Source organism: Equus caballus, chromosome 15, assembly GCF_041296265.1.
Source record: "Equus caballus isolate H_3958 breed thoroughbred chromosome 15, TB-T2T, whole genome shotgun sequence".
Taxonomy (NCBI): domain Eukaryota; kingdom Metazoa; phylum Chordata; class Mammalia; order Perissodactyla; family Equidae; genus Equus; species Equus caballus.
Window position 1 is genome coordinate 62,140,732 of NC_091698.1, and position 288,358 is coordinate 62,429,089.

At 39.6% G+C, this 288,358-nt stretch overlaps 1 long non-coding RNA gene across 2 annotated transcripts; it reads left to right on the forward strand.

The window, feature by feature from the left end:
- Positions 1-35,502: 35,502 nt before the first annotated feature.
- Positions 35,503-209,465, forward strand: LOC106781739 (uncharacterized). Of its 2 annotated transcripts, XR_011426447.1 has the most exons (4): positions 35,556-35,725; positions 36,628-36,815; positions 136,255-136,410; positions 209,159-209,465. It is a non-coding gene; the product is annotated as an uncharacterized lncRNA (long non-coding RNA). The 2 variants fall into 2 exon arrangements; XR_001378466.3 differs by lacking the exons at positions 136,255-136,410; positions 209,159-209,465 and adding an exon at positions 46,053-50,589 and having other exon boundaries at positions 35,503-35,725.
- The last annotated feature ends 78,893 nt before the right edge of the window (positions 209,466-288,358 follow it).

Sequence of the window (288,358 nt, forward strand, 5' to 3'; positions counted from 1 at the left end):
CCCGTGTGGTTTTGCAGATACCGTTTCCTCACTGTAGAACCCTCCTTCCCTCTCTGTCCCTGGCTGCCATGAATTCTCAAGCCGTTAGCTTAAGGGTTCTCTCCCCCAGAAATCCTTCCTTTGCCCATTGATTCCATCCTTCTTGTTGGCTTCTATAGCACATGCCCTGCAGAGTTGATGATGTTTGTCCTTGTCCGTCTGTCCTAGTAGATAGTGAAAATCTTTAATACTGAGGCTTGAGCCCCAATTTTTTGTTGTTAGGAGGAGTTGTGTATTTATACCTCCCTGGCTCAAGTTGTTGAACAGACAAACCACAGAACAGGAAACCCGAAGAGTCGAATAAACTTATGAAAAGCAGCTCAGTCTCACTAATGATTAGGAAAAATTCAAATTAAAACCACAATTGGATGTTATTTCACACTTTCCAGGTTGCCAAAAATTAAAAAGTCTGATAAAACCAAGTGCTGACCAAGATGTAAGTAACAGACCCTGCCATGCACTGCTGAGGGGAGTGGCAATTAGAACAATCACTTTGGAGCAATTCTACAGCAGCTGGTAAATTTGAAGATGTGTGTGTTATGACCCCAAAATTCTACTGCTAATTATATACCCTGGACAAATTCTTGTACAAGAAGAAAAGTATAAGTATGTTCATTGCAGCATTATTTGTAATAATAAAAAGTCAAAGGTGATTTAAATACCCATCAAGAAAAGAATGGATAATAAATCATGATGTATTTATGAAGTGGAATATTATATAGCAGAGAATATAAATAAACTAGACCTAAAGTTATTGACATAATAAATTTCACACACTTACCATAATGAGTGAAAAATCAAATTGTAAAAGGATACTTACAGTATACCATTTATTTAAAGTAAACATGCAAAACAATATATATTTAAGTATACCCACATATGTAGTAAAATATAAAGGAATGCTTGGGAATGATCAACACCAAATTCAAGTTTACAGTCACCTTTGGGAGGGAGGGGGTGGAATGAACCTAAGAGCCTTAAATGTATTTGTAATGTCTATTCTTAAACTAGATAGTGGGGACATAGGTATTCACTCTGTTGTCCTTCATTGCTCTATCATCTCTTGTACCTCATTTTTTCAAATAAGCAAATCTTTCATTACTAAAAGGAATGTTTTTTAAAGAAAGCCGAGGTTTGGGGCTTGAATTCAAATCCCTGTTTTTCTCTTTCCTAGCATGAGCAAATATCTTAAACCCCCTGAGTCTCAGTTTCTCCATCTGTAAAATGAAGATAGCAATTCCTTTTTCCATAGGTTATGTTGGGATCAAATGAGATAGTGCAGGTCATGCAGATAGCACAGTGTCTGGCTCAGGATTGAACTTTCAATTCATATTATCTGTATTAATTCCAGAAGGCTCTTGATGCACACTTTTTACATTTTAAATGAAATAATGTCTGTTGTTGAGGGGGTGGGGGAGATGGGTGAAGGGGGTCAAAAGGTACAAATTTCCGGTTATAAGATAAATAAGTTCTGGGGAGGTAACGTACAGTGTGACGACTATAGTTAACAACACTGGATTGTGTATTTGAAAGTTGCTGAGAGAGTAGATCTTAAAAGTTCTAATCACAAGAAAAAAAATTGTAACTATTTGAAGTGACGACGTTAACTAAACTTATTGTGGTACTCATTTCACAATATATACATGTATCATTATGCTGTTACCTTAAACTTATGCAAAGTTATATGTCAAGTATATCTCAATAAAACTTTAAAAAAAGAAATAATATCAGTAGTCAATATCAAATATATTTAAATGTTACATAGTAAATGTTAAATGTTAAGGCAGTTCACTTCCTGCCTAGCAGACTCCCCAAAACTTCAAACCGAAAGGTGAATGATGTGTTCAGTTTTTACGTTCAGAGTTTAATTATGTATTTTCTTTAGGTCATGGCCACACAAGCCAATATTTGTTTTTAAACTTGGGTTCATGTCCCTGACTTCTTAGATAATTTAGATAATTGAGGTGCTTCAGGCAGGGCCTGTCTAAATGCGTAGTCTGTTCAACACAGAGGACAGTCTCGACACACTGTGTCCTCTCTCTCTCTTAACGCACACTTTGCAGTCTATGCTGCACTTTGCATTACTCTTCTTGCTTTAGTTTTTTAGTGGCTTTTGGGTCACTGCAAGCTGAGTCCTGCAAACTGAATCCCCTCAGCTCACGTCAGCTCTGTTGCCCGGCGCTAGCGACCTTCCCAGCCTGTCTCAGCTCCACCGGAACCAAGCAATGCCTCCTCCCGCCTCCACCCCTATGCTGCTGCATCATAGCCGGGTGTTGGCACAGGCGTGGAAGGTGCAGGCCTCCTTGTGCACAGGTCTCCCGTGCACTCTGCAGAGGAGAATAATGTAAAGAGAGTGTGATGGAAAGAAGGCCAACTTCGGAAAGCTGGGACTGAGGCAGGCAACATTCTGGATTTCCGTAATAAATTTTGTAATACTTCTCTCCTACCATAAAATTGAGTAATAGCTGTAAAATCAATTATGAACATTGTGGCTTAATTTTCTAATTAATTAAAACCACACAGAGGATCTTCAAGTCTAGTAAATGAATCTTTCTGTGCAAACCTCACTCGAATATCCTGGAGCAGAATTCCTGGGTTTGAATCCCAACTCTGCTTCTACGCAGAGAGGTTAGGTAACTTGTTACCTTTGGTAAATCACTTTCTCTTTGCACCTCCTTCAAATGGGGGGAATAATAGTGCCTATTTCATAGGCTTGTTGTGGAGATTAAATGAGTTAATATGTCTACATCAAATAGTGCCTAATATTAGAAAGTGTGCAATAATTATTAGCTATTATTTTCTGCTAAATTTGATTGGACCAGAAAATGTCTTTTGTGTCTTCATGTAAGTTGTTGGTATTTTCATTTTTTTTTTGAGGAAGATCAGCCCTGAGCTAACATCTGTTGCCAATCCTCCTCTTTTTGCTGAGGAAGACTGGCCCTGAACTAACATCCATGCCCATCTCCCTCTACTTTATATGTGGGACGCCTACCACAGCACAGCTTGCCAAGCGGTGCCATGTCTGCACCCGGGATCCAAACTGGGAAACCCATGGCCGCTGAAGAGGAACATGCGAACTTAACTGCTGTGCCACCCGGCCAGGCCCAAGTTGTTGGTATTTTAAAAACACAAGAGCATGAACACTGTGGTGGTAATCATTTTGCGATATATAAGTGTATCAAATCAACAATATACACCTTAAAGTTACACAATGTTATATGTCAATTATATCTCAGTAAAGCAAGGAAAAATAGGAAAAAAGCCACAAGCATTATTTGATCTTGTTTTAACAAGATCATTGTTAAACTGAAGGGGATCAAAAGATAAAGCAGGAAGATCAGCTAGAAGGCACATCTGTAGGAATCCAGGTGGCGTGGGCAGGGTGGTAGTAGTTGAGGTGGTGAGAAGCATACACAACAACATCTACTAAATAGTCTGTGCTTTGTGTCACCCATCTTTATCACAAATCAAGTGCCTGTGTGTGTGTGTTGTGTGCATGCGCATGTGTCTGCGTATCTCTGGGCTCTCTTCTGTTCAGTTTACCTCTGTATTCCCACCGCTGTGAGCACCATATTATTTTTAACACTAGGGCTTTGTGATATGTGTTAATATCCGGTAGAGTGAGTCTTCCCCTTTTGCTCTCCTTTTTCAAAGTTAACTTGGTTATCTATGTTCTTTTATTCGGCCATATACATTTTGGAATGAATATATCAAATTCCTAAAACCAGAAATTTTGCTTGGGATTTTACTAATTCTAGAAGTTAATTTGCAGAAAATTGGCATCTTTCCTATCTTGTTACTACATCCACGAACATGGTTGGGCTCCCCGATTTATCATATCTTTTTTTATGTTCTATAATTAGAATCTTAAATTATTCTCCATAATGGTCTTGTATGTTCTTTCTTAGTTTAATTCCTAAATACTTTCTTGTGAAGAGTATATTGTTTTCTATTTGATTATGGCTGGAATAAAGAAATATGGGTTTTTATAAATTGACCTGGTTTCTAGAAACCTTGTTAAGGTTTCTCATTAGATCTCATAATATTTTATTTATTATAATAAAATTATCAATAATTTATTTTCTTGGGTTTTTGTATTTTCTGCAATTTATTATAGTTTGGAACTGAAGTTCTTAGTTCTTGGCCTGAAAATTGAATCTCTAATTGTAATGAAAATGAAAAATTCAAGATCCCTCCTTTTCATAAGGATAAGCAAAATGTACAATTCCAGGACCTTAGCAAAACAACAGCTAGGAATAAGTATTTGTCCAATTATAATAACACCAAACCACATTCGCAAACACAGTATCTTTCTTACTGCTAATGAAAACAGCAACAACAAAAATAATAATCTTTCAACTCATATATATTCTCAGTAGTAATTCAGTAGCAGACATGGATTTCTCAATCCCTAACATGTTTAAATTTATTACACTGCAGCTGAATATTGTTTTTATTTTTTTGTTCGTAATACATAGTTGTCTTTACTGATAATATGAACATTAATGCTATATTGTTTTCAATTTTGTTCATATATTGTATACATCAATTTAAAGCAAGGCAGGATTTAGAATTATATATCAACAGTCAAATTCACTGGGTATTTAAATATTTAAACACAAGACTGTAAAAGGAATCTGTTTTCAATTTTGTTTATTTACATAGTCTCTCGCATAAAAGGATGAAGAAATCCATCAGTTTCTGACCAATCCAGAATTACAACCTGTCAGATTTTAAAAAATCATCCATTTATAAGGATTTACAGAGAAGATTAATTGTGAATTTCTGTGAACTACTCAAATAACGGTTTATATAGTCATATCACATTTTAGTAAATATAACTATTCAAACTTGATAGTATTTAAAAAAATTTCTGGGGGCTGGCCCAGTGGTCCAGCTGTTAAGTTTGCGTGTCCCCCTTCGGTGGCCCAGGGTTTGCCAATTCGGATCCTAGGTGCAGACCTACATACCACTTATCAAGCCATGCTGTGGCAGGCATCCCACATATAAAGGGGAAGATGGGCATGGATGTTAGCTCAGGGCCAGTCTTCCTGAGCAAAAAGAGGAGGATTGGCAGCAAATGTTAGCTCAGGACTAATCTTCCAAAAAAAAAAAAAAATTTCTAAGAGTAGTAACTATTTTTCTTCATAATAAAATACCTAAGTGTACTATTTCTAGTTGAGGACAGTCCAGTGAGAACACTGGCATAATCATTTCTTTCTAGACCATACGTAAGAACACTCATACAAATTAATTCTCTGTGACATGATATTCTGTTTAGGAGTTTGAAATGTTCCAAGGAAAGGAATAAATTATATGGCAAAGAGGTCTCTTGAAAAATTAGAAGCAGCATAATTGGTCAAAACTAAGGAAATAATGACAAAAATTATGGCATGTCCACTTGATGGAATGCTGAGCAGCTATTGAAATTTGAAGACTATACAGCATATGAGAAAGTATCTATGCTGCTAAGAAGGAAAATCTGTAAAAGTTGAACAAATACAAGGATATTGACTATATCTTTAAATAACAAGTAAGAAATGAAATTAATAGTTAACTAGGGTGGTAAGATAATGGGAGAATCCTTCATTCTCCAAATTTTCTGTGGTCATAATGATAATAGCCCCCAGAATGTCTTGAGTATCTGCTTTTGTGCCGGGCACTGTACCAGCCACTTTGTACACATGATTCCTAATCTCCACAACAACCTACAGCAGTGCTTCTCAAGTTTCAGTGAGCATCAGAATCCTCTGGAAGGCTTGTTAAAATACAGATTGCTGGGCTCCATCTTCAGAGCTTCTGATTCAGTAGGTCTGGGGTTGGATTCAAGAACTTGCATTTCTAACAAGTTCCTAGAAATGAGGACGCTGCTGGTCCAGTGCTGTAGACCGAATGTTTGGGTTTCCCCCAAATTCATATGTTGAAATCCTGGTCCTCAATGTGATGGTATTAGGAGGTGGGGTCTTTGAGAGGTGATTAGGTTATGAGGGCAGTGCCCTCATGAATGTGATTTGTGCCCTTATAAGAGAGGCCCCGGAGAACTCCCTTGCTCCTTCTGTCTTATGAAGACACAGCAAAAAAATGGCCGTCTATGAACCAGAAGCAAATCCTCACCAGACACCAAATCTGTGGGCACCTTGATCTTGGGCTTCCCAGCCTCCAGAACTGTGAGAAATAAATTTCTGTTTGTTATAAGCCACCCAGTCTATGGTATTCTGTTATAGCAGCCTGAACAGACTAAGACATCCAGGGTCTACGCTTTTAGAAACACTGATTTCAAACATAGGCATTTCCCCCATTTTGTAAGTGAGAAAATTGAGAGTCAGAGGTTAAATAACAAAACTAGTAAGTTGTAGAGGCAGAATTTAACCACAAGTGTGTCTAACTCCAAAGTCTGTCTTTTTTGCTCTATGCTTCACTTGTCCTTTAAGTGTGATCTTATTGCTTATCCACAGTGTCTCAGTTCTCTTGTTGCAGTCATCTATACAGGGTGCTGCACAGTTGGGTGACTGATCACTAGGAAGCCTCATGAGATGGCATATGCCTGGGGGAAAAAGAACTGGCTCTTTGGGCTCCAAAATTCAGAAACTGAGATCTTGTGAGTATTCCTGAGTCGACTGGATTGAGAGGAGATTCCTCACATGAAGAAAGCTCTCGACAGGCTGACGTATAAAGTCAGGATGCCAGCTTAACAATTAACTCTGCGAAATATAATTGCCATGGGACCAGAAATTCCTGGTTGGCCTGACCAGGCATGCTCTCCCTGGAGACATGTTATGTGCATGAGAAACCAAATTATCAGAAGGCTGCTTGGTGACCATGGAAGCAAGGCTAGGGAACTTAATAAGACTCAAATATTTCATGTCATCAGCTCTTTTGGCATGCCCCAGTGCAGATGTTCACAGAAAAGAAACAACATACCAGGTAGATCGGTATTTGAATTGAACTGACCAAGTACTGCACTGGTCCCTGGCTGCTCCTCAAATGGGCCTGACACTATTGGCTGCTAGGAGTCCCCTCTCCCCTATCTTTCTAAGACCAATTTGCCTTCTTCCACTTCTTGTGTTTTAGGTGTCTAAATAGCTTCAATCTGTTGAAAATCAAGACTTGTAGGTCTGGGAGTGCTATGGTCCGACTGTTTGTGTCGTCTGCAAATTTCTACGTTGAATCCTAACCCCCAAGGTGATGGTGTTACGAGGGGGCCCTTTGGGGAAGTTAGGTCATGAGGGCAGAGCCCTCATGAGTGGAATTAGTGCCCTTATAAAAGAGATCCCAGAGAAGTCCCTTGTCCCTTCTGCCATATGCAGTCACAGTGAGAAGACAGCCGTCTATGAGGAAAAGGGCTCTTATCAGATGCTGATAAGGCTGGCACCTTGATCTTGGACTTCCCAACCTCCAGAACTGTGAGAAATAAATTTCTATTGTTTACAACCTATGTAGTTTATGATATTTTTGTTATGGCAGCCCCAAAGGACTAAGACAGGGAGCCATTTTTCTCTTTATGGTGACTTTACATATGTCTACTGTGATATATTTTTTATTTATAATTATAGCTTAGCTCTTACAGGGCAATCTTATTTTTATCTGCAATGGCTTGATTCTTGGATTGTATGAGTAAATTCATGGAGATATTGGTTTTCTTGGCTTTATGGACGTGAGCCCCAAATTTCAGAGAAGGAGTAGAGAAAGGATGACAGTCAATATTTGGAGGCATCTGCAACACTCTGGATCTGACACAGCTGGTGAGAGTCTGAGAGAGGCCTTCTCTCGTCAGCACAGTATGGTTTAGAGTGAGAGGCATAGTGATGCTCATCAATGAAAACAGATTCAAATGAGCACATGCAATTTGTTGGCACATGTGGATGATTGCCCTCGTGGGGTTCCTAGCTGGGGCATGCCCTTCACATGTGCTTGTTGCATTCTCCAGGCCAGTGGTTCTCAAAGTTGATACTATTATGGGCTGAATTATGTCCTCCCAAAATTCATATATTGAAGTCCCGACTGCTAGTCCCCAGAATGTAACTGTATTTGGAGATAGGGTATTTAAAGAGGTAAGATTAAATGAAATCATATGGGTAGGCCCGACTCCACGGGATTGCATTTGGAGATGAGGCCTTCAAGGAGGTGATTGAATTAACCTTGGGGCCCTAGTGGGGACCTAATACAATGACTGGTATCCTTATAAGAAGAGGGAGAGATGCACGCACACAGATGTGGGAAAGGCCACGTGAGGACACAATGAGAAGGTAGCCATCTGCAAACCAGAGAGAGAGGTCTCAGGAGAAACCAAATGTGCCAACGTCTTGATCTTAAACTTACAACCTCCAGAACTGTGTGAAAAATAAATTTCTGTTGTTTAAGCCACCCAGTCTGTAGCATTCTGTTATGGCAGCCCTACCTAACCAATATGGGTCCCCCTTCAACAGCAGCACCTAGGATATTGTTAGAAACACACATTCTTGGGACCCACTCCAGTCCCACCAAATCAGAAACTCTGGGAGTGGGGCCCAGCAATTTGAGTTTTAGCAAGTCTTCCAAGTGATTCTGATTCGTGCTACAGTTTGAGAACCACTGTCCTAGGCCTTTGTGTATAAATTACTTGGAGAAGGGATTCTAATATATTCCATATGCTGACAACATGAATACTAGTGTTATATTGTCTGTATAATCCCTTATTGACAATATGTATACGAACATTTTACATTTGTAGTTGCTACGAGAGGTAACTAGAGCCTGTCCGTGATGATCATGAACAAAGAGGGTTACTGAGTTTTTCACATTTATGGAGAGTAGCATGGGCTCAAGAGCCTGAACCATGTGCATTCAAATCACTTATGAGCTGTATGACCTTAGGCAAGTTACTCTTTCTGTGCCCTGGATCTTTGTTTATGAAATAGGGACAATGAGAGTACCATCTAACAGGCTTGTTAAGAGGATTAAAGTACTTAGAGCCCTGTTTGACACATAAGAAGGACTATATAAGTGTCTATTAAACGAAATGACTAAATGACTTCATTAAGTCCAAGGAGTAATTTTGTAAATGGTTTAGAGAGTCACTGGGCAGGTTTGGGTAGGCTTTGGTGGTTTCTCTTGGAGCTAGTCCATGACGATGTTTTCATGCTTTCTACTTCATTACCTCCTAAGGCTGGCTTGCTAAGTGAGTGCTTGATAGTCAACATCTGCCTAGGAAGATGGCTTTCTCAGGTGCTCCTCGGAAGTGCCCGTGGAGGTGACAGAACCCACCAAGACCTTTGATATAAAGTTATTGCAGTGTTTCTATCAGTTGTCTCTGGTCAATGGTTAAGAGTTGCAGGCCTTCCTTCATAGAAGATAGTTTCTTAGTTAGGCGTGGATCAATGCAGGCGTCTGTCTCCAGGCTGTGTTTTTCTTTTTTCTTCTAGGAATACTTAAAAATTACCTCTTCCTTTGAGAAGACGCTGACTAGTATATATGGGACAGCTTCTCTAATGCTCTTGCAATCTGAGTTTATTTGGAAAGAAAGCTTCACCTTGTCAGCAGCTCCCACTTGGGAGAACGTTTAGAGCTTAAATTTCAGGACATTCCAGTTTAAAAGTTTCTGTAATTTGTTATGCTTCCCTTTATGCCTGGAACTGCATTTTTAGTATCTAGGCAGATGGTGTGTAAACACTCAGGAATTTTATACCCACGGTTTGTTTACTGTGCTGGTTGGGTGTTTCTTCAGAGGATAGATTTTCTTTATTCTGATTAGGGCATAATTGCAAGATTTTTGTCAAATTTGGAGGAATTTGAGTATATCCTACCTGTGTTTGCACCTCAAGCAGTAGTTTTCAGCTCTTATTTCTTACAATTATATATGTTTTTCTTTTTTTCTTTCAACCAAGTCTTGCAATATTTTCTATAGATATTTCATTACGGGGGAACAGACATTTAGGTTCTGAGCATGTGAAGAATGAACTTATGCCAAATTATGCTCAAGGTTTTTAGGTGATAATAAGTTCTGCAATGAAATAGAGGGGTTTTTTACAATAGAGCACGAGACTGCGTGGTTTTAGGTCAGGTCTTTTGGATATGAGGATTCGTCTCGGGACCTACGTCCAAACTGGTCAGCCTATCGATGAAACAGGTTAGAATTTCTGAGGTGTAGTTGTTTTTCACAAATGTGAACAGTTAACTTTGTACAATCCCTGCTCTTATTATGAATCCTTTTAAAGACAAATATTTATTAAATACTCATTATTTACCTAGCATTGTATTTGCTTCTGGGAAGGACATAAGACATGTAAAACATGGCTCTTGTCCTGAAGAAGCTTAAGGATTCAGATAAAGGTATAGAACTAATGCACATGGAAATATTTAATGTGAAACTACGTAGCTGGAGGAGAAGAAGTTTTTCCCATCTCTGGCTTTTTTTTTTTTTTTTTTTTGCTGAGGAAGAGTCTCCCTGAGCTAACATCTATTGCCAATCTTCCTCTTTTTTTTTTTTTTGTTTGGGGAAGATTAGCCCTGAGCTAACATCTGTGCCAATCTCCCTCTATTTTGTATGTGGGTCACCATCACAGCATGGCTGATGAGTGGTATAGGTCCGTGCCTGGGATCTGAAGCCACAAACGCAGGTCACTGAAGTGGAGCACACCAAACTTAACCACTATGCCAAGAGGCTGGCCCCCACCTCTGGCTTTTTTAAGGAGGAATTTTCCTGAGCACAGTCCAGGCTGCTCTCTCCTTTTGGTTCACTCCACCCCCTTGGAGTAGGGCAGTGACCCATGTGATTGGTGAAACATGTGCTGGACAGTTTCATCCTTCTTCTTCCTCTTGGGAGCTAGCTTGTCAACACAGCATGGGCTCTCCTCAATTTTTCTCTTCCAAGGTGTACCTTTCACCTTGGTGTGTATCTATCCCTTGTCCTGGTCCAGGGCTGCCTGAGATTGGGTACACGTCTGCCTAAATAAATCTAGGGGTTAGTCTTAGCAAAACTACTTGGTAATAAAACTGTTATTTTGGTCTCCACATTGAGTCCTTGTTTTAATTCTCAGTATAGAATTATAGAAACCAGGTTAGGAAGAGACCTGAGCAACATATGACACTGAAGCTAGGATCCATGGTAAATCAACGTGGGCTGTGAATGGTTGGGGAAGACTTCATGAAGATTCATTGGGACTGGATCTTGAAGAAGGACCAGGACTTAGAAAATAGAAGGAAGGTAGGGAGTCTTTTTCAGCCTTATTTGCAATCTCTTTAACTTTTAGACCAGTATAGTGAGGAGAAATAGCAATGATTTTCCTATTGCAGATGACCTCAATGAGCCAGGAACAGGATGTTCATGAACATCACAATGGAAAGGAAATTGGAGAATTCCAGACTTTTGTAATTTCCCAAGTTTGTGGATAGAAGCACAATTATGTTCATGACTGGTCTAACTGCAGAATGGTCTCTGAAAAAGTGTTATTTGCCTAAACCCACTATCAAACTCGTCCAAGTTCTTGGAGAAATGGGTCAGTCTGCCAGAGGACTCCGATGCCTTCAATTCCTACTAGTGGAGACCAAGAGGAGAAAGGGGCCTCCTCCTAGAATCACTCGGCATCTTCAGTGCTCCCCACTTCTCCAGCGTCTTTAGGACAGACACTGAGAATGAGATGCCAAACATGGAGCACAGCCTTCTGAGGACATTGGAACGTGGCTCCTCTCCATGCTGTGTGATTGTAGGCAGATCAACTAAGTGCTCTGGATCTTACTCCTCATCAGTTAGACGTTGGAATAGGTGCCTGTTCTTGAAGGCCACTGCCAGCTCCCGGACAGAGCTTTTGTTAGAAAATTTATGTTAACCAACAAGTTTCTGGAGCTCTGTAAAACCTTGTGGATTTGAAGACAAACAAATGGAAAATGTCTGTTAACTCCAAATGAGCCCTCCTGCGGTGTATTCAAATAGATCTGAAATCCCCATTTGTGTGCTGTGAGGGTAAAAAGCCTCTCAAAGTTTATTTGAAGTCTGAGTTGATTGGAAAAGGATTGATTTCCAGGAAATGTGGCAAAATGACCAAGATAGATTCAGGACAGTGTCTTACACACTGTGATGGTCAATAAAAGGTCATTGACTTGAGGCGAGATGAAGGATTCCTTAGCACGTCATGAACATTCTTGTGCTTTACCGCTTCCTCCACTTTCTCCGTGCCCCGCGTCTCCCCTCATTCCATGCCCAAACAAATTACCAAAGGCTGGAAGTGGAAAGTTGGAATCCTGCTGTGTTTATTTTGCCTTATTTGTTCTGGATTTAGAGTTAAACCTTCCAGTAGATGAACTGTATCAAGGGCTTTTCATTTCATATTGTGAAATGTGTTGTTATGCACAGTTTATTCTATTAAAAAACGAAACGTATAAACCTAAATTAAAATGCATAATGTGGATCCCTCTGAGGGGGTTTCTGGAACACCCGGCCATGAAATATTGCATAGATTTCTTGTTAAGTAGAAAATTATTTTAGCAGCGACCCTTCCTGAGGCCTCAGGAAGGAGCTGGGGCATCCTGAGCCTCTGAAACTGTAAGGTAGGTGCTTGATATTATGCACATTTATCTCAGTTGCCAGGAACTCCACGTTGCCATCTGTCTCAAAGTCCGCCAGAAGCTACCTGTGGTTTAAAAGGCCGGAAAGGTCTGGACAATAAGGGGGCTTAGGGAAATAATGTGGAAATAAAATATTTGCAATTTTTTGGTTAACTCTCCTTTTGACACACTGTGTGGGGTGTTCTGCTTTCTTTCTTGGGTTTCATGCTGTGTAGACAACTTCGTGATGGTTTTTTAAAAAGACAAAACCAACTTCCTATGGCAGGCACAATCATAACATTGTGTCTAGAAATAGTTATCAGCCCTTATATTTGAGCTATTTGCTAGTCCTCTCGACTGAGAAGTGAACCTCTGGGTGAAGAGCCCTCCACAGAGGAGGCTGAAATATTTCGCTGGAACTCGGTTCCTCTACAGCCAAAGGGAATAAGAGAATTGAAAGATATCAGTAGAGGTCAGAAACATCCCCTTGTTAGGCTACATTTCCAATAATTGTCTCAATGCAGTGGTATTAATACTGACATCTGCCCGTTTTGTTTTCTGTAACTGCGTTCTAAAGAAACAGCTTCGGGAATCAGATTTAGAATTGTGGTTCCTCAATGAACTGTGGACCACTAAGGCCTTAACTAGGTATGTGAAGGGGAAATGGAAATTGCCTGGGGTAAATGAAAATGTCACAGTAAATATGTTGTGTTTTTATTTCAGCCTTAAAAATCAAAGTCTAACCCGTGCAGTATAATCTGAAAAAATGAAGCAGCGAGTCTAAATGGTAATTGACCAGCAGTTCTAAAAGATCAAGTGTGGGCCAGCTACCTCATTACTTGCTCTGTGATCTTGGCCAGCTTAACTCGTATTTCCTGATTTCTAAAATGAATGATGTGGATCCTGTGACATTCCACGTGTAACTCACCAAGCCCAGTGCTTGGCACACTGGGAGGTTCAATATTTGTGCCTTTATATTTTCATCCCTTTTCCTATCCCTGTTTTATGGTGTTTTCAGTATGACAGGCTTAAACAGTAGAATCTGCAAAGGTGACATCAGAAATCATGCTTTCCTGTTTATTTAAAAACAAAAATCACAGTATTAAAGAGATTTTCCTTGAAGATACCAAGTAAATAAGTTGTCCAATTATGCAGAATCATCACTATTTTTTCTTTTTGCACAGTTGCATGATTTCAAGCTGCCCTCATCTGACCCACAGAACCTTGCCCATCCTTCTGCATTTCCTCCATGGCACTCCTTAGTAGTCTCTGCATCCGTCATAAGTAAATGCTTTAGATTATCCAGTTGGTTAGGATAGAGGTAGCTTTAGGATCTTCGGAAGAGCTGGGCACCAGGAGATGGGGAGACTAAGTCTCGGGGCTTCCTCTACCTCTGACTTGCTGTGGTTTTTTGTGAAGCCTCAAGTGAGAAAATTAGAATAAAAACATTTGTCAAGGATGAGTTCTCTTCCTCCTTTTTGCATTCTTCTTCTGGATGGAGACAATGTGAGCCTGTGTCCTTGAAGAGCGTCCAGCTTTTAGCCTGGTGATAGCAGGAGAGTAGTATTTCATGAGTCCTTGAAAGGAAGGGGTCCCAGAGCCGTCAGGGGTGGATACGTAAATGAATGAAGGTAGGAGCCCAAGAAGAGCAAGAATGGCAGGGACTGGTGAGTTGGAGAGCACAGCCCGTGTAAGCTTTGTTCTAAATTCTTCTAAACTTATTTGAATGCACACCTATAAAAATGGCATCTGCAGCTAGATTTGGCCTCAGGTTGCCAACTGACAGACTCTAGTGTGGACAATGGGATGGAAACTCAGGTGAACCTGAGACAGGTGCTCACTCGCCTCTTCTGGGTGGTGTTCTTTTTGGGAGGGGTGGACTACAGTCTGAGTTGTCATTTTTTTCCATTTCTAAAGGATTCAGCCTCATTAGAGCCTCTCATTCTGGAAAATCAGCAGAATTTTAACTGCCATAATACCCCCGAGTCAGCATGGGATGCTGACGTGCCCCAGTCACACCTTTGGTTTGTTTTGCAATTCAGAATTGGGTGTCCCCGCTGTGGCTGAGGCAGTTGGCTCTGGTTATAGTGCAATAAATTCAGATAAACATTTATGAGGGTAAGTAATCATATTTTATGCAAACAAATGATTCTTCCTTAAAAGTCACTTTTTAAAAATGCATGCTATTTCTTTTCTCACTCAGCATATCAAGCTAATCAAGATATTGTATCATCAAAATTCCCTTCATGACAGTTTATTGTTCCATTTATGTTAAATTTAGAAGGTTGTCCTCCATTTTGTTTCTCCCCTCTCCCCTCATTAAAATTTTATACTCTTACCACTGGTATAAGAAATCATGATTAGTTCATGTATTGCGTAGTTACGGCAAAAAAAAACTAGAAAAAGCTACTTCAGAGAGAGGACATTGTCCATTAAAAAGTGTATGTTGGTTAAATCCAACGCAACACGTGAATTACTAGCTCACTTAAATTTAGAGTTCAATATTAAAACAAAAGCTTTGTGATGCAAAGTGTCTTCTTGGTCAAAAGATACAATACTTTTCTGGCCCATTTTAGGTATCCATTTTGCTTCCTTATCAACGAATGCCTGGTTGCTACTGAGGAATTTATGCACGATGTGATGGATGAGAGCCACCCTTAGCCACCTTCTCTCCCCAGTGAAGGAAGAACGTAATGAAACTCAGGTTTGTCACCTCAATGCACTTATATGAGCACAGGCATTTGAATGCTGGAGGTGCCTCTAGAGAAGAGAGTGTGAGATGCTTTCATTTCTCAGGGAGTCTGGAAAGGAGATGAGGAAGAGGAAATTATGGGAATGAAGGATTGGGGGAAGTGGAGTGAGTCATTGTAGGGCACAACCCTTCTGAAGTGTTTTGCTGCGAGGAACTCTAAGCAGCTAATCAGCATTTACTAAGTGTCCTCAGTGGGTGGCCCATTCTGCGATACATACAATGGTCTCTAAGGAGTGTGCAGTCTGCTGTAGGGAACATCCACAGCCATCTGAACCTGCAGGCTGAGCCAGGCTCCCCCGACATGGCAGTGGTGTAGCAGGCTCCTGCTGAGGACACTGCTCTTGGAAAGGAAACATCCTGAAACCCACATGAGTTTAGCTTGCATTCCACCTGACTGAGTATACAGTTTGGTTACTTCCTGGCGATAGGACATAACTCTCTAGACTTTGCTTCTTGTTCTCTGACAGGTTGTAAAGATGATAGCATTTGACTGGGCAAATAAGCACCTGCATGTCATCCTCCTAAACCTTGAGATGGAAGAGACAATGTACCCAGAATAAGCACCTGCATGTCATCCTCCTAAACCTTGAGATGGAAGAGACAATGTACCCAGAATAAGCACCTGCATGTCATCCTCCTAAACCTTGAGATGGAAGAGACAATATCAGAATATGGAGCACATATAGACTTGTGCCAAATGATACAGGTCTCAATCCTGTTTAGCCACTTACTAGCTGTATGACCTTGGGCAGATTACTTAATCTTTCTGCACTTTGGTTTCCTCATCTACAAAACAGGGTTAATAGTGCCTACTTCTTGGGGTTATTGTGAGTATTAAATAAGAGAATGCGTATAAAATATTCATCACAGTACTTGGAATAAAATAGGTGCTCAAAAATAGTCGCTTTATTGCTTTTATTATGGTGATTTCCCATCATAGTAACTCTAACATAAAACAGTTAAAACTAATTTGCATGTACTCCTTAGATATGCAATTCACTCTGGTTATTTAAATCCATTTTTATTCCATATTTAGTTTGAAGTATAGTTCATGTCATGAATATTACTTTCAGTCTTTATGCTAGAAACACTCAGAAAATTATTGCCAGCAATGTATAATAATTATAATATTTTTGACTTCACATTTAAAAAAATAACCAGTCATACTTATAAATATCTAAGTGTAATATTTCCCTTTCTAGTGAAAGGAAAATATTTTTCATTTATTATAGCTCTGCTTCTGAAAATAAACCCAGTGTAAACACACCAGCGAGGCTGTCTTGAGCTTAAAAATCAGTGAAAATAGATTTAACTTCTTGGGAAGATAATGAATGTACATCTCAAACTCCTGTTTGAGATGATGTATGTCCATGGGGTGAATGTGCTGAAAAGCAGCTAGCCAAGATGGGATGCTGTTTCAAATTATGGCTAAAATTATTATGTCATCGTCGTCATCGTCATCATCATCATCATCAAGCTTGCTGGGCTTAATGTATCATAATTTGGCTTCCATAGAAATGAGGTTTTAGCCTGCAAAAAATGTCAGGGGCCTTCAAATTCACAAGTGGATTTTCTGGCTCAGGGAAGAGCTGCTGACTGGTTGAAAGGTGTGTTGACATCTGTAAGAAGCTGCATCCGTTGCCTGTAGGACCTACAGTTTCTGATTCTGGAAACGGGGTAAGTATCTCTTCCCTGTGCAGTTCACACCCCTTCCTGTCCAGCTGGTCTCTGTTCCTGGGGCCTTTCTTCCCTCTGTTCTTTTTGTCAACTACCTTTCCTCCTCTGTGTCAACACTGACTCCCCAGAGCTGCCCTGTTTGTGGTTGTGGTCTCATTATTCATTTTGTCTGGCTATATTCTCCCACCGTGCATGTCTATGTACTTCTTGGGCCACTGGATTCTTGCTTCTGACCCTAAAGGCCACTGCACTTGTATTCCGAGCAGCCTCTGATCTGGCCTTTGGCTTGCTCCACCTTTGGCTGAGCTTCAAGTCCCTCTGCCTTAAAGGAACTCCTTCACATGAACTGTCGCATGTGAATTGATGGTCTACCGTGAGCCTTGCCACAGTCAGGTGAGTCCATGCTGCTTATGAAACCTAGAAGGAAGTTGAGGCCATTTACCTTTTTTTCCCTCTCTCTCTTGAATTACTTCTCTGGCTCAGGAACCCACTCAGGAACCTGCTCTATGGGCCAGATGATGCCTCAGGTGGGCATGTGTCACTGTAAGATCCATCTTTCTACCATCTTTCTAGTGGGAAGAAAATTTTGTCATTTAAAATGCTGATTGCAGGGCTGGCCCAGTGATGCAGCGGTTAAGTTTGCATGTTCCACTTCGGTGGCCTGGGGTTCATCGGTTCGGATCCCGGGTGTGGACATGGCGCCGCTTGGCAAGCCATGCTGTGGCAGGTGTCCCACATATAAAGTAGAGGAAGGTGGGCATGGATGTTAGCTCACAGGCAGTCTTCCTCTGCAAAAAGAGGAGGATTGGCAGCAGATGTTAGCTCAGGGCTAGTCTTCCTCAAATAAACAAATAAATAAATAAATAAAATAAAATGCTGATTGCTTTGGGAGAGCGTTTGAACCAGTTTGAGATCCATTAGTGGGTCATGAAATGAATGTAACAGATTGTAGCCAATTAGAAGTTTTTCACTAAAAATGAAGTAGAACAAAAAAAGAAAATATCAGAGAGCATTTTAGTGAGGACATAATATCTCAACCTATCATCTATCGTGTTAATAGGTGTGTACACACTGGGTTGTGATGCAAATGTATTTCTTATTGAAGTTCTCACTCAAGAGAGTTTGAAAGCCACTGCTCTAGTAGAATTAGAGCAGAATTTCACCCAGGAAGAATATTTTTCTTTTGTTTTAAAAATTTAAATACCTCCTTGGGGTGGTTTCATAGAAATTGTCATTCCCTTGCTTACCCCTCCCCCCAACTCCATCTCAACTGCTCCATGGTCTGCTCAGGGTAGGGTGTTCAAGAGAGAAAAATGGTATGCATAATAGAGTTACCACCACCAGCACAAGAGAACCCTGAGTTTGGGGTCCTCGCAAATACACGAGAGGAATATGGGAGAGTTGCTAGAGACCAAGGTTTGGGGATTCAGAGGACAGAAGAACAGATGGATGGGACAGACAAATACATAAACAAAGCTGGTATCCTGGAGGTCGGGGAGCAAGGAGAATCCAGATAGAAACTCTCCAAGGGGTGGGAGGATGGACGAAGGTGGCGTGGGGAGGAGGTGTGAGGGCCTACTTGAGAAACTTTAGCCCGAGGACGTGCATAGTCAGTTTAAGTTGTGTGTTCTATGCTGTGTTCCAAATCCTCACGCAAATACTTATATTGCTCACAGCCTTGTGTTTGTGGTGTTCTTCAGGAAGAGGGCAAAGATGGTGGTCCCAGGACTCCTAAGGTGAAGCTGAGAGAGCCAATTAGGATCCAGAGAATGGCTAGGAAGCAGGATTGACCCAGATGTGGAAGCTAGATGAACCCCTTCCCCTCAAATACACCAAGGGAAGGTGACATTTGAAAAGGTAAGAAGGATAGATACTGGTATTTTGTGGTGTCAATGTCCTCTAGCCAAAGGCTACAGGAACACAAGTGCAGTTGAACAAGGTAAGTCTATTGCTTGTTGAACTGTGCGGCATCTCAGTGAAAGGCGTTCAGAAGGACTTACGGGATTTGGGCTTGTCTTGGTGATTTGGGGGAGGTTTTATGGAAGTGGGGCTTTGCTCTGATTGGATGCTGTCAGGAAGTAGGGCTAATTCTGTGATTAAGTATCTTAACTGGACTAGAGCAAGGCTAAAGGTAAAGAAGCAGCAGCTACACATATTACCTGGGAGCGGGGGATGTTTTGGTATTTTGTGGGTCGGACAATGTTTATATTTCATCTGTGTTCACACAGTTGGAATGGTCTTGTTTTTGTCTTGATCCATCATGGCCACAGAGTGGCCTTGTCTAATATTGATGCTCCATAAAATTATTTATGTTCGACAGAACCCCCAGGCCTAGCTGTGTGCATGTGCCAGGCCAGTTCTGGGATATCAGGGGCTGCTTTTCTCTTTCTCAATAGTATGGTTGTTTGAATCATTCTACTTGAATGTTAAGATGGGCTGTAAGATTGGGGACATCAAGGTGACAAACACATATTTGTATGCTCACATATGTGATGTATTTTTATATATGCATAAAGATTGCCTACGTATTGGTTGAATGTATGTTGACATGTATGTTAAGTACTAAGTTCCCTCCTTGAAAGGAAGGCAAATTCACATCCTCTTCATTAACTGAAGGAAATTCTACACTCTTTCTTGTGAATCCTGTTTACTACCCTCGAACTTGCAAATCAACAAATTAGGAAGACAGGCCCCTGACTTAAAATTTTCTAGCGTAATTCAAATGACAAGGTTAGACGTCTTTAATGATGGATGGAACTGATGACCTCCATAAATTATGATGGGACCTGGCAGACATGGAGTTGCAGCATGCTTTGCTAAAAGCCAGAAACCCTGTGGATGGTCTGAAACAGACAGCTTCCTCGAGGCAGCTCGCGGGGCGGGGAGTGGGGCTGGGGAATGGTGCTGGTAACATAACATGTCTGTGCGGCTAAATTCAGCTGAGCTCTAGTTGAAAGACAGCTGCCTGGGCTGCAAGGAAAACTATAATGAATCATTGCACACCAGAGTGGGTTAATACCATAATATCAGTGAGAAATCATTTGTAATGATGGTGAATTATACAGCGCAACAATATGCTGACTTTAATACCAGTGCCATATGGCTTTAGGTTTACTTTTATGCCTTTAGGGGGGTAGGATGGGATAGTTTAAGGCTTTTTGCATAGAGAAAATCGTAAAAGCATGATGTTATTTTATTAGGAGAATGAAAATCTCAGTAAAATATAGACCTAGGATAAAAAATGGAGATGGAAGGGGGTATAGCAAATGCAGAATGACTTTTATTATTTTGTAGTCAATGAGAGCTGTGGGATATTTATGGCTTCTTTTCATGGTTTCTGAGGCAGTGGGTGACTTCAGAATGCCCAGCCTCCACTGTGGCGCGGTAGCATTCAGTGCAAACTTGTCTCTAGGTAGTTGGATTAGGGGTGGCCATGGAATGCATGAGTCTGAGTCAAGAACTCTGCTGGGACAATGGCTGAATTGAGTGGTGATGATTCTAGTGATACCTACAAGTTTTAAAGTACCTATCATGTGTCGAGTACTGGGCTAAAAGTTTTCATACATAATCTGAATTAATTTTCACGACAAAGCTGTAAGGTAGATACCATTAATGCTCCCATTTTACAGGATGGGTACACTGAGGCTTTGAGAAGTTAAATCATTTGTCCAAAGTCACACAGCTAGTAAATACAGGCTTAAACTGATGTAGATAGAAGAGAAAATTAAATTATGTATTGTTCAGAATACTAAAGCGTTTCAGAAAGAGGAACGTCTGTCTAGATTTCTTAGTCCAATTAAGGCAGCAAGCGTTCATTGAGCATCCACCCTGCAGGGTGCTGGGACGGGCACTCGATCCCCACTGTTTTGTCAACAAGTCACCTCTGAGTGAGAGCACAGAGGAGCCTCGAGGAGGAGCTGAGGAGGCCCAGGACATGGAAGGACATGGGACACATGTCAGTAGTGATCATTCCCGGAAAGTGACGGGTTCCACTGGAGACACCTGTAGGCTGCATTCCATTCCTTTTGCATATGTCTAATGATTGAAAATGCTGCCTACACATCCCTGCAAAGCAGGTTATGGTCTCCCCATTTTTCAGAAAAGAACTTTGAGGTTGAGAGGCATCAACCAACTTGCTCAAAGTACACAGGACTGAAAGCTGTGCCTTCTAAGTGCCAAACTCATTTCAGGTCATGGCGGGTACAGGTCAGCTGGAACTGCACTCAGATAAGTGACTTTATCAGTTGCCCTTCTCTGCACCTCTGTTCCCCATTCTAGCCAAACACTCACCCTGGTGTTATCTGTGAACCCTGGGTCAGCCAGGTGTTGGGATTGGAGCCCCCAAATTCCTGTGATCGGAAGGACTACACGATCACTTGTGCATCAGCTGGTGCCTGGCTGGTGACTCTGTCTAGGTTCTTGGCCTGAGGTCCTGCTTCTCGCTGTCTGCCTTCCTGAGCTCTGGTCTCTGCTACCCTCTGACTTGGGACACCTGTGCATCCACTAAATCCTGGCTGCCTCCTGCCTCTGGTTCTCCATCCCGGGTACTCTGCTCATCCTGGACTTGCCCAGGTCCCCGGCCCTGTGCTTCATCTTCTCTTTTAGCTCTCCAGGTCTAAATCACACAATAATCCTTAATTTTTTTGGTAGCTTATAATATAAAATATAAGTTTTTATTTTTCAAATTTAAAGTTACGTTAAAATGTTGAATATTCTTTAGAAGAGACATGCATTTCCCTGCCACTAGAGCCTGAGACACCCTTGACATGCCGCAGATGTGCCTCTCTGAGATCTTACGTTGGCCTCATTACGATCGTCTTGCAGAGTGGTTCTGAAACCTGGCCCCCATTAGACGCCCCTGCGGAGCGTGAAAGTGTGTCTGGGTCTGACTCCAGAGACTGTGATTGCTGCTCGAAAGGGTGGGCTCAGGAAACCACCGATAATTCTAATGTGGAGCCAGGACTGGGCACTACTGAGCTGGCACCATCAGCATTTTTAACGTTAGGTGAAGCATTAGATTTGTCTTAGAAGGTAGGGTTGCCAGATTTAGCAAATAAAAATACAAGATGCCAAGTCAAATTTGAATTTCAGATAAATGACAAATGATTTTTTAGTATAAGTATGTCCCATGCAGGATTTGGGATATATTTTTACTGAAAATTATTTGTTCTTTGTCTGAACTTCAAATTTAACTGGGTATCCAGCATTTTATTTGGCAATCTTATTTTTAGGGAGAGTCCCTATGTTTTGGAGAATTTTTTTTCCTTTTCTCGGTTTAATTGGTACTCTAACTAATACTGTTCTTTGTGCTCATGTTCCACTGGAAAGGCACCTGGCATCAGGTTTGTGTGTTTAAACACTCCCGTGAATTCCTACAGAAGAAAGCCTCATATATCCAAAGTAGCAAACGTTTCAGCTAGCAATGGGTTTCTCACTGTCCAGCCCCCTCTTGTTTTTGCAGACTCTGGTTGGTGGCTTCTCAAGGCAACTTTAAAATAATATCATATGCCAGTTTCTTCTTTGAAATAAATCAGCCCATAGGTCAATCTTCTTGGCCTTGAACAAGAGAAGATTCCAAAGAACTCTTTTTGGAAGAACTATGGGAGGCCTAGGAACAAAGCGTTGCTGCTGAAGAGGAACGTGTGGTGGGATGTGGAGAAAGCATGTGCTGTGTTGGTTTTGTCAAATGGGAGCAAAGTGATTGTGAACCAAGGTTTCATCAATAATGCATTATTATTTTGAAGACATTAGAGGTAACTAAGTGTTTACAAGCTTTATGACAGTTCTGACATTTTAATGGGCCCTTAAATGAAGTGAATTATTAAAAAGCATACTTCGGATGAGGTCATGGACTCTTAAAGTTCAGGGATCAATAGAAATAGCCTGTGCATGCCAATATGGCTAAAGCTATGCCAGTAATTTGTGCTGTCAGGTTATTATATTATAATGGAACAGTGAGAACCTACCTTATTCCCCTTACTGCCTACCCCCGTCCAACAAACTTCAAGAAGACCAGACGCAGAGCAAGGATCCAATATTGAAAGCGTCATATTTTTCAGTTTCATATGAAAAATATACATAAATGTTGATCTTTCATTGTTATTATACTAAAAATGACAAGAAGGAAAAGAAACATAACAAGAAGATAGAGATAGTATCTTCTATCTTTCTTCCTGTCTTTCTCTTCATGATCTGATTGCTTATTTTGCCTGACTGCAAACATCTGGATGGCTCCAAACATCAAGAATGTTGAATAGTGTTTTGAAACTTTTTTTTAAAAAAAGCCTTATTCAAATGGAATTTTCTGTACAAGACCAATATATATGTAATATAGATACAAACAAAGCTTTTCATTTGAAGAGGGGGCCAGAACTGAGCTCTGTTTGCTGGACCCCTCCCACCTTCACCTGAGGTATGTCTATAGAACCTCTAGGGTTCCATGGAGCTCAGTTTGAAAACCAGTGGTGTAGACAAACCATCTGAATATTTGCAACCATTAAGATGGTTGTTAACAGGGCCAACCCTTGTTCTTCTGTGGCAGGATCTGTAGAACATGGCAACTTAGGGCTCATACTACCAAAATCTTATTAGCAGAGTGCTCAGTTTTCATTGTATTGTTGCAGATAAAGACGGGTCGAGAGATTTCCCTCTAATGGCAAAGGAAAATGGTGCTTGCCATTCACTGCAACTCATTCTCTTGAATTGGAGGCTGTAGGTACTTAGGGTTCTGTACTTGTAACTGAGAAAGAAGGTGAAGAGGCCTGAGCACCAAGGCATTGGGAACATGGGAGAGAAACAGTTCACAAGCTCTTGGCACAGTGAAGACTGCAGCTCCTGCCAACAGGGAGGTTCACAGAATGCCCTCTCCTAGCTGAGTGCTGGCTTTGACCTCTTTCCCAATCCAGGAATCAGCTTCTTAAACTTGTACTATCATTTCTAAATGGTATGAGAGAAATAAATGAGCAAGGGAAAATTATCAAAGAGGTTTTTAAATTTAGGATACCTTCAGCTGAAAATAACAGAAAAGATATCTGAAAGTGGCTTGAAAATAGGAATATACACTCTCTCCCAGAACATGTTCTTAGGAAGGGCAGTTCTTGAGTTGTTTAAGTCTGTGGCTTGACAACACCATCCAGGACCCAAGTCTTCCCCTTTGTCAGCTCCATCATCTCTAGTGTTTGTACTCTGACCTGTCTCTGGCCTGTCCTCACGGTTGCAAGGTGTCCCACATGTTCCAGGCATTCCATGCAGCTAGCGACTTTGATGGAAAGGTCTCTTTTTGTTCAGTGAGAAAAACCATTCCCAGAGGCCCCCGCAGATTTTCCCTCACATATCATTGGCCAACATGCTAAGACAAGCACAAGCCCAAAACAAGCACAGAAAAATGAGACATTAGGCTTGGGCCAATTACGATTCACCCCCTGGGGCTGGGGAGGCGCCCAGTCCCCCGGAAGTGCTTGTCTCTTCCGTCTTTAAGAAGAAAAAAGAAAAGAAATCTCAATCAGTAGCATCTACCACAGGTCCCAGGTTTGTCCCTCTTTGCCAGTTTTTGGGGGGACACTTCAGTGATCTCCAATGAGCCCTAGGAATATTGTAAAAATTTTAAAGCCAAGTTCCTGTGAACTATTTTTAATAAAAAATGAATAAGCTGAAGAAGAATTTTGAAAAAAAATCTGCATTTACACTACACACCAAAACAAACTCCAGATGGATTGGAGGTAAATACAAAAACAAACAAAACAAAACAAACCACTTCTTCATAAATTTTGGAGAAACCAGAAAAAAGTAGCAACTCATTTCAGAGGAAGATGTGAACTCTCTTAGTTTTGCAGGAATAGAAAGCAATAGAAGAAATAACATAAAAGTATTGATAGATTTGAATGTAAAAAATTATGGATTTTGTATAATGAGAAAGTAAACATAAAAATGGATAACTGGCTGGAAAAGCATTTTAATCAAAGATTACAAGAGTTTAATATTTCTAATCTATAATTTTAAATTTGAATTTATAAGAAAAACTAAACATTAATACTAGAATAAGCATAAAATACAGGAGGAGAAAATTCACAAGTGGGTAAAAAAATTGAAATTAAACAAGTAGAAAACCATTTAACCTAATTAGGAGTCAAAGAAATTCAAATGAAAGCAAACTTGAGATGCAATTTTGTACTTTCTAGCAAGACTTTAAAAGATTACAGTACATTTATGGTTGTAGGATAGCCGATAGACTTATTCATTGCTGCCAAATTGAATACCTTTTTGAAAGAGTAAATATGACAATGAGAGCCACATAGATGTTCATACTCTTTTTATCAGTAATTCAAATATAGAAAGTTGGCCTGACCAAATAAATCAAGAGAAGCAGGAAGCTATATATTCAAAGATATTCACTGCAGTAAAATCTCTAGAAGAAAAAACTGGAAAGCCCTGAAATGTGCAACAAGTGGAAACATTTAAAAAAATTGTGGTCAAATGTTATTCAAACATTTAAAATGTTAACTGTGAAGACGTTATAACAATAAGGGAAGTATTTATGACAAAACATGAGAAAAATGGCAGAAATCGGAATTGAATTTGCATTATGATAATGATATAAAGCATTTTCACGTTGAAGATAAACAAATATGGAAACCATATTAGGAGGGTGGGCTATTGGTGATATCTTAATTGTACAAAATATTTCTTTAATGTAGTGGTATTAGTCAATTACTCCTGTGTAATATACTATTCCCAAAATTAGTGGCTTAAAACAAACGTTTTTTCCCTCATAGTTTCCATGATCAGAAATTTGGAAGCAGCTTAGTTGGATGGCTCTGGCTCAAGGTCCCTCATGAGGCTGCAGTCATCTGAGACTTGACTGAGGCTGGAGGACCGGCTTCCAAGCTCACTTCCATGGCTGTTAGCAGGAGGCCTCAGTTCCTTGCTATGTGGGTCTCTCCATAGGGTTTCTTGAGCATCCTCATGGACACTTCTCTCACAGAGAGAGAGGAAAAAGAAGGAGGAGGAGGAGGAAGAGGAAGAGGAGAAAATTGCAGTACCTCTTATGACCTGGTCTCCTAGTCATCCACCATCATTTCCGCTGTATTCTATTTGTCAGAAGTGAGTCACTAAGTGTAGCCTGAATACAAAGGGAAGGGAATAGGCTCCATCTTTTGAAAGGAGGTGCATCAAAGCATTTGTGAACATATTTAAAATCACCACAGTGGTTAAGATTTCTTTTCATTAAAAAGATGCTGAAATGGAAAAGTGGATGACCCATTAACATGTATGAAGTATGAGTGTTGAGTGGGGGAAGTATGGAAAAAAGGAGAGGAAGTGACCTATTGTGACCAAATTAAAATGCCAAAGAAAACAGAGACTGTGCTCCCAGGCGAAAGTAGTTATTTCTGTCCCCGTGGTGGCCAGAGCAGTGCTATTGCTGGTTTGCCTCTCTTGTGAGTCCAGAGAGAGCTGGTGAAGGAATGACATCTTGCCAGCAGATGACAAGTAATTTCCTTTCTCTCTAACAGCACTGTGCAAGTTAAGCATAACATTTTCTCAGTCATCTCTGAAAAGCCTTGTCTGCTTGAAAGCTTGGTTTTCCGTGTTCTTTTTATTTGAATGAACAATTACCTCTGAGCCATCACAGTACATTTGGAACTCAATTTTTTTTTTTTTTAAATCACACAACATGAGCTATGGTCTGTAAATACTAAACACTTATGGAAAAATGAAAAGCAAATGTCAGTTAGTGCTAGAGCTACAAGTACGTAAATCAGAGCATCCTGCTTAAATTCTGCAATGTTTTCCTTAATTATATTCATCTCTCAATTTTCTTGAGGACTGGGGACTGGACACCCCATTTAACTATTTTTCAGGCTCTGTTTTCCTCCTGCTCATCTCTTGGTGACTAAATGTTTCTGGTCAGCCATTAAAGAGTGAATGAGAAATGTGATAATGGCGATGATGACGACAATAAAACTCCATGGTGTATCTGGGGGGAAATTTGGAGAGTTTTCAATGGATTTTTAAGAATGCTTTATTCCCAGGAGTCAGCAGTATATAGTGAATGGAGCATCGACTTTGGAATTGGAAAGACCTGAGCTTGATCCCTTGCTTTGTCCCTTCATTCATTCGATAAAGGCTTATTGTGCCAGACATTGTGGTAGACGCCAGGGACATAATGATGAAAAAGATGTGGCACCGCCTTCAAAGAGTTTGGTCTAGTGGAGAATACAGGCAAGAAAAAAGGCAGGTAAGTCCAAGGTGCTAATAGGAGGGCACTTACCCACTCTTGATGGTGGGAGGTGCCAAGTCAGGAAAGACATCAAAGAAGAGGAAACGTTTACATTGAGCTGAAGAGAGAAGAGAGAAGAACAGGTGCAAGGATCTGGAAATAAGAGTGAGCGCTGACATGTTGTGTATCTGAAAATAGCTATGGATGGTTGAGTGGCAGACATTGCAGGTTAGCTAAACTGAGAGCCATTTCTGTCTTCTTTTTTCTTTTCCACTTCCATCCTAGAGCCTTCTCTTGCAACTAATGATGGCTATGTGATACATTTCTGCACAATGAAGTATTAGCATGGTTTATTGGAGGGATTCTTGGAAAATTTTTGTCTTCATGATTAAGGAGGAAAATCTGGCTGGCACAGACTTTCGCCCTTCCTCCTCCTTCTTGCTTTGAATGATGATAGTGTGCTTACAGGAGCAGCTGCCGTTTTGTGACCATGAAGTAACAACACAGCATACCAGAAGAGAGTGCAGAGGGAAAATAGAAAGAGCCTGGGTCCTTGCTGACATCATTGAGCCATGGTAGCAGCCCTGCATTTCCTTCCTACAGACTTCTTAGGTGAAAATAATTCTGTTTAAGCCACTATATACCATATTTCTAACTGATAGAGAATGCAGCATCAGATTGGAGTTTGAGCCGAGAAAGAAGATGAGGTTGGAGTTGTAAACCATATTAAGAAATTTAAGCCCTTCAAAGGCAATTGGAAATCTTTGGCAAATAATTTCTCTAAGCCTCAATTTCCTCATCTGTAAAGCAGGAATAATAATGTCTTCCCTGTGGCTTATGAAGATTAAATGAGATAATGCATGTAAAATGCCCAATAGTGTTGGCACTTAATAGGCAACTTAATAATCTACAGTTATTTTTATGATGATAACAATAATAAGGAAGAAAAAAACGTCAATGATCTGTGCAACCCTGAATTGGTAGACGTAGTATACAACTTCTCTGTTTTCTGTGGCTGCTTCGTTCATTCATTCATTCATTCATTCATCAAATATGTATTAAGCAACAATTGTGTGTCAGATACCATGTTAGGCCAGGTCAGATATGATCCATGCTCTCGTAGAATTTAACATTCTCATGGGAGGAGACAAAAACAAGCAAACTGGGAAACAAGATAATTTCAGCTCTGACCGACTTGTTCTCCAGGTTGTGTAGGAAGTTGGTGGCGGAGAGCTACTTCTTGGAAGTGGGTCTCTCATCGGCAGAGAGAAGAGTTCCTAATTAATCTAAAAATACCAAGGGAACACATGTGCTAAAGTGAATGTGCTTCCTTAGACAGCATTATTAGATAGTATGGAGTGTGGATTGGGAGAGAGGAAGGATACAGAGAGGGAAAAGGAGCAGGGACTCCCTGAGAAGCCCTGTCTTTGGACTGTTTCTCGGGCCCTTAGTGAGGATCCTTCTCCGTCCTGAACACAGACCGCAGCTCGGTGGCACCCCCCAGCCAGGGAGCCCCACTATACAGTAACCTGCAGGAATTGGCCTAGTTGTGCTCAAGCATTTTGTAGGAAAATACGGATACTTTTACTTTTCTTTTTTTTTTGTGAGGAAGATTGGCCCTGTGCTAATTGCTGCCAGTCATCCTCTTTTTGCTGAGGAAGACTGGCCCTAAGCTAACATACGTGCCCATCTTCCTCTACTTTATATGTGGGATGCCTACCACAGCATGGCTTGCCAAGCCGTGCCACGTCTGCACCTGGGATCTGAACTGGCGAACCCTGGGCCGCCAAAGCCAAACGTGCGCACTTAACCATTGTGCCACCAGGCCGGCCCCTAGGGTACTTTTAAGGGAGCGTAGTGTGGGCTCTGGAATTAGACTGTCTGGGGTCGAACTGAACCCCACTCCTTAACAGCTGTGTGATCTTAAGGTCTTACGTTTCTTAACCTTGCTGAGTCTGAATTTCCTAACAGCACAATGAGGAACAGTAATAGTAATGACCACCTAAGGTCATTTTGAAGATTGAATGAACTAACCTATGCAAAGCGCCAATGCCTAGTAAGCATTCAATAAATACTCTTGTCAGTTTCCCCAGTGGTAGACTCTCACCTATTATCTGACCCGTTGAACTCAACCATCAGTTTTGGGGAATTCACAATCTCTCTTTCTTTTTAAAAGAATATGAATTATGTTTTAAAGAAACTTTCTATTTTAACATCAATGATTTTCTCCACTAGATCTTATGAGGAGTCTCTAAAGATTACTGGCAGTGGTTTTGATACCAAACCTGAAGTGAGTTCGCTCACCCATTGCTCAGCAAGCCAATCTCTGACACCGTGTGTGGTGGAAGGAAGCAGGAATTTTATTTTTGCGCAACGCTGAGCAAGGAGAGAGGGCAGCTAACGCTGAAATCCCAAACTCCCCAAAAGCTAAAAGGAAGGGTTTTTATTTGGGGTTCTAGGTAGGGGAGGGGAGCATATGGCCTTGCTGGTCAGGGCTTTCCCACCAGCCTGTCTTTGGCCTTGAGACACTTGCAGAGAGGAGGGAGCTCATGACCCTGCTGGTCAGCAGCTTTCCCACCAGCCCGTATCTCTTTGCGGGAGGAGATGGTCCAGGTGCTTGTCCTTGACGGTGTCTGTCTCCATGGAGGATAGAGGATTCTGGAGCCAGGAAGCCAGGGAGTAAGCAGGGAATGAGTGTTTGGGTTTTAACCCCATATATGCTGGGTTTAATGTGGGGAAACTGATATCAGGGTCGATATCAGTTCGGTGCTCTCAGAAGAAAGTTCTCTTAAGTATACTGGGATATGAGCCATTCAGCCCAGGAGACTAGGATGCACAAAGTAAGTGGGTTCCCCTTTAGTCCTCCAGTAGGGTGTTCAGAAACTAGGTCATCTCATCATGTCTGTGTGAACTGTCATTTCCACATGCTCATGTGTTTCTTCTATATGAGATAGGATGTGGCCAATGTCACTTTGCAGAAGCTAGGGGCTTTCTCTCCCTTCAAAGCTAGAAAATGTTCATTCATTGAACAGATGTTTACTGAGCACTTACTTTATGCTGGCAGTGTTTTTCAGAGCACACAGCATTTAACTCTTCTGGCACCTCTCTCAGAGAGGCCTGGAGTTTGGGTGGCTTCTTGATCGTTGTTTATGGTTGGTGCAAGACTGTGTATAACCAGATGAATAGCTTGTTTGCCTGTGAATGATCATCAGGTCCTGGGTGGTTGACCATCTTTCCTGAATTTCATCAATAGCTGAAAGACACCAGAATTTCATCTAGTTAGGCAAACTGTTCTTCCCTCTATGAAAGAATACTCCTGTATAAACTTTCCTGCTGTGATAGCATGATTTTTTTTTCTCTTGAGGAAGATTAGCTCTGAGCTAACTGGTGCCAATCCTCTTCTTTTTTGCTGAGGAAGACTGGCCTTGAGCTAACATCCATGCCCATCTTCCTCTACTTTATATGTGGGACGCCTACCACGGCATGACATGCCAAGCCGTGCCATGTCCGCACCCGGGATCTGAACCAGCGAACCCCGGGCAGCCGAAGTGGAACCTGCGAACTTAACTGCTGCACCACCGAGCCCGCCCCTGTGATACCATGATTTTAAGATCCACTTTCTCCTTATTGGCAGCTCTCTGAGTCTTCGTTTTTACTGAGAATACCTTTTTTCTTCTGTCTCTGAGCCGTCCGCCACACCATGGTGTTAACTGGCTGTGAAAACCATTTCTCTGCGTGTGGCCAGGGCAGACCAGGCAGATGAACCAACCGGATTTTCTTTGTCTTGACAAAGACAGTTTTGAGCTGTGAGGGTAAAACACTGGTGGCAGCTCTTTATGGGTTGGTCCTTCACTAGGGCAGGTTCTTGTGAACCTGACATAAATATGAACATTAACGCTGCATTATAAAGGGAATCCCAAATAAACATAAAGGCAATGTAAGCATTGGTGTTCCTCAAGAGAAACCTCCCCGTTTTGTACTCTTCTATCAAAGCAATAGAAGGTGAGTGGATATTTTGGCTCAGGAATGATTTCTACTGTGAACAACAGAAACTTGGACTGCAGGTTTATTTTTCCCACGTAACAAGCTGGCATTATTAGCTCAGTGGTTCAATGACATTAGAGCTAGTGTCTCTAAGATTCTCTTGGCCTTTTTTTTCCTGGTAGCAAAATGTTCTAAGTCCTGACACCACATCTGTGTTCAAGGCAGGAAGAAAAGGACAGTGCCAAACCTGTCTCTCTGTTTTATTAGGAAAGTTGAACTTTCCCCCAAAGTCCCTGCCTGACTTCCCTTGACAGTTCATTACCAGGACTGGGTCACATGGCTGCCCCCCAGTGCAAGAAGGACTGGGAAAGTGGGCAGTGGGTGGTCGTGATTGATTTACACCAATCAAAATTCATTCCCTGGGATAGGACATATTTTCACTCCAGTCAAAATTAAGGTTTTATTAGCAAGAAGGAGAAATAGATATGGTTTAGTCAGCTAACCATGTGTGCCGTATCGTTCATTTTCCCCATCATTTTTGCCATCAGGAGCCACATGGAACAGGCTGTTGGAAAGCACTTAAAAGGACCACTATTTTCCACTTTATTCTCAATGTGAGTCAGAGCACAGCAGGAACCAGGAACACCCACCTTGTAAGTGGGAAATGTTCTCATGTTGTAGTTCGTGTCTTTTCAGGGCCACTACCTCCTCCAATTCACTCCTACATGGAGACCAACAGGCCCACCTCATTCCCCAAGCTCCCTCTAAGCTTGGTTCCAAAACCTTTTGTTGGCTGCAGAGCAAACAGCAGAGCTCTTCTGCTGGTCACAGTCATGCATACCTTTTTGGGCTGATAATAGAGGGGAAAGTGGGATGTCGGTAATAGATGACTATTTCAGCCAACAGATGCTCTTTGTGTTTAAAATGAAAAGGAAAGCGAATCTCTAAGCCCTACACATTAGAGATCCAGAGATAATGCATGATGAAAGAATTTAAAGTTAGTATCACAGCTCTACCAGGAAAGAGGAGACACAGTTTTTATCACTGATGGCGTAAGTAGAGTGTCTACACATTGACTTTTTGTTTCAGCCTTATCTTATGTTAATGTTCTCTTGTTGTAGAATGTTTCCTCCTCTGGTAGCAATAGATTTGAATTACGACCTGTTGGTTTGTAGTCCTGTTTCTGGGGGGAGGTTGCAGGTAGTTGTGGGGAGGTGGGTGTAAGACAGACAGGGGATGTTGAAGATGCAGCTTGTCCACATGCTCTTCATCTTTACCAATACCACACTTGCATCAGTGCAGGCGAGGGCTGAGGTCTGCTGGGTGCTGCACAGTGCTGGCTGTTTGACACTTACACAAGCCTAAATTGACTTGGGGCTTGCATTACTTTCTAGAATGGAGGTTGGTCATGTAGTCTGTATGAAAAAAAGCCTTCTCGTGACCTAGAAAGGATTATTAATCTTGCCCCTTTCGTAGGTAATTTTCCACTCCTGGCTTTAGGGGCAACCATGATGGACTAAACCAAAGGAATTCTACGTAACAAGTCCTTTATTTTTCCATCTAGTGGATAAAGAATTTTACTGGCCTCTGATTAAAGTTTGCAATTATATTCCAAATGTCCAAAGTGGTCCCATTATTGATATTGTCCTGAGAGGGGGGTGGACAGTTTGGTTGTGCTGCTCTCTTAGAGTCAGTTGTGGGGCTGTTAGGGATTAGCCAGGAACAGTAGATGAAGCTGGAGCTGGACACACCTTCTCAGGACAGAAGCACATTCATCTAAATTGAAATCTAAGACGAGCTGTCAACCTTACTCTTGTTAGTCCCTACAAACATAGGTTCGCTATCTGCCACCTAAGAAGGGCCAAATAAAAACTGGAACGCCAGGCTTATGGCAGGGAAAGGGTTTTTATTTTGGATGACATCAGCTGGGAGATGAGAGTGAGCCCTCAAATTTGTCTTGTTTCATCTCGTCTTCCCAAAAGAGGGGCAGCAAGGGGTTTTAAAGGTTTGTGAGGAAAGTGGCTGCTTATGGGGGGCGGGGTGAGTCAGTGTCCTTGCTAGTCGGGGCTTTCCCTTCAGCCTGTATTTGGCCTTGCGACACTGCTTACTGAGAGGAGGAGGATAAGGGAATTTGCAGGTGAGCGACCTTGACTGTTTGTCTCCATGGCACATAGTGGATTCTGGAGCCAGGAAGCCAGGGAGTAAGCAGGGAAAGAGTGCTTTGGTTTTAACCCCATATATGCTGGGTTTAATGTAGGGGAACTGATATCAGGGCCAGCATCACACTCAATGACAAAGTCCCAGACCGTATACAGTTAAATTAGAAATGAGTGAAGGATTTGGAAGAATTCCTCAGGTAGGGGGTCCATTCCTGTGTTTACAAGCATAGAGGAAGTTTTCTTTCAGCATTTATGCTTTAACTAACTGGCAAAGGAGTGAAAATGCAAACTCAGGATTTTTAGTAAAGAAATTTTGATTATTCTTATGTCTTTTATACATTTAATAGAAAACATTAAGAAACATGGAACTTATGCAGAGTTTTTGGCTTCTGGTGATTTTAAATGAAAAATGGAGTTGGTGCTATTTTCTTTCTTCCTTCATAATATTTTTATAGGTTTGAGAGGTTTTAACTTACTTTGAGGAAAATAATTGCAAAAAAGTGACTGAAAGGCAAAAAATCCAAAACGAAATCCTAAACAAACAAAAAGCCTAGTATCTTCTTGACTCTCGTTTCTCTCAATTTCTTCAGCTAAGTTTTCCCTTATCTGCCTTGCAGGTGAAAATCCTAGAATGGCAGAGGGAAGAAATCCTCTTTCTGTAATTCCAGAAGAAGTAAGTGTTTCTATCCTTGATGGAACTGACTTATTTCCCCCAGGAACCTTTGTGTCCCTGACTCAGCCTATACTCAGCTCCTTGTGGGGTGGGTTTATCAGCCCTGACCTGCTGCATGAACTGACGCCGGGAGTGCAGACCTGTTCAGCTTTCACAGGAAAGTCTGCCCCGAGGGCTTTGCGGGAAAGGATGTTGTGGGTGGAAATTGTCAGTTTTAACCTTTCTAGACTCGATTATCTTATTTCTATTGTATGTTATTTCCTGAAATGAGCTTTTACAAGTGTGGTTTCCAGAATCATTTTAACTTGACCTTTTCCTGGATAATCACTTTCACAGGAACCTTCTGTGAGGAAGTGCCTTCAGCTGCCATGTGGTTTTGTTGTTATGGCATCCCAGCTCACAGATGAAGAAAGTGAGGTGGTTCTTTTGGGGGGAATTTATCTACCATGAAAGGGTGAAGGTGTAGCAAGTGTGAGATGAGACTTGTGGTACATGTCTCTGGTGCTTTAGGTTGTTATCTTTACCCCTGATATGGCCACGAATAATACCATTTTCTTGGGGATCTTTTCTACCAAGCTGATTTAGGAAGAATTAAAACTTATTTTTTTCATCTTGCAAAGTAGGAACATTGCTACCATTGGGGAAATATAATTAAAAGCCAAATCTTCTCCCAACCCAGAAATCCTCTCCACAAAAGTAGTGGAGAAAAAGAGTTTTATTACTGAATAAGTGTTAAACCAGAATGAGGTGATGTCATAGGCAATCCGTTAAGAGATTGCAAAGACAGAAAGAAATCTCATTCCCTTATGTAGCAAAGCAGATACAACCCATTCCATGCGTGTTTCAAGATAAACAGTAACTAGTCCTCAAGTAAGAGGACTTGACGGAACCACTTGTCACACATAGTCCATCCTAATTTCACCTGGTAATTGGGGTGACCCTCTGTGTTGGCTTATTGGCTTTATCCAGAGGAAAACAAACGTCCTGTCTTTATGACAGGACGTAGTTTTGCAAATTGAAGCAGGGCACCCACCAAAGTTAGGCTCCTACCTTCCCACAGAAACTGGGAGGCAGGGGTGCTATCTCCCTAGATATCTACCTTTCAGAGAGATGGCTACCAGGTCCTTGGAGAAGACATTTCTGGGTCCTAGAGCTGACAAAAGGCCTAGTTAGTTTTCAAAAGGATTTATATACATCTCAGAGGAGAAAGTACTTACAATGGTAAGTTTTCTAAAGTAAATGCTCTAAGAAAAAGGAAGTGCGAGAAGTTTCTTCTATTATTTTCAACAGGGAGAATTAAGCCTCTTATTTTTAATTTTTATTTGTCCTTATACCACTACTGACTCCAGTGAAAAATGCTGGCAGGCGCTGACCACAGGAGAGCTAACCACAATAACCCCCACCTGAACCGCAGGAGAGCCTCTGAGAGGAGGGCCTGTGCCTTTAAGGCTGAGGAGGTCAGAGAGAGGACATGACCGGGGTTGGCCCTTGAGCCCTCCCCTGTTCTTGAACGTATGTTCTGCCCACAGTTCCACAGTGGGAGCCATTTTCAAGGATGCGGCCTTGAGTGAGCAATGTGTTGCTGAGACCATCTGGACTGAATATGTGACTGAACCCAGGGAAGGCCTCTGCATAGACTGTTAAGATTCTGGCAGGCAGATGCAGAGATCCACTTGTCTTACGGCCGCCCAGGACAAGCCTCGTATGTAAGTTCCTTTGCTTGTTAAACCTGCTGCCTACCCATCTGGAGTGGCCTGCCGCTTTCTTCAGTCTCTCTTGGCTCTCTGTATACGGGGCCAGTTTCAGATCCCACCCAGGAAGCTCCCATGGTTTAGGACCAAAAGCATGGGGAAGAATTAACCAAGAAACTTGTTTCAACTGCAGAGTCCTGAACTCTAACCTATAGTCCCAACCCTAGACAGTATAATTTAGTCTGTTTGAAAAAGGACTCAGGAATCTGAACTTTTAGCAATATTCAAGGTGAATTTAACACAGGTGGCCCTCAGAACACACTGAAAAACCCTAGCAGAGTGGATTAAGCTGTGGAGTCAGGCCCAACTAGGTTCGGATCGTTACTAGCTGCGCAGTCTCAGGGAAGCTACTTCTCTGAGCAGCAATGTCCTTATGCACAAGGACATTTACTTGTCAGGACTGAGTGAGGATGACAAAAGGAACGTAAAATGCCCCAAACAGTGCCCAGAGTGTAGCATGTGCTCAATAATAGTATCTGCCATTCCTCTTATTATTGTGTAAGCCGTCAACCATAATTACATAAAGGTTTAGAAATGGGCCTCCAACTAAAGTTGAAAGGCCGCGTGAACTCGGAGGGAGGGAGCTGTATGATTTGACAGGTGAAACTGACCTCATGAGTGACCTCATGGACTTGTTTTTGCAAGTAAACATAAATGAACTTGAGCTAGTATAAACGTGACAAAGGAAAATGAAACATGTTTCTTATAAGGATACTGGGTGTTGTCAGGAATGTGTGCGTAGGGACGCAGCTGCTGAATCTTTGGGAGATCCAGGAGGCTGAGAACTTGGGCTGGAGGTGCCTCGTTTTGTCTCACTTGGTTTTGAGAAGCTGCTTCGGTCTCTCTCCTCTCTGTAGACTACCTCCCACCTTGGATGTGAACCTGAGGCCCGGGATGGGGTGGGGAGCCTGCCACTCTTGCCGGCAACCGTTAAGACAAGCATGAAGATAAAATCCAGGAAGCTAAGCATGGAAGAGGGAAAGCAGACAGAGCCAGGAGCCCTGGGGCATTGGTGAGCAGCCAGACTGCCCACGCTGGACCTCTGGTAACGTGAAGCCATTAAACCCCTCTCTGTTTAAGCCTCCCCAAAAGACGGCTCCTCTGCTACTCGTGGCTGAGTCCTCGCCTTACGGAAATGGGAGTCTGAGGGGGTAGAGTCACATAACAGTCATTCCCAAGTGACACTGGGACAGTTGCTCTGCTCTCCTTTGGCCACATGTTCTGGGGACATTGTGCCAGATTCTAAGCTGATGTACTCATAGTGTTTGACCAGAGTCTCCCCTCCCTCGGGGGACACATGCTGTCTGGGCTCTGTGACCGCGTCTCTGTGGTGGGGCAGTCTGCTCCTGAAGGGGGGCCCGCCTCTCCTCCCATCATGACGGAGAGGCAGCGGAGAATTCTGCCAACAGCAGTGTGCACTGCTTGTCCTTAAACTGTCCCCTGTCCAGGATCTCACCTCCCCCTGGGCTTCCCTGAGTCCTCTCCCACTTCTGGGTTCAGTAAAGAGCGATCCTTGCCCCGGGAACTGTCTTTGCCCTGCCCTGTTAATTTTTCTGTTTTATACTCTGGGGGCCCTCATGTCCAGCGGAGGCGACCCATACACGGTGTAGGAGGTGTACTGGGGAGACGGTACTAGGTTTAGGTACCCTGCTGTTCTATTTGTATCATTAGCTAAACAAATTATTTCCATCCCTCCTTGATGCTACAGGTGCCATTTCTTTCACAGACGTTGCATTTGCCTGCTCACTGATGTTCTTACCTCCTCCTTCCCCAGCCATCTTGTTTACACTATCACCAGGGTCCCTTTCTTAAGGGCTCTGGCAGAGGGCACTCAAATTCCCAGACATGGATTGGTCATGTCATGAATAGGTAGGACCATGGCCCGGGATATGTCTCCTCTGTCCTATGTTCTGTCCCAGGTAGTAAGCTGGGTCAGAGGCTTCCGTCCCGGTTCAGTGGTGGTCACCTTACTCTTTCTCTTCCTCTGAAGCTGTCATTATTGCTCAGGCCCTGCCTAGCTGGAAGAAGCTTGGATTTAAGCCTAAACCACGGGCTTTAGCCCAGTTTAATAAAAATCTCTGCAATGGAGTGAAGGGCACAAGTCCAGCCCATACTAATGAAATGGGTCATATTTTCCATTTTTCTTGTTTCATGGGCATTTAACTCCCTCAAGAATATCACAGGGAAGAGAATCCAAGATAGGGTTCAGGTATCCTGAGTCCTCTAGTCAAACAGCAGTTAATAATGCTCCAGAGCCCCTCAAAGCCCGATAACTCATTAGAAAAAGATATTTCATCTTGCCATCACCTTGATTCTCTCTGTCTAGAGAAGGGGTTACAAACTCAGGTTTGTACCCTTTGGAAACCAGGCAGTTAACATAAATGAACAAAGCAGTCTGGGAGTAATCATGTGCCCCTCATCATCTCTTATTTTCCCATCTATGGTAGAGATGTGGGTTCAGAGAAACATTTCTCTCTATTTCAAGGAAAACAAGGTCAAGCTCAATGATAAATGGCAGTTGACACTCGTCCTTAGTGTGGTAAATACAATAGAGAATGGTAGGGACTGTGGCAAACTGGAGAGTGAATGCCTTGTGTGAGTAAACCAGCTGCTACTCATATCCAGCTGGTTAAGTCAATGTGGGAATACAGGCCTACTGTTGCTAGAAGTTCTATATATATATATTTTTTAAAAAGCCAGATATCAGATTTTGGGGGGGTGTGTGTGTGGGGGGGGAATTCCTGAGTTTTAAATATTAGCTCAGTGTTTAAAAAAATGATCACTGTGTGGATCAATTAAAAATTTCTGGGAGCCACCAGGTTATGATCTTTGGCTCAGAAGATAAAGCTAAACCCACTTAGCTTGATGCATAAACTTCTTCATGATTCTACCTGCACTGCCTCTTGCCGCATTTCCTACTTCTCTTCGGACACTCCATGGCCACTCAATGCTACACTTTGTGGTTTTGCCTGGATCCCCCTGCCCCTTTCCTGACCCCATCCTTTAGCACATACTCTTCCTTGGAATGTCCTTCCCTGGCTGATTAATTTTGTAAATAATTCATTCTTAAAAATCGATACCAAAATCATCTCCTGTTTCAAGACTTTCACAACCTCCCTGTCATCTCCCAACCAGGCAGAGATATAGCGTCTCCTTTCTCTGGGCTTTTTTTTTTTTTTTTTTAAGATTTTATTTTTCCTTTTTCTCCCCAAAGCCCCCCGGTACATAGTTGTATATTCTTCGTTGTGGGTCCTTCTAGTTGTGGCATGTGGGATGCTGCCTCAGCATGGTCTGATGAGTAGTGCCATGTCCGCGCCCAGGATTCGAACCAATGAAACACTGGGCCGCCTGCAGCGGAGCGCGCGAACTTAACCACTCGGCCACGGGGCCAGCCCCTCTCTGGGCTTTTTGAGCAAAGTACACAGTCTTCTTACAGAACTTATCACAGTCTCTTGTAATTATCTGTTGCACGCCCATCTTCTCAGCTCGCCACTGAGGCTGTGCCTGTGCGTTCCCAGCACTCAGCCTGGTGTTTGGCCCTGGCTCAGTGCTCAGCGACCGTTGTTTGAATAGATGTATAAACAAATTCACTATGCACGATGCATATGTGAAATTTAATTTTCTTGCAAGACGGCTTCACGTTTGTTTTAATAAAATATTTGTGTAACGGTGGTATTAGTTATCACTTACGTGGTGCACATATTGAATGATCTAAAGCATAACTAACCTGTCTTAGAAGTATTTATCTGTTGCTGACCTCTCGGGTGAATACTACTCTTTTCCAACTAAAGGAGGCCATCTGAAGTGGCATCCTCACTCCTGAGCCAAAACATTAACATTTAATGCAATAGCTTCATGCTGTGTTAAGGGCTTATCTGATCAGGCAGGGATGAGAAAGGGCGGAGGGATGACATGGGGACTTGTTTTTCACACCACTCTTTTTCCAGGGCTATGGCAGGATTAACAGGGAGTTAAAACAAGGATGAATACATATGCTGTATCCATTGACAAAGCGGTAAAAAGTAGCTTGCTGTGAAATTCCATTTGCAGTTAAGTTTACTACTCTAAGTACACTCGCATCCCCTCCCTCTAGCCACCCATGTCACTTGACATATTTCTCATCTGACTGCTTGAAGATAGGAATTTTGTAAATGTCTCTCTTGGAGTTAGTTTTCAAAGAAAAGAAAAGTATGCTAAGTGCAATGGCTAAATTATAAATTTAACCAAACCTGTAATTCAAATAGGCCCCACATAATAATAGGCTGAAAGCTTGTCTGGCTGTGTTGGGTCTGGTTTGTTGTACATGGATTATGACAATGGATCCACAAAGCACCATCCTTTAAGTGCTGCTACCCATTAGCTTCATCAAGTAATTGCAGGCTTGTAGGCATCAATAACACCTTGGGAAGGAGAAGTGAATCTTTCCCCTTACAGATCTGGCAGGAAAGAAAAGTGCCTTGATGAATGCATGGCGGGCGTGTGGATGTTCAGAGCCCAGAGAAAGGAAGGAAGATGAGTGTGCAATAGACTATCTTTGACTTGCTTAAATGAACACCTTGTTTTATTTCTACTTGATCCTCTTGGCTCATCCAGCACACAGTAGGATCTCAGTGAGCTCACTGCTGGTCATCTTCAGAAAATGCTATTTCTTGAAAATGTAAATTAAAAAAAAACTGTTAATGAGAATGGGAAAGCAAATAGCAAGAAATGTCTTCCTAACTCTAGTTTAAGCAGGAAGAAAAACCACAAAGCAGTGAGAAAGTAGAGAGAAAAACCCCATCTATATGAAACTAATTATTTTTCTCCCCAAATCAAAACTTTTGTGTTTTCGGTTGACACTCATCTTGGAAAGGGCCCAGTTTTCTCTGGTCTGAAATATTTATTAATATCTCTGGAATGAACAACATGGAAATCTTTTGCTTTAAGACAAGTTTCAGGTCAGTAAAAACAGTCAAATATATATCCAGATTAACTTTACATTAAAAAAATGTTGACTTTGAGAGATTCAATTGCCAGATACTTTTCCTCTTGGGTGAGATAATGTTGGGTGCTTTCTCAGTGTTATTAAAACATACATTTTTACTGTTAGTTCAGAATTTACTGAGGGACCCACAAGAGTTTGAGTTGTCTTAAAATTAGGTTAGGCTGGTTTGGAGGGGGCTCATTTTGGGGAAAGGAGGTCATACTTAAAGCCGTTCTTAGTAATTCTTCTTGTCTTTAGCTCCACATCTCATTCGTCAAGGTCGTGAAGGGTTATTGACATTGGATGCATATGAGAACTACCTGGGGAGCTTGAAAATGTACTGGTGCCCAGGCTTCCTCCAAATATTCAAATTTAATTTCTTGCTGTGGGGAGAATGGAAGGGGCATTTGTAGGTATGTGTGTGTGAGTGAGGGTTTCAACATTCCCCCAAATGATTCCAATGTGTGTTCAGAGTTGAGAACCACTGGAATTATGAAGAAAGGGGTGACTTGCTGTTATGGGTTGAATTATGTTCCTCAAAAAGATGTGTTGGAGTCCTAATCCCTAGTATTTGTGAATGTGATCTCATTTGGAAATAGGTTTTTGCGGATGTAATTAGTTAAGTTAAAATGAGGTCACACTGGATAATAGTGGGCCCTAAATCCAGTATAACTGGTATCCTGATAAGAAGAGGCGTGACACAGAGAGACACAGAAACAGAGGGAAGATGGCCGTGTGAAGAGAGAGGCAGAGATTGGAGTTTTGCTGCCTCGAACCAAGAAACACCAAGGATTGCTGGTCCCCATAAGAAGCTAGAAGAAACAACGAAGGATTATTGCCTAGAGCCTTCAGCAGGAACATGATCCTGCTGACACCTTGATTTTGAACTTCTGGCCTCCAGAACTCAGAGAGAATACATTTCTGTTGTTCTAAGCTACCCAGTTTGTGGTAATTTGTTACAGCAGCCCTAAGAAATGAATATACCTGCTGTTCCCCATCATTTAGAAGTAGCTATGAACTCACAGGAGAGATACTAAAAGGAAATCCCTCTTAGTAAGATTTGTTAGATCTTAGAAGAGTTTCAGGAAGAGATTTTGGACTGTTGGCTGTTAAAGTAGTGTCATCAACCATACCAGTTTCCCCAGGACTGAGGGAGTTTTGGGGATGAGCAACTTTCAGGGATTGTCCCAGGCAATCCAGGACAAATTGTTCACCCCAAACAGGATGGATGCTTGTCAAATCAGATTGTCAGAGTCCTGGATAACAGTAGCAAAACTGATGTGGTTCCCTAAATTCGTACAGAACTTAATTCAAAGCAAATAAAAACACACTGTTCTGAATTACTCTAGCTTTGGTGTTTTATTTCTAAGATTGAACTTGTATGTTCAAGGCCAGTGTGTTTTTTTTTTGAGACTTTTGAAACAAGAAGATCAGCAAGTAGCCAGATATCTTTCACCAAATGAACCTGTCAAAGGTGAGCAGTCCTTCTATTTCCAGTCTATAATGGAAATCAGGAATCAGATATGGATTCAGGAGAAGCCTGATGATCTGAGTTGCCCGGCTGAACTCCTTCCAAGAAACACAGTCATCTCAGAGAAGGCAGGATTTCTGTTTCATAAATGAGAAGTGTTGGAAGCCAGGACTCCGGGTGAGTGAGAACACCTCTCAGGAAATCATGGAGATGAGTCACTTCCTCTCAGGTCTCAGCCAAGAGTCACTTTTATGCCTTTTAGGTAAAATCGCCTTATGATGAAATCCTTAGGTCACAGGAGCCAGACCACTTTGGCTGAGCTCTAAGATCCACTCTCCCATGGTCAACTTGGTTATAGGGTGAGTCGTGCTGTACTTGAGTTTCCTAGTGTCTGTCAGTCATGACAATACTTGTACGAATGTGCTAAGTTTGAACTCTGATTCTTGAAAGAAAACAAATATCACTGAGGTTTCTGTGGAAGAAAGGATGCTACTTTCAAATAATAGGCCATTCATTCTCTTTGATGGAAGGCACAAACTTTTTTTAGTTAGAAAGTGTTTTCTAATAGCAAGTGACCTATGCGTTCAGGAAGAAATTCTAATTAAATATCTAGTCCAACTGGGTTATTGCCAAAAGGTAAAAGGTTTGCTCTCAAGGACACTCAAATTTCAAGTACTGCATTGGAGGAAATAGTGGTTCTATGTTGCATATGCAGGAGTAACTGTGGAGGCCAGAATAGGACAAAAGCCATCCTATTTTTAAAAATTTTTAATTAAAAAGATTTTTACATTAAAAAAATTTAAATATGTTTACCATATAACATTGTGTAAATTTAAGGTATATGACATGTTAATTTGATACTTTTATACATTGTAATATGATTGCCATTGTAGTGATAATTAGTGCTTCTTTCACGTTACATAATTATTCTTTCTTTTCAGTGACGGGAATTATTAAGTTCTAGTCTCTTAGCAGGTTTGATGATTATAATACAATATTGTCTGTGTTCACTGTGCATTAGATCCCTAGGTCTTATTTACTAGTTGTTGCAAGTTTGTACCCTTAAACAACATCTTTCTTGTCCCCCCATCCCCTAGTGACCACCATTTACTTTCTGTTTTTATGAGTTTGTTTTTTTCAGATTGCACACATAAGTGATGTCATACTGTACTTGTCTCTGTCTGTCTCACTTATCTCACTTAGCATAATGTGCTCAAGGTCCATCCACATTGTCCCAATTAGCAGGATATCCTTCTTTCTCATGGCTGAGTAATATTCTATTCTCTCTCTATATATGCACCACATCTTCTTTATCCATTCATCCATTGATGGGCAATTAGATTGCTTCCAGATTTTGGCTATTGCGAATATGCTGCAACAAACACGAAAGGGCATATATTTCTTCGATATCCTGTTTTCACTTCACTTGGGCATATACCCAGAAGTAGAACTGCTGGATCAGGGGCTGGCCCAGTGGCACAGTGGTTAATTGTACGCATTCTGGTTCGGCAGCCCGGAGTTCGCTGGTGCCGATCCTGGGTGTGGACATGGCATTGCTTGGTAAGCCATGCTGTGGTGGGCATCCCACATATAAAGCAGAGGAAGATGGGCACGGATGTTAGCTCAGGGCCAGCCTTCCTTAGCAAAAAGAGGATTGGCAGCAGATGTTAGCTCAGGACTAATCTTCCTCAACAAAAACAAAAACAAAAACAAAGAATTGGTGGATCATATGGTAGTTGTATTTTTAATTTTTTGAGGAAACTCCATGTTTTCCATATTGGTTGAACTAGTTTACATTGCCATCAACAGTGCACAATGGTTCTCTTTACTCTACATCCTTGCCAACACTTGCTATCTCTTGTCTTCTTGATGATAGCCATTCTAAAGGTGTGAGGTGATATCTCATTATGATTTTGATTTGCATTTCCATGATGATTAGTGATGTTGAGCATCTTTTCGTGTACCTGTTGGCCATTTGTATGCCTTCTTTGGAAAAATGTCTACTTAGTTCCTCTGCCCATTTTTTAATCAGATTGGTTTTTACTTTTGTTATTGAATTGTTTGAATTCTTTATGTATTTTTGATATTAACCCCTTATACAATATATGGTTTGCAAAAGTTTTCTCCCATTCTGTTGGCTGCCTTTTCATTTATTAACTGCTTCTTTTGCTGTGCAGAAGTTTTTAAGTTTGATGTGGTCCCATTTATTGATTTTTACTTTTGTTGTTTGTGCTTTGGTGTTATATCCAAAAGATCATTGCCAAGACCAATGTCAAGGAGCTTTTGCCCTACCTTTTCTTCTAGGAGTTTTATGGTATCAAGTCTTATATCTAAGTCTTTGATCCATTTCTAGTTAATTTTTGTAAGTGGGTTAAGTTAGGGGTCCAATTTCATTGTTTTGTGTGTGTTTATCGAGTTTTCCCAACACCACTTGTTGAAGAGACCATCGTTTCCCCATTGGGTGTTCTTGGCTCCCTTGATGAAGCTTAGTTGATGGTGTATGTGGAGGTTTAATTCCAAGCTCTCTCTGTGTCTATTTTTGTGCTAGTACCATACTGTTTTTATTACTATAGCTTTGTAGTATGGTTTGAAATCAGGAAATGTGATACCTCTGGTTTCATTCTTTTTCCTTAGGATTGCTTTAGCTATTCAAGGTCTTTTGTGGTTCCATACAAATTTTAGGAAAATCCACCCTGTTTTTAATGTTCCATATTTCTTTTTTGTTGTTGTTGTTCAGAATGGACACTCATTTGATAATATCCTATTGAAGAACTATCACAGAGCATTTCACAGACTCTGTAAAAGCTCATATTTTTGACTAAAAGTACTAAATTTCTTTAGGACCGAGAGCAGGCATTCTTGAGGACCAATATTTGTCTTTATTTTCTGTGTGACTTTTCTGTACTTGGTCATCTTTCCCTTCTCAAATAGAAGAATGATAAGATTGGCTCAGCTTCTGAGGAATATTCTGAAGATTGACTAATAGCTGTAGAGCACTTTTCAATTAAAAAAACAAAAAGCATTATGAATGCAGAATACTACTATTAACTGGCAGCATATAACTTCAAGGCACCAAGCCATAATTACCCCATTAAATAAATGAGACCACTCATCACGCCTTTGAGCTGGGCTGGAAGCTGCATTGATAGTCACAGTTTTGTCGGTTGTTCTCTTTTGTAAAATGTGAGTCCAGGTTATGAATCTCTTCCTCACATGACAGAGAAATCTCTTAGTTCTTTTTGGCCCCAGTGCTTTTGGCCACAGTGGCAAGTAGGGGTATACTGACTTCCAGCCTCAGTAGGCAGCATTCATTACTCTACACACCTTCATCAATGGTCCACTGACCTGTTTTTAAGAAAGGATAATTGATGCTATGTCAAAAGGCTACAGAATGTTCTTCAAAGCCTTTCCTTTTTCTGGGCAGGGGATGTGATGGGGATAGTATTTATATCTCTGATTTTCTGATTTCTATGTCATAGCCAGAGCTGCCAAAGTTCCTGAGTTTTAGATTCTGTTTGATCTTGGCTTTGTGCAATGCAAAAATCCCCTCTGTATTTAAAACCCACTGCCACAAAGTCATAAATAAGTCTGAGGCAGATAATCCTCCCCTAGCACACAACTTAATAAATAAGCCATGCAACTCTGCATACTCATACTGATTTTTCCTAAGAAATCCATTCTATTCAGTCTTTTAATTTCCCCAGTGTTCACAGCCATGCTGACATTTTCAAGAGATAAGCCCACACACTGTTTCCTTAGGAAAAAAAAAAAAGGTTTGACTAAAGCAAAATGTGTTCTGTGGTAAATCACTATTTTCAAGCAGTGCCTTTTGTTTCCTTGTTTTTTAGATTATCAAAGGGATGAATCTCTATCCTGTGAAGAGCATAGCTGCTGATCATCCCAAAACTGGAGCCATCTTAATGTGAACAACAGCTTTCCTCCCCGTAATGCCCGTGCCAGCCATTGAGCCACCCAGGAGGATCTGGGGAGCCCCAAGTCTCCAAAGCAGAAACAAAAGGGAAGACTTGTCCGAGATTACCTTAGTAATAAGCAGCTAATTGTAATATTAATTTGCATAATACCCTCCCTTTTAGCAGTGATTTCACTGCGAAAACCAAGTGGTATTAATGAAAAAAAAATTGTTTCCAGCTGCCTAAGCCCAGAGGCTAATCCAGGAATTGATGCCCTTGCAACAATGACCATAAGATCTCCTTGTGGGCAGAGCCTCTGAAGGCCTGTTTGGGCAGCTAACCCTTCTTTTGAGCGCTCTTTTTTACCTTCAGTGGTTGAGACTGAGGTCTTAAAACTGCTCCTGCCAATGACAACCAAAGTTACCTGCCAGAGCAGAAAGAAACAAAAGAAAAGGAAAATCTTAAATTATGCGTTCCCTTCTTTAGAATGGGCCTGTGGTTGGGGGCTGGCATATGGGCATCAGTGGATGAAACTGGAGAAGGTGGAAGTGTTCATGTGAAAAAAAATGGTTCAACAATTTCTTATAAAGTTAAACCCTATGACTCAGCAAATCTACTCCTGGGTATGTACCTATGAGAAATGAAGCATATGTTCACCAAAAGACTTGTAAAAGAATGTTTGGAGCACTTTATTTTTCATAGCCTCAAACTGAAAACAAACCGAATGTCCATTACCAGGAGGGTGGAAGAACATACTGTGGAATATTTACGTAATAAACTAATAAAATACAGACATACACAACTTGGATGAGCTTTGAAAACATTATATTGAGTGAAAGAATTCAGATGCAAAATAATTCATACTGTATGATTCCATTTGCGTGAAGCTCCAGAACATTCAAGGCTAATCTATGGTCATAGAAATTAGAACAGTGGTTGCCTCTCGGCAGTGGTGGTAGGATTGACTGGAAGGGGCATGAGGGAAATTTCTGTGGTGCTGGAAAATTTTATATATCTTGACCAGTGTTATGGTTACATGGATATATACGTTTGTTGAAACTCAGCAAATAGACACTTAAAGCCTATGCATTTTATTGTATGTAAATTATCTCAAATTGGAAAGAGAAAAAAATTAAAATTTTTATATTGTTCATGTTCCTAACTGATTAATGTGGCAGCAGTTGGCTCATTAGCAGATTGTTGCAGTGTGGAAAAATTTTGTTCTCAACCCAATGGTTTGTTTAACTGTGCTCACTGGCAACTCTTAATCCATCAAAAGGATTTTAAGATCCTAATAATTAGTTTTAGTACTGCAAGAGGACAGACAGACACAATTCACCTTTTTGCCAGGATTGACAGATGCTATTTTGATAAGCACAGGAACCATCAGTTCAACTAACCAGCCGTTAGACCAAAGTTGAGTTTAGGTGAGTGGAACCTTCTAATTTGTTGAGAGTTGACAGGCTGACAGTAATACACAAACTTTTTCTTGACTCTTCTTCTGTACTATTTCTACATCTAAAATGATGGCAGACTTAAATGTGTCTCCACTACACTGTGTGTTTTGCTTCTGCAAGTCACGTCTGGTAGGAACTACCCAGGGCGTTTGGTCCCACCTTGAGCAGATATGGTCAGCTAGTCATCCTCTTAGAGGCATGAGAATTAAGGAAATCCAGGAATACAAAAGTAGAGGTGTCAGCAAGCTCCAGCTGTGTTTAAATTCCAGGTTTGTGAGTCTGTGAGTCTCTGGAACCTAAGAGGAGACCTGAAGATACACACTTATTCTGTGGACATGACTGTAACACGAGAGTGGTTTCTCTTTAACACTTAAAAATGTTTCCATTTCCTTATTTAATATTTGGCTACATTTGTCACAGAAATAAAGTTATATATTTGGAAACTGTATTGGGCTCTGTAAGATTTGCTAGGTTATTTTCTTTTCTGTTTATTTCATAAAACCATTCATTAGTCTGTTCAGGAGTTCCATTTGGAATTGCAGGTGTGAGTTGAAAGCCAGACATAAACTAAATTACAGCATATACAAAATGGATGCCTTACAAGTGGAAAATGCATATTTTCAGCTGACCTGCTCTTCAAGTAACAATATGTGAGAGCAAAATATTTAGTGTAGACTATGTAATAGCCATCTTCTTATTTTTATAAAGCTCCAAAATTGTAATCAAAGAGCATGGATGAGTTTGAGTAGCAGAGAAAGAGGAAAGGAAGGAAAATTTGATCTAGAAGGCAGTTCATTGAGAAATAGGTGGGAAGCTTGTGGCATCTCAGATGAGCTGTCCTTGCTGGGGTAGATGGGAGGGTGGGGAGGGAGGAAGTGAAGACATAGGAGGTGACACTAACCGGAACACACAGAAGAGCAGTGGATGGGGCGGGCAGAGGCCAGGCTGCAGCCTCAGAAACACAGCAGTGTCCTCATATTTATGAAACAGAACCATGGTGGTGATTGGGTGTGCAACCAACTCGCAATTTTGGGTCATTCAGTATTTTTAAACAATAATAACTTTAGCAGTAATTCTAGGAGACTAGAGGAATTAAAATTAGGAAAGCTATACTTTAAAACATTTGAATAAGTCACTCGTAAAATTTAAAAGCAATTGAAAACATGACATCTATACTCTAATTCACAATAGAGTTAAAAGGGAGTTTACCATTTTCCTGAGTGCAACTGGTTTGTGTTTGGTTTGCACACTGACACTTGTTTTTATTACGAGACCCGGTAAGAAATAATGAAATACCTGTTAGGAATTTTAACACTGTGAAAGCAAGGTAGATAACACAATTTAGTGAATTCAACAGATTAAAAAATGCGTAGTTTAGTTTATCAAGGTGCAAGTTGTCCAAGACTAACTCAGCATTCAACATTGTAACCAGTAGGTAGGTGGGGAATGAGTTTGAGTGTGTGTGTGTTTGTGTGTGTGTGTGTTAAACATTTTTTTAAGCATAATATTTAATATGGTGGGAACGATTTACCAGACCTTTACAGAACAGATAGTTCCTATCTTACTAAAAAAAATTCCTTTGAAAATAAATTTAAAAAGATAATTTATACACAGGAAAATGCACTAATGTGAATTATATAGTTTGATGAACTTTTTGTATATGTAAACACTTATATATTCACCACCCCAGAGAGTTTCCTCATATACCTTTATTGTTAAAACCTCTTTCCAGTCCAGTCCAAAGTTATCACTATTTTGATTTCTATCACCGTAGGTTAATTTTGCCTTTACTTGAACTTCATAACAATGGAATCACTCAGTTTGCACCGTTTTGAGTCTGATTTTTCCTCAATTTGATGCTGTCAAGATTCACTCATTGCTGCGAGTATCAGTGATGTTCTTTTTTTATTGCTGTGTGTTAATTCATTCTTTTGAAATTTATGTATCCATTCTCGTGCTGAAATGCTGGGCTGTCTTCAGTTTGGGGCTTTGAGGAATGGCGCTGTCATGAGCACAGTGGTACAAGTCTTTTGGGGACATATGCACCTGGTGCCCAGTTCTGCCCCTGGGAGGGGGATTCAGTAGTTCTTGAGCCTTTTTCCAAGCCTCCCCCACTCCTGACGCCCCCTTCCTCCTGTGCTTCTGCTTAACTTCCACCCAAGATGGCGGGTGCCAAACACAGAATACAATTCAGGAAACCAAATTATAATCCTGAAAATGAAAAGTCCGTAAAGTTTGATTCTGCTATCTGAGAAGCTTTATTTGATTTTAACGACCATTAGTGGATAGCTGTTTGGCCAGTTGTCCTGAGGTGGAATTCAGTTTGTCCTTTGCCCTGTGTTGCAGAGCCCTCCCCTGGGATCTGAAGGTTCAATCTGCTGTCAGCAGGAAGGGGGACTTTCCCTTCCTGCTGGGAATGGCAGTGCCCTGAGAGGAACACCTCGTTCGTCTTCTTCCTCATGCACGATCTCAGATGACTCTTCTGGCTGTTGTAATAGCCACTGACACCCCTTACTGAGGTAGCTATGGACTTGGGTAGCTTTTGTTCCCCTTGAGGCTGCAAACAGCTTTGTGTCATATTTATTTTCTCAAGAAGCGGCCTCCTAAGATGTCAATCCTCAAGGCCCTTGTTTCCTGTCATGTGGGTAAAACTTCAGGCTTTATCTTTGGAACCCTTCTAGGGTATTTTCTAATGCTGTGGCTCTGTGGTCACCAAAACTTCTGCCAGGCCTGGCTAGCCAGCGCTCAGCAAAGTGCAGGGCAGCCAAATGCTTGTCACCCCCAAATCAAGCCTGTTCTGTGAGGAACTCAGTGAGCACAGCACCTGGAGATACTTTCCAGTTGCCCTCACCTTTGGTAAACCCCAGATCTTTAAGTAACTTATTTATTTTCCCTCCTCAAACAACTACTTTGTGTCCCTCAGAATATATTTCATTGTCACCTGTACCTTTTGGGTTGTGGAAAACAATCGTCTGCCTCAATTAAGGAAATAAACTGAACTTTATAGGTTTTTCTAATTTTCTTTTATCTACTCCATATTCCGAGGGATTACAATTTTTCATTTTGATGAAACATTAAAATTTCTAAGATATTTTTCCTTCCAAGTACGATCTTCAAATAAATTCATGTATCCTATTTCCTCCTGTCCAGATGCACACATTCAAAACTGCAATGGCATTCCTCTTAGAGATAAAATAGAAAGTTCTCACAGGTAAAGTGGTTCTATCATATGAAGTGATCTTTTTCAATCAATTGAATCAGCCACCACAGCTTGAGGCTGGACCCTGGTAAAAATGTAAAGTGGCTGGCGTCTACTGCTTTTTGATTTAATGTGTATTTTTCCCTCTTGGAAAGGTAATTCATACCACAAAAAGATCTGATGCTTCTTAACATTAAGCTGCAAATGACTGTGAACTTTAACATACGGTCTTCATGGAGCATTTTGCATTTTAACATCTATCATACCAGAAGATCAGTAGCAGGATGTTCGTTACCAGCTAACACTTTTCTTAGGGCAATGAGAGCTCTATTCCCCAGCGTGCATAGCTATTAGAGCCGTGAGCCCTTTTGAGGTAGGCCTGCTTGGTTAGGATGCCACCGGATGTTCCAGGTGTTCTGGATTTTGAAGACTCTGAGGCAAGTATTCTATTAGTGCCCTTGGGGGAAGAGTCTATTTTGAGAGTCAGTTGTTTTCCTTGATATTCATTGTTCATCTCTTGTAGGTGACTGGAAGATGAAATATTTTTCCAGGCACAGAAGAAAATCCAGTTCTGAGCCTCTAATAGACCCCAGTACAGATAAATGAGAAGTGAGAGTGGGAGTCTTGCCAGACTTGGGTTTCAATCCTTGCTCCTTAGTAGGGGGAGCTGACAGTTGCAATGGATGGTAGCAGCACGAGGCAATATCAGAGGAGCCAATTCTGGTTTCATTTTGGGCTTCATTGCTCACCTCAATTCTGTGCTGCCAGAGTGAGGTGTCTCAATTTCCCTCCCACACGGGGATTACATTCTTTTTGTTATTTCTACAGAATCTATCCCTTCAAGGAGCTTGACGTCGCTCGTTTCATGTCTCAGATGAGTGCAATAGGAAAGTCATTAGTATCTCTAATGTGCAGATGGGGAAACCAAGATGTTCTATTTTGGGGTCCAGTATGTTTCCCTTCACTGTGTGTTCTTTCTCAAATTAGGGTACAAAATTGTTTATTATTATTGCTATTAGTGGTTAACATTGTATAGTACTTTAAACTTTCCAAATTATTTCCATATTGATTGTCTTCATTCCTCAAGACGGAGGAAGAGCAGAGTTGATATCCAGACCAACGTAACGCAGATCACATGGCAGGGTCATACTCAAGCATGGGACTCCTCTCTTGGCACCTGCCTCTGCCCTGTAGACCAGCATGTCTTATTTGTTGCAATCTAGGCCTTGTGAAAGTTCTTTGTGAGTTTGCATAAGGATCATAATATCAGAAGATGCTATCTGGGTGTTGAAGAAAATAAAACAAGGAAAGGAGAGAGAGAGAGGTTGATTGTTTCAAGAGGCAGCTGAGTATAACGAAATGAACACTGGGTTGGGGTTAAATATTAGCAATAAGAGCTGTTGTATAGTGGGTGGTTTCTGTGTGCTAGGCATAGTGTGAAGCTCGTGTAGGCTCTTTCCATTAATCTTAACAACAACCCTATGATGAAAATTTTGTCATCATCCCTGTTGTAGAGATGAGGAACTAAGGCTTAGAGAAGTTAAAGAAGTTGCCCAACGTTACACAGTTAATAAGGGCTGGAGACAGGATTAAAAGCCCAAGTTCTTTTTTTTTTATTGAGGTAGCATTGGTTTATAACAGTATATAAATTTCAGATGTACATCACTGTATTTCAACTTCTGTATAGACTACATTGTGTTCACCACCAAAAGTCTAGTTTCATCCATCACTGTACAAATGTGCCCCTTTACCCTTTTTGCCCTCCTCCATCCCCTTTCCTCTCTGATAACCACCAATCTGTTCTCTGTATCTACGTGGCTTTTTTCTACATATGAGTGAAATCATAAGGTATTTTTCTATCTCTCTTTGACTTATTTCACTTAGCATAATACCCTCAAGGTCCATCCCTGTTGTCGCAAATGGCACAATTTCATCTTTCTCATGACTGTGTAATATTCCACTGTGTGTGTATATACATCTTCTTTATCCATTCATCCGTTGATGTAAAGCCCAAGTTCTTCACCATAATGCTCTACTGCTTCTCGTTATTTGAATCCTGTAACAAAGTTGCTTGGTCTTGGTCCATGTTTACCAAGCAGAGACAAAGCTAGCTAGATTTTATGAATATAATTTCCTTGGGGCACTTATGTTTATCGTTATAAATTAATAAATTACTCTTATGATTTATTTTAAAAAATGACAGCTAGTCTTTATTGAGTGCTTACTATGTGCTGGGCTTTGTTTCAAGCATTTTGCACGCATTAGCTTATTTAATCATCACAACAATCTTTGAGAATGTTACTACTAATATCTCCATTTTACCAAGAAGGTAAAATAGCCCTGAGAGGTTCAGTACTTGGCCCAAGTTTGCACAGTCAGCAAGTGATGGAGTTGGAGTCTGAATCCAGGCAGTTTGGCCTTGGTATCTAAGCTCATAACCACTCTTCTGTACTGGCTCCAAGCGAGTGGGTCTTACGAGCCTGGGTCATGTAAGTCCTTCCTAGGAAACAGTCTATTCGTGGTGTGATGGTGCATTTGGCAGTTGAGCCTGCAAGTCTAGGAAATAAATCTTGGACCAGGAAATATTCATTAAGCTAAATGATGTTACCCTGTGAGGCTTCTGAGGAGACAGGCTGCTGGTTTCCCTGGAGATAACCCTGGGCCCACAGTTCCATGTTTTAAAACACTTCACACATGCTCCATGGAATGTAATGAGTGCAAATTGTCTGCAGATATGGTGCTACATGTCCCAGAAGGAGGTCAGTGTCAGGAAGGCTATTGATAGCTTTGCTTGGGTGGAGGTATTTGAAGGGAAAGGGAAGAGATGAGGCATGAGCAGAAGATGAAGCAAAGGTGGGAGTGGGTGGGGGAGATGGGCGTGGAGAGAGAGGTCACCTCAAAGCAAAGATCTCTGCTTGGGGGCAGTGAGAACAGGTGAACAGGTGAGGAGAGGCTGGACCATGGAGAGATCAAAGAGTTCACAATTAAGGTTGGAGATCATAAGGCACTAATGTCCAGATGAAAGAGAAGTTCAAGGGAGATCCTTCTGGAAGGAGGGTCTTGTGGTGTGTTTTGGGAGGGCAAGTCATTTGCCTGAAGGGATGTTCAATAGAGTAAGTTTAGAAACTTGAGAATAGAAATGCATAGGTTGAAATGCTGGAACTGTCTTCATTTCATTTCATTTTCTCTTTGTCACACGGTTATGAATTTTCTGAGGTTAAGCCAGAGCAAAAGAGAAAGTCCAGAATAGAAATAGAGGTGTCCTGAAGGCCAAGACAGAGAAGAGCAACTTTGTCCACCTCCTTTTCAGAATATCACGCTGGCTCTGAGTGCCCAGTGGGTACATCAAACCTTGCATTTATATGACAAATGAGTATTCGCAGTTGTGTACTAATTTAGTTCTTATGGGCGACAGGCCCTCACTTCTAACTCTTCTGCACCGTTCCCAGGGGTGCACTGGTTGCTGCTCATATTGGAGGGTGCATTGTCTGCCTCTGAAGGGAGACCCATAGGAAGGATCTGCTCACCAACAGTTTGTACTTGTGCTGGGGAGGAGGGGACAATGTCAGAACAGACAGTGTGCTTACCTCCCCTCCTCACAGCGTCTGTTGCTGGAATGCTGAGATAGGGAGCCAGGGCCTGCTTCTCTCTCCCACTCTTCCATGTTCCTTGGGGCTCATAGTTAGAGAATCAGAATCTTTCTGTAGAGATTGTGTAGACTCGTTAGAACAGCCATCTTCTAATGTGATGGTGTCCTTTCACCTGTCTGATTGCCCCTTTGCAGTCATTTTTTTTTTTTTTTCCTGGCACCTCTAGGTCTATGCATTCTTTAAATGCTGGCATTTGTCTATTCAGGGTTCTAGCCTCAGCCGTCTCCTGCCCCACTTCCCACTCACGCTCTTAGCATGAGCTCCTTTAGAACCAGGCCTTCACGTGCCATCCATGTGTCCATGACTTCCGTGCCTGTGTTTCCAGTCCAGACTGCTCTCCCAAACCATTGAAGAGTAGGACCAGTGGTCAGGAAAGCTGGTCCCAAAGCACCACAGGGACAAGTCACCTTTCACCTTTTCAGGGACAAAGACTGCAGCCCATCTTTGCCTGAGCACTATAAAATAAATGGCTGTGATTATTGGTGAGTGGGTGGTGAGTGTTGCAGATGAGAAAATAGAGATAAATCAGTGTGAATCCATTTCCAACACTGGAAAGACAACAGTGAATTCCAGCTCTGCTGTTTGCAGAGGAGACACATTGATTGTGTTTGGGGGAACATATCTGAGAGTTGCCATCAATATGTCCCCCATAGAAAGTAGGCAGTAGGCCATCTGGCTGATTCTGCCTCCTCCTGAAGAAGGGCAACTGTGACACAGACCAACCAATCAACAAAATGTTAGCTCTAGAAATTCTTTAATAGACATTTAATCTGCTTTCTTATAGCATTTTCCAAAGCAAGCATTGTTTATAAATTATCCACACATATACATACAGATATGTATGTATGTTGTATATATTGGCTTGATGAATTTTTACCACATAAACATACCCTTGTTACCATCACTCAGGTAAAAAAATACATTACTATCACCCATAAGCTTCCCTCTTGCTCTCTCCCAGTCATTACCCTTTCCCAAAAGATAACTTGTTCTGTCCTTATGTAAGTTTTTATATCAATGGGTTCATGCAGCAAGTACCCTTCTTGTGTCTGGATTTTTTCTTTTAACTTTATGTTTTAAAGATTTATACATGTTGTTTAGAATAGCTGTAGTTAATTCATTTTCATTCTGAATATACCCCAATTAGTTATCCTGTTTGCTGTAGGCGACATTTGTACTGTTTTAAGCTTCTATTTCAAATAATGTGCCATGAACATTCTTGCAAGAGTCTGATGCTCATAAGCATGTATTTCTGTTAGCTATATAACTCGAAGTAGAAATGCTGGGTCAGAGGATATGCATGTCTTCAGATTCCGTGGATAAGGATAAGCTGTTTTCCAAATTGGTTGCACAATTTGCATCCATACCAGCAATGTCAGAGAGTTTCTATATCCCCATCAACACTTGGTATAGTCTGTTTCGAACCAAAAAAACCCCAGCCAATCTGGTGGTGTGCAATGACATTCCATTGTGATTTTAAAGTAGATTTTCCTAATTGCTAATGATATTGAAAAGTGTTTCATAAGTTTGTCAGTTATTTGGATGTCCTCTCTTATAAATCTCTTGCCCATTCTTTAAATTTGGTTGCTGGTTTTTTTTTTTTATTGATTTTGAGTGTTTCTCGTTATATTTGCAGTATAAATCTTTTGTCGCATATATGTTATGCAGGTATCTTCTACTTTTCACTCTCCTAAAGTTATCTTTTGATAAACAGAATAACGTGGTCTTTATTTATGATTGTTTCCTCTGTGCTTAGTGCTTTCTGCGTTCTAAGACAGGTCGCAAAGACATTTTCTTATGTTATCATCCAGGTGCTTTATTGTTTAATCTTCCTAATTTGGATCTAATCTATCTGGAATTGATCTGTGTGTGTGTGTGCGTGTGTGTGTGTGTGCGTGCTATGTGATAGAGATTAAGATTCATTTAAAAAACTATGCATATTTCCTTTACTTAAAAGTCGTTTAATGTAAAGATCATCCTTTTCCCACCACACTGCCAATGTTGGTGGTCTTCAAGATGGCTGTAGCTATTGTAGGCCCCTTGAATTTTCATATCAGTTTTAGAATCACCTTGTCATTTTCTGTTAAAAAATCCAGCAAGCACTTTTGATTGGGATTGCAGGGAACCGACAGATCAATATAGAGGCACATTGGTCTCTTTGCAGTGTGGTCTTCCATCACTCAGTTAGGAATTCTTTCTCTACGTCTGTCTTCTTTATTTTCTCTCAGAAATATCTCGTTTCTGTGTTGAGTTTCGAACATCTTTCTTTAGAATTATTTCTTCAAATTCATTTTTGAGTAAAAATATCATTTTAAGATAATGTCATAAAAAAGTTTTATTTTCAAATTCTTTTTGGCTGGTATGTAAAAACGCAATTTGTTTTTGGACCTATATTTGCTAAATTCACATTAATTCTAATAGCTCATACGCATTCTTTTAGATTTCTCTATAATTATGTCATCTGTGCATACTGACAGTTTTATTTCTTCCTTTCCACTTCTTATACAATTTCTTTCTTTTCTTGTTTTGTTTCATTGGCTAACTCAAGGTTGAATCAAAGCAGTGATGGCTGGTATTCTTGTTACATTCCAGATCTTAGGGATAAAGCTTTCAATATTTCACCCAGTGTGGTGTTTGTGGTAGATTTTAAAAATATGCCCTTCATTAAATGAAGAAACTTCCTTTCTATTCCTAATTTTGGTAATTTTTTTTTTTTACTATGAATGCATGTCGAATCTTATCAGATGTTTTTGCTGCATCTATTGAGATGAAAATATGAGTTTTTTCCCTTGATTCTGTGAATGTGGTGAAATTCACAGATTAATTGAATTAATTTTCAAATGTTAATCCAATCTTAAATTTTTGAAGTAAACTCAATTTGATTGTGATGAACTACTATTTTTATATATTGCTGAACTCCATTTGTTTAGAATTTTTGTATCTATATTCATAAAAGAGATTGGCATGTGTTCTTTTCTTTTAACATCCTTCTTGGGTTTTGATATCAAGGTTATGCTGGCCATGTAAAAGGATTCAGAAGGGGGCTGGCCCCGTGGCCGAGTGGTTAAGTTCGCGCGCTCCGCTGCAGGCGGCCCAGTGTTTCGTTGGCTCGAATCCTGGGCGCGGACATGGCACTGCTCATCAGACCACGCTGAGGCAGCGTCCCACATGCCACAACTAGAAGAACCCACAACAAAGAATACACAACTATGTACCGGGGGGCTTTGGGGAGAAAAAGGAAAAAATAAAATCTTTAAAAAAAAAAAAAAGGATTCAGAAGAATTCCCTCTCTTTCTATTCTCTATAGGAGCTTGTGTAATGTTGGCATTATTTCTTTCATAAATATTTGGAAGAATTCACCAATGAAGGTCTCTGGGCCTGGAATTTTCTTTGTGGGAAGGTTTTAAATTATGGATGCTTTTTCATAGATTTCGGTTCTCTGGTGAAATTTTCCACTTCTCAATCTATTTTCATGAACATATTTAACAATTATTTCAACATCTAGATTGCTGGTGGATCTGTTTGTATTGTATTTTCACGTTTTATGCTTATTTGGTCCTTCCTCTTGACATACGTGCTAAGTTCCCATTCAGTGCCAGACTTTGCATATCCAAATTTACATGTGATCTGGGTGATGTGCTATTCCTTGCTGGAGGAGGTCATCGGATGACGTGACCACTACTTGATCTGAGACCTGGACTGGGCACTTGGAGGCTCCTCACCCCCGCCCCTGGCCTTGGAATGTGCATTCCACTCTCCATTGCCATAGCTGGAGCCATTTCAAGGACGCAGCCTTGAGAGAGCAGTGTGTTGTAGAGACCATCTGGACTGTACACATGATGGAACCCAGTTAAGGCCTCTATATATAAACTGTTACGATTCTGGTGGGCGGATGTGGAGATCTACTCGTCCTGCGCCACTCGAGACAAGCCTGTAAGTAAGTTCCTTCGCTTATTAAAACTGCCACCTACCAATCTGGAGTGGCCTTCCTCTTTCCTCGGTCTCTCCTTGCCCTCCGTGTACAGGGGCCAATTTCAAATTTTGCTCGGGGAACCCTTGAGGTTGTGGACCAACATTCCTCCGGAGAAGATGTAATTTCCCTCAGGCAGCAGTTAGACCCCGTTAGAGTAGGGGCAGATCCCCTTGATCCAGTTAGTGAGGAGCACAATTTAAGGCTGGATTTCAGTCCTTGTGAGAGTTGGTTTATTCATCTCAGCTTGAGTATGACCTTTCATTTTACTTCAGGGATTTCAACCAAAAATCTGGGATATTTACTAAGGCCATTCATCCTTGAGGGTCCTGAACTCCAAATTCTGTCTGCTATGAGCAATCCTTGGATTTATAGTTTCTTAGCTCCAGCTTCCTGCCCTGCTTCTGAGCTTGTTGTCCTGTACAACTTAGAACTTGGCAGATGCCTCAAGGGAGAAGCTTTGCAACTTGTTGGCGGTCTTTTTGTTGTGATTTCCTTATCTCTGGGACCTTGGCTTCTCAAATCATAGCTGAAAGCTATACATTACTATCCTCTGCTCGAAGATCTACCTGCACTGAAAATTGGAAGAAGCCACAAGGGAAAAGCAGTGGAGAATGTCAGGATGTTTACCTTCTTCCAGGGATCTTGGTTTGATACGAGTAACATTGACATAGCTGGAAGTAATAGCACCCCCCTCCTCCAGTATGTTGTTTTTTCTCTCAATTAACATACTCCAATTTTATTTAAAACATTATCTGTATCTTCTTGGACTATGAACTTCCGGAAGGCAGGTGACTGCTCATTTCCTTTTTAAACAACCAGATTTATTGAGATAAATTCATTCTACAAATGCACTTATTGTAAGTGTACAGTTCAGTGGTTTTTACTGAATTTATTGACTTGGTAACCATCACCACTGTCAAGTTTTAGAACATCTTTTATCATCTCCAAAAGTTCCTTCATGCCTTTTGCAGTTAATCCCTGCTCTCATCCCCAGCTGCAGGCAGTCAATGATCTGCTTTCTATCTCTGTAAATTTACCTTTTGCCCATATTTGAGATAAATGGAATCAAACTATGTGTGACCTTTTGCATCTGGCTTCTTTGCCTTAGTATAATGTTTTCAAAGTTCATCTATGTAGTAACAGACTTTAGTTTTTATCTTTTTATGCTGAATAGTATTCCATTGCATGGCTATACTACATTTTGTTTATCCACCCACCGGCTGATTTGGATTGTTTTTAGTTTTTGGCTATTATGAATAATGCTGCCATGAACATTCACTTATGTTTTGTTTTTTTTTTAAGATTGGCACCTGAGCTAACAACTGTTGCCAATCTTTTTTTGTGTGTGTGCTTTTTCTCCCTGAATCCCCCCAGTGTACAGATGTATATTTTAGTTGTAGGTCCTTCTAGTTGTGGCATGTGGGACACCGCCTCAACATGGCCTGATGAGTGGTGCCATGTCCGTGCCCAGGATCCGAACCAGCAAAACCCTGGGCCACTGAATCGGAGCGCACAAACCTAACCACTCAGGCACGGGGTCGGCCCCCACATAATGTCTTTGTGTGAACATGTTTTTCATTCCTTTTGGGTAAATTCCTGGGAGGGAAATTTTGGGTTATATGGAAGTTGATGCTTAACTTTAAAGAAAACTACCAAGTTGTTTCACAAATTGGTGACACCAGTTTACATTCCATTACCAGTGTATGAGGGTTTTGGTTTTTCCTCAGTCTCACCAGCATTTGCTTTTGTCAGGGTTTTTGATTAATGCCATCCTAGTGGGTGTGAAGTAATACCTCATCGTGATTGTAATTTGAATATCTCTAATGAATAATGATGCTAGCCCTCTTTTCATGTGCTTATTGGCCATTTGTATATATTCTTTGGTGAAATGTCTATTCAAATCTTTTGTCACTTTTTCAATTGGATTGTTTATCTTATTAATCAGTTATAAGAGTTCTTTATATATTCTGGATACGAGTTCTTTATCAGATATATGATTTACAAATATTTTCTTGTAGAATTTGACTTGTCTTTCCATTTTCTTAATGGTGTCCTTTGATGTGCAGAAATTTTTAATATTGATAAAGTCCAATGTATTAGTTTTTTTTCTTTATGGATAGGTGCTTTTGGTACTATGTCTGGAACTGTTTGCTTAATTCAATGTCATGAACATTCTCTCCTGATTTCTTCTGAAAGTTTTATAGGCTTATATGATTGGTATATTTAGGTTTATAGTCCATTTTTAGTTAGTTTTTGTATATGAGTGAGGTAAGCCTCTAAGCTTATTTTTTAATTTTTTGCATGTGCATATCCAATGATCTCAGCACCATTTGTTGAGAAGACTATCCTTTCCACGTTGGATTGTGTTGGCATCTTTGTCAAAATAAAAGAGCTGATTTCTAGAATCTTTCATTCTATTCCATTGATCTGTATTTCTATCCTTATGTTAGTACCACAGTCTTGCTTACTACGGCTTTAGAGAATGTTCTGAAATTGGTGATGTAAATCAACCAACTTCGTTCTTCTTTTTCAAAATTGTTTTGGCTGTTCTAAGTCCTTTACTTTTCCAAACAATTTTTGGGACCAACAACCAGCAGGACCTACAACTAGAGTGTATGACTATGTACTGGGGGGTGCTTTGAGGAGAAGAAGAAGAAAAAGAATTTGGGGACTAGCTTGTAAATTTCTACAAAAAATTCCTGCTGGGATTTTGATAAGGATTCAATTGAATTTATAGATCAATTTGACAATATTGAGTCTTCTAGCCATGACCATGGGAAATCTTTCCATTTATTTAGATCTTCTTTGTTTTCTTTCAGCAATTATAGATTTTTGGGGGGGCTTAATTATAGTTTAATTGTATAAGTTTTACATTTCTTTTATTAAAGTAGTTCCTAAGTATTTTATTCGTTTTTTTGATGTCCGTGTGAATAGAATTGTTTTGTTAATTTCATTTTCAGATTGTTTGAGGTCATATATAGAAATAAAATTCATTTTTATGTATCAATTTTATATCCCGTGACCTTGTTTATTAGTTCTAATAGAGGTTTGGTGGATTCCTTAGGATTTTCTACTTGTATGATCATATCATTTGCAAATAAAGACAGTTTTACTTCTCTCTTTTTAATCTAGATGCCTTTAATTTCTCTTAATTTGTCTTATTGCAGTGACTAAAATTTGTAGTACATTGTCTAAGAAAAGTGGTGAGAGTAGGCAGCCTTCCTTTTTACCAGTCTTAGGAGGAAACAATTCAGCCTTTCATCTTTAAGTATGCTGTTAGGTATGGGGTGTTTTGTAGATGCTTTTGTTGGGTTGGAAGTTCCTTTTCATTCTTAGTTTGTTAGGAGTTTTTTTTAAATCAAGACTGGTGTTGGATTTTGTCCAGTTTGTCCATGCTTTATCTGCATCTGTTGAGATGATCATGTGGATTTCTCCTTGACTCCATTGATATGGTGTATTACACTAATTGATTTTCAAATATTACACCAACTTTGCATTCCTGGTGCAAATCCAACTTGATCATGGTTTATAATCTATTTTTATATGTCACTGGATTCAGTTTGCTAATCTTTTGTTAAGGATTTTTGTATCCATGTTTCTGAGAAATGTGGTAATATATTTGTTTTCTTGTAATGTTTTGCCTGGATTTGTTCTCAGGATAATACTGCTCACATAGAAAGAGATGAGAAGGGTTCCTTCTGTCTCTATTTTCTGAGAGAATGTATAAAGGACTGCTATTTTTTCTTTGTAAAATATTTGGTAGACTCTACCAGTGAAACCATTAGGGCTTAGGCTTTTCTTTGTGAGAAGATTTTCAAATATTAACTTATTTTCTTGTTATAACTCTACTCAGATTTTCTATTTCTTATTGAGTCAGTTTTGGTAATTTGTGTCTTTCTAGGAATTTGTATGATTCATTTAAGCTTTCTAATTTTGTGGCGTAAAGTTATGTATAATATTTTCTATGTAGTGTTTTTAATTTCTGCAAGGTCAGTTGCGATGCTCACCCTTCATTCTTGATTTTGGTCGTTTGTACCTTTTTTTTCTTGGTCAGTGTATTAGTGTTCTGTGGCCACTGTAACAAATTATCACAACCTGGATGGCTAAATAATATTTTATATTGATTGCTTGTTGAAGTGATAATTTGGGTTTGGAGAATATATCATTGAAATTTTTATTTCACTTTTTAAAGGTGGCTTCTTCAAAATTTAACATGAAATATGTGGCTCACATTATGTTTTTATTGGACAGTATTGTGTTAGAAGGTCTGTTTCTTTCCTGAAAGTCTCAGAGGAGTCTGTGACCAGATAAGGTCAAGAGCCACTATAGGTGCTATAAGTCTGACCTTGGATCAAGCCACATTTCTAGACATCTGCATAATCGACCAAATTATCTTGTCCAGTGGAATTACTTCACTATGGGAAACTGTTGCATGTTATAATAATATTGTTGAAAATTTGTCTATTTACTTATTCATTCAATATCACCGACGTGGGGTGAGGGGAGGAGCTTTCCAGACAGCAGATCCGTGACTCCAGAGGCCCAGGAGAAGTAGGCCTGGCATGTTTGCATAACAGCAGGACAGGGCACTGCCTCTATAAAACGGCACGTGCACATTTTGTTTTAATGCTGATGCTAACTTAGAACTCAGCTTCTTCTGAGGAATTAGGATGTTTTATCCTTTCTGGTAACACAAATTTATGTGTTGCTGAGAAAAGTGAAAACTTTACTTTTCTCTTTCCTTTGACTCTTAGGATGTTTACAGGCAACTTGACAGACCCTTAGCAACCCTGCAGAATGCATTCGCATTTTTGTCTTCAGTGCATTTTGTCTTTCTGCTTTGGTTCATATTTCCCTTGATTTTCAGGCTTTGTCCTCTTATTTATATTGTACTATGATTATTTTTTTGGTGTGTGTGTTTGTAGGAAGCCACCTCAACTGATTGATAGGAGGCAGTGAACCCTTAAGGAAGCAAGAGAGACCAGTAGCAAGGTCCACAATTTACCAGTAAGTCACCCATTCATTCAAAGCATTTAACAAATATCTACTATGTGCCACTCACTATGGAATGAAAGAAGCCACCACACGTGAAAACAAATCAACGTTTAGATAATTGTAACTTAAAAAATGTGTTCAATTGCTGACTGACTCACCTATAAATTTGTGTGTTTATATTGTAACGTTATCATGGGTCTGTGAAAGATCCTCATCTGGTTGTAAATCACGATGTGAAAATCCTCTGCAGTGTCAGTTTCCCCCTTTCTGCTTTTTGTAGGGGCAGTGTGTCAAGTTTGTAGGAGTTGCCTCCAGCTTTAGAGTTTGGGGCTGACCATCCCTTCAGATGACGATCAAATTAATACCATCCAAATTTCTCTCTCTCAAGATGTTTGGAAACCTTTCTGTAGACACTGGGGCCTCCTTATCACATACTAACACCTGAAAACTTGCCTTTGGTGGTTTTCTTTGATGAGTAGAGCAGATGGGTTACTAAGGAGTGAGGCAATTGTGACTGGGTGGATATTTTCCGTATGGACATTCTGTATCTCTTGGAGATTAATTTGTTTCTTTTACTGTTGTCATCCATGCATTCTCTTCTCCTCCTCAGTGGCTCGGCATATTTTTTTGTGGACGAAAGGAGAAAAAATAATGACAGTTTTGGCTTTGCGGAATCTCTGAGGTCACTCGTACCCAGAGAGATAAGAAAGTTTATTAAGTGTGCACCTGCTGAGGTACTAAAGAGAGGCAGAAAGTGTTTGTCCTTCATCTTTATTCATGAAGCCCTTGAGGGTGACGGGAAAGGAGGCTGGCGATTAGGAGAGCAGGCACACTCGCAGACAGTCAGCCTGTGCAGACACATTCGGGCTGGCGAGTCCCGGCTGCCTCTGTTGATGTGTGTTCAGGGCCGTGCCAAGCCGTCTACCTTGGTGTGCCCTGATTATTAATGCTTTCAGAAGGGCACTCATTTGTATGCTGGGGGGGGGAACGCCAGGTTGGCACAGTCGCATCTCCACCGAACCCTGCCTATTCACTGCTGTGACACCAGGGCTCCCAGAATAATGCAGAATTGAGCAAGCACAGCTGGAAGACAGCAGATTGTCTGGAACCGGGAAAAACATGCATTTAGTCAATTTTAAATTAAGAGGCTTTGTTTACGTTTTCTCAGCTGCACTTAGAGAGTTAGTCAAATTTTAGATTCCCTCCAAAATTAAACAAGTGTCAGGAACAGATGGTGGGTTTATTTTACTTTATTCAACCTGTTCAAAGAGTGTGAACTCAGGGACCAATCAGTGAGACACAACTTTTCATGTTAAATTGTCAAAAGAAAGCTTGATGCATGGCTCCCTCAAAGAGAGCAATTTATATGCGTGTGAGGCAGGGGCCTGGGGTTAGACTGGTCTCCTGTCCGGAGCCGGCTGTGTCATCTTGTCCTAGGAAGCCAGGCTGGTGGGCAGACTGCTCAGTAGGGAGGTAGAAAGACAGGTCTGGGGGCTTGTATTGCTGGCTTACATTCCATCAGGTTTCATCTCGGGGTGGGGGGGGGGGGTGAGTGGGGGAGATTTAGTAAATCTGAACAGCATGGCTAAGATAAAATGCTTTGGAGGTGTCAATGATCTCCGCTTTAGTGATCCCAATTTTACTTCCACTTTGAGACCAATTCAGGTCATCTTATTGCCTGAAATTTTTGTGTCTTCTCCACCCACCGTGATCTCTTTGGAGAAGGCACGAGAGGAGAGCTCCTTCAAAGGCATTTCAAACATGTCAGAGACCTTGTTTTGTTGGTTCTCATTTAAGCTTGCATTTGGGCGTGGCTGACTTTGTGGGAAAACTTAGATAATTTAGATAAAGTTTCACTTGTGACTCTATAGGCAGAGTTCTCCTCTTTTTATAGCTGTGAAAATTGTTTTTCAAATGCTTTGAAAAACAACTAGATGCAATCACATTGAAATATTTCCTTTGCTTTGGAGATTCTTGTCTCCTAAATGAGGCATTTCATTTGGAAACTAATAGTGGCTAAAAGAGAGACAATGATTTTTTAATGGATAATTTAAATCTCCGTTCCCTACTTTCCACCTTTTCCCTTAATAGCGTATCATGAGTTTTTTAATTATCCAGATAATTACTTCAGTGCTCCACTTAATATTGCATTTGTAGAAATTGCATATAATATCAGATTTTTAGGTAAATGTCGGAATACCCCAAAGCTCCCCACTTGTTGTTAATGTGAAATAACTGCGGAAGTCAATTTCTAATTAAAAATAGAAAAACAGCCAGATCAATAGATGTTCAGCTGGTTGGTGTTCAGCTCGGACTTTTCTCACTTTCCTGTTTCTTACTGAATCTGAAATGGTTGATGTTCTTAGCTACTCTGCAAGACTTCAGTCATAATTTAATTTAATAAATTGCCAGATAATTCTTATGTGAGGTAAGCTATTGTCTAGACAGCTCAAAGCTTTTCTTAATCTCGTTAGTGTTTATAAGCCTGTGACAAGCATCAAAAATGTGATAGCCAATGTTAAGGAAATTTTTTCATTAATAATAATAAAAAGAAAATACTAACTGATGTTTTTTAAAGCATATGCCCAGGGAGATATTCTCATTGGTCATTCTTGTGGATTTGTGGGGAAATGTATGCCTGATAAAGTAAAACCATGTAAGACAAATGGCTGGTGAGGGATACTGAAATTATCTATGGAGAGACTCATCCAAAAATATTAATAGAGTAATTTGTCACAGAACGATTATGGTGGTGTGTGTTCCTGGTTACAACCAGTTGTGTATGGCTTGCCTTAAGCCTGATACTTATTAGGATGAAAAAAAGTGAATACCTGAATTCATTTAAGAAAGAAAACACAAAAAGGTTCAGAAATAATTAGTTTGTACTTAACCTTTGGGAGAGCCCAAGACATGGTCTATAGAAGGTGTAAAAGGAAGTAGACGTTCCTAATTATTGGCTTACCTAATCGTGGAGTCCATCACCATTAAATAGCTTTGTGTTCAATTCATGAAAGTAAATATACTACACCGTATATGTTTGTAATTGACATTTTTTTTTTTTTTTTAAAGATTTTATTTTTCTCCTTTTTTCTCCCCAAAGCCCCCCGGTACATAGTTGTATATTTCGTTGTGGGTCCTTCTAGTTGTGGCATGTGGGACGCTGCCTCAGCGTGGTCTGATGAGCAGTGCCATGTCCGCACCCAGGATTCGAACCAACGAAACACTGGGCCGCCTGCAGCGGAGCGCGCGAACTTAACCACTCGGCCACGGGGCCAGCCCCTGTAATTGACATTTCATGTATTTTAAGAATTTACCCTAAACAATAGAGTTAACAATAATAGATACTGCTTTCTGAGTTACTTACTCTGCACCAGATACTACTGTCGTAAGCGTCTATTGGATCCTCATGGACACCCTAGAAATAGACATTTTATGGGTGAGGTAATCAGGGATCAGAGCAGTGAAGACCCTTGTCCCAGGTCATACTGCTGGTCAGCACATTTGAACTCAGATCTGTCTGATTCGATTACGCTGCCTTGATGGGAATCTAATCCGTGGTTGAAAACTTAAAGAGTTTTACTTTTCTTATAGCTAGAAATATTTAGAGTCTTATTTTTGAGATTTGCCTGTCCCCATTTAAATTTTTCTGAAGATATCATCCTGTTTTGTCTAAGCCACTAAAATACCCAGTGAGTCTTCTCAGTTGAGGAAGAAGCTAAAACTTCTAACAGGAGATTGAAAAATCTAATTCATTATCTCAAATATGTAAAAATCCTTAGAAAAAGTGGCAAACTGAGTTATAAATTTAAAATATTCCAACAATGTTAATTGAAATATGAGGAATTAATAGATAGTATGTTAAAACAAAATTATTTGTATACAATTATCAGTTTAAAGTGTGACCCATTCTTCTGGCAAATTAAAATCCAAGCACTTAAAAGTGGTTTTTAAAATGGTGATTTATAAAAACTACCTCACACATTTAAAAATCTCACCTTCCTTCTGTAGTTGGGCAGACCTCATATGACAATGTGCAAATAAGCTTAGATTTTTTTCCCTAGGGGTATTACCATACATTTGTAGCATGTTTTTTAGAGAAAGAAGAGTACAGAATATTATACAGGCAAATAACTTCACATTGTTATTGCGTAGGGATCATTTTCTTTACTTTAAAATTATCCTTCAAAGTTTTGGAAAAGTAGGAGGTGAAAGATAAATAGAGAAATTAAGCAAACATATTTAGAACTTTTGGAGGAAGTTTAGTTTTACTAAAAATAGTCATTCATCATTATTATTATTCTGTTAAAATTATGAGCAACGAGAGATATTTGTATATTCTCACTGATGAGGTCCAAAGCTGAGAGAGATGGATTGTGCCCAGCATTTCAGTGGTAGCCATGAGGAAAGCAATGATGATTTAGGCAACAGAAAAATATGTTAATTAATTCAAGGGAAATATGGGCAGTGCTTTCAACAAAGGTTAACGTAAGGAAGGAAGCAGTCACCTTCGTTTGGCTCCAGATTATGGAAGGCCCTGGAGGTCAGATTGAATTCTATTTTGGTTCTTAAAGGCTATTTGAACATCTGCCATGTGAATTGGTTTTATTTTAGGGGATATTGGGATAAAACAATAAGGATAAAGTGCAAGTTGCATCCTCAAGGATATTTTAATCCAAAAGGATATGTGGAGAGAAATGGGAAACTGGTGCATATATGCACTTTCCTCATATGCATAAAAATGAAGAACAGAAATATGTGGAAAGCCACACATACAGGCAGAGAGAAAGGGAGAAACCAAATGGCCTATCCAGACACTAGGCTTCTGTGTGGACTCTATGCCTTCAGCTCTTTTTGCAGATGGCGTCAATTGACGAAAACTGCTTCACTCAAAGTCATGTCCCTTCCAGAGGCAGCTCATGTCTAGTAACTTATTGACAAAGGGTATAAACACCTGGCTCCCTTGTTCCAACTTAGGACAATTCAGAAGGGCCCTCCTGCCTCCAGAGTTCCTCGTGGGGTGGGTGGAACCCCTCGTTGGTCTGCATTGCAGCCTAGCTCCTCCCTCTGCCCAGTCCTGTCTCCTTCCCCATGCTTCCACGGTGTTGGTCTCAAGAGCCCTCCCTATTAAACACCCTGCATGCCGGTCTCCATCTCACCATCCTCCTTCTGGGAAACTCAACCTATGATAGCTTTTCAGGTCTCTTTATGGCACGGCCCTTCTTTCCCGTGACTCTGCTTCTCTCTGACTTTCTTTCCGTCTGCCATTCTCTTTGTTTATCTGTCCTTTTCCTGTCCATTCGCTCTTCTCTTTTTGTCATGCCCCTTTCTTTCACCAAAGTGTAGATCTAAAGTTTATTTTATTATACTTATTGAGTAGTGTTTCTTACACTCTATTCTCAAAGAGATTCATGTTTTCTATTTCTATTTGTTTCATATTGTGTTCTGCTTTCATTCCTTCTCATTTCTCTTAAAAAAAAATCTCTAATCTTGTAAACTCCCCCATCAAAAATAAACAAAAATTAGCCCAAACAGTTGCATTTCATTTTTGAAGTTGCCTATATGGCCCTTAATGAGAGCGATCGTATGTTTTAGTTTACATTGTTGTCTCGGTATAATTATTGATAGTGCTGCCTTTTACTCTCAAAGGTGTCTTGTTTTACATGAAATATTATTTAGTCACTTTATCCTTAATACAGTTTTGTGGGTTTCCTTTGATTTGCAATTGGAAAAATATTTTCCTCTTCTAGTTTAGGTGGATATTTATCTAATAGAAGTTTAATTTAAAAATGAAATCAAGGTTTATGTATCATCTCAAAACAAAGCAAAAAAAACTAGCTTTGGACTGATTCAGAAATAAGCCCTTTTAGAATTAAATTAAGTACACTAAGTGGTTGGGGAGAAATTTGATTTAAAACAGTAACCCAAGTAAGGACTGACAGTAGCCTTTATGAAAGTTTGCTGCCTTTTCTGAATATTCATATGTGTTAACTCACAGGGGGTTCCTCGAAGAACTGCCTCACACATTAAACCTGAGGACAAAATTCATTCGTTCAGCAAAAATTCACTGAGTGAGCACTACTTCCAGGCCCTGTGCTGGACACTGGGGGAGTATACTGGTACCCTTGCTCAAGCAAGTAAATTGACAAGAGAATTTCAGCTTATGAAGAGAACAAAGGAGAAAAGAAAATGATGTTAGAGATAACTGGTTGGTGGAAATGATAGTCAGGGAAGGCCTTACTGAGGAGGGAGTATTTGAATTGTGACCTAAATGACAAAGACCTGAGTGTAGAATGTTCTAGGGAGAGGGAACAGTGAGTGCAAAGGTCCAGGGGTAGAGATGAACTTTTGTATGGAGGAACAGAAAGGAGACCTTGGTGGTTGGAGCGCAGTGACTAGGTGGGAGAGTAGGACAGGTTGGGTGTAATGCGGGGCCTTGTAGGATTTTATTCCAAGCAGATTAGAAAGCCATTGGAGTGTTTTAAGCAGAGTGTGACATAATTTGACTTATACTTTTAGAAAATTGTTCTGGCTGTTGAGAGGAAGATGGAATGTAGTGGGGCAAGAGTGGAAGCTGAGAGACCAGTTCCACGCTGCTGGTGGAGGACATGGAGTCAACAAGACTTGCCGATGGGTTGGAAGTAGGGGAGAAGAGAAATTGAGACTGTAGAAAGCTAGACTGTGTCTAGCTTGACAGCTGGTAGGTTGGATAGTAGCATCATATAATGAACTGAGAAAGACTGGAACAAGACTAGGTTTTTGGTGATAAGGGGCCAGTTAAAAAAAAAAACTCTCTTTGGGTTGCATAAAATTTAAGATATATCTAACAAGATGTTAAATGGGACTTTTCCTGTTGTCTTGGATTTTTAGCTGAACTCAAAGCTGAGAACAATAGGTGACCATTGCCCTCATTTTCTAAAGAGATGTTAGACCCACTTTCACATGACATCTTAAGAGGTGGCCAGAACTAGGTCTGCAGCCTGCCTCTAGTACCTGACGGAGAGAAGGATGCTTTAAATGTGGTTCATGGAAGCAGAATGCTGTGGCATGCCCCTTCTTTTGTGGAGGAGAGAGGTAAGCATTTTCCACTCCACAAACTAAGAAAGGGACCCCACACCCCTCAGCGAGATTGAAGGTGCTCGCCAAAAGGGGTGAACCAGTAGGCTTCTTGATCACCAGTAAGTCAACTTTCATTGCCCAAGTCTCCTCGGCTGTAAGGATGAGAGAAGAATGTTGCTTGTGCTTGTTGTGTATTATGTTTATTTTCCTAGGTTTGTGTATATGTGCATTGTGAGAAATAGCTTCTACCAACCCTAACAGAAATTTCAGATTGCGTAGGTAAGACGGAAATTCAAATGGGTAGGTTTTCTTACATAAAATCAATATTGGAATCTTAGCACTGGTAACTGAATCCAATGTCCTCATCTTTTAAATATGCTAACTGAGGTCCCCAAAACCTTAATTGACGTACCCTAGGTTACAGTCAGCGAAAGATGTAGGGACTGGAACCCAGATCTCCGGCCTCTTGGTGATGGTTCTTGCCTTAACTACGTGTTGTCACACCAGAGGGGAGGAAACAAAGCAAATTCTCCCTATTTTGGGGGGCTATTTATATGAATTCTTTTAGAAGCTGGCCAGTAATGGGGTGTAAGAACAGATCTTTTTGTCTTCTCTCCGTTCCTCAGGGATGCCTACTCTCCACTTCTCTGAAATCTTTAAGTGTTGAAATTCTTCGAGATTTTGGTTTAAGTAGAAAAGAATAATTAAAATACTGCTGAGCACTTATTGCATCTTCTCTTTCCTCCTTATATTTCTCTTCTATGTTCTCCCCTTCTCCTCCAACCTCACTTTTTTTTTTTTTTTTTTTTTTTTTTTTTGTCTTGCTGGCAAACTGCTGAACCTCACTGTGTTAAATGCCTTCTTCCTAAACGGTGCCTTTGCTGCCCCTTGCACGGAAAGGAGAAGGAAATAACATGTGTGTTTCACCTTCACAGTGACATATTTCCCTTGGCATTGTATTTAATTAGATTATAGTGAATGTCATGCTGTGTGGTGCTGTGTTTTCTTAAGACCAAAATGCGGTTCCATGATAAAACACGCTGTAAGTCCTGCAGTGCGGTGCAACACGAAATTTGTAGCAACACCTGTGTCTGCTACACTGTAGATGGTAAATACTAACCAAAATGTCTATGTAAGGGAGAAAAAGGCCGGAGGAGATGCTCTTATCCAAGTAAAAACACTCTCAGCTTGAAGCATGAAAGTTAAATTTATAGTAGAAAATTTCAACTTTTATAATAGAATGGAATAGTTCATTGTGGCTATAGCTTCGTGGTCTAGTGCAGGCATTGCTGTAGGGCTGAGGTCGCCAAAGGACTGAGTGCTCATGTGTTCACTTGTCTGTTTGTTCCATTAATATTTATTGCTCACCTGCCTTTACATGGCGTTGAGGGGATGCATGGCGTGGTTCCTTCTTCTGTGAGCTTGCTCTGCTGATCCACTTGTGAACCTTATTTTCCTTGTTATTGAAGTGGATCCCGGCTACAATGATACAGCTTTCAAGAGAGACTCCAGTCCAACCAATGTTTGTTGAACACTGACTGACCACCTGGAAATAATTAGACTGGGTTCTTTCTATGTTCTATTCAGAGTCTTGGCTGTTTTTTAAAATTAGTATTTGCTTTTTTCCCCTTATTTTTGCATTTTCCTGTTTTGCAAAATAAATGGACCTATTTATTTTTATTTTTTGGCCATGATTTGTGTTAAAGGATATGTGGATGTTTTCTACCTGATGTTACCTTATACTTTGGCTCTGCTTTATCTCCTTCTTCCATGGCCTAATTGGGTGCTCATATGGAAATATGCCAAGAGACAGCAAAACAGCCTGGGAAGAAGCCACATGTTGGAAATGTGTCATGCCCTAGTCCAAGGACATCCTGTTGGTTCTGCTATCCATGGAGCTTGCTCTGATCTTACGTAGCCTGTGTTTGGGCCTGGGCGGAGCCAGCCACTTACAAGCCAGATTTGTTTTGAGTCTGACGCTATTAAGAAGTCAGAGTGAATGCTGATTGTTGGTATGTATGAGTTTTTGCTTCAGGAGCCAAGCCCGGTTAATCCAGAAGACAGACTTTTCAGGAGATTTAAAAAATAGCACGGAAATGAACATAATGAAGCCACTATTTTAGGCCTTCCTCTATATTGAAACCTTGAAACACCACGAAATGGCTAGCTAGCACCTGCCCTACCATGTCCTCTGAAAAGAAAATCTTTCACGGGCTGAAGATTTTCCTAAAAGAGACAGAATCCAGTTTCCTTAAAGGGCTGTGAGTCTGCTCTCCTAGAATCTTTCTGGGAAGGCGGTTGGTAGCTCTCTTCAGTGGGAATTACAGACACTGGATGGTTATCCCAAGCCCATTTAGTGATGAAGCGCCATTGCTGGCAAACAACAGAATTTGATGTATGCAAGCGGTGAGCCCCATCGAGGTTAGCACTGGGAGCTAAAGAGTAGCAGTTCAGGTATTCATGAGAAGTTCAACCCAGAAAATGATCTATTGCTGTGAAGCGGGTACCACTAGAAAGAGGAGCTACTGACAGAATATGATAAATAACACAGCTAGATTATACATGAGAAGAGGCTTAAATCTTTTGAAAGCTAATGAATAGATGACAATGATAGCTCAGTCAATGCTGATAAATAATGACAAGTTGCCGGGCAGTGGAATACGGGACTAATTTGTGCACCATTCAGCATAGGAGATTAAAAAAAAGTCAAGGAGTCAAGTATGAGTAACATTAAATATGAATGATTGGAATGAAGATGGGATGAAGTAAAAGTCAAACCTCTATGTGCCATGAAATGTGAGCTGGCAGCACCTAAAGGCATTTTTTCACTCTTCTGGAGGATCAAGGTATCTGCTCCTTAAAGTAAATGTGTATGTATTTTTTAAATGTGAAAAAGAGTCAGTGCAAATAAAAAAACTTTAAAAATGGACGGCATATTCAGAAAGAATTGCTAATGTGACTTTTGATTCTGAACCTTTGGAACAGTGTGAGCAGGATTGATATTTGGTTCTGAGAATGAAAGGCAAAGAACCAAAGAACAGAGAACAGCCCGAGTTGGTGATGGACGAGAATGGGCTAGTGGATAATGAGGAGAGGCGTACAGTCAGACACACGGGGCCTTAGATCTCTGGGACAGCAGATGAGAAAGAGCACAGTCAGGGCAGAGAATTGGAATCACGACATCTTTGATGAAGCGTCTTCATATCCGTCCAGGTATGCTATAAAGCAGGCTGGAAGAAATAAAAAGCACCGTCCAAAGGCCCATCTTTGAGTTCCGCTAACGATGACGTGACAGAAGACAAAACATCTACATCCATATGCAGACTCTTGAAGACACTGATGAGTGAGATGTCACTGAATCTTTTCTGTGTTTATTAAATCATATGGAATAAAGTGTTTTTGTTAGAGGCAAAGATGTAAGTTTGGCTAGTTAAAAAATAGAGACAAACTAATTCATATTAATCCAGGGAAAATTAGTTGTCTGCAACTAAATGACATTGTTGGAATGAATCTTCCTATTTGGTCAAATAACCAGCATTGCTTGTGCCTGGATACCCTAGACTCCCTCCAGATGTGCAACTGCTGTCACCTAAAGACAGATTTTGATGAATTTTGTCTTACAGGGGTGATCAGAGAAGACCCTCTGGATACAAAATGTTTAAGTGTAGGGAGATGTGGTCCTGTCTCTGTGATGCTGTGACTGCTGCTGCTTAAAAGGTAAATTTAGAGGCCAGCCCTGTGGTCTAGTGGTTAATTTCACATGCTCTGCTTTGGTGGCCTGGGTTTGCTGGTTTGGATCCTAGGTGCAGGCTTATACCATTCACCAGCCATGTTATGGCAGTGACCCACATACAAAATAGAGGAAGATTGGCACAGATTTTAGCTCAGGGCAAAACTTCCTAAGCAAAAAAAAAAAGGAAAAGAAAAGAAAAAAGGTAAAATTTTAATGGATTGCTTTGTTTCTTGGTTTATAATTAACTAAATAATCAGTTTGGTGGAATAGGATAGTTAGAAGTAATGACTATTTCTACATACAGGATATCAAAGCATCCAGCTGACAAATGAATGATTTACTCATTCTGCCTCGTTTTTCTCTTTTTCCATTTCTCACCTTCTGAGAAGGGACCTCGGAGTTCAGAATGCTGCCTTCCTCGCCCTAGTAATCTTTCAATAATTAGCATCTCCCTTTTCTCACAGGCAAAGATCTAGAATGGTGGGAAGGTGCAAGAGATCCCAGGTCAGAGCATGCTAGTGCCTCTTTCACTACTCATAACAAATCTTAACCACCTGGGCTCATTAAACAAAACAAAACCAACGCAAGAACCAAATAAGCTATAGTCATCATTTGTGCAGGCAGGGGAACCTTTCTCTTTGAAGGAGTGTGATGGCTTGCATCACCGAGGTTTGCTTCCCCTGACCTCCTTGGAGAAGCTCGAAGGTTAGATTCTTAGGAATGGCAAGGATGACAAAAGGTCATCTAGTTACTGAGAGAATATATTAAAACCATCAAATTCAGAAACTTAAATTGTCCCCTCATGCATTTGTTTATTCATTCAATTATTTATTCTTTAAGGTCCTGGGACTATAGTGTTGTGCAGAAACAGATGTGACTCATGCCCTCATAGAACTCATTCTAGCTGGAGATGTAACTAGTTGTATATGTAGCTAGTCACACACATGAGGGTATATGATTACCATAATAATGAAAGTGCTCTGAAGCTGGGCGCCAAGTTCTGAAAGTATATATGACAAAGTGGCTGAACCTAGACTCGTGGGTTAGGAAAGCCTCCACTTGAGAGATGAAGGGCAAATAGAAGTTAATTAGATGAGGTGGCATCGGGGAAAATGTCTGGCAGGAGCCCCTCAGGAACACCACCTTATGGAACGAGCAAGATTTTCTGAAAATTCTCCAGATACGCAACTTAATAGACTAGGTTGTGGGGCTCCTTGGTCCGTGAAATTTTGATTCCATTTATTTACTAAGTGAACATGGGTATTTAACTTCTCTGAGTCTCAGTTCCTGAGGGGAAGATAAAAATAGTGTGGGATAAATGATAGCACCAAGAACCAAGCGTTGTTTGAATTAAATGAGCTAATGAGGTAAAGCATTTAGAACAGTGCACAGCACGTTCTAAATCATTGTCAGTTATTTTTATTAGGTGATAGCATTTAAAATTCTTAAAATATTTAGTGTCAGGAAATTGTATGTGCATGTAGTTTTAAATTTTATCGAAGTAATACATACACATGGTTTGAAGAGTCCGAGTTCTGCAGGCTTGTCATGAGAAACAGTCGACTTAGCATCTCCATGCCCCTGCACTTTGCACTCCTGGAAAGCAACCGTTCTTACCTCCATATTTCTAAATAACATGCTCCTATTACTACTTCTTGAATTTTCAGTTGTAGTCATTAGCTGTTGACTTTCTTCTAAGACAAAAATTTAACTCTTTCATACTCTGCTTCTAACCCCACCACATGTTAGAAGTAATGACTATTTCTACATACATGATATGTGGAAAGCCCCTCCTCCCATTGCATTTACAGTCTTATAGCTAAGTGAATGTGAGTATAGCTGAGCCAGGTAGTATACTATACTTAGTTTTGCTTTCCTCCACAATATTTTGTCTGTCTTAAAATTAATAATAATTGCCTTTTTTGTTTATATGTTTGCTTATTTTCCTATGTGTTGATCACTAATTCAGTCCCAAACCCTCCTCAGTTGTGCATATATTATTTCAAAACATTTAAACACTTTAGGCTATATACCAATTTTATTTTGTTGGAGAAAATCTCTCTTGGAGCTTTGGAGTCTGCTCTGATCTGTACTCCTTGCTCCTTAGGCCTGATACCCAGTTGTCATCTTGTATCTCCCTTCGCCATCATTTTAGGGCTCCTCTATGCTTCTCTATTCTCTGGATTTCCTTTTCCCTTGATTATGTTCTTTACTCATTCTTATTTTGCCCTCTCGTTTTGGTGGAGCACATCTTCCAGTAGTTTCCTGAGAAAAGGTATGTGGGATTAAAAGTCTTTGAAATGTTGAATATCTGAACGTGTCTTTATTCCACCCTCATCCCAGATTAATAATTTGTTGGTATAGAATTTTAGGTGGAAAACCTTTTTTCCTCAGTATTTTAAAGGCATTGCTTCATTTTCTTTTAGTTTGTGGAGATGCTGTTAAGAAGTCACTGCTGTACTGGTTCTTTATCCTGTGTGTGAAAACTGCTTTTTCCCCTCCTGGAACCTTGTAGTACATTCTTTTTGTCTTCCATAATTTTCATGATGATATGTAACTGGATGTGTCATTATTTTCATCCCTTGTACTGGACACTTTAAATCTGGAAAAGCATGTCTTTTATTCATGAGGAATTTTCTTCAATTATGTTTTGATTTCCTCTCTTCTCTCCTTCTGAAATTCTTATTTTAAAGTTCAACATCCTGGATGAATGTATCAAATTTCATTTATTTTTCCTCCCATTTTCCATTTGTTTTATTTCTCTCTTTTTGTAACATTTCCTCAAAATTATTTTATGTCCTTTCTGTTGAATTTTTCATTTCTGTTGTTATACTTATAATTTTTAAGAGCTCTTTTTTTGTTTTTTGAAAGTTCCTTTTTAAAAATAGAACACCTTTCTTGTTTTATGGATGCAATGTATTCTTTTATCTTTCTGATGAACACTAATTATAAGATTTTTGAAGTTTTCTTCTTCCACCTAGCCCCAAGTTGCCTTTTTGTTTGTTTTATTGTAGTCCCTCACTTTCCTAGAGATGCGTTCCTCAAATGTGTAGTGATTCTTGACTGTCTGAGTATATTTCAGCGTGCGGCACTACGGCAGATTGGAGCTTCCTTTGAGCTTGTCTCTGTGGTCTTCACTACAGGGAGATCTGGCTGGGATATTTCCTTGGGAAGCCTCTGACACCAGTTATCAGTGTTACTAGGTCTGGTCTCTTGGACTAGTCAGATTTCCAGAGAGGATCTTGTGTCCTTTATGTTGTGTGTGTACGTGTTTGTGTGTGTATTTAAGTTTGTGTATGTGCCTGGCTGTCAGCATTCTGGGCACCAAACAGGGGAATAAGTCTGGAAGTCTCAACATCAGTATGTATATTTACTTACTTTCCCTTACTTCAGTGCAATGGCCTTTTCCTCAACTAGGTATAGTGTCTCCCAGTCCAGGAACCCTCAAACAGAGTAAAACTTTAGTCTTCTATCAGGGCTGGTGAAGGGGAAGTTACCTGGTTGCATTGAGTGAAGGAGAGAAATCCTGGGTGTCATCTTATTGGCTCTTAAACAGATTTTTAGTCATTCATTCCGCTTTTATTCTCACCTTCACCCTTATATGCAAAGGCACTGGGCCTTCTTGGGCCTTTGGGAAGTTTGTGGTATAAATCAGGTTTATTCTTTGGTCTTTTCCTGATGACTCAGAAATTGGCTTACTTAGGGCCTGCTAAGCCAGGTAACTTGAATGTACTTACTTTTCTGACTTCCACTTTATAAAATATGTTATCTTTTTTCCCATTGTTCTTTTGAGTTTGTATCTTAAAATTATCTTTTATGGTGATTTTAGAGAGATTAAGGGAAATATAGGAGTTAAATTTATTTGTTCAGTCTACCATCTTTAGCTGAAAGTGGAGAAATTTCTTGAACCTAAATATTTTCTTATGTAGAGAGCAGTTAACACATTTGAAGTTATTTTTTTCTGCTCCTCCTCACTTTACATATATTTTCATCTAAAAAACCCCCAAACAGTGTTTAGTATCAGTATAACTTATTTTTATTACCACCAACTCCGGTAGTATATTTTCTAATGTATGGATTCAATATGTTCAGACTTTATGCAAAGGCAAGTTCAAATCACATTCTGTATGTTCTTCCTCAATAATGATTGTTGGTTTTAATAAAGCTGTAATTATAGTTGAAAGAATGATAGTTAATTCTCTATTATTCAGGGACTCATTGCCCAGTCTGGGGATTATTTAGATTCCTTAATTTCTGTTTCCTTTCTTTAGTGCTGCTTTATTTCTGAACTTTTCAGTTCTCTTTAAGGTCTTCCTCCATTAAATTAAAAAAAAATAGGAAGTAGAATAAAGTTGTCCAATTACCATCTTTGGTTCAGTTCAACAAACATTTCTAAAATGTTTATTGTATTGTGCTGGGTGCTGGGGATATAAAAATAGAGTATCCAGCCTAGCTCTTTATTTATTAATAAGTTAGATATTGAGGAAGTTGAAACTAAAATGGACAAGAATTAGTTCTTGATTATTCGTGTATTTCATTTGATCTACCCTTCCTAGTCATTTAAAAATTTAATTGTAATTTTTTGGTTTAGTCTTTTTAAGCAATGTCCAAATGTGTGAAGAAAAAACCAATACTGCCTCCCTTCAAACACTTTCCCCTTTCAATAACGAATGACTGAAATCCATCATTAATATTCATGCCTTTCATTTAAGGGTCTGAACCCTGTTAAAACATGAAAAACACACAATCCACACCTCAGTACACTCAGATTCTTTCCTGTCAGTAGGTTTGGTAGGCTTGGACATGGAGAGAGCATGGAGCTCTTGTTCATCTATAGGAGACGGTAAGTGATGTGTTGGAGGGGATTAAGAGAGAACAGTGCACCTGAAAAGGAAGTCTGGTGGTGCCAAAGGTAGATCAGCAATTTCTCAATGTTCTTATTCATGTTGGGAGTTTTAGAAAAAATATGTGATCTATTTCGTTTTATTCTAATTCTAGGAAATTAACAATCCTGAAATGGTCTATGTAGCAATTCTCAACTACTAGCATATTTGATTGACCAGAACATCTTTGTTGCCAACTATTGTGGATCGTTGAGCTTTTGTGGTGGATCATTAGTTCCTGGAGGGAGGAGACCATGAGCGTCTCTTATTTCTCTTATATCCCTTCTCAACACCAATACCTGTCCTCTCAGGAGGAGTGGTGGGGCCTCCGTTAAGGTTGTTGATTGACTGAAGACTTTCTGCCATCCTGCTTCATTCCATCCGGCATGTTTCCTCTTGGCCTGAATGTTTTTGAGGCTGTCTTTTCCTATTGAGCTCTCAAATCTGCCCTCTTTCCCATTCTAGCATATTGGCGAGGCCCTTATTATCTCTTGCAGTTGGAATTGATCCCTAGAAGCTGAAAACAGCTTGAGTTAATGGTTCACAGATCACTGGATAATCAGGCCCTGAAACCTGCATTTACTAACATTATGGGAGCCTGGATGTCAAAGGGGCTGGGGAGGCTTCTAAGTGTCATGTTTTGGCAGGTGAAGAGGTTATAGTGCCCCTCATCTTTGCAGAGAATCAGAACACCTGGGGAGAATTTTCAGGACTTGATCCTTTAGGCTAGTTTTGTTGAGAGACGATAGAGGGCTTCAGACAAGATACCCTTTCAAATGACCGATTCTTCCACTGTTCTCTCATCCATTAAAAAAAAAATTATTGCACCAGAGTGGTTAGTGCTCAGGCTCCAGAGTCATTCTGCTCGGGTTCAAATTCAAGCTTCAATATTTGCTAACTGTGGTATTTAGCAAAGTTACTTAACCTTTCTGTATCTCAGTTTTCTCATTTGCAAAATAGGGGATAATAATAATATCAACCTCAAATGTCACTGGATGGGGATTGAATGAGTTAATGTGGGTTAAATGCTTAGCATATGTGTCCAATGATGCTAGTCATCATCATTATTATCCAGATGATCAGATCAAAGGTGTCTGGGAGAATCCGGGGGGATTTGGAGAACCCTTGACCTCCAGGTCCTTCCGAATTGCTCCCCGCTAGGAAGAAAGTAATGATCTGCTCTGTGTACACCCTCATTGTCACTGGCTCTCTAATTAGGTTTCTAACTTATCATAGCCTAGAGGGTGACAGACAAAATTGGAGTGTGGAAAAAAGGAGTTGTGCCTAAAAATAATGAGAAATTTGCTAAAATGTATCATTGCTGTGGAGGCAGCAGTGTGTGTAGAAGCAGCAATGGACGTGGTGACAGATGACCTCTGCCCCTGGGCAAACCATTTAACCTCTCTGACCCTCTGATTCCTTGTCTGTAAAATGAGAATAAGAATATCTGCCTCCAGAGCATTTTGAAGATTAATTACAGACAAACGAGTGTGCGTGTGCATGCATCAGCATGAGCGCGCTCACACACACACACACACACACACCAGCTGGTACTCATTACGCAATTAGTACAGTGCCTGGCATATAATAAGCATTCAGTAAATATTAGCTGTCTTTCTTATTATGTCACCTTATGAATAGATGTATGGCTTTCTCCCTGAGTCAGCCTGGCCTAATAATCCCTTATAAGAAAGCTCAGTGTATCTGTGCTCCTGAGATCATGAGAATTCAAGGAACAAATAAGGCAAAACAACGAAAAATGCACCAGAATTGTTTGGCTGTGGCCTCTGAGGATAAGGAGGTGTGGACGGCTTGGTCTGGAATATTAACCTGGCAAGAAAGGCCCCTTTGACAAGGTAGAATCTATCTAACTATTGAGTTTAGGGCACTCCTGAGCACCTGGGCAGAGTGTGATGGAAGAAATAGTCCCTGAAGTTTTGTTTTCTAGAGATCTATTTCCTTCAGACGATTGAGTTCTCTCTAATGAACATTTTTTATGGCCCTATCTTACCCTATCAATCATTCCCTTAGTGTGAAAAAATCCTCCCCTTGCCTTTCTTGATGCCATTCTCTCCAGGATTTCTTCTGTCTCTGTGATGGCTTCTTCTGAGTCTCCTCTTTGGGTTGCTCATCCTTTGCTGATCTCTCAAATTTTGATGATTCTCAAGGATCTTTGGTCATCACTCTTCTCTTCTCAATTTATACATCTGTGGCGGAAAGAGCTAGTTGTTTACCTCCATATCCAGTCTTCCCTTTGTTCTTAGCAACAGACCCTTCATCTTAGATGGGCACATGCCCACCTGGGATAAAGACAATATTGCCCAGCCTCCCTTGCAGCTATGTGATGAAGAAAGGGTTATTTTGTGTGGAAGAGGACTTTTTTTCTCTTCTGCCTGTCATCCTTCTAACCTGCAGTGAGGATGTGATGTTGGATCTCTAGTAACTCTCTTGGACCATGAGGTGACCTTGAGGATAGAAGCCATGTTCTAGGGTGGTGGGGCAGAAAGACAAGGCCCTGTTGTGGAGCTTCCAGACCAGCCCTAGGTTGCCTACCTCTGGATTTCTTTTATATGAGAGAGCAATATTCCTATCTCTTTTAAGCTCTTGCTATTTTAGATTTTCCTGCAGTCACGGAACATGCAGGCATGGACAATGATGTGTTTGGAGGGGAGGGTGACGGACTGAAGAATAGAGGCCATATTTTGTTTTGTGGGCACCAACTAAGGTTCTGAGATTCTTGTGCAGCTGTAGGAATCTGATGTAGGATGCCCTGCTATTGACTGAGATGGAACTTTCTGCTAGATTGGAGTCTCAAAGTTAGATCCAAGTTGGCATGAAGAAATGAAATGTTTCTTGACACATAAGTCAGCAGATTAGGATTCATCTTGATACATACATAGATGATCTTTTGTATGAGACATTCTTTAACCTCCTTTTTTTCTTCGTACTATATTGAAGTTACTTTCCATGTCCATAAATGCACATGTATATCAATATTTTTAATGAGCACATCATAGTCTGCTGATCAGATGTGCTGCAATATACTTAACCTATCTTCTTTCTTCTCTACCAGTACTTACCAGCTAGTATCTCAGATGATGTATTGGACTCTGGTGCTTGCTGTCACTTGTGCATGTATTGGGTGACTTGTCCCTGAAATTGGCCCCTCTTGGTGGCTTTCAGTCTAATTTGGTGACTTTTCTGTGACCCTTGACCAGCCTGTGGTAGGCGTTCTCCTGATCCTCATTTAAGCTTTGCTGGTCCCATGCTGGTACAGGCCCTCTGAAAGGGCCCTACCCTCTTTGTGGTGGAAGGTATTAATGCCCAGGCAAGTTCCCATCTTATCCATCTAAACCCCAACTCAAATACCATCAACTGGTCCAAGTCTCCTGTCCACTTTCCCAAATGGAAGTCCTCTCTCCCCATCCTAAGAGAATAGACACTTACCTGTGCTTCCTGTGTGACCTCACCAGTTCCTGTCTATCTCTTCAGGTTCCACAGCCCACCTCATCACCCACCCTCTAGGCCTTGAGTTCCTTAATGAAAGGATTGATGTTTGACTCATCTCCCAACCCCAGTGATCACAGTATTTTTTTCACAGCCAGGGCTTAGGAGATGTTTGTGGGGTGAATGGCATTTATGCTGATTTTCCTCATAATAAATTCCTGTTCTTGGTACCCTTGACTCTCAGTATCATTTAGAGGTTTGTCAATGTGGTAAAATCTCAAGCTCTCGAAGTTAATTTTTTTTCCCTGAGGAAGATTCTCCCTGAGATAACATCTGTGCCAGTCTTCCTTTATTTTGTATGTGGGTCACCACCGCAGCATGCCTGACGAGTGGTATGTCTGTGCCCAGGAACTGAACCCACAAACCCTGGGCCACTGAAGCTCAGTGTGCTAACCACTACACCATAGGGCCAACCTCAAAGTTAATTTTGAGTGTCTGAAAACATACCTACCATACTGCAGAAGCAGGTGTCAGGGAATCAGAGTTTTATAAATGGCATAGATGGATTGTCCTGTGTTGTTTTGACCCCTCAAGAGTCATGATTAAGGCAGGAGGAGTGGCTTTCCCACTGCCTCAGCAGCTGGAGACTGTCTCATGTTGCTCTTGGCCTGAACCAATCTACCTATGGAAATCTTTAGTCCTAAAATATTCAATTAAAAATGTAATGTTTTTAAATAACCGAGCAGCCACACTGACCCAGGCCAAATCCTTTCAACTGACTGACATACTAGGAGTCTAGGCACTGAGTTCAGATGAGGTTCATTTCCCTGCCATGTGGGGATTCAAAGAGATAGAGGAGAAGTGGATTGCATCTTTGCTGGGTGGGGATGTCTAGGAAGCTTAACGAAGCTGGCTCTGGGCTTTGCAGCCTGCTGATGGGAGGCCTGGTGTGGCCAGCAGTTAATGTTTAAGGACAATGAACTGTCTTGCTGTGTGATCACGGCAAGATGGTCTTTTATGGTCTCATTGATGAGTCATCCTCTCTGGGCAATCAATTTTTAGCTGGCTATCCTTGCTCTGCTTTCCCTATGAATAAGTTTATTTATAATCTTCCAATCCTCTATTCCTGCGTGGTCTCTGGTTTTGAACTTTGCTCAGCACTGGCTGGGAAACTTCAGGCTGTTCAGGTTTGGGGTATGTATTTCAAAGTCAAATTGTCTAGACATCTGTTACAGAAGTTGGTGCAGCTCGCCTGAGTGTGTCACTTGGGAGATGAATTTCTTTATGGCTGGCCTGGCATCGTTAATTTTAGTAAAAAGTTTTTGCCTTGTAGTTTTATACACTAATAGTCTGGAAGTGCTGTGCATTACTAATCCCATAGGAGCAGGGGAATGAAAGCCTCTGACAGGGTCTATGACAGGAAAATATCACAAAACCTGATTACTCATTGAAGATTCCCCTGAATCTGCCTGTGCTAAGCCATCTGCTCCACCTAGATGTTTTCCTCCCACTTAATGTGAGAATGTAAATATGCCAGTAATGCTGAAGAGCATAACAACAACAGTGATGAGGATGATAATGGTGATGGCCACCATTTATCAAGCCTCAAGTACTGACTAGGCTCTGGGCTCTGTGTATATTGGTGGTTCCTGTCCCTGATTTCATATGAGAACAGCCCGGGGAGTTAAGAAAACAGAAATATGCTGAGATCCCACCCCATATCAATTAAATCAGAATTTTCTTCTCCAATCTTATTCCCAGGGCTCTCTTTATAAACTCTTTTTATAAATTAACATTAATTTTCCATGGTTATTAAAGCAATGTATAATCCTTGTATGATATTTGGACAATAAAAAGTAAAATTAAAATCGTATATGATTCCACCACCCAGAAATCCTCTATTAACATGTTTAAACAACCTCATTGAGGTATAATTGAGATGCAATAAACTGCATGTATTTGAAGCATACAAATTGAAGTTTTGACACCCTATTAACATTTTGATATATTTCCTTCTGAACTCTTCTTGCTCTCTCCCTCCCTCCCTCCCTTCCTCTTCCCACTACGCACATAATTGGTATTATACAGCATACACATTTTGTATCCTATTGTTTTTTCATTAACATTTATCATGAGCATTTTCCTGAGTTATTTTATTTTCTTCAATATATGAATTTAATGGCTCTAGTATATTCTATCATATGGTTCCCTTATAATGAATTTAGCATTCCTTTGTTATTGTATGGTTATATAATTTCTACATTTTTACTATTAGAAATAAAGCTGTAAGGAACTGTTATAAACTATCCTTGTTGGATTAGACTATTGTACTATAGGTCTTTGGTCAAGTTAAAAAAAATCTTTCTGCCTCAGTTTTCTCGTCTGTCAATGGGGCTAATGTTAATACCTACCATAGAAGGATGTTGTGAGGAGTAAATAAAATTTTGCTTCACCATAGCAATATTTAGCACAGCACTGAGCTCTTTATGTGTGTTCAGTTTATATTATCTGTTGTCATTATCATCACTGGCATTTAGATATATGTGTGTATGCCCTTTCTCTCATACTAAGTGGAGCCTCTTTGGACACTGAAAACATGTATTATGCTTCTTGTCTCCTTCGGAAGTGATCCCACAGTGGTAAGCATGCGACAAAGTCCATACACATTTTTGAATGAAGTTACTGAATTGACCCATCAGTCAATCAACCAATTCAACCTTTTAAAATGCGTTTCAACATCGTTAAGCTCTTACAGCTCCCCTCTAGCCTGAGAAATTGGCATGGGCCCTGCTCCTATTTGCTACTTGCCTCCTCTTCTGCCATGTTCATCCCCTCTTAATGCATTCTCGTTCCGGGAGACTGAGTCACAGGTGACTTGCGGTAGGAGTACTCAGGAGGATGCTGTGGCCTCTCCCAATGAGCACCTCAGGTTGTTGCCCTAGAAAGGACTGAGGGGCCTGGAGAATGGAAGAAAAAAAGAGAAGAATAGATGCTTTTGCTTGGGTAAATCTCAGGAGAGATGCAGGAAGATAAGGCAAGAGAAGAGCCAAAATGGAGGTGGGGGTCAGGTCATAGTGCACTCTGTTCTTATAGAGCGAAGTAAAGTTATCCTGGTGGTGGGGGACTAGGTTGGGGACAACTGCTGGGTGCATACGTTCTCTTCGTCATGTGGCTAATCTATGTAAGTTAAAGAAGGTTTCCCACTGGGTTTCAGGATCTACTGATGGAGAGGAGGCAGCCATGAGAAGCAGGCAGCTCCCAACATTTGCCACTGCATTTGAGGGGTGTATGACCAGACTGGGATTGGAGGTGGAGCCCAGGGTGATGGCTGTTACCTTTTGCTGCATTTGGTTTCTTCGTGTCTCGGGCAGGATAATAAATCTGACTGCTAATTAGTATTTGTTCTCTCTTTATTTTTCCTTCTTACTTTTTTAAGCAGGTTGCTAAGCCCTTACTGAGCTTTGGAATCAAGGATTCAGAAATTTTTGGCTGTGTGAAAAATAGAAGCTGCTGGAAGTCAATGTCTCTTTCTCCTTTTGGAATAGCTAAACTGAAAAACAAGATTATATGTGGTGTTCTCAACAGGGAAGGGAGAGAGGAGAGAGTTTTCCAGAAATTGGGATGGTTCACCTTCATCATGAACCCACACTTGGCTTCATAACAGCACCCTAAAAAGTTATGTAGCTCAGTGTGGACAGCCATGTAACGAGCCTGGGGAGGTGGCACTCTAGGCACCAGGAGTCCCAGCCTCAGCAAAGATTCTTGGCCCCCATACGTGGCATGGAAGCAGAGGGCCACCATATGTCAAGGGGTTGCATGAACTCAATCAATGAGGATAGCATTGATAGTCATCATGGGCTAAATGTTAGGCCTTGCCACCATTTTCCTAGTACTACATACTGCCATTGACGTCTGACTGAATTTCCCTCTGGCCTGGCAAGATGGAGGTTTGGAGTTGGAGTTAAATTGATTATAACAAATTAAAGGAATGTATATTTCTTGTAAGCCCAAGTTTTCATACCCACTGAGATTTCATTCTCTCAGCATCTCAAAATTGAAGATATTTCCCCTTGTTACATGGAGGAGGTATAGTCAGGATGAAGGTGAAAGTGGAGATGATAAGAGCTGTACATTCCACGAGGGCAGGTATATATCCAGCACCTACACTATAAGTCTTCAATAGGTGTGTGTTGAATAAATGATAAGTGAATAAATCAAATATAAATGGGTATTTTTGCTTGACGGGTTCAGGAAGAAAAAACGCTGGCTGCCTTACATGAGGTGACATCACTCTCTACTTCTGTGGCTCCTCTAGTCCTAATGATTACTCTCAGCTCATACACCTGACAGAGGGCTAGCTCAGTGGACCAGAGGCCAGTGAATGTCCTCTGAGGTCCCCATAATAACAGGCTTCCCCGACACTGGATAGTCAGAGTCAGAATAGGCAGACACATTCAATTACATTTCTTTATGCTCACTGACTTGTCATTAGGCCTATTGCCTAATTTCCTTTAGGCTGCTCCACGTTCTTTCTAGGCACATGATCTGGGAGATGTACCTGTCTGATAAATATCCCCAGGTGGCAGAAAAGGTCACATCCGTGTCCCGAGCCTGTCAACAGTGACATGACTTGTCTTGGACTCAGCCCTCTGTGGTTGGCACAGAAGCAGCCTTCTTTTTCATATTGACCCCTCCCATTTTCCAAACTTCATGGTGCATAAAGCCCTGATTCAAGTCATTTTCCCCATTAGCACTGCCTGTGCATGAATGCCTCATTGCATTCCAAATGTCAAACTCTAATGGAATAATAGGCTTTAGCCTGGAGCCGACGGTGAGGCTGATCAGGTGTTAAAGAAGGATTAATAATGAAAATGAGAAAAACGGTGTATTTAAGAGAGTGTCAAATGAGGAGAACATTGGGCCAGGAGGATGGTTTCCTGCTGCTCTCGGGAGGCAGCTGCAAAGGCACAGCGTCCGCTGTCACAACAGACATGGGGACACTCTGTCTCAGGGAGTAATGAAGACCGCACCTTTCATCACAGGAGGGCAGCAAATTTCCTGAACATTAGCTCTTTGCTTCTCGCTGAGTCCCTGAGACAGATGTCACAGAGGGTAGGGAGAGACTCTGGCAGGAGGTTGCATTCTAGAACTGCCAAGAGTGTGGGGTTGGAAGGCAAAGTGGAAAGTCAGGGTGATGCAAGTTGCTTTGGAACCAGAAAAGGCCCAGACAGACAGACAACCATGAGAGCAGAGATGAGCAGAAAAAGCCCCACGAGGGCTGAAAGCAAGGATAAGTGAGTTCTGTTTATCTGCCGCAAACTTCCAGGGGATCTTTCTGGTCCTAGCCTTACAGGAGCAATACTATCTGTTCTGTCTCCCTCGGGTGGTGATTGTGACATGGTAAAACACGTGAAAGTGCTCTCAGACTGAAAAGTAGATTTTATTCAGTAAGCATTTATTTAACAATTTATTTAGCAGTTTTGCATCCGTAATGTGGGAGACACTATGTTACATGTAAAGCTGTGTAAAACACAGCTTTTGAATCTAAATGCTTACAAGGTAGGGCACACAACGATAAATCCCCAAAGTGCGATTTATTTATTTATTTTATTGAGGTCATATTGGCTTATAACATTGTGTAAATTTCAGGTGCACGTGATCATATTTCAGTTTCTCTATAGACTGCATTGTGTTCACCACTGATAGTCTGGTTTTTATCCATTACTGTACATATGGGCCCCTTTATCCCTTTTGGTCTCCCCTCGCCCCTCAAAGTACAATTTAAATTAAGAGCTATGAGACTTGAGAGGAAGAAGAGCTCATTTCTGGCTTAAGGCCTAATGAGAAGCTGCCTAAGTAAACAGGTGGCAGGAAAGCTAAGACTGAAAGCCTGGGCAGATAGGGTGGAGGTAGCATTGCGGGTTCAGGGACTAGAATGAGAAAGACATGGAATGGAAAAGGCCTAGAGGTGTTCAAGGAGGGGAAAGTAATCCGGTTGTCTGGAATGAAGGGTGCAAGGGGGCAGAATGAAAGATGAAGCTGGAATATGAAGAAGTGTGACAATAGGGGTCATGGCAGCCAGGCTGAGAAGTGGGAGGTGTACTCGTAGCTAATGAGACTCTTGTCAAAGGAGTCTTTTAAGTAAGTTGATTTGATTGGACAGTACAGTGTGGATTAGAGCAAAGAAAAATGGGAAACCTCTGTTATGAGATTCCAGAATAGTCCAGATGTGATATACTAAGGGTTAGAGTAGGATGATGACAAGGGAATGAAAAAGGAAAAACGGCAGGAAATGAGAAGAAGGAAAGATCATCAGGTGCCCATTGGATATGAGGATACAGGGAGAGAGGAAAGTTAAGAATAGGAAGGAGAGGGGATAGGAATGAGCCTGAAGGTAAGGTAGAGTGGGACTCTGAGGGGCTTTTTGGGCCCATCCTGTGGTGTTGGCTTCATTTGATACGTATGTGGAACTTGTGAACTTCCAAAGGAGGCAATTTGTCTTTTAGGAGTTTCCCTGTCTAAGCTGAGCTCAGAAAAACTGGTGGCAGAGAGAACTGTTAGAAAACTTTATAATCTATTGTCCAGATAAAAAATAGTGGGATGTGATCAAGGGCATTGGAGAGGGAGTTATTTTTGAGTTAGAATGTGGAGGAGAAGAGTGAAGAGTTGAAGATGATTCTGTTTTCTGCCTGTGGAAAATAGGTGGACAGTGACCTCTATTACTGGAACCCAGGAAGATAGGCAAGGAATGGCGTTGTGGGGACTGGTGATTAGTTCAGCTGTGGACATGCTGAGCATGAAGTGATTTTAGGACATCCAGGGGACGGTGTTCAGGAGGTACCTGGAAATAAAGACCAAGAACTCGCTGGAGACATAGGGAATGAAAATAGATGTGTGAATGAGTAGCACAGACATATAAATAGAGCAGATCTTGTAGGATGATCACAGGGCCAAGGATGGGCTCCTGGGTAACCTCAACATTTATGGGGCATTTTATAGTCTATACAGAGCTTTAATAGCCCATTATATCTTTTGATCATCTGAACCCTGTGGGGTAGATGGTGAAGGTTTCATTATAGTCTGGGAATCTTGGCAAGACAAATGTATGAAGATGAGGAGATAGAGTGGCCTGACATGATAGTGATATCCTAACATGTTTTGTGGAGGAAATTGGTCCATTTTTCTTTATCATCTCTTTATTGCTTATGGGTCTTTAGAGGAAACATTTTCCTCTCTACTTTTTGAGCTGAACTCTTTATCTGAACAGATCACTGGGAGAGAAATTTCTAATAGAAGACACAGGGCTGTGACATACATAGGCTTTATGTTGTATCAATCAGAAATGCTTTCAGCTGCAGGTAAGTAACAGAGGGTTTTCTTTTTCTTATATAATGAGAAATCTGGAGACAGGGAATGTAAGGTGTTGGTTCAGCACTTCAGCGAGGTTAGCTTGACTGTGTCTAACTCTCTGGGCTTTACCTAATGGTCGTTAGAAGCTCCAAGCATCATGTCCACCTTCAGTGCAGGAAAAAGGGAGGATGCTGTCCACATTGATTTTTTTTTTTTTTTTAATTGGGGAAGCAGAATCCTAGCAATAAATGCCACAGAGGACTTCCTTTTACTTCTTATTGGTCAGAACTGTGTCGTATGTTCACTCCTTGTTGTCTGAATGTTTAGGAAAGTGAGTGTGTAGTTTTTCCAGCCTTTATAATGGCTCTATTCAAAGGAGAAGGGACTGGGAATGGATGTCTGGTTGACCAGCCAGCAAAATCTACCACTCATATCACCCACTCATGCCACCTTGTCACAATCAAAAAATTTCTTGTTAAAAATTGCAACCATAAAAATAATAGAGCAATGGAAGGAATCCCTGGTCATTGCACAGCATTATTTTATTTTTAAAACGTTTTTTTCACATTTACAAAAATTTGCATTCTTTCCTTACTGCAATTCTGGGGCTGATATTTTTTTTTTTTTAAAGATTTTATTTTTCCTTTTTCTCCCCAAAGGCCCCCAGAACATAGTTGTGTATTTTCAGTTGTGGGTCCTCCTAGTTGTGGCATGTGGGACGCTGCCTCAACATGGTTTGATGAGCAGTGCCATGTCCGTGCCCAGGATTCGAACTGGCGAAGTCCCCGGCTGCTGAAGCTGCTGAAGCCGCTGAAGCGGCTGAAGCGGAGGGCACGAACTTAACCACTCGGCCACGGGGCGGCTCCTGGGGCTGATATTTTTTGACAGAGGGGGAAATTGAGTCTAGGAGTGGCTGAGTGACCTGCCTAAAGTCATAAAGTTGGTTGGTAGAGGAGCTGGAATGATCTGTTTCTGGTAACCTGCCCATATGACCGGGGCATAAATGAGTCATGACAAAGACCTCAAGTCTCCTGCCCCCAGCCCAGAGCACTTTCCATTGGACCACAAAGCCTTTGTCCAAATGCTACAATGGTTATCATTCCAAGTTCTGAGGGCTTCACAGTTTTACAGATGGGTTAAAATTTGTTATCTGAGGGTCAGGATATCCTTCAGGGCTTCCCACACTGTCCTTGGTCATAGATGAATGGGGACAGTAAGAGGTTGGAGAAACTCTGTGCCACCACTGAGGTCCTCATTATTATTATTATTATTATTATTTTTAAAGATTTTATTTTATCCTTTTTCCCCCTAAAGCTCCCTGGTACATAATTGTGTATTTTTAGTTGTGGGTCCTTCCAGTTGTGGCATGTGGGATGCCACCTCAGTGTGGCTTGACTAGCAGTGCCATGTCTGTGCCCAGGACTTGAAGTGGCGAAACACCGGGCCGCCGAAGCTGAGTGTGCTAACTTAACCACTCAGCCACGGGCCGGCCCCCAAAACTTGTGGGGTCAGACTCTTGACATATATGACTCAGCAAAGCCATGGCTGCGCAGTGGCTTTTTTTTTGAGGAAGATTAGCCCTGAGCTAACATCTGCTGCCAATCCTCCTCTTTTTTGCTTAGGAATACTGGCCCTGAGCTAACATCCGTGCCCATCTTCCTCTACTTTATATGTGGGATGCCTGCCACAGCATGGCTTGATAAGCAGTGCCATGTCTGCACCTGGGATCCTAACTGGTGAACCCCGGGCTGCCGGAGTGGAACACACGCACTTAACTGCTATGCCACCAGACAGGCCCCTTCCTCATTATTTTTTAATTCTCCACCCCACCTCCCCTTACAGCTGAATAGATGATGTAGACTGAGAAACTAAAACAACTTTATTGATCATAAACATGTAATAAGTCATCCAGGAAACTTGATAAATAGGAGATATTCAGCTGTAGAAAAACAACAGAACCACACATGTAACTATAGCCTAACTGCTGGTCACTTGGGTGTCCTGAGATTCACCAGGTGGCCAGGACTGCTCTGTTAATTACATTTGTCTGCAAACCCCAGACCATGAGTAGTGGGACACCCAGTGTCCCTTTTCATACCTCTTGAAATTCCTGGGGGAGGGACATATATTTTTCTAGTGACCTCTCATTCTGGTTTTTCTCCTCTTGCTTAATTATTTCAGTTTAAGATTTACTTCACCAAAATAAATATGTATGTACCAAGCAGTATGTAAGCCTATTATGAACCTTATCATTTTGTGCCGGTTACTGTTCTCACTCTTTTATTTTTTCAAAATATTGCCTGTGCGAGGCTGTGTATGTTTATTGAGCTTTATCGAGGCTTCTGTGTCCCACAGCCGGTGACCAGGGTTGGGACTGGGGAAGGCAAGTGCTCCACGACCCTGAGAGTGAGCGCCTTCTGAAATTTTGCACCCTGGGTGTCTCTCTTAGCTCACTCTAGTCTGGCTCTAGAGATGACATCCCGTAATAGAAAAGCAAACAACTTAAGACAGAATAATAATCATTCCTGGTCTTTAAATTTCCATCCGTTCTCATCCCCAGAGCGATTATTGACCACCTCCTGTCTGGGCTGCCTCTCTCTCTCGGCTCTTCTCTTTTGCGGCTCATTTCTTGTTATCCTTTAGGGTACAACCCATCTCCTCCATTCCCCTCCTCTTATTTCCCTTTAGCTCTTCTAGGCCATGCCCCCAGGGATTTCATCCTTCATTTGTGAGAGGCTATCACAGTTTTTGGCCAAACAAAGACCTTGTTCTACCTAAGAAGAGCTCTGGTGCAGTCCCATAATTGCAGATGGTCACTCTACAGATAAATGACAGATCGATGTATCTGGACCATGTCTCTGAAGAAGCTGAGTCTGGAGTCAGCTGACCATACTTTGAAGGTGACCTTCTCGCAGGGAAGCAGTATGTGAGATGGACAGAGTCCTGATTCTGTCAGGAGCTAGGTACATGCTTGCAACTGACACGTTCTGTGAATTTGAGCCAGTCTCTTAACTGTCTTGAGTTTCAGTTTACTCATCTGTAAAATGGTGTCGAGATTATACCAGGTAATATCTATGAAGTTGTTTTTTAAGCTATACAGTGCTTGAAAATGCCATTATTATTAGAACAAAAATGAAAATGGAGACGGGCTCGAGAACGTTTGTTAAAGCAAGTTTCTTATTGTCTAGGTGCAGCTCATGCGGCTGCGGTGCTAGGACCTGGTCTAAGGTGAGGGGCCCTGACATGTGGCGGGCAGGAAAAGCCTTCCTCCTGAGGGAAGGATGCCATGTTTTCTGCTGAAAGACTCACTGCGGGAAGTCGTCTCTCACGACTCCTCTCTCAGGAGTATCAATTAGGAAGGGGCTGAAGTGGCAAGTCCAATTAATGACTAATTGCCAAAAGTGCTAGAAGAATTTCAACCAGACTCCTAATGATCACTTAAGAGCCATTTGGTGCATGTATGAGACGCTGGAGCAGCCTAAATAAAACACACAAAAACCTCTTCTCTCTTGTGGGGGGTCTCTCATTCAAGGGCATTTTGAAAGCATCCCTTGATCAGGAGTCTGTTGAGACATGGCCATGGGAATAATGCTCAGGAGTGCCTCTGTCTTTGTCCCATGTATGGATTGAATTTTCAGTATGAGCCAAAGAACAGGGTAGACTTCTCTGTAGTATTCAGTTCAAGTTTAGTGCTGGGAAAATGGTTTTTACTTGGCTCTATTTTCCATTTATTTATGAGTGGATATCAATATACTTTAAAACAAATGCTCTGCCTACTGTGGTATCTCTTCTTTACGGGCTGATTGAAAACATGGAATATTCCAGTTAAAAAAATTCTCTCCCTAGTATTTCCAATCAGAAGAGCTGTATTACAGGAAATTAATCCTAATGATTAATTAAGGTTAATTAATTCTTAATGAAGCAAATACATTTGCTGGGAGTTAGGGTGGGAACATAGCTTCTTGAGTGATGGGGGCACACTCTTCAGAGCTGCACTTTCCAGGAACACTGGGAACCATCTGCATTTTCCTCTGAGATGCGCAGGAGAGTCTCAGCGAGCAGTGGCTTTTCCATTGTTCTAGTTTTATTTCAGAAGCTTCTAATTAGAAATGACCAGGTACATTGTTCCTGGAATGATAAAAAAAAAGGCACACATCTGAATTAAGAGAGTGACACAAAGTATTAACCTTCAACAATGCTTAACAGTAACAGTTAAATACTAACTTCTTTATTTTGTTTTTCTTAACGCAGAATAATTCTTTTTCTCTGTTTGGGAAAACCTATGGGCTTTTTTGCAAAGAAGAGTGCTGATGTTTGCTCTAAATATTCTGAGGTCCAAAGGCAGGAGGGAGGCATGTTCCCCTTTGTGGTTCAGGACTTAAGGAGTGGGGCAAAATTCCTTTATCATCCACGGGGAATTGAAGTGTAAATTTTTTAAATCACAGTAGCAAAAGAGTCAAATGCATTTTCCATGGTCAGCCCTGCTTTATAATTAGGATGCTATACTTCAGTTATATTACATTTTCAATAAGTGGGACTGAATCTTAGAGAATTAGTACAATCTATCAGAAGGTGCTTGAAGCTGTGATTCAGCAACATGCCTGCACGTGGAAAAATTGCAAATGCTGCTAGAACCAAGTCCTGGGGACTTGAGAATCTTGCATCATGTTTTACTCTCAATGTTGATGTCAGTGTGTTATGATGTCTGTAATTCACTTTAAATACTTCCTCATAGATTGGATAACATTAAGAATGTGTGTGAGTTAATTGAAGACACATTTCAGGGGTAACCAGTTGACTTAATCAGAAGTTCATGTTCCAGGAGTCTCCACTTAGCAATTCGTCAGAAAGGCCATACTCCAGATGGGGCTACTGGGTACTGCTGTTATAGTAGTTTTTGATTGACTCCAGAGACTTTGCTGATTAACATAATAGGTATCAGGAATGAATTTTAACAGGTGAAATTAGTGGCTTAGCATAATGGATGTTTGAAAAGGGCTCACAATGGTGAAATTAGTGTTATTCAAAAGTATGGGTCAATTATAATATTTTCAACACCCTCCACTTTTGTACAAACAAGACATAAAAGTCTAGCAAGCCCCCTAGTCTATACCTTTAGGGATGTCTCCTTGCCAGGTGTCTCTAGTATAGGGATCGGCAGTTTTTTCCGATAAGTGACCAGGTGGTAAATATTTTATGCCATATCTGTCATATGGTCTCTGTCCCAACTACTCAATTCTGCCTTTGTCCCATGAAAGCAACCATAGAAAATATGTAAAAGAATGGACATGGCTGTGTTCCAACTGAATTTTATTTACAAAACCAGGCAGGGCCAGATCTGGCCTAGAGACAGAAGTTTGCTGACCCCTGCTTTGGACTATTGTTTCATCTGCCCCAGGTGAATCTTTCAGGCCAAATTGGATCACCTAAAATGACGGAGTCCTGAGATGTCAGTGAGTGGACAAAGCAAATTATTTCATGACTACTTGCTAATAAATGTTAGTATGTGTGGTCAAATTTGGTTATAGACTTGCTTCCATATATGCTCCTAGTAGGGAATGAGATAGCCCTCATACATCTGAAAAGTGATGGCTGCACTAACCTACCAACTTAATGGTTGTGTATACAGAATTGGCCTAGGCCATGACCTTGAACACCTTGGGCAAGATCAAGATGCTTCTCTTAGATGGTGGCCCCACTACCACAGCGGTTCATGATTGTGCTGGCACATGGTAGGGGCTCAGTGCAGATTTATTGAATTAGTGAATGGATTTGTCACCAGCTAGTTGCCCTGAGGAACTCAAGGGTGGGTTTGGAAGCATTTACTGTTTTTCCATATTGTTTTTTCCTTTTTGTTATGTTAAGGAGAGGCAATCACCAACTACCCTGAAACAGACCAAGCCTCACCACCAGAGCTACGCCTGTGACCTTTGCCTTACCTTTAACAGTAAGATCTCTCCAGGAGGAGCTTAAGCCTTGTTACCATAACCTGCCGTGTATGTGGAAGCGTGTTTCCAACTGAGCCTGTGCAAGAGAACACCCACCTCTCCCTTTTGAATATTCATTCCCCATCCAAAATAAAAGGTCCCTGTTCCCCTTTGTTTGGGGATGCCATGACTTTAGAAATGATTCCTCATGGTCTATTTACTGCAAATATACCTTACTTTGTGAGACAACTACTTCTGGTAGAAAGTCTGATTTAACTTGCCAGGAGGGAACCCAGGTTGGTTTTGGTAACATGACTTTTGCTTGGCAATTTAGATTGAGGTGGGCTATTTCTTGGGGTCCTGATGTGCTTAGCATTTAACTATCAATGTGAACACAGGGATTAGGTAGACACATGGATTAAATATTGTGCAAATTTTCAGTATTGACTTTAGAGATGTTACGTCATAAATTTAGCACTGATGTCCAGTTAAAGTCCACTTCACATCAGGTTGCAGGGAGTAGGAAAATAAAACAAAAGACTATGAGCACTGTACACAAATTATTTTTATGCCCCACATTGCTTAATTTAGTCAGTGTGACTTGGAGATGAAATTTTAATTTTTGTGGTGAGCTAACCCGCATTGTAAACAACCCACTAAAGATAATTGAGACAATCAATTACTGACTGTAAGTGGGAGAATGGCAGTGACTCTCTATTTATCATTCAGCTTTCCTTCTCCTTTCCTTCCTCTATAGCCCTTCCCATTACAATGAGAGCTTTCTTGTTTTAATGTCTGTATTATCATCTGCAAATTAAGCAAATACTTTTTTTTGACTTTTTCTTGAGATTATGATAGTTTACAAACTTGTGAAATTTCAGTTGTACATTATTATTAGTCATGTTGTAGGTACACCACTTCACCCTTTGTGCCCACCCCCCACCCTGCCTTTCCCCTGGTAACCACTAATCAGTTCTCTTTGTCTACATGTTTCACTTTCATATACAAGTGGAGTCATACAGAAATTGTCTTTCTCTATCTGGCTTATTTCACTTAACATAGTACCCTCAAGGTCCGTCCATGTTGTTGTGAATGGGATGATTTTATCCTTTTTTATGGCTGAGGAGTATTCCATTATATATATACCATATCTTCTTTATCCAATCATCAGTTGATGGGCTCTTAGGTTGCTTCCACATCTTGGCTATTGTAAATAATGCTGCAATGAACACAGGGACTTTTGGAATTGCTGATTTCAAGTTCTTTGGATAAATACCCAGTAGTGGGATGGCTGAGTCATATGGTTATTCTATTTTTAATTTTTTGAGAAATCTCCATACTGTTTTTTATAGTGGTTGCACCAGTTTGCATTAAGCAAATACTTTTTAAGCCACTCTTCTGTGCATAGCACTGTGCTAGTTGCCTTGAAGGCACAGAGATGAAGAAGGCATAGTCCTTAATCTTAAGGTCAGATGGAGGAAAGAGGGAAGGCTTTTTCCTTTGGGGAAAATCATGGAACACTTCATTTGATCTGCACCTTCCAGACAGGTAGGATTTTCATGGATGGTAAGGGCTTGCTGGTAGAGAGAACTGGATGAATTGGGATGTAGAACTGGGAAAGTTCTGGATATGTTTGCATAAAGGTAAATAGTCTAAGGTCAGGTCTTGAGGGGGGTCATTTTCGTGTATGCCTTGGTGCCTGGGGGTTGTGAGGGATGATGATAAGGAAACCCTGGGGTTTGGATCGCCACAACTCCGTGATGAACTCTTTTGGAGGGTAGGGGAGAATGCCATTGTACTAAGTGAAATACTTGACAGGTGATGCAGCTTGAATTTTGACACCTGCTGGTCTGTTCTGAGAGGACAAGAGCCAGGGTTATGCATGATGCTGAGTGGTTACCAGGAGTGAAGAGAAAGCCCCTATAGGGAAGCAGAACTTCCCACCCCAAAATGTGTCTCTTTGGCTTGATTATTATTATTATTATTATTATTATTTTTAAAGAGTGGCACCTGAGCTAACAACTGTTGCCAATCTTCTTCTTCTTTTTTCAATTGCTTTTTCTCCCCAAAACCCCCCAGTACATAGTTGTATATTTTTTAGTTGTGGGTCCTTCTGGCTGTGGCATGTGGGATGCTGCCTCAACATGGCCTGATGAGTGGTGCCATGTCTGCCGCCAGGATCTGAACCGGCGCAACCCTGGGCCCCTGAAGTGGAGCACGCAAACTTAACCACTCGGCCATGGGGCCGGCCCCATGGCTTGATTATTTTTAAGAACAGAAGACTCAGGAAGAACTTTGACTTTCCCCCTAACTGCCTAAAAGAATTTAAGATAGAAGTCCTGACATAAAAAGATGTTCAACATCACTAATTATTAGGGAAGTGCAAATCAAAACTACAACAAGATATCAGCTTACACCCATCAGAATGGCTACAATTAACAAGACAAGAAATAACAAATGTTGGAGAGGTTGTGGAGAAAAGGGAACCCTCAAACACTACTGATAGGAGTGCAAACTGGTGCAGCCACTATGGAAAACAGTATGGAGATTTCTAAAAAAATTAAAAATAGAATTACCATGTGACAGCTATCCCACTACTGAGTATTTATCCAAAGAACATGAAATCAACAATTCAAAGAGATTTATGCACCCCTATGTTCCTTGCAACTTTATTCACAATAGCCAAGACACAAAAGCAATCCAAGTGCCCATCAATGGATGAATGTATAAAGAAGATGTAGTATATATATTGTATATATATATACACAATGGAATACTACTCAGCCACAAAGAAAGACAAAATTGTGCTATTTGTGACAATGTGGATGGACCTTGAGGGTATCATGCTAAGTGAAATAAACGAGACAGAGAAAGGCAAACACCCTGTGATTTCACTCATATGTAGAAGAGAAACACACACATGGATAAGGAGAACAGATTAGTGGTTACCAGAGGGGAAGGGGTAGGGGGAGAGCAAAAGGGGTAAAGGGGCACATATGTATGGTGATGGATAAAAACTAGACTATTGGTGGTGAACACGATGCAGTCTATACAGAAACTGATACAAAATAATGCACACTCGAAATTTACACAATGTTGTAAGCCAACATGACTTCAATAAAATAATTGAAATAAAAGAAAAAGATGGAAGGCCTGTTTCAGGAAGGTGATAAAGTCCTCTCCATGTCCCATTGTCTCTGCCAGGCATGGCAAACATCTGTTTACCAAACATTTGCTTTTCCATCTCCGTGTGAATTATTGCACTTCCTTTTGAAGTCCCAAATCACAACCCCCAACATCCTTTCTGTCTTTAGCTGAAGATGATATTTAAGGTGGTGGCTTTGGCCATTTTGGTGAGTTACTCAGTTTTCTTGGGTTTCTCCCATGTGCACATGTTATTAAACTTGTTAGATTTTCTCCTGTTATTATGTCTCATATCAATTTAATTCTTAGACCAGCCAGAAGAACCTCGAAGGATAGAGGAAAGTTTCTTCCTCCCCTATACCTCACCTCTAGAACTGAAGGGCTAGTGTGAGAAAGCCTTGAGAGAGAATGAGCAGAGAGGCTGGTCGATTGCTGAGACTCAGCCTCTGTTCCCCTGCCTCCTTCCTGTCCCTCATTAGCTGAGGCTGATGAGGTGTAGCCAACTGTCTTGACAGTGTTTCTTACTTGCATGAGAATCATCTAGGGTTCTTTTAAAGATGCAGACATTTCAGATCCACTCTAAATCTATTCATGCAGAGTTTGAGTGTTGGATCCAGGAATGCTCATTTAACAAATTTATCAGTTGATTCTTATGTACCCTAAAATATTAAAACCACTTCTAGGTAGAAGGAGATTTAAGGTGAAGAGTTTGTCGATATTTCCATCAGTTCCACTAAATTCACTGATGATGTTTTAGGTACTATTCTAGGAGCTGAGAATATAAAAGCAAGACTTGGCTCCCCTTTTCAAGGAGCCTGTGGTTTCATGAAGAAGGTAGATGTGTCAATATGTGATTGAAATATGGTAGTCAAGGTATATGCAAGGGAAGGAAGAACTAAGAAGGGAGAATTTAAATCTGTGTGGGAAAGTCAGGGAAGGCTTTCCAGAAGTGATGATTTCTGAACTGGGCAGGTTTTGAAGGATGAATAGGAGTTTGTCAAGAGGACCAGGGAGAAGGACACAGAAGCTTGAAACTGCATGATGCATCCAGAGAACTGATGGAGCAGAAAGCACAAGAAGTAGAATGCCAGTGTTAACTGAATGACTTTATTAAGGAGGAAGAAATTATTCTATGATTGAAGAAAAGCACAGAGATAATGATGAATGTGGTACACTAATAGACGTGAATTGACACTAATACACCACAATCTCACATGTGTTATAGATGCTCATTCGGATGTTTCCATCTGTGGTCTGCATGCGTGACTGGCCAGACCTGTGTATGCAGAGATGAAGGGAGTTTTACCGGTGCTTTTCTTCCTTTACCTTCCTCCTCCCCATCTTCTCTCTTAGCAGGAAACCTATGAATAAAACCTAAGCAGAGGATCGTGGTTTGGGTAGTTCTCATGACGTGGTCACAGTCAACTTTGGTCTCGTTGCTGCTTTTGGTGTCCATGTTCACCCCACAGTTAAATTTTCTTCTTCCAGTTTTATTCTGGTGGTAGTCACCAAGGGCTGAAAACAGACTCCGAAAATGGTAGAAGATGAGCCAGTTGAGATGAGCCGTGGTGAAGGAAGACCTTCCGTGCTATCCTGAGGAGTTTGAGTCTTAATCTGCAGGTGAAAGGGAGCCAGTGAAGAGTTCTGCTTGTGAGGTGGTGGGTGCACCGGTGGAGGGTGCAGCAGGAGCTTGGAAGTCAGACTGCTTGGCTTTGAATCTTGGCTTTACCGTTTACCATGCTGTGACCTTGGCAAGTCATTTAACTTTTCTCTGCCTTTGTAAAATAGTGATAATAATAGTACCCCTCCCTTGGGTTTGCTGTGAAGATTAAATAAGATAATACATGGAATGAGCTGGAATCTTGCCCAGCTCATGAGTGTTCAGTAAATATTAGTATCAATATACTTTATACACACATGCATATTCTTCAATGGTGTACACACACACACACACACACACACAGCCATTTATGTACACAGTTTAATCTTTGCAATGATATCGGGGCAGGGCTATGTTGCATAACTCCAGGGGCCTCAAAATAAGTAGATGATCTGAGCAAGGGGCAAAGCCAGGCCTAGCACTAAGGCCACTTGGCTCCCAGTCCCTGGCTTTTTCAATGACCCACTGCATCCTTGGCAACAAGAAGATCTGCTCTCCTCAAAGCCAGCTCTAAAAATTTCTGAATCATAGCATGTTCTGGCATTCTTTTGGATGAATGCATAAGTAGCCTCTGGGGATTGTATCAAAGCAAAGCCTTCTTTTCAGCACGTGTGGATGGGCACTTATTCAAAATTTTCAAGAGAGAGGAGAGGGTATATATATCAAGTATTCCCGGCTCCTGTTAAAATTACATTGGGTTTTGGAAGATTATGTTCACGTTTCAAAACTCCTTTTCCTGAGGTGCTATTCTGGATGGTCAAGTGATGAGCAGGAGGTTTCAAAGAAAGAATGATATGTTTCAGGTTTGCTGTTTAATGATGTTCCAAAGAAGCTATTGTAGGTGATTGGCGTGTGAACTTGTGGGCAGAGTGCTTCCTAATTTCCATTTAAAGTGGGGAGTGAGCCCAGGGGGAGCCAGCCTGACCTCATTTAGCCAGCAAAAGGCAGGTATGTGCATAGCTAATAATGAAAGTATCGTACATTTATAAAGGATTTTATGCTTTAAAATTTCTTTGACACACTTTATTGTATTTTGCTCCTTTCAATAGTTCCAAGAGGAGGCCAGAAGTGTTATTCCCTTTTTGGATACATGGAAAATGAGACTCAGAAAAATGCACTGATGTGCCCCATGTCACCCGTAAACCCACAATCACATTGGCACGACTACAGCTCTAGAGATCACGTCTGGTGCTGTTTCTGTTACAGTGAAACCACCCACGAGATATGGTGGACCCCTCCTTTTAAAGTCCAAATTAAGTCATATTATACTAGATATGACTTCTGACTGCACAGGATTCATGGTTCAATCAGGCAAAACACTTCATCTCTCTGTTTAAAATCCTCTTTTGAAGGATCTCTAAGGAGCCTACATTTCCTCCACGTCTTAACCTTGTGTAATTCCCTTAGCTGTTTATTTTCAATGGAATGTTATACTACCTGGTTCCTTCCTCAACTTCCATGGACAGTGAAGTACGTTTTAATGTGTTTCCTAGGAATGCAATTTTGGATTTTGTAAGCATGTCTAAAAACCTTTAAGACTAGTTTCTCTTATCCCAAGGATCAAGGGACAGATATTAACTCAACCAAAGAGGTCTATCATTTCCCTTAATAACGTGAGTGAACTAAAGTATAACTATGCTACTGTGTCATTAAAAATGCTTTCAAATGGTTTGGCAGAGATGTTTGTAGGCATCAAGAAGGAAAGGAAAAATGTAAAGATGGAAGGAAGGAAGAAGAAGACAACAGACTTCTGATAGAGGTTGTAAAATGCAAAACATATGTATTAGAAAAGAAAAAGGCATCAGCAAGGTGCAGAAGCAGGGTGCATTCGAGTTGACAGGCCTTTAGAATCCATGATTCTAGCCTCCTCATTCATAGGCATAGACCCACACTCAGAGAGGTTAAATAATTTACCCAAAGTTATATGGCAGGCAATGGCAGTGCCTGGACTGGGAGAAACCAAGAGCCAAGTTTTTTTTTTTTTGAGGAAGATCAGCCCTGAGCTAACATCTGCTGCCAATCCTCCTCTTTTTGCCGAGGAAGACTGGCCCTGAGCTAACATCATGCCCATCTTCCTCTACTTTATAGGTGGGACGCCTACCACAGCATGGCTTGCCAAATGGTGCCATGTCCACACCCAGCATCTGAACCAGTGAACCCCTGGCTGCCAAAGCGAAACTTGTGCACCCAACCGCTGCACCACCAGGCGGGCCCCAAGAGCCAAGTTTTGAATACCTATTATGTGAAGGGCTTTAAAAATGTTCTCTCCCAATGTTATGGGATGAATTATACCCCCCCCCCCCCACACCGCCCATCCATATGTTGAAGCCATAACCCCAGGACCTCAGAATAAGACCTTATTTGAAGACAAGGTCTTTACAGAGGTAATCAAGGTCAAGTTAGGATTAGGCTAGGCTTTAATCCAATATGACTGATGTCCTTATAAACAGGGGGTCTCTGGACACAGGCACACATACAGAAAGAATGCCATGTGAACACAAAGATGGCCGTCTATGGGCCAGGGAGAGTGGCCTGGAACCGACCCTTCCCTCGCAGCTCTCAGAAGGAACCAACATCTGGATGTTGATCTCATACAGCTGACACCTTGATCGCAGACTTTTAGTCTCCAAAACTGTGAGACGATAAATTCTTGTCGTCTGAGGCACCCAGTTTGTGATATTTTGTCAGGACAGCCCTAGCAAACTATCACACCCAACGATCCTGTTAGGCAGGTATCGTTTTCCCTGGCCTGTAGGTGAGGGGACTGAGCGGGGTTATACTGGGGAGTTGGGATTACAAACCGGGGGGGTCAGATTCCAAGGTCCACTCCTCTTCTGCTGCATGACGTGGCTCTACACGAGGAAGAGAGCTACAGAGCAAGTGGGCCTCCCCCTTGCTCCTTTGCTCCCCAGCATTATGGCATGAAACTGCCTGTTTAAGGCCTCACAGCATCTAGTGGCCACCAGCCTTCTTCTCAATTGAATCATATAGTCTTTGTTTTTAAACAGGCGGTTTTTTCCTCAAGTGTTTTCAACTGTGAGAATAAGTAGGCCCTGGATAAAGATTGATAAGCCCTTAGCTTTAGCAGTTGGAGAATTTAAACACTTCAATGTATCAAGTGGTTTATTTCACTTTGAACCCAAATACTTACAGCTGCAACTAGAAATAGTATAATCAGTCAAGCGGCAGGTCTTGGTTGTGCAGAAGTTAAGACACAGCGTTTCTTTTCAACACCAGGAAGCCCACTGTGAATGGGGCTAAACTGTGGTTAGGAGGCCCACTGGAGTGATATTAAGCTGTGATACAAGCAGCTTCGGTGGAAAACATGTATCTATACTAGGTAGTTCCTCTTCTTTAAACAGAGTTCCAAAAAGTAGTTTCTCTCAATGGTGGTGCATAAACTCTGGTGGTTTATTTTCCAAATCAGGGTAACTACTTTGTAGAAAAATTATGTTTTGAAAAATCATATTTTGTAGAAAAAATACATTTAAGTACTCAAAAAAATTTAATTTGTGTTTGAAAATCTCTAAACTTCAACTTCCTCGCTGTGAAATGTGGTAGAATCTGCCTTATGTGTTGTTGAGAGGATGGAATGAGATGTGTTTTGGGAGCTTGTGGAAAGCAGAAAGCCCTACACCAAAGAGACGTTTTTAACCAGTCTATATGTTTACCCGTATAGTTATTAAAATAGCTCTAGAATCCATTATTTAGAAGTTATAGCCAAGGCTCCTTCTTCCTGTTTCCGAGTCTGGGGTGAGTGTATTTGTATATGGCATACCTTAACCCTGTGGGGAGAAAGGACTAAGTGAATTCATGGTCTTGATGTTGTTAACTGGTATGTTCCTCCTCCCACATTTGATAAATGACTTACAGCTACATTTAAAGGTTTTCACTCTATTTGTTTTTGTGTTTGTGGCTCTACAGAGTCAGACATGACTTGCACTGGACACAGTCCAAGGTTTGAGTTTTAAAAAAAGTTAAGAAGACAAGTAGCTGTGTCATACCCAGAGTGCCAGACCCAACCACATACCATAATCTCTCACAGTTCTCTCTTCTAGCCACCTGGATGGGTTTCTGGGAGTCAGGGGGAAAGAAAAGAGAAAAGTCTTATGAGATTTAGGGGGACTTGAAGGGAGAAGGTGGCAGAAGGTTTCTGCAAAAGTAGGGAGGGTGGGATTGAAGTAGACTTCAATGTTGGTTGGGATTGTGGTGTTGGTTGAGATTGTGGCTCTGGAGAAAGACTTCCTGGGTTTGAGTTCCAGTTCCCCTTTTATGCCTTGGTTTCCTCATCTATAAAATGGGAATGATGAGAGTGTGAAGATGAAATGAGTTACAAATGTAAGCCACTGAGGCCAGTGCCTGGCACATAGCAGTCTCACTGCTGCCATTCTTCCTCGCTTCTTGGGACGATCTGTTTGCGTGTCCTCTGCCTGTTAGATGGTGAGCTCCTGGAGGAGCCTCCAGGATGCCCTATTCATCTTTCTGTCTTCCGACATGAATACTGTTGAAGGAATGAGTCTTAAGAACTAGAGGAGCTTAGCTTCACCCTCTCCCTCAGCCCCATCTGACATTACCACCACTGAGGATAACGTGCAAGTAAGCTGGAGCGGTTTACTTTGTCAGAAATTAGTAGAGGGTATGGTGGGTAACAGTTTCCTTTGTGAAACTATTTGATTCTAGATGTAGAGAAGACATACAAATATACTGGATCACAGATAGTACCTGAGTGTCAGCAGCAACAGTTTTAAAAGCTAATCGTCAAAAGAGGTGTTGGAGGTTTGCTGCTATTTAGAATGTGTAGCAAGTGTTTGCCTAGAACAAAGCAGCTGAATATTAAATTTGCCTTGAAGGAGCAACATCAAGGGTAAAGTCATCATTTATGGACAGCGAGTGGCTCATTTGTTAGCACAGTCCTACGCTGCCTGCCTGTACCTTTCTTTCCGGCCTCAGGTGGTCCCACCTTTGCCTTCCTCCATCTTTTCTCTCCTCCCGTGTCAGGGTTGTTGGTGTCATGCCAGTCCCTATCCTAAGGCAGGGATCATTTGCCCTTACACTTCCAAGCTGTCACTCCTTCCTTCTCCCACATTGATCAAGACAAAGTGAGCACTCAATAAATGTTGGCCGAATTTAGTTCCTCTCTCCCTTGCTTCTGCCCTCTCTTTCTCCCAAAGCCAAACAGGCCAAACCTGGATACACACAGCATTGAGGCTCATACGATTCAATACATTTTCTAGGGTCACAAATGAATTATTAGATCAGCTCACATGCTATGAGGAATAGTAAATAAGCATATAATTCAGCGGTTTTTATACCCACAGTGGATTTACATTTTCCGACCTCTCAGGTTGAAGCCTTATTGATCTGTAACAGGAAACATAAGGCTGATATCATAAATTCAGTAGAATACAAGGGTCCTACAAATAGATTCAGCGGCACGGTCTTGTACACTGTAGACACCTGCACAGTCGTGGGGGACTTGGGCTTGGACACTGAGGCTGGGCTGTCTAGTGGGACGGTCTCCTCCTCTGCTGTCACTGTTGGATCTATCAGGAGGCAGTGAAGTTCATGTTCTGTGGATTTCTGTGTCTCTCCCCTCACTCCTTGATCATATAGGAGTTTATGAAAATGGTTTATTGGAGGGTAGAGTCTGGTTGTCCTTATTACATTTTTAAAATGGCTGATTGCAAGACTTGGAGTTTTGTAGAAAAACTCATAAAATTAAAATATTAACTGGGGTGTGTGTGTGGGGGTGTGTGTGTGTTGGGTTGTGTGCCAGGGAGGGCTCAGGAAAGGTTTAGAACCAGCTGGGCCAGTTCTATGTTCAAGACAAAAAAATAAAAGAATCCTTTACCCTGGCATCCTGGAGGGGCAGGTGGGGAAACTGCATTCGACACCTTCGGCCCTTTTCGGGGGCAGGACATAGCCCGTCCTTTGGCACACCATGTCGAGTGCATTATGGTGTGGGCATTTGCTTATGGGGCCTTGTGGAAGAGATTCCTCAGAGGCAGAGCTGTGCTAAATAGTTCTTTGTCAGCTGTGGGCATTCTTGCACAAAGCAGAGGACCATGGGTGTCACCAGAGATGTGAATGGACATGACGATGATGAACAGTATAACTCCATGTAAGTCAGCAATCAGAGTTTTTAACTAAGCGGAGGGAACATTTATTATAAGATATAGAAAGTATTCATAAAGCAGTATTTCCCAATGTGAGTTCCGTGGAAGACTGATCTCCCAAAATGCTCCACAAAAAGGGAGGTTAGAGCTCTGTGGTTTATATGTTTAGGAAATGGCTGTGAATCACATGCTCCTCTTGGAAATTCATACTGTAGACTAACGTTAAAAGCTCTGAGAAGTCCCGCAGGAAAGATATCCAACCAATTTTGTTTAGTTCAGTGTTTCCCAAACATATTTTACTCTGGAATGCTTCTTTTTCATGGAATACTTTTTGTTTTTTCAATTAACATCCCGCATAACGGTGTTTCTTGTAAAATGCTTTTGAAAATGCTATGGTAGGGTACAAGCCTTTGGACTACTGGGGAGGGAATTATCTTAAATTGTACTGATTCTGGAAAAATTATTTTCTTCCTGTTGTAACCTAGAGAAGCCTACAAAATGCCTTGTACTCAGTAATGCACAGAGGGCAACATTTTATAGCAGGTTTTTTGGCAGAATGAGCATTTAGGGAAGAAATGCATCTCAGGGTTTCTGCAGTGGTGCTGAATCTGTATAGAAGCAAGTAGAACAAGAACTACTTTGAGCTGCAGAACTATCATGCAGACTGAACTCCGAGCTGCTGCATAAGCAGAATCTGAGGCTTCTCTAGAGCCACTCAACCAGTATGTACTAATTACCCACTAGCTTCTAACACCATGCCAAGCTCTGAGGGTGCAACTCTGACAAAGACACAGCCCCTGCTTTGAAGGGCAAGGGAGGGAGATCTGAAAGTACACAGCAACTTCCCCACAAGGCACGCCATGATCAGGGAAGCACAGTGCTGGGGAACCACAAAGGAGAAGCACCCGATCAAGACTTGTCGGGACAGCAAAGTTTGTCAAAAGGTGGTGGCAGCCAAGTAGAGGTGTGAAGGATGGAGGCACATTGGGAAGGATGTCCTGGGCAGAGGCAGTGGCCTGTGCAAAGCCTGGGAAAAGAGCAAGTCCGGCACTTTTGGAGAACTTAAAGTAGATGAGTGGGGCGAGAATGCTGTGTTTGGGGTGCAGGAGTAACTGGAGAGAAGGGGTGCTTTGCAGGTGGTTGCTGGATCATGAAGGGCCCTGACTGCCACATTGAAGGGTGTCTTGTATCTCTGTGATTAGCACCAGGGACTCGTACAAAAAGGTGAGTAGCCCGAAGGGGACATTCTGGCATGTGGATAGGTGAGAGACAAGGATTGAATCAGTGGATGACTTAGGACCAGATGATAAAAGAAGAGAAAGTTCTGGGTAAAAGTATCTTCTCAAGCCCACCAGTCTACGGATTTCACCAACACTCTAGTGAAGAGACATCAGCAATTAGGCCAGGAGCACCCCAGAGTCATGCTGTTGGATGATTGGTGGTTTAGGTGAGTGTACACCTCTTTATGTACATCTCTTTACGTGTCCATATTATTTGTTAGCAGACCGGGTGTTATTTATTACAGAGTTTGTAATCTGTTTGTAATCAGAGTTTGAGTCTCAGCTAATCCTTCTTGTTTATCTACTCATTTATTCTACAAGTATTTATTGAGTGTCTGGCAGTGCCAGGTGCTGAGGATATAATACATGACAAAACAATTACAGTCTGCCTACAGTCTAGAGTGGGAGACTGACATTACTCCACTAATCATACTAATAAACATAAAATTACAACTGTGATAAGTACCATGAAGGAGAAGTACATGGTGTTATGAGATCATAGTCTTGAGGGCCAGCAAAGGCTTACCTGACAAAGTGGGCTTTAGGCTGACAGCTGAAGAATGAACAAGAGTTAACTAGGTATACAGCTGGGGAGAGCAAATGACACCTACAGCTGGTGGGAGCATGGTGCATTTAAAGATCTGAAAAGAGCCAGTGTGGCTAGAGCCCATGGAAAGGGGGAGTGGTGGTGCAGAAGAGACTACGAGTTAGAAGATTCCAGACACTGGAATCTAGTTATAGTTGTGTTAAGGAATTTGCTTTTGTTCCAAGAGCAATGCAAAACCTTTGGGGAGTTTTAAATAAGAGGCTACATCATCAGATTTGTGTTTTGAAAAGATTATGTTGGTTACATTGTGGAGAATGTATTGGAGGGAACAAGAGTGGGTGCGGGTGTGTAAACCTGGCTGCTGTGGGAATCCAGGCTAAAGATGGTGGTGCCTTAGACTAGGGTGGTGCCAGTGGAGATGGAGAGAAATAAAAGAATTCAAGAGCCATTTAGGAAGTAAGCTTTATAGATATGGTGATGCGTTGTGTATGGAGCAGGGAGAGAGAAGCAGCTCTCCTAGACGCCGTGCAGCCAAGGCAGAGAATATTGGAGCAGAGTTTAGGGGCAGGATCATACACTCAGCTTTGGTCATATAGATGTGAAGCTGCAAGAAGGCTTCTGGGCTGAGATATAATTTGGGAGCATTGCTATTTTGGAAGTTGTTGATGCTATGGGATACATGGAGAGTCTTAGGGAGAGGGTGAAGACTGAGGAAGAATCAAGCTGAGGAAAGCCTTGAGGTGCTCCATGTCTTCAGAGGAGCTTGAGAAGGAACAGCCAGAGAAGTAGGAGAAAAATCAGAAACATGAGGTGTGAAAGGCAATGGAAGAGATTATTCCAAGAGGAAAGATGTGGTCATCAGTGTTGATTTGCCATGGAAACATCAAATATGATGAGGAATGAAAATGAAAATTGGATTTAGTAACATAGAGGCGATTGTTGGCCTTAGTGAGAATTGTTTTGTTAGAGAGGAGGGGCAGGTGCCTGAAAAGAATACCTTTTACAAAGTCAGTAGTCAGGACTCCTTCAGGTACTGCAATGCAGAGGCAGGTAAACTGGACGGATTCATCAGCTGTGTGTTCAGCAGCATCACTCAGATGCTCAGAGTGAGAGACTAGGTAAACAGTATCCCACATAGAATAGTGTGGAAATAAGCCCTTTCCTGTGGGTCACATGTTACATACATACTCATGCACACCCACACACACAGACACACACTAAATGTACTGTATTTTAAGTACCCTGACAGAAGGGCCATGTCTACTTTGTGTCTACCTCATCTTTGACTACAGAGTATTCAATGAACAGTTGTTGAATTAGTATGTTTAAAAGTCTTTTAAAAATCCACTAAAAATGCTGAAAGTGCTTCATTAAAATTTTTTCATGTTGAAGTGAAATAGAATTATAGACTTTACGTTGTTAAAAAACAAAACAAAACCCCCTACTTTTACAGTCATTCCATAGAGAACCTGAAAAAGAAACAGAAGTGCCCCAATTTTTTTCCCAGAGGGCCGTAGCTGATTCGCTTTGGTGGATATTGAATGCCTTCAACGCTCCTGCTAAGGTCGAACTCCTTGAATGTAATTTATCCTTTGTTTATCCTCTTGGGCAGTAAGAATAAGAATTTGTCTCCAATTTATATTACCCCCACTTTATCGAACCACTCTGCAAAAAGTGAAGCGTGATTTACTGTAATATTTCATAACAGCCAGTATTAATAAAATGGGTAAAGGTTTTGCTGGCTCTTCAAAGACAAGGCTCTAAATTTTGGAGAAAAATGATATTATGGATTGCAATTTACAAAAGAGCTGGGTTAAATTCAGTTCTCAGACACAAAGCCTACGTGTTTGCTTATATTTCTGCCAGTTATATAAAAAAAAAAGCATTACATTCTTCATGTTTATTTAAGGGCCATTTTAGTCTTATGTGACCCTTGATAGGTTGCTTTGTAGAATGCTTTACAACTGGAGAAGTGTCTATATTGTCTCATTGTCTGGGTTAGTAGTTTTCCCAGTGTGGTCCTGGGACCGGCAGCAGCCCTATCACCTAGGAACTGTTAGGATGTAAATTCTGTGGCCACACCCAGACTCACAGAATCAGAAACTCGGGGGTCGGGGTCCAACAATCTGTGTTTCAGCAAGCCCAACAATTGGTGCTGATGCACATGAAAGTTTGAGGGTAACTGCTCTTGGGGTAGCAATGTCTTGGTGTGTGTGTGAGTAGGTGTGTGTGGATGTGCTGACACTGTAATATTGCACCCCAAAATAAACATCAAAAACTGTCTCAAAGGTACAAGCAAAATCAGAATATTTTGCCCTCTCTGTCAATGTATGCCCAGCTCACTTCTGGCTCTTCATGGCTCCAGTGGCTTGAGTTCTCCCTAAAGCACTGGCCTGGACTGTCCCTAGGATTTGTCATTCAAGGATCCCAACAACAGTGTTGTGATGATTCAGTCTTTGCTACACTAACCAGGGAACATGGAGAACACGTCTTTTAACGTTCCTTCTCAAGAACACTTACCATAAGCCAGGCACTGTGCTAAGTACTTTATATGCAGTATCTTTTTAACCCTCAAAACAAACCTGTGAGTAGGTATTTCAGTCTCCATATCACAGATGAGACACTGAAGCTCAGAGAGGCTTAAAGATGTACGTAAGGTCATTCAGAAGGTCAGCAGCAGACTTGGAATTTAATAAGCCCATGTGTTGAGCTATTCTATCCTGCCTATGGGGGATGGTCACCATCAGCAAAAGGGCTTTCCCGTTAGCTATTCCTGTCAACTCATGCCTTGGAAGCCCAGAGCTCCAGGTTTCTGTCCCCAACTGTGGTTGCTTTAGAGCTTTTGATGTGATAATTCCATGTACTCAGGGAAAGAAGCGTTAGGATACACAAAGGTGTTTTTGAGAATTTTGAAGAAGCAAAAAAGGATGAACATGAGCACGAGGAACACGTTATTAGGAACTGGAGGGCAGGAGATCCTTGCTAGTAGAGGCAGAAAGCTCAGCAGAATTGTTTCCTGCAGTTATGTGGAAAGCAGACTCTGGAAGTGATGAAATTGTACATTTAGCTGAGGAGCTTGCCAAGCAAAGTGTTGAACACGTAGCCTAGTTTCTTCTTGCTGCTTGTAGTAAAATGTGAGAGGAAAAAGATAAATTGAGGCAAGAAATTTTAAACAACAAGGAATCAGGACTTGATGATTTGGGAAATTCTCAGCCTATCTGAATTGTAAAAGATGCTAAAATTAAGAGATTAGTGGACAGAAAATTGTGTTTAGAGAAAAAGCTGAGACTGGCTGGACAGACTTTTGCTGATGTCTCAGACAGAGCCAAAGGTTGGAATATTCAGTCACATAAGTCTCTTTGAAGAGATTAAATCTCTTCAGAGAATGATCTGGACTGTCTTATTTTCCTGGGGCCACCAATTATACTTGTAAACCAGGTATGAGAAGTTTGGGTGGTTTTCTAGTGCTTTTTTTTTAAGGACCCTCCTCCATTGCGACACTGCAGTCCATTCTCTTTAATCAACAGTGCCTTTTTTCTGGTGGAGTGAGTTGGTGTGTCCGGATTGTGATTTTCTTTGTTGCTGTGAGGCCTTTCATTTCCACGTGGTACCTCAGTACGCCCCACCCCACTCCCAGAGTGGTGCCTCCTGGTCCTGTCCACACTGAAGCCCTTTCCTTTCCCTTTGCCAGATGCCAGTTTTAAACCAAGTGAGACCTGTTTTCAGTATGTTTCCACTTAGGGTGCACTTTCTCCTTCTGGGGTTTATTTTGTCTAGTACCCCACACTCGGGGACATCTCTCCCCTTCCTCCCCTCCTCTCCTCCCCCTCCCCCTCCTCTCTTCCCTTTCCTCTCTGGTATAGTCTGCCCTGGCTCTCCACTCTGGGTTTGGCCATTTATTTCCTTATTTACAAGCAATTAGAAGTTCATAGTACTTTTTTGGACTCCTATTTATGCTGTTGGTGTGGATTGTGAGCAGTTTTATTTATTTCCCTTGTTGAGTTGTATGTTTTTGTAGGAGACGGAGAGACTCATGTTTAGGTGGCTGCATTAGTTTCTGGCAGGGTTCCTCAGCCTTGGTATGCTGGCGGAGAGAGAGAACTTGAGAGAATTTTTTGTTTGGGGTGAATGCCTGTGCATTCTAGGATTTTTAGCAGTCCCTCTGGCCTCTACTCACTGAGTGACAGTAGCAGCCATCTTCCCAGCTGTGAAAACCCAACATATCTCCAGACATTGTTAAATGTCCCCTAAGAGGCAAAAGCACTCCCAATTGATCACCGCTGTCTTATAGGAACATTTTCCATCTCTTTTTGCTCTAATTCTATACTTTCTTAGAGATTTCTCAGCTTTATTTTTCATTTGTGTCATCATAATTTAATATTTGTTGTTCTCAAAGTATTCCTTTTTAAAAAAATTAACATAACATTCTATTCTTTTTCCATGAATGCAGTATCTTTTTTTCTTTTAAAAACATAATTTATTAGTCATTAATTTATTGTTCTGATTGTTGCCTCTATTGGCTTTGTTTCCTCTAAGTTCTTTTGTCTCATTGGTTTGTTTTGTCCTTCGTCTTTGTGTTAGGTGAGTTTTCCTGATGTCTGATCGACCTTGGGTAACAATTCATACATAAGAGAGAGGCACTGCAATACTGATTAGAACCTGTTTGTGTGTGCTTGAGGCATATTTGGTGGTCTTCAATGTAGAGTAATTGGACAGTGATGCCATTTCATTGGGGAATCCCTAAGATCAGTATCTATGGGTCGTTTCTCTTGGTCTGATTAGTTTCACGAGAGAGGAAATCATGAATTTTCTGCTTACCAGTTAACATTTGGGGCAGGGCTCAAGGGAAGGGGCCAGGGGTGGAGGGTGGGGCAGTAGGGTCTATGGGCTCACCTTTCTGGGTGTAGATTTGCCTTTATGTTTCTGGCTTTTTAGCAAAGCACTCCCTAAACTTTGCCAGTTTCCTCTGACACCAAATCCTTCATGGTTTAATCTCTTCAGATGGCAAACCTGCAGTCTTCTGCTGGGATATAGAAGAAGATCTGGGGCTTAGTTGCTCCTTTTAAAGAATTAGAATCAATTCTCCTATTTTCAGTCCTACCTCTTACCCTTTTCTTAAAGATATCTCATGCCTGCAGTTCTTGAGCATTGTGTACTTCTGTTTGATACTCCTGTTCCCAAATGGCACTTGGCTTTTGGCTTTCTCTGGTCTTCTAGGCAAATTGCCTCTTATCTATCTGTTTTCCAGCTCTTAAAGCTTGTTTTTAATGTGAGAGAGTGGAGATAATGCAAATACTCAGCAACATTTTGTGCAAATAAATGAATATATTCAGTCCATTGTGTTCAACTGGAACTCCAACATCTTTGTCATAGAATATTGGTTCACAAAGCATTCTTAGGCCAGCAGCATTAGCATCACCTTGAAATTCATTACAAATGCAAACACTTGAGCTTCATCTGAGACCTCAAGAATCAGAAAATCTGGAGGTGGGGCCCAGCAACTTGTTATTGCCAGCCTTCCAGGTGATTCTGATGCACACTAAAGTTTGAGAATCACATCATAGAAGAAGAAAAGAAGAACTTTCTAAAAATCAAGACATCTGTCTAAATAATCTATTACAAGATCTGGTAGTCTTTCAGTCTTTTTCTTTTTTCCCATTTCTGGAGAGAAAGTATAGTTTTTCAGACTAACTCCTATGAGCTCGTTTCTAAGATATCTGAGAATTGAAAGGGCATTTTAATTTGAAATATATTTGACTTTGCACATTTACTGTTTTTGTAATGTCTGCTTATTTTTTAAGCAAATATTTCAGTATTTTCTAAAAGACTGCTTGTATTTTTAGAATCAGTTTTTATTTCTCTGTTTTTCTTTCATAACCTATTTAACTACATTGCCCTCTATGGTGCCTTAAATTGAATTCAAATGCATTTCAATTATTTCTGTTTCAATGTTTTTTGAATACTTTTCACTTTTTAAGTTATTTCCTGAATATGTTATAGAACTCTAATTAAAATTCCTTCCTTACTCCTTCAATTCATTTTCTAATGTCAACGTTTTCAGCTTTTCTTTCCTCATTTTAAACTACCTAACAAAAGTAAATATTGAGATGATTTTTTCCTTTCTAACCTGGAATCCTTATTATTTTCAGAGTCACAGAAAATGGGATGGGATAGAGAACCTTTTCTCTTACTCACACTTAAAGCTTACCCGTTTTTGTCCTCAACTGTCAACGACTTGAGCCAGGGAGCACAAACAAATCAGGGTCTCAGGAATCCGCAACTTGCAGTGTAGCAGCTGGTGACCTCTGACTCTTAGTGATGACAGTGGCTGTATCAGTGCCTCCTGATGCCACAGCTAGCTTCAAACACAGGAGAGGGAGAGCACCAGGGAGATACTTCTCATAGTAAACTATCTTAGTGCTTACATTTGTACAGCCCTATTGGCAGTTTAAAAAAAATATTGTAATTTACCTTAACAATTCTGTGTAGGTAGGGTCAGGTGTATCCATGTCTGTTTTATAGATGAGGGAAAAAAATGAATTAGGTAACTGGGACGTGGTTATCGTGTTAGTTTGCTGGGCTGCCATAACAGTATCACAGAGTGGGGGGCTTAAACAACAGGAATTTATTTTCTTACAGTTCTGGAGGCCAGAAGCCCAAGACCAATGTGTCAGCAGATTTAGTTTCTTCTGAGGCCTCTTTTCTCGGCTTGCAGTTGGTTGCCTTCTTGCTGTATCCTTGATGGTCTTTTCTCTCTTTACAGGCATCCCTGGTGTGTCCTGTGTGTCTATATTTCCTCTTATAGAGACACCAGTCACATTGGCTTAGGGCCCACCCTAATGGCCTCCTTTCACCTTCATCACCTCTCTGAGGCCCTATCCAAGTATGATCAGATTCTGAGGTTCTGGAGGTTAGAGCTTCAGTATATGAACTTTGGGGGACACAAATCAGACCATAACAGTAATAGTCATCGGTTGTTCTTCTGATCTCAAGTCTAGCTCTTTCTAGGTAACCATAATAGAGAAGAAAGCACAAGATGAAGACAGACAGAATGGAGAAGTTGGAAAATTAACGAAAGAGGTCCATATTAGGACAAATGCCCATCAAGATGGATTCAGGCCACTCTCCAGAGAAACTTCCCCTCATCTCAGTCTTTGTGGATTTCTATTTTTTTTTTTCCTTTTCTTCTTTTAAAAAGCTTGTTCTCACCTAGGAGATATTTTTACTTCCTTTTTTAGCTCTATTGAAATCTTCTAATACTACCCAGCCTTTATAAGTGTAAGCACAACGTTACTCTTTCAAACTCAAGCAAATCCTCGTATATCTGTTTTTAGGATGTCTGTTTCCTAAAAGCAAGACAGAATTTGAGGAAATCTGTGATGATTATGGCTTTCAGGTGCTGGAAAGTCTTGAGTTCCATGAAGAACGCTCATCTCCCTGAGCTACTCCCTGCCCTTGTCTTGTACCGCTATCAGTTTCAAGGCTTATGAATTAACATAGCATCAGATTCACCCTCACTGCAAATTCCCAGCCAGTTTTCTTCCTAACCGTTTTAGGATTTTAATAAAATTAACTCCTTCTCTCACTGGGGACAGTGAGAAGTTGCCCTCCTTTACCCCAAAGTACATAATAAAATTTAAGAATGACTGAGATTCACTAAGCCTTTGCACAAATGCACTTCTGAGTCAAATTTTCAGAAAGGAATATTTTGAACTCTGTGTGTTTTACTTAAGAAGCACAGATGTGCCAAGAGGTTAGGGTTTATTCTTCGGGAATCTGAACATTTTCAGAAACTTTTTTTCTCCTTAGATCTCTTTCCCCTTCCTTAAACCATGCACATGAATCGTTTGAGGATCAAATTTAATGTGTGATACATTAGAGGCTAGGTTTTAAATCAGAATTTCCAGAAGGGTGGATCTAACCACATCAGAACCCCTTGGTGCTTGCATGAAAGTCACTTGGAGTGTTTGTTAAAAATGCTTATAATTGGGGCCCACCCTAGGTCTCCTCATTCAGACTCTGGGAATCTGCATGTCACAAGCACCCAGCAACTCTTCTACACACCAAGTATTAAGAACACTGCTTTCACTGAGAACCTGTTAAAATGAATCTTTTACTTGCCTTTTGTCTTGTCCCAAATGAAAATCTACTTTCAGTTTTGACACATGGACATAGTAGAGTCAATGCAGTCTGTTAGGTATCTAAAGTTTACACTACTGGGGAATGAGATTCATGTCTGCTAGACATTTGGTAAGTGCTAGGTGTGTGCTTGGATGTGTATACACACGTGTGCAAAAGGAGTGCAGCAGTTTAGTTTACTAGAAGAGACAAACGGCACATATGAGTGAGGCCTTCCGCCCTCTGGGCTTTGTCCTGTCCTACCTAGACTTTTTCTTTTGGGAACTTAATTTTGCCTTGGTAAGCCCTCTGTGCGTAAATAACGCTATAGTCTAATGGCTCTTGCAGTTTGTAGATGATTTCCTCAATGGGCGACTCTACTTGAGGATCTGCTGACTCCATAACGGGAATGGAAACATGTCTCCTTCCTCTTGTTCTGAGGCAGCTCGAACCCCACAATACACATGGGCATGTACTGGCAATTATATTAGCATATAATTCAACTAAACTCTCTAAAATTATAGGCTGTGACTACTTACAAAATACTCCTGACTCGTGTTCCTGAGATTTCATTGTTTTTACGATTTCTGCTCATGTGGGAAAGAGCTGAAACCTTGTATTCTTTCCTACTCCATAAGAGTATAAATGGTCTCAGAAATTTCTGCATTTCAGGGATCCTTTTAGCAAATGATGAGGGAGCCTTTGGGAAAGATTTGGGTGAGGAGCCTTGTTTAAACTGATCATTCATTGGACTGATCATCGCAAGAACAGTGAAAGGTGAATCTAAAGTCTCAGCCTATGTGGTTGGGTCATGCCATGAGCCTCAAAGGGTAGGTGAGTTTTGTGGGGGAAACATCCAGGAGGAGAGATCCGACAGGCTGTCAGGAGAGGAGGACACTGGCATAGGTATTTGGTGAGGTTAGGCCTTCAGAGATAGAAAAGGTTTGTAACGCCTGTTGAAAGGAAAAGAACACAATGACTAAAGAATTGTCAGCCCTAATGTGGACTTCACTGGTTTTAGATAACTTGGTTGTGGAGTGCAGTCAATAGAGTAATTATAGAACTCTGTCTTGTGATGCTCCAGGGCCAGAACATGTGAAATGTGATTCTCAAGACTTTTACCTCTTGGTTATTCCTCTAACTGAAGCTATTAATTCTAGTCATCGAGGTTCTAGGTTTTCAATGTGTTATGAATTCCAAAGGCTGTTGGAATACCAATAAACAGGAAATGCATGGGCGTTGGATACATTTAATTGATACTGAAAATTACTATAAATTTTTATAATAAATCACTACAGGGACTCAAGTGAGACTAAACAATAAAAGAAAACCAAAGAAAAAACAAAAGTGGAAAGACTAAATCCTTGCACTTCCCAGCCCACTCAAAGACATCAATTATCTAAGTTTGGTCCTTCCCACAGTGAAAAAACAGCAAAGAATGTGTAGTTTTTTTCTTTCCTTTCTAAGACAAAAAGAAGATGTTGATCAATTGACAGATCTTTATTATCTAGAAATATCTGATTACTCTGAGTTAATACACAGAGTTCAGTCTTATATTATCCAGACCAGTGCTGTCTATAAAATATAATGTGAGCCATAAGTGCAATTTAAAATTTTTTAGTAGCCTCATTTAAAAAGTAAAAAGAAATAGGTAAAATTAATTTTAGATTTAAATATCCAATATATCCCAAACATTATCATTTTAACATGTAATTAATATAAAACAATTATTGAGGTATCTTGCATTCTTTTTGTTCATACTAAGTCTTTGGAATCTGATATGTGTGATACATTCACAGCATATCTCAATTTGGACTTTGCACATTTGAAGTACTCAAGAGCCACCTGTGTCTATTGGCTGTTGTATTGGAGATCTCAGATCTAGAAGAATCAAGTATTTCATATTAACGTAAAATATTACTATGTGTTTACAAGGCTTCTTTCTCCAGTTTGCTAATATACTTTGGGATTTTCCCAGCTAATATCCCTTTGAAGTTTGCCTAATTAGAAGCTTCTAAGCTACAATGTTTTTACCTTGAGGGCTTTTAGGGATCAAGTCTATTTTCTGACTAAAATGATGTTCCTCTGTGGAAGAGAGGAGAATCACAAGTGTTTGAACAAATGAGTTTGTTTTCCTTTCTGTTTGACTTCAGAGATGGTACATTTGAATTTGAATTTAACATTTGCATGGTGTTTTTTTCTTGTGAAACAGAAAAACATTGGTATTCTTTGAAGACCTGGGGAATTTCAGCTGGAATAGCAGCTCCATGTTGGATGTGTTTATGTAATTATAACACTTGCTTTAGTGTATGGGGCGGGAGTACAGCCTCCCAGGGATTTTCGACATCCCTGTTTGACATGGAAGTACTGGATGATTTCCTTGCTCTCAAGAACGAGTAGCAGCAGAGAAATTCACTGGACTGATGAGGCTATTTGGGTAAAAACAAGGGACATCTCATGCTTGGATGGCAGACTGAGGGTCACAGTCAGATAGGCGTTTCAGTAGATGCTTTTATCTAGGTGGTATTTATTTATTATTCACTGAAATACTTATATAATGCTTACCAAGCACCAAAGGCTGTCCAAGTGCTTAATCAATGTTAACTCACTTAATCCACATGACAACCCTATGACATAGGTACTCTTATTATCCCCAGTTTACAGATGAGAAAACTGAGGCGCAGAAGGGTTAAGTTTCTCACAGGGGGCTCATAGCTGGTAAGTGGCAGAGCTGGAATTCAAACCTAGGCTGTCTGGCTCTACGTCCGCACCCTGAACCACTCTGCTCCTGTCAGCTGCTCCAATCAGTTGTTACTGAGGGCTTCCCTCTGGACCCCTTGGCAGATGTACGTGCTCCGCTTTCCTGAAATCACATGGCGCCCTGGGAAAGAGGTCGCTGAGATTGTACTTTCACCACCCCCTCAGAAAGGGGGATTGAGACAGGAATTTTAAGTTATCAAAAATAAAAATGCCACATTTTTTCATGCCTGCTACACAAATATAATTTAACATCAATAATTGGCTTCTGGAATCTGCTTTGTTTACATGTGGACTCGTCAGTTCTCGGGAATTCTGAAGAAAAATGTGTCACCATGATGCTACAAGGTGGGGCTGAGAGAATCTTCGGGGTTCAGGGCAGAGAGGAAGCTCGTCTTCCATCACCCCACATGTTGCCTAAACTTGGGTGGCAGCTCTCCTTTGCTTTTCCTGTCAAAGGGTAAAGACAAGTCAGACAGTGTCTGAAGGGGAAGCTCCTTCTGTTGAACATATTTTTGGAAGAGCTAAATCTGTAGTTCAGTGTGAGTTCAAATGTCTGATATGGGCCAGCTCAAGAGAGTAAGGATAAAAGGTTTAGAAACTTCTGCCTCAATGTCAGAAGATGCAGACACAATTCAAAAAATTTTCCTTTTGTATAACTTTAAAACAGAAACTCATGCCAAATCACTCCAGCATTATTTTCAACTGTGGACACGGAGCTGGGTGGGTTCTGTAGTTGCCTAATTGAGAGCATGATTATTTATTTAGCCCTTATTTTGTGTAAGGAGCTTGTTGTCCTCATGCTGAATTATTTCACACGAAGATCCTAAGGCAATGGAGTTTTCACATCTGTTAGGAAGGGCTGCCAGTCACCTTGACCAAGCTGCCCAATAGTGTAGTATTTTTTTCTCTGAAATCTTTCTTAGAATACAGTCTTATTGGTAGTTTTATGCTTGTTATTAGGGAAATAGGTGAAAGGACTGTATTGATGGGAACGCTTGTTTTTAGATACATGAGGAATATTTTCTCTCTCGTGTGGACTGTAGGACCAGGGATGGCTAAATTTAGGGGAGCCTGGACCAAGAAGTGCACTAACATGAATAGATTTGATTAATAGTAACTAATCTTTGGGTAATTCCACATGCTAGGCACTGTCCTACTTTCTTTACACTTCTTATGCTATTAAAACTTCGCAAAACCCCTATCAATTAGGTACTATTATCATTCCCTTTTAAAGACTAGGAAATTGCTAAGAGAAGTTAACAACTTGCTTAAGGTCACACAGCAAATAATGTCAGAGCTGGGATTTGAACCCAGACTGTCTAACTTCAGCCTTCTAACAATTGCACTCTACTGACAGAATGTGGAATTAACCTCCGTGTAGGAGAATATTGTGGGAGGTGTGTGTGTGTGTGTGTGTATTGGGAGAGGGTTGTTCTAGACAGGGTTTGGCAAGCTTTTTCAGTGAAGAACCAGAGAGTAAATATTTTAGGCTTTGTGAGTCATGTATGGTCTCTATTACATAATCTTTGTTTTCTTTACGATCCTTTAAAAATGTAAAATCCATTATTTTCATTCTCGTCTGTACAAAAACAGGTCACAACTGGATTTGGCCTGTGGGCTATAGCTTGCTGATCCTTGTTCTAAAACATCTTATATTGATGTGTGCTAATTATAAGTGTAAGTTTTGAAAGGAAGTTTGAAAAACAGAAATTCCTATTTTTATCTATGGTATCTTCTAACTTCAAGTTCTGTGTTAGCAGGGCAATATTGCTGCCTTCTTAGAAAGTAGGAATATTTCAATAAACTTGATAAAGCATAAATAATTCAGATGATTACAGATATATTTTCATATATTTAATGTATATGTGTATATATATGTGTATATATGCATATAGACACATATGTGCATACATACAAATTGATATATATGAATTGATTTCCTAATCTAGTACCCAATTTATTGTCCTATAGATTATATGTTGAAAAAAGCCAAACAGCTATGGCATAGAAATTTGGTATGTATTATTGGGTTTCAAAGTGGGAAGCACTAATGAGTAACATCCTTATCTCCCCTTCCAAGTTTTAACCCAATCAAGATGAAAGAATCTGATGAAGATCAAAATGTTGGCTTTGCTACTGATAGGGCTCTTTGAAAGAACGTAGTTTAGGTGTGGGTTCCTAATTATTGAACTCTGGGATTAGAGAGAGTTACTCACCCAGGCTTAGGCTGCCCTGGACCACTGCAGTCCTCCCTACATGGGGCAGAGTCCTTCCTGCCATGTACCAATGCCTCATTGGGGCGGACCAAGGCAGTGTCTTTGCAGGGATGCAGATCTGCAAGAGCGGGGGATGAGCTCTGCACATCTGGAGCCCACTTGCCCCAAACTCACCCATGACCCCCAGAGAGTCAGAAGCAAGAGGCTCGACTTAAGATTTCCGATTAGGGTACTAGTTTCATTATCCAAAGAGGAGACCTTAAATGAGGAATCAGTGCTCAACTGTGAAAGGCACACTTTCACATCAATGTATGGTCATCATTATACGGAAAACTAGATGAAAAATATAGATACCATTTCAGCTTTTTTCAGCTTGAAAAGGTAAGTCCAGTTTGGCCCTTTGTGTGTTGTGTCCTGTTCAGTGATATTAATATCAACATACGAAATGGTTTATTGTGCTGCCGAAATGCTGGAGTGGGCCGTGTCACTCACTCTGGTGGCAGCTTGTCACCAGGGACAAGGATGCCTGCCACCCAGCCCAGCATACCTGAGCGATCCAATGATAAAGCCACAGTCATTGCGTTTCAATGTGTTCAATTCTGGTAATAGAGATCGGTCAACTGACTGGTAGGAGAGAGGCTCATTTCAGTTACCTAAATCAAAGTGACAGAAGCAGAAAAGGGTTAAATTGCCCCCATATTCTCTCTTCCTAACATCAACCATCCCATGACACAAAGAAACCACTGATTTTTCTCTCTTACCATTCCCAGCTCCTTGCATGCACAATTGGAGTGTGGGGTACCGGAGGGGTGGTGCCATTTCTCAAGGTCATGTGGTTCTCTTTATTCTTTCCCTTCCCCTCCCCCAACCGGCCCCTGTTTTCCCTTGACGTTCCTTCCTCACTCTTTCCCTCTCTTCCTCCTTCCCTCCCTCCCTTCCTTCCATCCTCCCACATACCAAATATTTGGTAAGTACTTACTCCGAGCTACTGTGCTTGTGCTGGGCGTACAGCAGCAACCAATTCAGGTGTTTCAACCCTCACGGAGCCTGCAAACCACAGAGTAGCCCCCACATTGAAGGGGCTGGACCCTCCATTGTAGCTCTTGTCTACTTGAAGTTCTTTGAGGTTCTTGGATGTTTAGATTTAAATGTTTTTCGTCAAATTTTGTCTGGTAATCCCATATAGTATTTTGTCTGATTTGTGAATTTGTTTATATAGAATGCATTTAAAAGACTTAAAGTTGTGTTTATTTTACACAATGAATTGTATTTGTTCACTTGCATTAAATTTTTTTTAAAAAAGAAGATGAAACAGCAATGTAGGGAACTGGGCAGGGCCGGGGTGGCCAGTGTGGTTGCTAGACACTGAGCGAACATCCTTATGCCGCATAGCAGCCTCAGTGCTCCCTGAGACGGGGTAGAGGCTGCCTTCCTGTCAATTTCGTATTAGCCCTGTGTCTATTTTTAGCCTACAAAAATGTAATGTTTTTGGTTTTTCTTTGTAAATGTGGTCAGTAAGGAGGAGAACATTTATTTTGAATGCAGGAAGGCCAGAGAGCCAGAGACGAGATTTTTCTTATGTCATTAGGTAAATCACAAGAAATGCTGGTGAATAGCAGCTGAGCATCAGAAGGAATAAGAGCAGTTTGGGTTTGGTGTCATCTTAGGTCTCATACTTGGCAAAGTCACAGAACTGATCATCAACCCCACATCTGTCATAGGAACATAATACAAGAGCTTTAGGGAGCTTGAAATTAGTTTTTGCTCCAGGAGTATGATTTCAGAAATTCACTTTTGCCTATTTGGTTATGAATTACAATAATTACACTTGAAATCACTACTAGCCAAAGAGTCCCTGCCCAGTCCCCTGAGAGTGGCTTCTTCAGCTCTCGGCACATCCTTTTGCATCTTTGAAGAATCATTCATATACGACAGCTTGCATATTAGTAACGAGGTAGCCTGGGATCTTCACCTCTTTCTTTTTTTCTCTGATACACCATTGGAATTGATTTACCTTAATTAACAACTTCTGATTTCATCTCAGGGCATAAATGACTCATGGTTGATCATGCTCCCATCAGTGGATTTTTCACCTTTCTTTGCTTAATACATTTATGAAAAGGGTCAGAGACACTTCATTCAAAAATCAGTAGGGGGCCTCATGGCTTCTGGGAGTGAAAGATTCTTTCTTGCCTTTTAATTTAAGAAAGTTTAAGACAAGTCAGCAGTAGAAGTGGGGCTAGAGACAGAGCAAGCTGGGATTTGGTGGTATTACTTGGCTAGCCAGCAGGCCTGAAACGATTTAATAGAGTGCAGATGACGTAAAGTAACAGGTCGAAAGATCGATTGGTAGGTTACATGCATCAGGCATGCAGCCCTCCTGGAAAGGGTTATCCTCTCCTCTCCATCCTAACAGAGAGGCTGAGAGGTCATCCAGTTGTCACATCGAAATAGGCCTCTTGGTGACGACTGCAGAATGGTGGGATATTTAAATGCTTTGTGTGACAACATCTTACTCCTTTCTTCTTAGGACAGTTATTGGGAACGAAGGATGAGTTATAAGCAATGACAAAGATAAAGAAATGACCCCTCCCCCATCACTTGTACCCTTCATGCAGGCTCAGAAAGTGGTGCAGCTATTTCACAAAGTAGAATTAATCCCATTAGCCCCAGAAGTGAAAATATTATGCATGTTGCTGAGTCTGAGTAGTTGCTAAAGCACTAGTCAGTCTATGGAAATTTCTCTTTAAACTATTGTATATCCAGTAATACAATATAGCACATTTATATTTATTGTCTATGAGATTTTATAATGTATGTGTTAAGAGAAAAAAATTATCAAATAGAATGTATTTTGTGATTCTACTTTGGAAAAAGCATACACTGATTTAAAGTTTGGAAATATATACGTCAAAATATTAATAGATATTAACAGTACTTAATGAGTGGTGAGATCATGAGACGTTTTGTTTCTTTGTTTTCTAATTTTTCTGCGTAGCAGATGTCTTGTTCATGTGATAAGAATTATTAAATTAAAAATAAAATTCCTGGTAAGTTGAGTAAGCCTGTTAATGTTCGATAAATCCGAGGTTACTGTATGAATTCCACCTGAGGCATAGAATCTTTGCACCCAGCTTCCCTGAGGCTTTGTAAGACTCACCATTTCTGATGCTGCTGCCTCCTTAACAGCTTGCAGGCAGAGAGACTGAATGGTGGACAGCTTCTTAGAGGTTTCCCAGGGCCCTGGTCAGCGCTCTTACTCAACTGCTTATCATTCTTGTGACAACGTCATATTCAATAGAAAGAAGACATAAGCTTAGGAATTATTCCTGGTGAAGACCTTTCCATCTCCACCTGTTCAAATGTGATGGAGTTCCAGTTTCTCCACCTCTACAAAGCTTTCTTTCATGTCTCTAGAAAAGAGAGAAGTAGTTTTTGTGACATGGATATTTTCATTAAAAAGAAAATTATGTGTATAGTGTAGGAGGACCAGCTCAGAAATGAGGCTATACTTGCCTATTTAAACGCATTCACATCTCTTCACATTGTCTAATCACTTGCTGGAGCAGCTGCCCTATAGAGCAGGAAGTCCGTTACCTTTTACTTGAAAGTGTCCCCCCACCCCCTGCCCCCTGCCAACCTTCAAGAGTCTCTACCAAGAGCCATGGAGAGGGGACTGGAGTCCTTCATGGCTGTTGTCTCTTGGAGCTGCGAAGTGCCACTGTCGAAGGTATTTCCTGAGGACTGTGGTGCCTGGTCTCTGTATAGGACACAGTGTGCCCAAGCTGGGACTCCAGGATGACTGTTCTCTTAGTGCCCTCTCATAGGCTTGGCCATTGCTCCCCAAAGCACAGGGCATAGCCATATATTCTTCCCAACCAGACTTCCCTGTCCCAAACCCTTGGTTTTTGTCTTGAGCCTGAGTCACCAGCCTACATTCTCTAGGGAATTTTATTTCATGGGGCTTTTTATCTTTCCATGCCCCTGTGTCTTGTCCAGACACTCCTTGGTCCACTCCACCAGGTAAACCTAGCTTTGACTCTTGGACAGCAGGGATGACATGTGGGTACTTCCTGTCTGCTTCCTCCCGATACTTTGGGATCCTCACGTGAAAGAATGCAGTGGGACTTTGGTCAATGTGACTAGGCCATCTGTGTTTGCTAATTTTTTAAAAAAATTATTTTATTGAGGTCATATTGGCTTATAACATGTACATTTCAGGTGTATATTATTTTGTATCAGTTTCTGTATAGACTGCATCGTATTCACCACCAATAGTCTAGTTTTTATCCATCACCATACATATGTGCCCCTTTTGCCCTGCCCCTACCCCTTTCCCCTCTGGTAACCACTAATCTGTTCTCCTTATCCATGTGTTTGTTTCTCTTCTACATATGAGTGAAATCATACAGTGTTTGTCTTTCTCTGTCTTGCTCATTTCGCTTAGCATAATACCCTCAAGGTCCATCCATGTTGTCATAAATGGCACCATTTTGTCTTTTTTATGGCTGAGTAGTATTGCATTGTCCATATATATGACATCTTTGTCCATTCATCAGTTGATGGACACTTGGGTTGCTTCTACGTCTTGTCTATTGTGAATAATGCTGTGATGAACATAGAGGTGCATAAATCTCTTTGAATTGTGGATTTCATGTTCTTTGGATAAATACCAAGTAGTGGGACAGCTGGATCATATGATATTTCTATTTTTAATTTTTTGAGAAGTCTCCATACTGTTTTCCATAGTGGCTAATTTTTGATGATCAAAGTTAGGCTTCTACCTTCCAGTAGAGACTGGAAGACAGGGGCCCTATCTTTCTTGATGATTACATTTCAAATGGATCACTCCCAGGTCCTTGAGAAAGACATTCCCAGTTGTAGAGGATTTATGTTTCAAAGGGGTAGAGAAAGAATTTACAATTACAAGTTTCTAAAGTAAATGCTCTAAGAAAAGGGAGCTCAGGGGCCTGTAGTCAGGAAGAAGCTTGTCTAAAATTTAGTCAAGCTGAGGGGAATGTTAAGGTTCGTTTCGTCTTGGTGAGTAGCATCCTTGATGCAGCCTTGACATAATGACAAAAGGTTCTAATTTATCCCTCCTCTCACTCCCATCCTCCAAAGGGGGACAGCTTTCCCAGTACCTACACAGCTCAGGGAGACTATGAGAGTGAGTTTTTTTATAGCAGGGGCCAACAGAGTTCTTACAGCAAATGGTGTCATATAGTTGACCACGGCACAGGATGCTGTTCCAAATTTGATGGTAATCCTCTTTGTGGGGAGTGGATACTACATATAATGCTTTGTGTACAAAGAGAGTTAAGAAATTACACCTCCTTTAGGGGATGCTAAACTGAAAGTTGGGGAGTCTCTATTTTTCTTTTCAGAGACTACTTTGTAGGTTTTCTGCTGCAAGTTTATAAACAAACTGGCACCAATGTTCCCTCTACACCACCAGGTCAGCAACTCGAAGAGAATTTACTTCCTAAGAAGTCACCATGACGCCATTTCCTATTATACATGAGTTTAAACTGTATTGCAATGTGTTTTCATTTATTCTTATTCAATGGTTAAAGGAACAGATAAGGCAGTTGGTAAAATTTATTAGGCTGACAGATTTTTAGAGAATGTTCTACATTCTATATAACCATCTTAACATTCACATGAGGAATTATGACCAGAATTATTAGCTCTGTTCAGATCAAGACATAATACAGAAACTTCTATCTAACTAGGAACGCAGTCTGTTATCTCTCTGCCTGTCAAGGCGGGTTCTACAAACATGAATGTTTCCCGAGCACCTTCATAAGGGACACGCCATGTTGTTTGTTCTCCTCATCACCAGTGAGAAATAACTTGACATTTTCATTGCTAATGGCTCCTTCACAAAGTGTATTGACACTTCAGTCATTTTGAACCAAATCAACAAATAATGAGAACCTGTTCCGTGAAACCCACGCGCACAGTTCTTGCTCACAAATGACTCATGCTGTTGAGGATCCAAGATATGGATGTGTGGATTATGAAATAATGATAGGCTACTTAAATGTTCAAAATATCAACAGAGATTTCATCATGTGGTATGTGAGTAATTACAAAATGAACTCTGCAGACATTAATTGCTACTGGTGGTGAGAGGACGAGAAGAACACCTAGAAAATGAACCTTGCGTTTCTCCCCAAGCCTGCTTTGTCTTTCCCTCAATCTCTTTTTCATGGGACATACATCCTTAGAAGCTTTCCCATGCACATTCCTCTTTTCTTGTACCTGCTTTCCTATGCCCACCCTTTACTGCATGTAAAAAGATCCTTTCTTCATTTCCTAAATTCACCACCATATGTTGAAATGCTCCTGCCTCCACACCAGCGCTTCCCTCTGCTGGGAGGCCTTTGTTTCAACTCTTTCCCTCTTTTGCTCCCTCAACCTTGCTAACTTCTTTTCATTAAACTAAGTAATGAAGCTTCCTCTACCTTCTGCTCTATTCAGGCCCTCAGTGAATTGTATCATGGCCACTCACATTGAGAAGGGCCATCAGCTTTACTCCGTCCACCAATTCAAATGCCAATCTCTTTTGGAAACACTCTTACAGACACACCCAGAAAGAATGTTTAACCAGAAATCTGGCCATCTCACAGCTCAGTCAAGTTCACACATAAAATTAAGCATCGCAGGCAGCATCAGCGTCTTATGGACATTGTTAGAAATACAAATTCTTGGGCTCTACCTCAGACCTATTGAAGCCTCATCTCTGTGAGAGGGGCCCAGGAATCTGTGTTGTAATGTGCTCTCCAGGTGGTGCTCACATACATAAGTGTTTGAGAAACACTGCTTTAGAGGTCCCTGCTCTGTCCTCTTTCTGTGATGCCCCTCTTGATGGAGTATTCCCATACTTGAACATGCTTCATACTGAAGCTCTAAAACTCTCTGCCGTGTGTCTTGTGTTTCCAGAACCTGAGTAAGTCTCTTCCCTAGGTCCATCCAGGGACAGTTGTTTGTGGAGGCTGTGAAGGGAGCTTGGACTTGTGAAGGTGTCCACATGCATGTGTGCCAGGCCCTTTGCTGGGCAGCCTGGAGCTCAGGGGTAGGAAGAGAAGCACGGTGAACCACAGGCTGGAGGCTGGTTTTTTCTGTTCTGCTAGTTTTAAATTTGAACCTGCCTCCTGAGTAATTTTGAAGTTGTCTTTATTAAGTTTGTAGTAGAGGACATATTTTATTTAACTGTTTGATAGCTTGATTGATACCATTTAGACATTCAGATGTTCGGTATGAGGGCCTCTGTTCGTACTCTCTGCCCAGGTCTGTGAATGTTAATGTGGAGCCTGCTCTGAGTTTTAATGTTGATTTCCTTTCTGTGTCCTCCATTGGGCTGGAAGTCCTTGGGGACAGGACAGGGTTTTATTTGACTCTAACCCCATTGCCTCGTGCAGTGCCTGGCATAAGTGACTTAGCAAATGTGTGCTGAGTAAATGAATGAATACTTTTGTGAAGGTTGGGGCTGTCAGGGCAAACCTTGTGGAGGAGATGCTGGGCCCATGTGGTTGTTTCTCAGGCAGGATTAGTAAGACCACTCCAGACAGATGGGGTGTCCTCTTCTAGCATCACCTAAATTGTTGGAATTAGGGAAAATAAAGGGGGTATAACACTGACATGATGTCATCTGGTGGAATGGATGCCTCAGACCAAACAAAAGTGAGCTTTGAGGTCCAAGCATGGTGGGAAAGAGAGATGAATGCCATAGATTAATTAGAAGTAATGAAAACAGCTGTCAAAGTAGTCTGAAACCTTGACTTGCTACAATTAATTGTTCAATACTGACTAATTATATTAGCAGGTCCCAGGTGTTGGCTTTACAGACAGTATAAATTATGCATTGAGGCAGGAAGCTCTGTCTATACCAAGGCCTTCTTTTGGTAGTTCTTGTCATTTTATGGTTTTCTGTGTGGCGTTTGTTTCTGGCTTTATTGTAATGCCTCATGTCAGACATATCACAAAGCAGCAGTATAACTGAACGATGGCACGTGGATGCTGAATATTTAAATAGGTTCACATTTTGATTTTTTTCCCTCTCTTTGAAATTCTTCTTTTACTAACAAAGGCCGGATCCTACAGCTATTCTCAAATCTTTTTGGCTCAATACATATCAGGGAATACTGGAAAACAAAAGCTTTATAAATACAAGATGTCTTATTAATGCTTGCTGTGAAATGTTGATAACAAATAGGAGCTGATCACATCCACTGCAATTTCTCACTCTGTTTTGAAGGTTGGGGAAGAGCATAGATTTCCAAGCAAAGTGAAAACAGGTTGTCTTGGTTTTTGGTTTTTTTTGTTCATGCCTGGTTGAGGCTCCATTCTTGTCTCTTGCTAGTGGTGGCATAGTGCATTTCTTTGGATTGGTGTTCAATTGTCATTTTCACAGGGACATCTGGTATTTGGACTGTTCTTGAAGGGTCATTGATTATTTTTCCCTAAACTTGATTCTCTTAAGTTGATAGTTTGTAAGATTCAGCCAACCAACCAATAATCATTAAGAACCTACTTTGCATGTCAGACCCTGGTCCAGGCTGGGAGGAAACTGTGAAGTGGAACGAAGCCTGTGACCTGTCTGGGTCCACAGAGCCTAGAGTCCGATTGAGAAGTTAGCACATGTGAAATCACACTGAATCCCATGGGCCTTGTGTACCAATTACGCTGTGCAAAGGAGGCAATCATTTCAGGATGGAATCACTTCCAGCCAAGGAGATAAGGATGGTCCATGAGAAGCGCCCCGCGTCATTCCATCATCTCTTTGAGCAGTGTTTTTCAAACTGTATTCACTCTGAGTTACAGTAAGAAAAGTACTTTATATCACAGCCATACACATTTATGGGTATGAATCACTGAACCTAAAGTTTCACTAAGCAATACTTAACGCTTTCTATGGTATTTTCTCTTAATGTTTTTTACACCATATTTCATACACCTTCATACTCTATTTTATGAAAAACAATGCAGGTTGTAGTCTTAATAAATTGTTAAATGCCCCACTAATTAGTTACCATCCACAACCTGAAAAATATTTCTTTCGAGGCCTGACTTAAAATCCTGCAGGTACTTCCCATTGTGCCATCCCCCTACTCTCCTCTCTGCACCCTCCTATAACAAGAAGCTCGTGAAGTCGTCAGGGTCTCCATGGTGGAATAGCTAGGGGCCGTTCCTGGTGTCTGTGTAGGATGGGTGTTCCTTCCATAGCAATTTGAGGACCCAACTTCTCCCGTTTCCCTCCCCACCCCACCAGGCCAGGTTAGGGCTGCTTGTGTGGAGTATGCAAGTAAGGGAGGACCGTGGAACCCCTTTGCCAAGCCGACCCTATCCAGTTGGTTAATTCATGCCTTTTAGGTTGGCTTTCAGATTGTTATTTGGGAGGAAGTAGTAGGATACATGAAGAAATAGGTTTGGGATGTGGGAGGAGGATTTTAATTATATTTTCACGTCCTTGAGGGATTTGTTCTCATTGAAGGTGGAGGTGACTATTCCTAGAATCACTTGAATATTAATCTATCTTTGGGAAACATTTTCTGGGAAAATTTATTTGATGGTAGTTGCTTTTAGGATATCAACAGGTATTTGGCTGGAATAATGTATCATTGAATGTTACCATTTTTTTCATACACTTAAAAATTCACAGAGAGTCTCCTATGTTCCAGGCCTTCTGCTTTGTTCTGGGTTATCACATCCTGACATGTGAAAGCTTCACAGTCTGGGGAGACAGACAGACATGTAAAATCATTCCCATGAAAGTGCTATGCAGAGGTTTATACAAGGGACTCTAGGCCACAGAAGATGCAACACTCAACTTCCTGTGAAGGTCAGGGCAGCTTCTTGGAGGAGATAATGTTATAAAGGAGGAGGTGGAACTTGCCAGGCCAACAGGTTGAACTTTCCAGGGGGAGGGAACAGGATGTGTGAAGCATCAAAGACATGAAAGAGCCCAGAGCTGCAAGAAGCTACGTGAGGGTCGGGGAGAGACGCGAGATGAGGCTGGAGAAACATGCAGAGGTGAGACGATAAAGGAAACTTTATGCCATGCTGAGGAGTGTAGACTTTATCCATAGGGAACTGGGGAGAGATGCATTTAAGGATTGTTAGTAGAGGAGTCATATAGTTAGAATTTACATTTTGGAAAGATTTCTCTGGTAAATAGTGCATTTCTGAGGAATTTAATTGTTGTGGTACCCAAAGGCCTCATATACCAACTACACACTTGTAGAGTGGAGAAAGAGGATATGAAATGGAGATCAGTGTTTCTCAAACTTGAATGTGCATCACTTGGAGGGCTTGTTAAAACACAGGTAGCTGTGACCCACCCACTGAGCTTCTGGACCAGTAGGTCTGGGACAGGTCCTCAGAATTTGCATCTCTAACAGGTTCCCAGGTGATGCTGATGCTGCTGGTCCATGGACCACACCTTGCTTATTGAATGCTGGGGGAGGAAGAATAATGGTCTCCAAAGATGTCTGTATACTAATCCCTGGAACCTGTGAATATATTATGCTAGATGGCAAAGGGGAATAAAAGTTTGGGATGGAATTAATTTATAATTAATAAGTCAGTAAATGAAGGTTGTTAAAGAGCTGCTTTTAAAACAGGGAGATTATCCAGGATTATCCAAGGGGCTCCCAGTGTAATCACAGGTGCTTAAAATCAGAAGAGAGAGACAGACAAGGAGAGTCAAGAGGGAGATGCGACTACTGAGTAGTGGTCCAAAAGAGGTAACGTTGCTGGCTTTGAAGATGGAGGAAGGGGGCTGTGAATCAAGGAATGTGAGCGGCCTCTAGAAGCTGGAAAAGGTAAGAAAACGGATTCTCTCCTAGGGTCTCCAGAAGAAACATGAGCCTAACACCGTGACTGCAGCTAAAACAGGAGTCAGATTTTTAACCCACAAAACTGTTAGATGATATAGTTGTATTGTTTTAAGTCACTAAATTTGTGGTAATTTGTTAAGGCAGCAAAGGGAAACTAATACAGATGCCTCCAGGTACTGTGGTCGGTACTGGGAGCCCAATGCCGAAAAAGCTTGGTCAATGACCACCACCTTCCCTATTTTTTGCCTTTGCTTCCAACTAAGGACCAACAGAGAAAGTCAAGTATGCTTCCCAAACTAGATACGATGCCTTGCCTCCCGCTTCCCCATGCCAACAATCTCCAACCAGAGCACACCTGAAGCCTTCCCTTTGTTTTCACTATAAAGCCCTTCCACTCCCCTGCCTGCCTTTGAGTCTCTGCTAATGACAAGTGATGGTGGCTGACTCCCTTGCTGTAGCAAGCTCTCAGTAAATAGCCTTCACTTGCTCTCATTTGGGAGGTCTTCCTCGATTTGCACAAGATTTCCAGTCTTTTTTCTTTTCTTACTCACTGATTATTCTAATGCAGCGCTTCCAAGGGGCGGGGGGTGTTGTGGGGAGGATTTTGTTCCTCATCCTCTTCCCCCAAACCCAGGGACATTTGGCAATGTCTGGAGACAATTTTGGTTGTCACAACTGGGGGATGCTACTGGCATCTAGTGGGTAGAGGCCATTGTAAGAATCTGCTAAACATCATAGAGTGCACAGAATGCCTCCAACGACGAGGAATTATCTGGACCAAAACGTAAATAGTGCTGAAGTTGAACAACCCTGATCTAATGATGGGAATTTCTAGCCCCCGTGCAGTAGAGAGGTGTGTGTGTGTTGGTGTCTTTTTATGTGAGTGGGACAGTGATACTAAAATAAGACAGAGGTGGCCAGCAATCTGTCTATATTCACTTTGATTAGGCTTAGTCTTATATCAAAGATAGTCCTTACTTCTGCTTTCAAAAAAGAATATGACCTCCTCCCTGAAAGAGCAAGAAAGTCTAGCATTTCATTTTGTTCCTCTGCCTAGTAACTCCTGGAGACTTAGAGTGTATGTAAAAATATGGTAATATATTTACATCTATTTATCTTTACATATACATATGAGATATGACTATCACATGAAATTTCCATGTATGAATTGTGGCAATGATCTCTTTACTTCACACCGTATCATACACACAGACACATGTGCAAATTTATTTGTTTCTGGCTGGTTCAGTTTGCAAAATGACTTCCCCCACTTCTCTGCTTCCACTGGGGCCCCAGTCAAACAGAGCTGTGCTTCGTTTGAGCTTTATGTATCTGAGGCATTTCCATCTCTGGATCTTCAGAGCTGATTTGGAATGCATGCTGTCGAAACTTCCACATTCCTCATGCATATAAACAGAACTATAGTTGGAGATTTCTTCTGCAGATCCACCTCTAGTGTTGCCATTGACAAGCTCAGGAAGAGCGAGGCGAGGTAAGGCGTTAGCTGTGGAGAGAGGCCCTCTCAGTCCTTCGCTCTGACATTTTGCAAGCCCACAGGCTAATGAATCAATTTCCTTACAAAAGAGAATATTGCCATGGTATCATGTGGCATGTTTATATTGCCACATTAAGATTTCAGGGTATTTTTAATCTTTAATTATCTACTTCCATTTTTTTTTTGAATTGACAAAAGCCTTAGAATTATTTTTTCGGATTATGTGGTTTCCTGCCAGTGTTTTCTGAGATTGTGGTGCTAATTGAAACAGAGCTGCCTCTCTTCTTTGAGAAGAAATAGGATCACCCTGGAGCCCTGGTTCTGTGCAAGATTTGATTAAAACTTCCCTGAGGGTCCTTGTACCAGCCTGCCTTCAGTGTACACACTTACGCACAAGAAGCCACTGGTTTATTGCCAGAGACATGACCCAGGAGTTTTACCTATAATATATGTAACGTATGCTTGCAAAGATTAAAATATTTCCAAAAACATATTTAATTCTAGCTTTTTCTTTCCCTTATAGCATCACAGAAAATGTTTAGTGTTAATAACAAAACAGGTGACTTTTTGCCCTGGACGATAGTTTTCTGGGAGTGTCAAGAGAATTAAAAATGCCCAGTTTCATCTACAGAACCTGTTAATGACTTCAAGCGACAAGTAACACCCTGGTTATTTAAAGAACCCCTTTCTGGCATGTTTTCTGACTCCTTGTCATTAAAGGGACAAGCAAAGATAGGGAAAGAGAAGGTGCAATGTAGCTTTGGAATTAGATCAGACTGAAATCTTTCTTATTAAAGTAGACCAAGAATAACATAATAAAAACAAATCAGACAGAAACACTCTTGCATCTTATGAAGGATGTGAAAATGTGTGCAATAATTCTTTTCTTTCTTCCGACTTACTATAAAGTATCCATGCTTAGGGGGATTTGGAATCTTATTTAAACAGAAAAAATGAATATGTGGAAAATATAAATGTGCCTGTCTTTTATAAGGCGCAGTCTAGCTAGTGTGTCCTCCTCTGGGTCTCATTTCTGCATTGTTATTAATGTTTAATCTGTGGCTTAAATTGTAATGTTCGTTTATGAGATGCTCCCATTTACAAGATGTATATTACTGAAACTGGCACCTTAGGTTTTTCCTGTTGCTCAGCACTGTTAAGTGGTGCTCCTGGAAAAACCCACTTCTTCAAGGACAGAGCCAGTGACTCTGCAATGCTGTCTATAAAGAACTTCTCAGAAATAGAGTGCATTTCAACACGGAAACCTTATACACCACCACTAGAAATTCTCATTTCCATTTGCAGACTGGCTTGAAAGCTGCTCTGTGACCTGGGCTGGCCACTCTCAAGCTTGTGATGCTTCTGTCCTCTTAGGTTCCACACGAGAATAACAATTAGAATTGCCTGACACCATGACTGGACAGCCAGTCTAGGCAACTGAAAATCCAGCTCTGTGGTGTAAAGTGCTCTATTTTCAGCTAGGTCGTGTATTCAAAAAAAAATCACACGGTACAAAAAGTACTGAAAAGTTGTCAACACGTTTCTTGGTGGAATATTTTAAGTATGATTGCTTTTAGCCTTTGCAATAAGGTAAAAGTATTATTGCAGATTGGACTTTTGGCAGGGATGATCAAGCTAGGTGAAATCTACATTGTCTAGCATTGCATTTTGGTCGTATAGCATGTGACCTTCAGCTGCAGTTGCACAAAGATAATACAAACTCTGATCCTCTGCAATCTAACAATGTTAAACTAGTATTGAGTGTTTCTTAAATGTCAGGGCTCCTGTGAGGGGCTGGAGATATTACTAAAAATAAGACGCAGTTCCTGCTTTCAAAGAGCTTACACTCCTTGATAGATAGGATGGAAGAACACAGACAAGAGAAGTTATTAAGGTAGAGCATTCACATAAATTAGCTTATTTTGACTTTGGTTTGGAGTCAGGGTTTGCTGCAAATCTATTCTAATTTGCAATATGTAATAGGAAGTTCTCCTAGAAAATGAATCTGTAGTCCCTCCCCCAGTTGTTTTAGGAGCACATTGGAGGGATGATCTAGTGCAGTCTTGGGGAATCCACTTTCTAGATAAGTTGGTATCTCCACGATCTCCTGAAGGGCAGGTTGGTGTTAGTGATTGGGGCTTGAGGGAGAAGGGGTGCAGGGACAAAGTCTGAGGAAGGAGACAGTCTGGGGGATCTGCGGCTGGCTTGTGGGGAGCTGTGCTCAGGTTGTGCATTTGTCGTAATGGGAAAGTGACATGGGGCTAAGAGTCATCTGTTTATTGATTTACACAGGCAGAGACTCTCCCTGAAGTGTCTCAGATGCATGCGATGTGCATGACTGCTGGATTTGGATCAGTGAGCTGAAAGACGCAGAGCATCACACTTGGCTGGATGAGTCCCTGTGGATTGTGGATGAGGAGAAACCGTGAGCGCTGTTCATTCTAGAAGGTAGGAGGCATGGTGGGTGTTTGGCGAGGTTGGCTGGCTGGCTCTGAAGCCAGGCTTAGCTATGACTAAATGACCTTCTGTGGAAGTCACGCACGGTCATTTTTTTCATCTCCCAACAGGAGGTCTGTGTCTGTAAAACATAGCCACATAATCCCAGTTCTATTGCTCGCTTTCAAAGCGATTAGAAGTCTTAAGCTGAAGTTGTACTAGGTGAGCCGTAAATACACCAGAAGGTCAGCTTTCCTCCTACTTTGGAGGAAGAGGTTATGAGAATGTGTGACAAGGACTCAAGAAGTGAGGCAAACTGACGAAATGGTTTACCCTCATTTCATAGTTCACAAGAAGTCTATTCAGAGAAGGCAGTGATTTTTTTTTCCTTGACAATTACATTTTGCCTCCCTGTAAAGAAGAATGCTGCTGAGCCTGGGTGTGGGGACGTCTCTGTGCTGAAGTTTTGTGTGGGAGGTAGGCCCTGGGCACCGTAGCAGGAGTTAGTATGCTGGCCTCTGGCTGCAGTCAGCATTTTCTGGGTACAGAGTCCTGTAGTGGGAGTGATGATGGGGACAGAGGGGACAGGGGACATTCTCCCTGGGAGAGGCCGCAACACTGAATCAGACAGGACTGGCTGGCTAGGAGCCAGAAACTAGGGGGTCCATCTCAACCCAGGAGCAGTTGCTTGATGGCTTCTCATTTAATCTCCATGCCTCAGTTCTCTTCTCCTCTTATCATTAAAGTCAAGCCAGTAATATCTGACCCACCCCATTACAGAACTATCATAAGTTCCAACGGGATGATGATTTAAAGTCCGGTAAAAAATGTAAGTAGAATGAGCATATGTAAACACTGACACCTCAGTAGTATTATATTGTGGCATCAGGGGCTCTATCAATTATTTTTACAGATAATTGAATATTATAGCTTTAATTCAAGCATTGAAAAATTACCATCCTTTAATAAAAAACCGTTCAAAATGCGTGACACTTTTCAGGGTCGTTAAAATTCAGGTGACTCTGAACATGATAATCTAAATGAGGAGTTGGTAAATAAGAGGACAAGAGAACTGAGGCATGGAGATTAAATGAGAAGCCATCAAATAACTGCTCCTGGGCCGAGACGAAACCCTTAGTTTCCGGCTCCTAGCCAGCCAGTCCTGTCTGATTCAGTGTTGCGGCCTCTCCCAGGGAGAATGTCCCCTGTCCCCTCCGTCACCATCATCACTCCCACTACAGGTCTCTGTACCCAGAAAGTGCTGACTCCAGCCAGAGGTCAGCATACCAACTCCTGCTACACTGCCCAGAGCCAGATAGCAAATATTTTAGGCTTTGCGGGATATATGGTCTCTGTCACAGCTACTTAGCTCTGTTGTCATAGCATAAACGTAGCCATAGACACTTTGTTAACTAATGAGTGTGTCCAATAAAACTTTATTTATACAAACAAGCATTGAGTTGAATTTGGCTCATCAGGGCTATAGTTTGCTAATCCCTGGTCTAGCCTAACTTCAAGGGGGTGGGGAAATATAATTAAACCATTTGCTCAGGAGAAGGAGACCTGGAGTTTTTGTGAGGAACATGTTTAGCTGTTTGCGTGCAAGCATGAGATAGGCTGCTGGTTGAGTTTAGCCAGGTTTGGAGTTTTTGCAGGTGATCATGATGGGGTATAATGGATGGGGGAATGGGATTGATGGTGTTTTAAATGGGTGATTATTTAGACCCTAAGTAGGTAACCAAAAGAGTGAGGAGCTTAAGGCTAAGAGTGGTGAACCTTCTTGAGGTCAATGGATTGGTGGTTTGGATGAAGTCAAGAAGTCTTGAAATGGGAATCATAGTGTGAGTGCACTAGAAGGATAGAAGATGGTGATCAGCAAGTAGGAACTTGAAACTTTTGCAAGTGGTTCAGCTGTTATTATGCGACTGGGGAGTAGAGGTGAGATAGAAAGAAAAGCTTACTAGAGGTTAGGACGTCAAGGAAGACAGACACAAAATATTGAATGGTTCACCCATGGAGATATTAAAGGCATGAAGAATTGTATAGAAGTAGAGAAAGATAGTGAACTTGGTGCTAAGTTCATTAGTAAATGAAGGGGAGTTCCTGAGAAGTCAGTAGGGATAGTGAGAAGTCTGAAGCTAAGGACTTCAAGTGTTGGAGTGAGGGAAAAAGGATGACAAATGGTCTGGAAGGGGATCTACTGCGGCAAACGCTGCCTAGATATGCACCGATCCCATTAGTGCTTCTTCCGGGGTGCATGGACTGCACTTCTTCCCCCCCCCCCCCCATTAAGTGTGGTCATGTGATGCAGTTCTAGTCAAAAGAATGAGGACAGAAGGGATGCTCAGCACTCCAAAGCCTGTCCCATGAAAACCTTCCCTGTGCAATGCTCCCTTCTTTCTCTTCTCTTGTCTGCTCCATGGCTGCAGAGGATCCCCGGAGGACTCCCAGGGCCTGGGGGGTGATGAGTCATTAAACGGAAGGCTACTGGGTTCTTGAATATTTGCTGCTCTTGATCAGTAGATTGGACTTCACATGAGCAAGAAAGAAACTTCTATTGTTTTAAGTCCCTAACATTACCTACTCCAATACACATACCCTAACTCTAGGCTCTGAAGTACATGGAATGTGGGAGAAAAGAAATTCGAAAAACAAACCAAAACCTTGAGAAGGCTGTAAGGGAAGCGTTAATATCTGGGGACAACCAGACATCTGATCATGATGATAATATTATCGATACTAACAACAACAGCAGCAGTAATAACAATACCACCACCACCACCTCTCTGGTCCCAAAGGCTGTAGGGTGTGAGACCCTTGTCCTAGGTACTGGGAATGCGGTTGGGAATCACTGTGGCTCTTTGGGTGTTGAATCTATCGAGCTCATTGCCTGTGAAAACCCAGGCATTTTCACATGGACTGCTGTTTAATCTCCTTAAGCCTCAAATATGAATAATATTGTCAAATATGAATAATAACAAACAATACCTCAAAGGGCTGGTGTGGGGATTCAATAAAATGACTCCTGTGAGTTAGTCACTTAGCACTTACTGTCTAGCACATAGTAAGCCCTCAGTAAATGTTAACTATTATTATTGGTGGTGGTTGTTCAAGAATCTCATTTATCCAAGCCAAGGAAAGGAAGTTATTTAGAGCAGTCATTCTCAAAGTGTGGTCCCCAGACCCGCAGCATCAGTACAGAAATTCTTGGGCCCCACCCTAGTCCTACTAAATTAGAAACTGTGGAGGTGGGCCCAGCAATCTGTGTTTTAAAAAGCCCTCCAGGTGGTTTTAGTGCGCGCTAAAGTGTGAGAACCATTTCTTTACTCATTTTAGCAATGTTTATTCTTTTTGTTCTGAAAAAAATTCTTCCGAGTCAATTAAATTTCTTCAAAATTAAGAATAAAAGCAGAGACAAATCCTCCACCCCATTAAACATGACTGTCTTCAACTGCCAGCAGGTAAGTGGCAGAGTGTCAGAGAGAGTGTGACCCTGGGATCTGACCCAGGTCCTTCAACTACACACCGTCCCCTGTGGCCTGCCTTGTTTTCACTGAGACTACAGAATGTATTTAACAGGCCGGTGACCTTGCAGTCCAAATGACAGTAATGCCAGGCTGCTGGCGGGTTTAAGCTATCGCCCTTCACTACAAAGGGAATGGTCAGTTGGAATTATTTTGCAGTTTGTAGTGGAGGTTTAAAAGCAGCTCTGCTCCTGGAGCCATCCTCTTAAATTTCTTGCTGTATGGCTCCGAGTGACTCAGGCAAATGGCTTGTCTGGGGCTTTTTGGATTGATGCCCCATTTGTGCTTTCTAAGCCGGCTGTCCTCTGCCTTTGGGCTTGATTATATCTTGAAGTAGCTTTTTTTTAAAAAAAAAATAAGAGAAGTCCTAAGTATTTGCTGGTCATTCTGAATCTTATCGGTCCTCTCATCCTTTTGCCTTCTGCTTTCCTGCCTCTCCTTGAGCCTCGTTGAGTACTGGAGCTGGGAAGGAAGGAGGGGCCTTCTAGCCTGACACTGTTGCACCACAGAAGGGGAAACTGGCATCCTGAGATGTGACATGACTTGTCCAAGGCCACACTCTCATTTTGAAGCTTGCAAGGTTGTCCTCTCCTGCCACCTCTCTCCATCCTTTCTGAACTGACTTTTCCTTCATGCACCTTATTTTGGCATAGATATTCCTCTTTGGGAGTGGGGTTGTTTTGGTGTGTAACGATTTTTCTTCTATAAGAGTCAAATTGACAATTTTCAGTCCATTGGTTTTAGTGGTGGCAAGAATTTCTGTGTTTGCAGAACTGTGTCTGTACCCCTGAGTGAACTTGTTAGGATTCAGACATTTAGGTTTCCTGATAAACATTTTCTTTAGAGTTGGCTTACTTCCCTCTGTGAAATTATAATCAGTCCAGGAGAGGTGACTTCATAGCTGGAGAGGAACTGGGAGCTCCAGTGGATTTTCTGACATCCAGAGGCATTGGTGTTGTTATTGGGGGCAGACCTGGTCCCCGGGGCCATCCAGCTGTAGAGATTCCCGATGAGCAGATTTGAATGCCAGCACTAGTGTTTCAAAGACGGCTGCTAGAGCGAGAACTGGAGCCAAGTTAGGCAGGAGTCTCTAAATTCCATTAGCAGAGTCTCCTTATCTCTAATGTGCTCTTCTCCCAGTTGTCTTTTCGTGATTGTCTCATCCCACTTATAACCAATTGACTGAAAAGTTCAAGACAGAGTTGCTATAGACTGAATGTTTGTGTCCCCCTAAATTCATGTGTTGAAACCTCATCCCCAGTGTGATGGTATTTGGAGGTGGGGTCTCTGGGAAGTGGAGTCTTTGGCAGAGACCCCGTGAAGGGGAGTAGTGCCCTTATGAAAGAGACGTGAGAGAGATCCAGCCATGTGAGAACACAGTGAGAAGACAGCTGTCTGTGAACCAGGAAGGGGGCCCTCACCAGAAAGTGAATGTTCTAGCACGTTGATCTTTAGATTTCCTAGATTCCAGACCCGTGAGAAATAAATTTATATTGTTTATAAGCCACCCAGTCTATGGTATTCCTTTATAGTAGCCCAAAGAGACTAAGACAGAGTAATCTCAAATCTATCTGTGTTTTTAGTTATTGGGCTCTTTAAGGTCCAAAGGAATGATTTCTAATGGTAAAATGACAGGTACCATGTGTGAATTTTTCCAAGATGGACTCAGGTAGGTGTGCTAAATAGGTAGTCTCCAGCATTAAGGGTATATACCCCTGTTATTCATCTCCTGCAATAACATACTCTGCTGGTATAACCAGGGACCACTATGATTCCTGTGTGAGGAAGAGGACTTCAAATAGTCTGAGACAGGTGACGCATTTGTATTTGCCCTATGAGGACATCAAAGCAGTTATAATCCACGGGCTGTATAAAGTTCTGGTATGTGTGAATGGGTTAAAAATACTTTTGTATTGGCTGATGAATGTTAGAAGTAAAAACTGTTTAAAGATGGAGAAAAAGGAAGAGAAAGATGGAGCAAGGTGGAGCAAAAGAGAGTAGTTGTGAGAGGAGCTATTACAACTTGATGGCAAAAACAACTGATTAAACAATGGGCTAAGGACTTAGACATCTCTCCAGAGAAGACATACAAATGGCCAACAGGTATATGAAAAAATGCTCAATGTCACTAATCATCAGGAACTTACAAACCAAAACCACAATGAGATATTGCCTCATACCTGTCAGCTGTTATAAAGAAACAAAATACGTGTGTCAGTGAGGATATGGAGAAATTGAAACCCTTGCACACTGCTGGTGGGAATGTAAAGTGGTGCAGTGGAAAACAGTATGCAGGTTCATCAAAAATTGGAAAGAGGGCCAGTCCTGGTGGCCTAGTTATTAAGTTCGGCATGCTCTGCTTCGGCAGCCTGGGTTTGGTTTCCAGGCGTGGACCTACACAACTTGTCAGCAGCTGTGCTGTGGCGGCAGCTCACGTACAAAATAGAGGAAGATTGGCAACAGATGTTAGCTCAGGGTGAATCTTCCTCATAAAAAAAATTAAAAATAGAGCTAACTTATGATCCAGCAATCCCACTTCTGGGTATTTATCCAAAAAGATTGAAATCAAGATCTCAAAGAGATATTAGTCCTCCCAAGTTTATTGCAGCAATATTCACAATAACCAAGAAGTGGAAACAACCTAAATGTCCATTGACAGATAAATGGACAAAGAAAATGTGGTATATACATACAATGGAATATTATTCGGTCTTTAAAAAGGAGATTTTGCAATATATGACAACATGGATGAACCTTGAGGACATTATGCTAAGTGAAATAGGCCAGTCACAGAAAGACAAATACTGCATGATTCCATTTATGAGCTGTCTAAAATAGTCAAATTCATGGAGTCAAATAGTAGAATGTTGGTTGCCAGGGCCTGGGGGAGGGGGAAATGGGGAGTTACTAATCAATGAGTGTTCAGTTTCCGTTAAGCAAGAAGAACACGTTCTAGAGTTCTGCTGTACAACATTGTACCTAGAGCCAACAATACTGTATTGTACACTTAACATGAGATCTACCCTCTTAACAGTCTTAAGTCTTCTTACCACCATAAAATAAAATTTAAACTGAACAAGTTGCAAATATAATTAAAAAAAAATAAGCATGCTACCCTCAAAGCCCCCCCCAAAAGAGTACATACACTTTCATTTATATAAATTCTAGAAAATGCAAACTCGTCTCTGGTGACTGGAAGCAGATCGTGTTTGCCTGGAAGGGGGCAGGGAGGGAAGGCAGGATTACAATAGGGCCTGAGGACACTTTTTGGGGTGATGAATATGTTCATTATCTTGATTGCAGTGATGGCTTCATGGTCTGTACGTATATCGAAAATATCAAATTGTGCATTTTATCTATGTGCATTTTATAAAATGTCTGTTATATCTTAAAGTTCTATAAAGAAAGTCTATGCTATCTTCCTTCTGTGACTGAATCTAGTAGAGAACATTCATTCAAATGACAGCCGCATTCCTACATGCAGGACGTTCCCTTGTTCTCTAGGCACCACTTGTGTGTGATAGAGACAGAAAAGTGAGACAAAAGTCTAGTAGGTTTTGTATCTTTGCGCTCCCATCCCTCTCTTTCCTTCTGCTTTCCATCCCTTCGCCTCCCTTCTCTTTCCTCTTCCCACCCCCTCCCCAAAGTCACCAGAATGTGAAAGGCTACATCTGTTCCTGCACAAGCTATTTTGCAGTGCAGTTAAGCATTCCTCACCTTAGCTCCCCAGGAAGCTGGAGGCTTGTGTGATCACTGGCATAATGGATGGTGCCCACAGCTCTGGCCCAGGTGTGCGGAGGCTGGTACCCATCCGTGTGGGCGGAAGACGCTGCTTCCTGGCTCACAACATGAGGCTGCCGCTCCCCGACTTGGGCCTCTTCAGAACTCAGAGCAGCTGCTACCCTCTAGGTGACCGGCAAGTCCTGCCATCGTTCACCTGCTCAGGCCAGCTGACAAATGGAGTCGGAGCATTGCAGACTGAATAAACTGTTCTGTAGCCATTTTTGGCTTCAGGCTAAGGGAGGAGACATACAAGCTCTGTGACCTGATGGTATTCATAGAGGCCTGAGAGAAACACTGTTTAGAATTCATATCCACGCTCTTTTCAGCTCCTTTCAGCAAGCTTGAATGGCTCCTAGACATTTTCTGATACATGATATCCGTTTCCCAGTATGGATGTAACAATTAACTAGAGCATCCAAAGCCTTTGCTGAAAATTATCTAGTTTCTGTCATTTTAGTTATTAAAAAAAATGTATACGTGTTTGTAATCTATAGGAATACTTAAGTATAACATCAGCAGTAATAAGTGGTAGTTAAAAAGTGATGCATTAATTAGTTCGGTTTGACCATTCCGTAGCTTTTTAGAATGAATTGTTAATAAAATAGGGACACTATTAAAATTTTGGACGTTGAGTCCACATGGAACATTTTGAAACTACTGTGTTCTCTTCTGACTGGTTTGTCTCAACATTATTCCATCTGAGACCTCAATTTGTTCTCTAATGAATACCTCTATAAGAGGAAAAATTATATAGACTAACTTTCTTTGTACCCTTCCAGCTTAATTGTACAACTATATTGTTACAAATTGACTGAAACAGCCTATTTCGGGTTTTTTTTTTCTCCATAACCAGCTCTGAATAGATGAACAGAAATAGCTCTCTTTATGTCAGAAACTTTAATTAAACCATTCTGAAAATAAGCATGTGGAAGTACTGACAGGACCTTAATTTAATCACACTGCCTGCTCTCCTGCTCCTGATGCTTCCTTGAAGGCGTGGAGGTGAGGCTTAACTGTGCCCCTGCTTTTGGAGGCACAGACAGGGAACGTCCTGGGGATTCAGAAGATTGTGACCTTCGATCTTTTAGACTTCCACACTAAATTAAAATCAGGGCCAGAAGAAGGTGTAAGGCTTATGGAATGTATTAGGAGGTATTCATGTGAACGGGTCACATAAAGCTAATAATGATCCCTATTTACATACACATCTCATAAATCTATTTTATTTCATTTCATTTTATTATTTAATAAAAATTTACAGAGTCATATATTTGCCAGAGACTGCTCTAAGCATTTACAAATATTTACTCCTTTAATCCTTAACAACAATCCTATGGGGTAGATGCTCTCATTATTCCCATTTCATGTGTGAGGAGACTTAAGTAACTTTCTCAAGATATTTGCAGCTGGGTTTGAACCCAAAAATACAGGCCCTAGAATCTGGGTTGGTCAACGCCATTTCTTTCTTTTTTTTTTTCTTTTTGAGGAAGATCAGCCCTGAGCTAACATCTGCTGCTAATCCTCCTCTTCTTGCTGAGGAAGACTGGCCCTGAGCTAACATCCGAGCCCATCTCCCTCTGCTTTCTATGTGGGATGCCTACCATAGCATGGCTTTTGCCAAGTGGTGCCATGTCCGCACCCGGGATCCGAAACGACGAACCCCAGGCCTCTGAAGTGGAACGTGCGAACTTAACCACTGCGCCACGGGGCCGGCCCCAACACCATTTCTTTCATCAAAGCATAGGAATGTCTGGCAGGAACCAGATTCTTCTTCATGTCTTTTGTGTGCACTCTTGTCACCCCAGCATCCAGCCTTCCAAATAAATCTGTCCACTGTTGTTGTCCCAGCTCCACAGACTGGCTGCTCACGTGCAGATCTCCAAAGTACGTGCACCATTCGGCTTTTCTGTGTGTTTCATCCAAATTATCAGAAGATCCTAACTTTCTTAGCTGTTTTTTCTTTTTTAAGTTGTTCTTTCTGCTTCTTGAATATTAACTCTTGGACTTGTCTGCCCTTTTCTTCCCCACTCACCAGCAATCGTTTCTTCTAGAATGATGTACTACTTGGGCCCTTTCACAGTCATTGAGGTAGGAGAATAAAAGTAGAACTGAAATAGAAAAACACATTACTACTATATTAAAAGATCATTTTGTTTTTAATCCTTTACTGTCCCCCCCACCCCCATAAATAGCTTTCTAACAAGAGACACTACATTCCCATCCACGTATACATTGAGTGTTAGGCGACATGTAGCTCTGAGATTTCACATTTTTCAGTTGGGGAAAAATAATGACACCTATGTGATGGGATCAATACTTCCATTACAAAAATAATCAATATTAAAGAATTTGTAATACAATTTTAAAATCAAATGCATTGAAAAGCCAGGGAGAAAAAGTTTTCCAATATAACTGAATTTAATTAGCTTATAAACTGTCCTACTGGTGCCCAAAACCTTGTTCACAGAGTGATTCTAAAATGGAATTATTTTCATTGTCAGATATACATTTACAGAGACCAGAACGCTCGCTCACAAGCTTTACTGAATTACAGAAGACCCCTAGCTCTTCTATTCCCTGTGCAAATGTGAAGTTAGCACAAATCGAAATGAGGGTTATGAAACCATCTAATCCACTTTTTAAGATAGTTTGCTGGCTTTTTCTGAAAAAGCACCTTTTCTTACTAGCGATTCATTTAGATGGCTCTGCAAGTCTGGGCCATTCATCTTCTTTTTTCTTAACCACCTGTGGTTATTTCACAAGAGTTCAGCTGAGCCACTTCCTTAAACATCTTTAAAACAAAGGGTGTGATGAGTTGCTTACAAGGAATCTAAATTTCTGTAAGAGGGCTTGGCTATTAAAAGCCCTACCTTTAAATAACTGTTGATCAATACATCTTAAAAAAAAAAGGTTAGAGGAAGTTTGGCAGCATTGAATTAATTTGCTCCCTCATCTTTACTTAGAAAAATGGGGGAAAAGTCCAAACCAGAAATGGCATCCACCTGTGTACTGTGGTTGAATTTTGTCATCATAAACTTTCGCTAATTTGGCTAGAAGAGATATGTGTGTCAGTGAGGTGGTGTCAAATGTATTCTCTGCGCTCCTCAGGACTCCAGGCTGCCCCAGAACCCTCCCACCTTCCCTGTTTCCAGCTTTGCAAACTTCTAGGCCAGAGTCTCTCCCCACTCCCAGGGCTCTGCCCTGCTTTTTAGTGTCTACTGGCTGTGTCTTCAACTAATAGGCACCAATGTGGTAATAGGTCCTAATACTTTGAGGAGTTTCTCTCTTAGGTAATTTTTGCATTTAAAAAGAGATTTCAAGACTCATAATTCTGCCTTTACAACTATCTTTTAATGTTGGGAATTTTAGGCAGCTTCTTACATACTGGGCTCTCCCATTTCTCTGATTTTTCCATCCATTTTGGGTACATAATTGGAAGGAGGCACTGGTGTGGCCTTACTGGTTGCTAAGATATGGAAATTAGTCCTTATTTGTTGGTAAATAGCCACTGTCTTGAGCTTCCTGAGTGATGCCCATCACCCAGTGGTCATCCTGACCTTCCCCCTGCTCACTTGCAGAGCTAAACAGCTGGAGGCAGAGCAGGGTAGTTTCCAGAACCCAGCTTGGGTGCTGGGGTCAACGTTTCCTCTGACTGGTTGCTGCCCTGTGCTTTACTGGGTGTTAACTATTTTGACTCTTAATCCTGCCTACAGGAAACTAACTCCAGATGGGATGGGCTTTGGGCCAGGCCAATCAGTGATCGGTGCAGAGAGACACAAATATTTTGAAGGCCAGACCATAGTGAAAGTTATATGACTTAGAAATATACTAAGAAGCAGTATGAGAGTAACATCAAACTTCATAGCAGTCTTCTGGAAAGAGGTATTAATCATGAGATGTTTGTTTAAAAGAGACTAGGCTGCCAAAAACAGGCTGTTCTCAATTGAAAGGTCTGTTTTTATTCTCTCTTACTCTCTGAAAGTAGGGAAGCTTATGTCCTGAATATAGAATATGATGAAGCATTAGCAGTTTATGCCTTAATAAAGCAATTCTTACTGATGTGAAGGTAGCTGGTGATTCAGAATCAGTCCTTGTCTTGGTCACAAAATGGTAGGTCAAATTCATGGCGGGTCAGAAGTTTTCAAAGACGATTTCTATACTTCAGAAATCCAGAGATGGCCTAAGATGATGTTATAGATACATCTGTGAAAGCCTGAGTATAGTGTAAAACACTCATGTTTATACCTTTAATGTAGGGCAGACAAATTTTGATTTGGATACAATGTTGAGGGAGGATTTTTTAATTAGTTTGCCGGTTAAATGAGGAAAGCTTGAGGTTCAAGTCAGGGATTCAAACATCCCACATAATAGACCAGCTGCTGTTGTAGACATTTTCACATTCTCTTATTTGGTCTTTCCAACAGCATTGTGAAGTGGGTATTATTGACTTAATTTTAGAGAGGCTCAGAGAGGCTAAGTGCTTAGACATTCAAAAGTCCTTTACACAGCAAACATCTTGGAGCATCTTCTATGTATGGCTCTCTACATGCTTCTGTGTTGTGAAGACCAAGAAGTCACATCTACTGCTCTTAGGAAACTTCCATTTTAACTCCTAGTATACCTTTTGTCTTTCTTTAATATTAAATGGATGTCTCAGCTCTACAAAAAAACAGAAATGTTTGCTAAAGTGATCTGTGACGATGTATATTGTTTGTAATTAGGAAGAAATGAGGAGCAGGTGTGGCCTTAGGTGTGAAGGGTATTGAGGTCATGAGGCTGTCCCTCTGGGTCAGCCTTCTACCTGTTCTTGCAGATTGAAAAGTCAAGAGCAGAAAGATTTAGATTTAAGAATCTTTATCGACTGAGTGCTCATTATTGTTCGGTTCCTTTACGTGCCATTTCCTATGCAATTCTTGAAACAACTCTATGAGAAAGGTGTTAGCCTTGTTTTTCTGATGAGGTATCTGAAGATGGGTGATGTTATATAAATTGCGTGGCTAGAATTGGAGGAGATTTGAGTCCAGTTTCAAAACTGCAGCCTCCTGTAGCATTTCTATGGAGCAAAGCTTGTAACTCTCACTTTTATGAATATGAAAAACTGAGGGGCCAGTTTTAACTGGAAACTGTTTCTCCTTTCTAGTTTCCAATTTAGTTTAGTTTAGTAATGAGAGAGGAATATTGGATTTCTAAATATTAACAGTTCATTTCACTTAAGTTAATAAGCAACTATAGTGCTATGGGGGTTCAGAATTGGCTACCCCAAAATGTGTCTCCTTGCCTTGATTATTTTTAAGAATAAAAGACTCTGAAAGACACTTTGACCTTCCCCCAGCTGCCTACAAGAATTTAAGATGAAAGGCCTGTCCCCAGGACAGGCCAATACCATAGATAACTCTGGGTATCCATAGACCTCGAGAGTCCTTGGTAAGCCCATTCTTATCAAATTTCGATCTGCCAAACATTTGCTTTTTGATTTCCAGGTGAATCACCTTCCTCCCCTTTGAAGCCCCAAATCACTACCCCAACATCTTCCTTTGTCTTTACCTAAAAATGGTATTTAAGGTGACAGCTTCAGCCATTCTGGTGAGTTACCTGGTTTTCCTGAGTCTCTCCCATGTATGCGTGTTATAAAGCTTTGTTTGGTTTTCTCCTATTATTCTGTCTCACGTCAACTTAATTCTTAGTCCAGCCAGAAGGACTCAGAGAGGGTGGAGGAATTCTCTTCCTCCCCTACAGTGCTGAGGTGCTTATTATATCATATTTTAAAGGTCTCTTATATTATGAATACATTGCCCAAATCTCTTATGCTGGAGAGAAGTGCTTTCAGATAAAGCAATGGAAAGATAATTGAAGTCGTTAGTAAGCACAAAGCCATATGTCTATGAGACAATATGTTGAGAACAAATACTCTATAACTTAAAATCTTCATTTATGAATAAACTACAAATTTACAAGTTTAATAGTTAGACAAGTAATTTTTTAAAAACTCATTCTAGTCCAAGTTCCTAGTTAGCATAGCTTATTGCATTGACTGCATATAAACAGCTGCTTTTTGCAAACCACTGACTCTGACAGGAAGTATCAAGCCGTCCTAATTCAGAGGTCAGCTACTGCAAGGTGATTCATTAGCTCCTTAATCATACATATATGGCCAAAGACACAGCCCCTTGATACAGATAATGGATAGGGCAAACAAGCTGTGCATGCACCACTGTAGCTACCTTTGAAAGAAACCTTCTCTCCTTGTAGGGTGAGGCTCCCTCTTTCTTTTTTTCTGAACTGATGACTTGAACCCCAAATACAACAGCTATGCTAACTACTGCTTTTATTCTAGTTGCTTAGTGTCAGGTTGCAGGCATTAGAAACAATCAGATGAGTCTTGCAAATTATTTGAATAAGATGTGAAAACGTGATTCAGCCTTGCCCACACTTCTACTTACTCGGCTCTCCCTGACAGTCATCTCTCTCATTGGCTAGAGAAGCAGCAAATTCTCGCTTTCTCTCTTTTAAAAGAATTACAGACCCACTATGAGTAGGACCCATGAGCCTAATGCATCCTCTTGCACGTGGCCATTGAGATACATGCATACTTGAGTTTGGCAGCGAAGAACAAGTTAAGAGGGGCTCCATTCCTGCTCTAACTTGTCAAAGGGAAATGCTTCTGTATTACTAAAAACACTTGAAATTGAGGAATTGTTCATACTTCTACTGAGTATTCTCTCAGTGGTTTTCTGCACTAATAACACCTGTCCATCTGCAATCTCCTTTCCTATTTTCTGTGAATTTTCTTTGGCTACTGTCTCTTCTTTTGCTGGATATAGAATTATTGAGAACAGTTGGAAAAAGTTACCAGAGTTTCAGTGTTAAGAGGAGTAACCAAACAGCAGCACAGCTGTCCCTCCTCCAAATAAATTGTCTGCTACATTGACACGTCTTCTGTATGACTGTGGCTGAGCATACCGTTATGGTGAGAAAACAGTGAGATATGAGTATTGTAAGGTGGCATTAGTCTGTTTAGCAACAGGCCATGAAAGACAACTTAAGAAGCCTGAACACAGAGGTTCTGGATTTCTTCTTCACCCGAGTTTTCAGAATTATAAGCCAAACTCCCTGTATAAAAGAGGAGAGGCTGCATGTTTCCGATTTCTCTGAGGTCTGCTACCAGAGTTTAGCAGCTCTGTCTGCTGAGGGTTGTTGTATTTCTAGAACATGGAAGCACGGAACTTGTCATTTGAAGGCAATGTCTATCCAGAAGAAGTTATGCATTCCTTACTATAAAAGAAAAAGGCAAAAGTCAAAAGCATTCATTTTTGAATGGGGCAAGCAAACAGTCCTGTTTTCGTGCAAAAACCAAGGGAGTCAACATTGATTTTGTTTTGCTTAGGATAATCTTGGATGGTTTAATGAGCCTTCATGAAGTTTCAGGGGCATTCCCAATCCTCAGCTTTGCCCGCAACTGCATATTTTAATTACTCTGGAGCATAGAGGGAGATTTTGTTAATCCTTAGCTATAACATGCTTGAGTGATTTGAATACCTCAGCCCCTCGGCCAGTAGCATGCATATTCTATACTGAGGCCATATTAACTATGCAAGGAGCCAAATGAGGACCTGTGAGAATGGTTCTCAGAATATGGCCTCTGCATAAGGGAGGTACAGTTGTTAAGTCAAAACAACTCCACAAACTCTCAACAAAACCCAAAGCCTACTATAATCTCAACCCAAATATTCACAGGGAAGTCTCTTAGGATGTAACCATGGCTACTAATAAATTTTGGGGGTATATTTGTTATTAAGTTTATTTTATTAAAATTTTTTTAAAAGACTGAGATAAATTTACTATAGAATAGAGATGTCATTCACTGGGGTATTTTATCTGGGAAAGGTCAACTTTTATGTCATGAATCCAATTAGAAACTATTTCTTGGAATTCTAATCTCCTGCAATGTTTTGGTGATCCTTTTTCTGTCCCCACTATAATTTTTGCTTGAGTTTGAAAACCTATTCATATTAGTAGGGGTTGAAGGTAAGAGTGATTAGAAAGGGAGCTTAGAAATTAACATGCTGGTGCTGGCCCGGTGACATAGTGGTTAAGTTCTTGCTCCGCTTTGGTGGCCTGGGGTTCGCAGGTTCGGATCCTGGGAGCGGACATAGCACCACTCATCAAGCCACACTGTGGTGGCATCCCACATAAAATAGAGGAAGCTTAGCACAGATGTTAGCTCAGCAACAATCTTCCTCACACAAAAAAAGAAGAAGTTAACATGCTAAACTTGTTAGCAAAGCAGGGGCTGGTCCCACGGCTGAGTGGTTGGGTTCCCGCACTCTGCTTTGGCAGCCCAGGGTTTCACCGGTTCGAATCCTGGGTGCGGACGTGGCACTGCTCAGGTCAGGCCATGCTGGGGCGGCGTCCCACATGCCACAACTAGAGGGACCCACAACTAAAAATACACAACTATGTACTGGGGAGCTTTGGGGAGAAAAAAGAAAAAATAAAATCTTAAAAAAAACAAAACAAAACAAATGCTTGTTAACAAAGCAATCCTATGCATGCCGTCCTGTACAAGACTTAGCTTGGGAACCTACACTCCAATTCCAGCATTGCTGCTGCTGAGACTCACACACTCTTGGAAGTCTCTTTGGGAAATGGCTATAAAGGTCAGTTTATAAAGCACACAAGACTTCCTCACTTATTTATTTATAGTACCTTCTTTTTGAAAATAAATTCTCTTATTTACCAAATTTTATTTCAAATGATGTATGGCTATTTAAAAAAGACAAACTTGGAAGAGAAAAACAATATCAAGGAGAAACTGAGGAAATCTAAATAAACTATGAACTTTAGTTAATATATTGGTTCATTAATTGTAACAAATGTATCATATTAATGTAAGAGGTTAATAATAAGGGAAGCTGGGTGTGGAGTATATGGAAATTCTCCGTATTAACTTTGTAATAATTCTGTAAATGTAAAACTATTCAAAAATAAAAAGATTTTAAAAAAGGACAAACCTCATACCCAAGATATGTTGCTTTTTTCTGATGTCTCTCATTGACTGAGAAAAGAAGAGGAAATGAGGAATAAAAGAAAAAAGAGACTAATCTTTTCTGAGTATCTATTATGTTCTAGAATCCTGTGTATATACTCTCATTTAATTCTCACAATAGTCTCATGGCAATAGTTTTTTTTTAAATTTAAGTATAATTGACATGCAATATTATATTGGCAGTAGTTTTTATTTCAGTCTTAAAGAGGAAAGGAAAAGGAATGCTCAGAAAGGTTAAATAATTTGGTCAAGAACAAATAGCTAATATGTGGTAAACATTAGAATTTATAACTGAGCCTTAAATTCTCTTTACCGCATAATCATATTTCTTCCTTAAAACTGTGTCATAGACTTTGAAATTACTTCCTAAAGAGCAGTTTCTAAAACAATATCAAGTACAAATTTCTAACACTGACCACCTTGAATAGGATAACGTTGATCTGGATATAAAATTTCTGGTATATGTATTCTTCACATTAGTCACATTATTTTATAATTATAGTTACTAATTTTCTGATAGAGTCCATAAGAGTGACAAATAGTTCATGTTTGGAAGAAATGAGTTTTCAGAACAGTGGCTCTCTTGGACCAAGGCCCTTTCTGAACTTGTCATCAGGCCAAAACATCCATTTGGTAGAAAGGCATAAAGTGTGAAAATGAGATTGGCTCTAGGAGACGTAGGGCCCAAATGAACGCTTCTGTGTTAATGGAAGATCTAGGACTTTTGCCAACATTATGGCTTATCCAGCTGCCAAGGTTACCATGGAGAAACAGAGAGACCTGTTGATGAGGCCAAAGCATGACCCATTGGCAGTGGGTTTTCACACTTGTTTGGGGGTGAGGGGGCACTGTGGGACACTGCCTCATCCTTCTGTCTCCATGGAACCACTCACTCTCCCAGCTGTCTGGAGTGTTGACTGCTGGCTTACAGTGGGTGCCTCCTCAGAAATTGCCCTCCGATGGAGGAATCTGCTTCATCCAAATTTCACCTCTTCCCTTGGGCTGCCAGCATCTAATGGCTGATAGATGTTGTGGTTACAAAGGCCTAACCCCCTTGCCTCAATACAAGGCATCTCTAAAGTTCCTTCCCAACTTCAGAGAGCTCCCTCTGGGACCAGCTGAGGAGGCCTCTCTTGCAACTGCACACATTTCCAACCTCGCCCTCTGCTCAGTTCTGCTTCCCTCACTCGCTTACAGGTCCAGTAGCGTTCCTCAGTAAAACATCTATGTGCAAATCTCAGAGCCACTTTCCTGGGGAGAGCAATCTGTGACAATATCTCAATGTGTTACTGTCCTCTCTCCTTCTTGGAAGAATCCGGTACTTTTAAAATGCTCTCTTTACTTAAATGTGTAGACATCACTCTTTCCAGGAAGCCTTCTCTGACTAGGTTAATGCCCTCTTAGGAGCTTCTTCAGCCTAAGTTAGGTACCTGCCCCAAATTTGTCACCAAACTGTAGTTGAATTGTAGTTAAATATGCCTACTTAGTCAAGCCTCTTTAAAGATCTTTTATTTATATTGGTTTTGTCCAAAGTTAATTTTTTGTATAACCATAAGCATTGATGGGATTATCCTAGAAACTTTATTTCTTGCTTTTCAATGCCAGTTGATTTTAAAAAATGGGCAAAAAACTGAAAGGAATGAAATCCTAAAGAAATGCAGAAAGAAATCCTGAAAACAGAGATTTGCCTAAAGATAAATTTTTTTCCTTTATTATGTTTGATTCTGAAATAGAGTATACATACTACAGAATATTGATTCAGAAATTATGATGTTTCCTTCAAACCAAGCCATGACTTTTTAGAACTGGAGGAAATCTTACAGTGCTCCAAATAACGTAACTTTATTTTTACAGATAATCGAATTGTCACATACCATTTAGTGCTCGCAGTAGACATGGCATCTTCTTAGTTTCCTCCAGCTCATAGTGCCGTCCCTCTTTCCTGACTCTGGATTGCTTGTTTTGTTTGTGCCACCTATTGAGTCGATCACGGATGGGCCTTGAGTCCCTTTGTAGACAGGCTACTAGGGAGTCTCTGGCCAGTCATCTTGAACAAAGGACTGACCCAAGATAGAACCAAGAGACTCTCTAACCCGGAAAACATCTCTGGTTTCCTATATAGGGCCAAAGACTTAGTGAAGATGTGGACATCATAGGCTCATAGGGCCTCCATTTATGGGCTGTCTAGTTGCTTCCTAGCTGGTCAATGAGCTTGGAGTCAATCCCTTATATTTGTGTTGTTTCTCCCTCCCGAGGCCTGTGATAGGTATTTTATCTTGCCTCCTCCCTCTGGGACCACTCTTGTATTCCACATTTATTTAATGTCCCAATTTTGCTTATTGCTTCGTTTATTGATCTATCTTTTGTTCTAGTTTTCTCGTTATGATAACCTTATAATTCAACTAGAAGGGGAGAACTTACTTTGTAATGATGGAATGTATCTACATAATCAATTTCTCTTGAAACTTTCAACTAGTTTGAGAGCTAGGTAGATCTAGTTCAAGTTGTGGGCCTGCTTTAACCCTGGCGGGGGCTTAAATCCCAACTCGATCCTCTTGTACTAGCAATACTCTCTTTATTACTGAAATAATTTAGGAACTAACAAAGAGGAGCAAGTATTTATGTCTTACCTAACACAAAGCCAATTTTCTTACTGCTTATCCTACTCATGAACCTTTATATTCAGTCCCATGACCACTCTTCTGTTGTGTTGAATACCAATAACTCTCTTTTATTGATGTTTACCTCTTCACATATGTCTTTGTCTTCTTGGTTAGAATAGATGCTCGCTGAGGGAAAGGTCTCTGCCTTGTATATTTTTTAATCTTTCCAGATGCTTAGAATACTGCTTTGCATGTAATATGCTGGGCTAAACTTTCTTTATTACACTCAGCATTCACTTCCACTTCCTTTTCATCTCTCCAACCAATTCATATAAAAGGTGCTGGGAGACTAAAAATGACATTTCTTAGGTTCCTTTTTAGCTTGTATGATGGATGTGATTTACATTTAACCAATGAGATGCACATGCATGAGACTGGAAGGGGGTGGAGGATGTCTTTTTACAGAGATGTCAGCTGACAAGGAACTCCTAAGGATGGAGGTATTTTCAGCATCCAGATGCCATGTTCCATTCTCTAGACACCAGCTTCTGAGTGTGGGGCACACAGGTGGCCACAGCAATAATTCAGTAACCTCTGAGTCACAGCTGAGGGGATGTGACTTTGAAGCAGAAGAAATCTAGTCAGTGACAGCTCCCGGACTTTCACTTCTCCAGCTCTTTCAATGATTTTGAAAATACCTAATTCCCTATTAAATCCCCTTCTTACTGAAATACTTAAGAGTCTTTTCTGATCACTTACATTCAACTCCAACTGACACAATTGCTCAACATCATTTGTTGATGTGGCAAAAATATCTCATGCCCATCCTGGATTATTTAAAAAAAAAGATTTTGCATTATAGTTCTATTTGCTTTTATGTTTCAATTTCTGATGGACCAGGAAGGTTTTAAAAAGCCTAAGGACTCACTCACCCATATTCCTTTAGTCACTTTACGGGTGGCCAAGTGAGCCCCTGGATTCTTCAAAACAAGTACAAACATATTCAGTTAGAATTACAGCAAATAAGATATTAAAGGTAGTAGAAGTTTGAGTTTTAAAAAATCTGAATACTTATTGGTAAGTGAACCTTTTCAAGAGAATCTGAAATTGTCACTGACTAGTGGCCCTGAGAATTCCAGGGTGGGTTTGGAAGCATTCAACTGTTTTTCCAAATTGTTTTATTTTCCTTTTGTTATGTTAAGGAGAGGCAATTGCCAACCATCCTGAACCAGACCAAGCCTCACCAGGAGAGTTATGCCTATGACCTTTGCCTTATTTTCAATGCCAAGATCTCTCCAGGAGGAGTTTAGGCCTTATTACCGTAACCTGCAGTGTATGTGGAAGCGTGTTTCCACCTCAGCCTGTGCAAGCAAATACCCACCTCTCCCTTTTGAATATTCATTCCCCATCCGAAATAAAACGTCCCCGCTTCTCTTTGTTCGGGGATGCCATGACTCTGGAAATGCTTCCTCATGGTCTCCTATTTGTTGCAAATATACCTTATTTTGTGAGACAACTTACTTCTGGTGTAGACTCTGATTTAACTCACCAGGAGGGAACCCACTTTGGTTTCGGTAACAAAATTGCTTACCGAACACCCCAGTTTAACAGTGAACAGCTCATTTCATTGGTTAGTCGGTTTTTAAGCCCACTAAATCTCATAAGTGCTTTTGATTGTGTGGCACAAATCCACATTCTGAGGTTGAATACTGCGGACTAATTAATTTTCTGAATGTAATTTTAGGGCAATGGTGTCTTTTCCATTTAGCAGGCTTAACTTGGGAAGAGCTCAAAACACATGGAACGATAAGGATTAATGAGGCACAAATCATAACTCATTTTGCTGTCCCCAATTGCACTTCTGGTTGTGGAGGTAGGACAGCATTCCAGTTGTCTGGATTCTGGTCCATGGCACTGCCTTTTACCCTGGGCCTTTTGAGTCTGTGATTAACTGAATCCTTTAACTTGAGCTTCCTGCCGTTCTTTCTCATGCATGTCTTCCCTGTGGGTCTGTAGATGAGAACTACATCCACTGGCTTGGCAACCTTGGCTCCTTGTGAGTATAATCATGGCTGCTAACATTAACATGGCACTTACTATTTACAAATAACTTTCACAAATTTTAATTATTGGAGCCTCTCAAAACCTTATAAAGTAAGGCAGACAGGTTTTATGTTGTCTTACTTTACAGACAAGGAGAGAAATATCTGAGACAGACACAAATATTTTTAATATTTTTAAATGAAGGATGGAATCAGTTAAGATTAAAGAAAACGACTTCTGGGGCCGGCCCGGTGGCGCAGTGGTTAAGGGCACACGTTCTGCTTCAGCGGCCCGGGGTTCTCCAGTTGGGATCCTGGGTGTGGACATGGCACCACTTGGCAAGGCATGCTGTGGTAGGCGTCCCACATATAAAGTGGAGGAAGATGGGCACGGATGTTAACTCAGGGCCAGTCTTCCTCAGCAAAAAGAGGAGGATTGGCAGCAGACATTAGCTCAGGGCTCATCTTCCTCAAAACAAACAAACAAACACAACTTCTGTATTGTTGTTTGTTTCCTTTAAAAATATTTGCTTGAACCATTGTGTTCAAAAATTAAAAGTCAATAGTATTAAAATGCCTAAACCTCAAGCCAGTCTGTGGTAATGAGTGATATGATAGATACGTTTATCCATAGGAGGGTATCTCATTAACTGACGTCTTCAAGTTAGCATAATTTATAATCAGGAGAGAAGGTAAGAAAGACACTTTGCAGGAGAATTTGTGAGCTTTCGCTAATTTTGGCAATCTAAATTTTGATCCTAAGGCAAAGCGATTATTCTTGTTCACTAGCTCTGAATGATTCAAGGGCAAAGAGGTCGTGCCTTATTCATTTGTAAACTAAGTGCCTGGATGGTGCAGAGAACATAGGCAAATGTTCACTAAACTAAGCTTGTGGTTCTTATCCCAAAGTTCCTCTGAATTAATTCATTATCTTTTGAGGTATTGTGTTGAATGTTTAACCTCAAATGCTAATGTGAATCTCCAGCTCTTCATTTGGTATTCTTTCCCGGTATAAAAGCAATCAATTTTTCTTGGCGTGATGGCTCTTTGTAAATGCTTGCTATTTATTGTGTCTGTTCCCATTATTCTCTCTCCTTACACATTTAATTCAGTCTTATACTTTATTTTCCTTGGGTTAGATGCTATTGGTAAATCACAAAGTGCAGAGAGAAGATGAGTGGGACATTTTCCCCCTCTGTTCTAAAAACATGCTCTTTAACCAGAACATTTTTAACATCAAATTGAGAGGAATAGATGGAACACTGAGTCTTTTGCCAGGGCTTTGAGAAAACCTGGTGCTGTGGCAAGGGCTCCACATTCCCCTCCACACTTGTCACACCTGTGTTCCCATTGGCGTATGACAGCAGAGGGAGGAGTCAGGGTATTGCTACAGTGGCTCTTCCCATGAGCTAGAATGGCTGCCAACTGGTTAATGATTCTTCTGTGAGAATTTTCACGGGACAAGGGTGTCTGAGGCTGGCTCTGTTATCCTCCCATTGGCATTCCATTTTCATACACTCCCGTTTTCAGAGAAAAAAATACCTTGTATTTTTGAGAAGTTCACCCAGAATAGAATTTCTTTTTGGTACCTAAGTTATGAGTACTTAAAAAAAAAATCTCCTACTGCCCATCTCCTCCCAAAGTCTAAGAGGAACTGACTTGGCAGTAAGTATAGCATCTATTTGCTTCTCCCTCTCCTGAGAGGTTCCCAGAGGATCCTTTCCTCAGAAATACAAGCTTAAATTGTGCCCACTCCTTGTTACTAATGCTCACTGAGAGAGATGGCAGCACTTTAAAGCGAGCAGCTATTAGCAATGGCATTTGGGCCTTGAGTGGTTTGCAGATACTGAGAGTGCAACATTTCAAAATGGGACTGAGTGGAAGAGCCAAATTCAAATTGATAAGGGGGCTGTACATGTGCTTCATTTAACTTCAGATAGATTTTTGACTACTTGTGTCATATGCAAATGTGTACAACAATGCTTGAAATTGGATTTCCATTTTACTTAATTAGATTAGTGCAAGACCTGCATAATAATCAACGGTTAGTAGTCCTGCTACTACTGGGGTTCAGAATCTCAAAATGATTGCTGGCTTTGAAGTTTGGTCCATCCCGTGGAATGAGGTCAGTTTGTTGATTTTAGGTGTAGCTATGGTTGGCTTTACTGGTATTTGTGTAGTCCAACTAAAAGACCTCAATTTTCTTTGACTCAAGTAGGTAGACATAAAAATAGAATGTGTTTTAAAAATTCTGAAGAAGTAATTAAGGATTTTTTTTAAATTAAAGACTGCCTGCTCTAACAAAAATAAGTTCAAGTACTATTTTTTTCTGACTATTAAAGAAAATGAGTAATGAAACCTCACTGCATGTTTTCTCTCCAACATGAATAATAGGAATTTGAAATCAATTATAATTACAATTAGGGTGTTTTCGCTCCAGGTTTTAGATATCTACAGTGTGTGGCCCACAAAGAGAACAGCTTTACATAATTACAAAAGACAAGGAAGATTGGTTTCAGAAAAGCCAATGGTGGAACAGACGATTACACATAAAATTCTGGGCAAAAAGACAATGACAATACCGAGAGAGAGAGAGAGAGAGAGAGAGAGAGAGAGAGAGAGAGAGAGAGAGAGCTCAAGAGAGCGATACTAAGAACCCATTCAGAAATCAAGAAACCCCAAATAGCATTTATGCAAGCAGAGAGCAGCTCTGCAGTGTTCTATTAAGCAAAAGGAAGGCAGATGTTCCGTTTTGTCCCTGTTGGGAAGATTTTCATTTGTAGCTGGGTGATGTTTTTAAATAAGACTTTCCTAAGTGCTGCTTTGTAGAAGGAAATCGAGTTTCATGACAGACTAGAGGAGTTCCAGGCCACTCTGGTAGCTCTCAGATGTGCAGTTCAAACTTTGTCTTAAAAGGAACATGTAGGAATGGAAAAAGTTCAAGACTTAGAGTTAAGGATCCTGTGCCTGCCTTTGCCTATCTACCTTTTCATGCTTCAGTTTCTTCATTTGCCGAGCAGGATTATAATAATACACTGTGACTGTGTGAAATTGGGTGGTATACCTCTTAACTTCCCCAGGTCTCAGTAATTTTATCTGTAAAGTGAGACCATTTTATGACTTTAGAGAATATCTAAGTAGGGGAACTTCATTTTATTGTATGCTGATTCTCAATTACCTTCCTATTTCTTACATTCTGCGGCATTGCTATTTGCCTTTCATGTTTGATGGAGTGTTTATGAAGATTAAATAAGACCATGTATAGGTCAGTGCTTTAAAGGATGAAGAGCTCCCTAAAAATCAAAATGAGACTCTTCTTGTTAATATAACATCAGATCGTGAAAATATTCCAGTTTTTGGTCAAAATGTCTATAAATTATATATCCAAGCTGGGTAGGATCCTTGGGGGAAATTTCTTACCCCCAAATTAGTAAGCAGTTGAGATAGAATTTGGACCCAGGTCAGTCTGATCAGGGTCTATGCTCCTGATGACTGTCAATACTGGTAGATGGATAACTACTGTGAAAAGATGAACTCAGGCATATGAAATATTTTAAGAGTTTATCTGAGCAAAAATCAATTTGAATTGGGCAGCATTCATTCCAGCAGGTAGAAAGGAGCTCCAAAGAGTTGTACAAAATGAAAGACTTTTACAGCTAGAAGGGAGCAGAAACAAGGAAGTCACACTAGGCAAAAAAGCGGGTTGATAACTGCAGGTTACTTCCCTTTAGGGGATGGCAGGGATGTATCAAGCAGATTACCCAACTAGTGCTCATTGGTTGACTCCTGATTGGCTGGTTTAAGATTCCATTTCTGGGAGAGCCAAAACTGTAATTAAGTCATTTTGGTGGCATGGAACTTAGTATAAGCAGTTTCATTTGGGATCTGTTGTCTTGTTGTTTTAACAATTCTCCCCTTTGATCATATTCTCAGCCTAATTGGGACTTGGTCAAAAATTTAAGGCACTACTGCTTCTCCCAGCTACCACTCTGGAGTTTTTGCAGTATTTGCTGAATCTCTATGTAGCAATCACAGGTCATGACTTTGGGTTCACATTCTTTAAGCTGGTCATTCTCTTTGTTCCTTTTCCAACGTTCTATTCTTAGGGAGATCATTTGCTTGGTGGTTAGTGGCTGTGAACGTGCATTGAAAGGTTTTGAGAGAATACAGCACACCAGGGAGACTACTGTGATTATTATAACCAGGATAATTTCCAATGTCTGGAGTACACTTTGGAGTCATGGTCCCCAAGACCCAAACCAATCATAATCAGGATCCATAAGTACCACATATATAAAAGGAGGAATGTCTTGATGCTGCATAACAGACTGGATGTGGAATGGAAGGAAGTGGAAGGAGCCTTACATGTATCAAAGGGTTTCCAACTTGGGTGACTGGGATGGTGAGGATAGGAAGAGAAACAGGCTTGACAAGAAAGATGATGAGTTCAGATTTGGACATATTGTTTGTGACGTGGCTGTGAGATATCCAGCTAAAGATGACAACAGGTTCTCAGAAGTATAGATGTGTACCTCAAAAGAGGTATCTGTACTTGCTACGTAGAATTGAGATTCATCAGCTTTGAGAGGAGGGGGTCACCTATGAGAAGAGATGGACATTGGAATTGGATTCTTTTATCAGAGCTTGTTTTAAACAGAGGCATGCACAAAACGCAGAGGAGAAAATGACATTAGCAAATAAATTGGGGTGAAACGTAAGCTAGCCAAGATAACCACAAACTCCTACTTCAGAGCTTTAGCACATTTGGCACTCCCTGTCTGAAGGATTCATTCCACGTATAACTCTCTGGGTCATTGCCTCATCCTTTCTAGAACTTTGCTGAAATGTCACCTTCTCAGTGAAGCCTTCATGACTGCCTCATTTAAAACTGCAATCTCCCCCACACTCTGCATTCCCCACCCTGCTGTCCTGCATTATTTTTTTCCGAAGCCCTTATCACTATCTGACAGACTTGAAGTTTAACTCAATGATTTGTTTAATGCTAGTCTTCATCTGCTAGATTTGTACGCTCCCTGAAGGTGGGGATTTTTGCATACTTTGTGTCTCTGGAATTGCTGAAATTGCTTGACACTTAGTAGGAGCTCCAAAAATGCTTGTTGAAAGAATAAATAGGCTCATAGAGACCGAAAGGCATAGATCTCATGTGATCATTATCCTTGAAAATGCGGGAGGACCCAGTTTTGATGGGAGACTGAAAAAAAGATGATATACTAAAACTTGATAGCAAGAAACTTGAGGCCACATTTTGTGACTAGAAAATGATTAAGGAAGACAAATAGGAAAGCAATTTGTCTTCCAGAGAGGATAATTTAGAATATTAATGGGGCTGCTGATAAGTTAGTAGAGAAAATTAAGGCTGTGCTCGCAGTGTTTGTGCAGGTGGAGACTGATGACTAAGGGCTGGTTTGGAGGGATGTCAGCATGTCTGAAAAGCAGGCAGGCTGTGACTCGGTTTAGCTGGGCATAAGGATCTCATTGTATTCTCAAGGTGGTTGTAAGTGGTAGGTCAGGTCTGATTTCTTAAAGTGCTTTGTTGAAATGTCGCTATAACTCAGAGAAATGAAGGATTAGAACAGAGAAATTACCTGAGTCGATAAAATGAAGAGAATGAATATTTTGGATTCCCTAGAATTTGAAATTAAGTGGTTTTAGAGAAAAATATGATTTTTCAGAATCATATGACTAAAAGTTAAAAAAATGATTTAAGGATACATTGAAATATACGGAAAACTCAGTTTAATTTACAAATTTTTACTGTAGAGTTTTAAAAGGGTGCAAACCAGTTGTGGCGAAGACCTTACAAGTTTTCCTCTTGGAACCTCAGAAGGTCCAGCGGGCTCACGGACTTCCTAGAAGTGCAGCTTTCCACACCAGGAAGTCATCTGGGTTGTCAGGACCCCATCCGAAGTGGCCATTGCATGGTCGTAGGAAAAGCCTACAACGTGGTGTGAAGGCCCAGAGGCAAACGCTTGATTTACTTCTGTTCAAATGATGAGCTGACCAGCATAACCTGTATTTAAAAGCTTATTTTCTAAAATACTAATGACTGCATACTGCTTCAATATATTCATCAATTTCTTTTTCTTGAAAGAGAATTTGGATAACTGTACCGTCTCAAGAGGAGTAATATTTATCTTATCTTTCCATGGGCTGCCCATTTCCAATGATGCTTTCATTTTTGGATCCAGTCAGTAAACACAAATCTGTCAGTGAAATTGACACAGGTCTGCTCTTTTCTTAGCTAGAATTACTCTTCCACTCCTCTCTCCTCCCTATTTTCTCCTCTAAATGCCTCAAAGCTCTTTTCCTGTTTACCGTTGATATCGACCCTGATATCAGTTTCCCCACATTAAACCCAGCATATATGGGGTTAAAACCAAAACACTCATTCCCTGCTTACTCTCTGGCTTCCTGGCTCCAGAATCCGCTATCCTCCATGGAGACAGACACCATCAAGGACAAGCACCTGGATTATCTCCTCCCCGCAAAGAGATACAGGCTAGTGGGAAAGCTGCTGACCAGCAAGGTCACAGGCTTCCTCCTCTCTGCAAGCGTCTCAAGGTCAAAGACAGGCTGGTGGGAAGGCTCCGACCATCAAGGCCATATGCTCGCCCCCCCCCCCCTAAAACCCCAAATAAAAATCCTTCCTTTTAGCTTTTTGGTGAGTTTGGGATTTCAGTGTTAGCTGCCCTCTCTCCTTGCTCAGTGCTGTGGAAAAATAAAATTCCTACTTTCTTCCACCACATCCACTGTCAGAGATTGGCTTGCTGAGCAATGGGTGAGCGAACTCACTTCAAGTTTGTTATTACCTCTGGTGCCACTCAGGGCTCTTTGGTTGCAAGCAACAGATACCAGTTCTAACCGACTTACAATAAAAAGGAATTTCTTGAAAGGTGAGAGTGAGCCCACAGGACTGCAGGGTAGATCGTCATCAAGCTTGAAGCAGACAAGAACTGGGCAGCTCCGGGTGGTCTTAGTGGCAGAAAGGTCCGTATGGTCTTGCCCAGGCTGAGCTCTCAAATTAGTTTTCTCCAGTTATTTTCAGTGTTTGCATCACACAGCTCACGATTCACATTCCAGGAAAGGAATGTCTGGTTTGTCTAGCTTGGTTAAAGGAAGATAAGACCTCTGATCCAGTGGGGGAGAAATAATTCTCCCAAAAGAAACCAAAGAACGTGAAATAGATGATGGGCAATGAAAAAGCAGCCGACATCCCAAACCCTGTGGATTTAGAGAGCACTAAAAGTGAAGCAAATGGCTATGTTCCTGCATGTGGCCATAGCAGTTTAATTTCTGTGTCTGACATTTTATCTTTGACACTGCTAGCCCCTTACACTTTCTTCCATAGTTTACCAGAGTGCTGGTAGAAAATTAGCTGACTTTTTTTGATGTGTCATATGGTGAAACTGTGGGCCCTGTAAAGCTCCTCTCTGCCAATCTGTATCCTATAAATGAATGAAAATAGGATTTAGAGTAAAACAATTTAGGCAGGGAGTTATTAAACAGTGATTTAGAGCTACCACTTCTAGTAGTTTTAATGTTGTAGCTTTATTAGAATCTTTTCATCATGATACTTCCCAGTGGGAGATCTGTTTTCAGCTTGATCCATATTCAAGAAGAGACTTCCTGGGGCCTGCCTGGTGGCGCAGCAGTTAAGTTCGCACGTTCCTGCTTTGGCAGCCCGGGGTTCACCAGTTCAGATCCTGGGTGGGGAGATGGCACAGCTCAGCAAACCATGCTGTGGCAGGCGTCCCACATATAAAGTAGTGGAAGATGGGCATGGATATTAGCTCAGGGCCAGTCTTCCTCAGCAAAAAGAGGAGGATTGGCAACAGATGTTATCTCAGGGCTAATCTTCCTCAAAAAAAAGAGAGACTTCCTACAATAAGGGATTTGTTTTTGACAGAATTTGCTCTAATGATGCTGTGTAACAAATAACTCCCCAAATCTCAATGGCTTGCAGAAACATTTATTTCTGATTCATTGGTCTGAAGATCCAGTGGCTTTGATGGGCTCTGCTGTGCTTGGTTAAGCTTAGCTGGGATTGGCTGAGTTTAGCTCCAGGCTCCAGGTTGGGTTTAGATATGGCCTGAAAGTGTTCTTATTCTGGAATCAGTGGCCTCCCAAGATATGCTCTTCTCATAGTGGTTGTAGGAGTGCAATGGGCTGTTGAAACTTGCTGGGACTCTTAAACCCTCAGGTTCTAATTGGCAAATGTCACTTCTGCCCATGTTCTATTGGCCAAAGCAAGTCAGGTGACCAAGCTCAGTGTCAGGGAAATAATGGCAAGGGTGGTGAGGAAAGGACAAATTGTAAACAAATGATACTGTCTCCCACAGGGTTTAAAAATCCTCTGCTGTCTTCTCTGCAGGGGCATATGGATTGCTGCAGAGGGCAGACAGATGAATGTTCTGGTTAGAATGGGAGTTGAAAGCTGCAGTACCACACAGGCAGCATTTACTGTGGTGTAGGAAGGAAGAAAAGCTTTATAGAGGAATCAGTCAATCGAAAATTTTGTATGTAAACACACCAAGTAAGTGTCTAAGTAAAGATCTGGTACACAACAATATGAGAACAGAAGCAGAAAGGGAGCACAATCTAGATGGCAGAGGACCTGAGCAGCATGGGGTGAAGATAAGAGAGACTCAGACCAGACTCAAAGGAAACAGAGGCTATTCTTTTGGCCATATGGTCGGATTTTAATCACATCCAGTGAGAAGGAATTACAGATTTGTTTCAGGACCAACCATTTATATTGTATATAAATGTATATACACCTATATAGTAAACTATTTGATTTAGAGAAGACTGCAAAAATCTTTGACACAAAACAGTGTCCATATGACAATGTCTACGCCACAATCTTCCAAATTCAGTATTTATTTTTTCAGAGTGGCTCATCAGTGATTTGCAGTGAAAGTCTTGGTTCCCTTCATGAAGACCTTGGTCGTAGATGCCAAAGCTGGGTAGGCACTGCTTAATTATTAAGGTCCAAATGCTGATGCTTAGAGTGTGCAAAACCAGAGAAGCAAGATTTTTGTATAACAATGTGTGTGTATGTCTATAACTAAGTAATATTTTATTATTTTCTATTCCCAAGAATTAAAGTGTAGATACTCCAAATAAAATCAATTTATTTCAAATATAAAACTATCAAACAATACATATAGATATAGAACTAAATATTCAAGCATGAATGATGTAAAGGCAATTCCCAAGTAATGTCATAAATAACAAAAGCTTATAATTAGCCGTGCGATGTCTCTTCGTGATGTCTAACTTGTCTAGCACTGCAAGCCTGTAGGCAGAATCTGAGATCAGAGTTGCCAGGGTAATTCAAGCAAATATATTTTCTGAACACATTCTACATACCATCCTCAGGCTAGGCTCACAACGTCATCTCAGTCTCGGCACACAGAATGCTGTCTTAGGTTTATTTCTCTCTTGGGTGGTATGTTACCTTGCCTCTCCCTCTTACCGCTTGTGTTTATCTCAACCTGTAAAATGGAAATAACAACAACAATAGTAATAATAACAACTACAACCATAGTACAAGATAATAAAAACACCATTACATGGTATTTTTCTAAAGATAAAAGATTTTGTCAGAGAAAAGTTCTTTGCAAATGGTAACGTTGTTACTGACTTAAAAAGAAATAACTTGGGCATCATATAGTTACAGGGTGAACAAAACTGGGGCACACTGGGCGCTTCAACAGTTGAATACACATTGGAATGTGGAACAATATTTTATGATGTATTAGTTTCCTTATAGCAGTAAGGCTGCTGTAACAAATGACCACAAACTTGACAGCTCAAAACACGGAAATGTATTTCTGCATGGTTCTGGAGGTCCATCGGCTGAAACCAAGGTGTTGACGGGCCATGCTCCCTCTGAAGGCTCTAGGGAAGAATTCTCCTTTGCTTCTTCCAAGCTTTTGGCGGCTCCTGGCAGTTCTTGGTGTTCCTCGGCTTATAGATCCATTCTTTGCCTCCATTGTCACACTGACTTCTTCCCTGTGTGTGTCTGTGTCTTCCCAACCTCCCTTTCCTTATAAGGACATCAGTCATTAGACTTAGGCTTCACTCTAATCCAATAAGACTTCATCTTGATTACATCTGCAAAGACCTTCTTTCTAAATAAGGGCACATTCATAGGGGTTAGCACTTAAACATATCTTTTTGGAAGACATGATTCAATCCACTGTTGATGTATATCAGAATGAAGTGATAAGATGACAATCTCCTCCGTGGACAAGACATTATCGATAGATCAGCAATAAACTGAAGTTTATCACTGTTCACTCTTTTTGAATAGAGAACTAGAAGGATAAGTTCCTAAACATTTTCAAAACAGTGAAAGATGCTGCAGACCAGGTTTGGAAAAACAGGGCAAACTGGTCATGAGAGGTCATACTTTCTCCATCGTTTTCAGATAGTAATGGAAAATTTCAACCTGATGCAGATAAACATAAAACAGTAAGTGTAGGGTCAATAAGCCAGTTGAAAGAAAAAATCAAGTCATCAGACAGCATACTAATCAGGAGTGGGATCAGTACAAAAACCCTTGAAATTATCAGGCTAAAATATTCCACCATTTAAAAGAAGATATTGATTAGGACACAGAGATATTCCAGCAAGAGAGGAGAATATAAATAAGAAATAATGTTGATACCATATAAGCAATCTGAACTGACAAGTTTGCAAAGTGTGTGGCATTTGGACTATAGGTATAAGGAAATAGAGACATTTCAGACTGTAGCTTCTGCAGGCTGAAATGCTATCCTGGTTTGACTTAGCTCAGTAAAAAATGCAGAAATGCTTTTTAAAGGTTCATAAATTTCTTACTAGTTTATCAGGTGGTTCCATTCTCCACCTAATTAACAATAAAATATTTTAAGTAAACTTCAAGGGAGATTATTTCAGAGCTTCCCATTAATCTGCAGAACTATTACAATTTTACCATTTATAATCTTGACCCATGTGAAGACAGTGTTTTAGAATACGAACTTTTGTAAAATGGCAGACATTTTTGTAAAGCCTCATTTACATGAACTACATATTCACAGAATTATGGACTCTTGATGGAGTTAATATTGCGTTAGTACAATGAGTTGTTATGGATTTCATGGTGGGTGTCAGCCTCGCAGCTCCACCCTCTAGGGGTTTACTTTGGTTGCTGTGATGGTTACATTTTATGTGTCAATTTGACTAGTCTCTAGTACCCCGCTGTATGGTCAATCACTAGTCCAGATGTTGTTGTGAAAGTATGTTGTAAATGGGACTGACATGTACAATCAGCTAACTTTGAGTAAAAGAGATTACCCTCCATAATGTGTGTAGGCCTCATTCCATCCCTTGAGACCCTTAAGAGCAAAAATAAGGTTTCCTGGAGGAGGAGAGATTCTGCCTGAAGACTGTAACAGAGAAATCCTGCCTGTGTTTCCAGCCTCCTGGCCTGCCCTATAGATTTTAGACTTGCCAAATATATCTGATTGGTCACGTTTCTCTGGAGAATCCTGACTGGTACAGTTGCTTTAGACTGCACTGGAGCATCTTCAGCTTTGAAGTTCAGAGAGATTTTTTAACTTATGGTAGTGAGTGCTGAAAATGTTGCAACAGCTATTCTGACCCCCGTGTCCGCTGTAGGACAGGATAGGGAGTGCTCAGTCCCAGGCAGGAACAAGTTATTTAAGCACTCTTTTAAAGCAGCACCAGAATCTTGAAGGCTGCTGTCAGCCCTGTTCTCTTGGCTCAGCTGTCTTCTCTTCAGTGATATTTAAGGGGCTCTTGATATTTAAGGGGTACTTTAATTTAGGGCTTTATAACGCCAACAAAAGAATAAATTGAGAATGACAACCCATTCTCTGGAATTTGATTATATGTAAAATACATACATATATATTATTCATATATAAAATAAACATGAGCACATATATAATAAACTACAAAAATGCGACTTTGTGGTTCTAATTTCTACCTTCCAACCTTGTAATGCAATGAACTGATGAAGCCCCAACAGGTGGGAGTTGTCTCAGTTCTGGTCCTGTCCCTTTCATCATCCTGGTTCTGTATATAGACTGATCATGATTCTTAGGACCTTCCACAACATTCGTTGTCTGCATTGGCAGGGTTGCCTCCTTATGTGTTAAGGTTTTTATACTAAATGTAGATAGTTCTTAATATCTGTCTGTAATTTCTTAAGGAAATAGAGTTTACATCAGCTATATTCTTTCTCTTTCTCTCTTGCTATCCCTTTTGTTTGTTTGTTGCATTTGTTTACTCAGAAATATTTCTCCAATGCCTATTCTGGATACTGTGCAAGACGGTGGATGCATGAAATATATGTGGTCCTTGCCCTTGTCATGTTCACAAATCCTGCATAAATAAAGACCCTGCTGAAACGGAAGTCGTGTTGGTCTTCTTTAATATGCTGCCTTCTAAATGCCTGTGAATCACTTCAGAAAAGATCTGTCTATGCCTTGTGTGTCGTCTCTGCTTTGTTGGGGGGTGGTGATGGGAAAATAGTCTTCCCTTCCTAAGATGGTTTCTGTGGGATGTTAACAAGATTCCTTTTGTGGGTTCGGGATAGGTGGTTGTTTACAATGTAAATATTTCACGCCTGCCTGTGTAGAATAGAATTCCTCTTTTCTCTGAACTAAAATACTCTTACTAAGTGGACTCTTTAGAAACCTTATAAACCCTTATATTGAAAGGAAGACAGTGTTTAAAAATACTATGTCCTAGGTTGTCAGTTATATTTTGGCATTCTCCTCTGTGCTGGAATCCTAATTACCAGATGGAGGAAGGGAAAAGTAGTTCACTGAAATTCTCTCTTTTAAAAGAAAATAAAATTCCATATGCAACCACTAGAATATTAAATTTTGTTCTTATAAGGAAAGTGTTTGAATGATAATTTAACTGATTTTTTTTTAAAGCAAAATTACAGAAATTGAAGGTAAAATGGAAGAGTGCCTTTAAAAATGTTCTGGAAGTTTCTACTTATATTACTCCAAATTGGTGATGTTAATATTTTAAAATAATAATACTTTCGTGGTTTATTATTCTCCAAGGATGCTCTGGCCCTTGGAGTTGTGCTATTTATTGATTAGACAGTGCTGGAAGTGGGAGACACTGAGAACAAAAATCCAAGAGTTGTGAAATTTTCCCTGAGGGTTCCACGTTTATGCACAACACAATGGTCTTAATCACTTATTCTCTTTTCTTCCCACCTTGCTGCCAGTGTCTACTTTGTACAAATTTTTGTTTCTCTAGAGAAACCCTATTTCCAAACAGTATCTTGTTTTTATACCTCCAAACTTCTTTTGAAGCTTTTTCTCTTCATTTCCAGTATGCAAATGTCTTGGCTGGAATTTTTATACTCACTCTCTCAGGGTTACCTTGTGATCTTAATAATTGTCATGCTAAAGTATTTACCCGGAAGTAGTTGAGAAGGTGTCTATTTTGGAGAAGGTACTCGGGAGCAATCGCACAATCCGTTGCCTTCAGCTACAGTTCTGAGCAACAGGAACTGAAAGACCAGTGTAGCCCGACCTCAGAGAGTGGGTGGGACCCTGAGAGTAAATGGGTTTGTCGGGGTAGAAGGGATCAGATCACACAGGGAATTATATGCCAGGTTAAGGGATTCATCCCAGCGGAAATCCTAGGATCATTTTAAACTGAGGAGTTACAGGATCAGATGAGCATTTTGAAAGCATATCTTTGGCTACTATGCAGAGGCAGAGGACTTCCAGAATCACGTTTTGTTACTTGATTTTGTGCGAACAGGTTGTTATTATATAAATAATGTTTATTTTAATCTACTTCACATTGTAATATTATCCCCCATTCAACTATATGCAACATTAATTAGGATTTGATTTGCTATTAGTAACAGAAGTATCCCAAGTAGCAGTTTAAACAAATAGAAGTTTGTTTTTCTCTCACACAAAGGAACTGGGCATTCTGGGATTAGTATGAAGGCTTGAGTCGTGGGGGAGTGGTGATCTTCTTTCTTGCTGCTTTACCAGCTTAGTGTACACTGCCTCATGGTCCAAGCGGTCCACTTGAAGTCCAGACATCACATTGGTTTCCAGTCGGTAAGAAGGAGAAGGGATCGATGAAGGGCATGTCTTCTCCCTTTAAGGACACTTACTGGAAATTACACACGATATTTCCATGTTCTGGAACCTGATTATATGTCAACACTCAGATCCAGTGAACGCTGGGGTATATAGTCAGTTTTCTGTGGGGATATGTACCTAGCAAAAACAGAAGGATTCCGTTCTTATGGAAGAAGGGGAACACGAATATTGGGGACAAATTCGGATCTCAAATTTTTTGGCCACACTCTTTACTTTCTCAGAGAGGCATACCTGAATCCCATAAAGTTATTAATTCCAGTTCAAAGTCCAGGATCTCTGGGAGATAGGCAAACCTCTCCATCAGGTCTAGATATGACTCCTTATGTTCTGGTGGCCCATAAACGAAAAGACAAGTTGTCTGCCGTAAACATATCCAACATACAATATGAAGAAGGAACAGACTAATTTCAATGAAAACTCCCATTCGGAAGTGGGGAGAATGGGAAATACCCATCAGTCACTGGTCCCTAGAAATTAAAAGTTCCCTACGGGCAGGAGCAGTGTTGGGTAAGTTCCTTGATTAGCCACCTGGACCCCTAGTTCTTTGGGGGGAACTCCCTTGTCCATTATCCTCTATGGTTCTGACTTTCCTCCGGGGAAGGTTTTTCATTTCCATTTTCCTCCAAAGACAACAATGGGTAGTAAGCCCTTCTTGAGGGCATTGGAACTTTTGGAGACTGCTTACTGTTTCTGCTATTTTGGGGGGCCCAGGAATTATATTTTGAAGACTTGATAGTTATAAATTTGTATTTTCCAAAGATGTCTATAATAATATCTCCCATCCCACCAGTTCTTCTTACAATGCGACCTTGCTATTTCCCCATCAAGAAACAGAGTCTTTGCCCCCTCTCCTTGAACCTTGGAACTTTGACTGCCTCAACCAACAGAGTATGGCAGAATGGCACCATGTGACTTTCAAGGCAAGGTCATGAAAGATGATATAGCTCCTACCTGACTCTCTGGGGTGCTTGCTCTTTGGAAACCAGCTATCATGTTATAAAGAAGGCCTGGCCACCATAGAGAGGTCGCATGGAGTTCTTGCTCACAGACACACACAGACTGAGGTCATAGCCAATAGCTATATCATCAACCTCAAGAAAATGTGAGTGAGGAAACCGTTAAGATGGCTCCAGCACCAGGCCTTGTCTGATTGCAATTATGTGAGAGACTGTTACCACCCAAGTGGGGTCTTCTGCTTGCTGCAAGACATGCCAATAGTCAGGAGGCAAGGTGGTAGAAGAGAAAGGACTTTATTACAGCTTGCTAGCAAGAGGGAAGATGGCCGACTCATGTCTGAAAGAACCATCTCATGGAACAAAGACTATAGGCCACTTATATAAAGGGCTATTCTTTAGGTGGGGGAGGCGGCTGGTTTCTGGGTGGGGGCAGACATCTGGTCCCAGTTCCTGATAGTCCTTTGTTTTACTGGCTATGCATCAGAGAATGGAGCAATGCCCTATACCCTGATCTTTCAGTTGTCATTGATGATGGCTATGAGCATAGGCTCTCTGCCCAGGGGTCATCACATTCCTAAGGCACTCAAAAGAACAAAGTTATCATCTTAAAGCAGCTTGGAGGGGCCACAAAATCTACAGAGCATGTCTGGGTGAGTTAGTCAGAGGTCATTTCAAGTTACAATATGGTTTCTTTTCTACAATATGGCTTCCCTTATGTCAACCTTCTGTTGTGCCGGTATCAAGACCCTAAGTGTGAACCACTTAATTGAGCAGAGTCATTTCCCAGAATTGTTATGGAAGACAATATTAACAACAAAGCATTGTTATAGGTTCACATGCCTAAGTTAGGGGTGGCTTATTATGCAGCAAAAGATAATTGATATAAGACTTTCGCAGGCTGGACATGAAGGTTTTGCCAATACAATTCTCTAAAACAAAACAAAACCAAAAAGTGGGCTTTTAATTTATTCATTTCCGGTCAGTTCCATGTAGAAGTAACCACAGTCAAAGTTCTTAAATAAACATGATTTTTAAGACTGGGATCTTTTATTTATTGTTTTCTTTACTCTTTCCACCCCCCTCTCTTTCATGCTAATGATGACTATCTTGTGACTGTCTGAAATAATGGATTTGGGAGTGAAGAAATCATCCTTAATACCATCTTCACTGGTATGCTCCCAGCCTTCGTATGGTTGGCATGGATGTAGTCTGCTAGAGCCTTTACTTCTCAGCCACCCCGCCCCCTGATGCTTCAGAATGAGATACTGAAGCTGTAAACCTTTTGAATCTAGCCATGTTCTGAGTCATTGGACTCTCATTAAACTTAGATTTTAGGCTGTAGGCAGAGAGTGCCTCCCTTAGCAAAGTTGAATTCCCTTCCATCTCTGCTTGCAGACTGGGTAGCTCTGGCCTGAGTTTAACTTTTTCTTTTGGATTTGTGCTGAAAGTGGGAAGAAGCAGTCAACAATCACCAGCATTCTGAATCTTTTCTATCATTCCCTCTAGAGTTACAGCCTTGTTGGACGTGTGGTCTGTCATACAAGGTGAGCAAGTTTCAGTTTGATCAAGAATTTTGACTGCCTAAGACCTGTGCAATCATGAAACAAGAGTCATTAGATTTTTTACTCTGTAATAACTAGATCCTTGTCACCTGGTGCTCACCACATCCACTAAATCAATGCGTTTTCTTTTTTTAATTCTGTCATTTGCAGCACCTACTTCCAGGTATCTACATTCTGAATCACTTTGGATTAGGTTCAGCTATGAGTAATAGATAAATCAAAGTAATAATGGCTGTTATAGGTAGAAGTATATTTCTGTCTAACGTGGAGGACTCTAGAGGTAGGCAATCCAGGATCTGTATGGTAGTTCCATGATTATCAAGATTCACCTCCTCCTATCTTGACGCTTTCATATTCTTAATGTGCTGCCTCATAATCTAAGATAGCTGCTTGAGCTCTAGTCAGCATACCCACTTTCTAGCCAACAGTAAGGAAAAAGGGAGCAAAGAAGAGCATGCCTTCTTTCTTTAAGCATACTTATTAGAAGTTGCACACAGCTTCCATTTATATCAGATTTGCCAGCAAGTAGTCACCCCTGGCTACACTTAACTGGGAGGGAAGATGGGAAATGTCTTTATTGTGGATGGTCATGTGCCCAGAATAGCCAGTATTTACATCCTTTGTAAAATCACTTAGTTCTGTTTTATATTTTCTTTACATAGTTTGCTCATGAATTTAAACTTTTATATGAACTGTGCTATGTGAGGAAAGCATTCCTGGGACTTAATCAGAAACGAGGCATTTGGGGATGATAAGGCTGAGAAGATCAAGCCTTGTGTGTGTCCTTTGGATCTGGACTCCCAGGACCTCACTCACCCCTAATAACTAAATCCTCTTCACCGACCCTCATTAACCGTTCTCACAGAAAGCGCTGGTCCTCCCAGAAGGATTTATTATATGAATTTTGGGAGAGGCAATTAGAAGTATATAGTAAGATTGAAATTTGATAAGAACCCCAGTGGCCTTTTCTGTATTTCATCTCAATAACCTGACCAAGGATTTTTTTCCCCCTAGTTTAACAAACTTTGTCAAGTCTGACACTAGAAGAATAAGCTCTGTTTGCTCAAATGAGAGCTTCTTTTTGTTCATCAACAATAAGTAGATAGGAGATAACAGCTTTTCTCTCATTATATCTAAGTGGAAGAAGATTAATGAGGTGTTCAGGTGATAACTTGCCAAATTCATTCATTCAAAAATGTTAGCTGAGAACATATTATGTAAAAGGCACAGCACTAATTGTTGGCGATAAAGTGATGAACAAAACAGTCACAGAGTGGACTGTGGTGTACTGAATAATGACCCACAAAGATAGCCAGGACTCAGTCCATGGAACCTGTGAATATCTTACTTTATATGGCAGATGGGCTGAAGTTAAGGATCTTGAGCTGCAGGGATTATCCTGGATTATCTGCGTGGGCTCTAAAGGCAATCACAAGTGTTCTTATAAGAGGAAGGCAGAGGTGCATCTGAGAGAAGAGGAAGGCAATGTGATGATGGAGGCAGGGGTAGAAAAGGCGATGCAGTGCAGAGCTGTGAGCCAAGGAAGGAGGACAGCCTCCAGAAGAGGAGGAAAGCAATGAAAGGGTGCTCCCCTAGGGCCTCCAGAGGGAGCACGTCCCACCGACACCTTGAGTTCAGCCTAGTGAAACTGACTGCTGACCTCTGGTCTCCAGAACTGTGAGAGAATAAAGTTCTGTTATTGTAAGCCACTAAGTATGTGGTAATTTGTCACAGCCACAGGAAATGAACCCACTGCCTTTCACAGAGTTTATAATCTAGTGAGTTAAAAGGCAGTTAGAATGAAGTATGAAATGTCCTCTAATTGGAAACTTGAAAGAGCAATATGGGTTAGTTTGGGTAAGACGGTGGGGAAGGGTGAAATCAGAGACAGCTGGAAGTACTGGGTTTTTCAAAGTCTTTCAGTTTCTTTGAAGTGGCGAATGCTTTTATGGAGGTGAGGGAGTGGTGGGAGGGTTGTGGCGAGAAATGAGGCTGAATGAACCATTTAGGAGGTGCTAGATAATGAAGGTTCAAGTCATGCTAAGGAGTTTGGGCTTCATACTTAGGACCTGGGGAGCCATTCAAGAGTTTTGAGCAGAGTTGTGATGTAATTAGGTCAGCATTTTACTTTATTTTATTTTATTTATTATTTTGATTTCTGTGTAGACTATATCCTATTCACCATGTAAGTTTAATTGCCATCCATCACTGTACATTTGCCCTTTTACCCCGTCCCCCTTCCCCTCTGGTAACCACCAATCTAGTCTCTGTGTCTCTCTCTATTTTTCATCTTCCACATACGAGTGAAATCATAAAGTATTTGGCTTTCTCTAAATTATTTTGCTTAGCATAATGTCCTCAAGGTCCATCCATGGTGTTGCAAATGGCAAAATTTCACCTTTTTTATGGCTGAGTAGTATTTCATTGTATAGGTATACATACATATGTGTATATATATATACCACATCTTCTTTAACAACTCATCTGTTGATGGGCGTTTAAGTTGTTTCCAAGTCTTGGCTATTGTGAATAATGCTGCAATGACCATAGAGGTGCATATATCTTTTTGAATTAGTGTTTTCGTGTTCTTTGGATAAATACACAGAAGTGGAATAGCTGGATCATATGGTAGTTCTATTCTTAATTTTTTGAGGAGTCTCCATACAGTTTTCTGTAGTGGCTGTACCAGTTTACATTCTTACCTTCAATATATGAGGGTTCTCTTTTTTCCATCCTCTCTAACACTTGTTATTTCTTATGTTTAGTTTAGAAAAACTTCTCAGGCTGTAGGGTGGGTTATGGTAATTCCATATTGCTCTCTTTGGGATCCATTTTTGGATCTTTGGGATTCATATACATCAGACATTTTGTATTATTATTTTCTTTCTTTTCCTATCAATTAACTTTCAATTGCAAGATTCTCTTGGTTTCACACATACACACTGCTACAGATCTCTTTTTGCTTCCTCTCCTCCTGGACTCCAGACATATATATCTGTATGCTCACTCAACATTTCTGGTTGGATAATAATAAGTTTCTCAAATTTAGCATTCTAAAACTGATCTCCGGATGAGTTCCACAAACCTGTTCCACATCTCAATAAATAACAACTCCTTTTTATTTACTTAATGACAATTTTTTTAGAGCCGTTTTAGGTTTACAACAAAATTGAGAGGAAGGCACAGAGATTTCTCATCTACCTCATGCCCCCAAACAGACATAGTCTCCCCCATTATCAACATCACTCACCAGAATGGTACACTTTTTACTAAAGATGAAGCTACGTCAACACATCATAATTGCCCAAAATCCATAGTTTGCCTAAGAGTTCACCCTTGGTGTTGTACATTCAGTGGGTTTGGACAAATGTATAATGGCGTTTCCATCATTATACTCTCACACAGGTATTGTAATGCCCTAAACATCCTCTGTGCTCTGGCTATTCATCTCTTCCCTACTCTCCTCCCCACCCCCTAGCAACCACTGATCTTTTTATTATTTCTATAGTTTTGCCTTTTCCAGAATGTCATACAGTTGGAATTATACAATATGCAGTCTTTTCAGATTGGCTTATTTCACTTAGTAACATGTATTTAAGGCTTCTCCATGTCTTTTCATGGCTTGATATCTCATTTCTTTGGAGCACTGAATAATAATAATAAGTTTGTTCATCCATTCACCTATTGGAGGACATCTTGGTTGTTCCCAAGTTTTCGCAATTATGAATAAAGCTGCTACAAACATCCTTGTGCAGGTTTTTGTGTGGATGTAAGTTTTAACTCCTTTGAGTAAGTGGTAAGGAGCACAATTGCTGGATCATATGGTCAGAGTATGTTTAATTTTGTGAGAAATCACCAAACTGTCTTCCAAAGTGTCTGTACCATTTTGCATCCCCACCAGCGATGTATGAGTTTTTGTTGCTCCATATCCTTGCCAGCATCTGGCATTGTCAGTGTTCCAGATTTTAGCCCTTCTAATAGGCGTGTAGTGGTATCTCATTGTTGTTTTAATTTGAAATTCCCTGATGACATATGACGTTGAGCAGCTTTTTGTAAGCTTATTTGCTATCTGTATATCTTCTTTAGTGAGGTGTCTGTTAAGGCCTGGGGCCCATTTTTTAATCAGATTGTTTGTTTTCTTATCGCTTAGTTTTAAGAATTCTTTGTATATTTTGAGTAGCAGTCCTTTATCAGATGTGTCTTTTGCAAATATTTTCTCCCAGCCTGGAGCTTGTCTTCTAATTCTCTTGATTTTGTCTTTTGTAGAGCAGAATTTTTTGATTTTAATGAATTCCAGTTTATAAACTATTTCTTTCGTGAATCATGTCTTTGGTGTTGTATCTAAAAAGTCATCACCATATGCAAGGTCATCTAGAGTTTCTCCTGTTATCTTCTAGACTTTTACAGTTTTATGTTTTACATTTAGGTTTATGACCCATTTTGAGTTAATTTTTGTGAAGGATGCCTGTGTCTAGATTTTTTTTTCCTTGTGGATGTCCTGTATTACCAGCATTTGTTGAAGAGACTATCTTTGCTCCATTGTATTGCCTTTACTCCTTTGTCAAAGATTAGTTGACTGTATTTATGGGGGTCTATTTCTGGGCCCTCTATTCTGTTCCATTGGTTTATTTGCCTATTCTTTCACCAATATTACACTGTCTTGTTTACTGTAGCTTTATAGTAAGTCTTGAAGTTGGGTAGCATCTGTCCTTCAACTTTGTTCTTCTTCAGTAGGTAGCTCCTTTTTCAATTGTTCGAGTCAAATACCTTGAAGTTGCCCTTGGCTCCTGTCTTTCTTTCGTACCCTATATCCAATCTAATAGGAAATTTTGGATAGGAAACAGATCCAGAATCTGATCACTGCTTGCCATCTACACTGCTACTTCGATGGTCCAAGCTATCATTACTTCTCAGCTATAATATTGCAGCTGCCTCTAAATTGAATAGCCTCTCTGATGCTACCCTGCCTCTTTATGGTTTATTCTTAACATAACAAGCAGAATAATCTTGTTAAAGCTTAACTCATCCCTCTCCTACCCTTAACATACTCCAGTGAATCCCCTTCCAGAGCAGAAGCCAGTGGCCTATCGGGCTCTAATGATTTACTCTCCACACCCTACTCATAGATGTAACTTCATCCTCTACAGCTTCAGTCCAGTCACACTGGCCTCCTGGCTGTTTGTCAGAAATGCCAGGCATGCTCTCACACAGGGCCGTTATGTTCCTCTCTCTGTAGTGATCTCCTCCCTGATATTCACGTGGCTGCCTTCCTTGTGCCCTTCAAGTCTTTGCTCATCACCTTCTCATCTCCTCATCACCTGCTCGTCATCATCACCTTCTCAGCGAGGCTGTTTCTGACCACTATATTTAAAATCCAAACTCCCTCAACTTTCCTCCACTCCAGTACTCTATATCCCTCTTTCTGTTTCATTTTTCTCCTGTCTTCATTTTCTCTCTGTTTCATTGCATACATCATATCCTAATACTGTATACTTTCTTTATTATTATTTAAAAAATATATTTTTCTCTCCTGTGGAAAGTAAGTTCTATGAGGGAAGAAAGTTGGTCTGTTTTGTTCAATCCTTTACTCCTAGTGCCCAGAACATTTCCTGGTACATAGTAGGTACTTAATAAGTGGTACTTGAATGCATGAGTGAGGAATGTTGTGTTGATGACAGTTTTATTTGGAGACCTTTCTGTGTTTTTCATTCAGGTTTGGAAGCTCATTTGACATTCACAGCAGGCAACTAAGAACCAGGGAGGTCTGCTGGCCTGTTCCATTTTAGACAGAAGAATTATGAGACACTGAAAGGCTAGTGTATAAGCAATGAACATCAGTACATCTAAATATTTGCTGAAAGAATAAACTTATGTGACATACCTATTTGAAATGATTGTGTTTACTCCCTATCCTACAGCTTCCTCCCGGGTTTGCCATGCATGCTGGGATGCTGGTTCCCTCATCCCTTAGGAAGTCCAGGGTGACTGGAACTCCCAGGCAGCTGTCTCTAGAGGAAACGGTCTTGTCTGGGGCTTCTCAGAGGGTGGCCAAGAGCAGAGAGGCTGGCAGCACATTCCCCATATGTGCAGGGGATGGTGAAGGACGTCAGGGACTCATCTGGCCTGGCTGCTATAGTGGGGCATGCTTACCTCCTCATCATCTCCTCCAGTACTTGCTGCAGAGCACTCTGCTGCCTATCATGCATAAGAAGTCTGTGCACCACTGCATGATCTTATGCTGCAGCTTCACTGGCCAAGGCTGCAGGTTAGGGTGATGCCACTCATGGGTGGAGAGGGTGAATGGGGTTGTTTTCATGCTTGCACTTCCAGCCAGGAACCAAGAAATGCATTCTTGTCAAATATCAGGTGATCCACGGATAGGTCCTGTTAGTTATGCCTAAACTAGCTGCAGGGTTCTGTTCTACTAATATGTGTGTTCTATAAATCAGGGCTTCATCATAATTTTGAAATACTTGATAGTGAAAAAGTTCAACTGGATTTAAAATCTCTTCATGTTATTGTAAGAAATTGCACAGTTACATTTGTCAGTGGAAGAGCTCTTAAATTCTTTAAATATAATTTCAACTGTTGTAAATTTTTGAAGGGCTGCATAAAAGGATTTACACTTTAAAAAATCATCTGCTAGTAAGAATGAAATTTCTCACTGATGGTGTCCATCAAAAATTTATAGAGATCATCATTAAAATGTCTTGAACAGGAATTAAATAAAACTATTCAAACTATAGCCATGCAAATAACTTAATTCAAGTTTTTCTTATGGTTGAAATGGCCTCATTAAAAATGTTGAAAGGTTTTAATTGGAAATTTTATAAAAATTCTATCTTTAATGCCTTCCCTAACTTTGCATTTTATTTTTCTTATCTTAATTATATAGGGAAAAGATAATGGCTTTTTAACCAGGCCCCATATAGAGGCCCGTCAGTTCCTTCTAATTTATCTCAGGGTGCTATACAAATATTGTCATTTTCTCATGCATTTTTTTTTGGCATGAAAAATGTTGGGGAGTACTACCATATGCTATCTGTTCTTTCTTTTCTCGACCAGGTAGACTTCTCTGATGTTAACAAGGAACAGCTTAATTCAACCTGTGAAAAGTGCCAGGAGAGTTGGCTCTTCCATTTCAGGCCACAGATGCTGCCAAGCAGGATAGATAAAGCCATTTTGACTCATGAACTCTTGGTTTATTCATACTATTAACAGCCTGGCTAATGGGATGCAGACACCACGCCTCCCTAAATTCTCAAAATTCGCTCGTACATCCCATCATTTTAAAATTTCTAATCTACAATGTAAATCTTTCTCTATATGATCTTGGTAATTCTCCTGTTTTAACTTATCCCCAGTGATTCCTTTTTACTAGTGATTACAAAGATGTCCAAGCTGAACACGTGCTTCCTTTTTCTCATGCCTAATTCTCAAGTGTCTTATTGACCAAGGCATATTCTTCTTGAGAGCTGAATCATGCTTATCTAGTTCTACTGATGTAACACATTGTAATTTGGTAAGAGAAACATGCAAACGATTCCCAAATATGCATTATCTTGTAACTATACCTTTTCTTTTTAAAAATCTCTAACCAAATACATTTTATACATTCATTACTTAACCCAACACATTTCTCTTCCCTTCATCAGTACATTTACCTTGATTAGTGCTGCCAGTCAGACTCTATCCTTAGGCCTGGAGAGGAAGAAACCTGGTTCCTGCTAATATTCAGAAGTCTAGTCTATTACTCATCATTTTTGATCTAAAATTGTGTTCTGAACTTGGTAATTCCAGCCAAAAGAGAACCCAAAGCAGAAGATAGGCAAACAGCTTAGGCAATGTGTGGGCACTAAATGGTTTTTGAAATCCGAAGATAAGCTCAGTGATGCTCTTCTGAGTCTTGTTTTTTCTAACTACTATATTGCTCTATATAGACCTTGTTCTTCTGGATCAGACTGACATTCGGTTTCATAAATTAGGCTCCCTCTAGTTATACCTAAAGGCTTGCCAAGGTTAGAACACATTCTCTCTTCTCATTATCCATGTCTGAAAGGGAGATTCACTTTGTGAAAGGTGTAATTTTATTTTTCCTTTTGAGGAGCAAGTGAAGATTCATTGAAATGTGCGAAGTGGCAACATCATTTTCTGTTATGTTATCCATATAGCATTTGCAGCTAAATTATTTTCTGGATAAACTTTTTTCATAAAGGAGACCATAGCTTGCTGCTCACATGTTCATAACCTAATAAGCCACAGGTGTTCCCCAATGCATTGTTAGGGGAATGCCTATGAGATCCAATTCCTTTAGCCAGAACCCCACACTAAGGACAGTGGAGGAGGCCCTTTGTCATGTGGTGTGGACCTTGGAAAGTGGCTGATTGGTGACAGAGCAGAGCCTGGACGCAGTGATTCTGATTCTTAGTAGTTTGGCTTTCTTCCAAATAGAAGGAACAGAGCTGACTTACAGGAAGTAATTTGATTAGACACGTATTCTGTCAAATCTGAGTGTGACTTCCTGGCCCACTGTTCCTCTCACTACGGTCTAGGGACCATGCTATCAGAATCACTGGGGAGTGAGATGTCTGAATCCCATTCCAGACTGAATGAGACTAGAGGTAGGAATGGGGAATTTGAACTTTTAAAACCACCGTAGGGGATTCTTTCCTTTTTTTAAAAATTAACTTTTTTAAAATTTTGAGATAATTTTAGATTGACATGCAGTTGTAAGAAATAATATAGAGATACCCACTGAATCCTTTCCCAGTTTCCCTCAGTGGTAACATCACGCAAAACAGTACAATATGACAACCAGAATATTGACACTGATACAGTCAAGACACAGAACTTTTCTATTACCACAAGGATCCCTCAAGCTGCCCTTTTCTAGCCACACCCACTTCTCTCCCACCCCCACCCTTTCCTTAACCTCTGGGATCCACTAATCTGTTATCCTTTCCTGTAATTTTATCATTTCAAGAATATCATATAAAAGAAATCATTTACTATGTGCTATGTGTCCTTTTGGGATTGGTTTTTTAACTCAGGATAATCCTCTGTAAATCATTCAGCTTGTAACAATAGTTTGTTCCTTTTTATTACTAAGAAATAGTCTGTGGTATGGATGTACCACTGTTTGTTCAATCATTCAACCACTGAAAGGCATCTGGATCATTTCCAGGGTTTAGCTATTATGAATAAGGCTGCTGTAAACATTTGTGTATGGTTTTTGTGTGAACATAAGTCCCTATTTCTCTGGAATGAATGCCCAGGCATGCAACTGCTGTGTAGCATGGTAGTTGCAAATTTAGATTTTTTAAAAGAAACTATCAAACTTTTCCAGAGTGGCTGTACCATTTTTATATTCCCGTCAGCAATGTATGAGTGGTTTGGTTTATTTGCATCCTCGCCAGCATAATGTATTATCACTGTATTTTATTTTAGCCATTCTGATCGGTGTCTAGTGACATTTCACTGTGGTTTTAGTTTGCATTTCCCCAATTGCTAGATGTTGAACCTCTTTTCATGTGTTGGTCATCATTATATCCTCTTTGGTGAAATGTCTCTTGGTATCTTCTGCCCATTTTCTAATGATTTTTTTAAGCCTATTTTTTTTCTAGAGCTGTTTAAGGTTCATAGCAAAATTGAGGGGAAGGTACAGAGACTTCCTATGTATCCTCTGCCGCTACACAGGCATGGCCGCCCCCATTATTAACCTCCCCTACCAGGGTGGTACATTTGTACACTTGATGTACCTACACTGAAAATCATAATCATTCAAAGTCTATACTTTACACTGTGGTTCACTCTTGATATTGTATATTCTGTGAGTTCGGACAATGTGCAATGACATATGTCCATCATTATAATATCACACAGGGTATTTTCACTGCCCTAAAACTCCTCTGTGCTCCACCTATTCATTCCTGTCCTCACCCCCCAGCCCCTGGCAACCACTGATTTTTTTACTGTCCATAGTTTTACCTTTTCCAGAATGTCATATAGTTAGAATCATACAGTCTGTAGCCTTTTCAGATTGGCTTCTTTCACTAAGGAATGTGAATTTAAGTTTCCTCCATATCTTTTCATGGCTTGATAGCTCATTTATTTTTAGTACCAAGTAGTATTCCATTGTTTGGATGTACCCAAGTTTATTTATCCATTCACCTGCTGAAGGACATCTTGTTTGCTTCCAAGTTTTGGCAGTTATGAACAAAACTGTTATAAATATCTGTGTGTATGTTTTTGTGTGGACATAAGTTTTCAACTCCTTTGGGTAAATGCTAAGGGGTGCTGATGCTGGATCATATGGTAAGAGTATGGTTAGTTTTATAAGAAACTGCCAAACTGTCTTCCAAAGTGGCTGTACCATTTTGCATCCCCACCAGCAGTGAATGCTGTTGGTCCACAGCCTCACCAGTCTTTGGTGTGGTCCATGTTCTGGATCTTGGCTATGTGTAGTGCTGCATCATTGTTGTTTTAATTTGCATTTCCCTGATGACATATGATGTAGAGCATGTTTTCATATGCTTATTTGCCATCTGCGTACGCGTATCTTCTGTAATGAGGTGTCTTTGGATTGTTTTCTCCTGTTGAGACTTGAAAATTCTTTATGTATTGTATACAGTAGTCTTTTGTAGCATATGTGGTTTGCACATATTTTCTCCCAGGCTGTACCTTGTCTTTTCATCTTCTTTCCAGAGCAAATGTTTCTAATCTTGATGAAGTCAAGCTGGTCGGCTTTTTTGTTTATAGAACATGCTTCAGGTGTTAAGTTTAAGAACTCTTTCTGGTGTTAGATCGCAAACATTTTCTCCTATGTTTTTTTCTAAACATTTTACAGTCTTACTTTTTACATTTAAGTCTGTGATCCATTTTGAGCTAATTTTTGTATAAGGAACAAGACTTAGGTGAAGATTTTTTTTTGACTATGGATGTATCATTTGTTGAAAAGGCTATCTTTTCACCATTGAATTGCTTTTGCACCTTTGTCAACAATCAGTTGGTTATCTTTGCGTGAGTCTATTTCTGGGTTTTCTATTTTGTTCCATTGATCTATGTCTACCCCTCTGACAATGCTACACAGTCTGGATTACTGTAGTTATATAATAAGTCTTGAAATTAGTTAGACAGATTCCTTGCACTTTATTCTTTTTCAGAATCAGTTTAGTAATTCTAGTTCCTTTGTCTTTCCATATGATTTTTACAATAAACTTGTGTATATCTACAAAAAACCCTGCTGGAATTTAGGTAGGACTTGTCTTAAACCTATATATTAATTTGGGGAAAATTTTCACCTTTACTATTTTGGGTTTTCCAATCTATGAACACATTCTGTCTATTTATTTATTTATTTTTTGAGTTGTTTCATCAGTGTTGGCAGTTTTCAGCATACAAGTCTGTACATGTTTGGTTAGACTTATATATATATTTTTTTCAGTGATTGTAAGTGGTATTGTATTCTTAATTTCATGGTCCATGTGTTTAATGCTGCTATATAGACATACTATTGATTTTTGTATCTTTATCTTGTATCCTGTTATCTTACTCAACTCACTTATTTGTTCTAGGGGTGGGTTTCTTTTTTTTTTGTAGATTCCTTGGAATTTTCTATATAGACAATCATAGCATCTGCAATAGGGACAGTTTTAATCCTTCCTTTCCAATCTGTATGCCTTTTATTTTCTTAATACAATGACTAAAACTTCCAGTACTATGGTGAAGAAGAGTGGTGAGAGTGGGCATCCTTATATTGTAACCGATCTTAGGGGAAAAGCATTTCAGTCTGGCACCATTAAGTACATATAATGTTTATTGTAGGCTTTTTTTAAAAAAATTTTTTTCTTTTTGAGGAAGATTAGCCCTGAGCTAACATCTGCTGCCAATCCTCCTCTTTTTGCTGAGGAAGATTGTCCCTGAGCTAACATCCATGCCCATCTTCCTCTACTTTATACGTGGGAGGCCTGCCACAGCATGGCTTAATGAGCGGTGCCATGTCCACAGCGACCCGGCAAACTTCAGGCCACCGAGGCAGGACGTGCAAACTTAATCGCTGCGCCACTGGGCCAGCCCCAATTGTAGGCTTTTTGCAGGTGCTCTTTACCAAGTTGAGGAAGTTCCCCTCTATTCTTATTTTTCTGAGAGTTTTTATTAATGGGTGTTGAATTTTTCAAATGTTTTCTCTTTTCTTTCTTTTTTTTCCAATTGGGATGTAATTGAATTATATCTCATGCTTTTTCTTCATTGATGGATATGATCATTCTAATTATTCTTCTTTAGCCTGTTTATATGGTAGATTACATTGATTAGGTTTTAAGTATTGAATTGGTCTTCATCCCTCTATAACCCTCACTTGGTCTTGGTGGTTATTTCTCTTTACATTTTGTTACATTCTAATTGCTAATATTATGTGGAGGGGATTTGCATCAATATCCGTGAAGGTTACTCGTCTATAGTTTTCTTTTTTTGGTATTGTCTTTCCCTTGTATTGGTATAACAGCAATACTAGCTTCTTAAAACAAATTGTGAAGTGTTGTCTTCTTTTTATTTTTCTGGAAGAGATCGTGTAGAATTGGTGTTATTCTCCTTTAAACATTTGGTAGAGTTCTCCAGTGAAACCATCTAGGCCTGGAGATTTCTTTTTTGTCAGTATTTGAATTATCAACTTAATTTCCCTAATAGTTTATAGGGCTGGTCAAATGATTTCTTTCACATTGGGTATGTTGTGGGAGTTTGTGTTTTTGAAGAAATTGGTCCATTTCATCTAAGTTGTCAAATTTGTGTGTGTGGAGTTGCTCGTAGTATTTCCTTAGGCATCCTTTTTGATATCTGCATGGTCTGTAGTATTCCCTGTTTCATTCCTCATGTTGGTAATTCATATCTTCACTTTTTAAAATTTGTCAGTCTTGCTAGAGGTTTATTAATTTTTTTTTTTTAGGAAGATTAGCCCTGAGCTAACATCTGCTGCCAATCCTCCTCTTTTTTCTGAAGAAGACTGGCCCTGAGCTAACATCTGTGCCCACCTTCCTCTACTTTATATGTGGGACCCCCTGCCCCAGCATGGCTTGACAATCAGTACGTAGGTCTGCACCTGGGATCCGGGCTGGGGAAGCTGGGGGCTGCCGAAGCAGAGCGTGTGAACTTCAGTGCTACACCACCAGGCTGGCCCTGAGGTTTATTAATTTTAATGATCTTTTCGAGGAACCAAATCTTTGTTTCATTAATTTTTCTTTATTTTTTTTTCCCTACTTTCAATTTCATCGATTTCTGCTCTTTACCGTTTCCTTTTCCTACTTGCTTTGGGTTTATTTTGCTCTTCTTTTTCTTGGTTCTTGAGGTGGGAATTTAGATTTTTGATGTGAGACATTTTCTAATCTAGGCATTTTGTTTATAAATTTTGCTTTCAGTACTGCTTATCAGTGCCCCACAAACTTTGATATGCTATATTTTTATTTTCACTCATTTCAATGTATTTGTTTAGTTCCCTTGAGACTTCCTCTTTACTCATGAATTATTTATACGTGTTCACTAGTTTCCAAGTGTTTCAAGATTTTCCTGTCATCTTTCTGTTATTGATTTCTGATTTTATTTCATTGTGGTCAGAGAGCACACTTTGTATGATTTCAAGTCTTTTGAATTTGCTGAAGGTTGTTTTATGGCTGGGTATATGGTCGATTGTGGGCATCGTCACTGGAAAACAATGTGCATTCTGCTTTTGTTGGGTGGAGTATTCTGTAAGTGTTGATTAGATACTGTTGGTCGATGGTGTTGTTGAGGTCTTCTATATCCTTGCTTACTTTATGTCTAGTTTGTTCTTTCAGTTGTTGAGAGAGGGGTGTTGATATCTCCAACTATAACTGTGGATTAGTCTATTTTTCCTTTTAGTTTTACTAGTTTTTGCTTCACATAGTTTGAAGCTCTCTTGTTTGATGCGTACACATTAAGGATTGCCATGTTTTCTTGGTGGCTTGACACTTTCATCATTAAATAATATCCTTTACTGTTTTTGGTAATTTTCTTTGCTCTGAAGTCTACTTGATTTGATATTAATATAGCCACTTATGCTTTTGTTGTTGTTGTTGTTGAGGAAGATTCACCGTAAGCTAATATCCACTGCCAGTCTTACTTTTTGTTTTTTTTTCTTTTTGCTTGAGGAAGATTAGCCCTGAGCTAACATCTGTGCCAATCCTCCTCCATTTTTTTGTATGTGGGACACCTCCACAGTGTGGCTGGAAAATGGAGCATGTCTGCACCAGGAATCCAAACCCGTGAACCCCAGGCTGCCAAAGTGGAGTGCATGGAACTTTAACCACTTGGTTGCAGGGCCAGGCCCCACTTATGCTTTCTTTTGATTAATGTTTTCATGGTACCTCTTTTTCCGTTGTTTTACTTTCAATCTGCCAATAATTATCTCTGACGTGAATTTCCTCAGAAATTGACAGCAATTCACAGCATATAGTTGGGTCATAGTTTTTAATCCACTCTGTCAATTTCTATTTTTTAATTGGTATATTTAGGCCATCTACACTTACTACAATTATTGATATGTTAGAGTTCAAGTGTCCTATCTTAATTTTTCTTTTCTTTTCTTTTTTTTGCAGGGGAAGTTTCACCCTATGCTAACATCCATTGCCCATCTTCCTCCTTTTTCCTCATTCCCCCTACAAAGCCCCAGCACACAGCTGTGCAGTTGCAAGTTGCCCCAGTCCTTCCACGTGAGCCGCTGCCACAGCATGGCTACTGATAGATAATTGTTGTGGTTCCATGACCAGGAAGTGAACCCAGGTTGCTGAAGCTGAGTGTGCTGAGCTCAAACTGCTAGGCCGTCAGGTCTGGCTCTAATTTTTGTTCTCTGTTTGTTCTTTGTTTTGGTTTCTTTCTTTTATTTTTCATGCCTTCATGTGGTTACTTGAACATTTTTTACAATTCCATTTTGATTTATCTATAGTGTTTTTTTTTTTTGAGGAAGATTAGCCCTGAACTAACTGCTGCCAATCCTCCTTTTTTTGCTGAGCAAGGCCGGCCCTGAGCTAACATCTGTGCCCATCTTCTTCACTTTATATGTGGGACGCCTACCACAGCATGGCATGCGAAGTGGTGCCGTGTCTGCACCTGGGATCCGAACTGGTGAACCCTAGGCCGCCAAAGCGGAACATGCACACTTAACCCCTGTGCCACTGGGCCAGCCCCGCTATGGTGTTTTTGAGCTGTCTCTTTCTGTTGCTCTTTCAGTGGTTACTCTAGGTATAACGTTACATGTACAAAGAGTCTATTGGTGTCATCATTTTACCAGTTTGAATGCAGTATTGAAAACTTACCTCCCTTTACATTCTTTGCTCCCCCTTGTTTATAACATGATTGTTTATAAAATATATTATATTATAGTTATTATAATATATATTATATAAAATATAGTTATACATAGTTATATATTCATAGGTAATATTTTAAATGCATATAACATATGTCATATATACTATATAAAAACATTAAATATTAAAAATATTAAAAAATAATAAATAAATAAAAAATAAAATAAAAAATTAAATAATTATCTTATGACTTTTTATAATATAATTACCCTAAATATTTCCTTTGCATACATTTAGTACCACATCAGACAGTTGTAATTTTTGTTTCAGTCATCGAACATAATTTAGAACTTCAGAAGGGAAGGAAAATTTATTATATTTACTCACATTTTTGCTTACAATGTTCTTTATTTCTTCCTGATTGTTTTAGTTTCCAATTGCTGTTATAATAAATCAGCACGAATTTACTGGAATAAAACAGCAGAAATTTATTATCTTATGATTCTGGAGGTCAAAAGTTTTAGATAAACTTGACTGGGTTAAAAGCTAAGGCTTTGGTAGAACTGCGTGTTTTCTGGTGGCCCTTGGGGAGAATTTGTCTCCTTGGCTTTTCTGGCTTTTAGAAGCCACTTGCATTTCTTGGCTTGTTTTGTCTTTCTAATCCAGTAAGATTCAACTCGAAGATTTTGTTGTTTTCCCCAACCCAAGGTAGGATCTGTAGTGCTGGCCAGTAAATCCCCCTATAGATATCTATGGATCTTATTTTGTTTTCACTTTACCTGGAATTTAGTCCCTCTAGTTATGATCAGTCATACTTCCATCACTTCCTCCTGAATTACAGTTTATCTCCATGTGTTCTAGTTCCTAAAACAAGATTTTTTTTAGTGCCATTACCCAGTTTTTCTCTAGCCACAACACTGACAGAACATGTGGATACATTTCCTGGATGACACCTGTCTTCGCCTGGACTCCTGATTACGTCTTGCCCTGGAGGCCACGTCTGTGTCCTGCTTCCACCTTCTGCGCCCCCAGCTTTTCCTTGGAAACACTGCAGGCTTTAACATTCTTGACCATGACTGAGCTTTGCAAACCCTTTGAACATTTCCTTACTCTCACTGCCCAGGCACCATTTTGCTGTCATAGTTGAGTTTCATCTAACATAGAATTTTAAATTTCAGTGAAAATGGAAAAAATCTTGCAAAGAAACCCAACCCAAGGATGGCCACTTCAGCTCCATCAATTTTCTGTAAACCAGGCTTTCCCTTTTTAAGTTCATAGTGGCCTAACCATGACACGTTCTTGTGGTACAGTGGCTCTGGTATCCTGTGCGATCTTGTACCTACGTTCATCTCATAAGTGGTTTTACATTTTGGGTTTAGAGTTTGTGGTTATAATTGTTACTGCTGATAGTCACAGTGCCGTTTACTCAGGAGCCACAGTGTGTGACACGTTGGAGCTCCGACTCTGGAGTCAGACTGCCCGGTTGAAGCTGCCTCCATCACTTACCGGCAGTGTGAACTTGGGCAAATGATTTAGTCCTCAAGAACTTTTATTATTATAAACTGGGAATGACAATAATAACTGAATTTGTAGACTAGATTTTTCATGAAGATTAAATGAAATATTGTATATAAAGGAAAATATTTAGCACAGTTCCTATCATATAATAACTTCTCAATAAGTGCTATGATTTTTTTAATAATATATTTATAGCCAAAATTCAAACTTAGAATTCTGGCTAAGCTTAACACACTAACAGTTAATCTTACCAGCCATTAAGGTTTGATTAGTTTTACTTTTAGCAAGTAACTAAGAAGGTCTGTTTGTTAACTGTCCACCACACACCTGAAGGATAGTCCTCCATAAACAATGAGGCTAGGTATTTGTTACAAGTGGCACATGGACCATCATTCTAAAACCAGGCATAGATGTGGTTCTCAGAGTGCATCACCAGGGAGGGGAATAGAAATGCAGGTTCTTGCGTCCCACCCCTGACCTACTGATTCAGAAGCTCTGGGGGTGAGGACCAGTACTTGTGCTTTCACAAGCCCTGCAGAGAATTCTGATGCACATGCAAGACTGAGAACCACGGCTAGATGAAGGTTTGAGTCGCTGCATGCTTTTGCTGCCTCGTTGTTCTTGCAGCAGCCTTCATTGTTCTTCCTGCTGTCATGCTCATCGTGTGCCTTTAGCTGGTTAAGAACCTAAAAGGCTCAACATAGAATTAAATGTTTATCTTAGATTTAGGGGGAAAGTTTTTTTTTCTGGTTTTCTTTACAGGAAGAAAGGTCTAAGGTGGAGAAAAGCTAATGGCTGAACCAGTCACATCTCCTGGGAATAATCACTAGAATTGTCTTGATTATTTACTTCTCTGTTCAATAGCTGTTCAATAACCAAGGCCTCAGGATCTTCATTTTCCTTCCTTGGAATTATCTTCGAGAAGCTGGGATTTGTTAGTGTCTATGACTGCCTGGTGGATTGTTATTTTAAGGAGCCTCTTAATTCAATCTTTGTATAATCCTTTTTTTGTTAGTGTTCCAATGCTTATTTCAACACATGAATAAACTTAGAGTGACTGCTTAAAAGCATTTTGGGTGCAGCCTGGGTCGCTGTAAATATAATTTCATTTATTCTGAACAGATAATTTCTGGATAAACAGTAATTCGGTTGCTAAGAGCTATCATTTCCATGTTTTCACATTTTTCTAAGCACACAAAGTGAAGCATAAACATTATATAGAATTGAGAAAGGAGCTATTGAATCTTATGTAAATTTAGTATACGAATTCTCTAGAAATAGCGTGTTCTTTCCATTTACTTATATGGGAATCCTAATGTATCAGAAAACCCAAGGAGAGCATTAGCTTCAGGGCAGACAGACCTGCAACACATCAGTGCTGCCTCCTTCTTACCATGGAGTTTGGGTAAGTTTTTTAATATACCAAACCTCTGATTCCTCATGTTTAAAATGAAGGCAAGAAGTCCAGTTTCAGAGGTTGTTGAGGATTAAATGAGATAATATAGGTAAAGTATCTGGCATAAAGTAAGAGCTCAAGAAATATTGTTAGTATGTCTGAGGCATTTTTTTTTTTTTTTGAGGAAGATTAGCCGTCAGCTAACATCTGCTGCCAATCCTCTTCTTTTTGCTGAGGAAGACTGGCCCTGAGCTCACATCAGTGCCCATCTTCCTCTACTTTATATGTGGGACGCCTACCACAGAATGGCTTGCCAAGTGGTGCCATGTCCGCATCCGGGATCCCAATCCGTGTACCCCGGGCTGAAGCGGAACGTGTGCACTTAACCAGTACGCCACTGGGCAGGCCCCATGAGGCATTTTACCATTACATAGTTTTGATTTGTATTTAGTGATCCTTCTAATTGATAAGACAGTTTGTTTACATTTTCACTTATGGTTCCTTATTTGTCTTTCAATTTTTCTGTGAGGTATATAGAATGGATCTCATAATTGCTTGTTTTTGTTTTTCTTTTAAGAGATAAGTTTTTAAGTGACACTTACTGCCAGCTTTGACACTACTTCATAAAACTTTAGAATTAAGTCTAGGAGTGACTGACCTTGGAGGCTGTCTAGTTCAAGCTCCTCCTTTAACAAATAAAGACTCTGAGGCCCTGAGAGTGGAGATGACACATCCAAGGCCTCAGAGCTGGTAGTTGGCATGATGTCACCTGTTCCCTATGAGCTGGTAACCTGTTAGATGGCAGGGAGAAATATATCATCTCAAATGTCCAAAGCTTGTTAGGTAGCCCATGAGGCCCTGCACAATGTGGCCTCTTCTTACCTCCAGCTTCGTCTTTCCCACTTCCCACTCACACTTCATGGTTCTGCAATATGCATAATACTGAGGGTTTTCTTTATTCCGGCTCTGCTGATGTTATTTTCTTTGCCTGAAAGACCCTTTCACTCTTCCCCATTTTTAAATTTTTTTTATTTTTATTTTTTTTATTTTTCCTTCTCCCCAAAGCCCCCCCCCCCCCCCCCCCCGCCCCGAGTACATAGTTGTATATTTCAGTTGTGGTTCCTTCTAGTTGTGCTATGTAGGATGCCGCCTCAGCATGGCTTGATGAGCGGTGTCATGTCTGTGCCTAGGCTCCGAACCGGTGAAACCCTGGGCCGCCGAAGCGGAGTGAGTGAACTTAACAACTCAGCCATGGGACCGGGCCCACTTCCCCATTTTAAACTCATTAATTCTAATTGTGAATCACAGAATAAGAGTCCTTGAAACCCTCACAATGCCACCTCCCACATCCGCCTCCCACCCCCACACCCCTCAAAACCTTCCAAACTGTGCTTCTACGTCATCCTTCTGTCATAATTCTGACCACACTGTGTTACAATGATATATTGATATGTCTTTCTCACTCTATTATAAAACTCTTGAGTGCTGGGAACATGTCTTATTTATCTCTGTACTTTCAGTATCTAGTATAGGGTCTGGCACATTTTATATGTTCAGCCAATGCTTATTGAACCGGGCTGTTGTTTGGCTTCTGTGAATCGTATTTTGAATTATTTTTACTTACATGTCATTATGGTCTTCTCCAGTCGAATACTTTCAGAGCCTAATGCCCAGGACTCAAGGTTTATTTCTACAAGTAGCTATAAAAATGGGACTTATGGTCCAGAGACCTGAGTTCTCCAGCCTTGCCACCTAAAAGTTGTGTGAATACAGAAAACTTATAATGTCTCAGTGCTTGAGTTTCTTTCTTTCTAAATTATTTTTTGTTGTGGTAAAAAATAACACACACACAGAAGAATGCATAACACATAGATTTACCCTTAACAAATTGATATAATGCAACTACTCCTGTCTCCACCACAAAGGCTGGGAAGGAGAGCATTGACAGGTTGCCAGAAGCCACTGTCTATCCTTTCTTGATCACAACCCTTCTTTCCACACTAAAGGTAACTTCAATTCTGACCGTATTGGTCACTTCTATACTTTTCTTTATTCTTTTACTATCTAAATATAGATTCTTATACATTTTAGATCAGTTTTGCCTCTCTTTGTACTTTATGTAGATAGAAACATACAATGGGCATTATTTTGTGTATGGCTGGTATATAGAAATATAATTGATTTTTTTTTATTGTGGTAAAAAACATTTACAATTTATCATCTCAATCATTTTTAGGTGTACAGTTCAGGAGTGTTAACTGTACTCACCCTGTTGTGAAATGGATCTCAAGAACTTTTTCATCTTGTATATCTGAAACTTTACATCCGCTAAATAACTTCCCTTTTCCTCCTACCCCCAGCCCTTGGTAGTCACTATTCTACTTACTGTTTCTATGAGTTTGACTACTTTAGATGTCTCATGTAAGTGGAATCATATAGCATCTGTCTTTTTGTGTCTGGCTTATTTCACTCCACTTACTGTCTTCAAGGTTCATCCACGTGGTAGCATGTGACAGGATTTCCTTTCTTTTAAAGGCTGAGTAATATTCCGTTGTATGTATATAGCACATTCTGTTTCTCCATTCTTCTGTGGATGGGCATTTGGGTTGCTTCCACCTCCCGGCTGTTGTGAATAGTGCTGCTGTGAACATGACTGTGCAAATATTTCTTCAAGATTTTGCTTTCAATTCTTTTGGATGTACACCCAGAAGTGGAAACATTAATCATTTTCTTGGTATAGTTTAGTTTTGTAGTTTCTGCGAAGTAGGTGTTACGGATCCAAATAGCCCTGACCACTAATTGATCGGTCAGTCTGATGATGATCTACTTTCTAGCAATTCAAGTGGGGTGAAGTCCACTATTAGCTGAATTTCTGGCAGCAGAGAAAGCTATGATTGGCTGCTACCATTTTCAACCTGATGAGCTTTATAAATTGGAGAGATATTGGAGAAAACTAGGCGAGATTTGAGGTCACATGGATCATTTGAAGAAGAGAAGGACTAGGACAGCTGCTCCTAAATTGTAGTCTGCAGGATCTCTGAGACCCTTTCAAAGGGTTTGTGAGGTTAAGACTACTTTCATAATAATATTAAGATGTTATTTGCCATTTTCATGGTGCTAGTATTTGTGCTGAGGGTGCAAAAGGAATGACAAAGCTGCTGATACCTTCGCATAAATCAAGGCAGCGGCATCAAAATATATTCCACCATTCACGTGATATTAAAAGGAAAAGTGACTGTCCTCAAAGAAGCAGGAAAAAATATTAATTTTATTAAATATTGATCCCTGAGTACTTGTTTTGAAAGATGGAATTGTGCATTAAGCACTTCTGTTGCATTCTGAAGCGTGATGGCTGTCTTGAGAAACAGCACTTGTGTGACTCTTTGAATTGCAAGCTGAACTAGTCACTTATTCATGGATCACCGTTTTTACTCGAAAGAACTACAGACGGGCAAAGTATGGTTATTCAGATTGTGCATCTGGTGGACAGCTTTTTTATGAAAATGAATTAAGTGAGCCTGTTTCCTCAATAAACAACTCACAGCAATTGTTACCAGTGATGAAATTTGAGATTTCATGTGAAAATTGGAATTTTGGAAAACTTGTATTTGTCACTGTGAGCTTGATAGTTTCCCAAAGCTTGAAGACTTCTTTGATAAGCTTGGTGATATATTAATGAATTTGGTTTTTTGATATTCTATGACAAAAGGTACCAACATTTGGAAGATCTGCATAATTCATGAACAAATGTTTTCCAAATGACCAAAGTATGATATTACAAAATTGTGCCTGCGTAAAAGTTCTGTTCAAAGCATAAGATAGATCAATGATTTCAATGTAACAGAGTATGAAAAGTGCATTGACATGGTTCCAAATTTCACATTGCACCTAAATGTAAGAAACTACAATTTATTGAACTTGGATGTAGTACAAAAAAAGCAATGTCCACAACTATCTGAAAAGGCTATTAAAATATTCTTCCCTTTTCTAACTAAATATCTATATAAGTTTTTCTTCATATCTTTCAATCAAAAGAGCATAGTGCAATAGATTGAATGAGAATCCAGTAGTCTGCTATTAAGCCTATTCTTTTTTTTTGGTGAGGAAGATTGGCCCTGAGGAAGATCCGTTGCCAATCTTCCTCTTTTTGCTTGAAGGCAAAGAGTGTGTGGACGTACAATCTTGGGCATTTAGAATGGTAAATACCAAGCTTCTTTTTGTGAGTGTAGTAAACATGCAAAACAGAGATTACCGGCCGCTATAGAGCTTTTATTAACTGTGTATTACCCAGAGCCCACATGGAAATAAGATCCTGCTCTCTGGCAGGGGACACAGTGAAGAGAAACAGGCTCACTTGGATTTTCCAAGTGACTTGATACATAGCAGGGATTTTGTACATTTACATAAACACACAACTTCTGTTTTCAAGCTGGTTTTTTGGGGCGGGGGCGTGTGGACTTCTTTACAGCCTGCTAAAGTGGTTCTAGGTAGCATCATCTCAAATATGCATGAAAATTCACCTGCTTCCTCTTTCTTCTTGGCTTTCAGATTTCAGAGCACCTGGACAGACATTTGACCTTTTATTCTCTTCCCTCAGGAGTACTGATTTTGTGTTTAACCATCTTCCAAGCAAGGTTTATTTTTATTTATGGCTTGAAGATTTTTTCAGATGCATCACAAGAATTCCTGGAATATTTCATGAGTGTTAGACAGGGGGGTCATGCTTTTATTTCTTGATTAGGTAAAAATGTGATAAAATCAAATGTGATCTAGTCCTGCCCTAGATTTGAAGTATTGATAAGATGATAACTAGCACATAGAGAATGAATCTCACAGTTCTACTCACAAACTCACAGTTCCTTAAATGGTCTATATCTGGATGATTATTTAAGATCTATGTTAAGTTTGAATTCTTCTTATGGCCATTTTTGACAGGTTTCCTGATATATCAAGCTATATATTTCTGTAGTTAACACTCATAATCCCATAGAAAGAAACTTGGAAAAATAAATGGGGAATACAGTTAGTGTATGAATGAAATATTGCTGTAATTTCATAAACACAGGGAATGTCTATTGTCCACAATTTTCTTTTCTGAGATTTAAAAAAGAAGCCTTGGGATAATACAAAAAATACTAAAATTCAAAGTTAGTCATTTAGGTTTTACTGTTGCAGAAAATTGAAACTACTAATCTAATCATGTGCTTATCAGTGCAAGCTATTGAAATTATTACCTACCTGCAACTTTAAAACAAAAATTTAAAAAATTCCTACATTTAAAACCTACAGTTCTTGGTGTAACTCCTACATCTAACACCTACATTTTTTTTTTTGATTGCGGTAACGTTGGTTTATAACATTATATAAATTTCAGGTGTACATCATTATATTTTGAATTCTGTATAGACTACATAGTGTTCACCATCAAAAGTTTAGTTTCCATCCATCACTCTACAAATGTCCTCCTTTACCCCTTTCATCCTGCCCCGACTCCCTTTTCCCTCTAGTAACTATCCGTCTAGTCTCTGTATCTGTTCTTTTGTCTTCTACACATGAATGAAATCCTAAGGTTTTGTCTTTCTCCATCTGATTTATTTCACTTAGCATAATACCCTCAAGGTCCATCTATGTTGTCCCAAATGGCAAGATTTCATCTATTTTTATGACTGAGTAGTATTACATTGTATATATATATATATATATATATATATATATATACACCCCATCTTCTTTATCTATTCTTCTGTTGGCGGGCACTTAAGGTGTTTCCAAGTCTTGGCTATTGTAAATAATGCTACGATGAACATAGGAGCACATACATCTTTTTGAATTAGTTCTTTCATGTTCTTTGGATAAATACACAGAAGTGGAATAGCTGGATCATATGGTATTTTTATTTTTAACTTTTTGAGAAATCCCCACACTGTTTTCCATAGTGGCTGGACCAAGTTACATTCTCATCAGCAGTACACCTACATTTCTTGCACCTATAAGACCTCTCACGGGAACTCAGATAAATATTTTCCACCTCTTAAATCTCTCAATTATTTTAAATGCCCAAAACAAATGTTCTATAAAGCCTTTATGAAATGGCCTTGTCCATTCCTGCAGCCCATCTTTTTTCCCATTCCCACAGTTGTGCCCAATATTCCAGCCATGTGGAACTCTTTGAAATTTCCTAAACACACCATTCTTTTTCTTTTTATAAAAACCCACTTTATACATGTTGCTCCCTCTGCCCAAAATGCCTCTCATATTTTTCTTCCTAGCCAATGTCTAATCATTTTTCAAAATAACAGTAATATCACCTAATACTTGTGTGCTTAGTGTGAACAAGGTACTGTTCTAAGCACTAGTGCATATTTTGATTTATTTAATCCTCACAACTACTCTATGAGATAAGTACTATTATTGTCCTCATTTTAAAAAAGAGGAAACTGAGGCACAGAGAGGTTAAATGACTAGTCCAACGTCACCCAGCTCATAAACAGTGGAGCCGTGATTTGAACTCAGTCTGTCTGGCTCCAGAGTCCACACATTTAATCATGATATAATACTATCACCTTTTCTAGAAAGCCTTCCATGTTGTCTCAGGGAGAAAAGCTTTCATCTCTGTTCCTGGTTCACATCTTGGTTATAGCACTTATCATATTGCTGCCATGATTTGTTTTCACTTCTGTTTCCTTTGTAGTAGACAGTACCTGTGAAGACCAGGAAGTGTGTTTTATTCCACTTTCTATCCTCAATAGATTACCTGGGGGAGCACTTGTTGAAAAATGGAGTGGCCATTGAAAAAACCCCCCCAACATTAAATATGTCTTTCCTACTTTGAAATTTGCCCCTGAAGGTCTAAATACCTTTTATGGACTGACTGCTTTTTATCAAAACTTCACCCATTTGGTCTTGGTGGATTTATAACCAGAGCTGGAGACAACTGGACATCCATCACAATTTATGATATTAGAATGATAGGGCCAGAAGCAACTGTGGAGAGCAGAATATCTGCCTCTCCTTTTTTTTGGTAAAGAAACTGAGCCAGCCCAATGAAGAGACTTGCCTGATGTCAGAGATTTTTTTTTTTTTTTTAACAGCGTACGGATCAGAATCTGGTCCTTCTGACCCCCGGAGTGAATTTTCCAGCAGAAAATGTGAAACTTCTTCCCCAAACTCTACAATTGTAAATTAGATTAGCATTCTCAGTTTCTGTGCTCAGGGCAAGCTTGAGCTCTACAGTGAATGCAGTCCGAGCATTTTTAGAAAATAGTTCTGAAGGATTGGATGTTTCTTTATAGGTCAAATCTGCTTTGTTAAAATTTTCCTGCCTGTCAAACAAGTTCCAAATTTACAAATGAATTCCTTTTTGATTACACACAAGGGCTTCCATGCTATCTCATTAAAGATGAATATTTCTCTCTTTAAATTTTAAATGTAACTGGAGGATCAGCTGCCAAAAATCTGAAACACTGTTACAGAAGCAGATTCTTTAAATTCAGGGTAAAATAGAAAATGCTACCTTTTTCTTTTTTTCAAAAAAGTCTTTTATTCAAGCCACCATTTATAATTAATTTTATTAAAGTCTTCACTAATGGGGATACTTTTGACAGCTAAAATATTTCAATAAGAATGTGTAAAGAGTAGAAAGAAAACTGAGGGTAGTAAGAGAGAAAAGCCTGGGAGAGTTTTCTGTCAATGCTAAATGGAAAAGTATTGGAATGAATTGTAAATTTAATAAGAGCACAGATTAGAAGGTATTATTTGAAAAGCTACAGTTACTTTTCTGTCTTTGAAGGACGTGGTCAAGGCAGTGGCTACAGTAGTTCACAGTAACTTGATTAGAATTGGCAAAGGTGTGATTTAAAAGAGTTAAAATATTAAAGTGCTGTTCAACTATAGATGAGGGTTTGCTCATGGTACAGCTCCTCCTCTCTACCACTTTAAATAATCCAAAAGACTTAAATTAATCTTAACAGTCCTATAGGTTTTGGTGCAATGGGAGGATTGCTTCTCTAAGTCTAAGAGTGTTCAAGTTCCTTACAAAAATCTGTGAATATTAAATCAAAGAAGAGAATAAAGTAAATTTCATTGTAAATCCCCAATTTTTATGCACATATGCATATTTTCTAGTTTCAGTGATGTGTGACCCGCCTCAGCTCTCCTAAACTAAATATTTTCAGCTCTTGGATGTAAGAGGAGGTGAAAACACTATGGGGGATCAGAATTGGCCACCCCAAAATGTGTCTCTTTGCTTCACCTTGATTATTTTTAAGAACAAAAGACTCTGAAAGAAACATTGACCTCCCCTCAGCCCCCAACTGCCTAAAAAAATTTAAGACATTTAGGCCATCACCATAGATAACTCTGGGTATCCATAGACTGTGAGGGTCCTTGCTAAGCCCATTCTTATCTACCAAACATTTGCTTTTCCATTTCCTTGTGAATTAACTCCAACACCCTCCTCTGTCTTTAGCTGGAGATCGTATTTAAGGGAACAGCCTCCACCATTTTGGCGAGTGGCTCAATTTTCCTGACTTGTACATTTTGTGAAGCTTTGTTGGATTTTCTCCTGTTTTTCTGTCTCATGTCAATTTAGTTTGTAGCCCAGACAGAAGGACCTAGAGTGGGTAGAGGATTTGTGTCTTCCTCCCCTACAAGACGTTCCTTTTGTGTTCATTAAAATAGTCCCTCTGTTTGAAGACACAATCATTCCAAGTGGACATCCACTCCTTTTATTGGGACTTGCAATAGATAAAATCTTATCTCTTTCACTTCAGTTTTTCAATCTTGTGGATTTTTAAAAGCTGTTTTTTCTCTCTTTCTCTCTCTTTCCTTCTCTTTAATTTCCATTTTCCACGGTAGATAGAATTAGAGTTCATTTTGGGACAAAATGTGGTCTATATTTCAGTGGAGAGTCTGTTATGGAAATTCTTACCCCAAACTGGTTGGAAAAGTCAAGAGTGTATTTTCAGTGCAATCCCATTGTCTGAGGACAAAGACAATATTTTCAAAAATGTTTTTGAAAGATACTGTTTGAAGGATGGAATGGGATTTTTCAGGGTGCTGTATTCTGTATAAAGGCATGCCTTCTTGCTGTTTCAGAGGGATACTCTTACAGTAGGCAGAAATAAAGAACAGTTAGAGATATTCTTGTAGAGACACACAGACAATAAGCAAAAGTGAATGAATCTTGCTGATTGTTTAAATAATCAATTAAAACTCATCTCTATGTATTAAGTGCTTTCTATTGAAGCACTGAATTAGGCAATTTAACCTTAATTGGTCTGCACTGAGCAAAAGAAATATGGGAACCCAAATGAGGAATAGCAATATGGGAACCAAGAAAAGAAAAGAAAAGAAAAGAACCAACATAGGCATAGACACATGGGAACCAAAGAAAGAAAAAAAAAAATAATGAAGAGTGTGAGGGATCAGAATTGGCCACCCCAAACTGTGTCTCTGGCATAAGGATTATGTTGGTCTTGTTACCTTTAAAACCTGCAGACACGGGAAAAGCTCTGAAAAACAACTAGAAGTTACCCTTTGTAAAAGACATTTACATTTATAAGGGAAATCTCCATTTGCAGAGATATCTTCCCCCCTGACCCCCCAGCTCTGTACCAGGAAGAGGGGGATGACTTTATCTCTAGAAACTCTTATCAATAAGGAAGGGGCAAGGACTTAAATCTGCACCATAACCTTACTCTTGTTTACTGTGCTTTTCTGGTACTCTCCCATAACTGATTCCCTCTACCTCCAACATCCTGCTTCCTCTTTAGCTGAAGATGATATTTAAGGTGGCAGCTTTGGCCATTCTGGTGAGTTACTCAGTTTTCCTGGGTTTCTGCCATGTATATGTGTCATAAAGCTTTGTTTGATTTTCTCCTGTTATTCTGTCTCATGTCAATTTAATTCGTAGACCAGCCAGAAGGACTTAGAATGGGTAGAGGAATTCTCTTCCTCCCCTGCGAGAGGAAAAGAAGTAAGGAACCTGAAGTTTTAGTTACCTCTTCTTTCACCATCCATGTGACCTTAGAACTGTCTGTCCTAGTCTACTAATGTCATGGGATTATAGTAATGATACTGAATTTCTTAATCTCAAGTTTGTGTGCCCAATGCGCAGCAAGCCACACACTGAGACATTTGGTGCTTGGAGATGGAGAGAGGCCCCATTCAAGTTGGCCAAGATGAGAAGGTGGGAACATGGGTTCTCTCAAATCTGCCTTAATCAGAGCAAAAAGCAGGAGGGTTTTATAGAGCTAAGGGTCTGGGAAGGAGGAGCTTCAGAGGAACAAAGGGGTCACTCCTGATAAGCTCCTGGGCAATCTGCAATGGCTGCTGCGGCTTACTGTCTGGTGATTGACCCTCCCTGAAGGCATTCTCTTTCTTCTGCAAAACAAGCTCACGAATCCTCGAGACCCGAGTCAGCCCTCAAATTAAACAATAAAACAGCCAATTGACAAGATTCACAACAAGGTCAAAAGGCAATCATGTTCTTACGAATATTTATAGTAACCCTCAGGTACCTGGCGTTAGTAGGGATAGTAAATATAGACATATCTTGAAAAATGAATGATGATGTGTGAATATAATACCCTTAATTATTATTTGGTAGCTATACTTTTTCCTTTAAGTTTTAGTGATTTGAAGAACATAAAGGTCAGGTCCCATTTCAATAAACTCTTTGTATAACTACAGATTTCCAACGCCCAGATAATGATCACTACAACATAATTCTAAAGAAACCTTATTCTGATAGAATTTGAGCTATAAAAGCAAAAGTAAACAGTGCTCAAGAGCAGGCAAGTTTCACTAAATTCAGTTCTGAAGTGGAGATGGACACATCTCCTAAGCTTTATCTGCAGTAGGCTGATCTATTTCAGGACACGATGAATGTGCTCAAGATTTCAGCAGCTTCAGACTCTCAAGCCTTATGTCATAGTTTCTAACTGCCCTTGTTTAATCAAAGCCACAGATTAAAGTCACTTCTGTAATATAGGCGCATGAGGCAGTAAAAATTGAGATCATCATTCTTCAGGGACTCGAAGCTGTTATAAGAAAAGGGTAGAAAAGTAACCCGATGTGCTTTTTTATAGCTCAAATCTAGATGATTTCTCATTGATCTGATGTAAAATGGAATCTGTTTTCTGCCTTTGAATCTCTTAAGAGGTTAAAGCATTTAAACAATGTAGAATTAGCCAGAAAAGATTGATATATATATATATATATATACATAAAGTCAAAGTATCTAGACAAGCAGATCATTTCCAAGAACCAAAGACAGAAAGTTATGAGGGGGGGAAACGCATTACGCTCCTAGATGAAAGGCGAGTTAATGTTAGTCTTTGTACTAGTCTGTTCTTAATCATTTTATAGATTTCTTTTAAAAGAGAAATACACACAAAAGACAAGGGCTCAGGATGCATTACATGAACCCTAGGTCCAGGGATTTGAGAAGACTAGAAAGGAAAACTTCTGGCTGTCGTAATTAATTCAAATAGAATGAACTACATGTCTGTCCCTATGTGCTAGCTCGTTACTAACTCATTCTATTAATGCTTTCATGAACTAAAGCAGTACAGCTCAAGCACATTAGTGCCATAGAGTGAATTTTGAAAGAGAATACATGTAGAGTGGAAGAACTGACGCTCTTATAGAAAGATCAGGTTTTCAGTCTACTTTTTCCATATAATTTCTTCAAACTCGTTCCTTCATCTGTGAAATGGGAATGAAAACATTTCCTTTTTCTTAATACAGGAGGCTGCTTCAGATGATGTCTTTAGATAGTAACTTATATCTCTATGATCTACTCCATGTTCAAATCTGAATAAAAGGCTATTTTCATTATGCTAAAATTAAATCAAATATATTAAGAACTTTCCACTGACCATAGTCTGAGTTGAAGTCAAGTTAATAGTCCTAACTGGAATGAAACTGTAGATTTTCTGCGAGTTTACAGGCCTCTCTGGCTGGTGCAGGAGTCTTCATTACACGCTTGTGGAATATAATTCTTAAAGTCATCAATCCCCAGACATTTTGTGGTTAAGACACATCATAGTTTGACATTGTTCTAAAAACTGCCAATTACAGATTTGTGCACTTGTTTATAATTCTTTGATACACTTTGAGCTATTTGAAACTTGAGAAAATCACACAGAAGATTGCTATTCTGATTTGATGTGTGCCCCGCTCCGCTCCAACAGCATAGTTAGCTTGTTCATTATTAAGTAAATTATGCACAAAATATTCAAAAGTCTTATTCACGCTCAGCAATTAACACAAACAATTGTATATCTTTTTACTGCAGTGGTTTCTTCTGGTAGTCTAGTGTTTCAGTATCATCTCTAACTGGTAATAAGTGCTGCTTTTTAATTGACGCAGGATTCTCACCTTCATTTCCCCATTAAATGATACATTCTGCTTCATTTTGGTCTTCTCTTGGTTCATGATTTTTTTTTTGCCAGAGAATCAAATAAAATTTTTAAAGAAGAATGATGAATTCAAAAGAATAACCATTTCTTTTGATGAATTTAAATAGGAGGAATTCATTTTTGAAAGACCTAACCCTTTACATATTCAACTTTTGATCTAGGATGTAGGAAGCAGTAAGGTGGCAAACTCTTAACCCAGCTAAGTAGTGCTGGCATGGAGATGGAGTGGTGTGGTCCTGTGGTTGGCTTGGTTTATTTCATTTATTTTGTAGAATGGCTTTATTATCAGTCTATATTTACAAAGAATAGATTTTATCTTTTACTTATTATGCAAAAATGTAGTGAATTCATTCTTGTTAAAAATTATGATCCTCTCTGATGCTTTCCTTACTGATCTAGAATAACCCTGGTTTGGGCTATATCATTCCAGTTTATATATATATATATATATATTCACGCATCTTTAAACACAAAAAGTAAATGCATGATGACTTGGTCTTTTTTTTTTTTGGTAAGGAAGATTAGCCTTGAGCTAACATCCTCCTCCAATCCTCCTCTTTTTGCTGAGGAAGATCGGCCCTGAGCTGACATCTGTGCCCATCTTCCTCTATTTTATATGTGGGACACCTGCCACAGCATGGCTTGAGAAATGGTGCATAGGTCCATGTCCAGGATCCGAACCTGTGAATGCCAGGCTGCTGAAGCAGAGCACATGAACTTAACCACTATGCCCCTGGGCCAGGCCCCGACTTACATTCTTTTAAATGATGAATAGGGATTGGAAACATTTCCATGTTAGAACATGCATATACACATTAGTTCAGTTTTTTAAAAAGAAAAAGCAGTCATATTATACACATTGCACTGTTACTTGTTTTTGTTTAAGTAATATATCAGGAATATCTTCTCAGGTTAATGAATGCCCCATAATTCATATAGCATTCTCTTGTTAAGGGATAGTTAAGTTGTTTTCAATTTTTACTGTCAGAAAATATGCAATGACAATCTTTTTACAAGCCTATTTGTTACCAGATGGAGTAACATTTTAGTATGGATTACTACATGTAGATATGAAGGGCCAAAGGTATGGACATTATTCTTCTGAGGACTTTCCTACTTTACACGTCCACCCATAGTGCGTGGGAGTGCTCATTCATTAATCATCTTAATTTTTGTCAACCTTACAGGACAGAAACGATATCTTATTATTGTTTTAATTTGCCTTTCCATAATTACCAATGAGTCTGAGGATCTTTCTCTTTTTTCTCTCTTCTGTATATTGCCTTTTCATAACCCTTGCCCATCTTTTCTATTCAATTATCAATCTTCTTGTTGACTTAGAGAAGTTCTTAATACAGTTCACATCAGTTTGCCACTTGGTTTTAATTTTACAAATGGTGTCTTTTAAATCTCAAATAGACAACTCTTCTTTTTCTGGTTTGTTTTCGTGTGTGGCATTAGAGGTCCAGGTATAGATATTATTTTCAGTTATGATTATTATTAAGTCTGCTCTGCTTTGCCCACAGGTTGATTCTAAATAGTAAAATCCAATAACAGGTTTGACAGTATTAAGAGTATCTAAGTGTCGGTCACTGTAAAGCCAAGTAGTATGTTTGGGCCCTTAGAAAAAGAAATGTAATCTATTGACACTCACCTCTGCTTCTCAAAGGAACATGATAGCAAGGACAAATGGATTCTCTCTTTTGCTCTCTCTGTTTTTAATGCTCCAACATTTGCTCAAAAATCTTACCACATTATAGCTTGCTTCATATATAAATCATTAATTTTTTGTATATTTTTCTTTTCTTGGTGTTTTTGATCACTTCTCTTTGAAAACATTACTCTGGTTACCAGTGAGCTAGAAAGGAAGGTTAGTAGTCAAAACTAAAACAAACTTCCCCTGAGACACCTGACTTTAATTTTTATATGCCTAGCAATAGGACTCAATTGGTAGACAGATACGAAGTATCTCACTGTCTAGGATGCGGAAGATTTCGGATCTGGAGGTAACTAGCCTGGTTAAAAGCAGGCCAAGATGCTCAGTTCTTCTCGGCCTCATCTCAGGGACTTCTCTTTACTTCTGGGTCTTATACATGTGAGCACATTGTCAGTAAGTGCTTCTGATATCTGGGGTTCAGGTAGAAACCAAGTCAGTCTGGCATTCCTATTAAAAGGTGAGCTCTAAGTTGAGTGGGATCCCACAGAAGCTATTTGTTTCATGGCAGGGCATGGGGAAAAGGCATTGGGAAATGTACATTCTCCCCAGGTGGCTCAGACAAATGAGGAGGAAGTTTCTGAAAAGGCCATTAAGTCTCTGAAAAGGCTTGTTATCAATACAGCAACATGACTATTATGTGACACAGAATAATGTACAGTAAGACCTTTCAAAATCAGGTAATTGCCACAGATAGAGTTATTTTAAGATACTGGAGACTTCCTTAGGTTTTCTCAAGGCAGCATTATTTTTAAAATGATAAATTACATGTTTAGAGTAAGGGCAGGTGGGGAGAGAAATGGGAATGCCAGTTTTAGAGCACATACTTTGTGGAAAAATATTCCTGAAAGTTCTGCCCTGACAGAGGAAATGAACTAAGATGCTGGTTGGGCTCATTTGCTGCAATTTTCTCCTCTGGTTTCCTGTTACTGAATGGTCTGCTAACCCTCTTTACCACCTGTGGATGGGAGATCTTTGCCAATATTCCAACGCAAGGATCAATGCTCATCTCATTTATACTTCTTTCTTGCTTAAAACAAACAAACGAAAAACAAACCCTGAAATGAAATACATTCTCTTTTGAATGGGTTGGGAATCCTATGCTATGTGTCCACGCCAGAAACCTACACACCTAGCCTGGGCACTAATGTCTGCTAGGAATAAAGCATGGATGCTGAGCTTAATAGTTGGGATGTTATAACTCAGCACGATCATTATCATCCTCTGTGAAGTAAATCTACAAGCCAAGCTGAGGGCTGGGTGCACTTAAATAGCAGTTATAAAAATTATATTCTATGAAGCTGGAGTGATTGTCAAGGTTGTCTAAGTTTATGTGCTTATTAAGTCCTGGACAAGCCACCAATAACTACATGCCTCTGTCTTTTGAAGTAACGCATCAAATTAGTAATCTAGGGGAAGCGTGAATAGGTTTGATAATATACTCTAGTTAATAAATAGCTCATTTCATCATGTCCTTTGAGTTTAAATACTTTGAGTTGGCTGTGATTGAAATTACATAACAGCAGGAATGAAAATATTTTCTGTAAAAAATGAATGGCTGACACCATTAAATTAGTTTTTATGAGACAAAATGTGTATTCTTTCGCAGAGACCACTGCTGATCACTTTAGGAACAACCTGAATAATGGAGTGACTTTCATGAGTTGACATTTAGGAGTATTTTTGATTTAAGGGTGACAATTGAAAGGTGGTTTAATGCCATGTTAGGAAAAATGGAGCCTCTAATCTTATGCTATACAGAATTATGGTTATAGAAAAGAAAATTACTTTAAATTATAGAACAAATTTTGTTTACTTTCAGACATCCTTTGGAAAAAAAGTAAGCACTGTAATTGTTGAGTTTGAAAAACTGAGAACCAATGTGTGAAAATTAAAATAACCAATTATGTATTTGTACCCACAACCTTCATACGTGATTTTTACTCCTTTAAAAAGATTGAAAGGACCCTTAGGCTTAACATTGTATCAGAATTTATTTAGCCTCAGATAAATAAGTATTATTGTAACTGTTCACAATATGATAGCTGTTTACAAAAGATGGTTGTAAGGCATACTCATTACGATTTATGTGACTGCCTCTCTGTGGCTGTGGGGTGCAACCCGTGCAGTCATACACAGCGGCTCTGGTTCTCCCTCCCTGATAGGTCCTTGTGTGAAGTAACTCACCTTCTGGACTTTGGATGTGGTTGTTTGTGGGGCTGATGGCTGCAGTGATGGCAGCCATCTTGTGATCTTGATGTGACAAACTTGCAGATGAAAGCAAAACTCTGAGGATGACAGAGTGGAGAGACAGCGCTCAGATCCTTGATTATGTCATTTTGGCTTTAAATTAATCAACTCTGGACCAATCTCTCTCCAGGTTCCTGTTATGTGACATAATACATGCCCTTATCCTTTAAGACTGATATAGTTATATGTTTTGTTGCTTGTCACTAAAGACGTTCTAACTGACACAGTAAGCATTTTCTTTGTCTTTGGACTTTTCCCCCTAGCTAGGCTTATTTTTCCTGTACATAATTATAGCACAGTGTTCTTTGCTACCAGTCCCTGGCATGCCTTGAAATGTTGTTGATTTGGAATTGGTTTCATGCATTTGAGGCGAGAGGGTAGTAGCACTGGCAGCACTTGAAAATATTGCAGCATGAATTTCAGGTCTTGTGAAACGTGTGTTCTAATTTGTTTTTACCGAAGGCAGCTTTGGTCCAAATGCCAGACTGCAGGATCCGCTTTTCTTCCCTGAGGTGCATCCCATGCCATGAGAGCTGATGACAAAGATACATTTGGCATTTTGAAATCGTCCTTGCTACTCCCACATGAAGTGACTCCAGCTCTACGAGGTCAAGAGCTTCTTTCACCTCTTCTCCCAACTGGGTGATGTCTTCGTTAACTGGAACAGCTCAGACTGTGTATGACGGGAGGTCAAAACCAACTGATTTTCTTATTTTTCTTCCGCCCACATTATTTTTCAAATAAAATCAGACTTAATCCTTTTCAAGGAGTTTAATATGTTTTCATTTAGTTTTTGACTTCTCAGAAATAAATAGGGACTCATACACTTACAGACTCTAAAGCTGACTCTGACTATACAGCATAATTAAATAGCCAGCCATCGCCTCCTAATTGTTATGAAACTCTTAGGTTTATGTAATAGTGATAAAATTATCTTTATTTCCTTCAGTTATCTAAAGTTTTTCTTACCAGTGATTAAAATCCAGGTCAAGTAGAGATTTAGTTATTCAGTTTTTTAAAAAAATGTTTATCCCTCATTGTGTTGAGTTGGGTTACACTAACTAGGCAGGAATCATCAGGCCTTCAACAATAATGCCTTGTTGAATATGATCTTTCATTTTCTGAAGTCCATGTTCTTTCCACCAAGGAGTATTCTCCTGCACTGGGTCCAATTGGAAATGTCCTACTCACCCTTTATGACTCAACTTAAGGTATTTGCCTTTTAGTTGAGGAGTCTATCAAGTTTTTCTTTTCCTACTGTCTAAGATAGTGCTATGACTTATGGCAGTGGCAAATAGTACATGCTCAACAACAGCTAGTTCCTTTATTCCAACGAGAATTTACCCTTGTTGAGGGTAGGAATATGGTCTTATTAATTGGTATTTAGTAAATACTTTATAAATATTTGTTGAATGAGTTAAGAAAAATGGCCCTGTCCAGATCCACTCTGAATTCTTGTAGTGTGCAAAGTCATTGAACTGAATCAAAACCACTATCATGAATCCAGTTGTAACACATTATCCTCTTAAGACAGACAATGGTACATAGGTGAGGGTCAACTTCTGGATTGGTGGAGAGTGAATCAATTGGTGACCTTAGTGAACTCAGTTTCCCACAAAAACGAAGAAAATATGGCAAAAACCCAAAAACAAACATTTCAGAACTCTGGAAATTAACCAAAGACACAGAAACTGTAAGGTATCTATTCAAGAAAAACTATTGAATTCAGGTAAGACAGGAGGGTCTTTGGTGTTTTAACTTGGGGCTATTCCCATCCCCTCTCTTTTCCCAACTCAGTGGCATGGTAGTTGTTGGTAGTCTTGTAACCAATGAGGTCTGATATCTTTTGGAGCTCCATTAAACGTTCTGTCCCCAGAGCAGAGTAAATGTATTTTTTTCCAAATTTTCAGCTTCCTGGGAAGTCTCTGTTTCTAGGGTATTATGGCTATTTGATTCAACTTGGAGCTCAGTTTGGTGGAAACACCATATCCCCAGGATATTACTGAAAACAGTAGCAGTCTGTCAGCAACAACACTGCTGCCTAAAGCTGTGGTTTCAGTTTGGGTGAACAAGATCCTGAGGGGGATTTTAAAAGGATTATACACCATGATTAAGTGGGATTTATCCCAATAATGCAAGGTTGGTTTAACATAAGAAAATCAACATACAAATAGAAAAAAGGACAGGAAACTATATGATCATCTCAATAGGTGGAGAAAAAGCATTTGATAAAACATAACAGCATTTCATGATAAAAACACTCAAAAGAAGGTAACTTCCTCAATCTGATAAAGGAAATCTCCAGTAAGGCCACAATTAATATCATACTTCATGGTGAAAGCCTAAATATTTTACCCCTAAGATCAGGAACAAGACGAGCGTATTTGCTGGCAAGACTCCTATTCAACATTGTACCGTGGGTTCTAGCCAGGGCAATTTGGCAACAGAGGAATTAAAAGCCATCCAATTGGAAAGGAAGAAGTAAAACTATTTCTGTTTGCAAATTACATAGCTTGTATATGGAAAATCCTAAAAAGTGTTTGGAAAATATCCTGTCAGTCCTTGAAAATTTTAAATGTAGGGTTACCCTATGTACCAGCAATTCTACTCCTAAGTACATTCTCATTAGGAATGAAGACATATGTGTACACAAAAATTTGTACAGAAATGTCCACAGCAGTATTATTCATAGACATTAAAAAGTGAAATCAACTCAATTGTCCATCAACTGATGAATGGATAAACAAGATACAATAAAGCCATACAATGGAGTATTATTCAGCCATAACAAGGAAGAACATTACTTCCTTGATACTTGCTACAAAATGGATGAATCTTGAAAACATTGTGTTCAGTAAAAGAATTCTGTCTCAGAAGACTACATATTGTATGATTCCATGTCTAGGAAATGCCCAGAGTATGCAAATCTACAGAGATAAAAGTAAATTTGTGGTTGTTTGGGGCTGTGGGGGATGGGATGGGATGGAATGGAATATGGGGAATGACGGCAAATGGGCATGGGTTATCTTTCGAGGTGATGAAAATGTTCTAAATTTAGGTTATGGTCATGGTTGCCTAACTCTGGGTATATAATTAAAAAAAACCCATTGATCCATATACTTTATATAGGTGATTTTTTTAGTATGTGAATTGTATCTCAATAAAACTGTTAAAAAAATGATATACCATTCTCTCTGTATTGTGCTAGAGGGTTGTTCCATTTCAGCAGTGGCAATCAGGGGACAGTAATTTCTGTCTTCACTTTGAGACTCTGGTGAGTCTCAAAGCAATGTAGTTGAAAATTATTTCTGCGTAGTTCTAGAATATTTATCCCTCATGGTTTGAAAACTAGTTCATAGAGGGAGGAATACCAGTCTTCTCAACTTACAAACCTGTCTTCACTCTGGACCTTGATTGGTAATCATACAGCCTCTTGGACTTTAGAAAAGGCTAAATTGTGCAGAAAAAGTAATACAATACGAGTGAAAGAACTAGGAAAGATAAATCCCCTTGTTTTTCTACATGAATTTTTAAGATTTTAAGTATGTGTTTTTTGTTTTAATGAAATATTTCTAGGTTTTTGATTTCTTTCCATTGTCTGAATGGAGATGATAAAAGGAAGAAAGGAAGTCTTCCATTCACTCATCGTTTGTATTTATTCAAGAAATATTTATGAGATACCTCCCAGGCATTGTGCTAGATTTCGAGGAAGCAGAGAACACTATCTGAACCAAGACGTCAAGTATTTCTTAATCTCATGTTATCACTCTGTTTGTAATTCTGCAAGACAAACTTCTCTTGATGAGTACTCATTGCCAGGTTAAACAATAAGAAACTCGGTGAACCTTGTTGATCACTGTCCTTAAACCACGTGTTTCCCAGCATTCTTAGCAGTTTATACTATCTTTTGTAGTTGTGTCTTGATGAGACACAGTGAAATTATCTTTGTTAAGGACACTTTAAAAAACTCTTCAAATTCCCCAGGATGTAAATGTGGAACAACTATCAAAGATGATGTTATCTGTTGAACTAGAAACTGAAAACAACTAGTCCAGATCTTTGGAACTAGAGACCAGGTTGCTACTACAAGCCAGAGATTCTTCCTCCATCACAGTACTGTGAAATCAACAAGGGTTCTTGACTTGTGCTTCTGTGTCATTTTCCATGGAAGGAGCAGGTGTGCTAGCAGATTGTGATCACTACCAGACATGTACTCTGTTCCTTCACAATTTCTCAATCTCAAAAAGTCATCAGAGGTAGTTTCTTTTTTAATTGAAATATTGAGTAGATACAAAGTAATATATACAAAACATGGGTAAGAGATAAAGAATGGGAACCCCTATGCATATATCACCCATTTCAAGAAGAACATTATCATTACCTTTAAAGCCCTGTGCACTCTCCTTGAACTCTGTCATCTTCCCAGAGGAAGCCTCAATCCCGAATTTGTATTTTATCATGCTTACTTTTCTTATAGATTTATTTTATTCCACCCCAAACAATAGAATTTAGTTTTCCAAGTTTTGAACTTTATAAAATTGGAATCACTGTTTGTATTCTTTTACATTTCCTTTTTTTAAAGACAAATTTACATTTGTCAGAATGATCTGTATGATTGTGATAGATCTAGTTAATTTTGATTGTGCTGCAACATTCTTTTATGTGAATATGACAGAAAATTTGTCTGTTCTACTGATAACTGTTATTTACATTGTTTACAAGATTGGGTTATTTTGGATGATGTTGCACTGAACTTCTTATATATGACTTCTGGGCTCAGAAATAATATATAGTTCTGTGTCCTGTGAATAAAACAACTGGTAGACATATCTTTAATAGATAGTAACACTATTTTGCTATGTAGTTGTACCAACTTACAATTCCACCGGCAGTGTATAGAGTTTCTGGACCTCTACATTCTTTCCAATAAATGCTTTTTTTTCCAGATTGAAACTTTTTCCCATCCAATGGATGTGTAGTGGCAACTCACTGGGGTTTTAATTGCATTTCACTGATCATTAATGAGGTCCAGTACATTTTCATATGCTTGTTGGACATTTGCATTTATTTTTTTGTGAAGGGCATGCCCAAGACTTTTGTCTATATTTTTTAATTGGATTGTTTTCCTTTTTCTCAATGATTTCTAGAACTCCTTTATGTATTCTGTATATGAACCCCTTCTTGGTGTGAGTACAAATATCTTTTCCTGTTCTGTGGCTTTTCACTCTTTATGACTTTTTTAATTATAAGAAGTTCTTAAATTTAATGTCAAAGTTATCAATCTTTGAATTTATAATGAGACCTCCTTGTGTTTAAGAATACCTTCTTTATCTTGAGGCCATAAAGATATTCTCCTATATTATTTTATAGACTCTTTACAATTTTGCCTTTCACATTTAGGTATTTAATCCAGCTGGAATTGATTTTTTTGATGGTAGTGTAAAGCAGAAGACAGGTTTCATTTTTTTTTTCCATACGTATACCCAATTGTTCCACCACCAATTTTTTTTTTTTTTGGAAAAATCTGTTCTTCCCCACTGCTTTGCAGTGTCTTTTTTTCATATACTAAATGTCCATATATGTGTGATCTCTCTATTCCATGTATTTTGAGTGTTCTATTCTGTTCTTATTTATTTTTTTAATCCTGTGATACTATTTCACTATGTTGATCACTGTAGCTTTACAATAAGTATTGCTATCATTGAAGGAAGTCATAGAGTGAATTTCAACTCTTTGTCATTTCGAGAAGTTCTCTTAAAGTTTTTTCTGAAATTAGCTAGTCATTATTTTAGTCTTGATATTTATTCATATTTTCCATCATTCTAAAGAACTTACTAATTATATTTATATGACATTCTGCATTTGATAATCATACCATTAGGTGACTTTTGGGTCTAATTCTGCTGTTCTTTCTCTTGGCTTTCACTCATGGTGCCTCGTTCCTTGCATGTTTTGTGATTTTGACTTTGATCTCATGTTTCTTAGAACTTTGAGGAAATCTCTTGAGGTTCGTTTTGGAGGTTGATTCCTTTAAAGAAGATTTGCACCATTTCTCTCATTTCTCTAGTCTGTGACCACTTTGAATTAAGGTATCATGAATTTGGGCTGAAAACCCATGGAGAGACCACTTTGAGGTAAAAAATATTCATTACCGAGGTTTTTTAAAAGGTTTTCCTTACACTCCCCTGGTGGAGAAGTTCATTTCCACTCCATACTCAGTGGTAGCCCCAGCTTGTGGGGTGGTCTCATTTCCTTACATTTTCCATTTGTGCGGGCCCTGGGCTTCATAGCCTGCCCTTTGTTTTCTGTGAGATTTTGAGAATCCAGGCTCACCTAGTTTGGCTAGTGCCCTCAAGGCAAAGACTAAATTTTGTGAAGGAAGACTTTAAAACTTTTTGTATCTGGCTTTTTTTTTTTCCCAAGTAGATCATGGTGTCTGGTCAGCTTTGCTACATGGAACAGAATTCTTACGTAGAGCTTTACCAACACCATTGTGAAATTAATTTCTACTGGGCTACACCTGGTTATTGACACATAAAAAAATAGCCCTTATGAGTAGGGAGACCAATAACTTTGTTACCCTAACTGGGACACCTCTGGAAGTGAAAAAAGGTAAAATTAATAATTACAGAGAGTCCACAGGCATAATATGGGACTATCTTAGGCAACCAGGACATAGTGTCATTCCACTTACGGGTAGAGGACAAATCATGGGATCACGGGTGAACTGATTTCCTTGACTGTTTAATTTAATGCAGAATCTGTGGATTTGAATTGCTTGAAGGGATGGGAGACTGATTATCCAATGGAGGTGATAGAAGATTATTCATCTAGAATTATACTTGGTTTGAATCTTGATTTTGCCATTTACTTCTTGTTTGTCCTTGGGTGAATTATTTAATTTTTCTGAGGTTTAATTTTCATGTACATCGTGTATATAATATGGGAGTAATAAGCTATCTCACAATATTGGTGTAAGGATTATGTAACACGCCTAATAGAGTGTTTCACACACTCTCAATAATAGTGCTATTATTATTACAGGCATGCATCTTTTCCAAGAGGCAGCTTAGGGACGCAATATTGTACTTTCAGCCCTTGCAGGTAATGCAGAGCAAAAGACTCAGGAACTTGAATGTGACATAATTAAGAAGGAAGATGTAACATTTAAGGTGAGGCTTATGATCAGTACCATTAGTTAAAGTACATATGTAGCAGTAATTATAAAACTTTTTGATTCCTGTAATAAAAGCTGCCCATTTATAAGAAGTCATTCCTTTCTGTAGTTCATTGCTTTATAAGCTACTGCTGGGCCCCAGAAGGAATATTATAGTCTTGAGGCAGCAGAAATTTGCAGTGTAAAAAATGGTGCCCTCATCAAGCTGTTAATCTAATTTGTAAAATTTACATATCTCTTCGCTGAATCCTGAATATTCATCACTTTTCCTAGACTTAGATGAAGCAAGTGCTTCGAGAAACTTATGGTAGCACATATTCAGGTTCCTTGGATTTTCGAGGGTCCTCTATCTGCTTCAGGAGAGAATAAAAGCGTATGAATTTCACGAAGAGGCTAACACCACGCCTTTCACTATGCCTCAAAGCAATAATCTGATACATTAAGTCGGAGTCTGCAACAAAGTGTTTAAGTATTTGAAAGGGTTTGTACTGCTGTTATTGTTTCGTGTCTTTTTAAAAAATTTTTTGAAGGAAATACGTATTGTACCAACACTATCAGAAACACAGTAATAAGGATTTTAAAATGAATTTATTCACTAGTAGATTAGCATATTTATATTTTTAATAACATTTGCCGCCATTGTACACTACCTTATGTAATCTTCAGAAGATGTAATTATAGGGTAGACACAATTTTGCATTTCATACTGTGACACAGTATAATTTTCAATTACTATGTGGTCACTTCTCTATTGTGAAAGGAACTTTATCGTTAAAATATCTCATCTTCACCACCAGACATCTGGTGCCATTTCAGGGAGCAGCTAGACTTTCAACTACAGCCCTGCATTGAAAGGGAAATGGCTCTGGCTAATCCCATAAATCTCTGTAAAATAAAACTACTAGATCTCTCTCACACACACAAATCACAAAACAAAACAATGCTAAATGGCTCTCCCAAGGAACAAAAATACTTACTTTGCAACACAGGGTATTTTGCATACATAATATACTTCTAGGCATCACTGTTGCAGATATCAGAAAAAAACCAAACCACTTTATTTATTTATTTTTTAACAATCAGCTAGTTCCTAGGATCTTGATTGAATAGTAATATGTTTCAGGGTGACAATACGGGGTGGGGGGGGGAAAGGCTTGCCTTTCCCATCTAGTTCCCTATCCCTGCGGGCAGGGTTTGATGCCACCTGCATCTAGGAAAGGCTTAACATCCTATCAGTACATCCAGTTGTCTAATCCTTCACAACAGTCATAGCTGTTGTATGTAGTGCTAATAATAAAAATAAAAAAGCAAGCTAGGAATCTCCGCAGGAAACCTGGGGCTGAGAAGCAGCGCTCTTCTCAGTAACAACCCTTTGAATCAGGAGCAGCTGAGGGCAAACCCTGTGCACGTGGTTGCCACATCCCCCTCTTCATCACCTCCTGTTTCCATGTCTGAGCATTTTTACCCTTATAATTTTATCTTCTCTGGACCTCTCAAATACATTGTTCAAATTTGTACTGAAAAGTTGTTCAGTATTTCTGGGATTCTTGCTAAACTATTCGACTCAGTAACACGCAGTGGGTAAAGCCCTCACATTAATTACTATGCTTTGCATATAAAGAAAGGGTCCCTTTTATCGGCTTTAATTTTAATGTCATCTCTTACTCTTCTCTTATGGAGACAACTAACTGGGAAAATGCTTAGTAAATTTCTTTTTTTTTTTTTAATTAAAGATTTTATTTTTCCTTTTTCTCCCCAAAGCCCTCCAGTACATAGTTATATATTTTCAGTTGTGGGTCCTTCTAGTTGTGGCATGTGGGACACCCTTCAGCCTGGTTTGATGAGTGGTGCCATGTCGGTGCCCAGGATCTGAACCAGCGAAATCCTGGGCTGCCCAAGCGGAGCACGCGAACTTAACCACTAAGCCACCGGGCCATCCCCTGCTTAGTAGATTTCTTGTCCATCATTTTGAGATGAATTTTTTCACGTCACTAACTATTTAGCTTTCACTATTAATTGCTTATTTTATTAAACCACTTATTGCTTTTCCCAAAAATAATACATTTCTCTGTTAGGTATCTATGATTGCATAGCAAATCATCCCAAAACTTAGTAGCTTGAAACAGTGATGATTCTGTGGGTTGGCAGTTTAGTCTGGGTTCAGCTAGTAGTTCTTGTTTGGCTGTGCTCAGCTGGTCTGTCTCATGAGTCTGAGCTCAGCTGTCACAGCAGGTGGGGCTGGTTTGCGATGCCTCAGCTTGGATGGGGCATGAGTGGGGCTCTCCATTTGGTGTCCTTCTATGGCAAGCTAGCCCAGGCTTGTCCCCATGGTGACCAGCTTGCAAGAGTGAGAAAGTAGGAATGGGAGAGCAGAAGCTACATAGCCTCTTGAGGATGAAGGGACCCAAATCCACCAGAATGGTGTAATAATTGCTTTACACCTGAAGACATTTGAGATACAGCAGGTACAGAAACTTTCTTGAGTTATTTCCTTAATAAGTTCTTTCCCTGTTTTTTCTATTCTCTCTTTCTATAACTCCTATTATTCAAAGATTGGACCGCCTTGCAAGATTCTCTTATATTCATATCTTTTTGCTATAATTTCCTAACAATCTGTTATCATATTGTACTTTATTGGAGATTTTCTGTTAATTTCTTAATTTTGTTTTGTAATTACCTGCTATCATATTTTTTGATTTCTCAGAGCTCACTTTGCATCTTTGACCTCCCCCCTCTTAGTCTTTCTCTCATTTAGCAGTATTTTGTTCTTCTCTTCCTGGCTATAATAATAGGTTTGTCTTTTAAGTTCTCTCCTCCTGCCTGCATTGTCTCTTCATGGCCACATTCCTTTCTGGGGTTTGTGTTAGCCTCTGCCTTATGTGAGAGGTGTGTCTCGAATGTCTCGTGACCCTTTTCTCCATTTATATTTAAGGATGGAAAGCTCACTGTTTGGTCAGGGGTCGATGACAGATGCATCTCTCACAGGAAGAGTAGAGTGGGGCAGGGTAACCACCAGGGAAAAACACTCTAGTGGACTCTAGACTAGACCTCCAGAATCCCAAATCCCCAATTTTTAACCTCAAGATCTTTTCCTTTAGGTTAGTCATTTCCCCAGAGAAGTCCCCTCAAGCCCCTTTCTGGAATAGAATAAACCTTAGAGACAGTTTTCTAGGATTCAAAGGAGTCAGGTAACTAGGGGGCTCAGTGTCCTGAATGCAAACTTGTGATTATTTATCCTCTTTTCAGTAAGAGGCCTCATTCCAATACCCAGCTGTACTCATTGTACCCCAATCCAGAGACTCTAAGTTTCAATATCTCTGGAACACGGCACTGATGCTTTCATATTATTGTTTTTTAAACTGGAGATACCCTTTTGGTACGAGGATTGCAAAGAGCTGTTGCATGCATAAATTTTTCATGCAAAATATTGATGTCAGCCATTAAAGGAAGTATATCTATCTATCTATCTATATATTTTTTTTTTTTTTTAGGAAGATTAGCCCTGAGCTAACATCTGCCACCAATCCTCCTCTTTTTGCTGAGGAAGACTGGCCCTGAGCTAACATCTGTGCCCATTTTCCTCTACTTTATATATGGGATGCCTACCTCAGCATGGCTTGTCAAGCGGTGCCATGTCTACACCTGGGATCCGAACCGGAGAACCCTGGGCCGCCAAAGCAGAACGTGTGCACTTCAACTGCTGCGCCACTGGGCCGGCCCCAGGAAGTATATTTTTAAAGGTACATTCCCAACCATCAGCACTCAATTTTATGATTTTGATGTTTAGATAGTGACAGATTTTCTAAATTTAGATTATGTAAATTCTGTTAGCTTTGAATCTGGCTATATACAAATATATTAGTGCATAAACTGCTGTACTTTATATAAGGGCTCATTTACATGTAAAGTAGAAATCAAAGCAAGAGGTAAATTTCCACATCAGTTTCCCTCTTTTTGTTCCGTTTAAATCAAGCTCAATTATTCTATCAACATATTTATAACTGTACTGCTATTATCAGATTCTTATTTAGTGGAGCTCATTACAAGCAGGAGTACTAGTTTGAACATCTGAATGGGAGATTTATTTTGAAATAACATATTTAAGTAATCCAGATGACTTTGGACCAAGATGGGCCATCTGACTGGGACACTGAGGAGATGCATGCCTCGATCTCCATAGGCTGGGCTGTGCACACAGAGGCATCCGTTTTCTGAGAGGGTAGGGATCTGGGTCAGATTGAAGAAGCTGTTACATTTCTGTTCTCTTTCAATTGTGAGCAGAATTAAGAAGAACATGCTTGGAAGTTTCGTGATATAGTTCCGATTATTTAACTTTATTATGTTAAGATCTATTATGTTTTGATCAAGATTGACAATAATTCAGGACTAATCGAAATTTAGATCTGTGGATTGCTATTTATTTATCTGTTTATTTTTTAAATGAAAGCTGGGTCCCAGGTTTGTGAGAAGCTTGCTTTGCTGCAGATCTACTCTGGACCATTTTGGGGAGCATAGTCAAGCTGATAACAGGATATTAATCAGGTTGACTAATGGTGGGCAAGACAGCACTTTGGGTCATATTCAAACCTGGAAATACAATATTCATTCTGGATCAGCTTAATCCACTATGTTTGGGAATCTGGGCTGTTTGTAGTCAGGACAGTCCCACTTGGCTGGGACATATCAGGAGAGATGTTATAAAACAAAGTAACAGGGAAAGATAATGATCTAAGCTATCGCAGGATAATAGATATAAATACGATGAAGTACATTAAACATTTAACCAACAAGATTAACTCAGCACTGTTTGGTCCATCCTACACACAGTATGTTTGGCTTGTACCCATATGCTGTTTTTCATGGTTCTGTTGTCGAGTTTTCATTCAATTGTAAATACCATCTTAATCCTAAAGGACCAGTGTAGTATGAAAAGATATCAATCATTTACCAAAGGTGAAGTTCACAGTGTACCTCTTTCAAGCACCTGGCTTCCAAGAAGAGATAAGATTCCCATCTAAGCAAGTTGGAGAGGAGCTTTGTCAAGTGTTTTGTTGTCAGTATTACTATGTTTACTTCATGATGAAAAGAAAATGTCTGTCCACTGGGTTATAGGCTTTTATGGGGACTTCCTCTGCAGCAGGCTGTCAGTGTCCACGTTCCTCTAACGCAGCAATTTATTGCAGTTGTGAGTTGTCAAGAACGCTTGGAACGATCTGATTCAGAAAGGGTCAAGTGAGACTTTTCATACATGTTGCTTGATTTGGGCTCAATATCTAGGTTAGATTTTTGGACTTTAATGGGTGTTACTCTTTGCAAAGGCAGATTTTAGCCTGTGAATAATAAAACTAAGCAATATTTATAAGAACTTGACAATATAAAATGATATTATTATCAGATAACTGTAGTAGAAGGTTTTCCAGGTGGTTACAGGAAACCTCTTGGGCCTGCCCTAATTATTTTAAGAGTACAATTCAGTTTTCCAATTTGATGTGGCTCTTTAGGTCATTAAATTCATAAATCAAATCTTCAGACCAAGTTAAATTTGTCAGCAATTTGAGATAATTTTCTCATTAAAATATTATTTTTTTTTCTCTCAACTGCTCCCTCAATGTAAGGATGATGTGGATCATGCAGGAATTTTTATAAATTAAAGAATTGACTCATTTGTTTTCTAACCAGATCTGCGAGACAGTTCAGAATAATAGAAATAGAAACAGGCAATCCTTTTATCTTTGCAACAAAATCAACTCTTCTTTGAGGATGGGGCTTCTATAAATATAGAAATTAAACATACCATCACTAGATAATAGTCATACCAATTTACCTTGGAATATTAAATTAAACCTATTTGTAAATTTAGGAAAGGTCTCAGCTGCTAAGACTTGTCATAATTCTTCCAACCTTTTTTTCTATATCATGAACTTGACAGATCAGACTTATGAAATGATAGTCTTAAGCAATTTTCATAAAATTTGTGGTAAATCAATATTTCTTACCTAAGTGATTATCTCCTTTGCCTATCTGAGACATAGAGCACATGAGCAAGATGTGGAAGAAATTATCTAAGGAGATATTGGGCTGTCATCTGGTGCTTGCCACAGATTATCAACATTTAAAAAACACTCTGGTGAACTCTAAACTAGCTTTCCAGAAGAAATTCCCAGAAGAGTACTTAAAGCTACTGAGGCAAATTTTACTTCTTTCACTATCAGGAAACTGGGGAAATCAGAAAACTGCTGACTTAGCTTCTGGTTCCAGAATCACACCAATTTAATTTCAATCTAGAAATCAGAAAGTGATAGCCAAACTATTGGCTACATGAATACCTCGGTTTAGGTACAATCTAGAAATCAGCCACTACCATTTTCATCAAGAAAACTCCTATGTTATCTCTCTCCTCTTATGTCTTAGTTCTGAATGCAATTCTCATAAAAGTATGTCGGGCTGATGGAATCTAACTCACATCTAGAACCCAAGTTTCAAGGGCATATTTAAATGTAGGCTTACATTTTCCATCCTCTGTGGTTTGGAAGGTTGGCACCCATGCTGAAAAAGCTGGTCTATTGGATTTGACACTTATAATTGAAAAATTTTAGACTATGAGATTGAATTAGTTATTTAAAAATTTAAAAAGTAAAAAAAAACCATTCTGATGAATTTCTACTACAGGCCATGGTAAAGCAACTAATACTAGACCAATTCCACCACAATAAACAACTGTGAAATTGGACAAAATATATGAAATAACTGTTTTCAGATGTTGGTCAACAGGCAGTGCAGGACTTTGATCCCTGAGAGAATGTAATCACATCAGATGAGCCCAACTTTTGCCTGGAGTCACTTTCCAGACTGTGGCACAGGGAAGTGGGGTCCAAACAGAGGCAAGTGGTCTCAATAAGCTGAAGAGAAAAAAATCAGAGTCAGAGATGCAGAAGCATCTGAAATTTATGGACAGAATACTTGAGAGGAGGGGACATCTTACTAAGAGAACTGGAAATCTACATTGAATCTCCTTGGGTCTTTAGGAAAGAAATCATATTAATATTATACAAATACCTTCAGAGAATAGAACAGCAGGGAATACGTCCCACCGCATTTTAAGAGGCCAACTTAACTCTGATACTAATAATAGAAAAGAGCGTTACAAGAAAAGAAAATTATAGACTCATACCCTTATTAACATAGAGGCAAAAATCCTTAAAAAAATGTTAGCCTATTGAACGGATAGTACATGCTGACCAAGAGGATTTAGTCTGGGGAAGCAAGGTTGCTTTGATATTCAAAATTAATAAATAAAATTCACCACACTGAAAGAATATAGGAATAAAATCATACGATCATCCCAATATAGCCACAAAAAAGCATTTGGCAAAATTCAGTGACAATTCATGATAAAAAACACAGAAAGTAGGAATAGAGGGAACTTAACTTAATAAAGAGCATCTATGAAAATCCTACAGATAACATCATATCTAATGGTGAAGATTGAATGCTTTCCCCCTAAGTTGGGGAAGAAAGGAAGGATGTTTGCTCTCACCATTTCTATTCCACATTTCTAGCCAGGGCCAATATGGAAAGCAAAATGAAGGAAAATCTTCCAGATTGAAAAGAAAGAAGTCAAATTGTCTCTATTCACAGACAAAGGGAGCTGAGAGGCAAGGAAGAAAACAGCATTCAATTATATTTATATACTATGGTTATTTTATTCATCACCTCACTAGAATGTAAGTTTCATAAAGGAAAAAGAAGTAAAAGCAAATTCCATTTGTAGGAACAATAAAAATATAATATTTATGGACAAATTTAATGAAAGGTGTGTGAGACTTTTACACTGAAAACTACAAAAGATTGCTGAGATAAATTAAAGAAGGTCCAAACAAATGGAAAGGTATACAATATTGAAGGCGTGGAGAAATCAATATTAAGATGTCAATTATCTACAAATTGATTTATAGATTTAATACAATCTCCATCAAAATCTGAGCACTTTTTTTTTGCTAAAATGGACAAATCAATTCTAAAATGTAGTTGGAAATGCATAAAACCAAGAATATCTAAAACTATCTAAAAAACCCCTCAAGTTGGAGTATTTTCCACTACCTTATTTTAGATTAACAATTTACAGCGATCAAGACAGTATTGATATGAAAACTGTGAAACAGATAATTGAAAATGAAGTAGGGAGTCCGGAATTTATGCCAAAATGACTTCTGACAAAGGTACCAAATAAATCCAATGGGTAAAAGGACAGTTTTTTCAACTAATAGTGAGGGAACAACTGAATATCGATATGCAAAAAAATAAACCACAATCCCAATCTCATGCCATTTCCAAGAATTAATTTGATGTGAATCATAAACCAAAATATGAAGTGCAAAACTATAAAGCTTATGAAATAAAACAGGAGAATATCTTAGTGACCTTAAAAATTTCTTGAACGGGATTCAGAAAGTACTAACCTTAAGAGATAAAAGTGATAAATTGGACTTTTATCAATATTAAAAAATTCCGCTCATCCAAAGTCATCATTAAGAAAATGAACATGAAAGCCAAAAATTAGGAGAAAGTATCCACAATATATAAATACGACAAAGAACATGTATCATGAATATATAATAAACTCCTGTAATTCAATAATAAAAATATTGACACCCCACCTCTTCAATAAAAACCACACACACAAGAAAGGGTTAGGAACCCAGCAGGACTGAGCATGAGAATCTCATGCATGAGAGGCTTCAGAGATCTCATAGGTCAAGAAGCGTTAAAGTTCAGATTGCTTAAACCCTCATCAGACAGCTTTTAAAAATAGACAAAAGACTTGAACAGACACCTCACAAAGGATGCGATACAAATGGCCAATGAATCCATTAAAAAAGTTCAACATTATTGATCATCAGGGAAATTCAAATTAAAACCGCAATGAGACATCACTGCACAGAGCTGTTGGAATGACGAACAGCAGCAAAAAAGACAACACCAAATGTTAGTGAGTATGTGGAGCAACTAGAACTCTCATACATTTCAGGAATAAAATGAAAAAGAAAAAAGACATTTTGGAAACTAATTTGGCAGTATCTTATAACCACGCTCACCCTATAAACCAGCTTTTAAGTATTTATCCAAGAGAAATGAAAGCATGTGCCCACAAACGGCACACATATGTGCCTAGTATCCAAATTGCAAAGAAAGAAGCATGGTGCTAAGACCATTTGATGGAGAAAGAATAATCTTTACAACAAATGATGCTGGAATAACTGGCTACTCACATGTAACAGAATGTAATTGGCTTCCTCCTCATGCTATACACAAAATTTACTCAAAATGTATCACTGGCCTAAATGTAAGAGTTTTAACAATGAAACTTCTAGAAAAAAAGCTAGGAGTAAAGATTTGTGACCCTTAGCTAGGAAATGATTTCTTAGATATGACACCAAAAGTACAAACAACAAAAGAAAAATAGATAATTTTGATTTTATCATTTTATATTTTGTGCTCAAATGATACTAAGAAAGGAAAAAGACAGCCCATAGAATAGGAGAAAATATTTTCAAGTTATATATCTGATCAGGGACCTTTATAAAGAATGTATAAAGAACTCTTACAACGTGATAATGAAGAATGAGCAGCGCAGCTGAAAATGGGCAAAGGAGCTGAATAGACGCTTCCTCAAAGACCGCATCCAACGACTGACAAACTCGTTAACAGAGGCTTAATATGATTAATCATGAGGGAAGTAAATATTAAAACCATAACGAGATATAATTTCATACACACTATGATGGCTGCAATAAAAAAGACAGACAGGGCTGGCCCGGTGGCGCAGCAATTAAGGTCACACGTTCCGCTTTGGCGGCCCGGGGTTTGCTGGTTCAGATCCCAGGTGCGGACATGGCACCACTTACAAAGCCATGATGTAGCAGGCATCCCACATATAAAGTAGAGGAAGATGGGCATGGATGTTAGCTCAGGGCCAGTCTTCCTCAGCAAAAGGAGGAGGATTGACAGCAGTTAGCTCAGGGCTAATCTTCCTCAAAAAAAAAAGGACAGACAAAAACAAGATTATGGTAAAATTGAAACCATTATACATTGCTGGTGGGAGTGTAAAATGGTGCAGCTGCTTTGGAAAACAGGCTGATAGTTCCTCAAAATGCTAAACATAGAGTTATCATATGGCACAGTAATTCTACGCTTATGAATATTCTCTAGAGAAATGAAAAGATAAGTCCACACAAAAACTTGTAAACAAATGTTTATAGCAGCATTATTCATAATAGCCAAAAATTGAAACCAAAAATATTCATCAATTGTTGTATAGAGAAATAAAATGTGGTATGTACATACAATGGAATATTATTTGACTGTTAAAAAGGAATGAAGTTCTGATATATGCTATAATGTAGATGAACTTGAAAACATTATCTAAGGGAAAGAAGTCTATCACAAAAGATCACATGTTATATGATTACATTTATAAGAAATGTCCAGATTAGGTAAAGCTATAGAAACAAAGTAAATTAGTGATTTCCTAGGGCTGGGGCAGCGGCAGTGGGGTAGAGGAGCGAGTTGAGGAGAAATGAAAAGTGGCTGCTAAGGGCATGGGGTTTCTTTCTGGAATGATGAAATGTTCTAAAATTGACCGTGTGATGAATGCACAATTGAATATACGGAGAACCATTGAATTGCACATTGGGAGCAAATTCCCCATTAAATGGGTGAATTGTACAGTATGTGACTTACATCTCAATAAAGTTGTTAAAAAAGAAAGAGTGCACAAATAGTCAAAATAGCCAAAAACTAGAAACAAAATCTATTAACAGGAAAATAGGTAAAGCAATTGTGGAACACTCATACAGTGAATTCTACTGACTAATAAAAACAAACGTACTACTGATACCTGCAACAAGGTGGATGGATTTAAGAAACATACTGAGTGACAGAATGCAAATACAAAGTAGTACAAACCGATGATTCTGCTTAAATGAGGCTTAGGACAGGCAAAGTTAACCATTGGCGAATGAAATCAGAACAAGGACAGGGACGGAGTGGGAGAGTAGACTAGGGAGATTTCTGGGAGGGTTGAACCGTTCTATATTTTGATAGGAATTTGGGTTACACAGATATTTGCAGGTTTCAAAACTGCCTGAACTCTTCAGTTAAAACCTGTGCATTTCACTGTTTGTAAATATAAACTCATTAAATATTCTACAACATTAAAAAAATCCCTGCCTTTTCCCACAGGTTTTTCTTTCGTATATTTGGTAACTTGTGAATTTTCCATATCCCTAAAGGAAGTATTGGGAAAGGGATATTCATTTTTATAAAGAAAATAGACTGAGCTGAAAGGGAGGAAACAGAGTAGAAAGATGCCACCTAAGAGAAGTCAGAAGATGCATTTTCTTTGAGACCTTGGTAATAATTTTTACTTTCAAATTTTTTGACCAAACATCTTGGAATTTAACTCTTATTGTAGAGATACAAATGATGTTTCCTGTTAAAATAGAAGGGTAGGGTGCTGGCCCCGTGGCCAAGTGGTTAAGCTCACGCACTCCACTGCAGGTGGCCCAGTGTTTCGTTGGTTCGAATCCTGGGCTCTGACATGGCACTGCTCGTCAAACCACGCTGAGGCGGCATCCCACATGCCACAACTATAAGGACCCACAACGAAGAATATACAACTATGTGCCGGGGGGCTTTGGGGAGAAAAAGGGAAAAAAAATCTAAAAAAAAAACAATAGAAGGGTAGTATTACTTTTCTTCTAAAGAGGAAAAAAAAGATTTAATTCCACCAAGGGGAACTCTATATGATACTAAATTTTAGAACACTTAACGTCTTAGGTAGTTTTTCCTCCCACTAATAAGAAAAAGAAACAAAAAGGAATATATAGATCAATAACATCTTTGAGGTTTGTCTAGAAAAATTCTTCATTTTTTAAAGTATTTTCATCTATTTTTTGTGACAGATAGGTTTAGAGTCGAACCCAATTTTTAAAGGCCTTAAAATCAATACAGGTATTTATTATTTCAGCATTTTATTAGCCCGACTTTTGGGATGTACTTCAGATGTCAGTAATGTATCCAAATGAATAGCGAGGATTTTCAAAGATTTTAAAAAGTTTAGGTAAAAAAAAAAGGGGCTGGCCCCATGGTTAAGTTCACGGGCTCCACTTCAGCGGCCCATGGTTTCACTGGCTCCGATCCTGGGCAGGGACATGGCACCGCTCATCAGGCTATGCTGAGACAGTGTCCCACATAGCACAACCAGAAGGACCTGCAACTAGAATATACAACTATGTACTGGGGTGCTTTGCAGAGTAAAAGCAGGAAAAAAAGTTTAGGTGAAAAATTTTTGTAGGTGATCAGAGGCATCTTTGTCTTGCTCATTTACTCATTTTACAAATGTTTATTGTGTGCCTGTTATGAGCTAGATATAGTTTTAGCGACTGAACGTATACCTCCAGACAAAAGAGAAAAAATACCTTCCTTTATGAAACTTACCTACCAGTGGGTGAGGAATAAAATAACCATAGTATACAAATTCATTTTACAGTGTTTTAGAAAGCAATCGGTGCTTGGACAAAAATAGAACAGAGTATTGGAGACCTGGAGTGCTGAGATTGGTTGAAATCATAAATGCAGAGGTGGGGATAGGACTGACTTAGACGACATGTGAGCAAACATTTGAGGAATCACACATTTCAATATCTAGAGAAAGCACGACCCAGACAGAAAACTAGCACTGAAAAGTCCCAAGATGGAAGCACACCGGGCCTACTTATTAAAGGAGCAGTGAGGAGGCTAATGTGGTCGGACCAGAGTGAACAAGTGGAGAGAGTGGTAGGGGTGGATGGAGGTGTAATGGAGTGGCATATTGTGCAGAGTCAAGTGAGGTAAAATTTCCTTTGGCTTTTAGTCTGAATGAGATGGGAGCCTGGAGATGTGGTCCGGCTAACATTTCACTAAGATCACTTTGTCTGCTTCGTTACTGTCAGGGGGCAATAGGGAGGCAGCGGGACCAGTTAGGAGGCTATCACAATAGAGATAAGAGAGGTTGTTGGTTTTTCATTAAATAAGAAAATAAAGGTAATTTACATTTATTGATATGACTGCTATTTTGAGACAACTCATACTAGTCTATGTAATATTTAATGTGTTTTTCAAAATATTTTTATTCTTTTTGGTATGGTTTCAATATTTAGAAGGTAGCTGGTTTTTATACACTGCTTTTCTTTACTCATGTTTTTCTGTTGCCTTTAGTACCTTTTTTCCTCTTTAGGATTCTACTAATTGGTTTGCTTCCTTAAATCATTTCCTTCTTCTTCCTCCAATCACTCATTTGGCAACCAATTAGCTCATTCTACTCTTATCTTTTACTGTTAGATTTTATATTTCTCCTTTTTCTGAACCTATATAATTTATATGGTATTCTGCTACAGTTACAATTAAATATTATAAACGTCCTTCATCAGTTGTTTTACAAAAGTGTCCCCAATAATATTATTACTAGGTGAAGGTTGATCCAAGAAGTTTCCTCAGGAAGGGCTTGTGAATACAATTTTCTTTGAGTTATTGTTATGTTTAATGAGTTGTATGTAATTTTGACTGTTGAAGATGATATACGTCTTAAAATTGGCCATTCTTTTTAATTTTCCCAGGTATATGTTGAACTCTTTCACTATACTGATTCAGCTCTTCTTTTATTTCTGGAAAGATTTCTTAGATGATAGGTTTAGAAATTAATTCTCTTCTATTGCTCCCCCTCACCCCAAAATTGGGGACCGTAATTATGTGTATGTTGGATCATCTTGTCTGTCTTCCATATTTCTCTCTCTCATATATATTTTTTGCTTCTATCTTTATGTAATTTTTTATTCTGGGATTCCTTTTATTTTTGTCCTCTGTATTTCTTACCATACCTTCAATTTTTGTCTATTCTCTTTTGGGAATTTTGTAATTTAGTTTTCATTTTTGAGCTGATTTTGTGTTTTTCATAAATTTATTTCTGGGATTTGATCAGCTCTTTTTAAATATCTTTCTATTTTTTGTCTATTTTTATTCTGAATTTTTAAATTTGGGATTTGTGATTTTTTTCATATATGCCATGGTCGGTTTATTCTTCATATTGAAGAAAGTTTTCCTGTGTTTTGCATGTGTGTATTTGTGTGTGTGTGTGTGTTAATGGATTAACAATAGTTTTGGAACATTTTTCCCCCAGAATGCCTCAGAAGATGAACTTAGGTTAACGTCTTATGACATGGTTCTTGGAATTGTATTGAGTTAATATAAATTTAAAATGCTAACAGTATCAGGACCTGGTTATTACTTTTGCTTAATGTAAAACACCTGATTTATGGATCTCACCTGGACTGGCAGGTCTGTGAACTGACACACAGACCTTGCTAGGCTATATGACTAGGGTTGTATGAAAAACAGTTGGGAACCAAGTTGGCAGATTTTCTTTGTGGAGCTGGTCCGCCATGTCAACCTTATCACTTGCAACTGTAGGGGAGGAAGACATTTCCTCTTCCCAAATGTGGGTTCGTCTGGCCGGAGAACGAATTAAATTCACATGAGACAGAATAGCAAGAGAAAATTAAACAAAGCTTTATGAGGAACCATGGCCCAGGGCCTTTCTTCCCGAAGGAAGAAAGGGCACCGAAGAAGTGGGGTGTACATAGTGGTTATATACCCCCAAACAGGGTGTTTCACATGTGATTGAAATGTCCCTCCCACAATAGTCACAAGATTGCCCTATCGGCACAGTGCTTGATGGACACAGCAGGTAATGGTCTGCTATCTCAGTGGGCGTAGCCGGAGGCGTGTATTGTCTTGAGCGGGTGGTCACAGGTGAGCTCAGCAATCAGTTCCTAGCCTAAGGAAAGGTGCTTAATCCTTAAAGAAATGCCAACGTTGGGGGGGGAGGGAAGTCAGTTACAGGAGGTTACCAGACAAGCAGAATAAAATGCAGATTTAAGTCTTTGCCTTTGGTATTGATTAAGAGTTTCTAGAGAGAATGGTCATCGCCTTTCTTCTTCCTGATACAGAGAGGGAGGCACCTTTTACAGATAGAGATTTACTTTGCAAATGTAAACGTGTCCTAACAAAGGGCAAGTTCCATTCCTCAGAGCCTCCTTCCCTGTCCCAGTTCATCAAAAGCAATCAGCCTCAAATAATCCTGATGCCAAAGAGACATATCTTGGGGTGGCCAATTTCAGGTCCCCACACAACCAACTGTGCCCATCCGGGGGTGGAGTCAAAGACTTCTGCAGGAAAATGCCAATGATTTACGTGATAAACTCAGTACTTGGCTAAACCTATTTTATCTTGTGAATTTTATTTTCATATCAAATCTAAGATCAGTGTTGATCATCATGCATGGAATATTATATTACCTTAAAAGTTTTGATTCTTATTTCTTGTTTTTTTCTTATATTAACCATGCATGGATGTTATATGTCTTTTTCTGCTTATTATGCAGGGGATTGTGTTTCCCAGGACCGGTAATTACAGTTAGTTACATGGTAGGTTGTTAAGGGTTTGGGCTTACTCAGTTTCTTAGTTCAAGTTACCTCTTGGTTTGTTCCAAATACTGTGGCTGCATAACTAACCACCCTCAAATTTAGTGACTTAAAACAATGACAACATTTGTTTTGCTCATGAGATTGCAATTTATGCCAAGCTTAGTGGGGATAGCTTATTTCTACTTCACTTTATGTTAGTTGGGGCAGCTCAAAAGCTGGGGGCTGAAATCATCTAAAGGCTTATTGAGTGTTTGATGTAACTGTTGCCTGAGGTCTCAGATCCTCCCCATGTGGGTCTCTTTGTGTGGTCTCTCTGCATGAGCTAGTTTGGACTTCCTCAGAGAATGGTGGATAGGTTCTAAAATCAAGCATCCCAAAATAAAGAGACATGTAGAAACCAAATAATCTTTTATGACCAAGCTTTGGAAGTCATGCAGCATTATTTATGACACATTTTATTCAATGAGACAGTAATAAAATCCTAGCCAGTTTTAAGAAGAGGAGAAATAGGCTATATCTCTTGATGGGGAGTGGCAAGGTTCTAGAAAAGCATGTGGGACTGGAAATAGTGCAGTGGCTGTTTTGGGAAAATACAGCAAAGGAGGACCATCTGGAATTCAGAGAACAAAGACAAAGGTAAGGAGTTGGACAGGTAACCAACTAGTGCTTCAAATGAGTAAGTTATGGAACTAATATCTCAGTGAGAATGTATGGTAGGAGACCACAAAACAGTAAGGAAAAGATGAGGGAAATGGGAGATTCTGGAATATATTTTATAAACATCCAGTGTTCTCCAGGTGTTCATTTTTTGAGCCGTCATTTTTCAGTGCTGAAAATTATCCTGCTGGTAATTCCTTCTAAAAGGAATTAATCAGTTTGGACAGAATTACAAAACTGGCTTAGAATCTAGAACAATATTTCTTAGACTTCTGCCACCCACAGACTATATGATGCTCATAATGCATGTTTTAATATACAACCAAATCACCAACTTTAGATAAATTAAAAAACAAGTTTATAGCAATAAAAATATAAGCAGAATATTTATAAAATTAAAATTTGATTTATTTGGTTACTGGGATGAGATAATTTTAGTGTTTGAATAACGTATATATTATTAAATTATAGCTATCTGAAGCCGTAGATCACATCTTACATCCAGATGCTGTCTCCTGTTACTCCTTTTATGCTTCTACATCAGAAAACACCGACTATTATAGATCTTTGAGAAAGGCGACTGTCATATGGTCGCACTGTCAGATGGTTTGACTTTTTGGATGGAATATAAATCTAGAAATTATGGGGAGATCTTTCAGCAAAGACTTCAGCTTTTGGTTAAATGCTCAAATGAGCATACTACCTTGAAAACAGAAAGACTGAATGTTTCTTAGAATAAATGGTGAATGATATTTGGCTTTGGTTTCATTTACTTTTGGAAAATTTCACATTCTTTTGAAATAATTGGTTTTACTTAAAAAAAATCCAATAATTCATTGTCATCTACTTTTCCCAATGGGTGAAGAAAATCTAGTGTTAGAAAAGAATAAAATTATCTTAGATTGAGCCATTCATATCACAGTTTGGTCTTTTTAAGAAAGTCTGATATCTTACAATCGATATAAAAAATCGTAATATTTTAGAACTCTTACATTCAAGCTACTAAATATTCTGAATATATTACCAAAATGTGCTACTTAATGGGGCTGGCCCCGTGGCCGAGTGGTTAAGTTTGTGCACTCCGCTGCAGGCGGCCCAGGGTTTCGTTGGTTCGAATCCTGGGCACGGACATGGCACTGCTCATCAAACCCCCCTGAGGCAGCGTCCCACATGCCACAACTAGAAGGACCCACAGCGAAGAATATACAACTATGTACCGGGGCGGCTTTGGGGAGAAAAAGAAAAAAATAAATAAATAAAAAATTAAAAAAAAATGTGCTACTTAATGCAGTCACATAAAATAGAATTATTCTTTGTCTAGTTATCAATGTCATGAATTTAAAAAACTCATATAAGTACCTTTCTACTCAAGAGTCAACATAACTCAGTGTTGATCAGCAGAGTCATATATTCATACTCATTTTTTTCCCAGAGCCCACTGAAATGTCATATGCTTGGTGGCTTCGATTTGGTGGTATTTACATCTGTGCTATTTCCTTTAACACTGAATTAAGAACAATTTTGGACCAAAACCTGTTCTTTAAAAAAACTGTGTGTGGAATGACATTGAGGAGAAATGATTAATTCCCTTAGTAATGCTCTTCCTTGTCGTGTGCATGGCTGATGCTGATCAGTACTGGTCCTGGTATCTTTCCTCAGTCTACATTCCAGCTCATGGATTTTTAGCACTAAAGCAAAAAGTTACTTGGCACATCTCCCTTGTATATGAATTACATCTATATCAACAGCAGATTCACACTCTGAATATTGGTGATTTTGTTCAACTCTAAATTGAAATGTCTAATGGTACACCTATGTGATAGTAATTTTGGTCTCACATTTTATACATGTTGTATGAATTTCCTATGCCTACTGTAACATATTACCACAAACTTGGTGGATGAAAACAACATTTATTTATTCTCTTACAGAGGTCAGAAATCCAAAATCATCTTCACTGGGTTGAAATCAAGGTGTTGGCAAGGAGTTTGCTCCCTCCAGAGGCTCTCTGGGAAAATCCATTTCCTTGCCTTTCTAGCTTCTAGAACTACATTCCTTAGCTTGTGGCCCCTTCCTCCGTTTTCAAAGCCAGTAGTCTAGCATTTTGCTTTAACATCACATTGCCTTTTTCTTTGTCAAATCTCCCTCACTCTCTTTCTTATAAGAATACTTGTGATTACATTTAGGGCCTACCCAGATAATCTAGGGTAATCTCCCCATCTTGAGATCCTTAATTAATCATATCTGCAAATTCTGTTTTGTCTATAAGGTTACATTCACAGATTCCAGGGATTGGGACCTAGATTATGTTTGAGGGGCATTGTTCAGCCTGCTAAGTGTGTTTATATTATGGGATATTTTACTAGATCATTTGATAACACTGACATTCTACTTTTTTCCCATGCATAATACTTATCATAAACTTTAGGACTGCTTTTAAAAGCTTCTTGGAAATTATGTAATTAGTACTCATTTTTGCTCCAAGGAGCACATCTTTGGATAATATCTCCAGAGTTTTGATATACTCTCTGATTTTACTACCCCATTAATCAATTTCTTATTGCAGCACATTTTTGTAGTAACCGTCTGTTGCTTTTAGCTACAGCATTCCACACTTGCTGGTCTTCCTTTTGGAGATTCTTCCATTTTATATAGACTTTATCAAAGATAGTGTCCCACCTTCCTCCAAGAAAGTGAAAGGGATCAGATATTCTTACACACCACCCTACATACCCAGTGCCAGGCACCATGACTCAGGTCAACCAATCAGGTGCCATTTCTTGGGACTTTGCATTTTTAGTGAACCATATTTTCTCCATCCATCCAAAAACATTTAGAACTGTTCTAGGCTTTGGGGGTACAGCAATAAACAAAACAAAGTCCTTGTTCTCCTGATGTTTACATTCCAGTAGGAGGACACAGATAATAAAAAGTAAGTGAACATGTTATATGTCAGATGGTGATAAATGCTATAAAGAAAAATAAAGAAGTTAGAGTGACTGATGGAAGATAATTTTCCAGACAAGGTGAACAGGAAAGGCCTCTCTTATAAGTGATATTTAGCAGAGATCTACAACAAGTGTAGGACAAAGACATTCACATATCTCGAGGAAGGGCAGAGGAAATAATTAGAACAAAGAGTCTAAATAGGTATATGATTGACTTGTTCACGGGACAGATACAAGGTCAGAGTAGATGGAGGGGCAATGGTAGGAGATGAGGTCAGAGAGGTAATGGGGGCCAGATTATGTGGGTTTTTTTGGACTGTAGTAAGGAGATTATATTTTATTCTAAGTGTGAAGGAAAACCTATTGGGGGGATTTGAAGAGGAGTCATATAATCTATCTTGAATTTTCAAAAGATCACGCTAGCTGTTGTGCGGAGAGTAGTCTATAGGAGGCGTGAGTGGAAGCAATGTGGTGCCTTAGATGTCTATTGGGCATAGTCTGGATTAAAGTTGATGTGGCTCAGTCTAGGGCAGTTGTTCTCAAACTTTAGCTTCAGAATCATCTAGAGGGCTTGTTAAAACACGTTACTCGGCTCTATCCTCAGAGTTTTGATTCAGTGAGTCTGGTGGGGCTTAAGAATTTAAATTTCTGATAAATTCCTAGGTAATGCTGATAGTGTTGGTCTGGGGACCACACCTTGAGAACTATTCACTGGTGGTTAGTGGAGGAAGTGTTGAATCACAGCATCCAGGTTTGGATATGTTAAGGTTTGAGACTCTTACTGGACTTCCAAACTCAGACATTAGATAAGGACTTGGAAAATATGTTTGATATTCAGTTGAGAGGTTAGGATACAAGGAGTCTGTAGCAGCTGAACAGCATTTAAAGCCATGTGACTGCATGAGGTCATTGAAGGACTGAGTTAAGAAGAGAGTGAAGAGGAGAATCTTGCAGACTGAGACCTGGGTCATGCTTATATCTGGAGATCAGGAAGATGAGGGAGATCTAGCAAAGAAAACAGTAAGGAGAGGCTGGTGAGGCAGAATGAAAACCAAAAGACTGGTATCCTGGAAGCCAAGAGGTGAAAGTAGGAAGAGAGAGTGGAGCAAGAAGTAAGATATCATCAGTTGTGTCAAATCCTGTTGCTAGGTCAAATAAGATGAAAATCTAGAAATGACCAGTGGATCAGGCAAGATGGAGGTCATTGATGGCTTTCATAGGTGTAACTATTTTGGAGTCAAGAAACAAAAGCCTATTTGGGGTAGGTTTAAGAGAGAATGAGGTGAGTGAAAACAGCAAATGTAGGTGTTACTTTTGAGTTTTGCTGTAAAGGGAGAAAGAGAAATAAGGAGGGGGTTGGAGAAGGATATGGGTCAAGGGAGGGTTTCCTTTTTTTTTTTTTATATGAGGGATACTCTACCACATTTTACTGATGAATGGATCATCCTTTGTAATAGAAAGAATGACAAGAATATATGTCTGATTCAAATAGGATGACATTTTTTGTCATTAGAACCTAGACAATTTTGCTTTTAATTCTACTTTTCTTATTGGAGACACAAGGTTATCAGTAGAGGGAAGGGAGCATTAGAGTTGAAAGTGGGAGCAGAGATGGGAAAGAAAAATGACCAGGAAAATACAGCAGACTGTCAGTCAGCACAGAGGCTTATTAGTTTGTGGTGATAAATTCAGAGTGAGTCCAGTGAACATAGTTGTATATTATTCTGAAGTCACATGCAACTCATTGGGCGGGGGTGAAGAGTACAGAGAGCTGGATTCAACCAGATTTTGGATTTGCCAGTTTTGTAGGGTGAAAGCAAAGAAGGTGTGGGCATCGAGGGTATACACACAGAGTGATTATAATGATAGGCCATGGAATCTAAGCCAATTTAGGAGAAAATTGGAGACTTTTAGGGGTGATGAACAGTGAAAAGACTGTAGAATCAATGGACTTTCATTCTCAGTATGAATAACTTGGGCCCTTGAGAGAGTGGAATAGATTGATAGGAGAAGCTGGCTGCACTATGGGATTTTGAAATTGAAGTTGTGGAGGGTGTTTGGTTTTGAGTATAACAAGTTTCCAGATATAATCCCAGAGTAGATGACTGAGGTGGAGTAGAGGACAAGATTACTGGAACAAGGAGGTCAGTGAACTTAGAAGACAGGGTATTGTGGAGTTATATGGAGGTGAGAGTCCAGGAGTGGAGGCATAGCCTTGGAATCCAGGGCTTCTTGTGGTGGCCAAGTAAATAGGGACACAAGGCATGATGTTAGGTGGGATGGTAAGATTCATGGCCGTGGCTGTGGCAGCATCAGCAAGAGCCCAGACTCTTCTGTAGTGTGACCTTTGTAACAGGGAATACTCAGTCCTACCTCTCATGGTTCCATGTGGAGAAATCTTCCTGGCCTTTCTCATTACACTCTGCTTACTCCCACTCCTGTTGGGAAGAAGACCATATGATTTGTGAGTTTGGAAAAAGGAAGTGGGTGTGCTTAGCTCAGCCCTATCTTTTCTTCTTCTTCTTGTCTACCTGTCTGCAGGAGGGCTGCACTCTGCTCTGTTCCTGCCTCTCAGGAATGGCCTTGTCTCTGTCCAAGGAGACCTCTGACTGTCCAGTTGTAGAATAAGAGGGGTGATAAGTCTGACTTGGGTTTCTAAAGCTAACATCTCCAACACAGCTTTTTCAATAATATCTTTGATAATTTGCTTCCCAGATCTCTGACTCAGGTGGGGAAGGAGAGTGTTGTTCCAGCCTTAGGGTCCAATGCAGAACCCTCAGAGATGGTTTTGTGTTCACTCATTTTCAAGTCTGGTTCCTCAGCTTTGCACTGATTCTGTAGTAAGCTCTTAATTGTCCTTCAAATAAATCCCCATTTGCTTATTATAGATAAAGTCAGTTTCAGTTGCTTTAAACCAAGCACTGTAACCAATATAGTCATTTAGTCCTTGTTCTGGACAAACTTCTTTGGTTTGCCAGAAAGGTCATCGTGCTTTGCTTGAAAATGGCTAAAATGGCTGCATGTTACTCTTTGAGATTTCATTACAATGCACAGGGGAATGAATCACCAGTCCAGGAAAATCCAATTTTCAGATAATTATCATTATACTTTGTATTCCCACTCTGCTGTTTCAACTGTTTATGCTAAATCCTCATACTCACAGATGCACTTGACTGAGCATGTACAGATACACTTTCTGTGGTCTTTCTGGAGTCAAGTTCAACTATACTATGACATTTTTATGGGTTGTTCTTTTTACACTATAGTCTTCAAACTTATATTGATTCATCCATGCATAATATTAGAGCCATTGTTCCATTTTGGGGAATTGGTAGCATAATGATAGACTATAGTACGCAAAAAAGTATACATTTAACAACTGTAAACAATTACATAGAGATGTGAATACATTGGCTCAGACTGACTGCATGCTGTCAACAAATATCAGCCGAAATAAACAGACCAATGTCTTCTGTGAAGCACTTCTGTGATCTTTACAGACTTAACGATTAGTAAGAATCTCACAGGGATTCTGTAAGAATCATTGTTAATCTTGTTCTAGTTACCTAGTGCTGTGTAACAATCTACTCCAAACTCAGGCCCTGAAAACAACACCACCAAACTATAGCTCATAGTTATGTGGGTTGGAATTTGGCCAGTGCTTGACTGGTTGATTTTTCTGCTTCACATGGCATTGACTGGGATCACTCACTGGCTTTCAGTGGTGATGCCTGGGCTGGGCTGGGAGCTCCAAGATGCTTTACTGACATGCCTGGTGCCTTAGTGGGAATGATCGGAAGGCTGGGATTGGCTGGGGCTCCCTCTGTCTCCAGGTAGTCATAGGGTCTCTCCTTGTGGTATGTAAAACAGGGTAGACGGATTTCTAACATAGTGGTTTAGGGATCCGAGAGTGGCTGTCCCAAGAGATGCAGGTGGAAGCTTTAAGCGTTTTGTAACACAGACTTGAAGGTCCCAGAAAGTAACTTTTACATCTTATTGTCGACGTAAGTCGACCAGGCTGGCTTCAAGGGTGGAGGAATTATAGTATCTCTCAATGGCAGAAATGTCAAACACGTTATAACCATCTTTTATCCACATTGTAAATTTATTAAATGAATGTGAACAGGATTGTTCCATTGCTTTTGTCTCTGAAACAAATTGCCTGACAGCTGCTTTACTTCTGGAACCCCTAGTACTCTATGGACCACATTTTGAGATAAGATTTGAGAAAAAATGAAGGTGGCTCTAAAAAAACCTTCTAAAACTCCTGAGTACAAGTGTTAATTAAAAATGTATAATGTGATCTGCAGCCCTGTTAGAGAGGCAGTGTAGCATAATGGTTAGTATAGTCTCTGGAGGTAAACTGCCTGGAGTTCAAAGCCAAATGCTAAGACTTATTACCTATGTTATATGGGCAAATGTCTTGATTTGTCTATTTTCTATTTGTCATTTTCTTTCTTTTTGTCTGGAGATAATATCTCCCATTTCATTAGATCGTTTTGAGAATTAAATGAGAAAATAGAAGTAAAGAATTTATAAAATATATGTTAATTACAATGATTAATATTGATAAATCTATTTAGGCTCCTGAGTCTCACTTGAGAGTTCCTTAAGAACAACAAATATTTGGAGATGAACTACTGAAAATGTGTGGATCTGTGCTTTTCAATGATTCCTTTATGCTGCTAGTTAGGTTTTGTTTTCTTGACTTCTGTAGCAGAAAATTGAAGATCAAGAGACAGTTGGGCTGTAGGGACTCTGGGGCTGATAGGATACAATGGAGAGATGGAAATAATGGGTCAATGTATTAAGAAACGAAACCCAAACCACATCAAAATAAAATAAAAACAAAGCATACTCTACTGTTTCAGGCAGATTCCATGTATGCCCCCTTTTCTACTTCTAGCATGAATTTAGTCATGGACTTTTATCCATGCTACATACTTTGGGCACAGCATGGTTGTTGGTGCTACTCACGTAAACAGTAATCTTTACTACACATATTAAAGATTTTGTTCTTATTGTCTTTAAACTAAATCAGGGTATAAAACATTGCTCCAGTCTCTGATGCATATCCAATAAAGCAAAAGATTATCAGGAACTAAGACCAGATGTCTGCCCCACCCAGAGACCGGCCCCCATATAACTGGCCTGTAGTCTTCATGCTATAAGATGGTTCTTTTGGACGTTAGTCCCCCCATCTTCCGATTTGCCAACTTACCACTTAATAAATACCCTTTCTCTCCTACCACCTTGCCTCTTGACTGTTGGCTTGTCTTTCAGTGAATAGAAAATCCCCCCGTTTTTGGTAGTAACAAGTTTGGTACCCCAGGTGGGACTTTAAGTCCTACTTGTGGCTGGTCAACCTTGGACAGGCCACCTGTTGGGTAAGTCCCTAGCAGCTGCCGAGGCTCTCTTTGTCTTGGGGATCTGCCTTTCTTGCTTTCCTGTGCTGATGCCAGCTACTTCCTAACACTGACTATGGTAGAAAGAGAAACAGCTACATCTGGCAAGTCCACAGGCTCAATGTGGAATAGGGTAAGTTGCCTTGGGGATGCCCGTGAACTCACTTTGCCTCCATCTGGGGTCCTTCAGTTTATGGCAGGGCCATCTGGGGTCCAATAGGACCATCTGGGCATGCATTTGCAGTGGGAACAGTTATAAGGCTTTTTACCCCAAATCTGGGAACTAGTTCACTGGTGTCTGGTTTGTCTGTGTCTGAGTCTGTGTCTGTAAACACCTCCAGGATCAGACATCTTTTGGATGAATGACCTCGTTAAAATGCCCTTGTGTCTAAAGTTGTCTAATAAAAGGGTTACAGCTGCTGGGGCACTCAAAAGGATTGGGTTAGAGTTCTGAGTTCTGGTTTAGAGTCCCAGGGTATTAGATTTGGGTGCTTGTTCATGTGTGTCTATGTCTGACTGTTTTATTTGTTAAACTTGGCTGTTCAAGGACTGAGTTTCTCCTTGATTGTAACATACTCTGTTTGGAAATTACCTTGTTTGTTGCAGCCACCTTGGGGAAAGCCCCCTAAAATGGGGATAGCTATAAACAGCTGGCAAGATAACCTTGGGTAATTTAAAATTACAGTGGCCATTTTGGGCTCCTTTTGAGGTTTTGAACCAAGAAACAAATCTTTAAAGAGTCAAGGGTTCCACCTTTTGACCGAAATGTTCCAGAAGCTGTAAATGCTTACAAAGAACTGCAGAACATTGTGTCCTGAGGGCTTGGCTTGATAATCCTCAGGCTGCGGGTCCCAAAACTACGGTGAGGCAAAAAAATGTGGTTGCATTCCATTTTGCAGCCAGAGATGGTTGGACAGAAATGTAAGTTGCACTCTCGTTTGTGGCTAAGTGTCCTACCAAACTGCTATCAGCCTCAGGGGCATTACATTGGTCATTAGAAGGAATCCTTGGCTTGGCCTTCATTGTGAGGGTGTTGATTTGGAAGATGCCTGAAATTTTCACGATCTGGTTCTAGCTGCAGTGTAAATATGCTTTTGACCAGCCATGTCTAAATCCTGAAACAATGACAAATGCTAATTTGATTCCCACCTGTGACCCCTTAGGCTGCATTTTCCCAAACTGGGCAACTTTTAGCTATGAGTATGTAGTACTAATTGGTTCATTGATCTTCTCCTCCCAGAGGTGGTCACTATTTTCCTTTGTCTCTGTTTTTTGGTGTAATTTGTCATAAAAAGGAAAAACCATAGGGCAAGATGCAGGTATCTCTATAAGCCTGTGGTCTGGGAGTATGTGCATAAGGTGAAAGCTGTTGCTAGGGCATCTTGGAAGCCAAAGAGGCTGCAAATTTGATGGGTGTGGGTTGAGCAGTTAAGAGCCATTAGGGTGCTCAACACCTCAGGAAGACTCCCATGATAGGATAAGTTGGTCATAGAAAGGGTTAGATGACACAGGTCCCCTGTCAGTGTCAAGAAAATTTCCGTGCAACGAGGTACTCTGTAAAAGCATACAGTACCCCCAACCCTGTAGCACCTTCCTCCTAGGTATTAATCTGGCTCCTAGAGAACCAAAGCTTAGGCAAAACTGTTAATGTGCATATAAGATGAGATTTTTTTTTCTTTTGTCTTGTTCTATGTCTTGAGACCTTGGCTTTTTGATCTTTTTGGTCTCTGCCATCTGGAGGATGCGTGTACAAGGATGTATCTTGGCAGACAGTCAAATAGACTGGGGTTCTGAGAAGTCCTCTCTTTATCTGGCTATGTCAGCTCTCAGGGGAGTCTGTCATAAGGAGTCTCAGTTGCTTTCATCAGGGACCTTGTCTCAACTTTCATTGCTTGTTCACTAAATGCCTGTGCAATGAATGCCTTTGCCTTAGACTATTTTGGGGAGTGAAATTTCTGGATCTTGTGAAGGCTTCTTATTTTGCACTCTTTTGAGGATGCCTCTTGCATCCATGGTTAAGCTGTAAAAGGCTTGTTGGTTTGAGTCACCCTTAAGATCCTACTCATCCCTGTGGCCAGATGATGGATCATTTCAATTGGAAAAACTTCTAAATTGGAAAAATTTTTTAGAGAGCTCTCATCATAAGTGTTCTATTGGTACCTATGAAAAGACCAAATTTGAAAAGAAATACAAAATATAATGACTAGCTTTAGGACCCTGACTCAGGCTACAGGTAGATTGAGAAAATGGAAAAGTGTACATGTTGATAAAATTATAAGGGTTAGAATATTTGAGCTAATTTTATATAAAGAGGTTATATCAACTTTGCCTGAATGTGTTTTAAAAATGCACATTATATCTGGCTGGAAAAGCTTCCCCCTCAAGGTAAGTTGGTCTAGGGTTAAATTGTACCGTTAGAAAAAAGGGCCTTTGTTAAATGCTTTGTGCAGAATTTTAAAGGTGCAATACATTGTCCTGAAGTTTTAGAACATAAAAATCTTTTGATTCATCTGAAGTTAAAAATTTCCCTGATATAAAGAAGCAATTTGAGAAATGTAGCTGGAAGGGTGAATCAACCTCTTTTGTTATTCAGATTGTAATCCAGTTCTTTGGGGAACTGGAAGCAACCATCTTTGTCTTGCAAATCTCTGCAAAGCCAGAGGTATGGCTCTAGAAAGCAGTTCAAAGTTCACTTGTCCTTTTGCCAGTCCCAAAGCCTCCCCTGTTCCTCTCAAAATGCTCCTGGATATTGAGACAATAGAAACTGGTAAGGCAAATATACCCCAGAAACTCCACCTTGAAGAAAACTCAACTGCTTTCCCTGTGCCTTTATGATGTAAATTTTCTGCTCCCATCTTCTCTAAGACCTGAGAGCCATTCTTTGAAATGCAAATGTTTCTCGTGAACTAGTAAGTTTTGTATTGCGCTTGATTCATAAAAATTTAATGGAAGCTATAAAGTCTATGTCTACCTGTGTGCTCTTGTATGTCTATATGTATATGTTGTAGATGTGAGATATTTTCTACCTCTGGAGGGTATGGCCAAAATTAAGAGCTATTTAATTGGCTTAAAGTAAGTGCTTATATAAATTATTTCTAAATGTAATAGAAACTAACCCAAATGTCTTTCAAGTTAATGTAATATAAAATGATCTTTGGTAAATAAAAGCTTATTTGTTGGTTTGCTTGATTGAAACAAGCATGTCCTCAAAATTGTCAGTATTTGGATATGATGCAGACATGCAGCCTAGGTTTGCTAACCAAATAAGCTCGTGTTATCCCTGTTACAAATTCATCAGCAAGATAATAGCTTTAAATGATAACTAATTTTGTCTAATGTCTCATGAAGTTCTTGTTGGAAACAAATGATTTATATAGATGAAAATGAGTAAGACTTTTGGGGTACAATAATTATGTTTTATACTTGAAAAAACAGCTTCCAAATTCTTTTTGGTAACTTAAAACTTTAGAGTTTTGCTAAATTAAGTTAAATGATAAAAATTTGTTGAGTATCTAGGTCATTTCCATTTAAGATAAAATATTAGAAGTTGATTATTAAGCATAGATTTGTCTGTCTTTGGTTTCTTATCTCAGAGAAATTAAAAAATGCTTAGGTTTGTTGATAGACATGTTTTGTACATGCTGAAGAATTTTCTATGAGAAAGCACATATTTCTAGAAAGTTTGAAATGCATATTACTCTAGAAAGAGTAAGATGTATATTTTCAGTAAAGAAGGTATAAAGAATAGAGATATTTTTGTTTGTTTTGTTATGAAAGATAAACTTGTCCTAAAGTACTAGGAAAGAAAAAAGGGAAAGACTTGGGACAAATTTTGAATATAAAAAGTAAGTGACAGAAAGTTTGTGAAAGCAAAACCTTGAGGAGTTTTATGCATGGTCAAGTTGGCTAAGATTAAAGTAAATCCAATTAAGTAAATAAGTTTAATGTCAAAAGTAAGCTGGTGTAAAATTAGAATTTGGTCTTCTTTCCCTTAAAGTGATAACTTTCTTGCACTTTTAGTCTGTTCTTGATAAAGAGATTATGAAAGGATGTTTCTTTGAATAGTCTACCAGAAGGGTAGTGATTTTATGTTTTATCAAAATAAATTTCCTGTAGTTTTATTAGGTCTTTAATAATAGGTGATAATGTTTTTCTTAGAGCTATTTAATTTTCTGCATTCGCCTGAACATCTTTAATTGTCACTATGGTTAAATGGATAACTAAGCATTGTTTCATAGGGACCTATGATACTATGTTGGTAAATGTTATTGATATGTTTTAAAATTATATAATATTCCTAAAATTCTGATCAGTCCTGGTTATCAGTCCTAATTCTGGTTATTATTTTAAAGTGTTGTATGCCACAAAATTAACCAAATTTCTTTGTCAATTGCCATTTTAACATCTTTTGTCATTTACAGACAGTTACTGTTTTACTCTGATACTTTTGCAAAATCTGTTTCATCTTCAGAGAAATTCATAGAAAGGACTCTGACACTTACTCTTGAATACAGGTTTCTGATAAAGTTTCAGATCCTAAAACTGAACTGGGTAAAAGAAATTACAGAACTCTAATGGAAAAACTGATGACTTCAAGAAACTGCTAACAGAAGATCAAGATCAAAAGTTGGTTACATGGGACTAAATGAACTGTTGAGGATAGTTATATTTTTTATGACTTTTTGTTTGAATTATTGCTGAATTTTAGTATTTTGTTTTTCCAGATTTAAGGAACCCTTTTTCTCTTAAGCTAGCTATAACAATTTAGTAAATTATATTCTTGTAAACAGAAATGAAACATTTATCTTTTTCTCCCCACTTGATCCCTCCAGAATCTGAAAACTCTTACTGGGTGAATATTCTTATTTTCATGGCAAAGTAATTGTTTGCATAAGTTCAATAAGAATCTTTTCTTATACCAGGACACAATTGGAAACATTGGTTATATTACAAAAGCTTTGACTGGAGTGTCATATTTGAGAGAAACATGCTTGGCCTGGCCTCAAGAAGCCTTTAAGCTCGATCCGAGGTTCCTTATAAAAAGTTCCAGCAAAGCAAATTTAAAAGAGCCTATATGAACAATCACATTCTTGCTGCACTTACATAAATAATTGGACCAAGTTTTACTGAAACTAGACTTATTTTGCAAACCAGTTAGTTGTAATTTGGCTATCTTTTGTAAAACATGAGGGTTATTTCAAAAAGAAAAATTATGTTTCAGTAGAAACCATAGTACACATTCATGGATATTTAGATTCTAGTTCTATTGATTGTCTTTGAGATTTTTGTTTTATATCTGTTAACTGGACTGGATCTTGAGTTCTTCTGGTCTCCTGAAATATCTGGATACAAATCTCCAAATTAATATTTTCAATTTTTCCCATCATTTTCATTTGGAATCATTGAGAACTGAACCTGCCCTTTTTCTAAAGCCTTGCAAATTGAAGCTGGACAACTTGATATAAACTTAGAGAGATTCACATCCGTTGCTGTGTAAGCCACTCAGAAAGATACCTGAACACCTGATGACATCATCAGAGACATTTAAAACTGCAAAAGATGCTTTGGCTCTGACATCTAGAAATCTTTCTGACTTGCCACCCCATGGGCTCATAAACTAGTTTATAATTTGCTCCCACCATTAACCTTGATTTTTTTTTTCTCTTTAAAAATGTTTCTTATTAAATACCTGGTTACTTGCTCACAAAATATAAGCCTAACTTTGGGAGCCCACCTGCATCACAATCTTACTAAGAGACTGGTTCAATGAGATGGAGTAACCTATGCCCCTCATCATCAGGATATCCCTTAAGATTGAGGAATGAACAACAAAAGGGGGAAATTGATACTGGATGAACAAAAGGTTGACATAAGGGAAACCATATTGTAGAAAAGAAACCATATTGTAACTTTGAATGATCTCTGATTAACTAACCCTGGTGCATATGCACCCCCCAGGAGATAAACATGCTCTGTAGATTTTATGGCCTGTCCCAGCTGTGATAAGTCAATAACTTTTTTCTTTTGAGTTCCTTATTAATGTGATGACCCCTGAGCAGAGACTCTATGCTGAGAGCCACCATCAATGACAACTGAAAGATCTGGTGTGATGACTCTGGGTATTCCTTATAATTAAACTGAGGATCAAATGTGTTTTCTAAACTAATCTCTAAACTGTCCACATCAGTGACTCAACCACTCCCTCTCCACAGTAATGGTGTCAAAACACAAGTGACTGTTTCATTTGATGGGCCCCCTATACCAACCACTTTCAGCAGAAAGTAGCCAGACAGGCAATGACAACCCTGCTCCTGTTACTAGCACATGATTATGCTTGGTTACAACTGATGGTGGGGAGTTTTTGGCACCACTTATGTGAACAGTAATCTTTACTACACATATTAAAGATTTTTTCTTATCTTCAAACTAAATCGGGGTATAGGGAATTGCTCCCATCTCTGATACATATCCAGTAAAACAAAAGATTATCAGGAATTAAGACAAGATGTCTGCCCCACCTGGAGACCAACCCCTATATAACTGGGCTGTGGTCCTTGTTCTGTAAGATGGTTCTTTTGGACATTTGTGCCCCCATCTTCTGATTTGCTAGTTTATCACTTAATAAATGCCCTTTCTTTCCTACCACCTTGCCTCTTGACTGCTGGCTTGTCTTCCAGCTAGTAGAAGGGCCCTCTTTTTTTGATGGTAACATGGGTGGTAAAAAAGAAATCCCATATCAAGATCTCAAAGCTTTCATTCTAGAGTTTCTTGTATTATTTGGCTTTAGATTTGGCTCTGTGTGTGACAGATCTATACAAATGCTGGCTTAAGCAAGATCAAAAGTTCTTCCCATCTCACACAGAGTGTGGGAATAGGCTATCCAGAGCTGATATGGCAGCTGGCAGTTTATGGACCCAGGTTACTTTCATCTTGTGAGTCTGTCATGTGTAACTTCCATTCCTAAGGACAGGGTCCAGGATGACTTCTGGAGCTCCAAGCCTTACATTTGCTTTCCTGTCATCAAGAAAGAGGAAAAGAGGAGAGAAAGGTATGCCTCCCCACTTTAAGGATTCTTTCTGGAGGATTCAAATGATGCTTTTCTCTTTATAGCCCTCTGAGGTTCTTTCCAACACCAAATATGTGGTGTCTTTCCACACCAACTCTCCAAATCTTGGAAATTGAGTATCCTAAATTTTAATTCAATTCTGAATATCTACCTAGGGTTAGCATCAGATCCCACAAGACTGCCCCTACTTCAGATGCCAGCTGCAAATGGTGTGCCTAGGCTACCTACACTTCTGTTTGCTTGACTACAAATTCAAGGATTCCCATAATGCCCCCTCAGATTTGATAATTAGCTACAATGAGCCACAGAACACAGGATAACACTTTACTTATGTCACTGGTTTATTATAAAGGATACAAATGAACAGCCAGAAGAAGAGGTACATAGGGTTAGCTTTGGAAGAGGCTTGAATGCCTCTGTCCCCAAGGAGTAGGGGTACACTATCTTCCCATCATATGTATGTGTTCACCAACCTGGAAGCTCCCTAATCACATTGTTCAAGAGTTTTTATAGAGCTCAACCTTTACCTCCCTTTCTGAGGTCTCAGTGATGCTGGAAGTTCCAACACTCTAACCACATATTTGTTTTTTTGGTGATTAACCCCACCCAGAGGCTATCTAGGGGCCCCACCCTAAGTCATTTCATTAGCATAAATCAAGTGTGGTGAAAAAATGGCTCATTATGAATAACAAAAGATACTCCTCTCATTCAGAAAATCCCAAGGGTTTTAGGAACTCTGTGTCAGGAACTGGGGACAAGAACAATTTTTTTTTATTGTACAACAAGCCCATTGGCCATAGTTTAATCATATGGCTATGAGAGAGTCTTAGAAAGGTGGTCAATGGGGATTTTATTACCAAAGAAGAAGGGAAGAATGGACAATGCGAAACAACTCCTCAGCTCCCTCATGAATGCATTTTCCATTCATTGATGAAAGCCTCTGGTGATCAGCCTTTAAGCTTTAGTATAGGCCTGGGTCCTATTGGACCAGTTTTCCCAATGTTGGCATTAGCCTCACTGTTGCTATAGTTCTGAACGTTGCTAATCAGTCTAGATTCTTACCTGGGGTGTTAGTCGGTGACCCTGCTTTTCCTTGAGTCAATTGTGATCTCATTCCCTTTGGTTTTTCAGGCAGTAAGTCCTACAGATAGGGACCATGTGGAGTTCTAAGGGTTGTGTCTACTTCCTCAACATTTTTATTGAATGTACACTTGTCTAAACATCTGTCTAACTGTTCAACATAATTTGTAATAAAATAACTCATCTTGATCACCTACTTCTAATTAACTGAAATGAATTTGTTAATTTTGGAGAACCATCTTTCAACTTCCAACACCTTTGCCTTGTCTTTGAATTTCACTTTTTATCTCTGTTACTTGTTAATTTACTTTTGATATGCTTTTTTTATCTCTTAAAGCAATGCTTAATTTGTTATAGAAATTCAGAAATTTCTGTATTTCTGTGACATACCAATTTATTTAATTGTTTCATCTGAAGGACTCTCTCAAAAGCCCACTGAGAGCCTAACTTCATTTAAACTACGCGTTCTCATTAGTTGCTCTGCAATCTCCTCATCTCTTAGATTTTCCTGGAAAGCTGTGACAGGTCATCTGCCTTAAGATCCTCTCAAAAGCTTCTCATTTCAAGCTTATTTAAAAATATTTTGTTGGATTTTGTATTTTAGTCTATTTGTTCTTCAAATGGTTTATCACCTTCTTTGCTCTCAATTTTACCAGTGATAGATAGATGCATCTTCTGTTAAAAAAGAAATAACATGGCTGGCCCCGTGGCTGAGTGGTTAAGTTCGCATGCTCTGCTACAGGTGGCCCCGTGTTTCGTTGGTTCAAATCCTGGGTGCGGACATGGCACTGCTCATCACATCACGCTGAGGCAGCATCCCACATACCACAACTAGAAGGACCCACAACTAAGAATATACAACTATGTACCGTGAGGGGCTTTGGGGAGAAAAAAGGAAAAAATAAAATCTTTAAAAAAAAAAAAAAGAAATAGCAGACCCAAAATGGAGGCATTTGCCCCCAGGAGAGCAAACCAAGTCTTAATTGCAGTTTTAACCCATCCCAGGAATGTGACCTTTTTAATAGTCAATCTGAAATTTCCTGATTGGCACTAGTGAGATAATCTGCATGATAAAACCCCTACTGTTCCCTTCCACCCAAAAGAAGATGTCCTGGGCTGAAATAATCTTTTATTTTCCTTTACTAATAACTTCCTTACCCCACCCTTCTTATGCCTATAAAAACCTTCCATTTTGCACAACTCCACAGAGCCCATTCTATTTGCTAGATGAGATGGAGCCCAATTCATGAATTGCTCAATAAAGCCAATTAGATCTTCAAGTTTACTTGGTTGAATTTTGTTTTTTTAACACTTTTTATACGAGACTGAAAAGTTCTGAACTCTTTCATTTATTATGGAACCTTATCACTATTTTCTTATTGTTGACCTAGGTCAGTGTTTTTATGTTAAAAACATACAGAAACACAGGAGTATCATTTGTGATGTGTTTCAGAAAGATTTATCTATTCCACAATGTTGAGATGTATTTTGGTGGAAGTTCTTTTGTGATGTGACAAGTAGTAGCAATAAGACTCACAAAGCCCATTAGAAGGACAGCTGAGGTCCAGTGAAGTCAGCACAAATTTTATATCTGAACACGTGGATTATTGAAAGAATTTAATTTGGTATTGTGTATAAAGATGTTTTGAGGAGTTTCAAAATGTCGTAAAATAAACTCCAAATGTTTTCTGGGAACGCACGATGACTTGGTGTTTTGCTAGTGCTTCCAAGGAGAACTCAGCCTAATGTGGAAGATCAGTTCACAGGCATCAATAGCTATTGGGTAGTCAAATTCTGTGGAGTGCTAGGATAGAAGATCTAAACAAAGGTATTCACTAACACATGTCATAGCTCTCAGGAATACCAGTCCTGATCTTTTCCTTGGCAATTGTTCATCTATTTCAGTTCTCCTGTTCAGGATTTCAGTGCTTCACTTTCTTTGTATCAATTAAACGAACCTCTTTGATTCCTTGGATTAGAAGGAACCCTTGGGGTTTATTCCCTTCTTAGTATAACTAGTGGTCTCTTCTCCCATAATAACTCACCAAGTCCGCAAGATCAGCTTAATTCACAACCCTTTATCAGTCACTTTAGACAATTTAACCAACTTAACTAATTCTCCAGAGAGTATAATGTTGAATTATATATGAAGTATGGTATCCTTTAAGAATTAAGGATAAGTCATAAAAAATAATTTTCCTTATAATACTAAAATGTGACAACTGACCAACGTTTTTGAACATTATAATTTTTTTGCGTAATTGTTTCTTATGTATTAACAGCAATACAATTCTGTATTTATCATGACTGTCTTTCTGTGGCTTCAGATCTCTTAATTGGCTATATCTCATTTATGCTTATGAGTTCCTTGAATCTTACTGTAGCAAGGGTTCCAGCTTGAGCTGAGGCCAAGTTTAATTATGTCTTGGCATATCTGAGAAACTGGTAGATTGGTTCATTCGTTCGTTCATTCATTCATTCCATCAATATTATCCACATACCTATTATGTACCAGACATTGTTCTAGACATTTGGAATAAAGCAGTGAACAAAACAGAAAAATCCCTACACTAAAGAGCTTGTACTCTTCTTATTTTTTGGAATGTGGAGTATAGAAGAGACAATGATTTCTAATACTATATTTGTATTAGGCTCTATATAGTCTGCAAATAGACAACTCTTACAAGAGGACTGAGGAACCATTTACCAGCTAGACATTTGACATAGTCAGAAAGCTTAGCCATTAGAGAGGAGGGGCTGTCTTTAAATTCTCCTCAAGACTGGCCTACATTGAACACGTAAGTCAGTATGTGGTGAATGGCAGCGGTTGTGTGTGAATGTGTGTTAGAGAAAGAGAAAGGGGGAAAGAGAAGAGAAGGATAAAGGGAGAGGGAAAGAGAAAGAGAAAAGTAGATCTGTGAGTCTGAAAGTAAAAAGGTAAGAGTTCCTTCCACCAACTGCGAGGGAACGGACTCCGTTTTGTTTATGAACACAAGTAAGAGAATATGCTCAGAAATAGGCAGGGCGGGGAGAACTTTGCAGAAGTTCTGTGTGAGAAAATGGGGAGAAGCACCATTACTGCTCACTGGACTCAAAGGATGACGAGAATGCCTTTTCCTAGAGATTTCTTCCTGACCTACATTTGCACTAACAGCCATAACTCCTTCATGTCCCCGCAGAAGCAGTATCTTTTCTGAGAAATTGCCCATGACACCTCAAAGATGGAGTTACATGCCCCTTTTGCTCCCATTGTACTCGTGACCTGTCATGGCATCTATTATCCTGTGTGGTAACTGCAGGTTGTTTTCACCTACACTGTAAGTTCTTTGAAGGCAAGACCCACATTTTCTGTCTTCTGTTCTCTTGTGCACAGCAGGGTGCTTGCCATATGGTAAGAACTTCATAAATACTTACTGAATAATCTTTTATTCTTAATCTATACTCTTCTGCTACTCTATTTACTTGTCATTTTTATGTGATGGTAGAGGACGAAAAGTAGTTTTTAGGAAATTTGCTCAACATATGGTACATGACTATCAAAGAAATAATTACTAACTACCATATTCAGAATTTTTTTTGTTCTTAATGAAATGTTTTTCATATATTATTTTCTTTAATTCTCATAAAAAACCTCTGAGGTAATATTGTTCTTGATATCTTCTGAGTGAGTTGGAGGAATTAAGGATTCAGTCTTGTCTTTTTTTTTGAGGGAGATTAGTCCTGAGCTAACATCTGCCACCAATCCTCCTCTTTTTGCTGAGAAACATTGGCCCTGAGCTAACATCTGTGCCCATCTTCCTCTACTTTATATGTGGGACGCCCGACACAGCATGGCTTGCCAAGCAATGCATAGGTCTGCACATGGTATCCGAACTGGTAAACACTGGGCCACTGAAGTGGAATGTGCGAACTTAACCGCTGCTCCATCGGGCTGGCTCCAAGGAGTCTGTCTTTTTATAGTGTGTTTCTCTCTTTTGCTCCTGTCATTACCATGAAGTGTTTATTCTTTACTGGTCTATTTCTTCTCAGTGTTGGTACATAAAAAATTGGATTACTTCTCCTTGGCTTGTTTCCTATTATATTAAAGTTCTTAACTAATGCCTGTAACTCAAACCAGCATCACCACTATTTTAAGCCAAAAATTATTAATAATAGTAGTGAGTCTCATGAAATCCAAGGAATATTTGAATGAGACATCTCCAGAAATGAAAACAGCTCCAGGAATTTATTCCAGATTCGTGCCATTTCGGTGACTCTGCTACCAACAATTCTTAATGATCTCAGTTCAAAAGTTCAAATATCAAGGAGTTTGAATTAGATTGTTCCCGACTGGGTCAGGCATATTCCCTTGAACCAAACCACTATGGGCAGTGGAAGGTCATAGAGTAGAAATACGTCTATGGAGAATCTCCTGTTTTGAAAGGTGTGATAACTTTCAGAGAAATGAGACTAGGCAGATAACCCAGTAGTGTCTACTAAAACTCTTAAAAAGACCAACCCATTGATGACAAAAGAAGATAAATTTTGATAATACTCATCAAACTGTCTTTATTTTTTGATAATAATACTTTAATTTCATAAGCTAACAAGGTAAGATATTTGCAACAAAAATGAAAGAACTTCCAAATGAAGAATCATTAAGCCCATTTTACAGATATCAAAATTGAGGCTCAGAGAGTTTAAGTAAATTTTTCATATACAAAGAGTAAATGATATAACCAGAATTTAGACCTTAAACCACAAACTTCATTCTCTTTCCACCTATGTTATTTTATTTAATCCTCACAATGGCTCTGTGTGTATTATCTTCATTTTATGTTACTTGGGGCAGTAAGACTTAGCAGAGAAAACATGTCTGTACTTCAAGATATTTCAGGATGAGATATGTTATTATTGGTTAATTGCAGGAAATCCCACATCCCTAATACCAACTCAACTGGCTCACCTACAAGATGGTATCATCTCATTTTGTAGTATTGAAGCTCAAGTGGAATATAAAGAAATAATATTCAGAAAGAAGAGACCATATGCTCTTTAGATCTTGGTTTTGACAATACGTAAGAAATGAATTTACTTAACATATTACCATAGAATTTATTAATGAACAATAGTTCACTGAGTCTAAGCCTTACTTCCCCCTCTCCCTTAATTTTAATGTCACTGAAACTGGGCTTACTTCTCTCAAACAATGTCATACTGTAAGTTAATTAACAACATGTTTTATTTCTCAATGATCCATAGAATAATGGTGCACCTTACACTCAATGGATGTTTAGATTTAAAAATATAATATACATGCACACACATATTTGTGCATGTATGTATGCACAAATGTAACAGCAAGGTAACTGAAGACAATTCCAGCTGCCTAGGTTCCTGTATTGCAAATTTCATGCCCAAATAACACAGAAAAGTAAGAAAAAAATAAAACCACACAAAAATCACTCAAAATAACATGGAGACAGAGAATGCCCAAATTTCAAAATAACTGTAAGTAAAAAGAAAAAACGAAGCATCAGATCCCAGTGAGTGATCTCTCATGTTCCTACCCCCTGCGAGGCTCTGTGGCAAATGAAGACAGGCTTTAAAACACTGTAGGGAAGAGAAGAGAGGAGCCAACAACAGGCCTAGGTTTGGTCTAAAATCATCTGTAGAAAGAGTAAGTCCATGCTAAATCTGAAAATGAAAAAAATATTTTGGGCATATCAGGGCATGATCTACATGTAAATGACTAAAAAATATGTGTGATTTCTTTCCCTGTTTCCTTTTTCTGCTTTATTCTTGGTCATTGAAAATGATAACTATTTCTTATATACAAATTGAGAAATGCCTTGAAAGTCAGGTATCTTGCCTTTTGTGAAAACCCCTTAATTGATAAAGACAACTTCAAGTACATGCTTTCCTTTGTATTAAATGGCTCCAGAACATAGACTAAGGGCGTAACTCTCCCACAGAGGGTTGATGAACTCAAGTACTTAAAATCCAGTCTTGTGAGAAAGAAGTAGTTGCAAAAAGGAATGTGGTGTGTGTCTTTTGGCAAATTGAGCCACCTGGAATCAAATAGTTAAAACAGCTGACTGATTTGCTAGAATATATATAGCCAAAAAAAAAAAAAGTCCTCTATCTTGTATTAAAAGGGACTGTGACTAGACTAGACTTAAAATAACCATTGAGCCTCCAACATTACACAAGCAACAAGCCTCTCAATGCCCTTTACAGATGTAGTGAAGGAAAAAAATGGTACTGGAAGGACAGACCAGAGTGCAGAGCTGAGAGCCATGGAGAACAATAGATTGTTGTAGCAAAATCAGGCCAATTGGGGAACATTTCTTACACCCAGAGAAAGCCCCCTGCTGACAAAAAAATCTTCTCATTAAAATTTCAAAACTGCTTTGGACCAGGAACTACTGTATGCTTTGCATTCTTTTCTTTTTTAAAAAATTTGTTATTTTAAAATTTTTCTTCCTGGATTTATTGAGATATAATTGACATATAACATTGTTTAAGTTTAAGATATACAACAAGATGATTCACTGTATGTATATATTGCAAAATGATTACTACAATAAAGTTAGTTAACACATTTATTATCTGACATAGTTATCTTTTTTTTTTGTGGTGAGAATTTTTAAGATCTAGTCTCTTAGCAACTTTCAAGTGTACAATACAGTATTATTAACTATAGTCACCATGCTGCACTTTGGATCTCCAGAACTTATCCATTTTATAACTGGAATTTTGTACCCTTTGACCTCCTTCACCCATTTCTCTCACTCTCCGGCTCCTGGCAACCACCAGTCTACTCTCCGTTTCTGTGAGTTCTGTTTTTTTAGATTCCGCATATAAGTGAGATCATACAATATTTGTCTTTCTCTGTCTGACTTACTTCACTTAGTATAATGCCCTCAAGTTTTATCCATATTGTTGCAAATGGCAGTATTTCCTTATTTTTTTATGGCTGAATGATACTCCATTTTGTGTGTGTGTGTGTGTGTGTGTATAGATAGATACTTTTTTTCTTCATCCATTCATTTGTGAGCAGACACTTAGGTTATTTCCATTTCTTGGCTATCGTAAATAATGCTCCAATGAACAAGGGAGTACAGATATTTCTTTGAGATAGTGATTTCATTTCCCTCAAATATATATCCAGAAGTGGAATTGCTGGATCATACGGTAGTTCTATTTTTTAGCATTATTCTCTTTTCTGATGAAGAATATTTGTTTCCCTTATACTGTCCTTGTCCCACCATTGTATTTTAGTTACGTGGTCAACAAATAACTTGTCCATTCTCTGGATCAAGAGGAGTTACATTTGTATTTGATGTTGAGATTATCATGAGATCCTTAACTTTGTGCCTCAGATCTTACTGCTTAAGACTTTGTATATTTGACTTAGAGCCTGGGTCTTTTAGATGCTGAAGAGAAATCACCAGGTATTTGTGAGTAAGATGAAAGATTGAGGTAGATAGTATTATTGACTCTAGTTATTTGCTGACTTCCTTGAAAAAGAATTATAATAGCCACCATTTGCAATGAAATCTGTAGTGCCTCAACTTTGTAGTGCCTTCTATGGGAGGTGTACACTTTCACATCCCATTGATGTAGAGTTCTTTTCAATGAGACTATCTTTAGTTGTGGAGTATAAGTGCAGGAGAGTTAAAAATAAAAAAAGACACGGGGATCAGAGAAGCAGCTTACTTGCAGCTGACATATAACATGAGTGTTGCAAGCCACTGAAATTTTGGGTTGTTTGTTACTACAGCATAACATAGCAAAAGCTGACCAACACATATGATCAGATTTATGTTTTTGAAAGAACACTCTAGTTGCCCCATGGTAAATTAATTAAATGGGATAAAAGAGTGAAGTTGGAAAGAGGTTAGAAAAGCATTTTAATATTCTGAGAGAGATGATGCTGACTTGGATTTGAGTAGTTGCGATGGAATCAGAGAGTGAGAATAAACAGGACTGCATGATTGATTATATGTGATGATATGAGAAATGTATCCGAAATTAATTTTAGGTTATTGGTAGGAATAACTGGATGAATGGTGGTAAGATGGGAAACTGAAAGAAAAATAGATATAGAGCAGATGAAGCAGTTACAAAGACATAGATTTAGTTCTAGATGTCTATGGGATATCTTAATGCAGAAGTTGAGTAGGAAGTTGGACACATAAGATGAATACAGAAAAGAGGTCTTAAATAAAGATATATAATTGGAATTTATCAACATTTAGATGGAGGCCATGGGAGTGGTTGAGACATCTAAGGAAGAGAATGTAGAATAAGAAGTTAAGATAGCCTATGAAAAGGTCCCCCAAAACTCTAACATGTAAAGGTAAGTGGGTAAGTGTCTCCTAAAAGTGAAGAGAATGAAAGGAATGAGGGTTCCTTGGAGAAGTGGCTAATTTTAGGAAATGTAGCAAATGTGCAAGGCAAGCCTGGAGTATTTTGTGATGTTATAAAGTGAGGACGTGCTCAAAGAAACACCCAAATGATGGGAATATGTAAAATGTACACAGGAGCCAATTGAAAGAGCTCCCAATGGCCAAAGCTGGAAATTTGAGCAACAAAGTAAATACAGTAGTATTGGATTATAACCCAAAGTGTAAAATAAATGTCCTTGAGTTCATACTAATATAGATAAATGATTGAATAAGTAAATGGAGGAGAATTCCAAGAAATTTAAGTAGGTACTCTGCCATCAAAGGTGTAGAACATAATTCCCCACCCTATAAGTGTGGGCTGTGCATAATATTTTCTTTCCAAAGAATACAGATTGGAAAGGGGGAAACAAGAGTAACTTTACAGTGGAGAAACTTGACAAACACTACTTTAGCCAGGTGATCAAGGTCAACGTCAATAGTGATATCACGTGGACAGCATGTACATTTGAAATGATGTGATGAAAATGGCACTTTACCTCTGTGATATTCTTCCCCCAAACACATAACCCCAGTCTAATCATGAGAAAAACATCAAACAAATTACCATAGAGGGACATTTTCAAAATATTCACCAGTATTCCTCAAAAATGTCAAGGTCATCAAAAACAAGGGAAAAGTCTGATAAAGTGTCTCAGTCTAGGGGCTGGCCCCGTGGCCGAGTGGTTAAGTTCATGCGCTCCGCTGCAGGCGGCCCAGTGTTTCGTTGGTTCGAATCCTGGGCGCGGACATGACACTGCTGATCAAACCACGCTAAGGCAGTGTCCCACATACCACAACTAGAAGGACCCACAACGAAGAATATACAACTATGTACCGGGGGGGCTTTGGGGAGAAAAAGGAAAAAATAAAATCTTTAAAAAAAAAAAAAAAAAAAAGTGTCTCAGTCTAGAGGAGCCTGAGGAGAGATGATGTCTAAATGTATGTGGTATCCTGGACGGGATCTTGAGCAGAAGAAGAACACTAGATAAAAACTAAGGAAATCTGAATAAAGTATGGACATTAGTTAATAATAATGTACCAATATTGGTTCATTAATTGTAACGAATGTACCCTGTCAATGGTAAGGGAAACTGGGTATGTCACATGTGGGAAATCTCTGTACTGTTATTAAAACTTTTCTGTAAATCTAAAACTGTTATAAAAATAAACTTTATTTTAAAGAAGCTGCAAAGATTAAAACCAAGATATAGAAGCCAAGTGAAGCGAGTGGTCCTGAAAATTGCAAGTGAGAAATTTTCTGCCTAATGACTATGAGTGATCAAGTAAATTGATAGAAAATTGTTCTTTGGATTCAGTAGCATGATCACCCTGGCTTGAATTACAGTAGTTTTAGTGGAGAGATAGGAATGGAACCCAGGTTGGAGTAGGATGAAGAATAAATGTGATTTGAAGGCAAAAAGGCATTGTGTGGAGACATTGTCAAGAAAGGTGGCGGAGAACTGGAAGAGAGAGACAGTAGGAAGGCTGTGGGATTCAGGAAGGATGGGCGTTTTCTTTTTGTAAGCTCAAGATGGATGGGAATGTGGATAAGTAGCCAATATAAAGGCAAATATTGAAAATATAAGAGAGTGGATTTAATCAATAGATGGATGAGGGATGGGATCAAGAGCACACCTCGATGGATTGGGCTTTGATAGGAAGCTGGGCATATACTCCATGAAACAGAAGGTGAGGAGAAAGGATAAATGCTGAAAGAGGGATTCTAGTGGAGATGATAACTCTAGGTTAAGGGAGTGCTTATTTGTTATGGGTTGAATTGTATTCTCTAACCGCCCCCCCCCCCCCCCCCCAAATGTTAAGTCCTAACCCCCGGTACCTGTGAATGTGACTTTATTTGGACATAGGATCTTTGCATATGATTAAGATGAGATCATCAGAGTGGGCCCTAATCCGATATGACTGTGCCCTTATAAAAAGGGGGCATGTGGACACAGAGACATACGCACAAGAAGAATCCCACGTGAAGATGAAGGCAGAGATTGGGTGATGCATCCACAAGCCACAGAACACTAAAGATTTCCAGCAAACCACCAGAAACTAGAAGAGAAACATGGAACAGATTCTTTCTCACAGTATTCAGAAAGAACCAACCCTTCTAACACCCTGATCTCAGACTGCTGGCCTCCAGCACTGTGGGACAATGCAGTTCTGTTGTGAAGTCACCCAGCTTGTGGTACTTTGTTATGGCAATCCTAGCAAACTAATACACTGTCTGATGATTTTCATTTTTTCTGTGAAATATTTGGCAAGAGCATCTTCTGAAAGTAGAGGGGATGGGGTGGGAGTGGAGTTGCAGGTTAACAGAGAGAGGAGAGAGAATGTTGGAAACTCAGTTTTATGTTTTTTTTTGATAAAATATTTGAGTAAGTCTTTTCGCTAAGTCAAACTGGCTTACCTCCTAAGGATTGATGGGACTGTGTGAAATTTTAAATGAATATTTTTATATCCCTCCAACATTTATATCCCATTGTAACAATGTAAAATTTAAACCAATGTGATGGTTAAAATATATGTGTCAGCTTGACTGGACTATGGTGCCCAGATATTTGGTCAAACATTATTTTGAATGTTTTTATGAAGGTGTTTTTAAAAAGAGATTAACATTTAAATTGGTGGCTTTGAGTAAAGCCAATTACTCTCCATAACGTAGGTGGGCCTCAACCAATCAGTTGTAAGCCTCAGTAGAACAAAGATTGATCTTCCCTGAGCAAGAAGGAATTCTGCCAGCAGATTGCCTTTGGCCTTGACCTGCAAATCTTTCCTGGGTCTCCAGCCTGCTGGTCTACCCTGCAGACTTTGGACTTACCAAGCCTCCAGAATCACGTGAGCCAGTTCCCTTAAAATATATCTCAGTCAATGTCTCTCTCTTTCCACCTCCTGTTGGTTCATCCTATTTTCTGGAGTACCCTACCTAATAGAACCAAAAAGCATGTGTTCCAATCTTTGTTATTTGTAAACACAGTATTATAATTTTTGAAGAAAATAACTTATACTAGATATAAAAATTCAAATAATACAGAGAAGTAAAAGCAAAGTGTAAAACCCACACCAAATACAATGACCCTGTGTTAACGGCTGTTACTATTTTGATGAACATCTTTTTGGAACTTTCTCTCTCTCTTTCCATACTCTTTTATGGCCTACTTTTTTTCCCATCAACAATATGTCATGAGCTCCTTTCTATGACAATACATGTAGGAAATCTTAAATGAAGCATAGAAATTCATGGACATGTAAGTCCCAGTTTTTGATAGTGTATGCACGCGGAGCTACTATGAAATCCTATACCCTAAAATCACCTTTTCCTCTTACGTGGTTTCTTCTTAAGCTGAAGTCTCTTAAGGGGGATTTCTGGATAAGGTTATTTTTGAAATGAGAAAGCTCAGGGTCAGAAAGATTTTTCAGGTGTCACAAAAAGAGTGTAAGTTTGGTTAAAACTCATAGCCAAGGTCGCTCAAGTTTTCTGTCTAGACTACTGAGTAGTTTTTTCTTACTGTGTGTCTCATTGGCAAAGTTCCATTCACCGTAGCAAATTTATATAGTCTACTGAGGCCGCAGCTTTGGCAGAGCCTTGAATGTTCTTTAGTCTAATCACCTACTAGCAGAGAGAGATAGATCTGTCGCTGGAGTGGTTTCCTATAACATTTTGTATTTATATTTCAAAAGATGATAGAAACCCAGAAGCATTGCTTATGAACCTCTTTTAGACCGAGTACATGTGGAGCTACTGGCTGGCTGCCTTTTGATCATTTTAATGGCAACCTACACTCAGAAACATAGATCTAATCACTGCTGCTTGCTGTTAAGAAGTAAAATTTTGTGGAACGGTAACATTCATATGGAGAAAGGCCACAGAGTCTGTAAAGAGAACAATTGACATATGTGGAACGAATGAGCGAGTTTCCTGTCTTTGTCAGGATTTTGACGGTATTGAATAGAATATCTTGCATTTCATTCAACCATATAATCAACGTGTTTTTAAAAATTTACTCTTTCTAAGTACTTTTACTCCTCTAAATAAAATAATACAGGTACTCTGCTATCAACATACATAGTAGGTGCTCAATAAATGTTTACTGAAGGGAGAAATGAATGAATCTGGTAAAGCTGAGTTATTTATGTTCATCTATATTATTACCAAAAAGTTATAGGTCTCTCTTGTAATTGAGAGTTTAGTAGTAAATATATGTTTATCTTTCCCTTAGGAGATAAAACTAGAGTTAGTTTATAGGCCTGCACTATTCAATATGGTAGCCAATAGCCACATGTAGCTATTCAGTTTCTCAGTCACAATAGCTACATTTCAAAGGCTCAGTAGCTGCATATGGTAGTGGCTACCATATTGGGCAGTGCAGATATTGGGCATTTCCATCATTGCAGAAAGTTCTGTTGGACAGGGCTATTCTAGGCTATGCTCAAACATGAAAAATTTATTTAAATAGCAAATTAAAAGGCATCTTAATGAAGTTATGTCAACATAGTTCCTCACTGACAATGAGCTATTTGTTTTTTAAAATTAAAAAAAAAATTTAAGCTGCTGTTGCTGAGGCTGTAGATCTTTACACATGTGATTAATCATCTGGGAAATTTTCGTTTAATTTCTCCAATTTATAGCATGTCTAACTATGCTTGTTACCATTTTTCTCTTTTATCTTACCTAGCCAGTCTCTTCCCTTAAGTGTCGGTCTACAGTGGACATTCTTTAAATTCTGCCAACACCCATTCTCCTCCAAGAATCCAGTACAATCACAGAAGAGGCTGAGCTCCTTAAATATCATGGGAATCCAGAATCTGAGTTCCTGGGGCCCCTTCTAATCATCCGTTATAGAGTTCTTCTCATGTGGCTTTCTTTGATTGATATATATATATATATATATATATATTTTAGTGAGGAAGATTGGCCCTGAGCTAACATCTGTTGCCAATTTTCCTCTTTTTGCCTGAGGAAGATGAAGGCAGAGATTGGGTGATGCATCCAACATCTGTGCCAGTCCTCTTCTAGTTTGTATGTGGCATGCCACCACAGCAGGCTTGATGAGCGTTGTGTAGGTCTGTGCCTGGGATCTGAACCAGTGAACCCTGGGCTGCTGAAGCAGAGCATGCGAAATTAACCACTACGCTTTGTGTGGCTTTTTAGAATTATCCAATTTGAAATGTGGCTTGTTTATGCAGATATAAAAAATATATTTTCTTCACCCTGGGTTAGACATTTTAAATGGAAGATTTAAGTCATAATTGGCACAGTCAAAAACAGGTCCAAAAGTGTAAGTTTATTTGGCAGAGACTTTCTTCCTAATTATAGATATGAGCAAGCAGTGGGCTTTCAACCAGATCCTGGCACCCTCACTACATCCAGATAGACAGATACTGTCTTCATTGTCCAAGATTGCATCTCCTTTATTTTTCTTTCTCATATCAAGAAAAAGATGCAGTTGTATAGTAAAGCCAATTTATGGTTAAATTCTCTGTTCGTAAAAGAAAACAAAATTCAAAAAGCCTTCTGCATTAATTTGGAGAAGAGTTCATGTTTTATAGCTCACGTTTTTGTTCTTCCTCTTCCCAAATTTTCAGCACAATGAGGTCATTCCTACTAAATGGATGAGGAGAAACAATTTTAATTCATTTATATACTTTATTTTTTGTTTTGGCCTAAACAAAATGCAGCCATTTGTCAAGGGATAAAGAAGCAAGGAAATTAAAATTAGCTTGCACTGTAAACACGTACTAATTAAAAAACTTCTTTGCCTGAATTATTTGTATTTTTTTTTTAATGTTGAAATCATCTTTCAGCTATTCACATTCCCTCATGGAGTTTTTCAGAAAGCAACACTAAGAAAAGTGGTAATGAGTTTAAGAACGCTCTACCTTTAGTGGGAACCATTTTATTGTGTTGCCAGATTTATTTTCCGGTTTGAACTAGAAACAACCAAAATGAATATTGATATGGATACCGATTTTGTCAAAGTCATTTGTTAGAATTACTTTCCTTTTGGGACCTGGGCTTATTCCCTGCACAAGGTCCCAAGTGTAATTCAGGAAGGAATGAATGCGTTATTTTTTTCATTCTAAATTTATCTCTTTGCTTCTACCAACAGGAGGTGGGGATGCACGCACGGACATTGATTTCCCAGGATACTCTTTGCAACGCTTCATCTGCCATGTTGGAAAGAGTGTAGCCTTTGAAATCAGAGGCTTGTTTTACTTTTTACTGGCTGTTCAACCTTGGATAAATTATTTAATTTCTCTGAGGTTCACTTCTGTCATCTCTACAATATGGATGGTATATTTACCTTGGAGCCCTGGGGAGACTTTTGTACATAATAAATATAATGCGTCTGAACAGCATCTGGCCAATAGTATGTGCTCAGTAAAGGAATGTTGCTATTTTTAAAGAGATTAACTTAATTCAGTGGCTCTGAGCCTATTATAGTAGTGCAAAAGATTAAATTTTTTCCCAAAGGTTTAAAAAAAAATTGAAATGCTTTCATTATGGCGGCAGGAAAATGTTTGAGGCACACAGAAACACCACTTTGCCGTGTCCTTTTCCAAGTATCTGAAGCTAATATTTTAAGCTGGAAGGAATAATTAGTGACTTGATGCATTAGGATGCTGTCTACACATCTATTCTGGGAAATGCCGATTTGTGCATTTAAATGAGATCCTGTGCAGTGATTGCAATCATTCCTACAGGAAAATATTGACTGATTCTAGGCCCTGGCTTACAAATGAAATCGGGATGTGTGAGTACAATTTGACGACCACTGAGGATTGAATAAACACTATAGGAGTGTTACTTAAATGATTAAAATTGATGAGCAAAGTGTAAGTAGGATACTAATTAGTGTATTTATTGGTCATTTAAACTTTTAGCTATTAGCTTTATGTTATAGCTATCTGAAAAAATACATTTTGGGTACAGGTTAACAATTTTGAAACAACTATACACACATAGGGGAAGTGAACAATTAAGTAAGTGGCTGGTGGATGATTTCTCTCTATTGGAGTGGGAAACTACAGACAAGCAATGGGGAAAAGGCTAGAATGATCTAGGTGGTAATGGATTAGAGTTGGAGACATTAGAATGAACTCTTGTTTTATTTGCTGTAGATACACATGGACAGATATTTATAGATATGTGTACCTATATATCTAGTTTAGTATAAGCACTATTTCCTTGTCTGTTTCCTTGTCTGTCAGCTAAGAGGCCCTAAAAGCAATGACACCTCAAGAGTAATGAGCACACTCAGTGCCCAGATCTTGGTTTCAAATACCATTCTCTAATAAAAAGAATCAGGGCTCCTTGGAGAAATGGCTCATTCTAGGGCTGGAAAAGGGATATACAAGGTGAGCCTGGAGTAACTTGTAGTGTCAGGAAGTAAGAAATGCTCAAAAAACAAAGCAAAACAAATAAACAAAAAACCAAAACTACACTGATGGAGGCATTTCAAAGGGTCACAGGAGCAGACTGAAAGAGCTCCCAATGGCCAAAGCTGAAAAAATTGAGCAAGAAAATAAATACAGTAGGATTGGATTATATCCCAAAGTATAAAACAAATATCTCTGAGTCCATACTGATCTAAATAAGATATTGAATAAATAAATAAATGGGAGAGAAATGACAAAGTTCTCATGTACAAGAATTCCAAGAAATTTATGTAGGTACCTCCGTCCTCAAGATGTGGTGCATAACTGCCCACACTGTGAGTGTGGGCTGTGCATAGTGACTTCTTTCCCAAGAGTATAGTAAGGAAGGGAGGGGGAGAGTAACTTTACAGTAGAGAACATGACAGATATCAACTCCGCCAGGTGCTCAATGTCAGCATCAACAGTCATGTCATGTTAATAGTATGTATTCTTGATATGATGTGATGTAAATGGCAGTTTACTCTGTGACCTTCCTCCTCTAAGTCCATAATCCCAGTCTGATTAGGAGAAAAACATCGGGCAAATCCAAATAGAGAGACATGCCACAAGATACTCACCAGTACTCTTCAAAACTGCCAAGGTCATTAAAAATGAAGTTTGAGAAATTGTCCCAGTCTAGATGAACCTCAGGAGACACAATGACTAAACATAATGTGGTGTCCCTGATGGGATCCTGCGACAGAAAAGGGATATGAGGCAAAAACTAAGAAAATTTGAATAACTATGAACTTTAGTTAATGATAATATATGGATTTAATTAATAATAATGTATCAGAGCTAGGTCACTACCACCTCATCATATCAGATAACTGGTAACCAGATGGAGGGTGTAGCTTGAATACTTGAACTGATAACTTTCAATTCACATAAGGTATTTTGCAATTTTTTCTTAAAGTATCTTGTTGATATTTTCTTCAGAATTTCTCAAGTTTTAAAAAGACAAATCTTTGGTTTTTTTGGTTCTAAATAATTTAAAATAAATTTTAACGATCTCCTTGCTTGATAATGTTTTCATGAATCTTTTATTTTTGCCAAATGAATGAAAACAAATCTTCTCAAAAACCTGTGAACACTTTAGTAACTTGCTTACCCTACATTTTCTTTCTTTTTCTTTCTTTCTTTCTTTCTTTCTTTCTTTCTTTCTTTCTTTCTTTCTTTCTTTCCTTCTTTCTTTTTTTTAACTTTCAGGTGGATATTGTAATATATTTCAAATTCTGTGTAGATTACATCATTTTCACAACCCAAAGACTAATTATAATCCATCACCACACACGTGTGCCTAATCACCCCTTTTGCCCTCCTCCCTTGCTTCCACTCTGGTAACCATCAATCCAATCTCCGTTGCTACATTGTCTGTTGTCATTTTTATCTTCTACTTATGAGTGAGATCATACGGTATTTGACTTTCTCCTTCTGACTTATTTCCCTTAGGATAATACCCTCAAGGTCTATCCATGTTGTCACAAATGGCCAAATTGCATCATTTCTTATGGCTGAGTACTATTCCATTGTGTGTATATACCACATCTTCTTTATCCATTCATCCCTTTATGGGCGCGTAGGTTGCTTCCAAGTCTTGGCTGTTGTGAATAATAATGTGATGAACATAGGGGTGCATGTATCTTTATACATTTGTGTTTTCAGGTTCTTTGGATAAATACCCAGCAGTGGAATAGCTGGATCATATGGTAGATCTATCCTTAATTTTCTGAGGATACTCCATACTGCTTTCCATAGTGGTTGCACCAGTCTGCACTCCCACCGGTAATGTACAAGTGTTCCCTTCTCTCCACACCCTCTACAACAGTTGTTTCCTGTCTTGTTAATTACAGCCATTCTGACTGGAGTGAGGTGATACCTCATTGTAGTTTTGACTTACATTTCCCTGATAGTTAATGATGTTGAATATCTTTTCACGTGCCTGTTGGCCATCTATATATCTTCCTTGGGGAAATCTCTGTTCAGATCTTTTGCCCACTTTTTAATTGGGTTGGTTTTTCTGTTGTTGAGACATATGAGTTCTTTGTATATTTTGGATATTAACCCCTTATCTGATATACTGTTTGCAAATATCTTCTCCCAATTGCTAGGTTGTCTTTTTGTTTTGTTGATGGTTTCTGTTGCTGTGCAGAAGCTTTTTAGTTTGATGTAGTCCCATTTGTTTATTTTTTATTTTTTCATTTCCCTTACCTGGTCAGACATGGTACTTGAAAATATGCTGCTAAGACAAATGTCAAAGAGTGTACTGCATATGTATTCTTCTAGAAGTTTCATGGTTTCAGGTCTTACATTCAAGTCTTTAATCCATTTTGAGTTGATTTTTGTGCATAGAGTAAGATAATGGTCTACTTTCATTCTTTCGCATGTGGCTGTCCAGTTTTCCCAACATTTATTGAAGAGGCTCTCCTTTCTCCATTGTATCTCTTGGCTCCCTTGTCGAAAATTAGCTGTCCATAAATGTGTGGGTTTATTTCTGGGCTCTCAGTTCTGTTCCATTAGTCTGTGTGTCTGTTTCTGTGCCAGTACCATGCTGTTTTGGTTACTATAGCTTTGTAGTATATTTTGAAATCAGGGAGTGTGGGACCTTCAGCTTTGTTCTTTTCCTTCAGGATTCCTTTGGCTACTCAGGGTCTTTTGTTGTTCCATATAAATTTTAAGCTTCTTTGTTCTATTTCTGCGAAAAATGTTGTTGGAACTTTGATAGGATTGCATTGAATCTATTGATTGCTTTAGGAAGTATGGACATTTTAACTATGTTGAGTTTTCCAATCCAAGAGCACAGACTATCTTTCCACTTCTTTGTGTCTTCAATTTCTTTCAACAATGTTTTATTGTTCTCAGTGTACAGATCTTTCACATCTTTGGTTAAGTTTATTCCAAGGTATTTTATTTTTTTTCTTGCAATTGTAAATGAGATTGTATTCTTAATTTCTCTTTCTGCTACTTTGTTGTTAGTGTATAGAAATGCAACTGATTTTTGTATGTTGATTTTGTATCCACCCTACATTTTCTTTCTAGTTACACTACATATTTTTTGCAAGTTATACACAAACTGAATGTTTGTGTCCTCCTTAAAATACATATGTTGAAACCTAATCCTCAGTGTGATAGTATTTGGAGGTGGGGCCTTTGGGAAGTGATTAGGTCATGAGGGTGGAGCCCTCATGATGGGATTAGTGTCCTTTTAAAAGAGACCCCAGAGAGCTGCCTTGCCACTTCCACCATAAGGACTCAGGGAGATGGCAGTAGTCTGTGAACCATTAAGTGAATTCTCACCAGTCACCAAATATGCTGGTGGACTTGATCTTGGACTTCTCACTATCTAGAACTGTGAGAAATAAATTTCTGTTGTTTATAAGCCATTCAGTCTATGGTATTCTATTATGAAAACCCAAACAGATTGATACCAGCTATGTAGATGTTCCATTTCAAAATATTTTCCAGCCAATAAATCTCTCTCTCTCTCTCTTTTTTTTTTGGTGAGGAAGACTGGCCCTGAGCTAACATCTGTTGCCAACTTTCCTCTATTTGTTTGAGGAAGATTGCCACTGAACTAACATCTGTGCCAATCTTCCTCTACTTTGTATGTGGGATGCAGTCACAGCATGGCTTGATGAGTGCTGTGTAGGTCCATGCCCCAGATGTGAACCTGCAAACCCCAGGTAGCCGAAGCAGAATTGCAAACTCAACCACTATGCCACTGGGCTGGCCCCTCATTTTTTATGTTTTGCCTTGTTTTGGCATTATTTAAAACATTCATTTATTTAATTAGAAAGTCTAAATTTGCTCTGAAGAGGAGCAAGAAGGAATCCAACTACTGTTGAAGTTTATTATTGTTGAAGTTTATTATTGTCAAAATTTATTCTGACTCCTGGAGAACCTGTGTACAGCAGAGCTGAATCCTGCCCTGTCTTTTTGCTCCATCCTCTTGTCTACTGGCATCATATCAGACAATGCTCTCTTGCTATTCACAGGGTTTTCATGGTTAATGTTTTTAGAAGTGAGTGGCCAGGTTCTTCTTCCTAGTCTGTCTTAGTCTGGAAGCTCCACTGAAATTTGTCCATCATGGGAAACCCTGCTGGTATTTGAAATACTGGTGCATAGCTTTTAGTATCACAGCAACACATAGCCACCACAGAATGACAACTGACAGATGGGTGGTATGGTCCCCTGACCAGGAAAGGAATCCAGGCCGTGGTGGTGAGAGCACCAAATCTTAACCACTAGACCACCTGAATTTAATTCAAGAAAATTTATCAAACACATACAATGCTAGGCATTCAATATGGCACAGTGAACAAGACAGAGTTAGTCCTTTGCCTCTTGGAGCGTCCATTATAATTGAGAATAAAACTGAAAAGTCAGTTACAAATCTGATAAGTGTTGTGAGTGAGAAAGGCTCCATGTCGTGGGAGCTTAACTTCTGACAGGTGGTAATGTATTGCAATGTGTGGGATGCTTCCACACAACAAAGAATTAACTCCTTGTCTATATAACTTTCTAATGCCCCACTGGACATTTTCATATAGGTTGTACAGCTTGTCTGCAAGAATACCATACTGCCTCATCTTTTCTACTTTGATAATCTGTAGTTTGTCTTGATTTGTTATCCCTATTTTAATTAAGATTGTTTTGCTCTTTCTCTCATCATATATAAAAAAATCCACTCTGTTATGATTTACCCTAATACAGACTTTTATTTGAGTGTCCACCCTTATCTTTGCTCTTCCATTTTCCGTACTGTCACTGCAAGTTACCTTTTAAATTCAAAGTTATGCATCAATGGCAGGAGTAATATCAGATTAGGTCATGATGGCTTCCAACATAGCCATGCTCAAGCATTTGATATAGAAATATGCAATACTTTATTATAAATTATCTTCCTGTTGTTTCTTCCTCACATTAGGCCTTGGGCATACTATATTGAATTTTTAGAATTCAGAAGTGTAAGAGGGTGTATATGATCTATGACTTTTGTTCCAGGAAAGCAATGGGGGAATTACAAAATACTTGATATATAACAGGAAGATTGGATCTGATAGAGTTTGGGCTTGTCACTATAATCGGTAGTGCTTCTAGCATCTAGTGTTGGGGCACCAGAGATGCTGAATACCTTGCCATACAAAGGACAGTTACGCACATTAAACAAAAATCCCGCACCCCACACAGATTTTTAAAATTTCATTGGACATTCATGTGGGGCCTGTGGTTTCTAGGCAAGAATATCATATCTGTTCCTTCTCTCCTACTGACAATCTATAATTTCCTTTGGCATATTATTCCTGTTTAAATTAAACTTATTTTGCTCTTTCTTTTATCATATACAAATAAGTCAGTCCAGTGTTATGACTCGTTCTACCACTAGATTTTATTCTCGTGTCTGTTGGTACCCATGTATTTTCATTTTTCTATTCTTCAATGTACAGAATAGCTTTTGATTTCTTTCTCTTAAATTCAAACTTACTAATTAAAGTAAGTTTGAGCATCTGAGAGTACTTCATTACGTCTTATAGTAGACATGCGTGGGCACTTGTATACTGAAATATATACTGTTTTTAATTTCTTTTATTTTTACTTTATATTAATATCCTTTTTAACTGATATATTTTTGAAATAAAAAATGAAATATACATGTTATTTTAAAAATATCTAAACATCTTGGTAATATGAATCAGAGGTATCCAGGAATCTCAATGAATACTTTGGAATCTCAAATGAGAGAATAGCAAGATGTTCACTTTGCCTGGATTCAAAGAACTTAAAAAGTCAACTTCTACAGACAATTTATCATTTTATTACACACCTGGATCCAGAGCTTCCTCTTGTCCATCTCAGGTCAACTGCGGTCCACTCCCAACTCTGTCTCACTGATAAGCAAAGGTCCTGTCTGTACACCATGTATAACTCAATTTACAGCAGTCCCTGCCCCAACAGGAAATTCTGATCTTTGCGGTATATGGCCACCCTGCTAAGAGGGAAAACCACCTTAACAGTGGCTCCCTGGACAGAATTCTAACAAGTCATCTCTAGCTCAGTGAAGCAGGAAGGACGGTGCGCATAAATATGCAACATGCTGCAAGAGCCTTCGTTTCATGTGCCCTGTGGAGTGGAGTTAGACTTGGGAAGTTCCTTTGGATTGTATTCTATTATTACCATATTCTACACATGAGAAGACTGAGGCTCGATAAGGAAACCAGCTTTCCTGCAGTACCTAGCTTTCCTGATTCTAAAATCCCTTTTCTTCCTATTCTTTGAACACAGCTACTTTATGAAAGGGTCCCTGTAGAAAATGATTATAGATGATATAAATTATTTTTCAAATAAAAATTTTTTACTTGCTTTTAAAAGTATTTCATACTTATTGAAGAAAATTTAGAGAGGTTAGGAAACACCAATAAATAAAAGACATAACTGACTCCTTTTAGGCTCTCACTCAATTACTAACGTTTTGGCGTATTTTTTCCAGGCTTTTGTATGTGTCAATCTTTAGATGAATATATTCATTGATTCATTCATAGATGATGTGCTGGGCACTCTTCTAGAGGTTGAGAAGATAGTGAAGGTAAGACAGTCAAGGTTCCTGCTGTCCTGGGGCTTAACCTTCAGTTAAGGAACAATCAACAAATAATCAAATAAATATTATAATCACAGGTGGGGATTAGCATTGTTAGAAAAGTTAAACATGAAATGGGGTAATGTGATAGACAGCTACGGGCAGTAGGCGGGGACTAAGGACAAGAACAGGTTAAAGGAGGGAAAATAGTTCTTTGAGGAAGTGACATTTGATCTAAGGCTGGGATGGGAAACAGCGGAGTAGAAGTCCTGAATTGGGAATAAGCCAGCTTGGCGTGTTTGAGGACCAAAAGAAAGGCCTGTTTAGCTAGATTATAGTGAATAAAATGGAGGAAGACTTGAGATAAAGCTGAAGATGTAGGCAGGAGTGAGACTGTGCACTGTCTTGTAGGCCTGGAAGGAATTTGGGTTTTGTTTTAATTCTGATAGTAAGCTATTGGGAAGTGACGTGATCTGATTTCAGTTTAAAGATGTTCATTTTGGTTGGACGGTAGAGATGGAGTGAGGGAAGGCTTTACTCCCCACAGTCTTTTATGGACTCAGGCTCCTTTTATCATGTGATGCTACCATTTGAATTCAGCACATGGCCTCCAAGATTGTTGCAGAAGGGGAAGAGAGCGAGTGGAGAATCAGCAGGGGACCTGGACATAGACTGTAAATGGCCACATACCACTGGCCAGAATTCAGCCACAGGGCTTGAACGCACCTTCAAGGAAACTGGAAAATGGAGTCTTCTTTTCTGTGTCTTTCCTTATCTCTGTCACACAGGAAAAAAGCTAGGAGGCTGTTGCAATAGTCCAAGCAAGAGGCTACCATGATTTGGGCTATTTGTTCATTTAGCAAATATTTATCAAGACCTTATACGGACTAAATACTGTTCTAGGTGCTGGCAACACTGTGGAGAATAAGACAAAACGTCTGCCCCCGTGGAGCTTATGTTTTAGTGATAGAGGTAACATGACAACAACAACAACAATGAAGAACTACATACACACATAGGATTTTAGATAGTAACTGGTATGAATAAAGTAAGATAGAGTGATGGTGGGTAGGGTAAAACATATTTTGTGTCAATATATATATTATATATATATAAATATATTGTGTATAGAGAGATATATACAAAATATATTTTGCATTATTTCTAGTATATATATTTCCATATATCACATATACACATTATTTCTAGTATATATATTTCCATATATCTTTTTTACAAAAGTTAAATTTCATTTTATGAGTGTAGTCTTTTTTATTACAGGCTTCTCTAGTGTGTATGTTTTAATCAATATATGCTCATTTCTACTAGAAAAACAGCTTCAGAAACCTGTTTCCATTTAAACAGTAGATGTCTGAAAAATACTGTCTGCAGGGGCAAGATGACACTTTCATTAGTTTTGGCCTGTTATCCACCTTCTGCCATTTTTTAGAATCCTTTTGTCCAGCATGCTGAGGCTCTGGGGCCCTCAGATTATTCTCTAGAGTAATTCCTCTATAGCTTTTCTCTTGAGATCTATCTTCAGTCTCATGACAGAGAGAGCTCCCGAAATACAGGTTTTCTCCAATGGCATTTCTTACACTGCCAAGCATAGTGTTCTTCCTGAGGGCATTTGAATGTTTGTGTGTGTTTATGGAGAGGACTAGTCCTCTAGTAATGCATTTATTACTATAATAACAAAATTACTTAATAGATCAATAGTTCATTGATCAATATAAAATTTTCTTTGAAGTTTAATAACTGGTTTTGGTGAATATGTATATATTTATAAGGCTTTATAATACTCCTCCCCAATCTCAGGTTTCCTGTCATTGGCATTTTAATATATCTGGCTTTATTTCTAAATATCTTTTTGGCAGCTATAAGATTCTCAGTTTTAATATGTACTAATGATAATTGGAAAAAAAGGGGATTTGGAGATTTAGAAGAGAAAAAGAAAGTTCGTGTCCAACAGAGTGAATGTAAGGTTTTTGTAGTGAAGTCTTGGAAAAGAAGATGCTGAAAGGAGGGAACAGAGACCCAAGCCTTGAGACCTGTGATCTTGCAGCTGCTAAAAGAGAGGGAGCCAACTGTGTTCTCAGGTTGCCTCAGTGAGAACTAATGACAGGCAGGGTCCACTATTGTCAGTTATCAAATCCAGAAAGCACTGAACTTTGCACGGAGAAGGAGGAACAGAAAGAAGAGGGTGTTATATTCAATGAAACTAAATTAATTGCAAACATATAATTAAAATGTGGCAAAAAATCCTGATAATTTCTGGAAGTACAAAGAACGACAAATGGAAGTTTACTGTGCAGTCCCCTTTGTTCCTATTTTAAGGTGTGCACAAAGTGATTCAGTTGGATGGTGGTATTTTACAGAATAGAAAAGTGCACATGAAGGCCTTTATAACTTCATTTGTGATCTTCTGCTTTCTCCTCACCTCTATATCACCTCTACATTCATTTTTCAACTGCCAATTTTCTGCCACAGAAATTCTCAGGACCCCAACTCTTAGGTCTGAGAATAAGTAATTAGTAATTTAGTAGTCACAAAAGTAAAAATGGATCACATTCTAAATATTCAGCTAAAAGCCAGCTAAATGTTTGGAATTAAGAAGCATAGCTATAAATAAGATGGCAAATCAAGTCCCTGGTCAGACTTGAAATGCTCATTCAACATCCATCGAGCAAATAGTCTAAGTTTTTTTTTATTTGGAATCAGAAGGAAGAGGAAGAGAAAAATGGTTTCCTTTCCTGATCCTGTCACAGGTTTTTAGGAAAATTTTGAAATAGAAGTTCTTTCAAATATCCTCCCACCTTCTTTCTGTGCTCTTCTCCCATCTCCTAATAGTGCTCATCCCAGGTGCCCTGATCTTAACACGCCCATGCTGCCTTGTGCTCCTCACCAGGGCATTCTCCTGAGGGATATCTCACTGTCCCACGGAGAGCCACAAAGGGCAGTCCAGAATTGGCTTCCTTCTTTTCCATATCCTTTCACAAAACTTACCTTACATTTGCAGGGCAGTGTGAGTGGACGCTACAGGCTCAACTCTTTTAGAAGGGTTTGTGTTCTGAAAATAAGAGGTTTGATAACTCAAATGCCTATCTATGTAGTGGAAGCTTATATCAATAAACTGGAGAATATACACAAAGCACTGAGCTCAGTGCCAGGAACTTTCTAAATGTTAATTCTCATCCAATTCCTAATGTAACAAAGTGAAAATTTAAAAAAAATTGAAAAAAATTGCAGTGTGGGGAAGATATTATGATGCATGGTGTGTCTGCATGTGTCGTATTTTAGACCTCGAGAGGAACGTAGGATCAGGGTGGAAAACATGGCTGTGTGTGGGAGAAGGTGGGGCTCATGGAATTTAAATATAGTAGTTGTAGATTTCTTAACAAGGTGGCATTCATATCTTTCTTTGTTTCTGTTTTTCTTGAAGAAGTAGAATCATGCATTACACAACTATTTTCATGTTTCTGAAAAAATGTTTATTTGTTTTTCTTTTGGAACATGATGTTAGAATGTTAGTTGGGGGTTCTGGAGCCCTAATATTCTTCAACATTTTACCTACTCCTTGAAGTGTACTATAAGCTTTAAACTTCTTGCCACTCTTGTTGGAATCCACAGAAGTTTAAATTCCATACTCTTTGGCAGTCTTTCATACGTTTAAGTGGAGATGGAGGAAGTCATTTTTATGAGTTACACTTAAGTTGGAAATGTCTTATATGTTTTGCTTTATGGTTTTGCTTGTTTCCTTATGAACATTTAAAAATCTCCAAGTACCCAGGAAGAGTGTAATATGTAAAGTTAGATCAATTTATGAAAAAATATGTGAATGGAGGGGAAGCAGTGATGCACATATTTCACACTATGCACTGTATATGAAGGACTGTTTTTTTCTTTTGGTGCTCCATTCTACTTTTTGATTTCTTTAGAGGCTACTCCACTGTCTCTGGATAAGTTGCATTTTCTTCTGTGCAAGTTTCTTTTGTGGATCTTAAGATGCTTTAAATGTATTATTAATAAGTAGCACAATTCAATATTTATGTGTCTTCCACATTATACAAGTCAGAGTGCATATTCTTTTGTATTTTCCGTTTTATAGGAAACAATTTTAATTTTTCCACTTCACTTATCCCTTCTCAATTGCCCGTTGAGGGTTTGGCCATTCTATTAAGCTTCATTCAATTTTCTATTATAAATTTCACTTTTCTTCCAAAACCCTTCCTCCAAAGTCTGTCACTTCTCATGTTATTGCTCCTTCCACAGACACTCATCAATATTTGAAAGCTGCTATATTATGAATTTTGGCTGCCTGAGCTCTCCGGCTTAGATAGCGCATCTGGTCCATTTCTATATAATTGCATTTGACCCTTCTGACTTTTCAACATCTGGGTGAGGAGAAATCTTGTATTCGTTTCATAAAAATTGCTTTACTTTGTTTTTTCTCGTTAATAATGAGATACTACATAGTCATTTCTTGAAAACTTTTAAATGAAGAAGCATTTTTTAGAAGGCTGGGTGATTTTTTGATAGCACATAGAATGAACACCTGGAAGTTAATCTGGTTAAATTTAGCCAGTTGTTCAGCAGATCAATATCTGGTCTTTATCCTTTGGTGGTAATGGCGATGGTGGGGGAGAATCCTACTGTTTGTTCCTTATTATATAAGCTACATTAATTCCCGAACAGCAATCTTGTTTTTTTCTGAAAGATTTTAAAATAGTTATTAATAGATGTTCATTATAGTAAAAGTAGGGAACAGAGGAAAACAAAACTAAAAAAAGGGAAAGTACCGTTTTCCTTTCCAAATAATAGTTATTAAAATTTTGGAGTATAATCTCCTAAAATTCTATAGGCATATCTAAATATTTTTCTTTAAAATATTAAATCATATCGTAAAGAACAATCTTTTGAAATTCCGAAGTCTGTCACTATTTGAATTTGTAGCGTAGAATGTTCCCTTAATTTCTAGCGGATGGAAATGACATCAAATAAGTTCATTATGGACTCAATTAGGGACTAAGTATATTGTGTTAATATGAGGTTAGAAACTATGACAACTCCATTTTGCTTCAAGGTGTCAAAAAAGAAAGATCACCATTTACTGGGGTCTTTGGACTTGATGTAATCTGTAGTGAAACAGAATATCTAGAAAAGGTGAGATATATAGAAAAGATGAACTGTGTGTCCATATGTCTGGCTATGGAAGCTTGAGCTAAACGCTTTGAAGGTGGCGTGTAGGAAAGCCTATATCAGTAATAATAGCACAGAAGAAGGTATTGGGGCAATGTATTGAGTTAACACATTTATTCTGTCTCAATTTATTTAAAAGGGCATGCCCACTGAAGTCTACTCAGTGTAAACAACCCTACCCATTCCTCTTATTACTATTGGAATTCCTTAGTTCTGAAGGGCTCTTTGTTCACACACAACATTCTTTATGGCAGTCTAAATTGGTTTTTATCATTTGCTTAGATTCTGCTGATTAAGGAAATTGTGCAACTTCATAAAAGATGAAGATTCTTTTTCCATTAAAGATGTATTATATGGAGAACAGAGGGAATGAATATGATCAAGTATATCTCATGCCTATAAATCCTTTTTCTGTAATAAGATAAATAACTATATATATTTTTGTTTTCATGGTTGCCAAGTCTGATGAGTAAATTCATGGTGATGTCACTTATTGACTTATTCACTTTTTAAGTGCTATGTGAGAAAAACCTCCTATTAGCAGATTTAGCCAGTTCTGTTGCTAACACTAGGCAAAATCCAGTTTTTAAAATTCCAGCTCCACATGATTCTACACAGTGGTGGTTAAATATGCCATGATGGCTTTCAGATAGCGCCTTAGGATGGCGCTGGACTGAAATGAGCTTAATTTCCTCTTGGCGTTTACCTTCTAATTGTTTAACAGTTCATCGGTAATATTCTTTTCAAATAGTAGGGTTTCTAGAAGACAGCGCATAGCTCAGTGTAGGCTGGTACTGGGATATTTCAGTTAAAATATTTCTGAAATATTTGGAAACTGAGAAAATAGTGTAAGAGATTCAGCATAAAATGAGAAAGTAACAACAAATATCAAATGCATCAAATTAATAATGAAATTACAAAATTGTTTAGATAAAAATGAATTTGCTGAAATATAAAATTACCCATTCCTTTTCCTGTTATGATGTTTGAAAGTCGGGAAATATTGCCTGCTTTGGTTTAAATCTGCAATGAAAAATCAAACTTTGTCACTAATGTAGTTGTACCATTTTCAGGATTAATGGAGTTTTGGTTTTCAAGAGAGTACCAATTATTGAGATCTGCAAGGACCTGAAATGGCCATGACTTTCCTGTCTGTTCTTTAACATTATTGACTTTACACTTGTCTCTGAGCTTCTCTTCTGAGTACTTTCAGAGTACCTTATAGTTGTCAACTCAGGGCAGACTTCATATCCCCAAACCTTGCCTTGAATAAAGTAGGTCTGGATCCTTCAGGTTAGACAATTGGTTCTCATGATCTTACAAGATGTCTGGAAGAAGATGACTCCTCAAGGTCAGGATAGGGAAAAATCCTTATGTTTCCATAGTCTTTAAACTTATATACAAGAAAGATAAGACCCATTTGAGAATATGTCATTAATAGATGCTGTGTACCGGGCATACTATATGCCCATTTTGTTCTACAAATAACATTGTGAGGTGAGTGTTTTATAGAAGAGGAGACTAATGCTCAGAGTGGTTAAGTGCACTCCTCATGGTTTCACAGCCAGAAAGTTAGCAGAATTGGTATCACACCCAAACTGAGCTGAGTCCAAGACCTGTGTATATTTCCATGCTACCTCTGTTTGTGATGTGAGGAGGTATGCAAATTAGTTTAGTAAATGCCTGGGAGGTAATGATGCATATTATAAAAATAAAACAAGCTTACTCTCTGGAGGCTAGATTGACCGTGAATGTGTGTGCCCCATCAAAGGCCTTGTTAAATAAAAGTATGGGTTTGTATTTATGTGTGAAGAAGATCCTCAGAGACCAACACATCTGCCAGCCAGGCCTTGCTTCCTGAGTTAACGCTGATTCCATTCTGAGGCAGGGACTGGTACCGTAATGTGACAGTCTGACACTCAGATTGTGTTTCATTCTAGAAAATGTGGCCTAATTTGTCTAATCCTTCCTAACTTGTTTCTGTAGAGTGACTTCAGGCTTGACAGACACCAATGCTTTGGAATGCCACTGTGAAGAGCTCTTTTCTTCAGACTTTTCATCTACCGAAATGTTGATTATTCTAATCATGCAATTGCACAGTAGAAAATCTTCTACAGAGATGAATAGAACTGTTTAGGCATAGACACGCTTTTTTTGTTTTTTTTTTTTAAATCTGAGACAAAGACGGAGATAGTTCCAAAAAAGAAGTTGACTTACTGGTTCACCCTCCGGTAATCTCCCGGTCAGCATCTAGCTCTGCCATGCGGACTAAGAGCGCAATTCATCTTGTTGATGCGAGTCCTACTTTGAAACTTGTGCTTGTACTTGGAGATGAGCCTTATTGGTCAGATAGCAATTTGGTTAAATGAATTTAATCTGTTTCTCACTCTATAAGCCTTACCTAATTTCATTCTCCACAGAGAGGGAATTCTGGTAGGGGCACTTCTGTAGCCTCACCAAAGTGTCTGGCAGGAGAAATTTCCATCTCTAGATTGAGGAAGAAGCTCGAAAGGACAAAGGCCAATTATGTTCAGAAGAGATTAATGACTACGCACTTGCTATCATGGAGAACAAATTCCATTCCTGAATGCAAAGCAAGGTAAGAAGGGAGCAGGGCCTCTCTCCTCTCTTGTCTATAACTAGAATAAGAATTCAGACATCATATATCTTCTTTAATGAAGAATTATTTGTAAGTAACTCGCTCAAATTCTCTGTAAGTGTTAATTAACTTAGAACCTGCCTGCCTAGAATGCTTATAGTTTTAATTTTATTCCAAATAATAAAAGTTTGAAACCGAAAGAATAAATTACTTTTGTTAATGCAACAGCATTTTTAGCGGCATAGACATTTTCATGTATATTATACACGACCAGTGTTTCCCACTAAGAAAAAGTAATATTTTGGGAAACTTTACATTATAATTTTTCCATTTATTTGCCCACTTTACCGTGGTTTGGGGTCTCAATATATCAGGGATCAAATTGGATTTAGTTGGGCTTTTATTTTAGCAGAAAGATTTCTGTAGAAAATAGCAAATAGATATGTGGATGTGGATTGTGCTTTTTCCTTTTTCCTAAATATTTATTACATCTCTGCCTCAGATCCCAAACTGGGTGCCTAGTGCCTCAGTACACTGCAGTAAATTCACAGGGGTGTGGCAGGATATTTTAAATGTTTGAAGGAAACAGCAACACTCAACATCTGTTGGATACTGCATGAACTAGTGGATCAAGGTAGTTCACAGTTTTGACTTTACATTGAACTGTATTCTTTTTAATTATGTCATATCTTGCTGTGATAAAAAATAAGTACCTAGGGAAAATCAATGTGTAGCAGTGTTGGAGGGGGTCATTGAGAGGACGTCACCACCAGTTGACCCACGAGCTGGACAGTGCATTTGGAGGCTCCTCACCCCCTTCCCTGTCCATGGAGTGTACATTCCGCACCACATTCCCACTCTGGGAGCTGTTTCAAGATGTGACCTTGAGAGAGTACGGTGTTGTTGAGGCCATTTGGACCATACACGTGAGTGAACCCAGTGACGGCCACTATATAAACTGTTACGATTCTAGTGTGTGGAAGTGAAGATCTGCTAATCTTGCAGCCACCCAAGACAAGGGCAAGTTTCTTCGCTTATTTTTAATTTTTTTTTTAGGAAGATTAGCCCTGAGCTAACTACTGCCAATCCTCCTCTTTTTGCTGAGGAAGACTGGCCCTGAGCTAACATCCACACCCATCTTCCTCTACTTTATATGTGGGACGCCTACCACAGCATGGCTTTTGCCAAGTGGTGCCACGTCCACACCCAGGATCCCAACCAGTGCACCCTGGGCTGCGAGAAGTGGAACGTGTGAACTTAACCGCTGCGCCACCGGGCCAGCCCCTCTTTGCTTATTGATCTGGAGTGGTCCGCCTCTTTCTTCAGTCTCTCCTTGCCCTCCATGTACTGATTAACAAGCCGGTTTGCAAACTAACAAGCAGCAAATGAGGGTGGTAGAGTCTGAACTGATTTCAAAGTTTAAGAAGCTATGTAATGCCCATGAAATGCACACACCACTTTGGTAAATGTGAAAATACCTTTTTCTTTCAAGTTATATGTATTATTTGTTCCAGCGTCTACTAAAATGTTAGAACATAAATATTTGTTGTCATTTGTATTCTAACCTGAATAAATGGAATGGTTAGATATTTCCTTCAGTCTAGGGGTGCCATTAAACTACTGAGACAAGAGGGATGCTGTGAATTAAGTAAGTCTGGGGTCCTTTGATCTATGCCAACAACGTAGTGATAGATGGGATCATAATAGCTTATGGAGGAAAAATAGTTTTGCGGTTTGGGTTCTTAACCATTTTTTTAATAAGATTAGAAAATTTATTTCAATATTCTTATCAAAGACCAAATTGGGAAATTATACTAGACTTCTCTTTAACTGCTATTTAGTCTGTTATGAAGAGTGATGCAATAAACATTCAAAATAATGTGGAATAAATGAACAAAAGTGTATGAATTATACTTAACTACAAAATAATTGTTTCAAATAATCAGATTCGTTTCAATTGCCATTAGATTAGATTTTATCATCAGAATATTTCAAAAAATTTAGGACATTGTCCAAGTAACTGAGTTCAAACAAGCAAACAACCTGTATTCTCCTATATGTCAATAGCATATTATTTTGGTGGTGGAGAAAAAAGTACCTTGTATATGTCGTCACCTTATGCTAAGAGGTGATAACTTGTGTCTATGTTTCCATTCTGATTTCCAGTTCTAATTCCAGCTGCTCCTGTCAAAGAGGGAACAATATGAAAATAATCATTGAAATAAAATGCACACAGGGGATCAAAATGCAAATTACTCAGAAAGATGTAAAATAAAAGGGAAAATTTTCCTCCCCAGAACCTGTTGCATTCTACCCCAAAGTATACTCCATTAATAATTTTTTGTTTTTAGACTCTGAGATGGCCCAGTGATCTCCAGCTCCTGACATTCAGGTGCTTGTGTACTCTCCACGCTCTTGAGTGTGGGCAGCATCTGTGACTTCCTTCTAAACAATAGAATGTGTCAAAGGTGATGGGATGTCACTTTTGTGATAGTTACTTAAGTTTATAACTTCTGTCTTGCTCACAGATTCAACAGATTCTTTCACTTGCTGGCTTTGATGGAGTAAGCTGTCATATGGAGAGTCCCATGTGGAAGGAATTAAGGGTCACCACTTGCCAACAGTGAGCAAGGAACTGAGGCCCTCATTCAGAAAAACTGCAAGGACCTGAATCCTGCCAACAGCTATGGGAACTTGGAAATGCATCCTTCCCCAGGTGAGCTTCAGGTGAGACCCCAGCCCTGACTGACAAGCTGATTGCAGCTTTGTGCGAGACACTGAAGCAGAGGACCTGACTAAGCCACGCCAGGATTCCTCACCCACAGAAACTGTGAGCTAATAAATGTGTATGGTTTAAAACTGCTAACCTTGTGACAATATTGCTGTATAGCAAAAGATAACTAATATATGCATTCTTCCAGGCATATTCACAAATGGGATCACACTATATGTACTCTCTGGCAATTTACTTCTTTTATTCTTTGAAGAAGAAGGATGTATTTTAATGTAAAGTAACAGAAAAGAAGTAAAAGAGAAACAAAGTTCTTAGGAAATACTCTATTTTCCTGTTCTTAATGTTTTGAACAACAATGCTATTTACTAATGGAATGGGGAGAGAACGAACTTTCACTTTTCTCTCTGATCATACTTTCACTGGTCTTCTCTAAATTCTCAAAATATTCCGTGTTTCCAGCTACAAGCCGTTTCCTCTGACTCCAGTGCATGTTCATCTCCTCCTAGGTTTCCTGTCATTGAGGCAACTGATGCTGTTTCATGAGATCTCAGGCCAATCCTACTCCTCCTGGGAAGCCCTCTCTGATGTCACCGACCAGATAGAGTCCCTCTATTTTACACTCTCACAGGTCCATATGCTTTTCCTTCATAGTGATTAGTACTTAGAATAGTTGTAATTTAATTGTATTATTCAGAAAAATCACTGTTCTTTATAATACCTACGGTGCCCTGAATAATTAGTCTTTTTCAACAGAGAAAACGGCCAAGTCTGTATCTTATAAAAACCTTTGTGGATATATAAAACCCTAGGTAAAATGTATTCTGGATGAATTTGGCTTGTTCAATAAAATGTTTATGATTTTTCTACAAGTACTTTTTAACCTCACCTGGGCTTTTAAACAATAGAATAAAATAATTAGGCAGATGAGGCCAAGATTCTGGTTTTACCTTGGTAAAGATCATGGCCTTTTCCAAGGGGAAGTATGAAGCGTTCTCTGAATTTCTTCTTTTAAAATGCTTCAAAGAGAATCATTATTAAATCAGTTCCTGGATAGCTTCGGTTTCTGATATCCAGAAAATTCTACCGTTTCTGATATCTGGTTTCTGATATCCAGAAAACCCTATCTGTTTCCAGAGCGCATAGTGCACACATTTGTGTCGGCTGATCCTTCCTTCTCCTTCCACTATCTGGAGGTGAGTAGGGGTGGTCAGCCTCCATCAGGGAAGGAGCACAGCTAATCTTAACTTGTCTCCTCCCCTTTCTTCACTCTGGTCTCTACAACACATCTGTGTTCTCCTAAGTTGCGGAATGGGGAAAATGTTTATATTGGTTTAGTTATGATGTGGAAATAAGGTAAGTGCTCAGGGGTTGGACACAATAGAAGTTTATTTTTCTTCTGCATTCTACGTTCCTGCAGGGCTCTCAGGAGGCTGAGCCCATGTTGTCACTCAGAGACCCAGGTTTCAGCACCATCTGGCTGCCCCATCTGGAACCCTCAGCCTAATTAGTTCCTCAGTACCCATCGTGGGGAAGAGAGAGGACTATAGAATTTCACGTGAGGTTCATTGTCTTGGATTGGAAGCCGCACCTGTTGATGTCACTACAGCTTCACTGGCAAGAAATAGTTGCATGACTTCACCTAATCGCGGAGAGGCTAGGAAATGGGAGGGAACAATGGAATATTTGGTGAGTAAGTCTGCCATAAAATTCTCTTTCTATGCATCAGCACCAGCAGACTACCTTTAAGGACATGGATGAGGCAGATGGTTTGAGATAGGTAGGAACTGGAGCATTAGTGTTTTGTAAGTTTAATGCTAAGATGGGCATGTTATTATAACATTTGGAAATTTTGTTAAAGACAAGTAGAGGACTGATTGCGAACTTACAAGTTTAAATCCCAGAAATGGATTTGTCATAGAACATTATGGCAAAGATGTCTCACCTTTTATAATATAAATTACTCTGTTTTTCTTAAGGTGAAGGCCTGTAGATATTTTATTTTGATCCATTCATAATGGAAATGGGTCTTAAGATCTCATCATTACTTATGTTCATTTTATCTATTTAAATTTAAATCACCTCACTTCAAGTATTAATGTATAATTTTTTTTCTACACATGTCATTGCTGCTGTAATTTCGTTAATCCTTCTGGTTATGGAGTAATTAACGTGGGCCGTTTACCTTTCAAAAATGTCTGTTCACCATTATGTCACAAGTTGAAAGTGCTTTAAGAAAACTGAAGCCCAGAGGTATCAGGTGACTTGTCCTATGTTTAATAATTTTCTACTTTGTAACAACAGACACTCTTCTAGCAGTTAATGGACTGAGATTGGTGGGTGCAGACACTAGTAAGGAATGGTCTTGACACTTGCGGATTTCATTTTATCGCAGCGGCTCCCAAACTTCACTCTTTATAACAACCCCTTGGGCTGCTTGTGAGAAACGTAGTTTCATTGGTTTCCCGCAGGGCTTTGGGTTCAGTGGGTGTGGGGGAGGGATCTACATTTTGACAAGCATGTTCCACGTGACTATGATGCAGGTGACGTACCAACTTTTGGCTTAATGCTGGTTTACTAAATCACACACACCAGTCTTATTCTCTCTCCTACTGTTCTATTCTACTGAGGGGAAAATTTGGAGGAATTTATCACATAGAAATATTTCTTTCTGTGTCAGAGCTCTTACAGGTTGGGTTCTTACAGTTGCAAACAATAGAAATTAACTCTGGCTGTTTGAAGCAGGAAAGAAATTTATTAAAGGGAATTGAATAGCTCCGAGTCCTCGGGGAGGGCTGGAGAACCAGGCACAGAGACTAAGCAAGGGAATGATGCCTAAAGTCTACTTCAGTGTTGCTCCAGAGGATAAACCATTGTCGCATGCCTAGGCACGGATCTGTAGCTCATCCAGATGATACTCTCAACTCTGAGTGCTAGAAGCTACTGCTAGAATCTCTACTCCAGCTGCCCCAGCCAGGTCTAGAAACTGCATGTAGCTGCTGTTGCTCTCCCTAGGAAGGATTACATGCGGGGCCTGCTTTACTGGGTTGACTCCAAGACCAGCCTGTCTCATCTGATTGGCAGAGCTTGATCACAGTCTGCACCCAGCTCCAGGGCAGGTCAGGAAAGGAATATCTGGCTTCTGCAGTGGGAGGTGTTCTCTGCCTGCCACCAAGAATCATGAGGTAATGATGCTCAAAGATACTATGTTGCCAAAAAGAACAACAGGAGATCTACACCACATTTATCCTATTTGAATTTAGGAACACAGACAACTTTCTTGTCCTACATTGCTGATTGTTAGTTTATGGTGTTGAATTAATGGTCCTATGATTGAAAATGAGTTTTTATTGCATGCAAATTTCAGCATATAATTTATAAAGAACTATTTTAAAAGAGATGTTTAGTTTTATATCCTTCTGACTTAGGAATATTTCATTTCAAGAATAACTCTAATATCCATGTTGGTTGAAAAAACAATTCTCTCTCTTCTACCTCAGGGAAAATTTGGTAAAGAAAGGAAACCTTTTCTGAGAATTTTGTGGGAGAAATTAGTGTGAAACGGGAGAAAAAAATGTCTCCTTCCAGAGAAGACATACTATTGAGCTACAAAAGATTTTCTATCGTGAGAGAGAACTTGGCTGACTCAGGGTGTACATAGTGATTTTCCCAATGTGTTCCTTGCATCAGAGCATGTGAGAGGCTTTGATTCCTTTGGACAGGATGTGCTCCACAGATAGGTTTTATTCTTTGCCCTTAAGGTTTTTTATTGCTAGGCAATGAAATAAGAAGTGTACTGGGGGAAGAAATCCTCAATGTGGTAGCTTTAAAACAGGAAAAATGGAGCAATCAGTAAAAAATGCTTTACTTATTCATTTGGCAAATATTTATTGAGTGTCTACTCTAGAAAAATGTTTATCACATGTTTACTACCCTCAAGAAGAAGCTCACAAACAAGTGGGAACCCAGCAATAATTGGATTGTAAAAATACATACAAGATGAAAACATGGGGTGCTATGAGAGTAGAGATAAGGCATATTTAACTTAAAATGGGAGGTGACAAAGCTGGCTTTATAGAATCAATAATTCTTCTGAGTATCATAAAGGCTGAGAATGAGTTAGCCAGCAGATGGTGGGTATGGGATGTATTACAGAGAATAGCATGCGCCAGAGGCAGGCATGGCTGTAGCACAACATGGCACGGATGCGTGAAAAGACATTTAGGGAAACTGGAAGAAGAAGAGACCATGATATGGGACTAGCAGAGCTAAGACTCAAGGGACAGGTCAACTGGGGCCAAGTCCGTTGTCCTGAGGACAACGGAGAACCACTGAAGTAGTTAAGTTAGATATGTTAGTGATCTGTTTGAAGGCCGAGAAATGGGATGATGGATGATGAGGGTGGGAATGAGTTTTTAGAATGTTTCAGTAATCCCATCGGGAAAAGATAAGGCCATAAGTTAAAGTTAGAGAAAATGGGATGGATTCCAAAGATACTTATATAGAGAATTGATGAAGCATAAACACTAATCGCATGTAGGGAGTCCAGGAAAGGGTTTAGTCAAAGATAATTCCCAGACACGTAATTTGAACAACTAAATGGGTAGTGTTGCCACTCTTCAAGACAGAGTATGTCTTTGGGAGAAAGAAATTGAATTTCGCTTTGGGTGTGTATTGAGGAGGACATCCAAAGGGAGATGTACCCTTGGTACAGGTGGCTATATGGGAATGGAGATCAAGAGAAAGGTCAAGCCAGAGGTATGGATTTCTCAGGTTTTAGGTTGTAGTTGAAGCCACTGGTGAAGGTAAGGCTGCGCAGTGAGATTGTGAGAAAGAGGGCAAAGAATGGAATCCTGAGATTACCAGCGCATGAAGAGAAGATTGAGGTGCAGGCCGTGAAGGAAACTTGCAGCATCACTGTAGGGAGGAACGCTTATCATCTTCCCCATCAGCTCCCTTTGCCTCCACACTCATTCTCCCAGGTAAGTCAGCCTAATCCCTAACCCACTTTCTCTAATTTTGAGATCTGCTTCACTGCATAAAGGGACTGTTTCTGTTTGCTCTCTGCCTTAGGGTAAGAGGCTTGTCTCTGTGGAACATCCTGAGGCTGTCCAGCTGGGCTGGAGCCTTATGAGTGAACATGTTCATTCAAAGTGAACTATTAATAGACCTCCTTGACTGCATTTCTGATCAGTGATTCTCAACTGGGGGAGATTTTGCACCCCCCCCCCCCCCCCCACCGAGGGACATTTGGCAATGTCTGAAGATATTTTTGGTTGTTATAATTAGGGGGAGGGAGAGAGTGCTATTGACACCTAGTGGGTAGAAGCTAGGGATGCTGCTAAACATCCTACAAGGCATAGAGCAAACTTCCTCCCTAACAGAGAATTATTTGGCCCAACATGTCGACAGTGCCGAGGTTGAGAAACTCTTATCTAAATCATATTCTTCAATAATGTATGTTAATAATGTAACATAAAACAATAGTGTAATGTTAATACAAATGTTTGGCTCCTGAGTCTGTCTCTGTTTGGCTACAGAGTTTGGTGGGGAAGAGAATGGCATTATGTCTTGGGCCCCCTAAAACACCATCAAAGAGTGGCCAGAAGATAGGAGAGAAAGCAGGGAAAGGGTGTCCTGGAAACCAGGATGATGGTGTGCTTAAGAGGGAGAGGCCTTCTCGGTAAACTGCTTCTGAGAGGTCTAGCAAGGCAGGGACTGAAAAGAATTTTTAAGATTTAACATTTGTGACTTCCCTAATGATCTTCAGAGGCGTTTGCGTGAGAAGATGAAGCTAGAGCAGATTTCCTTGAGGAGCAGATGAATGGTGAGGAAATGGCAACAGCCGGTGCTATGTTCTCTTTCTCTGGCTGTTGCGGAGAAGCAAGAGAGAAGATGACAGTTGTAAGGGAAAGGGGGAAGGTTGAACACATTTGTGTAATAAATGGAGAGGCTAGCAGAGAGGGGATGTCTGAAGACCAGGCAAAAGAGGAGAAACATGTGGAGCAACGTCCCTGAGGAGGTCAGAGGGAGGGAAAATCCAGAGCACAAGTGAGAGGACTGGCTTTGCTCTGGAGGAGGGATTTCTCTTCCGTGAATATGAAGATGTGGGAGAAAGTAAGCAGATGCAATTGGCTTTGTGAAACTGAGGCCTTCTTGGGGTGGGGAGAGGAGGAAGAGGCAGCTCCCGCAAATCTCCCTCCTCAGCTTCTTTTCAGACTTGCTGAACTAAAAAGGTGGTACCATTTTCTGAGACCTTAGAGGGTGGAGGTAGAATACAGAGCCTGTAGGGACTGTGAAAGTTTGAAATCAAAATCCAATGGAGAAAAAGCATCACCCAGGGACCATTCCATTAGCTCTACTTTCTTTCTTTTTTAAAAAATCTAATTTGGCTTTACATTCTTTTAATTGAAATATATTTGACATATACCATTGTATAAGTTTAAGTTATACAACATGCTGATTTGATATATTTACACATTGTAATGTGATTACCATTGTAGTGTTAGCTAGCACCTCTATCACGTTACATAACTATCATTTTTTTTTTGTGGTGGGAATAATTAAGATCTAATCTCTTCACAAGTTTGATGTTTCTAGGACAATATTGTTGTCTATAGTCTCCATATCGTGCATTAGATCTTCAGGACTTACTTATCTACTAGTTGCAAGTTAGCCTTACTTTATTAGTTTCCGAGCGGTTTCTGGGGAGACTGGGAGGGCGCGATCTGGTCACTCACATTTCCAAGCAAGTCAGGCTAGAAATCTCAGGCTCTCACATTTCTTTTCCCCAAACTGTCCTCCCGGAAGACAAGTAGAGGAGGCCAGAGGGGTAGGATGGCGGTACT